Source organism: Caretta caretta, chromosome 2 (genome assembly GCF_965140235.1).
Source record: "Caretta caretta isolate rCarCar2 chromosome 2, rCarCar1.hap1, whole genome shotgun sequence".
Classification (NCBI taxonomy): Eukaryota; Metazoa; Chordata; order Testudines; family Cheloniidae; genus Caretta; species Caretta caretta.
In genome coordinates this window covers 37,751,189-37,994,981 of record NC_134207.1, presented here as the reverse complement: position 1 = coordinate 37,994,981, position 243,793 = coordinate 37,751,189, and the positions used below count along the sequence as shown (strand labels likewise).

At 42.9% G+C, this 243,793-nt stretch overlaps 2 long non-coding RNA genes across 3 annotated transcripts; both read right to left on the bottom strand.

The window, feature by feature from the left end:
- Positions 1–423: 423 nt before the first annotated feature.
- Positions 424–137,071, bottom strand: LOC142070963 (uncharacterized). Of its 2 annotated transcripts, XR_012666906.1 has the most exons (3): positions 136,980–137,071; positions 50,047–50,125; positions 424–487 (listed from the first exon to the last, which is right to left on the bottom strand). It is a non-coding gene; the product is annotated as an uncharacterized LOC142070963 (long non-coding RNA). The 2 variants fall into 2 exon arrangements; XR_012666907.1 differs by lacking the exons at positions 424–487; positions 50,047–50,125 and adding an exon at positions 63,719–68,348.
- An 83,672-nt stretch (positions 137,072–220,743) lies between these two features.
- On the bottom strand, positions 220,744–222,524 carry LOC142070739 (uncharacterized). Its single transcript, XR_012666690.1, has 2 exons — positions 221,661–222,524; positions 220,744–221,273 (listed from the first exon to the last, which is right to left on the bottom strand). It is a non-coding gene; the product is annotated as an uncharacterized LOC142070739 (long non-coding RNA).
- Positions 222,525–243,793: the final 21,269 nt, after the last annotated feature.

The window sequence follows — 243,793 nt, the reverse complement described above, 5'->3', positions numbered from 1 at the left end:
CCTCTCATCCCCAGCCCCACCCCATAGTCTGCATCCCTAGCCGGAGCCCTCACCCTTCCCAACCTCCTGCGCCAGCCCTGATCCCTCTCCCACTCTCTGAACCCCTTGGTCCCAGCCCAGAGCACCCTCCTACACCCCAAACTACTCATCCCCAGCTGGAGCCCTCCCCCTTCCCCCCTGCACCCCACCCTCCCACCCCAGCCCAGAGCCCCCTCCTGCACCCTGAACTCCTCATTTCTGGCCCCACCCCAGAGCCCACACCCCCAACCAGAGCCCTCACCTCCTCCCGCACCCCAACCCAAATTTTCTGAGCATTCATGGCCCGCCATACGATGTCTATTCCCAGACGTGGAAGTTTGCCCACCCCTAATCTATAGTCTACCCTAATTCATTCAAGAGAGAACATAACTTTTCTTATGTACATACCGCCTGCTATACGCTGCCTCTTGAATAGTTCCTCTTTTGTTTACTGTACTCTACTTCTGTTCTGGAAAAGGGAGGAAAACACAAATTCATAAAAGGCCAGGTTGGTAAATTGCACTCTTTAATATTCTGCAGGGCAACATATAACTAGGTAATGCAACAACACAACACTATAGAATGAGACTGGATTCACCCACTGGAAAGTTCATGCTGGAAAATGTATCCAGTGATAGATAGAGAGAGAGAGTTTCATGTTGCTAAGAGGAAAAATTATTGGGATCTTTGGATGATTAGCAACAATTAATATGGAACAAGAACAAATAAAATAGGGAGGCTGAAGGTATACAGTAAACTGTATCCAAATAGCACATAGAGCAAAAATGAGTCAATGCCATCCTGGACACTGCAAAGCAAGCAGGAAATCTTATACAGCTATTTATATTATGGTACGCAGCCTAATAGGAAAGAATAAAGACAATGATCATATTTATGCATTATTTAACTGCTTCTCTGTTTATGGCCAGCTAAACAGAGAAGCAATTAAAAACAAAGATCCACACTGAAAACATACTAAGGGAATACTGTCTAAACCAGTCTTTAGGATCAATGAGGATTGTCACAGTGTCTGGTTGGCTGTCAAAGCAAACTCACTATTAAAGAAAAACTACTGCACAAAAAAATGTGCTCTTTGGTATCTGCCATTAAGTGTGGCCAATAAAATTGAAACACTGTAAAATGTTAACCTAGCCATCTATTTACAAAGGCAAGAGTTTGGCCATACAATTTGCCCAGCTACAAGAAACTGGAGTTTAAAAATGAGCTATTCCTCCACTCATAATGTATTGTATCGTAGAACCTCAGCCTGTTAGCCAGCGTGGCCAAATGACTATAGGACTAACCTGTGTTAATGGTAGCAAAATTCTATTTAAAATTCATTTGCAAACAAATTAAAATGATTTAAGAAATGCAGTTCAAGCTCATTTGAGGATAATTCAGCCAAATTAGCCCATTCAAACTCTTTTTTTTTTAAATTATATACTGCAGACCCAGCAGCAAAACCTTAAAATATTGAGATGGCAAGAGAACACAAGCAGAATAGATGCAGTTTGTCATTTAAATCAAATGCATGTTTGCAGATGGTATAATATTCACTGCAACTACTTAAAAGCTTAACACAAACAACTAATATTAACTGATACAACCCCCCACCTACAATAGAAAATTTTGATGATATTTTCTAACACATAGTGCTCTGTCAGCTCTCTTAATCTCACATTTATTATTTTGTCCTTCCATGAAATGTGTAGTGTCTTCTTCGGCTATCTGCGATGGGCAGCCTCCAATAATTTTGTTGTTGTTGTTAGCCACTGTCATCAGCTAAGTCTCTGTTCCATACAGTAGTGGGCTCAGTACAATCACATGGTATAATCTGACCCTTAGGTTGGTGTGGTTTGACCACATGCTGTTCATACTTTCAGACTTGGTGTTTGCTTTTCCTAATCTCGTCTGAATATTTTTATCACAGCCACCATCAAATGTCATCACTCTCCACAGGCAGCAGAACTCTTCTACCTGTTCAATTTCTTTTCCATCCACGTACAACTTTGCAGCTTATGTCCAGTTTCCTACCTTCATAATTTTGGTTTTCTCTGCATTTACTTGCAGTCCAATTTTTACTTCTTGTTCTACCTCTGATGTATGGGCAATCTTTCTATTCCGTGTCATTCTTAGTAAAAGCAAAGTTAAAAATAGAAGATGGACTGATAACACCCAATGAAATTAGAGCAGCCATCAAAGGCCTCTGTGATGGGGTGTATAAAACCTACACTGAGACAGAAGGGGTTAAGGAGCAGTTCTGCCCCAGGTGACTATGCTCCACTGCACTGCAGAGCTGGTCCTCCTGCAGGAGAAGCTTGAAAGGGAGCCAAGACCACTCAGAAGGGGGCAGACAGGACAGGAGGATAGACCTAACTTGAGAGCTCCTAAGTAAGGGCACAGCAGAAGTCCTTACTGCATGGGAGGGATTTGCAAGTGGCAGCTTTCCCAGGCCCTAGAGGAGGGGCCAGGGAAGAGACCCAGGTGAGAGGTAGCTGGGAGCTTTCTCTCTTGGGCTGAGAGACTGAGCCCTGAGCTGGGAGCTTGACTGGAGACAGGGGCCTATCAGGAGCCTGCCCGAAACCCTGGGGAGAGGGATAGCATGACAGCTTTGGGCAGTGGGTGGGAAACCCAGGAACCTGGGCCATTTTGAAGCTGGGGCAAACCTGCAAAGGAGACGGTTACCAGCTGAGCCCCAAATGGGCAGAAGATTCAGTTGTTTTTGCTATTTTCTGTTGCACTTTAATGGAAGGACTTTGAGGCCTTGTGGGGAAGAAAGTGGTAGGAAGTGGCCCAGAAAGGCAGCCCCAAAACACTCCAGGGTGTTTGCTATCACTGCCTCTTGTTGGGCCCTGGTCTAGAGCCCAATAGAGTGGGAGGGCCCAGGTTCCCTTACCAACCTCCCTGTTGTGGAAGGGGCATAAAACTCTTCCTCCTACATCTCCCCACTGAGGAGGAGAGGATAGAGGCATTGTAAGTCCCGAGTCAAGAGTGTGCCATCCCTCAGGGACTGGAGGGGGCTGAAGACTCTTTCTTTTGTGGGACTGTTGAGCTGTATATATTTTGTTGGACTCAAAGAAAAGGGGGCTAACTCAACTGGACATCTGGCCAGAGGGCCGAGTTGCTACCTACTGAAAGGTGGACCGCCATAGCATTGGAGTGATTATTGGTGAGGGACTCCGGAGACGGGGAGAGCTGGGACACATTGACCTAACCATTAGGCTGCAACAGTGGGGCTGCAAAAGGCTCCCTGCACTGCTGCAGGGGTGGTGATGCCACATATTTGCAGGCATGAGGTGAGCGGGGGAGGCTGTGGTCCTGGTGGGGCAGAGCAGAGACCCTGGCCAGGACTCTGCTCTGCCCAGCCAGGACTGCAGCCTTTCCTGCACCTTCAGGAATCAGGAGTCACTGGCCCCGCTGTCGGGGCCCCACTCACTCACACACACGACAGTGGGGCTTCAGAGGCCCCCTTCATGGCTGCAGAAGCCATTCAGCACCAAGGTGGCCTCTTCCACAGCTGGGGGCTCCTTCTCCTCACAGTCTTGGAACAGTGATCTCTCTTCTATTATCCAAACATCCACGTTATCCGAATCCCTTCCTCATCCTCCAGCAGGAGATACATGGGAGACAAGGAAGAGAGTCGGATAATATGGAGGGCAGGATAACAGGGTTTCAGATAAACAGGAGTATGCTGTATTTAATCTTTGACAGATCATCAAAAAATCTACTGTGTGGCAAAAACCCATCTTAATCAACTTTAAGAAAGCATTCAATGGTGTCCACCCAGAGAACCCGGGGACTGCTGTTAGAAGGGATACCAGATACCAGACAAACTGACCAGCATAAGGAGTTTATATGTTGGAAGTAGATGTGCAGAGAGATCGGATACAGGCCTGGGTCAGAGGTTTCATACTGTGATTGAAAGTAGACAAGGGGGTGAATCATCACCAATCCTCTTCACTTTAGCAATAGACTGGGTGATATGGCGGGCAACACAGTGGATGGTGTAAATGGGTTAGCAGAGAGGAGTTCTGTGACCTTGACTTGCCAACGACAATAAGGAAGCCACAATACTTTTAACACTGCCTCAGTGTGTGTGGCTATTCCAGCTCGTGTCTACTTAGAACATCAGCTCTTCAGCAGAGCAGGGACAGCCTCTTCCTAGGAACCTAGCACATTCTGGGCATCAGTGTAAGAACAATGGCACAAGTCAGGATGTTTAGAACAACAACATTATTCCACTTCTCGGAGTATTTTATAGACTGCAATGCTACGAATGATGTCCAGGCCAGATTCGCTCCTGTATATACATAGGGTACCATTTTTTATTGTCCTTGTGCCCATTAGGCCAGCTGTGCTGATGCAGGGATTGAGCCCCAGAGGAGACTGGAAGACAATATAACCACCTTCTGCACTCTTGAGAGTTCTGCTACACAAAAGTACAGCTCTCTAGGAGTCGCACCGCTAGGTGCCAGGGGTGGCACTGAATCCAGTCGTGTATTAGTCTTGGAGAAATATTCTTTTTTGTATTGAACATAGCAACATTCAGACCTCATCCTGCAAGGTATGGGGCCTTTCTACCGAAGCCAGTGGGAGTTTAGACTCCTCAGCATCTCGCAGGAACAGGTCCTTTAATCTTATGGGACTCTGAAAGAGCAAAACACATTGTAAATAAGGTTATATTGTTGTGGGTTGGGCTAAATGAGTAATTGATTGTTCTTACAGCAACTTTACCAGGTTAACCACATCCATTTTGTGGGTGTTTTGGCCTCAGACTTTGCTCTTTCTTTTGAGGAGGGCTTGTTACCTTCACTTCTAAATGGAAGTGAGGTTTGCATTATATTGTATTGCATTGCATTGCTAGAACAACTATTGGAAGGTAAAACATTATCAGCCAAAGAAGCAGTTCCTGCAACTGCCATTTTAATGAAAGGCCATGCCAGAAAATAAAAACAGGTCACAGTTATAACAGAACTCCAGGCCTGCAGACTCTGAAAGACTGATGCTGGAGCTCTTCTTTTGTGTTCATTACAAACCCTCCCTGCAGCTGCAATAGCTTGAAACTGACATACATCATGCCCAGTTAGCCTGTTTTAAAAACATTAACAGAGAAAGTGCTTTGATCTAGCTCAGAGGGCATTCTCGTTTGTAGTGTTGTTTAGAAGATTAGCTCCTATTATTTCTGTGCTAAACAAGCTGTTTAATTTCACATCTGAAGTTACAGTTTTTATCCTACCTGGTGTATTAGGAAGACTGGAAAGAGCTAAGGATCCTTATATATAATCACTGGGTTTTATTTTTTGCATCATAACCATTCAACTTTTAAAAATAAACATATGCAATTTAGAGCCTGATTCTGATCTCACTTACATTACTTCCAATCAGGAGTAACTCGACAAAAGTCAGTATTTCACAGGTGTGTAAAACATGTAAGCAGGATCAAAACCAGGCCATTAACGGATTCAGAGTGTATTACACCTCACAAATTCTGAGTAGAAAAAAAATGGTTCAGTTTGGGGGTGCTAACGTTCCTACTCCATTGCCAGTTGTGCTGCCTGTTATAATGCAAATGGCTTTTATAGCAGTACAGGAGAGACTAAAGTACAGTATTAAATTGTATAGTTACTTTGATTGGTGATACCACCAGAGACACTATTACATGAATATAGAAGAATGTAATGTAGCTCTAACACTGTCACTATGTCTGAAGTATCTTCAACATGCACAGTTAATTCCTTCACTTACTAAGTTTCCCTGAACAATGCAGCTTGTCCAGCTGTAATCAATAATTAATTGAGAGAATTATGGGACAGAGACAAGACTATTCTAAAGGATCCAATAACCCTTCCTTATGGCAACAAAAATTAGTTATTTTAGAGGTTAGTAGTAAAGGACCAGAGTTATTTATGAGAGATCTTTTTATATGGTCAGTGTTTATGAGCAGACTTTTAACAACTGGAAATGACCTGCTTTCCACAAATACATGAAAGCTCACCAAAGCTTGGGACAGATGTTGGACTGGGGGAATAGGGAGAAGTACTAGTCAAATTAGTCTGTACCAATTTCATGGCATTCATACCAATTATTTACCCATGCCCCCTGGCAATATAGCAGTATGCTGTTATATTATTTTACTATGTCCCATACTTACTATACCTTCTAGACATTATTTGCCACATTCTGCTATCCTTATTCACGCTATCTTACACCTCAAACAATTCCATTGAAACCACTTGGGAAATTTATGGATTAAGGACCACTCAGCATGTGTAAGGGTGGCAAAATCTGGAACAAAGGAATTGTCAAGCTGGATCAGACTCATGGGCCTACCATTCCAGCAGCAGATATTCAAAAGAAAGTACAAGACCCCCTGCAGTAAGCAGATGTGGCATAGTCTGCCTCCCAGGAAACCCCTAAGAAGCCCCAAGCCCCTAAAAGTTCCTTTACCCCTTAGTTCTTGTCTACACTACAAGTGCTTTGCAGGTATTCAGGTATAGCTGTTCCACTCAAGTCCCCTAGTGTAGAGACAGTCTATTCCAACAGAAAAAGTTTTCCTGCTGGTACAGTAGCACCATCTCCACAAATGATATTAGCCATGACAACAGAAGCGCTCTTCTGTTGGCATAGCTGCATCAACACTGGGGGTTTTGCTGGCATAGCTATGGGTTTTTTTAGCTATGTTTTTTCCCCCCATCCTTCACGGACATCGCTATTTTGACAAAACTTTGTAGCGTAGACCTGACCTAATAGTCAGAGATTGCGTAAGCCCTGAAGCATGAGGTTTTATATCCCTTCCTAACCTTTAAAAAATATTTACTATTATAACTATGGTTATTCTTTTCTTAGTCATAAAAATGTCCAATCCCTCTTTGAATCTTGCTAAATTCTTGACCCTGCGGTTGTATTATTGCTTTAAGCTCTGAGACATCACATCTGTTCTGGTACATTATTTCTTATATTGCTACACGTAGAAGGTCCTTAAACAAAGGGTTAACTTTTTTCGGATGCTGTCCGTGAAACATTCTCCCACACCAAAAAAGGGCATTGCCTTGGAGAAATCCCAAGCCCTGAGGATCCATCAAACATTGAAATACTCCTACTGAAGGGATTGCCTCCATAAAGAAGTTATCACTGAAAAGTTTTACTGGAAAATTGTTTTGCACTTTTGGAGACTAAGCCATGAAGAATGCTTGATATAGCGATATTCTATCACATGTATATTCTTATCCTTTAGGAGGGCTGTCTCCTTCCCCATCCTTGAAGCAATCCTGTTGATGAAGGGGAATATTACCCATCCCAAGGTACCTCTTATTCTTCCTGGGATGGCTAATTTTTCAAATTGATGTTATTAGATCTTATTAGTGTTAGTGCAGGCAAGACTTTACAGGACCTGAGCCTTTGCCCAAAATCTAACCAACCCAAAGGCAACTGAGCCAATTAAGGACCAGAAAATGTGTTGATTTTTAAAAAAGTTTTAAAATGTGATCACTATTCATTTTTGCCACGTTCTGCACAACCTGATTCCACATTGACCAAAAGCACCAAAATGCTATAAGAGAAGGCTGCTCTTGTTGGATTCCCAGGCCAAATGGTAACAGAATGTATTTGAAAGACAAACTCCAAAACCTCCTTTCATGAGAATTTATGGCTAATTTTGTAGACATAGGCACTCATCCTGCAAATACTTATGCACATGCTCATCTTTAAGAACAAACTGTCTATTGAATTCAATTTAATCACTCACTTGCTTAAAGTTAAACCATATACAAAAATGTTTGTGGAATGAGAGGCCTAAAAGATTTACATATATGGTTTAGATTAGAATCTGAGTTTCACTGTATAAAAGTATTATTTTTATTATTGTTAATTATATTCTTATTATTTTGGATGCTAAACTGAACCTACAGTCCCTTTTAAGGAGAGTCTATCAGAGAGTAGCAAACACTAGAAGGGTAAAAGATTTAAAAGGAGATATCATGTTACAAATTTGAAGTGCCGCAAATAAGCAGTGCACCACTAGTGTGTACACCAGAATGGGAGGTGGACAGCAGCAACATACCTGGGCTCAGCACAGAACATGGATCACAGTTTTATCACTATAATGCAGGAACTGGAAGTGGTGACTGGCTGGAAAAAAACTGGGAGATTGCTAGTTCATACGCCTACGTCTTTGTGTGGCAAACTGGTACAGTTACTCAAAAAGGTAACAGCCAGTGCCCTGGCATCAGATACATGTGCAACACACTCTAGTTTTATCACTGGGATCTTCCGAAGATGGTAAAAACAACAAACTGACCTTTACACTCCATAAAATGTAAAAGGTTTTTGCATTACAATCATCAAGTTGTGATGCAGAACAATGTGCTCTCTATTTTACTTTTTAATGCAAAATGTAGTTTTCTGCCAAATTACAGGAAAACTTAGAAATCAGTCACAGCTTAAGAAAAATTAAGAAAAATTCAAGCAAAACTAAATATAGTCTAGCACTAGGGCTGTGATAAAATATTATTTAAAGCCAGTAACAGAGGAGCTACACTTTCACACATTTGCTGCTCTTCAGGAAAGACTTAACATCCTTTTAGATCCTGTATTTGGCATTTGCTAGCTCATGGTTCTGCCTATACACTGTCAACTGCTGCTCAAGACACTTGTCTCCAGTAAACATCTTTGATCTACTTAATCACTGATGTACATGGATATTTTTGATGCTCATAACAGAATCTTTTAGTGGGTCTGCCAACTGGACTGTAAAATTGTCTGCCTGTGCTTCATATTTGTTATTTTTATTTTGGTAGTCATGGATGAGAAACTATCATTATGGAAGAATCAAATAACCAAGAATGGGCCCAAGCCAGTGTAATACTAATCAGAGTAGGTTTTTAAAAAAATGCCATACAAGTCAAACAAAATGATACAGTATTTTAGGGATTCAGCGAACTCCCACTGAAGTCAATGCCAGTCTTTCTATTGACATTAATAGGAGTTGGATCAGGTCCTGAGGGACTAATAAGTACAATATTTGAAACAGAGGTGTGGAAAATATTTCTAAGAAAATGAAAAACTACTGAAAATGTTTTCATTTTTTAATGAACTCAAAAATGTGTCCAATTTCAGATAAATTTTTGCTAACATACTGAATCTGAAAATGTTGAACAAAATTTTGCCTGTTTCTAAATGAAACAATAGCTCATCTGACCTATGAGGAAATGAGTTTGCTAAAGTTTTAAATGACAAAAATCATCAATTGGTCAAAAATGTAAAAAAAGACAGAAATTGGAAAGAGCTCAAAGCTATAAAAAATGAAAAAATATTTCATGTGAATTTGGCACTGCTCTAGTTTGGAAACAGCTTGGTTGAGATTATTTAAGGATGTTCACGGTTTATCAGATTGTAGTTCACCATTAACATACCCAAATAGATTTTAAACGCTTTGAAAAGTAGAAATAACTACTTTGTGCTTCATAACTGACATTTAATGTTCTCCAGTGGATTTTGACATTTTACTTTAACTGTTTATAGTATAATGATGTAACTGGTTTCAGTGTCTCCATTCTCTTGCCTCATTTTAAAAGACTTGACCATCAGTTTTCTACTGAGAGGCAAAAAGTGAAGGAGCTGGTCAGTCTGAGGGCCACATGGGAGACTTAGTTTAGGGCAAAAAGAAGACTCTTTTCCAAACCACTTGAGCTCCAGAGGATTCCAGAAGTAAAGTGCATAGTCTCCTAGGAGAAGCAGAAGGGAAGGGGAGGGGTAGTGAAAGTCCATCTAATGGCAATTGTCTTATAGATGACAGGTTGATGAGGAGACTACAGGGGAAATACTAGTTGGTTGTTTAAAACACAACGGTTTTTGAACAAGGAACAGATTGGTCAGCCTAGATATGGCAGGAGGCAGCCCACAGTCAGATGCCAAGAAGCTTCATCACAAAATAATTACACTACTACTAATACAAAGGTGTCCACACTATGGGACAGAAAGACTAATGGCCAGGAGTTTGGACCCACAACTAATTTGAATATATATTTACATATTAGAAAAACTTTATCTTTCTTGGCTTTCCAGATTTGATAGGAAATCGTTATTTTCAAATCAAATATAAATGTTTCCAACCATAAAATGTGGTTGTACTGTTAAAATGTGGTTCCTTACAGAAATTGCTTCGTTGGCTTCACCAGCATTAATACACCTGCAGTGTATCCACTTTGTCTTCACTCTGAAGGGCAACTGTAGGCTAATTTTTAGGACTCTATTGTGAATAAATTGAGCAACTGTCTTGTCAAGCTTGAATGAAATAGAAGTATTGTAAATGTTAGGCCTCAAAATTTTGTATATTTTAAAATGTAAGCCTTGCAAAAACAAAGCTTAAGCTTGCGGTCAGGACGCACTGCAACCAGATAACAATTTATGCTGACTCCTATGTACTTATTAACCCCAAATTATCCACATTCAAAATCTAATTGGCTACCGAAAATAAATAGGTCTTAATTATACGAACAACTAACAATTGGACATAAAAATTAAATACGCATCAATTATACAACTAGAGCAACCACATAAAGAATGTGGCCCACCCTGATTGGTTGGTCTGTTCTAAAACATGGCCATCAGATTAGATAAAAAGAATGAAGGCACGGGACTCTGTGTGTGTGTTTTCGGTAAACCTGACCCACACCCCCTGAACCGAAGGGACGTGCACTTCTCAACTGCCTGTACCTGGCCAGTGCGGAAAATGACTGACTGAAGGGTAACGTATTTTCAGACGAATGCAGGGTAAGTCTATGGAGTAAAGAAGTCTGGTTGCTCGAGCCAAATTGATCATATTTGTATCAATACTGTAGTATAAAATCAATAGTAGGTGGCTGATGCATAATAGCTTTGCATGTATTTGTGCTTCTCTTTTAAGTAGTCCGAGCGGATGCATGTAGTGCTGTCATTCATCAGCTTTATGTTGCCTTTGAAATAGTTTGTCACCAGGAATATAGAGCTAGTGAATAATAGCTTTACTTATGCTTGTCTTTGGGGCTTTTATTATGACCTGCCAGGACCAGCATATGTAGAGTCACTGTGCAGAAACTCGCAAATGGTCCACAATATTACATGTACTTGCGCTTGTCTTCAATATAATCTGCCTTTTGTATTAATTCTTATTCAGTGCCAGTCTTTGGTTTTCCTTTTCTTGTTTTGTTTATGCTGTTATTATAGTAAAAAATCATTAAAGGCCTTTCTTGAGGAATAATTAGTAGTTCTTACTTATTTTATACGGACACCACTTAACCTCATTACATCTGTGTTGGGTGGTGGGAAGTAGTGAACACACCGGGGTAAAATAGGGCCCCAAGGCGTGCCTCCTTCTTCCTTTATCTCCGCATCTATAACCAATACTTTGGGCACCTGTGCAATAGCAGGCCCTCGTTCCAAAGTAGTCAACAAGACCTGTGAACTCTTCACAAAAATAAGGCATAGAATGAACATAACAATGGACACAATATTATATAAACACATCTTGCTCCTCTCTTGTAGAAAGGCTACTAAAAAACGGATGCCTTATCTTTATTTTCTGACCTACTGTATAATTTTCAAACATTGGCCTTGCCACCCACATATTTGTTAGACACTAGCTTCACTGTTACTTATCTAAGCTGACAAGGACTGGGGGAGAGGGAGATGCTGGCTGTATTTTAAAGAATCCTCATTGAGGTTACAGGGACAAACCATCCCAATGTGTAGAAAGAATAGTAAATATGGCAGGTGACCAGCTTGGCTTAACAGTGAAACCCTTGCTGATCTTAAACACAAAAAAGAAGCTTACAAGAAGTGGAAGATTGGACAAATGACCAGGGAAGAGTATAAAAATATTGCTCGGGCATGCAGGAGTGAAATCAGGAAGGCCAAATCACACCTGAAGGTGCAGCTAGCAAGAGATGTTAAGAGTAACAAGAAGGGTTTCTTCAGGTATGTTAGCAACAAGAAGAAAGTCAAGGAAAGTGTGGGCCCCTTACTGAATGAGGCCGGCAACTTAGTGACAGAGGATGTGGAAAGAGCTAATGTACTCAATGCTTTTTTTGCCTCTGTCTTCACGAACAAGGTCAGCTCCCAGACTGCTGCACTGGGCATCACAGCATGGGGAGGAGGTGACCAGCCCTCTGTGAAGAAAGAAGTGGTTCGGGACTTTTAGAAAAGCTGGACAAGCACAGGTCCATGGGGCCAGATGTGCTGCATCCGAGAGTGCTAAAGGAGTTGGCGGATGTGATTGCAGAGCCATTGGCAATTATCTTTGAAAACTCATGGCGATCGGGGGAGGTCCCGGACGACTGGAAAAAGGCGCATCTTTAAAAGAGGGAAGAAGGAGGATCCTGGGAACTACAGGCCAGTCAGCCTCACCTCAGTCCCTGGAAAAATCATGGAGCAGGTCCTCAAGGAATCAATTCTGAAGCACTTAGAGGAGAGGAAAGTGATCAGGAACAGTCAGCATGGATTCACCAAGGGCAAGTCATGCCTGACTAATCTCATTGCCTTCTATGACGAGATAACTAGCTCTGTGGATGAAGGGAAAGCAGTGGACGTGTTGTTCCTTGACTTTAGCAAAGCTTTTGACACAGTCTCCCACAGTACTCTTGCCAGCAAGTTAAAGAAGTATGGGCTGGATGAATGGACTATAAGGTGGACAGAAAGTTAACTAGATTTTCGGGCTCAACGGGTAGTGATCAATGGCTCCATGTCTAGTTAGCAGCCGGTATCAAGCGGAGTGCCCCAAGGGTCGGTCCTCGGGCCGGTTTTGTTCAATATCTTCATAAATGATCTGGAGGATGGTGTGGATTGCACCCTCAGCAAGTTTGCAGATGTCACTAAACTGGGAGGAGAGGTAGATACGCTGGAGGGTAGGGATAGGATACAGAGGGCCCTAAACAAATTAGAGGATTGGGCCAAAAGAAATCTCATGAGGTTCAACAAGGACAAGTGCAGAGTCCTGCACTTAGGACGGAAGAATCCCATGCACCGCTACAGACTAGGGACCGAATGGCTCGGCAGCAGTTCTGCAGAAAAGGACCTAGGGGTTACAGTGGACGAGAAGCTGGATATGAGTCAACAGTGTGCCCTTGTTGCCAAGAAGGCCAATGACATTTTGGGATGTTGGGCATTGCCAGCAGATCGAGGGACGTGATCGTTCCCCTCTATTCAACATTGGTGAGGCCTCATCTGGAGTACTGTGTCCAGTTTTGGGCCACACACTTCAAGAAGGATGCGGAAAAATTGGAAAGATTCCAGTGGAGGGCAACAAAAATGATTAGGGGACTGGAACACATGACTTATGAGGAGAGCCTGAAGGAACTGGGATTGTTTAGTCTGCATAAGAGAAGAACGAGGAGGGATTTGATAGCTGCTTTCAACTACCTGAAAGGGGGGTCCAAAGAGGATGGATCTATACTGATCTCAGTGGTATCGGATGACAGAACGAGGAGTAATGGTCTCAAGTTGCAGTGGGGGAGGTTTAGGTTGGATATTAGGAAAAACTTTTTCACTAGGAGGGTGGTGAAACACTGGAATGCGTTACCTAGGGAGGTGGTGGAATCTCCTTCCTTATAAGTTTTTAAGGTCAGGCTTGACAAAGCCCTGGCTGGGATGATTTAGTTGGGGATTGGTCCAGCTTTGAGCAGGGGGTTGGACTAGATGACCTCCTTATGTCCCTTCCAACCCTGATATTCTATTCTATGAATGCAAATTTGGAAAGCTCTGCTCCTGTGTTCTTCATGAGCAGAATGGCAATATCGAATTAAAGAGTTTTAAGGTGCCCTGTCAACAAAAATGGTTCACAATATGCAAGACTCTTAACATTCTGATAGCATGGGTTTAATATGGAGAATCTCTGGGTTGATGACATTTTTACAGTTTAGGAAAAGCAATAAGTAGGATTTGTTGTTTTTTGTCATACAGTAATAATGTCATTTCTGTGTATCAGAGCACATTGTAAGGAGAGAAGTAACAAGACAATTCAGAACTGCTGCAGTGGCATTGCCAGAACGCATAATTATATCTGGAAGGTTGAATGTCAATAACACAACCATCATTGTGGTGACATTTCAGAAGTCATACTTCAAACCCTGGGAGGGGTTCTAATTAGGGCTGTCAAGCAATTAAAAAATTAATCACAATTAATCACGTGATTAAAAAAATTAAATTGCAATTAATCGCACAATTAATCGCACTGTTAATAGTAGAATACCACTTATTTAAATATTGTTGGATGTTTTCTACATTTTCAAATATATTGATTTCAATTACAACTCAGAATACAAAGTGTACAGTGCTCACTTCCTATTTATTTTTTAAAACAAATAGTTGCACTGTAAAAAACAAAAGAAATAGTATATTTCAATTCACCTAATAAAAGTACTGTAGTGCAATCTCTTTATCATGAAAGTTGAACTTACAAATGTCGAATTATGTACAAAAAAATAACTGGATTCAAAAATAAAACAATGTAAAATTGTAGAGCCAACAAGTCCACTCAGTCTGACTTCAGCCAATTGCTCAGACAAACAAGTTTAGTTACATTTGCAGGAGATAATGGTGCCCACTTCTTATTTACAATGTCACCTGAAAGTGAGAACAGGTGTTTGCATGGCACTGTTGTAGCTGGTATCACAAGATATTTACGTGCCAGATGTGCTAAAAATTCATACATTCCTTCTTGCTTCAACCACCATTCCATGCTGATGACGGGTTCTGTTCGATAATCCAAAGCCGAACAGACGGATGCATGTTCATTTTCATCATCTGAGTCAGATGCCACCAGCAGAAGGTTGATTTTGTTTATTATTTTACAGTGCAAATATTTGTAATAAAAAATAATATAAAGTGAGCAATATACACTTTGTATTTTGTATTGTAACAGAAATCAATATATTTGAAAATGTAGAAAAACATCCAAAAATATTTAATAAATTTCAATAGGTATTCTATTGTTTAACAGTACAATTAATCACAATTAATTTTTTTAATCACAGTTAATGTTTTTGAGTTAATCACGTGAGTTAACTGTGATTAATCAACAGCCCTAGTTCTAATCCCAGTTCTATTGCTGACTTGGAGTGTGACTTTGAGCAAGTCACATAGCCCCTCTGGACAAAATTCAGTTCCAGAGTAAGTACGCACAATGAGAGTGAAGTCAATAGGAGTTGTGCCAGCTTGCCTGGGGCAGAAATTGGCAGTCTGTGCATCAGTTTCCACATATGTATAATGTGGTGGTATGAGTATCAGTTAACTCTTTCATTACTGAACAAAATTACAACAGTACTGCCTAAGTTCCAACATCATCAAACCTAATCCCAGTAGATATGCAAACTTGTACAAATTTTCACAACTGAGCACAAAATTGCATAAATATCCGTATATAAAACCAGAAGGGGTGATAGAGCAGGGTAGGACAACAGAGTGAGATACCAGCATTTAATTGTTCCCTCCTGCATTTTTTTTTCCAGCACTCACTTACTCACCTGCTCTGGCTTTTCTTTTCTGTTTTCTCTTCAAGCACCACCAGCCCAACAGCCCCTCAAGGAAGTCACACCTCACATGCAGATATCTTTCCCAGGCATTTCATTTTTAGCACAACCTCCCTCCACAGTGTCTCCATGATGTATGTGTGTGTGTCTCTCTCACACATCTGCACACACACACTCCCCCAGATATTTATGTTTTACCAGCCCACCTCACTCTTAGAAGTCCAGCCAGAGAGGAGGAGGAAGCAGGAGGATCCTCTCCTTCCCAGGCCAGGGAGGGGGCAGCAGCAATGCAGGATCCTCATCCCTTTTCCAAGTGTCAAAGGTGGGGCAAGAACAGAGTCACCGTCTACACCTAAAACTTAGGTCAACCGAGCCACATTATTAAGGGGTGTGAAATATTCACACGCCTGAAAGACAAGTCAATGGAGCAATTCTTCTATCGAACTAGCTACTGCTTCTCAAGGGGATGGATTATTACAGTGACAAAAAAAAACCCTTTCACTGCTGTAGCAAGTGTCTACACTACAGCGGCGTAGCCATGCTACTGTAGCACTTGTAGTGTGGACATCCCCCGAGAGGTGGACAGAGATTGCTGCAGAGCCAGCAGGAGATGCTGCTCCCCAGCCAGCACTGGCTGCACAGGTGTACTCCAGCCCTGTGCTGGAGGGAGGGAGAGAAGGGAGAAGAGGGGGCAGGAGCTCTGCCAACTGCAGCTCTGATTGGCTGCCTTTCCCAGGATTTCAGACAATGGGAATGACAGCCAATCAGTGGGGATTCTTCTGTAGATTGATGAGTTTTCTCTGTAGACCCAAAGGAAGGTTGGAAAACCCCATCTTTGGAGGAAACCCATAATTTTGGCAGCCATAATACTGGAGTAAGGGATGTGGTGGAGGAAAGAAGGGGTTGGACAGAGCAGGTGGCAGCAGAGAGGTACTTACAGAGGCTCACAGGTGCCCATTGTTAAAACTCCACCACAAAGAAGCATGAGGCTAAGAGCAGAACACCATGCTACCCTGGTCTTCCACCACTCACAGTGGCTGCTGCCTCCTTCCTATAGCTACCAGCTCCTTCACCTCTACCACTGCTCTCTCTCTGCCAACAAGAATGCTGTAGCCTTTTGTACTAAGGGAGTTCTGTTTATACCATATAAGTGCTCATTGCTGTTGTTATTATGTATGGCTTTCATCATTGTATCCTGAATAGTCAGGATGCAAATATCACAGTGCAATTCCTGAGCGTCACACCAGTTTATTCTGAAGCACTCTGTGCTACCCACAGATGACCAGCTGTTAAGGATTTAGTGCCTTAAATATAAACAGTTTTAAAAAGCAGAGTACATTTTAAAATCAAAAGGAATCTTAACCTCATGTGCGAGGTAAAATGTAAAGTGTAGAGCACACAGTGGCCAAGGAACCAAGAAGGAAAAAAATTCCAAGGATGAAAATGCATAGAAACCGCGCAACAGTTTATATTCAATTAAGGTGTATGCCATTTACAATTTAATAACTGTGTATAGCCAAAGACAGGTGTCACAAGGAGAGAGAGAGCTCAAAGAGCTCATCCAAACAACAAAGCTAAATGAATATTCATTTCCCATTGCCTGGGAAAATGTCACATGTGTGTTCTTGGTGGGAGACATCTTGGTAGAAGACTTGTTGCAAGCCAAAATACAGCTGATGTGTAGCATGAGAAGATCATTCTACTTACTAACAGGCAGAAATGGAGCAACATATTGTGGAATAATCAGCTGGCTCTTCTCTCCTGCAGAGACAATTAAGTCCCATCGACCTAACTTTCCAGGCAAGACCTAAAAGTATCCTAATTAACTACTTTTCCACCAACCCAGCATGAAATACAGAAAAAGCCTATTCAGGGTTTATGGCCTCACAGCCTCAATATCATGGGAGATTCCCAGATGACCTCAGGTTACCATACAAGACATACCAGAAGAAGGCAAAAGAAAGGCCTTCTGAGAGAGAACAGTTCAGATATTCTAAATGTGAAGGATATAACATCTGCTCCTCTCTAGTATAAATGACAGGAGATAGACAGGGGGACTAATATTAGAGGTGTTTTAAAAGATTGTGTCAGCCACTATTTAAATAGAAACATTCTCTGGTGTGAAAGGCCATTGCTTGAACAAAAGGAACAAGAGCTGGCCAGAGCTGACCTGGACTGAAACTGAAAAGGAGCATTTGGAATTGTCAAAGTTCAGAGTATGTTTCAGTAGAAGTGAAGGCATTAGGGAAGGGGTGAGGGAGAGGTAGGAGAAATGAATCAAGCCCAGCAAAGCAAATATCACCATATGTGTACTTCATATTAAGAGAGAAATGCAAATAGAGCTCTTTCCAAAATAAATACCTGAACAAAATAAACACATCATGTCAATATATTAAACATAAATAATGAGTGAGGTACAGTGGAAAGTCACAAGTTTGAGGTAATTATGCAAAAAGAAATTATTTTTCTTCTCATTCCATTTTCTCTTGAAAGGGCAACCTCAATAAACAATAACACTTTGCACTTTCAGAGTAGTGATCTTCAACCTTTTTTCATTTGCGGACCCCTAAAAAGTTTTGAATGGAGGTGCGGACCCCTTTGGAAATCTTCGCCTGCAGACCACAGGTTGGAAACCACTGTTCTATGCAAGAACCTTTCATAGACCCCTTAGACATAGTCTGTGAACCCCCAGGGGTCCGCAGATCACAGGCTGAAAACCACTGTTTTAAAGGATCTTACAGTGCTTTTAAAAACAACAGATTAATTAATTAAGGTTCACAGCCTCCCTGTGAGGCAGTTAAAGAATATGAGAGGCACTAGTTCAGCCATCGGTAAGATACACAACCACCTCTTGGGAAGAACATGACAGCTGTTTATGCACCCAATTCTAAGAGGTGCTGAGCACCCACATTTCCCTGGTCCTAATACCACAGTAACAATACACAACAATTTTAACACAAGCAGTGAAGTATCCAACTTAAACTGCAAGGTGGATTTAGGTAGAGAAAATAAAAATGTAACCCTTCTGCCCGTCAGAGTTGGCAGCAACAAGGGCCGGGTTCAGTATCTAGGGTATCCATTCCAGTAATGCAAAACCAGCTTGAGACCCCACCCAGTGACTTGGGACAAATATATACCACCCCCGCTGGGCGCCTCCAAAAGACAATACTTCCCCTCTCGCAACCACAGAGTCTGAGTGTAGCAAAAAGCCTTTTAATAACAGAGAGAAGCAATGTGGCATTATGTTGGGGAAACACCACCAACAGGATTCATAACACAACCCATGAGCAAAAACCCACCCCAAGCAAATTGGGGCATGCCCTTTCCCTTTGGTTCTTGAGTCCAGCAACCCCAAATCACCCAAAGTCCCAAAAGTCCAATGACCCAAAAGTCTCTGTCCCTGGTCAGGGCAGCCCCAGAGTTCGAAAGTTTATCTGCAGAGCTTTACCTTCCAACCTGAGTGGAGATGGGGGGGAGAGAGAGAGGTAATGGGGGCACCTTCCATGATCTGAAGCTGACCACCCCGCAGCTCCATAGGGCTTCGCTCCACTCCACAAGCCGCCCCACGAACTGCTTCACTCGGCTCCGCTCCGCGGCCCACAAGCAGCTCCCGCCCTCCCATGAACTGCTCCACCAGCCAGTCCACAAGGCGCTCCAGCCGTCCCACAAACTGCTCCACAATATATCTTCAGGCTCCCCCACTACTTAACACAACACTCAGTGATTTCAGCTCTTAGTCAGTTCAGCTCTTTAGTGAATTCAGCTTGTAGTAGGGGAGCCCCAGCACTAATACACCATTAGCCCAAAGTGAGCTCAGCAGCCTGTAACTAGACTCCTAACAGAATCAAAATTAGCTCTGATATTCCACTGTGGAGAGAGGAGGAAGTGCAATTAGCATGTAAGGCCCTTACCAGGGGGCCCATACCACCAAGTATTAATATCTGTCCCCAGCCTTTCTCAATTCACAGAGTTTTGGAACTCATGACCCTTGCCTAGCGAGTGCTACTTAGTTGATGGCGAGTCCCTCCATCATAACAAAAGGACAAGTACAGTTCCAAGCACAGTTCCCATAATCAGGGTAATAACAATTTATTCTTCCTGCCCCAATAACAGAGACACTGGGGATCCCAGAGCAGCCAAAGTGACCATTTGGGCAGCTATGGCCTCATTCTAGGTGGGGTGGGTGTGCCTATGCAAATGAGATCAGCCCCTGAAATTCTTTTCCACAACTTGCCACACCTCACCATCAGGTGTCAGGGTGGAGCTCATCCTGACTCTGCTTACATAACCAACCAAATCAGAATTTGGCCAGGACACAAAGATTAAACATTCCAGCTTGCACAAAAAAGTTCTTCAATGGCCACGAATGTTCAGGGCCTCAGCTTTATATATCATCCAAAAAACCAGCATCTCCAGCAGCACAGTACCCATTAAAAGCATGTTGGGACTCATTCCATACCTACTCACAGGGAAGTATGACATCTTACTGTGTTGCCATCACCTTTTTCTGCAGTACCTAAATGTTTCTTGGCATACATCTACACAGCAAAGAAAAACCTGTAGCTGGCCCCTGCCAGCCAGCTCAGGCTCGGGCTGTGGGACTGTTTCATTGCCGTGTAGACTTCCACGCTTAGGGTGGCGCCTGGTCTCAAGGACCCTGCAGAGCAGGAGGGTCCCACAGCTTGGGCTCCAGCCCAAGCCTGGTGTGATACTCTATACCTTGGGGGAGTGCCTGGTAACCCCCATGTTCCTCATCTATATATAATTGTGATATTGCATATAAAGCATGCCATGTAAAGTATCAGGGGAAAGGTTATGATCTGCTGAAACCCATGGTTCCATCTAAATATGTATATCATTACTGCATATGATGTTATGAGAATTGTGTTGTATGACTGTCACCAAAATATGCAGTGGATTTGGGAAGCACTCAGATACTAACTCTCCAGAGACAACAACAAGAGAGGTAACCAACGCCCGGATGGGTGCTAAACAGACATCACCGGCCATTCTCCAGCAGAGGAGTTACAATTCAATGATTCACTCACAGGAGACATATCGGGGGTATTGCTTCATATTGTGACTCAGCAATGCCCACCAGACATGCCTGGCTCCAAGCACATGGACTAAGGGTATAAAACAGAACACAGTGGCCCCATGTTTTGCCTTTTCTCCTGCCCCCACCTATGCTGCAAGCAACAAGGATGCTCAGAAGACTGAAGACTCCAACAGAGGAGACTGGTCCAGGTTTCAAAGGAAAAATCTGTGTATTATGAACTGTAACATCCAGTGGGGTGAGAAAACTGCTTGATCTAAATTCTGCCTAGTGTCTTACAGGTTTAAGATTCAGATTGTGTGCTTATTTTGTTTTCTTTGGTATTAAATCTTACTTTTTGCCTATCACTTATAATCACTTAAAATCTATCTTTGTAATCAATAACCTTGTTTGACTGTTTATCTTTACCAGTGAGTTTGCCTGAAGTGCTTGGTAAATCTGCTCAGGTTTACAAAGGCTGGTGTATATCCACTTTCCATTGATGAAGTGGTGAACCAATTAATAAACTTGCATTGCTCAAGAAAGGGTCTTGAGCAGTGCAAGACGGTATATTCCTGAGGCACAAGGCTGGGAGCTGGGGGGATTTGGCTAGTGCCTTTCTCTGTGTGATTCATGAGTGGTTCTGGGAGTATTCATGCAATCTAACTGGGTGGGGGCTCCACACGCGGTTGTGCCGAGTGATAACAGCGCCCGGAGGGATTTGCTGCTTATCACTAGCAAAGCATTGTGAGAGACAGCCCAGGTTGGAGAGTTAAGGGGGCACAGCAGTCCCACAGTTCCACGCTGCACCCCAGGGATCCCATCACACTTGGAAGTCTACACAGCAATGAAACACACTCGCAAGCCCAAGTCAGATGGCATGGGCCAGCCGCAGGTTTTTCTTTGTTGTGTACAAATACCCTTGCAGGTCTCCCATTCAGCACAACACTGTTTAATTTGTGAAAGTTAATGGAATTACAGCATATAGTGGTATGGCAGCAAGCCTAAAGAAATTTGAGTGAAATCATTCTTCCTCTGTTGTTTCCATTTAAATGTGAGATTTAAACTTCCCGGATCCAGAATCCAGCAATCAAAACAAAACAAAATGTTATGCATTCCCAGGTTTAAATCTCATGCATTCCCAAGTAGCAATTTCACTCCCATCGCAACAAGGATATTTGTTAATGAGTTGTATTTCTGTAAACATATCTGGGTGGTAAAGGTTTTCTTATGTACAGCAGATCAACAACTCATTACGAGAGCTGCAAACATGGTTATATCCACTAATCGCTGGTAAAAGTTTTATCTGGAAGGAAAGCAGATCTTGTTTGACAACTTTTCTGCAACCTGCCAGAATCTGCCAACATTATTCGGCCCACTCAGATGCATATTTTTAAATAAAGAAGTGAGCAGTGGTAGGGCAGCCACTTTAACAAAGATTACTTCCTCAAAGCAAAGTCTGAGCAAAAGTTCAGAAGCTTTTCTGCTACTTCCTCCATGAGGGGGTTTATAAAAGACACACACATATATTGTCTGACCTCAGGAGCAGCAAGAGCAGCCCCTTTGGAAGCACCTTAGCTGACAGCTTCCATTGTGAGTTGTAGAAGAGTCCTGTGTTCTCATTTACTATTTTTTTCTCCCATGGTGCAATATGGATCCTATCCTGCGGGGTTCTCCCCAAACACAGCAATGATCCAAGCAAGACTCTTTGCCCCTTTGCAAGGTCTTTTTTTAAAAGTACATTTTAAAGAGCATGTCGTGCTGTGCTGGAGATTGCAGGTCTCTGTTCATTCAAAGGGCAGGCACAAATACAGGCATCAGCACATCCTAGAACAACCTGTCTCAACTCTGACCTGGAGAACTACTTCAGGAATCGGAGTACATCAGCCTCTGTTCCCATTCTCCCCCTAAGAACCTTCTTCACTAGGTTTATGAACCATGAGTCAATATACAATATGCTTGGTCACACAGGTTAGTGAAGCTTGTGTTCAGAAGATACAAGTTTGTAGAATGTGGAGAATTTGCTACAGCAATTCTAAGATGAGGGGACATGTGCCTCAATATTCAAGTTATCACTTTCATGTTAACTTGATTCCATGGCTCAAAGGTCATGCAATGAATGGATGTTCCAGATCTATCCATCTCAAGGTTTTGCATAGGGCCCACCAACATGGTATCAAAGCCCCCAGCAGGAAATCCAAGCCTGCAAGCTATATTTTTATGGGCTGCCTTTACCTCCAGTTGTTTTTCTACCATCTCTCTCCACTAGTAAGGTTACCTTTGCAACAAGCAACTTCCATTTGCCTGTTTGCATCACCTGCAAAGGCCATTGGAGATCCTGCTCTACAAACCAGCTAGAGTCCTTGGGACTGTCTCTTCCACTACGTTTGGACAGTCCCCAACATGAGGGCTCAATCTTGACTGGAGCTTTTGTCTGTATTATGGTCACTTTCAATACATTTGACTTGCTCTCTGGTGCATCAGGTTAGCTAATAAGAGGCAGGATAGTTCAAGTTTTGAGCATGGGTAGGAACTTCTCGTAAGTTAGATACCCAGACAGTTTGTTTTTTGCTTTCCATAAAATTGGCTAAAGAATTAAAACATCATTTACATTTTTTCTGGGGTTGATCTCAGGCTGCAGTGAATAGTTTATGAAGAGACTTATTCTTTGCCTTTAGTGTTTGACAAGATACATGATGATATACAGTATTATAGTCAATTGGATTACTCCTGGGACTACTCAAGGATTTCAGGGTTGGGAGCTGTCCCTGTAAATGACATTTGGAAAAGCTAACTCCCCATATCTTGTTTGCCAAGTTAGCTGATGAAATGGGTTAGTTTATTAATTCATTTAAAAATAATCCTTCCTACAGCAAATGCCATTAAAAGGAAGAATTGATTTTATCATGATATTAATAAATCACAATAAGTCAGAATATTTTTCTGATTTCCTTATTTTTCATATCACAATGAGCTATTTATACTGTAATCCAATAAGAGAGAGGGTTCCTTTTCATTGCAATCCCTTTAACTCCCTTTTTACTGAGCACACAGAGCCATCAAAATCATAAGAGTCTGCCCACATGCTCTCTCCTGACACAAGATGGTTAACGATAGTGACTTATGTAACAGAGGCTGTATCTCCTCTACTTCCATTCAAAAGCAATTCAAAGTGAAGAATGCTTCTCTCAGATGTGTCCCTCATATCTCTGAGTATATGTACAAGACCAGACCCGACCCAGTGCTCATTTCACCAGACAGACTAGCATATAAAGATGGCTTTATCACCATCTTTACAGTTTTCATTTTTGAATATATTGTCTACCTTTGTCCACATGTTCCATATAAAACAAAATATCATCTACTATTAGTTGAAGTAAATAAATAAAATAATCTAGAAACACAAAAATAACAGCAGCAGGTGATGTCTAGGTTTGACCACTGTGTGTGTCCAATCAGGAGTTTAATTTAGCATCCTCTGATTAAAAATGCTACTTAAAGACACAGATGTGTCAATATGGGACCTCCTGAAATAAACTTCAAACAGGGATTTTTTAAAAAAAGTACAAACACTGAATACATTAGGATGGATGCCCGGTTTTTATTTTTAAAAAGCCATACTGTACTTTTTGATCTCTGCACACAAAAGTAGTCTTTAAAGGGAATGGCTTAGTAGTTAGACTGCATTAGAATAAAAATCACATTTATACTCACTGAAATGCAATATTGAAGAAAAAAGTATCACTTTTTAAACTCTTTGTAGTAGGTGCTGATCAAAGAGTCTAAGCTGTCACTGTCACCCTTGTTCAGAAGGAGATGTTCTTTGTGACCCTGAGCCAGATAAAGCATTATCATGTTCTCAGGTATGAGGTGAATTTTGCAAAAATGTGATCAAACTCCCCAACATGGTCCATCCCCTTTTCAATGTTCAGAACAAGGATTTATATACCTGGAAACAAATGCCAAACTATCTTTGCTGAGCTAGACAGATGGCAATGTTGACATTAACATGGTTGAATAAACTTAGTGTAATTAAAAACAACCTTCTCCCTAGTCTACACTGTACACTGCTTGATATATTATGTAAAACCACTCTAATTAAGGACAGAAAAGTGTAATACAAAAGTATCTTCAACCTTCCTGCAATCAAGCAAGAATGAATTTCTATTTTTGAAATTAATGTTATATAGCATCTGTCTATTCCAAGCACTATTGTCTGTACTGGATCTATAGTAATCAATTCTTCCATGGTTACCATCAATATAGTATCTTGAGCATTTCAGAAATATTAATGAATTTAGCCTCAGTACACTCATATGAGATAAGAAGTTATTATTCTACCTGGTGCGTAGGCATGGATCCTAGTGTGCCTATTCCAGCCCTTGAAAGAATATTTTGGGAGAGGTAGTTATGGGAGGGATGGATGGAAGATGAAGTCCCAGAAGGGTCATATGATGGTACTAGGACCATATAATGAACAGCCTGGGCTCAAAAGGGAAAGAGACCTGCAGGTAGCAGGAAGTCTGGGGAGGCTCTATAGCAGCAGGATTCTGGAGTTTGACTGTGGCAGTCTGGGGAAAGCTCCCAGGTGTTAGGTGGTTTTCTGATGGAACCTGTGAGGTGCTCAACAGAGGATGCCTGAAGAGGATGGAGGAGGAGTCAGGGTGCATAGGAAGTGTTCCAGAGAGGAGCAGAGTAGGTTAAGCGAAAGGGACACATCACAACAGCACTTTAATGTCTCTGGGTTGGAGTCTGAAGTTGAGGGAGGAACGAGGCTCTCCTACACAACAGCTGTGCTGGCAGAAGGGTGAGAGGACACCCCTGCCATGCAGGGAAAAGGCTATGGAGCCCAGAGAGGGCAGCAACACACTACTTGTGATTCGTACTTCATTTCGTTAATCCCCAAAAGAGGTGGTCTTAAAGTGAGGATTGGCTGGTGGGCTAACTGCTCAAACTCTGAATTGCCCATCCACGGGGGGAAGATGGTGGCCCACCAGCCCAAAGAGGTGGGGATGCTGAGGTACAGTTATATACCTTGATGGGGAGGTGCAGCAACTCCACAACACACAATTTACAGTTGGGAAACCACGGGACCAAGAGATTAATTGACTGGTGCCCAACATCACACGTGAAATCTCTGGCTGAATCAGGAAAAGAACCCAACTCTTGAGTCCTTGTCATCTTTCCTCATGTTCACACAGCTTCCAGAAAGATTTTGCAATGAACAGAAAAATATATTCTACAGGACAAATCCTGCCCCTTCCTCATCTGTGGAGGACCTTAGCTGTAGAGCTGCCACAGTGGTTCCATTGTGCAGGGGGGGAACAAGACTTGAGAGGGCAGCATAGACGGATACAAAACCATCACCAAGTAGAGTGGGCTCCTCTGAGAAATGAAAAAAGGTGAATAAAATAATGACTGGGACAGAGAAGTCAAATCAAGTGCTCTCCCATAATACGTGAACAAGGAAATTGGCAATTAAACTGAAAGGCACAAAAGAAATATTTTTTTTTTAAGCCCAACGCATATCTAACCTGTGGAACTCACTTTCACAAGATATCACTGAGTCTAAGAGATTAGCAGAACTCAAAGGATTGGACATTTACATATAACTATGAATGTTCTCATCATCCATTAGATAGGACTTAAACAAATACAAAATATAAGCCCTTATGCTTCTGGGCCTAAGCCAACTTCCTATAGTGAAGGATATATTTAATTTATGAGCAGGTTATTCTATAATTGTCCCTTACTAGGACACTGGGGCCTTCTGGAAACATCTGGAAATTGTCAGTGTTGAGGACAGGATCCTGGACTAGATTTATCACTGCTCTGAAGCTGTATTACAATTCCTACATTCCTAATATTGTGCATATATTATACACACTACAGCATCATTGGATAAACAGTGGAAAAAGGATTCCCTGGCACCTGAATTTAAAATCTTTTGCATTTGTGGGTTGTTGTTGCAGCCTTATTGTTATTGTAATGGAGAGTTTCTGCTTTTAATTTCCTTGGGGGTTTTGAACAGTAGTATGATATAATATGGCATCTGTTTACTGGAATAGGAACCAAATGTAAATATTGAGAAATTGAATAAACAATACTTTAAATGTAGAGCTTCACAAAAAGGCATTAGAAACCAAGTCCAAAAACAGTTTACAAAGCTCCTTTAACGAGGCCTGGTGGGCCAAACTCACCCTGACGTAACTCTACAAAAATCACTGAAGTTACATCTGGGATGAATCTGGTCCAAGGACTTTAAACAGGGGCAGTGGAGGGAGAAGAACAAAAACTACTTTTGCATCTGGGTTTATATCTTTAATATTCTGCTAAGACAACACAAAACATCCACCTGAACATAAATGAACTGCTGTAGAAGAGTCTTGCACTGTTTTAATTCTTATTGTGCCCTTTGCCCTGATGTGTTTGGGCTGTTTGAGTGTGTGTGACTGTAATGGGATAAAAATGTTGGTGAAAGCTTCTGAATTAGACTTTCCTTAAAGCTGTTTTCCTATCAGCTACCACCTGAAGAGAGAGAGAGAAAAAAAGAGAATTTAGGGCTTGTCTACATGGGGAAATTTCCTGGCACAGCTACATAATTATTCTGCTTTAGCTATATCAGTGTAAGTGCACCAGTGGACACACTTATTCTGGAATCAGAGTGCTTTTTTATGGTTAGCTTATGTCGCTTTGAAAGTGGTATAAAGTAAATTGGAAAAAGGCACTCATTCTGGGATAAGAGTGTCTACAGGGGGATATATACTGGTATTGTTCTTTACGTACAGTTATACTGTTATAGTTAGGCTAGTACATTTTTCCATGTAGACAAGCCTTGTCTCCTTTTGTTCTGCCTACACACAGAGATTAATGGGAGTTCTGTAAGCATATTAAGGGAAGAAGGAGTTTAGGGTCAGGGTGCATTTTGCTACTGTTTTCACAGTGTATATTAATTTCCTAACAAGAGATTGCTTTTTTGGATGAGCCTCTCCCCATAGCTATTTATCCTTTTGTCACCTTCAGAGTGGATTACTGCAGTAAACTCTGTCCAGGCTGAATCCCACCCATGGAAACCTCAGCTGGCTCAGGGTTAGGATGCCTACTTTCTTTGTGGTCTTCTCCTCGAGAGAGTGTGTGTGTGTGTGTGCAGTTATCTGATTAAAATATGACAATATAAATCATTGTTGCAACCACTGTTACATATTTGCAACAAATCTTGTACAAAATGTGGCATGTAATATGTCTATGGAAAGGTTATGATTTGCTGAATATGATTACGCTATTTGTATGCATATATCATTTTTGTATTTGAAGTTATGAGTATTGGTTCTATACCTGTATTTCAAATGTTTGCTCCTGGGGTAACGCCCACAAGGTATTTAGCCTGCACATCTGGAAGGAACTATTCAAGTAGAATGAGCCACTAAAGGACACTTAACTTACAGTGGAAGACGCCTATCTACTCTTAATGGATTTTCCTCCTGTAACTGGGCAAAATCATGCATGGACCTGTGACTTGTCCGTGAGACTCCAAACACCATCTTGTTACTGTAATTTTCCACAGTAAGAACAATGGGATTTCCTCCACATGGCAGAAGATATAAAAAGGCCCTGGAAACACCTCCATCTTGCCTTTTTCCTGCTCAAACCTCTGGACAATGGACTTCTATTAATGGGAGCATTCTAACCAAGGGACTGAGGTCCTTCCAGAAACTTATCAAGCCAGCAGTTTATTCCATCATTGCTACAAGCCTGATCCAAGAACTTTGCAGTTACTCAAGGGCTTCTTTTCCATGGGTCCAGATGATGAAGATGTCATCAATGTAGCGCAAGTAGAGTAAGGGCATTAGGGGACGAGAGCTGAGGAAGCGTTGTTCTAAGTCAGCCATAAAAATGTTGGCATACTGTGGGGCCATGGAGGTACCCATAGCAGTGCCGCTGATTTGAAGGTATACATTGTCCCTAAATGTGAAATAGTTATGGGTGAGGAGAAAGTCACAAAGTTCAGCCACCAGGTTTGCCGTGACATTATTGGGGATACTGTTCCTGATGGCTTGTAGTCCATCTTTGTGTAGAATGTTAGTGTAGAGGGCTTCTACATCCATAGTGGCTACGATGGTGTTTTCAGGAAGATCACTGATGGATTGTAGTTTCAACAATTTCCATCCCACCATCAACCTCAGCCTGGACCAGTCCACACAAGAGATCCACTTCCTGGACACTATGGTGCTAATAAGCGGTGGTCACATAAACACTTCCCTATACCGGAAACATACTGTCCGCTATGCTTACCTACATGCCTCCAGCTTTCATCCAGACCACACCACACGATCCACTGTCTACAGCCAAGCTCTACGATACAACCGCATTTGCTCCAACCCCTCAGACAAAGACAAACACCTACAAGATCTCTATCAAGAGTTCTTACAACTACAATACCCACCTGCTGAAGTGAAGAAACAGATTGAAAGAGCCAGAAGAGTACCCAGAAGTTACCTACTACAGGACGGGCCCAACAAAGAAAATAACAAAACGCCACTAGCCATCACCTTCAGCCCCCAACTAAAACCTCTGCAGCACATCATCAAGGATCTACAACCTATCCTGGAGGATGACCCATCACTCTCACAGATCTTGGAAGACAGGCCAGTCCTTGCTTACAGACAGACCCCCAACCTGAAGCAAATACTCACCAGCAACCACACACCACACAACAAAAACACTAACCCAGGAACCTATCCTTGCAACACAGCCCGTTGCCAACTGTGTCCACATATCTATTCAGGGGACACCATCATAGGGCCTAATCACATCAGCCACACTATCAGAGGCTCGTTCACCTGCAGATCTACCAATGTGACATATGCCATCATGTGCCAGCAATGCCCCTCTGCCATGTACATTGGCAAACTGGACAGTCTCTATGTAAAAGAATAAATGGACACAAATCAGACTTCAAGAATTATAACATTCAAAAACCAGTCAAACACTTCAATCTCTCTGGTCACTTGATTACAGACCTAAAAGTTGCAATTCTTCAACAAAAAAACTTCAGAAACAGACTCCAACAAGAGACTGCTGAATTGGAATTAATTTGCAAACTGGACACCGTTACATTGAATAAAGACTGGGAATGGATGTGTCATTACACAAAGTAAAACGATGCATCTGATGAAGTGAGCTGTAGCTCACGAAAGCTTATGCTCAAATAAATTGGTTAGTCTCTAAGGTGCCACAAGTACTCCTTTTCTTTTTGCGAATACAGACTAACACGGCTGCTACTCTGAAATATGTATGTATTTGATTCCTTTAACCAATTTTAACTCTCACCTTTCTTTCTTTTTATAAATAAACCTTTAGATTTTAGATATTAAAGGATTGGCAACAGCGTGATTTTTGGGTAAGATCTGAGTTGTATTGACCTGGGTGTGTGGCTGGTCCTTTGGGACCAGAAGAACCTTTTATTTGAGGAGATTGGTTTTAAAGAACCACTCATCTCTAAGTCTAGTGTTTTTGGTGGTGATACAAGGACTGGAATGCCTAAGGAAACTGCTTTTATGACTTCTTGTTAGCCAGTGTGGTGAAACAGAAGTTTACTTTTGTTGCTGGTTTGGCATATCTCATGGGAGAATAACCTCCAGTTTTGGGGTGTGTCTGCCCTATTTTCAGAAGTTTGTCCTGAACTTGGTACTCTCAGTTGTGACCCACAAAGGCATGGTTACAGACTCAGTATGACACTAAGTTCCAGAGACTGTACTAACTTCCAGTTTGTTGTCAAGTGAAATTCAAGGTACCGGTACTATCGTTCCCTGAGGCTGGGATGCCCAAGTTGGCACCTCTCTGACTTGTGCATCTATGGGTGGGTGGTAGAGGGCCCATAGCTCTGGATACAGGCCCTAGAACTCTCCCTTTGATGCAGCATAGCCCTAGTTTGCTAATTAACGGAGCATGGCCTATGCCAAAGGGGTGTTGCTTTTATTTATGATAACTGGAATTGATTGTAGAAACTTACATTGCAGACAACTGCTGTTGGATGCCCACAAGAGAAAGAAACTCCCTTCTAACCTTGAGGGAGGCCACCACAGTCCTAGATAATGGCTTGGGTACTTAGACATGTGCATTGCTATTACTCATCATGTCTAGCTCTTCTATGGTACCTTTCGTTCACAGATCTCAGCTCTCTATAACAAGGGATAATTTTCATTATCCTCATTTTACACACAGGGAAACTGAGGCACCAAGAGATTAAGGATTTGTCTCTAATGGATTTTTTCACTGGTGTAGCCACACTAACTTAGCTGCAGCACTGTAAACTCTTCAGTGGGAAAAATGGTGTGTCCTCATCTTGCATTAGCTAACAGGAGGTAAAATCCTAGTGACAATTAAGCAGCTTGTGGTTCTCACACATGGTAACAGATCAATGTAAAGATTATGAGAAAGCTAGGCTTTACCTTGCTTGACCTGCTAACACATGTTTTATCTTTACACACTGAAAAACTGCATTGTCTTTACTAGCATTTTACCTCATGTTAGCTAACATCTGTGAAGGGGCACCCTTTATGTAGACATGCTGCACTGGGCAGGCTGCTTTTTACACTGGTGCAGATGCATTGCAGTCAGAATTTATATAGTATAGTTACACACCTGGAATAGTATGCATCCGATGAAGTGAGCTGTAGCTCACGAAAGCTTATGCTCAAATAAATTGGCTAGTCTCTAAGGTGCCACAAGTACTCCTTTTCTTTTTGCGAATACAGACTAACACGGCTGTTACTCTGACACCTGGAATAGACAAGCTCACAGGGACTTGTCTAAGGCCACAAAGGGAGTCATGGGCAGAGCTAGGGACTGACTCCCAGATAACCTAAGGACCATTCCAGCTGCTGAACCACAAAACTACCACTGTTGGAAGACAGGATACTGGGCTAGATGGACCTTTGGGCTGACCCAGTATGGCTGTTTTTATTATGTTCTTATGAAAAAAAGTTCCACTTTGGGATTTATTGGATGATCCCAGAAGGGCTGAAGAACTGTAGGTGAGTCAGGGGGCAGAAAAGAGGAAGTGATGGGAATTGGGGAAGGGAAAGGGTGTCCCTTACTCAAACTTTAAAATGGGTGAGTTTGAATTAGAGATATGGAAGCACAGTCAGGCTGGTTCTTATTTTTCCTAAATGTATTTGTTACTGTCTGCCCTACCTAGTGGTCATTGACAAGATGAAACTATTATTCAGCCTAGTGTACTTCGGAAGGGTTCTGCAAGAGCCCAGTATAGAGTGCAAGGTGACACCAGTGGGAGGGTTATAACATTATGGTGTTTCTATTATGAGAGCTGTACATTTCTGTTTTGGATAAACAGGCTTAAAAGTGTTAACATTTAACATGGCCAAGCCAGACTTTGAAGTTAGCACTATATTAACATTAGTGGTGAAAAGTTCACACCTCTCTTCTACTTGGCTGGCTTCACAGCAAACGAGACAGTAGCGCAGTGAGCAGCAATACAAAAGTCACCTTCACAACCAGATTAGTGAGAAACTGTGTTTACAGAGGGCTTGAGAAATTTATCTGACACCTTTAAATTCAAGGACTAAACCCATTAGCTGGCGGAAAGATACCTGTGCTGCTATGCTGAGAGACTCCCATCACTATCAGAGCCTCACAATGCTAGACATTGTACAATACTGTAGATGCTGTCCCCGCCCCAAACAGCATACAATTTAGCGCTTGTCTCCATGGGGAACTGACCGGAATGGCTGTTGAGGAACAGCTCCCCATGTAAGCACTGTACTCCAGAATAAAAGTCCACACAGCCAGCTATTCCAGAAAAGTGAAAACAAAATAGCTTCATCCATTCCATCTATTCTGGTCAGTTTCCCCATGCTTGACAAGCCTTTAAAAACTGAGCAACATACAAAGATGGAGAAGAGCTGAACACCCAAATAACAAACACACACTTTTCCCTGCTCCCCTTCCCTCCCCCACCAAGCCCAGGTGTCCTTGTTGGCAGACTTCTTTGTCAATATCACTGCTATTCACAAGGCTCCCAGTAGCATGGTTGAATGCTGACTAGCCTCTGCACAGTTTTTATGCTGTTGCAGTTTAGGAAAACTAGAGCAGTGGCAGAGGCAATTAATCTGTGTCCATCTGCAGACTCAGGCAAAAAGTCCTATGTTGGGTCAGGTTTGGAAGGGTCTCTTCTCAGACAAACTGTCTAAGCTTTCATTTAAAAAAACAAAACAAAAAACAAAACAAAACAAGTTCAGAAACTTGGCTGAGAAAATAAGTTGTGCTGAATGGAATGTAGATTCCTGTTTTTGAGTCTTTTTGTAACTTAAGGTTTTGCCTAGAGGGATTCTCTAAGGTTTTGAATCTAATTACCTTGTAAGATATTTACCATCCTGATAACTAGACAGTGCAGTGGTTGATAACAATTGCCAGGGAAAAAATTGCTTGCCTAGGGCAGTAGGAATTTTCCAAGTCCTGTGTTTACCTATATACATTTAGGTCCTGCAAAATGTAGATAGTAAATCTTCAAGTAGGGAATGTGTCTCCGCATATGTCTGCACAGCACCCAGCACTATGGGGTCCTTATCCTGACTGGGGTCTTTTGGCACTGCTGCAAAATAAATGTGACACAATAGGACAGCAACTCCACCATGTCCTGCTACGCTATGTGCTTGTCTTTGCTGAACGCTCTCCAGTGTATCAACATCCTTCTAGAATTGTGGGCACCAGAACTGGACACAGTATTCCAGCAGCGTTCCCACCAGTGTCAAATACAGAGGCAAAATAAACTCTGAACTACTCAGGATTCCCTGTTTATGCATTCCAGGATTGCATCAGCTCTTTTGGTCACAGCATCTGTCATAAAAATAAAGGGAAGGGTAAACACCTTTAAAATCCCTCCTAGTCAGAAGAAAAACCCTTTCACCTGTAAAGGGTTAAGAAGCTAGGATAACCTCACTGGCACCTGACCGAAATGACCAATGAGGAGACAAGATACTTTCAAAAGCTGGGGGGAGGGAGGAACAAAACCTCTCTCTCTCTCTGTGTCTGTGTGATGCTTTTGCAGGGGACAGAACAGGAATGGAGTCTTAGAACTTGGTAAGTAATCTAGCTAGATATGCGTTAGATTCTGTTTTCTTTAAATGGCTGAGAAAATAAGTTGTGCTGAATGGAATGTAGATTCCTGTTTTTGAGTCTTTTTGTAACTTAAGGTTTTGCCTAGAGGGATTCTCTAGGTTTTGAATCTAATTACCTTGTAAGATATTTACCATCCTGATTTTACAGAGGTGATTTTTACTTTTTCTTCTATTAAAATTCTTCTTTTAAGAATCTGATTGCTTTTTCATTGTTCTTAAGATCCAAAGGTTTGGGTCTGTGTTCACCTATGCAAATTGGTGAGGATTTTTATCAAACCTTCCCCAGGAAAGGCGGTGTAGGGAGGGTTTGGGAGGATTTTGGGGGGAAAGATGTTTCCAAACGGGCTCTTTCCCGGTTATATATCTGTTAGATGTTTGGTGGTGGCAGCGATAAAATACAAGGGCAAAAAGTAAAATAGTTTGTACCTTGGGGAAGTTTTAACCTAAGCTGGTAAAAATAAGCTTAGGAGGTTTTCATGCAGGTCCCCACATCTGTACCCTAGAGTTCAGAGTGGGGAAGGAACCTTGACAGCTTCATATTGGGAGCTCACATTCAGCTGATTGTGTGCCACAACCCACACTGCTTCCCTCATTCTGTAAGTATGGCCTACTTTCTTTGTTCCTACACATTTACATTTAGCTGTATTAAAAAAACACACACCTATTGTTTGTTTGGCCCAGTTTATCAAGCAATCCAGATCACTCTGAATTAGTGATCTGTCCTCTTCATTATTTACCACTTCCACCACTTTTGTGTCATCTGCAAAATTTATCAGTAATGACCGTTTTCTTTCAGGTAATTGATAAAAATGTTAAATAGCATACAGCCAAGAACTGATACACAGGGACACCTGCTCTATGACATTTCCCCATTTACAATTACATTTTGAGATCGGTCAGTCAGCTGGTTTTGAATCCATTGACACGGCATACATTAAAAGTCAAACACGTTACAAAAGGCTTTTATGTCAATATTCTTACTTTACCAATCAAACTTGTAATCTCATAAAAATTATCAGGTTTTACAGGCTCTATTGTCTACATACCCATGTAGATTTGCATTACTTACATTGTATTAAATTGCCCTCCTTTAATTCTTGATTAATCAAGTTCCATATCAGTCGCTCCATTATCTTGTCTGAGCCTGATGTCAGTCTAACAGGCCTATAATTACCCAGACCATCCCATTTAAACTTTTTAAATATTGGCTCAACATTAGCTTTCTTCCAGTTTTCTGGAACTTCCCCAGTGCTCCAAGCCTTTTTGAAAAATCAATGTTATCCATCCAGTGAGCTCCTCAGCCAGCTCTTTAAAACTCTTGGATCCAAGTTATTTGGACCTGCTGATTTTAAAGTGTCTAACTTTAGTAGCTTATGTTTAGCATCCTCCAGAGATACTAGTGGAATGGAAAGCGCCATCACCATATGATGAGACTATATCATCTGCTTTTCCCCAAATATAGAACAGAAATATTTATTGAACACTTCTGCCTTTTGTACATTTATTACTGATAATTCTACTATGTCCATTTAGTAATGCACCAATACCATTGTTGGCATTCTTTTTGTTCCTAATATATTTTAAAAACTTTTTTTATTGCTGATTTGTATTCATTACTATCAACTTCCCCTTTCTTCCATTTGTTATATTTTTTTTACAACTGTCTTCACTTCCTCACTGAACCGGGTTGTTTTTTTAAAAACCAGCACAGCCTTATTCCTCAATTGTGACTTTCTGAGAACTTGGTAGGTGTTCTTAAATTATTCCCAATTATCATTCACATTTTTCTGATTTTATATATATATATATATATATATATATATATATAAACTGGTCTGGCCTTTTTTCTACTTCCACTTTATAACTGTGATCAAATCATGATCACTTATATCCGTTCATGTAGACAAACCCTATGTCTCCTTTATCATGCCCAGTTTCTCTTCCTTTTGCTTTTTTCCCCTTTCTCCTGGCCATTTTTTCTTTTCTGTGTATTTGTCTTTCACGTTTGCATTTCTTTTTCGCCCTTTTATACGTTTTTGTTGGCTTTTCCCCTTCTGCCTGTTCTCCCCATATCCCATCTCAGTAGCTCACTGCTCACCAAAGACTACAGCTTGGGGGTTGTGGGCACTGGTTTCACCCTAAACTAAGCTTGCCACAGGAGCAGAGATGATAAGCTTGGGCTGGTGGACAGCTGACTGCGCTTGCAGCCCTAGGCATGTAAGATGCCAGCAACCTCAGGATCCACAATGGGAGCAGTGAGGTAAAGGATAGGGGACTTTCACTTTACCTGAAAATGTGGCGGTGGGGTTTTTGTGTTGGATTGGGGCCCTGCTGGTTCCATGCCCTAGCCCACTCCTTGGTCACAGCACACTGAATTATGGTCTTCTTTCCCATAGAAGTTCATTTGGTGTCATTACAACCACTCCCCTTGGCGTGAGAGGCTTCCCTTTTATATACCATCCCTTTCTTCACTGCAGAGTGTTTATTCTGTTTCCCTATTAATCTATTACATCCATCCTCACCCTCTTAATTACCCTTCTGTTACTAAGGCAACAGCCACCTAAGCAGTTGTCTTGCTGTTTTCCTTGCCATTTCTTTTTTGTGTGTCTTTTCTGGCACCTTTCTTCTTCGGATGCTCTCTCTTATTTAAGTTGGTGTAGAGCTATTTTCCAAAACATTTAATTTACAGAAGTGCACAAGACAAGGGTTGAGATTTAGCCAAACATTATGGCTGGTTCTCATTTCATCAGAACCATTTCTTGCACAAACCCCAAAACAAGCGTTCACCTGCAGTTCCTGGCCATGTCGAGCTACTAATTAGTCACAAAGGCTGGATTAGGCTCTGTAGGCACCTAAAGATGCAAATGTGGCTAGTGGGATTTTCACAAGTGCCTAACTACATTAGGTGTTGATTTTTAAACTTATGGGAGTTAGGTGCCTCAATCCCACTAGATGTCTCTCTCACTTAGCCACATCTTTAGATGCTTAAATATATTTGAAAATCTGGCCATATGGCCCTGCCTAAACTAGGAAAAAGAATGTTGTTTGTTTAAAAAAAATGCCAGCTGTTTTTATTGAAGCTAGGTCTCACTAAAAGGGTAGGTCAACCGAGCTACACCACTATGGCGTGTGGAAAAAACTACACCCATGAGCGACATAGTTATACTGACCTAACCCCGGTGTAGAAAGTGCTAGGTTACATAAGAACAGCCATACTGCGTCAGACCAAAGGTCCATCTAGCCCAGTATCCTGTCTTCCAACAGTGGCCAATGCCAGGTGCCCCAGAGGGAATGAACAGAACAGGTAATCAAGTGATCCATCCCCTGTTGTTCATTCCCAGCTTCTGGCAAACAAAGGCTAGGGACACCATCTCTGTCCATCCTGGCTAATAGTCATTGATGGACCTATCCTCCATGAATTTATCTAGTTCTTTTTTGAACCCTGTTATACTCTGAGAGAAGAATTCTTCCATTGACCTGTAGTGGATTAACTACAGAGATGGGAGAATCCCTCCTGTCACTGCAGTGAGTGGCTACAGTGAAGCACTACAGCAGTGCAGCTGCAGCTGTACCACTGTAGCAGTTTAAGTGTAGACATGGCCTTGAGGGGTGTTAGCACCTAGAATACACCTGCCTTTAAAAACATGTTATGGCTACACTTGGGCCTTGCCTTGTTTGTTGTGTTAGTTGACACAATTTTAAATTCCATTTAGAACCTTTAGACAATCGGGCACCAAAATAACTAAATCTCTGTAATTTACACCTTTTTGTTATTTTTAGTAAGGAATTGGGGTATATGCTAATCAAAATCAGGCTTGTATTCCAAATGCAGAGTGCCTTCACACCAACGTGCCCTGCAAGAACAGCAGGTGTGAATAACAACTGATTGAGTTATTTTGGTGCAAGTTTGTGTGTAGACAAGCTTACCAGTCTAACACCTTCAGAATGATGTTAGCTGGCCATGTTGTGGCCTGCTCCTTGTCCTAGGGTTAAACATTAGCTGCTAATATATTTTTAAATAGACCAACAAAGCATATAACCCAAATCTCCTCTGTCACCAGGCCCCTATGGAGACAACTGAACTATCACCATTATGCAGTGCCTCCCATATGCTCCTAGGAAGTGACAGAATGGACATTTTCCATATACCTAAAAGCACGTGCAATTTGTCTTTCGTCACAGTTGTGAATTGTGTGTCTTCTGCTTCTTGGGCCTGAAACTTGCTGGGTGTGTTCCTTCCTTTGACATTTGAATTCCCTGGAACTTCTGCTGACTAACTGTGAATAAAGGTGTGGAGCACGGTCACAGCCAGTCCCACGGAGAAGTTGTCCTTCGTTGTCTTCAGTGCTGCCAACTCCCTCATAATAAACATTTGGGGAGGAGCATGGCAGAGCAACTTATCTGGCTGACTAAAGCAAAGAGATGTGAGTGTTCCTTACTCTGACTCCAGTGCTCTCCATTTGAACCCCATCGGGGGAGGAGAGGGAGCGTCAACCAGAAGTTCAGCTTTCATTAAGTGAGTAGTTCTTTCCCCCGAAGGTACTTAGAACAAAGAGAAAATGTGCACTGTTTAAAAAAATCCCCACTGCAGTCAGGACTTTCCATTTTTTATCAGAAGCACTAACATTTCAAATAAATGAGATGTTGTCAGGTTTGACACTGTTCTATTGAGTTGTCATTAATTATAGACCTGGTAGTACAATGTAGGTTCTGGAGCAATGACAAATGTTCGATGGAAATCAGACGGTACACTGAAGGCGAAAAATGTGGGGGGAAAAATCCTGATTTCCGTTTGTTTGATCTCTTTAGCACAGCGAGGGTTTTTCATCAGCTATGGAGTTTATGCAAATCTGAAGCTAGTTGCGAGCTAAAAGATTTAATCAAAATGAAAAGTAGCATAGTTTTGTCCTAACTCTAGAAAAAGTATTAAATACATGTTTAAATGTCATTCTCAGGCCATGAATTACCTCCCTTCAGAATCAGCATGGTAATGAAATGTCACTCATCTAACCCACATCATAACTGCTATGTATCTCATAGGAAAAGAGGCACAAGCAGACACTTAAAGTAGCTTTGTGTAGATTTTAAATAATTACACAAATACATTTTGCTGACATGCCTGCCTGTTTCCTTTAAAGACTTCCTTGCACATGTGACTAGATAAACAAAATGAGTGAAATGTAGAAGTTAATATTGTTACCCCTTTTGACTAGAGCAATTAGCCAAAATTCAGGATCCTGGGGAGGAGAAATTCATGATGGAATCAGGTATTTGTTTACAAAAAATATACTAAAAGTTCCGTTTCCCTCAACACAGCTGGAATCAAACAGCAGGAGCTAATTTCTTTGTTCAGAATTCTAAGGCTCTTTTCAGCCATCAATTTACCCAAAAGCCTGGACTCTGACACACAGATGGAAACCCCGCCCTTGGCCTGAATAGCTCCACTCCTACTCCAGCCTTGCATATTGGTCTGTGATTTGAATAGAGCCCCCCAAGCCCTCCAGTTGGTCCGGCTTTCTACTCCATAGAAGAGCTGAATCCTGAACGAAGGGTGGTTGTTACACCCGCCAGCTTCAATGAGGTTTCGCCCAACCTATACATAAATCCCCCACACTAAGCTTGTTAGGGTTTACCTCCTTCCTTGGTTAGGAGAGAGCATTTTTGCATAAATATGAAAACAAATCAATTGATTTCCCAGGCCCTTCTCTTTGGAAATGTATACACACTTGGTACTCAGCTATTAACACAAGCTAAGAGGGAGGAATTATTGGAGGGGCCCTTAATTAAAAGAATGTCAGCATATCACTGTTGTGTTTAGTTTCCTAAAAGCAAATGGTTCTGTTCATGGAGATATCCACAAAGGCAGCTACAGTGTCTAGGACAGCTGGCTTATATGGCCAGTTTGGGATTCCCCTCGCACAGAGGAATTCCTGGGATGCATAAAGCCAGCTGTACATCACCCACTCTTGGCCCCCTGGCAAGAGGGTGTCCTGAAGATGTGCCAGGACAGTAAGGAGCATGACTAGTGCATGCTGAATAATGGCAATATGGGGCCAGCGGAACAGCCCATAGGAAGCCATTATTGTCAGTACAAGTTAGAGGGGTTCTGAGGAAGATCTATTTTGGAATGGAGATCAAAACAATCCCAGCTGCCCCCAACACCAGAGGAATGGAAAGGTTGCAAAAAGGTACCTTTATACCCTGTCCTCCAGGGAGGTTCTGGTTTTATGTGTTTAAACTATTCATGGATGGGAGATTAAATTATTGATTGGGTCTTGAGCAGAAAAAAGATTCCTTTGATCTCAGTGCCTAAAGTATGCATTGAGGCTGATTGGGAATGGAGTAGGACTTCACTGGATACAGGTCTGCATGTACCTATTTGAAAATAAATTAACCTAACACCGAGGAGACAGTCTAGTGAATATTACCCTTCCTTCATGCTCATCTAACTGATTTGCTACACTTCAGAACTGTATCTCTTCTTGGTCTTGAAACAGAGTTTTTAATAAACTCTCAAACAGCTGTGAAATATTAGTTCAAGATCGAGTTAACCTAGTGAATGTGCCTTTGCTATATACATTTCAATCACTGCAGTATAATAGAAAGGCTTTTTCTGAAGATCAAACCATGCCTTCCCTTCAAAGTTATTTTAAAATATGTCTTTGAGCATTGCAGAGGCTTAGAGAATGCATTCTCCCTTTTGTCAGAAAACTTTGATTCCACCAGTACGTTTAGAGAATATTAATGGAAGATAAAAATGCAATTGTTTGCAATGAAATTGCAAGCACCGTTCCCAAAGATCACAATAGTTATATTTCTCTCTGTATTCCATTAGGCCAGAATTGATGTCATTACATGTATCCCATTTAAGTATTTGAGTCTTCAAAATTGTATTATTTTCTAGTCAACTAAATTAGGCCTTCTGTTCCATGAACGAGATCTGATTCTTACCTGTTGCAAAAAAAAGTGTTTATTAAACAGATGGGTTGGATTTTATTTTCTTGATCTGAGCAAATAGAAGAATTAAATTATTCAAAATATACTACAATTACCAGTCTCAGCAGGTGAACCTGTACTCCCAATTGAGTATAGAGATTACTAAACTGCTGGATAAGCTAAGAGATAACAACAAAATCTATGGGCTAGATCCTCAGGTGATGTGAATCAGTGTAGATAAATCCCTTTGAAGTCAATGGAGCTACATGGATTTACACTAGCTTTGGATCTGGCCTTATCTTGTTTTCCAGTACAAGTACCTACACAAAATACAGACCTACTATCACCACATATGACATAATTTAGGTAAAATATCTACCATAAGTATAGGACTCAAAACTCTTTGAAAGTCTGGGGTGCGTGGGAGGAGGAGGAGAAAAATCACTTAGGGCCGCATTATGGATCTGATCCTGCACCAGTGCAAATCAATGGAAGTTTTATCATTGAAATCAATGGGAGCAAGACTTGGTGCCTTGAGAAATGCTGAATGATTGGTAAGACCTGTACAAATACCTTCCCCATGCTCTCTGCTTCTTAACACCTAGCACAACCCCTCACTTTACAAAATACTGTAACTAAACAGCAGAAATCACAAGAGTCTTTTCAAAGGAAAGATCACTCTGAAAATAAAGTATTTAAGGTACTGAAATGATTTGATAAATGTAACAGAATTTCAAAACTATCTAGAACTCCTAGTCAGTACTTATTTGAAAATGTCCTTTCTCCAAGTAAAGAGGTCCACAGATCTGCTACAACAGTACATTATCTTGCTTGCAGGTTGGATACAGAACTAGACTTGTTAGTGGCAGCAGAGAAATATCCTGCCCCCACAAAGTTCCCTCCAGTTGAGATAACTTTCACATCCTGATTAATTAAATTCTGCTTTCCAAATTACAGATTGTGTTAAATATACTTTGAGTGGAAAGTACAACAATTTCTCCTAGGACAGAGCATGAGGAATTCCCCGTAATGAAAAACTCAAATCTCTAGAGGTCAATTTCCATCTCTCTTGTGGATGTTCCATTTCTCTCTAGCATGGGCCAGATTTATGGACCTTATTATTCAAAGAAATAAATTTTTCAGGAAAACAGATTTTTCCATTTCTTCATTGTGCTACGGTCCACAGGTCTGTTACAATGGGACATTCATAGAGGTGTGCCTCCACAATGGGAAACAGGATCATCCTTGAAATATGGACATCCAAAATGAGATATATTATTTATATATATCCTCCTCCTTCCCCTGGGCACTAAGATATGGAGAAAATTTCTTCCCCAAAATGTCATTGCTAATAATTGGATGACTAATTGGTAGAATTTGATTAATTTATGTATTGATGGTCATGTGGCCACCTAGGAGATCTCATTAAAGGAGACATGAGTACTCTTCCCTGAGATTGTCAGTGTTCCTAAAGACTGGACTTTGACACTTAACTGAAGGAAGAATGAGAGTACTTGGGGCACCTTAGAGACTAACAAATTTATTTGAGCATAAGCTTTCGTGAGCTACAGCTCACTTCATCGGATGCATTCAATGGAAAATACAGTGGGGAGATTTATATACACAGAGAACATGAAACAATGGGTGTTACCATACACACTGTAAAGAGAAAAGAAAAGGAGTACTTGTGGCACCTTAGAGACTAACCAATTTATTTGAGCATGAGCTTTCGTGAGCTACAGCTCACTTCATCAGATGAAGTGAGCTGTAGCTCACGAAAGCTCATGCTCAAATAAATTGGCTAGTCTCTAAGGTGCCACAAGTACTCCTTTTCTTTTTGCGAATACAGACTAACACGGCTGTTCCTCTGAAAACTGTAAAGAGAGTGATCACTTGCAAGCTGCTTAAGGTGAGCTATTAAGTTTCACAGAGAGGGGGAGAGAAACAGTACCAAAAACCAAGAGACCTCTTAATTAGTAATACCCTGGAATTTAAACTATGGGGAATCAAACTCATTTGTGATTTTAATACAGAACTTCTTTAATATGATCCAGTATAATCCCCCTCTTGACACTAAGATTTATAATCGTCAGTGTCACTTTCTGTGTAGCCTATTCAAGAGAAGGTACTGTGAGGCAATTTGAGTTTGTGATTCCAATTCATCCCACATACATGATCCTAGTGATGTATCTTTACTACAAGGTTCTGGGGCAACAGGCAAGGTGAGGCGAACCCACTTTTGAGGAGTCCATTTGGTACAACCTCTAGTGTCCCAATAGCTTCCCTCCCTCCCCAGCCCACTGGCTCGAGGTCCAGGGTAGCCAGAAGGATCCCATGTGTCATATGGGGAGTTGGCTAGCCTTCAATACCTTTGCCTCCAGGGACTGTTGGTATGCAATTTTGACAACAATTTCTCCCATTAACAAGTCTGGTTTTACAATACTGGAATCATATTGCATCCATTCATATTGATAAGCGTCAAACAACTATCTCTTTCTTTGTTTTAACAAATGCATCAAACCCTTAATATTTCCCAATATGACCCAGAACATTTCATGTTCCAAAGTAGCTAGGGCAAGTATCTGCATTTTAGTGCATCCCATAGCTATGGCTGTGTAGTTTCCTATTTCTAAATTTTTTTTCTTATGCATAAGCCATGTGGTAGTATTAAGCCATTGCCAAAGATTCCATCGGGCTTTTAGGTTGCCCAGATCAATTTGGACCAAGTCTACATTGGCATGTACTTGTTTTTGTATCAGGCTGTCCTGTAGCTGGGACAGAGAGCTTAATTTATTTTTAAGTACCTGCAGGTCTGCAGTATTTTTTTTTATTTTTTAGTTATTTATTTATTTATTTTAAACACACAACAGTGCTAGCGACAAGACAACATACAACACAAAACACAAAAAACAACACAAAAAAGCTATTACCAGCAGGACAGTGGGGTGGGAGGAGGTATTGTTTCATATTCTCTGTGTGTATATAAAGTCTGCTGCAGTTTCCACGGTAAACATCTGATGAAGTGAGCTGTAGCTCACGAAAGCTCATGCTCAAATAAATTCGTTAGTCTCTAAGGTGCCACAAGTACTCCTTTTCTTTTTGCGAATACAGACTAACACGGCTGTTCCTCTGAAACCACAATTTCTATTGTGACAGTAGATTCATGGTATTGGGTTGCTCTTCGGCTGGCATCAGCTTTTCCTGACTTTCTGAAAGACAAGAGAACGTGTTTCTACCCCTTTTTGGGCTGGTGGATTATTGCTTAAAATATTTCTTTTACAAATACCCTTGCTGATTGCAGGCAAAACAGAGGAATTACCCCCATATTTTCCCGTTTTTGTTCTATAGGCAGGCCAGGTTTCAATGGCTTCTATCTTTTAAGGGTTATGGGGAAATTATCCCACTGTTTAGTCATTAAATCCCTGAGGTGGGGTACCTCCGTTTTTCCTTCTTATACAGCAGACCAAGTTTATAACGTTTTTCCTGCTGTGTTAAGCTTTAAGTTTATTTACAGGTAATAGCTGAGAAGCATCATTACCATATGACCTTAAAGGATTTTTCCAAAAATCATACACACTATACATTGTTACAGGGGTACTTATTATCATTAAATTTATTAAAATTATCTTGTTATCCCATGCCTTTTATTTAGACAATTTGTTTGCTGACCAGGTATGTCCTTTATCTGCAGCTCCTTTGTGCTGCTAGTTCTTTCCTTCCTTTATCATTTAGGTAATTTGCATTTTCACAGACGCTTCCTGCTTTTGGATTTAAAGCCATCAGCAGCTCAGAGACTCTATCGTAAAAGGGACACAATCAACTTTCACCAGAGTTTTGATTACGTTTTTAACTTCTGCTTCCAAAACACACAGCAATCTGAAAAAGAAAACCCAACCTATTGTGGCTCCCTTTGGAGCCCTAATAGCATTTTAATTAAGTAGCATGGTATGTTTGCATTTCTTTTGCCCCTTCTACAATATACCCTGCACGTGTTCTGGGGTAAATGCACATTCCTTCCATAGTTTAACTTCTATAACATTATCCATATCCATTTTTCATAGAATATTAGGGTTGGAAGGGACCTTAGGAGGTCATCTAGTCCAACCCCCTGCTCAAAGCAGGACCAATCCCCAATTTTTGCCCCAGATCCCAAATGGCCCCCTCAAGGATTGAACTCACAACCCTGGCTTTAGCAGCCCAATGCTCAAACCACTGAGCTATCCCTCCCCCCCTTTTACATAAGGTGTAACTATTTCTTTTTTTTTTTGCTTACAGAGTTTTCATGTACCTTTATCAAAGTGACAGTCTGATTATTCAGAGCCATTTTAAGACTCAGTGTTTCTAACATTGCTTCTTTTTGTTTTGTGCACCTCACCCCTGCTGTTGCTTCAGAGGGGCACTGTCTTTTTTAATTTCTTATTTATTTTTTTTTAACTATAGCTCTCATCTGCTATTTTGTTACAAAAAACAAACAAACAAAAACCAAACAAACAAACAAAAACAATCCAGAAATTTTTTTCTATTCTCCTGATTTTGACTACCCTGCTACAGTCGCAACTTAAAAACATTTTAAATTTTGTAAAGCATTGAGTTACCTTTTAAGGGTTAAATGCCAAATCCCAAAGCCAAACAACACTAATCACCTGTGTCTAGCAAAAAGGTCTCAGTTTTGCAACTTTGAATTAAAGAGTCAAATGGGATTTTTAGTGGCATTATTTCAAACAAAAACAAAACCAATTGGTCTTTAGAACTTTACATATTTACACACACACACATAGATACATACACATTTTCTTTTCCTTAACATCCCTTCCACGCTGCTCTGTTTTTTACATCTTACATTCCCTTTATACATTTGAGGCAGTTAACTTCCAATAGAACCCCCTTATGTTCTTTTAGCAAATTTGACTAAATTGACCAGTCAAATGATTTTAATCAGACAGTTTATTTTTGCCTGGCTAATTTACAGACATTCCTTTGGAAAAGGGCCCATTTTCCTTTAGAATGGCTGCAAAGAAACCAAGAATGCTCTTTCCGTAACACTTTTCCTTTTTAACATTTTCACAAAGTTTAGCACTTAATTCCCTCCAGCCTCTGCAGAGGTAACTTTTTCACTCTTTTCTCTTTGTAATTATGCCTGGGCGTGCCGTACATAGGACCTTCTCCCCCTTCACCTGCTGTAATGGCTGCTACCTGTTTAGAGGCAAAGCCCAATTTTTGTCTCAGACTCTTAATTAGTGATTCATGACGACTATGATTTGCAGGTGCTCTGCCCTCCTTCAAGGTTAATTTCTTTACCATACCTTGGAGCACATGATTCTCTCTTTCAATTTTCTCAGAGGCTTTAGCTTGGTCTGCCAGGAATCTTTCTCTCTCTTTGCATTCCTGGAGTGCCTCTTTCACTATTTTCAGCTGACTTTGAGTATTTGTAGCCAGCACCTTCCAATTGTCTGCTCCCTTTTCCGTTTGTGCCTTTTCCTCTTTACATGAAAAAAGTGGAGGTAAGAATCCTTACATGCCCCCCACAACAGCCAAATTGCTACTGCATCTCTTTTGGCAGCACTAGAGGGTTCGTATATGAGGATATACTGAGCCATCTATCCTCTAGGTCCGAAATAGTGCAGACATCAGCTAGGGCTTGTTTAGTCCAAGGACTGTGCCCAAATTTTTGAAGGATTTGTTTAAAAGGTGTAATTTTTTTAACAAAAGGTGAGGTTGGAGTTCCTTCTCACTCCATTCCTCCCTCTGGTACTGGCTTACCCTGTTTTTTTTTAAACATCTTAACACGGATATTTCAATCTCTTTGTCACTCCTGGTATTACTTAGCAAGTGACACAGCCTAGATTCTGAAATCGTAGCTTATCAAATTTCCTCATCACACCTGGCACAGGTCATCAAGTGACACAGCCTAGATTCTCTGATCCTGCTACTCCGTGTTCCAGCGAGCAGCACTGCCTGGCCCTTAGGCCTTCTTGCTGCCCCTGATACCTCAGTGAACAATAGGACTTAGGTTTAGTAATCATAGCTTAATCTATACACTTTCCCCAGCTACCTTCCGAGAGGCCAGCAGGTCTGGTTAACCCAATAGAAATGCCTAGGTCAATAGAGCTGGCGGTGTGCACACCCATATTTACAATAACTGAGGTTTTTTACCAGTATTCCCCCTTTCGCAATTCTCCATCAAAATGTTACACCAATAAAATAGAAACCAGCAGGATCTTATTTAAGGGGAAAAGGCAAAATGCCACATTTATTGTGAATACAGGAAGAATCCTAGTAAGCAGTTAGTTATAGCTATACATTCAATTTCATATTTATACACACACACACGTTCTGCAAGGTTGTTACCATAGTTACCAGCCTTAGAGTTGCTCATGCCAAGCCACTGGCCAGGTGGCCTGGACATGAGGAGGGAGCAGGGCCTTGTCAGATGCTCATCTGGTGCTCCTGGAAGTTGGTTTGCAGAATCAGACCCCAAAGTTCTCACTTTCTAGAGTCCATTTTTATAGGAATTTCTTCCTATGCCAGTCTATAGGAATTGCTTCATCATGCTGTTGCTGAATCAATCAGCAGATGGCACATTCCTGACGGCTCCATGCTGCCAGATGTTATCTTGTTCTTTGGTTCTCCCATTCTTGAGGCTGTTGGGTGGATTCCAGTCTGCCCTCCAGGGGTCCTCTGGTTATTTCCACTTGACACCTTCTTCAGCCGATGGATACTGGCACCTCCCTGATCATTCAGTTATTATCCACACCAAGCATCCATCCACATACATCCTCTATCTCTATTTTACTCACAATTGTTAACAAAGCAAGATGAATACAACAAAAGGGCGGGGAGTCTCTGGGTACTGTTTCTGTTGTTACCGAGCATTGCTTTGAGTCTCTCTCTGTGTGAGTAGTTGTTACAAAGAATTGCTTTGAGAACAGACTCTGTCTTAGAATGTACTAACACAATTAGCAGCTTCCAAGTTTCACACAGAGGGAGAGAAACAGTACCAAAAACCAAGAGACCTCTTAATTAGTAATACCCTGGAATTTAAACTATGGGGAATCAAACTCATTTGTGATTTTAATATAGAACTTCTTTAATATGATCCAACAAGGAGGCTCCGGGCTGGGCAGGAGGTTGGGGTGCAGGAAGGGGTGCAAGGTGCAGGCTCCGTCTGAGAGGTGCTTACCACAGGTGGCTCCCAGTCGGTGGCACAGTGGGGCTCAAGCAGGCTGCCTGCCTGCCCTGGCCTCATGCCACTCTCAGAAGCGGCTGGCTGCTGACACATCGCTGCAGCCCATGGGGGAAGCAACAGGTCTCTGTGCACCGCCCACACCCGCAAGCGCCACCCCCGCAGCTCCCATTGGCCAGTTTCTGGCCAATGGGAGCTGCGGGGATGGTGCTGGAGGCAGAGGAAGCGTGCAGAGCCGCTGCCTCCCCCTCGTTCCCCAGGGCCCGCAGAGATGTGCAGCAGCCAGCTGCTTCTGGGAGCAGCATGGGGCCAAGGAAGGCAGGCAGGCAGCCTGCCTGAGCCCCGTTGCACCGCCGGACTTTTAGTGGCCAGAGATTGCAATTGACTGGCAGAGGCTCCAGGATCAATCGACCGGTTGGTGACCACTGGTGTAAACAGAACCTGTATGAAGAACTTGCTTACAATCACTTAAACCACTAGTCATCTAAACTGCCAATGGACAACAGTTTACCAAATAAACTGAGACAGGTGACAATCCTCACACCTGTAACACAACATGCTAGCATAGCTTGTGTTTATATCATCAGTTCATATACACTGACATTGTTCCTCCTGCAACTTCCTGTTCTGAATGCCTCCTATGTCCTCCAGTGCTGTTCATGCAGTCAAAATAAAGCAACTTAGCTGTACAAGTGGTGTTCCTTTGGGCAACCTTAGGGCTTATCTACACTAAAAGTGCTGCAGTGGCATAGCTGTACCAGTGCAGCTGCACTGCTGTAGCACTTAGTGAAGACACTACCTACACTGACAGGAGAGCTTCTCCCATCAGCGGAGGAACTCCACCTCCACAAGGGGCAGTAGCTGTTTCAACAGGAGAAGCCCTCCCATCGACATCCTGTTGTCCACACTAGGAGTTAGGTTGGTATAACTGTCGTTCAAGGGTGTGGATTTTTCCAGACCCTGAGAGATGTAGTTATACTGACATAATTTTGTAGTGTAGACCGGAGCTCAGGCACAACCCAAATGAGCTGCTTCATGTCCACTAGCACGCCATTGATGCCTGGAGAATTTGCTCAGGTAATTCCCATTAATATCTATGCATGTAAATACCATGTACAACAAGAGAGCTAAACTACGAGATCAATAAAATCACAACAGCTGCTAAGAGCATCTGCTTATGCTGACATTTAAACTTGACCCAAACATATTTTATGGCAAAATTATATGTATATACTATACGAACAAAAATATTTTGTTTTGTTACTTTGTCATTGTTCCAGAAACTGTAAGTATGTAGTATGGCCAAGGAGAAAGAAAAATATACTGTTTCTTGCATTCTATGGCCCTCGGTAATATTCAGTACTCATTAGTAAATCACATTGAAATTGCCACAGTGCAAAAATCAAAAAACCCAAACAAGCAGGTCTTTCTTGGAGACATTATGTAAGAGGAGTCAAAAAGAGTTTGCTTGAGTGAGGCAGAGTAAAAATTGACTAAGGACCTTGGAATTTGGCCCAGAGTGTTTGTTTAATTCATGGAGAAACAGTTCAAATAAATGAACATTCTTTATTCTGTGTACTGCGACATTCTTTATCTTAACAAGCTGCTTTTGACTTCACTCATTTATTTATGATGGTAATAATGCTCCTGTCTTAATCGGGAATCTAGTTTTGATTATGCTCATATACTAATTATACAGCCATGGAATTTCAAAAGGCTAAATCTTAAGAAAAACTATAAAGGTAGGGCCATATTCCAAAACAAATATATTTTTTTAATCTACAGCTAGGTTTTGTGTGTCAAGTAAGAAAAATGTTGATTGTGATTAAGAAAATTTATTGCTTGCTTTCAGGAAGCAGCCAGCTAGTTTCAAGGATCATTTCAAAATCTCTTAAGTCTTTGTTGTAAGTCACAGGAAGCCAAATAAAACTTCTCCCTAAGTGGCATCTCCGCAGGAACATCACCTTGGAATGGGAATTAAAAATAAGAAAGCTATCAAGTTGGTTGGGGAAAGAGCTGGCTTTCTTCCCTCCCCAACCAGCAATTTAACTATGGATTGTCAATTGGTCCCTTGTCCAGTGCTCTGAAAATGAAGACAGTTCCTAGCCACTAAAAACAGAAAAATCACAGAAACAGCACTAAGCAGCAATTTATTTATATTGTAAGCAGCTAGTTTTCTTTCCCCAGTGTACTTATTAAAAAGTAATATCCTACAGACTATAAAAGTTCACTCACAGATCTAGATGGAGATCCTGAATCTTTCCAAGAAATCAGATGGTATCTTGTCACAACAACCAGTGCAGCAACAGCCACCCTGCAAATGAGATCAGTCAAAAGTGAATATTTAACTTTACAATGGGTAGATTAATGAGACATTAGTAAACATGTGTTAAATACCATGCCATTCTTTTGCAAGCATGAAATAACAAATGTATTGACAGATGAACAGCTTACTGCTAATTATTAGCATATAAACAGCACATAGAATGGATTTTTAAACTGTTCAGGCATTCTTTAAAAATGGCTGCTAAGCCATCAGTTTAAGAGCTATGCACAGAATGACACTCATATTTTTGGTCCAAATTTTGATGATACATTAATTTTCGTAAGTGTGAAATTTCATCCAAGAGACATGCACAGGCTCATCCAAAATACCAATAAGACTTTTGAATAGAGGATCCAAGTGAAATAGAAAAGATAAAGAAGGACTAGTGTAGTTTTCATGAACGGCATTATCCTCTCATTCACTTGAAGCTCACATGGATCCTTGAATTTTAGGACACAGAGAAAACAAAATTAGTACTTGTCTCAGAGGAAACTGGCTTGATTACCATTTTTTCCCCCGTTTGTCATCAACTTTCTCCCAGACAGCTACTGGGCCAGCCTGATGGACACTACAGAACAGATCTGGAGGCAAGGTAGGAACCTGTGGCTCAAGAAGGCACATGAGGCCAGATTTTTCAAAGCTATTTAGGCACCTAAAGATGCAGTGAGGCACCCTTTGGATTTTAAAAAGCTCCTAGACTCCTAACTCCCAGACACTTGCATGATTTTGAAAATCCCACTAGGTGCCTCTCCGCATCTTTAGGTGCCTAAATACCTTTTAAAGTTAGTTCCATGGCCTCTATGACAGAGTTGAATTATTTTATGTAATTTTGTTTGTCCCAAGTCTACTGAACCACCAGTAATTGGACCAGTTAGCACACAGGACACCATACTTTCTACTTCCTCTGAAATTTAGTTTTGCCTGGAAAGTTGACAGGCCCAGGCCTAAAGTCCTGGGAGAAGAAGACCACATATTCTGGAAAAAGCCAACAGAGTTCAGGTTGATTCATATTGGACAAGAACCTAGGCCCATTATACAGTTATTAGCCCATGAATAAGAAGCACCCTCAATTTATCACCTCTTTATAACTCTAATTAGTGAAACTGTTTAGGATTTAATGTTTACATGGGACATACGGCGTTGCTGCTCTAAGCAGTAGAGGGATAGGGAAACCAATTTGCAGTTAATAAGAACTAACCTGAACCTCAGCCACCATACTGAATATTTTTGAAGGATCCAATTGTCTTGGACAGAAACCTAAATATAAAGATAGAATAAAAGAAAAGCAAACTGAAGCAGGAAAGGAGGACAGCTAGCAGTGTTACTGAGCCTGATTCATATTTTTATTTACATGGATACTTTACCATTGCAACTCCTTTGATTTCCACAGAGCTACTCCTTACTTACGGGATCAGAATCAGGCGCAGTCAGTCTAGCTCAGAAAAATTAGCCAGAATGGTGATTTGTACTCAGGTGGTTTGAAGGGACTGAGCAAGCTCAGGAATGAGTTATTGGGGAAAGGAGAGAAGGATATAATTGGAGCATTGGATGCAGAAAAGGAGCAGAACAAACTTCAGCGATCTAACTGGATTTGGGTAAGTAACCAAACTTTAGGAGAGCTTTTCCAAAGTTACCCTCAAAATGTTCAGAGGTTAAGTCATCATTATTAAACAAGTCACTTCTCAGTATAATTGAAAGGTGCTTGAATCTAAGTTCAGAGTTAAATAGATACCTCTAAATATTGCTATGGCAGTACCATGTTTTAGTAACCACACAGCACCTACTGGTTATCACATTAGGGAGTTCAGACTATTTATGTAACCAACTCTTCAGTGAGGATTGAAAATTTGCATTACAGTATCTCCTAGAGGCCCCAATGAGGGATCAGGGTCCCAATATAAAGACACTGTACAACCACATATTAAAACAGCCCTACCTGAGAGAGCTTACAGTCTTAGTGACAAGATACAACAAACAGGTTGAGAGAAAAGGACACGGTAACAGAAATAGAAGCATATTTTGCAGACACTAGCTGTGGATACAAATATAACTTGTTACCTGTCTAGGCATTATCAATAAGCAGAAATGGAACTGCCAAAGGTGCCATGTAGTTGGCAGGATTTGATCCTGATCAAGGATAACCCAATGGATTCCTAGTCTATGCCTTCACCATTTGGCCTACAGTACCTGTTTAGCTTAAACAATTCCTTGTTTGTTTGTAACTCAAGCTTCTTTTTGTGTGACTGTTCTGTTAATCCACATAGTGCTAAATTGGGAGAAAGGAAAAATAAAAAACCAAACAAAAATACAACTTAAGATCTTACAAAAACTCAAGAAACTTACCACTGTTTTATTTTAAAGCATTTTGAGTAGTTTTGTGCAGAAAGGGCAACAATGTCAGTGGCGTTTCTAGCTAATTTAAGATTTGTGGTCTAGGATATTCTCCCCCACCCCACACTCCAATATTAGTTTATCTTCTTCCTTCCCCTCTTAAATCAGAGATTCAGCCAGTGCTTCCCCATTGCTCAATCAGCTGCTTTGGTTTAATTTTACACTGAAAAATTCAAACAAGAGCTAATAGCTTCTGACTGACTATTTCCTTTCTAATAGAAACTGAACAGCTGATCCAGAGGAAGGAAGTAGGAAGGAGAGAGATGGGGTGTCTGCTGGTAGAGAACAGGGGTGGAGGTGTTAAAAAGTACTACTAATAAAAAATCTTGTTTTCATTTTTGATTGTGGCCTAGAGACTTTTGATTTTCATGGCTATTCTTTCTGAGTCTGCTTTGAAACTTGCGTGATGATTTATAGCTCAAAGCAAACGATCAACACAAACCTGTCCATGTTCTCTGTGAGCCCAGAGCAGGGATTTTTATCTTGCACTGTACATCTTTTCTGGCAAATTAGCTCAGTGATTCCAGAGTCAGTACAGATCCCTAACAGACTAGAGAGAGAGAAGACAAAGATAACAGCTTTGGCTGTTTTTTAAATTAAGTACATTGATCCTGAAATTAAATTTTCATTGCTGCTGTTCTGATGATTATCTCTAGGGTGCTGGCCACCAAGAGAATGAGGACCAAGAGAATAGCAACAACGATGAGTGAGAAAATCAGCTATATGCACTATTCAGTGGCACCGAGGATCGCACTAGCATTCTAACCCTGCCTCCTCTTCCTCCCCCACTAAACTATTAAAAGACTAAGACAAGCTGTTGTAGAGATAGCAAGTGCTAAAGAGCTTGTAGTATTAAAAGGTTGGGGAAAAGTGAGAGCAGTAGCTCTGGCTCAGGAACCAAGCCTGTTATGAAAGAGGATTACTATTATTAGTGTGAATTTATTACTCCCTCACTGTTTGAGAAACCATTGAAGGCAATATCCCCTCAGCAAACCAGAAGGGGACTAAACGCAAGAGTTGGCCAGAGGAAGCTTGGTGGGTACTTAGTTGTGTGGAGTATTTCAGGAGAGCCTGATCTCTGATTCATTGACTTTTGTGCCAAAATATCAGGTACTGTTACCATAGCCACAGCCATTCCTTCCTTCAGTTCTGTCTGCATCTGTGCACAGTTCCAACCTTGTGTACGTGGGGAGCAGGATCACATGGAAATATCCCAGCCTAACTCAGGAGTGAGATAAATGGTGGGGTAAGTTAAACCATAGGCCCAAGTCAGCTCTCAGCTGTACCAGCATGAGGGAACGAGTACAGAACCAGGCCCCTGAAATTATTCAAATGTGTTCAATATATTGCTGGGGTAACATCATTCTTCACCATAGCCTTTCCCAGAAAAAAGTAAGTGTTCAAAAATGTAACTGCGTTTTGGGTCCCCACCCCAGTCTCCATTTTTCTTTTGCTGTAGACTATATTTAGAGAGATCTGACACTGTCTTAAAAATGATTCATTTTAAAAAAACAGCGTTGTGTTATTTAAATGCAATTTTTACATTGGCTTGTATTGAGTTCTCTTACCCTAATACAGATGACGGCCTCTAACATAAATGGGGACAAACCTAAAACAGAATAGGAATATATGTAATATAGACATCAATATAGTCACACTATCCTAAGTGCCGGTTTACTTTACAAGATGCCAAAAAAAATCTAGGTTCAAGTTGTATTGCCCTCAAACTAGGAAAGATTAAAATAACAAATCTATTTTTTTAAAGCATACCAACAAGGAAGTTAAATGTCCTCAGTTACAGGATGAAACATTTAAAGATTTGTTTTGTGACTTATTTCACAATCTAGCAGAATGTGTATTGGCCAGAGCACTAAGAGAGACTATTCTATTGTCAGTCATAGCACCAAACAAAATCCCTATACACGTACATCAATGTGCATTAATATTTTAGACGAAACCATACATCCTGTGTTGTCTTTATAAATTCTATTGTCTCAAGAACTGTTTCTTTTCAAGAACCCTTTCTTTATATATCCTTGTTATATTTTTAGACTAAAACATCCAGAATGACTGCATTTAGAGGCATTTCAGTACTTCAATGGTTACTGAATTTGAATTTAAAGAATGGTTTTATAGCATGCCAGCCAAAGCCAACAGTTAAATTATCAATACTTTTATACATTCGACTATTCTAACATTGTTCAAAAGTTATTTTTCTATACATGTGACAGAAAGTGATACTTAGGTCTCAGCAAAACATAATTGTAACATTACATCTAATAGATAGCAAAATTACAAAAATGAAGGGCCTTTGTAGTCTTTGGTTTTTTAAGCTTTCCTTTCATCCTGTTTTTATTTTTCTTTGAGCTGCTTTTAAGGACTATCAAACTTTCTGAAGCCATACAGGTGTGCTTCTCGCTGTATAGTCACAGAAGTAATTGTCCTGTCCAGAGAAGCTAACAGTCTTGGGCCCAGTCTACACACACAGCTGTACAGATTTAACTAAAATCAGTTTTTAAATAGATTTAGTTAAACTGATGTAAACTTATGTGTGGAATCTCTTCTATAGATTTAAACCTGGCTTACATTAATCTACTTTATGAATCCATTCACATTTTGTGCAAAGACAAGCTCTAATGCCCCAGTCCTGATCACTTGTCTCAAGTCAAGTCAGTGGGATGACTAGTGAGAACAGGATGAGCAAGAGTTGACTCTAAATTAAGGTTTCAGAGGAACAGCCGTGTTAGTCTGTATTCGCAAAAAGAAAAGGAGTACTTGTGGCACCTTAGAGACTAACCAATTTATTTGAGCATGAGCTTTCGTGAGCTACAGCTCACTTGGATAAATCAAGATGAACAAGGAAGAAAAATGTGTGATTGTTTGTGTTTGTCATGAATCTTGTTAGCTGGGATTTTTTTCTTTTTAAATGCAAGGTATTTTAGGAGTAGTGCATTAGGCCATACATGACAGCATAGGCATATAATACAGGAGAGGAGCTTAGCAGATAGATGGTCTTGTGGTTAAGACATAAAATTCCTGTATGGCTTTGGGTGAATCACATATACCTGTCTGTGCCACAGTTCCCCATCTGTAAAATGGGACTATAATACTCCCCTACCGCACAGGCATGTTGTGAGGACAGATTTAATATGCATGAGGTGCTCAAATACGATGGAGAAAAGCTGTGTAGAACAGTTTGTAAATAAAATGGATGACCAACCTATTTGGCAGATGGGTGCTCAGCTTGGGCCTTTCTGTCAGTAGAACAGCAAGATGATGGGTGTTATAAGTGGTCTTGGGGTAGATGTAAAATTATAAATTAATATTCCAATTTCAATTTAACATATTAAGTCCTATTACAAGCAAATAACACATTTTTTAAAGGTTTAGAAACAAACATTTAAGACTAGTAATGTGTTCTTAAACAATATTTTTATTGTGTTCTATGCTTTGTTATTTTAGTAAGATTTTATATGCACTAAAACATGTAGGTTTTGGGCAGATAACGTTCTTGAGGAAACATTTTTAATTACTTCTCATAGTTAGAAGGGCCAGTTCATCTTTGCTCATCCTTTTCTGCTATGGACAATTTACCCTGACATTAGCACTAGTACAGATGTCCCCCTCTGTAGCAGCTTTTTGTAGTCACTTTTTATTTCAAAAATAAAACAAATTGGGGACATGTTTGATTTCTGAGATTAAGTTTTTTTTAAAATAAATGTGAAAACATCTAGGTTACAAGCCTGAGTGACAGGACAATGGTGGTGGTGTTCACAGTGAGTAAGAAGGTAGCAGAAAGGTTTGGAGGGAATGATTAAGAGCTCTGAGTTAGGCATGTTGAGCTTGAGCTGACAGCTAGACAGCCATGATATGTCAGACAGATTAAAATTTTAGTTTGGACAAAAGAAGATAGATCTGGAATAAAGAAGTAGGTCCATGAGTCATCAGCATAGTACTGGGAGTTGAATTTGTGTTTGCAGATGAGATTACCCAGAGATCAGGTGTGTAGAGGGATAAGAGAAGGGGATCATGGCCAGATCTCTGTGGAATCCCCCACAGAAAAAAGGAGGAGGATGAGGCAGATCCCCCAAAGGACATGCTGAAAGAGCAATTAGAGAGGCAGAAGAACCAGGACAGTTACAGAAGCCATGAGCGGACAAGATTACAAAAAGACCATGGTCAACGTCATCAAAGGCAGCTGTTGATTAAGCAGGATGGGGATGGAGTACTGGTTCTGGGTAGGAAGAGGTCAATAGAGACTTGTCAAGGGTAGTTTCAGTGGAGTGAACAGAGTAGAAGCTAGACTGGAGAAAGTCTAGGATGAAATTGGAGGAGAGGAATTCCAGACAGCCATTGTAGCCAGTGCATTCCAGGAGCTTAGAGATGAAAGAGAGATGGGGCAGTCATTGGAGAGGCAAGTGCGGTTCAAGGCTGGGTTTTTAAGATGAGAGAGACTATAGGAAAGGAAGAGCCAGAAGAGAGTAAAAGGTTAAAGAAAAGAGTAAGGGAGGGGATCAGAGTCGGAACATCGGCGATCAGGAGATGGGATAGAATGGGGTCTCTTGGGGCAAATGGAGGGATTAGAGGAGAGGAACAGATGAGAAACTTCTGCATCTGTGAGATGGAAAGGAGGAGAGAGTCTTGTAGGAGGGGAAAAGACAGTGAGCCAAGGGGAGGGGGAAGATCATATCGTATTTGGTCAATTTTCTCTGTACAGGATCTCTCATTTCTTTCAAGAGAGAGAAGCAGTGGCAGGAGGAAAGAGGGTTTGAGGAGTGAGTCAAGATAGCAAAATGGTGGCTGGGATTGGGAAAATGGGATTCACTTAAACTGGAAAGGTAGAGTTGTTTATCTAGTAAGACTGCAGAAATGAAGGAGAGAACAAGGTTCTAATGGAGGAAGCCAGCCTGGTCATGGGATTTCTGCCAGAGATGGTCCTCACCTAGAGAACCAGAGTGGAGAAAGTGGATGTTGATTGTGAGCCAGGGATAGAGGTTGGCAGAGCCAACCCAGCGTTGAGAGAGGGGCAAAGAGTCAAGGGTGGAGGAGAGAAGTGCGGAGAGAATCAACAATCATATCAATGCAAGAAATGGAAGAGACAGTGGGAAGAAGAGGGCTGAGAGCAGACAAGAAGTCTGTCTGGAAGGTGCAGAAAGGCAGGGTGACATGGCATTTGTGGAGGGTGACAATGGAGGATGCTGAGAGGCACTAGGTGATGGCTGGAGAGGGGTAACTCAGTAACAGAGAGATGAAACACAGCAGTGCTTGGTGAAGACCAAGTCAAGGGAACAGCCCTTTTGGTGAGTGGGAGAGTTGAACCAGGGTGGCAGGTTGAATGAAGAGATGGGTGAGGAAACATGCAACTAAAAGTGGGTCATCAACATGGAAGCCGAGGTTACTGAGGGTGAGTGCAGAAGACTGAAAAGAGAGGAAGCGGGAAAGGCTGATGGGGAGGACTTTGGTAGACTGTAGATGACAACATGGGAGAGGGAGGAAGAGGAGAGAAAGAGTCAGGTGCAGTGCTGTACAAAAGAGAAAGGGTAAGAAGGAAAGAGTTGAAAATGGCAAGAACAGGAGAGAAGCCCATCCCTGCCACCAAAGGTCTGATTCAGGGCAGGGAATGAGAGAGAGAAGGAGTGGTCTCTGAAAGAGAGCAGAAGCAGTGTCAAATGAAGGGATCCAGGCCTCAGAGAGCCAGAAGTATTACCTCAACTCCCTCCACTGGATATTCTATCTACATTTCTCCTAGCCCTTGTGCTGGAGTAATCTCTTCCATACCCTTTGGTTTAAGAGGTACCCAGCTAAGTGACTGTTTAATCTGACAGAAAATTTTATTTGGAGTAGGGGGGCTTTCAGCCTAATTCCACAGAGAAGGCAGCTTTGGGAGCTCCTGCTTCAAACAGCTGATGGGGTTGAGGGCTCATCTGCGCATTACTTCTGTGGGAGGCTCTCCCCTTAGTCTTCAGAACCATTTGACGGTGTTAGGAAATAGTCACCCCATGGACCTCTTTGTTATCCATGGTGGAGCCCCATTTCCAAGAGAAACCCAGAGAATCTTTCTACATGGACCTTATGGCTCCATGAAATTTATTCCTAGGACAGACTGAGTCAACCAAGGAAAAAATCTTGCCCCCCGCCCCATCCACACAGTAAGCAATGTCCCTCCACATTAGAGTTTATGATTCTGCTCTTGGGAAGGGAATCAATTTGAGCCATGTCATGCCAAGTGTAGGGATTACATGAGCACTAACAAGCGGGAAGTACTTTTTCTAAATATGAGGATGGCTCCACGAATGGGTACACAGGAAAAGCCTCATATTTATAGCCAGATCCTGTGCCCTTCTTTCCCCAAAGCAGCAGCAGAATTCATATGGTTGTGCTATATAGGTAGGGGCAAGATGCAGACAACCCACCCAAAGGAAAAACCTAGCCCCTGTAGGCAATGAAACTGTGATCCACAGGGCTCCATCAGCAACAAGCCTTTTGAGGTCAGAACAGGGACAGACCCACAGAAAGGGTTCAATGTATGTGGATTCTCACACCTCAGTCTGGTTGGACAGAAAGGACTCCGTACAGCCGGTCTCCAGAAGTCTGACACACAGCTCATTTATTCACATTGTGTGCAGGGATCAGAATCTGGCCCCAACTTCAATGCATGAAGACTATGATACAAACTGCGTTAAATATCAGGTTAGTTATTATCTGTATAGTTACCATGCATTATTACAGGTTGCACTGGTGGTATGGAAAAGCAACTGGAGTTGTTCACAGCAAATACTATGCACTTCTAGATCTTCTTCCTGTCATGGATCCCAAGGCACTTTAGAAAAATTAACTCATGAAGCCTAACAACCCTGCAATGTTATCAAGATTCCCTAAGACCTACTTTTAGTGCAGATCACATGAGAAAACCACAAGATGAAAGAGTTTTGGCAAGAAAACAGAATAGGACTCTTTACACTGTGACTGGCACAATCTGTCATTTATTATTTGCATTCCAGTAGTTCTTACAATATGCCTTCCTCACACACTGGCAGACACTTTACCCTCTGTCAATCTCCAGGCTAAGATTTTCCTCACTGAATTGAATAACACTCTGACTACTCCCAGGGGTATTTCTCCATCAGAGTGGCCAGGAAACCGCAAAGTGAACCTCACTGAATTTCATTCAGATTGTCCTGTCGGGGGAGGAGTGTGGGTACAGTCAGGAGGAGAGACCTCTCAACCCTGTTTAATCTAGGATCTGCAAAGAAGGAAATTCCAGTCCTGTGGAAGGAGGGGCCTTTCCCACACACTGCTCCTTGGGCCTCCCTTTCCTCCCAAAGTCATGTCATTGGTTTAGCAATTCCCTACTCCACTCCATGAGGAGGGTACAAGCACAGAGGCTGGGGGAACCAGCATCACAAGAGGAGACATTCTCCCCAAACACACATCTGCCCAGCCTGACCCAACAAATCTAAGTCCATTCATGAATACCAAGGAGATAATATGGCCCTTGAATTGATAAATAGCCTAAACCAGTTTTAGATATGAACAAGGCATAGTAAGTCTGAGATAGGTAACAAAGCCCTCGTCTACGCTAGGAGTTGAGGTCGAATTTAGCAGTGTTAAATCGATTTAACCCTGCACCCGTCCACACGATGAAGCCCTTTTTTTCAACTTTAAGGGCACTTAAAATCGATTTCCTTACTCCACCCCCGACAAGGGGATTAGCGCTGAAATCGGCCTTGCTGGGTCAAATTTGGGATACTGTGGACGCAATTAGACAGTACTGGCCTCCGGGAGCTATCCCAGAGTGCTCCATTGTGACCGCTCTGGACAGCACTCTCAACTCAGATGCACAGGTCAGGTACACAGGAAAAGGCCCGCTAACTTTTGAATTTCATTTCCTGTTTGGCCAGCGTGGCAAGCTGCAGGTGAGTGCACAGCTCATCAGCAGAGGTGACCATGATGGAGTCCCAGAATTGCAAAAGAGCTCCAGCATGGACCGAACGGGAGGTACGGGATCTGATCGCTGTATGGAGAGAGGAATCCGTGCTATCAGAACTCTGTTCCAGTTTTCGAAATTTCAAAACATTTGTCAAAATCTCCCAGGGCATGAAGGACAGAGGCCATAACAGGGACCCGAAGCAGTGCCGTGTGAAACTTAAGGGGCTGAGGCAAGCCGATCAGAAAACCAGAGAGGCAAACAGCCGTTCCGGGTCAGAGCCCCAAACATGCTGCTTCTATGATGAGCTGCATGCCATTTTAGGAGGTTCAGCCACCACTACCCCAACCGTGTTGTTTGACTCCATTAATGGAGATGGAGGCAACATGGAAGCAGGTTTTGGGGACGAGGAAGATAGCTCACAGCAAGCAAGCGGAGAAAACAGTTTTCCCGACAGCCAGGAACTGTTTCTCACCCTGGACCTGGAGACAGTACCCCCCAAACCCACCCAAGGCTGCCTCCCGGACTCGCCAGGCAGAGAAGGGACCTCTGGTGAGTGTACCTTTTAAAATACTATACGTGGTTTAAAAGCAAGCGTATTTAATGATTAATTTGCCTTGGCATTCGCGGCTTTCCTGGATGTACTCCCAAAGCCTTTGCAAAAGGTTTCTGGGGAGGACAGCCTTATTCCGTCCACCATGGTAGGACACTTTACCACTCCAGGCCAGCAGCACGTAGTTGGGAATCATTGTCCCTTGTGATCCACCAGTGCCTGCAGCACTATTGAAAAGTACCCCTTACGGTTTATGTACTCACCGGCTTGGTGCTCCGGTGCCAAGACAGGGATATGGGTTCTGTCTATGGCCCCGCTACAGTTAGGGAATCCCATTGCAGCAAAGACATCCACTATGACCTGCATATTTCCCAGGGTCACTACCCTTGATATCAGCAGATCTTTGATTGCGTTGGCTACTTGCATCACAGCAGCCCCCACAGTACATTTGCCCACTCCAAATTGATTCCCAACTGACCCGTAGCTGTCTGGCATTGCAAGCTTCCCACTCGTTTCTCAGCTGTGAGGACTGCTCTCATCTTGGTACTCTTGTGCCTCAGGGCAGGGGAAAGAAAGTCACAAAGTTCCATGAAAGTTTCGCAGCCACTGGGAATCGTCCCAGACCTGCAACACTATGTGGTCCCACCAGTCTGTGCTTGTTTCCCGGGCCCAGAATCTGCATTCCACTGCATGAACCTGCCCCATTAGCACCATGATGCCCACGTTGCCAAGGCCCGTGCTTTGAGAGAAGTCTGTGTCCATGTCCTCATCACTCTCGTCACTGCACTGACGTCGCCTACTCACCCGGTTTTGCTTTGCCAGGTTCTGGTGCTGCATATACTGCTGGATAATGCGTGTGGTGTTCAATGTGCTCCTAATTGCCAAAGTGATCTGAGCGGGCTCCATGCTTGCCGTGGTAAGGCATCTGCATGGGAAAAAAGGCGTGGAATGATTGTCTGCTATTGTTCTGACGGAGGGAGGGGCAACTGATGACATGGCTTACAGGGTTGGCTTACAGGGAATTAAAATCAACAAAGGGGGTGGCTTTACATCAAGGAGAAAGAAAAACAACTGTCACACAGAATGGCCCCCTCAAGGATTGAACCCACTGAGCTATCCCTCCCCCCGGTATTTCAGACAGGATTGAATCTCCATTAAACTTTTCAAGGACAGACCTCACCAAAATGACTGTCGGCCATTGATTTCACGGAGGGAGGGAGAGGGGAAGTAAATGAATACAAAATAAATCTGGTCTATTTCTTGTTTTGATCCACTCCATCTATCTTTTACATCTTTGGCTGGCAGCAGACGGTGCAGTAGGACTGCTAGCCATCCACATCTCCTGGCTGCTCGCTATAAGATGGTACAATAGGACTGCCGGCAGGACTAAAGAGTATGACCTGGTCGAGTCACTCCTAATTTAGTTCTTGCGCCCATGTCTGCCCAGGAGCGCCTGACCGACCTTACCAAGGTGGCCAGGAGCACCTTGGACACTATGATGATAGTTTTCAGGCCTATTGCACCGTCTGCTGCCACAAGGCAATGGGTTGCTGCTGCTGTGTAGCAATGCAGTACCGCATCTGCCAGCACCCAGGAGACATAGGGTGACAGTGAGCTGAGCGGGCTCCATGCTTGCCGTGGTATGGCGTCTGCACAGGTAACTCAGGAAAAAAGGCGCAAAATGATTGTCTGCCGTTGCTTTCATGGAGGGAGTGCGGGAGGGACGGCCTGACGACATATACCCAGAACCACCCGCGACAATGTTTTTTGCCCCATCAGGCATTGGGATCTCAACCCAGAATTCCAATGGGCGGTGGAGACTGCGGGAACTGTGGGATAGCTACCCACAGTACAACACTCCAGAAGTAGACGCTAGCCTCGGTACTGTGGAAGCACTCTGCCAAGTTAATGCACTTAATGCACTTAGAGCATTTTGTTTGGGGACACACACAATCGACTATATAAAAACTATTTCTAAAAAACTGACTTCTATAAATTCGACCTAATTTCGTAGTGTAGACATACCCAAAGTCAATCCTCTTTGTGTCACCTGCTTTAAAATACATATAAAAAATTGCATTCCTCCATATTATTTGCATCTATACACACATTTTACTCGTTTCCTAAAATAAACTTTCCTATGTGATTATTTATATTTTGAAGGAGAAAAATAATATGTGCTATAAACAGGTACAGAGTACGATACACTTTGAACACATGCAAAAAATGCTGTTGCAATTGTTTGAACAATGAATAACTAAATCTCCATTTGGGTGTTGAAGCATGCAAAAATTGGCCTCTATGTGCTGTTATTTCCAGTCTAGCTATGAGCTAGACAAACAGGACATGGTGGTACATGTAACCTTCAGGGATTAGCAACATTCCTCATTTACAAGATTAAGAAAGCAGGAAGCCTTAAATCACTGACATGGCAGGAGCAACACAGGCAATACAATGAATATGAGGTTACTTTTATATACCTTAACTTAATCATATCTGTGAAGAGCCAAATCCAGCTTCTTCTCACAGATAGTCTCCTTCAAGTCAATGGGAGTTAGGATTCAGGCCAAAAGAAAGATATGAACCTATTACACAAACCTTTTAAAGAAAAACCTCTTTAAAAAAAAAACACACAAAAAAACCGTTCTGAAAAACGTAGATTCCAAAAGTTTTGCTAGGCAAAGTATACAGCATCCACATAACAGCTGCCTGATATGATATTCCAACTTTATTCTAATTTTAATTACATTTGGATGTGGTGAGTTGATCTTTCCTAAAACACCACAACATGTAGTAAGATATACAGATACAAGAAAATTTAATTACAAGAATAAAATGCACTAAAATTCCAACTGATGTTTATCTGGTCTTCTACTGAGACAAAATGTACAGCAGTCCATTTCACACTCCTTTAATGAAATGCATGTCTGGGCATTTCAGTATTTATCATCTGCTCATCCTTAGTCTGGGCAGCTTGGTAAGTGAGCATGATATGTAGAGTATTTCACTTGTAGAAATTCACTAACGCCAAACGGTGACAGTTGTCTGCACAGGAATGCTGTACTGGAGAAACTGTCATAACAAATGTTTGGTATAGTACTGACAGTACCATATATTTCTGAGATGGTTTCCTGAATGAATACTGTATTTCAAAGAATTCAGTATTCTCACCTTATTCCTGTCAAGCAGGCTTGACAATTTATCGTGGGGGGGGGGGGGAATCAAAGTGATAATGGAGAACCCCCTGCAAAAGTACAGAAGATACAGGTTTGGAAAAAAACCACAACTTTTTATTGCATCTTTTCCAGGCCAGTCACTTCCATTATCTGCACTTTACAAACTTTGCCAGTTACATCTATTCTACACCTTTAATGTTCTTTACCAAACTAAACTATTCTTCCCCTAGTCTCTGGGTTTATTTTGAAAGATGCTCACTTGCAAAGTCTGTAGGCTTGGCTCAGTAAATTTGAGGAAGCGTCATGGTGACTATGTCACAACTCACTCAAGTCATTACAAAAATTATTCATATTATTCAGTAAAAACTCTTCACATAATTATTCTAGCCTGGAAGTTCACACCCTATTTCCCTTTTTCCAGCACTCAGAGGCATTGTTAGTTTCCAGCATATCAAACTGTTAGCCACATTGTGAAATGTGCTTGTATCTACGTTTTTATATTTATATTTATTATGGAGGGCTGCAAGTCCATAATTAGGTTGAGTTTTCAACTTAAAGTAGGCATTTAACTCTTTGTTATGCATTAGTAGTAAAACATATCATCTCCTAATGTACAGAATGAATATACAGAATATGTGTACACACACCTACACACTTTATACAGATGCATCTTCCAAGGATGCTGCTGGATTTACCTTCCTTTTGAGAAGTTACATTTTTGGATTTTGCAGAGAGGTTGATGCTTTTCTTTTAAGACATACAATATTTGTTTTCATTGACATTTAACTCATTAAAACCTCAAGAACATTTAAACGTTTTGTACAAGTTTAAGTAGCTGTAATTGAAGACTTTGGCAGGATGTACCTACATTAACAGGGTTTTCTTCACTTTAATTTCTGAGACACTGAAAAATCCAAAGAGTCAACTTCATCCCTAATGCAACTCTATTCATTTCACTGGAGTTTCATAAGGGGTGAATTTGGCCCCATATTTTTTTAGACAATAAACTTATTGAATACCTGCAAAAAATTCAAGTTGAAATGTTTTGATTACACAAAATATTAAGCATATAATCCAAAACTCGTTGAAATCAATGGAAACATTCCCATGGGCTCTGGATCAGGTCCAAAGAGTTGAGGAACAAATCTGGTGAACAGGGTGAAGGTGAGGCTTAGAGGATAGCAAAGAACAAGTATGTGCCCATCAAAATCCATTTTTGTTGATAGAACATTGGAGTACAATGGCGTAAGATACAAATCTGAAAATTCTAATGGCCATGACCCCATCTTACTTACATTTAAACAAAACTATTGTATATTGCAGCTCAGTTTCACCCAAACCAATACTCCTTCAGTTTCTGTCTTCTTCTGCTACTCTGACAGGGAAAGACTTCCAGCCATGTTCAAGCAATAGTGGGAGGCAAAAAATAAGAGGGCTGAAGAACGGATTCAAAATTGTCAGGCAGTTTTTTTCTTAAACCTGAGCCTTTCATGACAGGAAAGTGGTAAAACAAAGGGAGAAAGACTGACTCTTGCCATTGTACAGAAAACTAATAATGTAAGCTAAGGTCCATCACACAAAAGCACTTGGGGTGAAATCTGCCCAGTCCCCACTTCACTGGAGTCAATGAAATCTTTGCTATACACTTCAATGGGGGCCAAGATTTCACCCCTGATCTCCAGAGGCAGGTGGTGAAAGTCATCCTATCATACTGGCAAAGGTAATGCTCTTTAGCTGGCACTCAAAAGACAGTGTAGGCTAGTGGATGGCACACTGGTCTAGGGAGCAGAACTGGGTTCCATTCCTGGTTTTGCCACCAGACTGCTAGGGCCATGACTACACTACAAAATTATGTAAACTTAATTTATGCCAGCATACAGCTGCCGCAGTAATTAAATCATTTTTGCACATCCACACTATGCTCCTTGTGTGGACAGTGCACGTCCTCACTAGCAGCACTTCCACTGATGGAGAGAGCAGTGCACCGTGGGTAGCTATCCCATGGTGCAACTCGCCACTAACTAGCACAGGGTGTTTTGGGAATGTTTTGCAATGCCTGATGGGGCTGAAACAAGTCGCGCTGGGGTGACTGGGAACATGAATTCAATGTCCCATAATGCAGTGTTCTTCATCCAATAATTTCATCTTTTCAAAATTCTCCACAAACCCACGTGTCCTTCTCACTGTCTGCCACCTGTGTCAGAAGCCTGGATACTGCACAGCTCTGCACTATTGTGATGAGCAATGTGTGCACAGGGTGCCTGATCCTGCAGTGTTTGCAGAATTGCCAGAGGAGCCGCGGGGAAAATGATGATTCTTGGAAGCTAGATTGCTGTGGGACATAGAAAGAAATCATTCAAAGTTGTTGGCGGCTTTTGCAGAGCAGCTGCAGATGGTGGAGCACCAGTTCTGGGCCCAAGAAACAAGTAATTTTATAGTCACGCAGGTTTGGAATGATAAGCAGCGGCAGCAGAACTTTCAGATGCACAAGGCCACATTTCTGGATTTGTGTGCAGAGCTCATCCCAGCCCTCCAGTGACATCAAAGTGAGATCTGCACTGACAGTGGAGAAGCGAGTGGTGATTGCTTTGTGGAAATTTACAATACCCGATGGCTACCAATCAGTCAGGAATTAATTTGAAGTTGGGAAAACCACTGTGGAGGTTGTTCTGATGCAAATGTCCAGGGCCATTCATCGCCTCCTGCTATGAAGAACTGGACATAGTGGGTGGTTTTGCAGCAATGGGATTACCACACTGCGGTCAGATGATAGACAGCATGCATATCCCCATTTTGGCACCAGACCACCTTGCCACAGAGTACATCAACAGAAAGGGCTATTTTCTATGGTATTGCAAGTGCTGGTGGATCACCGGGGACACTTGACAAACATCAGTGTGGACTGGTCAGGGAAGATGCATGATGCATGCATCTTTAAGAACACAGGGCTGTTCAGAAAGCTTCAAGCAGGGACTTTCTTTCCAGACTGGTGGATTACGATTTGGAGATGTTGAAATGCCAGTAGTGATTCTGGGAGACCCAGCCTACCCCTTACTCCTGCTGCTCATGAAGCCATACATCAGCCACATTGACAGCACCGAGGAGCACTTCAGCAACAGGCTAAACAGCTGTAGAATGACAGTTGAATGGACCTTTGGTCGTTTAAAAGGTCACTGGTACTGTCTACTCATGAGATTGGACTCAGTGAAAAAAATATGCCAATTGGCTATAGCTGCCTGCTGTGTCCTGCATAATATCTGTGAAGCAAAAGAGCAAAAGTTTCTGCCAGGTGGAGGTAGAATGGCTGTCTGCTGATTTTGAGCAGCTGGATACCAGGGCTATAAGAAGAGCTCAACACAGAGCTATTCGGCTTAGGAAGGCTTTGAAAGACCATTTGAAATTGAGCCACAGTAATGTGTATTGCTGTGGTATGCTCTACCTGGTATTGCTCTTTTCCACCCCGGTATGAACCTTGTAATGAGTGCTGTGTGTGTAGTAATATAAAATTGCAAAATCACCTATTACTATTATCTGTGAATGATGTCAGCCCCAGTCAGCATATGTTGTAAACTAATAAAGATGAATTAAGTTTCCAAAAATAGACTGATTCCATACCCAGGCAAACAGCCACATTTATAAATGAATAAAACTTAAATAAAGGGGAAAGAATTTTTGAAGGGGAAACAGTCATTTCCATTTCACAAATACATACAGCAACTGTGTCTTTCACAGGTCAGTGTATGTGCATCTGTGATTGTCTGTACTCTCCTCCAGGGTCGAGGGGTAGGGACAGTGCAGCAGCCCTGAACACCATGTAGAATGCAGGGAGGAGTGTTGGGGTGGGGGAGAGGAATGCAGGTCTCTAGGGGCTGCAGAGGGAGGTGAGCACAGAACTGTTGAACCTGGTCAAGAAGAGTCTGCAGCATATCTGTTTGCTGCTTGAGAAGCGCTAGCATCTCCAGCTGCACGTCCCTCTCCTTTTCCTGTGCATTTCTCGTCTCCGTTCTGCTCTATCCCTGGCCATGCTGTCTGCAAGTGTCATCCTCTAATCACTGTCCTCAGTATCCAAAGCAGTAGAGGAATGCCAGATTTCTTCAAACATGTAATCTCATGTCCTCTTCCTTCTCCTCCTTATCTGGCTGAGCCATTCCACTGGTGTGCCAGCTGCAAAAGATACAATACACAGAGGTACTATTGAGAGTGTATTCACAAGGTAAATGGAAACTTGGTATACTAAACTCACGCCCCTTGATCCACACAAGTTGCAAATGCTACATTCTCACTTCTCCTAGGGATTCATAGAGCACAGTGAGAGTCCCAGCCAGGGTGAGTGCAGCCCAGGGGATTGGGGGGGCAAATTGGAAAAATAAGGTGGGGCTAGCTCACAGGCATGAGCATATGTGTATAGGGCAATTTAACTGAATACTGGCCATTTTCCACAGGTGGTGGTAATTTTAGCTGATCTCTCACTCCTAAGGGTAACAGAGGCTGAAATGGAACAGCTCCTGCAGGTGTCCAACTGAAGACCAGTGCCATATGCTGCTAGTCTGTGTGTTGCAATGGTGTCCACTAAAGTAAATCACTCAGTGGCATGGGAAAGTGTCCTACTGTGGCAGAAGTAGTAAGGCAGCCTTCCCCAGAAACCTTTGGTAGAGGATTTTAAACTGCCTCCAGGGAAGTTTCCTCAGGACCTCTACGGAGGATTCACAGGACATCTTGGTGCACCTAAACAAACTGTTCTGTGCCTAACTCTAGAGGGGAATGAAAAGCAGATAGCAACTCTACCTCTGTTGGTAGTTTCACTACCTCTTCTAGCATAAGTAAAAAAAATTAAATCAACAAATGTGTCCTGCTACTTTGAAGGTTCCATCCCTACAATTTCAAAGCAAACTGCATACTTACCAGAGGTTCTTTCTACTGTATCAGGCTCACCCGTGCAGGACTACCTGGACTGCCCAGGACTCAAAAACAGGTCCTAGCTAGCTGCACCACTGGATACCTGGTTGCCTGTCCCCCATACTCCTCCTCTTCCACCTCCTGCTCCGCACTGTTCATGGTGGGGGCCTGTGACTTGTGCTCCCCTGAAGTATCCACAGAGCTCTTGGGAGGGGACCGGTCTCCGCTGAGGAAGGCATGCAGTTCTTTTTAAGAGCGGCAGGTCTGTGGCTTTGCACCAGAGCGATTGTTAGACTTCTTTGCCTTCTGATATGCCTGCTGCAGCTCCTTGGCCTTCAAGTGGCACTGCTGCTGGTCCCTCTTGTGGCCCTTCTCCATGCCCCAAGTAATCTGCTCATAGATGTTGATGTTTCTACAGCTGGATTGGAGCTGTACCTGCACAGACCCAGGAGATCCATCACCTCCTGTATGCTCCAGGCAGGAGAGCATCTGCCGCATGTAGCCAGCATGGTCAACTGGGCAGTTATTAGGTGTGCTCAAGAGTTGCTGGGTGAGCTCTCCAAGCCAGGCAACCAGGAAATGGAATTTCAAAAATTCACAGGGCTTTAAATGGGAAGAGTGTGTACCTGTATACCTGGCCGCTTGGTAGTGGAATTCAAAATGGTGACCAGAGAGCAGTCAAGGTGCAGCACTGTGGGACACCTTCTGGAGGCCACTAAAGTCAAAGTAAGTAATTAACTACATTAACTTAAACTCTATGCCTCTCATGGAGGTAGAATTATTAATTCGGCATAGTGGGTGAGTTATGTTCGTGGGAGCAAAATTTTAGTGTCGATGTAAGCTGCATTGTGTGGACCTAACTCTGTACCATAGACTAGGCCTAAGTGACCTTACGCATGTCACTTATCTCTGTATGCCTCAATTTCCCCATTTCTAAAATAGGGATACTGATACTGCCATCCTTTGTAAAGGGCTTTGTGATCTGATGAAAAAGTGCTATACAAGAGCTAGTTATTACTATTATTCATAAAAATAACAAAATTCATACACTACTACATACAATACAATGTTTTCAAAGAATACAAAATTAAATGCAGTTTTTTAAGAATCTCTAGGAGATAATTACTGGCTTAATCTTAATGGCATGATATCTAGTAACAGCATGCCAAGTTTCTCTAGATAAATAGGCTGAAACCATTGTAATGGACAACAGCTAGGCTCCTGGTGTGCTAAGACCACTGCCTATCATTGACCAGCATTGTCTCGTTAGAACATACAAATGGCCATACTGTCTGACACCAATGGTCCATCTAGCCCAGTATCCTGTCTTCCAACAGCTGCCAGTGCCAGATGATTCAGAGGGAATAGACAGAACAGGGCAATTTATCAGGTGATCCATCCCATCATCCAGTCCCAACTTCTGGCAACTGGAAGTTCAGGGACACAGAGCATGCTGTGCATCCTTTATCATCTTGGGCAATAGCCATTGATGGACCTATCCTTTATGAACTTTGTTCATTTTTGAACCCAGTTATACTTTTGGCCTTGACAGCATCCCATGATAACCAGTGACACAACTGTGTGTTGTGTGAAGTAGTATTTCCTTCTGTTTGTTCTTAACCTGCTGCCTATTAACACAAGATCCAGGGGTCACACAATGAAATTATGTGAAGAGGTAAATAACACTTCCCTATTTACTTTCTCAACACCATTCATGATTTTATAGACTTTTATCATAACTCCCCTTTGTTATCTCTTTTCTAAACTGATAAGTCCCAACATTTGTAATTTCTCCTCCTATGGAAGCTGTTCCATACACTTCATCTTTTTTGTTGTCCTTCTCTATACTTTTTCCAATTCTAATATATATTATCTTTTTTTTTTTTAAGATGGGGTGATCAGAAATGTATGCCATATTCAAGGTGTGGGCATGACATTTGTATAGAGGCATTATGGTATTTTCTGTTTTATTAACTATCCTTTTCCTAATGGTTACTAACCTTCTGTTAGTTTTTTTGACTGCTGCTGCATATTGAATGGAGTTTTTCAGAGAACCATCCACAATGACTCCAAAATCTTTCTTGAGTGAAACAGCTAATTTAGACCCATTGTTTTTCCATGTATAGTTGGGATTTCTTTTCCCCCCGCAACATGCATTATTCTGCCCTTATCAGCACTGAATTTCATCTGACATTTTCTTGCCCAGTCACCAAGTTGTTAGGGGGCTTATTTCTTCACCCACTTACTTCCCTGGTCCTTCTCGCATGAACAGAGAGCAACAATACCCGAAGTCCAAAGGTGCAAACAATTCGATGTTTATTGGGGTGAACTTCCAGCAAGCATGATTCCAGTTTCCTTCCTTAGTGTCCCCCTTCCTAGCTCTGACACCACAGAGGCTTACCTGTGTCCCTGTTCCCATTTCCCCCTTTAGCTAAACATGATTCCAATTTCCCCACCCCCATTCCCTGTTCCCATTTCCCCCACACACACCCACACACTTCCTGATTGACTGCAGACTATATAGTAAAACTTGAGTTCTGCTTAGCTATACCTTAACCAATCATTTTCCTGAAATTTAACTAACCAATCCTAACATATTGTAACATGATTATGTAACCAATTATATCCCACCACCTTAATTAGTTTACATCCAGCAAAATTAATTATACAGCAGACAGGAACAATCACAGAACCAGACAGAGATTTTATGGACAAACAATAGCAAAGTGGGAACTATAATGACAAAACAATACAGAAGTGAGGATTTCACTTCCCAGCTATTGATAAGTGAGTTCTTGCCAGACAGGATGCTATCAAACTAAGTTTCCTTTTACATCTTCTAGGCAATTCCCTTTCTCTGGAGGTGATAGGAATACAATCCTGTCCTGATAATGCCTAACAGCCCAATACCACCTTATTTCAATGTGACTAGTTTGGAATGTGAGGATGTGACCGGTCGCTTCCCAACTTATGGCTGCCTCTGTTGCTTAGCCAAAGGCCTTAGCCTAAGCACAGGGCCTCAGACTGTCACAGTAAGAGAAGGACCTTACACTGGCAGACAGTGATTTTGATTCTCTCTTTTATACCTCTAGAACTAGCTAAGTGATAAGAATACACCTAAATTCTTAGCGTATAGGCCTTTACAGACAGGCCTGAATAACTATGTCCTAACACCAATTTTGTGAAATCCCTTTGTAACTCTTTGCAGTTAGCTTTGGACTTAACTATCTTGAGTATTTTGTATCATTTGCAAATTTTGCCACCCCACTGCTCACCCCTTTTTTCGTATCATTTATGAATATGTTGAACAGGACTGGTCTCAGTATAGATCATTGGGAGACACCACTATTTACCTCTCCATTGTGAGAACTGACCATTTATTCCTATCCTTTGTTTCCTGTCTTTTAACCTATTCCTGATCCATGAGAGGACCTTGTGACGGGTTGGATCACAAAAACACCTTTGGGACTGCCACCTGATGTGCCTAGACTACCTCTGAGCCTGTTTTCCCTGCCATCTTGGGACTTCAGTCCGTTGCCTGGTTTGAGCAAGACATGCTTGCCTGCTACAAACACAGATCCAAGTCTGAACCACGTACCCCACAAGCTGCAGGCTTAACTGAAAACAGCTTAAGAAGTGTTCCTGTCTCCAGCACTCAGATACCCAAACCCCAAATAAATCTGTTTTACCCTGTATAAAAATTATACAGGGTAAACGCATAAATTGTTTGCCCTCTATAACACTGATAGAGAGATTTCAGAGTAACAGCCGTGTTAGTCTGTATTCGCAAAAAGAAAAGGAGTACTTGTGGCACCTTAGAGACTAACCAATTTATTTGAGCATAAGCTTTCATGAGCTACAGCTCACTTCATCGGATGCATACTGTGGAAAATGTAGAAGATCTTTTTATACACACAAAGCATGAAAAAATACCTCCCCCCACCCCACTCTCCTGCTGGTAATAGCTTATCTAAAGTGATCACTCTCCTTACAATGTGTATGATAATCAAGGTGGGCCATTTCCAGCACAAATCCAGGGTTTAACAAGAACGTCTGAGGGGGGGCGGGGGGGTAGGAAAAAACATGGGGAAATAGGTTACCTTGCATAATGACTTAGCCACTCCCAGTCTCTATTCAAACCTAAGTTATTTGTATCCAATTTGCAAATGAATTCCAATTCAACAGTCTCTCGCTGGAGTCTGGTTTTGAAGTTTTTTTGTTGTAATATCGCAACTTTCATGTCTGTAATCGCGTGACCAGAGAGATTGAAGTATTCTCCGACTGGTTTATGAATGTTATAATTCTTGACATCTGATTTGTGTCCATTTATTCTTTTATGTAGAGACTGTCCACTTTGACCAATGTACATGGCAGAGGGGCATTGCTTGGCCCCTCCGCCATGGGTTTGATCCTGGTTTGAGCAGGGGGTTGGACTAGATGACCTCCTGGGTTCTCTTCCAACCCTAATCATCTATGATAGTATCAAAAGACTTAAAGTCAAGATATAACACATATACCACTTCCCTCTTATCCGCAAGGCTTGTTACCCTGTCAAAGAAAGCTACTGGGTTGGTTTGATGTGATTCGTTCTTGATAAATCCATGCTGATTGTTACGCATCACCTTATTATCTTTTAGGTGTTTGCAAATTAAATGCTTAATAATTTGCTCCATTATTTTTCCAGGTTCTGAATTTAAGCTGACTGGTCTGTAATTCCCCGGTTTGTCCTTATTTCCCTTTTTACAAACTGGCACTATATTTGCGCTTTTCCACTAGATTTGCTCTTTTGGTGATATCCCAGGGGGTATCCCCCTCAATTCAATACATTCCCATCATTCTCTTTTGTTTATGGTTTACAGTCAGTTTTCATTCCATGTGGCAATCCACATCTACTAAATTACATGCAAAGGATTTCACCTGTCTTTCAGCGATGTTTGGAAAAATCCTATTAACCCACATTCAGCATTCAGTGACTACAACTGTATTGTTGGTGGGGGAAAGTAAAATTTAATAATTTTTCACCATGCAAATTGTTATTCTGCACCTGAGTTTAACTGGCCAGCACATCTGATCTGAGGATGGAAAAACTGCTCACCTGCCTTGTAAATGCTACCAAATGCTTGGGGGGAGGGCAAAACAAAAACAAAAAACCCTGATGATTTGCCCATCTGGCCCACTACTTGGCTAGATTCCTTCCTTGGCTCTGCTCAGCAATGCATGGCTGATTTAATACATGCTCTCCAGAAAGAGACACATGAGACACAACTGACTTTGTTTACAAGGAAACTGAACAAAAGGATAAGTGACAATGACTGATAATTCAGCAATGAAAACATAGCTCCATAAATATAAATATCAATCAACTTTAGTTTAAAGACACTCAAACACCTAATTGTTACAACCATATTTTGTCAAGCTTCTGAGATTTGAGCCCCATCCTGAAATTTGATTGACCAAAGAGATTGCAGAATTAGAGCTTTAGACGGTAGCCCTTGGATAAGTCACTTTAAAAAAAAACAGTTCCTCTATGGTTGTGTGCATTTCTACATTTAATAGACATGATTCCTGCTCTACTGATTTTTTTAAACTCACGTGCATGGTAAAGCAGTTTTGTTTGGGTTTTTTTTGGGGTAGGAAGGAGAAGAGAGGTTAAGGAAGGGGAACTGAGGGACAATCAAATCAAAATCAATCAATCATTGGATAGGCATTCTTCAGGCCTGATCATGCATGAAGATTCACCAATAATTTTAGCTCTATGTGTATGAGGATTTTTTTTTTTATTTTTGAAAAGGCAAAGTAGGTTTCTTCTTTCTTCTCTACCAGCAATGCTCCTGAGATGCTCAAACTCTGCATTTTTAATAACCAAGGCTAAGACCTAATGCTAATGAGTCTATAACTAGGTTAATGGACCATGCAGTTCTGAAACATGATCATTACTCCATGCTTTGAACTAATAAGTCCACATGGATATTTCTGAAGCTTAAAGAACTTCAGATGTTTGAAAAGTTTTATCCGAGGTTTCTCTCTCAACCAGGATTTGGCTACTGAAAAAGCCATTACCACCTCAGAATGTAGCCTTATGGACTTCATCTTCCTTCAAATATCAGTTCAAAACTGTGAACAAATCTTTAAAAAGAAGTGCTGCAATGGACTTTAGGATACTTTTAATACTATCACTCAGTACGAGAACACCAAAAAAAAGTGAAGAACAGTATCCCAGCACAATTCAAGCCCTGATTCAAAACAGGAAGAAGGGATCATTTTAAAAATACTTGTACTGTTAAGCAAGGTATATGCTCAACAGTAACATCAAGCAGCAATGTGACTCCCCACCCCCAGGCTCATTGTCATTATCTTCCTGTTCACCTCACAGAACTTCCCCAAAATAATTGCTAGAGCTATCTTTTAGACTATGTCTATGACAAAACATTTGTCTTTCAAAGGTGTTAACCCCCTCCCCTCCAAAAGACAAATGTTTTGCCGCGACATGCACCAGTGTGAACAGCAACACAAACACTGCTTGTTGGGGGTGGAAGTTTTTTGTCGGCAGGAGAGCCAACAAACAGTGGCTACATTGCACAACTTTTAGTGGCACAGCTGTGGTGACACAGCCATGTCGCTAAAAGCTGTGTAGTGTAGACAGCCTTACAAAAACATCCAATCTTGCTTTAAAAGTTGTCAGTGATGAAGAATCCACCAGCATCCTTGGTAAATTGTTCCAGTCATTAATTACTCTCATTGTTAAAAAGTTGCACTAGGTACGTCCCATTCTCCTGGTCTAACCCAGTCTCTGTTCTCCATGCCTGTTATATTGCACCCCACAATGCTTTATGGAAATATGCTTATGAAAGTAAATATGACATAACTGGAATACGTTTTATGCTAGATATGCTATGTAACATATCTTTGCAAAGGTTATGATATACTGAATATATTCATCCTATTTGGTATGAATGTATCATTTTTGTACTTTAAGTTATGAATATTGACTGTGTACTTGTTTGATTTTAAGTAGCCTTAGTAAAGCATTTGGTCAGCTTCTTTAGAAAGGAATTTGCAAGTTAAGTGCCCAATCAAGAAACACTCAACAGACAATGGATCTTGAAAGACTCCAATCCACATAAGAAGTCTACCTGGGGACGTTCAAGGTAGCATGTAAACAATGGCTGCCACTTGTAAGGAACTGAGTCATGCATGGACATGTGACTTGCCCATGTGACCCCAAAACTCCATCTTGTAGCTGGAATTCTACACAGCGGGAGGGAGGGGTGTCCACCCACAAGAGAGTCTATTTAAGCCCCTGGAAATCCTTCCATTTTGTCTTCAGCTGGCTCAAGAGATATCCTTTGGGGGTGGAGAGGCTACCTGAAAGAAACTGGAACAAAGGACAGTAACCACACGGGTGTGTATGTTTGCTGGACCCAGACTAGAAGAAGCCTAGTCTGTAAAAAAAGCTTATTGGAACATCTCTGAAGCTGAGATTTCATCTAGAACCACTTTCTGGATTAGGCATAGACTTGCATGTTTTATTTTATTTTGCTTGGTAATTCACTTTGTTCTATCTGTTATTACTTCAAACCACTTAAATCCTACTTTTTACTTATTAAGTAACCCAGAGTATATATTAATATCGGGGGGGGGGGACTGGACACAGCTGTGCATATCTCTCGGTGTTATAGAGGGTGAATAATTTATGAGTTTACCCTGTATAAGCTTTATCCAAGGTAAAACAGATTTATTTGGGGTTTGGACCCCATTGGGAGTTGGGCGTCTGAGTGTTGGAGACAGGAACACTTCTTAAGTTGTTTTCAGTTAAGCCTGCAGCTATTAGGGGACGTGGTTCAGACCTGGATCTGGGTTTGCAGCAAACTAGCAGGTCTGGCTCAAACCAGGCAGGGCACTGAAGTCCCAAGCTGCCAGAGGAAACAGGCTCAGAGGTAATCTCAGCACATCAGTTGGAAGTTCCCAACGGGGGTTTCTGTGATCCAACCAGTCACAATGCCAGTCCCAGGGTCCTTGCTCAGCCATCTAGTCTTTCCTTCTCTCATACAATCCCCTTGTTCAGTTCTCTACTCACATCCCCCACTAGACTCCTTGCCCCAAGTTTCCTTGCCCAGACAGTCCCAGTTCCCTCCTCCTGGCTCCTCCCTGATCCAATCTTTCTCCCCCATCTCTTATATATCTGATGTATGGTTAAATAGATGATTTCAGTCTCCAGGTCTGTCAAGCCACAACAACTGAAGTATATTCACTTTAAACAAATGGAAAATAGTCAATTTTCCCTGGATATTTTTTCATTGGGCCAGATTCTGTCATATATACACCTTCACACAGGTTGAGTAATCCCTTAGTCTGTGACTCATATCATGGCTCCAGTGGGACTATTTGTAGAGTAAATGGTTCTAAAATGAGCAGCTAGGCCCTCAAGTTCTATTTGTGCCATGCTACTGGAGTCTATGGGTGAGATTCTCTATGTTCCTTATTTTTCTGACAGTATATCTGACTGACTAAATTTCCGTCCCCCCCATCCCCCGTTCCCCAGAGTGAAGGAACTGTCAACTAGTGCAGAAGCAGCATAGCTGGCCCATCCACCATTATTCACTTAGCTGTAGTTAGGAACGATATTGTAGGCATGTGGCTGTGCCCTGGTCATGCTCAGCTGGCATAAATTAGACCAGCTCTTAGACAGAACTACCTGTGCCAGGGCATACAGCTTGTGCCAGGGCACACAGTGTTGCATCCCCACCCTGAAAACCAGGAAACTAATCAGTTCCCTGATGGCCCCTCCATCTGAAGAGTGGAAAATCAACACAGTAGAAAAACCTCCGTCCAAATTCAAAGACAACAACTCTTACCAGAATTAAGAGAATAAAACAAATTGGGTGCTTGCAGTCCAAGCTGTTCTGGAGATCTAACAAGCCCAAAAAATAATAAGGGAAATTTTCCAAAAGTGAAACCCAGCTCATTCTTTCAAGCTTCATATCTTCCAACCAACTTGTCCAATTTGAGCCAAAAGCTCCAGAAAAGTTTATCTTGTGCTCATGTGAAATTTCAGGTGGATTGGTCTGTTTCTGGTGAAGTTACAGTTGAAGGGGAAAAGCCTTTCAAAATTAATTTTATAATGGGAAACTAATTTCAGCCTTAACAAAAGCATATATTAAAATGCCTGCTGTATGAAGTTATAGTGATCTAGGAATTCACTCTTGTTACTGGGTTGGTGAAATCTAATTATAAAACAACCAGTTTGGGGGGTGTGCCCTGCTTCTTGACAGTCTGCCCTGAGCTTTTTGATAAAGGTATTATTAGGTTCACACTGGAGATTAAAATATGTGTTAATGACACCAAGTGTTGCCCTCTAAGACTACCATCGTGCTCCATGAAAAACAGCACTATCATAAAAAAAATACATTGTAGCTAGATACTCTGACTGAGAAAAAAATACAGTCTACAGCTGTTCCTTGGCTTTAAACCTCCAACACTTAAGCACAACTCTGGGTTATTCTGAAAATAGAGACAAATCAAATTCATTGGCAGTGTAACTCCACTGAAGTAGGATAAATTGGCCCAACTTCTTTTAGTAAGAGCACAACAGAATTTTTCAAGTATTCACTTGAGAGAGAGAGAGAGAGAGAGACACTGAACATCAAGTTCTGGATACAGATTTAAATTTCATGCTTAGTATGGAAACAAAAAATGCAAATACAAAGCACAATAATGCACTGGTCTTGGGTATATAAAAGGACTTGTCAAGTCTTGAGAAGTAGCAAGACAAACTTAATGAAAACTCCTATGTAAACACCATATGCATAACTGAGTTTGTGAAATCTTGGGGACAGTTCTCTCAATAAAAAGTGCCAGGTCAACAGATAATCCAAAACCAGAATCTGACAAGCCTGAGTAATAGACAAAGGATACCACAGCTGTTCCTACAGCAATACAACACAGAACAAACTGCAAGGAACTTCACTGGTCAGCTGATGAAGCCAAAATGCAGACAAAAGATTAACTGAGCCCTAAAAAATAGCACATTGTGGACAGCAGATTTTCTATGCTCTAAAGAGTAACACATTTTCTATGCCCTAAGGAGTAACCAATCTTATTGATAAACGACAAACAGGGACCCCAAAAATAAACTAGACAACAGAATTTGCTAACCTTTTGATGATAACTCTAAAATAGAATATTTCAAAATGTAAACACCCAAAAGAGTATTTAAATACACACAAAGTGGGCATATATAGTACTGATCTGAATGCATCTACTTGCACACTAAACAAAGATACCGCAGCAGCACACCCCCCACCCCCTGTCCATGTCAGCTTTAGACACTCCTAGGATTCACTAGGAGAGTGTTAAATAACTGCAGAAGTCAAATCCCTATAACAGTTTTTCCATACCTAAAAGTGTCACAGCTTAACTCCAGTATCTCCTGGTCTTGTAGGGCCAGAAATGGTAGCTTTATACTACTGGGCAGGGATAATTCCAAGCTTCCCAGTGAACCTAGCATTCACTTCACTTATAGCCTTATAGGAAGGGCCGGAGGAAGTGGACTTTTGTGATTTCTAGGTACAAACAAAAGCTATTTTAGATCATGTTTAGAGATTTTTATGACTCCTTTTTATGACTTCCAGTTGATCTCATGGATCTCATGATCTCTAGGACAATTGTATTACACAGAGGATAAGAAAAATAGTCTCAATAAATTGTTTTAAAACTCTACAGGTTTCTGAAAATAGTCTTGTGTACCGTATGATGCAGACATAGAATCCATGAAAAGGTGGTGTGGAATAGAGGCACATTGGTAGAACCTGCATAATTTATTCATGGTTCAGAGTTTATAAACTCCTTTGGCTTTGCTAACAATGTTTGTGGAGTTCCTTGGTCTGGAACTTACAAGCTACGCTGGCAAAGCCTGTAAGTTCTCAGTCATCGCTGCACTTCAGTGTAGCTTAGAAGCTCTGCAGGAGCAAGGATGTGGTCCTCCAGAGCTTCAGAACTCTAGATCCTTTTGAACCAATCAGTGCCATCTGAACTCTGGTATTCTTAAGAGCTTTCAGGCCTTCAACTTCAAGCTCCACCAAAAAGACCTTAGATCACTAAACTCTTAAAGTGGCTTGTAGAGTTATGGCTGCATAGTGGGATCCTTAAGTGCAGAGCAGCTTTTAAGAGCAAAAAGGTCACAGGCAGTTAAGATTACTTCATAATTAAAGGGATTCCACTTGTGCTCACTCTGCTAACCCACTTTAAAGGGCCCTCCCCCCAAAAAATGAATAGAAGTGTTCTAATTGGGAAAGCACTAAAATGCCAGTTTTATAAATTCAACTTTGAAACTTCAACTAGTTTTCCTACAAACATAGCTTGTTTTTTAATATTTGAGATAATTCTGAGCTCTGTCTCTTCCTGTCTGCCAGCCTCACATACACAGGTATTTTTTCACAGTCATAACTCACATAGCTCAGATGATTTTACTGAAAAATATCAAAATATTCAGATAGGATGAGAGCAAGCAAAAATTATAACAAATTGAGTGCAATTCCTTTTCTTAAGATCTGTCCTGCCACTTTGGGAATGCAAACTCCATGAGCCTTGGATGATTTTCAGTCCCAAAATCCTGAGATTGTAATATCATCATTCTTTGGATTTCAGGACACGGTCCTGAGGTTACACAAAGAAACCACAAGAGTGGGGAGAACTAAGAGTGAGGGAAGTGCATGCACTTGAAAATTAAATCCTAGGTTCATTTTTCATTGTCTGTTCTATGAGTCAAGCTCATACTAAGCAATAGTCTGAAAATATGAACTTTGGAGGTGAACAACTTGCTCTGCTGAAAAGAAATTGAAATTCACCCTGTTTCTGATCTGGATTCATTCTGATCAATTGGTAGGTGAGGGTAAGAATGGCAAGCACAAGCTGTACACAGACTATGAGGAGAAACCTGAGGAGCTGGACCAAGTTTTGAAAAAGTTAGTGATCTAGGTCCACATGCAAAAATTCTCACATTTGCACCCACACAAAAAACTGTACACATACCAATAGCTAGATGCAACTAGCTATTTCTAGCTAATTGTGCACGCAGTTGTCCAATTTGCATGTATAACTGATATTTGCTCTTGCAAATGAGGCTGCACCTTTGTACCCACATTTTTTGCATTTGGCCTTCATTTTTTAAAATTTTGCTCTGTAAGAAGTGTGGCCAGTCTGAAACACAAAAATCATGCTCACAAATTTGGAAGATAAGCAGTAATTCTATCAAAGGACTTATATTAAAAAAAGTTTCAGTTGAAGCAAGAAGCTTCACACTAGTAGCAGTTTAAGAACTAGAAAGCAAACAAACAAAAAGGCAAAATGACATTTTGCTATGCTAATAAAGAAGTTATTTTAGGTTTCTCCCAGCTATAATGCCCTAAATAATAGTTTGGGATGGTCTTCACTAAAGTATTTTACACCTCACCTGATACACATGAAACTCTTAAACAGAGAAGTTTCCCTACCATGCCAAAATGACCAAATTCAATGCAAATACTTTTGGACTACAGCAGGAAAGTGCATTACTTCAAAATTCAGCAGCTATTTCAAGAGAGAAATAAAATATTCCATTTATCTTTTGAGGACTGCATATCAGCAAACAGCAGCCAGTATATGAACACTAATATTTACAATCCTGAGAAGCATTTCTGAAGCTTAAATTTAGTGTTTATTCATGCTGGTGTTACACTAGTGCAAGGAAAGTTACACAATGTGGCTTGGCAGTGAAAAAAAAATACGACACTGAGCTAAATTCTGCTCTTTACAGCAGCATAATTCTGGAGCAGTTACAAAGTTCAGTGGAATTGCTCTGGATTTATCCTGGTGCAACTGAGAGCAGAATTTGGCCACCTATTTTTTATCACTGTAGATGGTGTCAGTGTCATGACAAAAGTTGGTAAACCAATTCCTGCTGGGCAGCAGTTTGGATTTGTCAATGGAAAACAGTTAGGTGGGCTTGCTGTAGGGCACTCTGACTCTATCTAAGGATACCCAGAATTGTGAGGCACCTCATCACAATTACCTTTCCTTAACGTAAAGCAATTTTGTCTGTGCCTGCTGTGGATCAGCTCCCTGAAACCACCAGCCTCTGGCAGCACAAGACTCACTCTCTAAGAGGTAGTGAAAGCATACAACGCCAAGTCCTCTGAGCATTTCCTGCAGGGTCCAGCCCCTTGTCCACTGAATGCTGTCAGAGTTACCAGGCCCGCTATTCCCAAAAGGAAAAAGTGTACAAGAGCTTGTAAGATTCAATGCCAGATCATCCCTTTGCTTAACACCACAGCATTTAGATATATCTGTAGTGAAAACAAGAATAAATTTATCGTCAAAGACTCAAGATTCAAGTGATAGTGAGTAAGAATATTGGAAACAAAGGGTTACATGTAAAACAAAATCACAACGTACTTTCTAGAGACTAAACTTAGCTAGCTGGTTAACCTCCTCTCAGGAGGAGCTTATCTCACCCAAAGTCCACTCCTGCATTTTCCAATCAGGCCTTGTTGAGACCAGTTTTTCCCCATGAAACAAATTGCTGACTTTTTACTACCTCAGTGAAGGGTGCGTAGGCATCTCCTTTGTCCCCCCCCACCCCCCAGCAAATATATTCAAGCAAACCTTTGATGTGCACATCAAGTTATGGTTCTCTCCCACACACCTCCCCAATTGTTATTGTCTTCTTGAAGTCCCCCAAATCCTTCATTAACATTCAGTTCAGACAGGTGATAGAAGGGTTACCATATTTGAACATTCAAAAAAAGGACAATCCACGGACGGGGGAGGGATTTGCTCGTGCCCTCCCCGCCCCAACTCCACCCTTTCCCCACCCCCATTCCAATCCCTTCCCCAAAGTCCCCACCCCAACTCCACCCCCTCCCTGCCGCATTGGACCCCTTCCCCAAATTCCCACCCCAGCCCCGCCTCCTCCCCTGAGCGCACCGCGTTCTCCCTCCTCCCCCCTCCCTCCCAGCCACATGAAACAGCTGGTTTGCAGCACAAGCGCTGGGAGCTAGGGGGAAAAAGTGGGCACTCTCTCAAATGATCAACATTCACTCTCTTTCTTGAATGATCAACTCTTCTTTGGGGAAAAATAATAATGGCAAAATCCCGGACGTTTTTAGATATTTTAAAATTCTTCCCGGACGGTGATTTAAAAACCAAAAAGCCAGACATGTCCGGGAAAATACGGACGTATGGTAACCCTTGGTGATAGGAGATCCATTGTGAATAAGAGAGTGTTTAATTTACACGTAAACAGATGGATAAACCTCTCATCTGAAAGAAAACCCATTTGTCACCTCGCCAGTCCCTAAACACAGACTCTAACGTCAGTATACATACATACACACCACTCCTTACATAGTACCTGTACATATATTTCACAATGATACTGATGACCAGAGTGACACAGGCATTTATTCACACGACTCTTTTGGTGAGCAAGAATTTAAATACCAGAGTCATGAGATTCCTGTAACCCTTATGCACCCCCCACCCCCACCCCCCCCCCACCCATTGCCAGCTGGCAGTGAAAGATTCTTGGGTCAGACAGACACACACTGAGCCTTCTGCTGCTATGTGTAAGGATGCAGGAACTACAAGCTGGATCTGCAGAGCCTAGGACAGCTGATGTTCCCACAGTGCCACCAAGAGGCAATGCCACAGCCAGGGAGCAATGTGGAGAATAAGTGCTGCAGGAAGTACTGTCCAAGGGACCCAGGATGACAGTACCCTGTGGCCCTCCAATGGGACAACCACCCTATTCATTTCCTGGGTCACCCTCCAGAGTTAGTCTGGGCAATACCAGACTTTGGGCCTGCTGCAACTCCAGACCTCACCTCATCTCTGATCTCAGTCCCAGCCTGATCCTGACTCTTGACTCCTGATTCTAACCTGTACTACCTCTAATTGCCAGTCTCTGACTCTGGACTGAGACTCTGACCCTGATTCCTGCCTCTCAACTCCCCAGCCTGGTACTACTTCTGGGTTTTGGTCTCTGACTCTGACCCAACTCTGATCCTGACTCTTACTTATTGAACACAGCTCTAGCAATTCCTCCAACCCCAACTCGCCAACTACTGTCCCTGACATGTGGATTCCTGTGCCCAGCTGTGACTGGTAGGCCAACTGCCTACGCCCCAGTCCCTTACAAAGATTGAGAATAGAGGATTGCTGCAAAGTCTTAAAACAAAATAATCAGACAGTTATGAAGAAGCATAACATTTTTATAACAGCTTTTGAGTCTACAAAAGCTTATAAATCATTACTGGCTCCTGAGCTGTCATACGATGAACCTTTTGACTGAAAGACTGAGCAAGGCTTTGGTCTTTTCAGATGCTCCACAACCAAAATGCTATTTTTCAAAAATGTGAGCTCCAAAAATTGAGAAGAATTCACTTTGTTTATGGATTCTGAAACATGCTTTATCACAACATTGGAAGGGTTCCTTATTTTAAAGATCTGGGTCTGAAAAATCACTTACTGAATTAAAATCCTCAATCATGTTCTTTCAGGCAGGGTTAAATTTAACTTCAAAGATTATTGCTGCACTTGAGCCCATCAAATTGGCTGTGAAAACCTTATGCTGCCATCATTCCATCCTTTTAACTGCTGATGGTTACAGTGAATAAAATAATTCAAGGTCCCTCTCCAAAGGTTCTTAGGCAAAGTGAGCTGTCATGGGATAAGAGGAGTCCTCTCATGGATTCGTAACTGGTTAAAAGATAGGAAACAAAGGGTAGGAATAAATGGTCAGTTTTCAGAGTGGAGAGAGGTAAATAGTGGTGTTCCCAGGGTTCTGTACTGGGACCAGTACTATTCAACATATTCATAAATGATCTGGAAATAGGGGTAAACAGTGAGGTGGCAAAATTTGTAGATGACACAAAACTACTCAAGATAGTTAAGTCCCAGGCAGACTGCAAAGAGCTACAAAAGGATCTCACAAAACTGGGTGACTGGGCAACAAAATGGCAGATGAAATTCAATGTTGACAAATGCCAAGTAATACACAATGGAAAACATAAACCCAACTATGCATATAAAATGATGGGTCTAAATTAGCTGTTGTCACTCAAGAAAGATCTTGGAGTCATTGTGGATAGCGGCAATCAAAAAAGTGAACAGAATGCTAGGAATCATTAAGAAAGGGATAGATAAGACAGAACATATCATATTGCCTCTATATAAATCCATGGTATGCCCATATCTTGAATACTGCATGCAGATCTGGTCACCCCCTCTCAAAAAAAGACATATTGGAATTGGAAAAGGTTCAAAAAAGAGCAACAAAATTAGAGGTATGGAACGGCTTCAATATGAGGAGAGATTAATAAGACTGGGACTTTTCAGCTTGGAAAAGAGACAACTAAGAAGGGAAGATGATAGAGGTCTATAAAATGGACTGGTGTGGAGAAAGTAAATAAGGAGTAGTGTGGAAGTATAACATTGTATAAGTATAACGTTGTATAAGGGGACATGCTGGATACATTGTATATGAAAGGGCATGCCAAAACATGTTACAAAGTATCTGAGGGAGCACACATAGGGACAGTTAGCTTTTGAATGGAGAAGCAATTAAGATAGAGCCAGCATGTCTAAGAAGCAGGCATCAGAATGGAAGGTCTGAAGGGCAATTAGTTAAGTTAACTGGAAGCTGTTAAAGAAGATTGTTAAGGGTGGCAGGTAATTGAAGATATGTGACTGGTCTCAGGGATCTCGAAGGGTGGTGACTAAAATCTTTTTCTTCTTTTGTCTGTAACTTCTCTGTAACTTGTTCTCCAAAAAACTGTATAAATTAAGAGACACAAGCCCCACTCGGGGGGCTCACTTCTAAATGTATTCGCAGAGCAGCTTTGCTAATAAAACAGAGTGGTCTGATAAATTGTGAGTCTGAGTCAAACTTTGACAATTTGGAGGTTCCACCGAGATGGCAAGCGGCTTCACTGAAGCTGTGTGATCCCTGACTGCCTTGCAGGACGATTGTGGCAGCTGGCGCCTGGACGCTTAGTCCAAGCGATCATCCACAAGACAGAAAGGTACACAGCAGCAGCGCAGTCTACGCCATTGAACTTGTTGGTTCCCACTCTGTTCGGGTAGGGGTCTTTGGATCCAACTTCTGGAATCAGACGTCTCAGGTAATTATTATTTTTGTGCTTTAACCGATTTGAGGACTGTCTTGTCTTTGTGTCTATCCGTCTTCCCCGTGGTGTGTCTGTGAATCTGGAAGCCATCTCTGTCCGGAGACTGGCTGACCAAGGGGTCCCTGTCCCCACGGTCTGAATAAGTGGAATCTGCACAGCTGCAGCCGCACCACACCTTGGGTATAACCCCTGGTGTGAAAGCAAGGGCAGTTGAGGCAGTAGCCTGTGGGCTCCTTTCTGTGTGTTGCACTGGGTACCGCTCTGCTGAGCCCGAATTTCCTTCTTGTGTCAGTGCTGTGTGAAGTCCTCCTGGATGGGTAATCAGAAGTCTAAGGTAGAACAGTTCCCTAAGGGAACTCCAGCTTATTTTATGTATTTTAGGAGGGGTCCGGACTCTTGTAGGTTTCTTGAAAAATGGTCCAAATTAGCTCTAGAGAACCCCAAATTACAGTGGCCACTGTTAGGTTCTTGGGACAAGGATTGAGTGGACGCTTTAAAAAGCAAACTCGTCCTCCCAAAAATCAAATTGGAGAGAGGAGAAGTAGACTGCTTCATGCAGTGGTGGGAAGAGGCAAATCGTAGATGGACTGAGTCAAAACTCACCTCTCTTAAAAATTCTATCAAAAAACTAACAGTTCAATTGGATGCAGTCTCCCCCACCACTAGTCCGAGCGCTCCCCTTTGCCCAGTCCTGCACAATGATCCAGATCAAACCCGACCCCCACCATACTCCTGCGCAAATTAGAAATCAGAAAAGGAAAAATCTTCAGTGACTACAGATAATGAAAGTGAAGAAGATACCCTCATTGGCCTCGCAGCTCTGCAAAATATTATGAAGAAGAAATCCAGAGCAGACTGCAAAGATTCTCTTGACATCTCTTCTTGGAAAAGAGAACCTGATGGGAGGTTAATGAGAGACTCTGATCAAACTGTTGTGGCACCCTAACGAGTCCCTAAAATGGGAGAAAGTGAGTCCATATGGGATTATAAGCCCTGGACTCGTACAGAACTTTTATCTATAGTTAAAAGTTTTCCCAAACCGCAGGAGAACTCTGTCAAATTTGCTGAGGAGTTTCTGTTAATCTGTGAAACCTATGAACCCTCTGAGACAGATCTCCTCCAACTGTGTAAATTGTTAGCTCCTGCCAGTTATTATGAAAAATGGTTGGCTGCCACAGACTGGCCAGCTGAGGCACGCCACTCAACCATAAAAAGTACTGGCCCAGAATCGGCATACAGAGACCAGTGTATGGCTCTTTGGAAGCGCCTGCATCAAGCCATTCCCAAAGTGTGGTCTCCTAAAACAAACTGGACAGCAATACGTTGCTGTAAGCAAGGGCAAGGAGAAAGCCCAGGCTACTATAGGTCCCGGCTAACTGATATTTTCCTACAACATTCAGGAATGCAAGAGCCCGATGTAAATGGGCAGGGGGCCTTGGCACATGCATTTGTTGATGGTCTTCTCCCTGCCACAGGCAGCATGTTAAAACGAATAAGTGTGGGATGGGAAACTGAAACCATGGAAAAATTGCTGGCAGTAGCAGAGCATTGCCACCGCACTTTAAAAGGAAAGGAGGAACAGTCCTCCCAAAAGTTAATGGCTCTGCAGATACAGCATTATTCACAGCTTTAGCATACAAGGGTCATAAGGCTTCTCGCACAAAATTGCAGCTCTGCCAAACCTCTGTCACATACCTAGGCTTCCTTCTCTCCCAGGGCTCCCATACACTCTATCCAGCCCGGGTACAAGCCATCCTTAGCTTTCCCCAGCCTTGCTCTCCACGCCAGGTCAGAAAATTCTTAGGCATGACAGGGTTCTGTAGGCAATGGATTCCCCAATATGCTTCTCTGGCTAAACCACTCCAAGAATTCACTCGATCCTCTGTACCTAACCCCATGCCATGGCCACTTGAAGCAAATGCTGCTTTCATCTCCCTTAAGCAGAATTTAGCCTCTGCTCCTGCCTTAGGGTTACCTAACTATGACAAGCCTTTTACCCTTTTCTGTCATGAACAATCTGCTTGTGCCCTCGGGGTTCTTACTCAGGAGCACGGTGACAGAAATCGCCTGGTGGCTTATTTTTCTGCAATCTTGGACCCTGTAGCCCAGGGTTTACCCCCTTGCCTACACGCTGTAGCTGCTGCAGCGCACCTGGTCGAGATGTCTGAGTCCCTTGTCCTCCGCTCTCCTCTCACTCTCATGGTTCCCCATTCTGTGGAAACTCTCCTTCTGCAACGCAACACTGCTCACCTCTCCTCTGCTCGCCTCACTAGGTATGAACTTTTGCTGCTTTCAGCCTCACATATCACTATTAAGCGCTGCTCCCGGTTAAACCCTGCTACCCTCCTTCCTTTACCTGTGATGGTGAACCCCATGACTGCCTTGCAACTGTCTCCGCTATCACTGTCCCGCGCCCCGACCTTTCAGATGTACCTCTCCCTAACTCTGACCTGGTATTATTCACTGATGGGTCCTGTTATAGAAATGACCAAGGCCACCTTCTTGCAGGGTATGCTGTGGTGTCTCTCTCTGAGACCACAGAAGCTGCACCCTTACCCTCTGTGACCTCTGCCCAGGTGGCTGAACTGATTGCTCTAACCCTTGCCTGCTTTCTAGCCGAGGGGCTCTCTGCCACTATTTTTACTGATTCTTGGTATGCCTTTGGGGTTGTGCATGACTTTGGCACCCTCTGGCAGGCTCGAGGTTTTCTTACCTCTACTGGTACCCCTATCAAGAATGGCCCCTACATTGCCGCCCTCCTGTATGCAGTTTTACTACCGTCTGCCTTGGCAATTGTTAAGTGTACTGGCCACTCAGCGGCAGACACCGAGGTGGCAAAAGGTAATGCACTTGCTGATGCTGCTGCAAAACATGCCGCCACTATAAAACCTTCACCAGAAGCGTTTCTTGGTCCCCTCTCTGTCTCTGTAACGCCACCATCCCTGTCTCATCTCGCTCAGCTCCAGGATTCTGCCCCAGAAACAGAGAAAGACTCCTGGAGTGCTTTGGGTTGCTGTTTGCATTCTGATTCCCTTTGGCGATCACCCACCGGTACCTTTTTAGCCCCCCTCTCACTCTACCCGTCTCTAGCCGCCCTGCTACATGGTGTTTCGCATGTAGGCAAGGAGGGGATGGTCTCTGCTATGAGTAAGGCGGTGGTGGGCTCCCCATTTCAGCTCCTTTGCAACCCGCCACTGTGCCACTTGTGTTACTTGTCAAAGCCACAATGTAGGCAAATCTGTAAAAGTAACACAAGGGTTCTGGGGTTTGCCTCAAGCACCTTTCCTACACTGGCAACTTGATTTTGTACAAATGCCAAAGTGTCAGAAATATGAATTCATTTTAGTTATAATATGTCTGTTTTCGGGCTGGATTGAAGCCTTTCCCTGTCGCAAAGCTGATTCATTGTCCGTTGCAAAATGTCTGTTAAACCACATTATCCCTACCAAGGGAATTCCTGCCACTTTGTCTAGTGACCGGGGAACACATTTTACTGGAAAAATTGTTCAACATCTAAACCAGGTATTACATGTCGCCCACCTGTTGCACTGCCCTTACCATCCACAGAGTGCAGGGGCAGTTGAAAGGCGAAATGGTGTGCTTAAAAATAAGCTGGCAAAAATCTGTAGTTCCACAGGGTTAAACTGGCCAGCTGCTTTACCACTGGCCCTTATGGAAATTCGGTCATCCCCATCCCAGAGACACAAATTGAGTTCATTTGAAATCATCATGGGACGCCCTATGCGAACAATGGCTACTATTACCCCAGCCCCAGACCTAAACCTAACTCACAGCACAGCTCCTCCAGTACTGCAAAGGGTTAATGCAAGCTGTGAGCTCCTTCCATTCGCAGGTGCGAGCAGCTTGGCCGACGGAACCCACCTCTGCTGCCTGTCACACTCTTGAGCCTGGTGATTGGGTCTACCTGCGGCATCACCTTCGGAAGCACGCCTTGGAACCCCGGTGGAAGGGTCCATACCAGGTACTGCTCACCACCCAGACAGCAGTGAAATTATCCGGCATCGCTGCATGGATCCACGCCTCACAGTGTAAGCCAGCGCCACCTCAAGGGGACCAAGCACCTCTGCAAGACCACGCAGAACCAGCTTCAACCCCAGAAGACAAAGAGGAACAGCCTGCAAACCTTACAATCTGCGCTCTCGTAAGGGTTGCCAGAAGCAGAGGGTAAGCAGACAGCAGGACCCAACAAACAAGAAGCAGTAGTGAGCCTAGCACCTGCTGCCTGGTAGATGTAAAACCGTGACTGTGGTTCCCTCGAAAGGGGTTGTCGGAACCAGAAAGGGTCCTGCTTCCAACATGTGTCCTTTGAGAAGCTTAATCCTCAGCTACTGTGTCCTGAGGGTCTGGGGAATCCAGAGTGACAGTGACAATTCTTTCATCCAACAACAGGTGCAGATAGCCCAGATCCTGAATATTTCTAATTGCTGGGTCTGCAGCCACATACCAGCTCACTCACAAGCTAGTAAGCCCACCATGGCAATCCCTTTGAATTTCTTAGAGCTTGCTGGAGAACCCTATCCACTTAAAAGGACATGGAAGGAAAATGACACTTGGGGGCTGGGAAAAACATATGTTCCTAAACTTATAAGTGTGGTGAAAGGAAAGGGCCACTGGTGCTGGGTGTGTAATGGGACAGGGCTGAATCTAGGGAGGAGCAGCTGTCTCCAATACATCGTGTCCCATGGTGTATGGGACTATTCAAACAAGGTTGGAGAATGGCGAACCGGGTATGGAAAGATAAACTTCCTCTCAACCTGGAACCAAACCAAAGATTCAATCTCTTGCTCCCCCTACAGCCTCCCTGAGAAAAACAGCACCATCTACAAATGTCATGTGAATGCTACCTCTTCTCCCAGTGAAAATCATCCTGTGCCCTTTGGGGGATACTATTCCTCCTTCGTAAATTCTTACATGTCAAAGGGTTGCAGTCAACCCTTCCCATCTTTAATGGGACATCACTGGGTTTGTGGGGAAAATGCTTACACTGTGTTACCAGCAAATTGGTCAGGTATCTGTTATCCTGCTCAGCTTTTCCCACAATTTCGGGTGCTTCAATCCCTCCCACGAAATCGCCTCCGTAATTTCAGGCGAAAAAAGGAGGGACTTGCCAGATGCTAAATGGTATGTGGATAACATAAGCCCCCTAACTTGGGAAGAAGCTGTTGGCATTTCTTTAGTCCCAGTAGGGGGGGTAATCCACCATGCAAAAAGGCTTTTAAGGTTACAAGCGGTGGTTGAGATCATGGTCAATGAAACAGGAGAGAGCTTAAAAGCTCCAGCCAAAGAAGCAGGAGCGGTCCGACAAGTGGCCCTCCGTTGGGCATTAGATATAATACTGGCTGCCAAAGGAGGGACCTGTGCTCTAACTAGAACAGAATGCTGTGTATACATACCTGATAATACTAATGAGGTAATAAATCGTGCTAGCCATCTGGAGCAAATTGCATACCTTCCCCACGAAGAACCAAGTTCCTTGTGGAAATGGATAAGTAACTTATTCAATTTCTCTAGTCTGGGAAACTGGTTGTTTCAAGGAATCCTGACTATCCTATTTGGAATTCTAATAATCTTTGTGTGTTTTCAATTGATTTCTTGTTGTATCCAAAACTGCACAAGACACACCATCCATCAGGTTACCCCTAACCAGAGTGCTAATTTAATGTTGTTAAATGTCACCAGTGAAAGTAATGAAAAAGAACTATTGATGTATGGAATCCAGTAAGTCATTGGTCATAGGTGTAGCCTTGACCAAAAGGGGGGATTAACTCTGGAAGTATAACATTGTATAATGTTGTATAAGGGGACATGCTGGATACATTGTATATGAGAGGGCATGCCAAAACATGTTACAAAAGTATCTGAGGGAGCACACGTAGGGACAGTTAGCTTTTGAATGGAGAAGCAATTAAGATAGAGCCAGCACGTCTAAGAAGCAGGCATCAGAATGGAAGGTGTGAAGGGCAATTAGTTAAGTTAACTGGAAGCTGTTAAAGAAGATTGTTAAGGGTGGCAGGTAATTGAAGATATGTGACTGGTCTCAGGGATCTCGAAGGGTGGTGACTAAAATCTTTTTCTTCTTTTGTCTGTAACTTCTCTGTAACTTGTTCTCCAAAAAACTGTATATATTAAGAGACACAAGCCCCACTCGGGGGGCTCACTTCTAAATGTATTCGCAGAGCAGCTTTGCTAATAAAACAGAGTGGTCTGATAAATTGTGAGTCTGAGTCAAACTTTGACAGTAGTAAGTAATAATAAGTAAATAAGTACTATTTACTCCTTCTCATAACACAAGAACTAGGGGTCACCAAATGAAATTAATAGGCAACAGGTTTAGGAAGTGTTTCTTCACACAATGCACAGTCAACCTGTGGAACTCTTTGCCAGAGGATGTTGTGAAGGCCAAGACTATAACAGGGTTCAAAAAAGAACTAGATAAGTTCATGGACGATAGGTCTATCAATGGCTATTAGCCAGGACAGGCAGGGATATTGTCCCTAGCTTCTGTTTGGCAGAAGCTGGGAATGAGTGACAGGGAATGGATCACTTGTTTACCTGTTCAAGTCAGTCCCTCTGGGGCTCCTGGCATTGGCCACTGTCAGAAGGATACTGGGCTAGATGGACCTTTGGTCTGACCCAGTATGGCCATTCTTATGTTCTTAATTAGGCCAGCAACTGGCAAAATCTATGATTTATCATATTAAGCAATTAATCTGCAGTGGACTGATTGGGGTGGAGCTCTGAAGAATTAGTATAATGAAGCATCATCATTTGACATGTGGAAAAGATAATTCCATTCCCAACTATACATACAAAATGATGGGATCTAAACTAGCTGTTACCACTGAAGAAAGATCTTGAGTCATCATGGCTAGTTCTCTGAAAACATCTGCTCAAGGTGCAGCAGCAGTCAAAACAAGCTAACAATGTCAGGAACCATTAGGATAGGGATAATATGGCTAATACCATAATGCTGCTATATAAATCCATGCGTGACCAGAACTGCATGCAGTATTCAGGGTGTGGACATACCATCTCGAAAAAGATATATTAGAATTGGAAAAGATACAGAAAAGGGCAACAAAAATGATTAAAGGTAAGATGATAAATTTACAGGTAAGAAAAATTGTCCTGTTCTCATCACACAGGGAATCCATCCGTTCAGACAGAAGACTTCCGAGAATTAGCAAGCAATAAAGAAATGAAGAAGGGAGCAAAATTAGTAAGATAGATCAAGGAAGGATGGCAGAATGCAGAATCTAATAACCTAAAGAGGCATCTGCTGATAATGAGTGAGACACTTTCTTGGGGTGCCCAGGACTGAGTCACCATATTACCTCCCTGCCTCAGTGAGAAAGATAGACTTGCTGGTGCTAAATTAGATGTCAGCTCCGTGACACCTGCCAGTCTGATAGACAAACTCCTCAGGGCTCTGACAACCCTTACTTTGCCTTGCAGGTTAACACTTGGTGTATCCCAGTCCATGAGCTCCTCTGAAGAGTCTGGCCTGTCACTGGACACTCACTGTAACTACCACATTCTCTCTTCCAAGGTAACAGTATACACACAATTTGACTGGTACAACTCAGGATCAGGTCCTTTATAATAATCATAGCACTGAGATAAATTTAGGATTGTTTCCACTATAAATATATTATCAAAGGCTCAGATTTAAGATACTGAATCAGGATAATGGAAACAAATGATTACACATAAAACAAAAGTATAACATGCTTCTTAAAGTTAACAGGTTAAAAGTTTTCTTTAAACCAGTTTCTCACCTAAAGCTTTCTGGCAGTGTTTCCAGCCCACATGGCTGGTGTCAAGGTTCCTCCCCGACTCTGAACTCTAGGGTACAGATGTGGGGACCTGTATGAAAACCTCCTAAGCTTACTTTCACCAGCTTAGGTTAAAACTTCTCCAAGGTACAAATTAATTTTCTCCTTTGACCCTGGATCTCCACTGCCACCACCAAACTCTAACTGGGTTTACTGGGAAACGTAGTTTGGACAATCCTCCCAACCCTTGCACCCCACTTCCTGGGGAAGGTTTGGTAAAAATCCTCATCAATTTGCATAGGTGACCATGGACCCAAACCCTTGGATCTGAGAACAATGAAAAAGCATTCAGTTTTCTTACAAGAAGACTTTTAATAGAAGTAAAGGAATCACCTCTGTAAAATCAGGATAGTAGATACCTTACAGGGTAATTAGATTCAAAACATAGAGAATCCCTCTAGGCAAAACCTTAAGTTACAAAAAAGACATACAGACAGGAATAGTCATTCTATTCAGCACAGTTCTTTTCTCAGCCATTTAAAGAAATCATAATCTAACACATACCTAGCTAGATTACTTACTAAAAGTTCTAAGACTCCATTCCTGGTCTATCCCCAGCAAAAGCAGCATACAGACAGACACAGACCCTTTGTTTCTCTCCCTCCTCCCAGCTTTTGAAAGAATCTTGTCTCCTCATTGGTCATTTTGGTCAGGTGCCAACGAGGTTACCTTTAGCTTCTTAACCCTTTACAGGTGAGAGGATTTTTCCTCTGGCCAGGAGGGATTTTAAAGGGGTTTACCCTTCCCTTTATATTTATGACACGCCCCCCAAATCTCAGCTAGGGTGAAACACTGGCTGGGATTTCTTCCTGGAGCTCTAGGAAAAACAGAGTTAATAAGACACATGCACCTCTAAATATACTACCAAGTACATAAAGACTAACAATATTTTCCACATCTCAAGGACGATTTTAACCAGTTGATTCTGGGAAACTTTCATGGGAGAGTGCATCAGCCACTTTGTTAGAAGCTCCTGAGATGTGTTGGATGTCGAAATCAAAATCTTGGAGAGCTAAACTCCACCAAAGAAGTTTTTTGTTATTTCCCATGGTGGTATGAAGCCACTGTAGTGTAGCATGGTCGGTTTGCAGGTGGAAACGCCGTCCCCAAAACATATGGGCGTAGCTTTTCCAGGGCGTAGACAATGGCGTAACATTCTTTTTCACTGACTGACCAGTTGCTTTCCCTCTCAGACAGTTTTTTGCTGAGAAACACTACAGGGTGGAATTCTTGATCAGGTCCTTTCTGCATTAAAACTGCTCCCACACCACGCTCGGACGCATCTGTGGTTACTAGGAACGGTTTGTCAAAGTCTGAGGCCCTTAGTACAGGGTCAGACATGAGTGTCGCTTTAAGCTTGTTAAAGGCCTTCTGACACTTTTCGGTCCACTGAATGGCATTTGGCTGTTTCTTTTTGGTTAGGTCTGTCAGTGGGGCGGCGATTTGGCTGTAGTGCGGTACAAATCGTCTGTAATAACCGGCCAAGCCTAAGAAGGATTGAACCTGTTTCTTTGACTTTGGGACAGGCCACTTTTGGATAGCATCCACTTTGGCCTGTAGAGGGCTGATAGTTCCTTGACCCACCTGGTGTCCAAGGTAAGTCACTCTGTTTAGGCCTATTTGACACTTCTTAGCCTTAACAGTTAGTCCTGCCTCCCTTATGCACTCAAGGACTTTTTGTAGATGTTCCAGGTGTTCTACCCAGGAATCCGAAGATATGGCCACATCGTCAAGGTAGGCGACTGCATATTCTCCTAATCCCGCTAGGAGACCATCTACAAGTCTTTGGAAAGTGGCGGGTGCATTTCGCAGCCCGAAAGGGAGTACATTAAATTCATACAGCCCGAGATGTGTGGTGAAGGCTGACCTTTCCTTGGCAGATTCATCTAGCGGTACCTGCCAGTACCCCTTGGTTAAGTCCAAGGTAGAGATGAACTGGGCCCGTCCCAGTTTCTCTAATAGTTCATCTATGCGTGGCATTGGATAGTTGTCTGGGCGAGTTACAGCATTTAGCTTACGGTAGTCCACGCAAAAATGTATCTCCCCATCTGGTTTGGGAACTAGAACCACTGGAGATGCCCATGCACTTCCAGAGGGGCGGATTACACCCATCTGTAACATATCCTGGATCTCCCGGTCTATAGCAGTTTTAGCTTGAGGAGACACCCAGTAAGGTTGGACTTTAATTGGGTGAGCATTACCTGTGTCAATGGAGTGGTATGCCCGTTCAGTCAGTCCTGGGGTGGCTGAGAACATTGGCGCACAGCTAGTGCACAGCTCCTTGATCTGCTGTCGCTGCATACGCCCAAGGGTCATGGAGAGGTTCACCTCTTCCACACCACCAGCACTTTTCCCTTCGTAGTAGACACCTTCAGGCCACTCAGCGTCCTCTCCTCCCTGGGCTGTAAACTGACAAACCTTTAATTCTCTGGAATAAAAGGGTTTAAGAGAATTAATATGGTACACCTTAGGCTTTCGGTTGGAGGTGGGGAATGCTATGAGATAATTAACAGCTCCCAGGCGCTCCTGGACCATGAATGGCCCTTCCCACGATGCTTCCATTTTATGGGCCTGGAGCGCCTTTAAGACCATGACCTGGTCTCCTACTTTGAAGGAACGCTCTCTGGCATGTTTATCATACCAGGCTTTTTGCTCTTTTTGAGCATCCTGTAAGTTTTCTTTTGCAAGGGCTAAAGAGGTTCGGAGGGTGTTTTGTAGGTTGGTTAAAAAGTCCAGAATGTTAGTTCCTGGAGAAGGTGTAAATCCCTCCCATTGCTGCTTCACCAACTGTAATGTCTCCTTAACCTCACGGCCATATACAAGTTCAAATGGGGAAAACCCTAAACTGGGGTGTGGTACAGCTCTGTAGGCAAAGAGCAACTGCTGCAACACTAGGTCTCAATCATTGGACTGCTCATTTACAAATTTACGTATCATGGCCCCCAAAGTTCCATTAAACTTCTCCACCATGCCATTTGTTTGATGGTGGTAAGGAGTGGCAACCAAGTTATTTACCCCAGGAGCTTCCCAATGGTTTTCCATAGTTCCTGCCAGGAAATTAGTCCCTGCATCTGTGAGGATGTCGGAGGGCCAACCTACCCTGGCAAAAATGTCTGCTAGTGCCTGGCACACACTTTTAGCCCTGGTGTTGCTTAGAGCTACTGCTTCCAGCCATCAGGTGGCAAAATCCATGAAAGTCAGTATGTACTGCTTTCCTCTGGGTGTCTTTTTCGGAAAAGGACCCAGAATATCCACAGCTACTCGCTGAAATGGAACTTCAATGATGGGGAGTGGCTGGAGAGGGGCTTTGACCTGGTCTTGCGGTTTTCCCACTCTTTGGCATACTTCACAAGACCGGACATAGGTAGAAACATCCTTGTCCATTCCCTCCCAGTGGAATGACCCCCCCCACAAACGGTCTTTGGTCCTATTCACCCCAGCATGGCCACTAGGGTGATCGTGGGCTAAGCTCAAGAGCTTGGCCCGGTATTTAGTTGGAACTACCAACTGTCTCTGAGGATGCCAGTCTTCCTGATGTCCACCAGAAAGAGTTTCCTTGTATAAAAGCCCTCTTTCTACAACAAACCTGGATCGATTAGAAGAGCTGAGAGGCGGTGGGTTGCTCTGTGCCACCATCCAAGCTCTCTGGAGGCTTTCATCTGCTTCCTGTTCAGTCTGGAACTGTTCCCTTGATGCTGGAGACATCAGTTCCTCATTGGATTGTAGACCTATGCTTGGTCCCTCTGGAAGCGATGTAGGGGATGGGGCTGTTTCCGTTGACTGTGAACCGCTTTCCGCTGGGACACTCTGTTGGGGTTCAAGCTCTGGCTGAGCCTTTTGTGTAGGGTTATGGGCTGCTGCCGGTTCAGGTTCGGTGGGCCCCTCTGGCGTTGAGTTTGCAAGTACTGGATTCAGTGCTGGCAATGGGTCTGGTGCTGGTTGTTCCGCTGGTTCCGGTTCTGTCTGGGTCTCTGGGACTGGATCCACTACTGCTGTTGCAGACATTGGCCTGGGGTCCGTGGCGTGGGGTCCGGGTCCATCACCTCTGACTGGGTCCTGATAGAAGTTTCCAGAACAGAGCTAGGCCTCACGGCTTGTTTAGCCTGGCTGCAGGTGACCATTCCCTCCCTCTTGGCCCGCTTCACATGATTGGCCAAGTCTTCCCCCAACAGCATGGGGATGGGATAATCATCATAGACTGCAAAAGTCCACGTTCCTGACCAGCCCTGGTACTGGACAGGCAACTCGGCTGTAGGCAAATCGAAAGAGTTGGACTTGAAGGATTGAATCGTCACTTGGATCTCTGGGTTGATTAAATTGGGGTCCACTAAGGAAGCATGGATAGCTGACACTTGTGTTCCGGTGTCCCTCCACGTGGTGACCTTCTTCCCGCCCACACTCACAGTTTCCCTCCGCTCCAAGGGTATCTGGGAGGTATTTGGGCCTGTGGACCTCTGGTGTGATTCCCGTGCAATGAACTGTAATCTGTTGGGGTTCTTGGGGCAGTTGGCCTTTACATGCCCCAGCTCGTTACATTTAAAACATCGTCCAGCTGACGGGTCACTGGGGTGAGGTGGGTTGCTGGAGAACGGGGTGGTGGGATGATAAGGGGTCTGGAGGGTTCTTTGGGAGGTAGGTGGGGCCTTGGGCAGCCCCCAGTAATAGGGTGTGGTCTGGGGTTGTCCCTTCTGGTCTCCGCTCCAACTGCGACCAGTTTTCTTCTTCTCTGCCACCTCCACCCATCTGGCTCCAATCTCTCCTGCCTTGATTACAGTTTTGGGCTTCCCATCTAGGATGTATCTTTCTATTTCCTCAGGAACACCCTCTAAGAATTGTTCCATTTGCATTAGGAAGGGCAAATTTACTGGAGATTCAACACTTGCTCCTGATATCCAGGCATCCCAATGTTTCACAATGTGGTAGTCATGTCGGGTAAATGACATGTCTGGTTTCCACCTTAGGGCTCTGAACCTCCGACGAGAATGCTCGGGTGTTATCCCCATTCTGACTCTCGCCTTGGATTTAAACAGTTCATACTTGTTCATGTGTTCCTTAGGCATTTCAGCCGCCACCTCAGCTAAGGGTCCACTGAGCTGCGGCCTCAGCTCTACCATGTATTGGTCGGTAGAGATGCTGTATCCAAGGCAGGCCCTTTCGAAGTTTTCTAAGAAGGCCTCAGTATCATCACCTGCCTTGTAGGTGGGGAACTTTCTGGGATGAGAAGTGGTACCTGGAGAAGGATTGCTAGGGTTTGTTGGTATATTCTGCTGAGCCTTTATCTTCTCCATCTCCTCCACATGCTTCCTCTATTTCCTTCTCCTCCAGTTCTTTGGCCCTTGCCTCCATTTCTTTGTCCCTTGCTTCCATAGCTCTCCTGTGAGCAGCCGCTTGGTGTTGTTCTGCCTCTTTCGCTGCCTCCCTTTCTTTGTCCTTTGCCTCCATTTCTTTGTCCCTTGCTTCCATAGCTCTCCTGTGAGCAGCTTCTAGAGCTTTTTCCGTTTCTTTCATTGTCTCCAGTTTGGCTAACTTCAATTTGTGTAGTGCCTTGGTGTCTGTCATCTTTACCTCTCTGTTTTTAACTAACTTTACACCCGAGGGTTAGAAATAAAACAAACAAAACTTGGCTTGTAAAATTTTGCTGTGCTGGAATAGGATACCTATTCTCTGATAGTGATTGTCAACCCACAGAAAAAGACAAATTCCCTTTGTCTCTGCTCTGGCCCCAAATCAAAGCAAAAAACCTCCAACTACTTGGAAACTTGCTTACCAGCAGCCCAAAGGAAAAAAAATTCCTTTCAAACCTGTGCTCCTTGTAAAAAAAAATCAAAATCCTAAAAAAAAACCCTCTGCCACTTTTGTCTCCAGGCAAATGGGTAGAACCACCCCCTCCCCCCGTTTACTTTTAGGGGGAAAAAAAAACTCTGGTTTGGAAGACTGAATTTCCCTGCAGGAGTTAAGTACCCTGCCTCCAGGCAAAGAAAACCTGCAATTCACAAAGATAATCCCCTTTTGTCTCTGCTCTGGCCCCAAAGCAGAGAAAAAACTAGCTGCTTTCAGTTGGACCTCCTTTCCAGCAGCCCCAAAGGAAAAAAAATTTCCTTTTTAAAATCTGTATTTCTGGTTCAAAAAATCTCAAGTTGATCTCAAAATGATTTCAGGTTAATCCCACCACTCTGCCACCATGTCAAGGTTCCTCCCCCACTCTGAACTCTAGGGTACAGATGTGGGGACCTGCATGAAAACCTCCTAAGCTTACTTTCACCAGCTTAGGCTAAAACTTCTCCAAGGTACAAATTAATTTTCTCCTTTGACCCTGGATCTCCACTGCCACCACCAAACTCTAACTGGGTTTACTGGGAAACGTAGTTTGGACAAGTCTTCCCCCCCAAAATCCTCCCAACCCTTGCACCCCACTTCCTGGGGAAGGTTTGGTAAAAATCCTCATCAATTTGCATAGGTGACCATGGACCCAAACCCTTGGATCTGAGAACAATGAAAAAGCATTCAGTTTTCTTACAAGAAGACTTTTAATAGAAGTAAAGGAATCACCTCTGTAAAATCAGGATAGTAGATACCTTACAGGGTAATTAGATTCAAAACATAGAGAATCCCTCTAGGCAAAACCTTAAGTTACAAAAAAGACACACAGACAGGAATAGTCATTCTATTCAGCACAGTTCTTTTCTCAGCCATTTAAAGAAATCATAATCTAACACATACCTAGCTAGATTACTTACTAAAAGTTCTAAGACTCCATTCCTGTTCTATCCCCGGCAAAAGCAGCATACAGACAGACACAGACCCTTTGTTTCTCTCCCTCCTCCCAGCTTTTGAAAGTATCTTGTCTCCTCATTGGTCATTTTGGTCAGGTGCCAGCGAGGTTACCTTTAGCTTCTTAACCCTTTACAGGTGAGAGGATTTTTCCTCTGGCCAGGAGGGATTTTAAAGGGGTTTACCCTTCCCTTTATATTTATGACAGCTGAGATCACTATTCATGTATACAAAAATCACTGTCCTTTTTACTCCCGCAGTGATGAACAGGGTGCTGTTCCTGGTCCACCAGTTAAAGTCTAATAAACCTTTGAAGTGCACCTCTAGACCAAGCTAGTCTCCCCCTGTTCTTCTCTTCCTGGTGGCTTGTATATTAATGGGGCTTCCATTGTTTTTGTCTTATAATGTGTAATCTACATATAAGAGAGAAACACAGCTTATCTCCTGTCTGGAAAAAACTTGTTTGTCAGCTCTGCCTGGGACACAGTTTCTAACATATTTGAGGAGTTGCGTGTATGTACTGAAAATATCAGCTGTACATGCATCTCAAAATGATTACAAAGATCAGCATGATAAGCTTTTTAGATACCTTAATAAGATATTCTTTATCCCTAAAGAATATGAAAGTGGTGTGCGAGGGGTAGTGAGTTTGTCAGGCCTGTTAAGAGTTGCTGACTGAGTAATGAAGCCTTTGCCAGCGAGCATCAGTGGGTCTCTGCATCACAGGGATCCAATCCAAACTGTCTTGTTAAGGACTGGACAGATGTCTGGGTCATTGCTTTGCAGATTTCCTCATACAACACTGATTTTTCTCTGCACAAAATAAAATTTGATATTGCTGAGTGAGCTTTTTCCCTGAAGGAGTTTTGCCTGATCCCTCATCTGCTTAAAATTTTGAGTAGCTGTTTGAACCCACCTGGATATGGTGGCCTTAAGAAGTTCAGATATATTTTTCCAGCATACATGACAAATAAGGTATTGGTTGTTCGGAGTGGCTTTGTTCTGATGAAATAATATTTTGTCGCTCATCTCATGTAAAAGGCAATACATATTGACTTCCCTTGTGGTGAGATGGTTTTGTACATAACGATGGTAAAAAGTTGCCTTGACTAATATCAAATGAGATCTCTTTAGAGAAAAATTCTAAGCAATCCAAGTTACCATTTTAGAAGAAAAACTTGTACAAATGATCCTGTATTAGACAACACATTAAGTTCAATTACTCTTCTAGACAATGTAATTGCCAAAGAGGCCACCTTTATATATAATGAAGACAATGAAATGTTAGACATCGGCTCAAAATGGTAGCTTCATTATATGACCCAGTACCAAGACCGAATCCCAGCTTGAAAATAGGACTTTAATCAATCAATATAGTTTGGCCACTGTTTTAGTGAACCTCAATGTGGAAGTGTGATACCTTCCCTCTAGAAAGCCTAAGACCCCCAAGGGAGCATAAACACTGGGCCTGTTATACAAATTTCTTCATTCTGAGAGTCAGAGCGGGGCGGGGGGGAGAGGGGAGGGAATCAGCAAAAGTTGCCAGCATAGCAACTGTGGAGATAGAGGTGGTTAGGGACTTTTTAGAAAAGCTGGACGTGCACAAGTCCATGGGGCCGGACGAGTTGCATCCGAGAGTGCTGAAGGAACTGGCGGCTGTGATTGCAGAGCCATTGGCCATTATCTTTGAAAACTCGTGGCGAACCGGGGAAGTCCCGGATGACTGGAAAAAGGCTAATGTAGTGCCAATCTTTAAAAAAGGGAAGAAGGAGGATCCTGGGAACTACAGGCCAGTGAGCCTCACTTCAGTCCCTGGAAAAATCATGGAGCAGGTCCTCAAAGAATCAATCCTGAAGCACTTGCATGAGAGGAAAGTGATCAGGAACAGCCAGCATGGATTCACCAAGGGAAGGTCATGCCTGACTAATCTAATCGCCTTCTATGATGAGATTACTGGTTCTGTGGATGAAGGGAAAGCAGTGGATGTATTGTTTCTTGACTTTAGCAAAGCTTTTGACACGGTCTCCCACAGTATTCTTGTCAGCAAGTTAAGGAAGTATGGGCTGGATGAATGCACTACAAGGTGGGTAGAAAGCTGGCTAGATTGTCGGGCTCAACGGGTAGTGATCAATGGCTCCATGTCTAGTTGGCAGCCGGTATCAAGTGGTGTGCCCCAAGGGTCGGTCCTGGGGCCGGTTTTGTTCAATATCTTCATAAATGATCTGGAGGATGGTGTGGATTGCACTCTCAGCAAATTTGCGGATGATACTAAACTGGGAGGAGTGGTAGATACGCTGGAGGGGAGGGATAGGATACAGAGGGACCTAGACAAATTGGAGGATTGGGCCAAAAGAAATCTGATGAGGTTCAATAAGGATAAGTGCAGGGTCCTGCACTTAGGACGGAAGAACCCAATGCACAGCTACAGACTAGGGACCGAATGGCTAGGCAGCAGTTCTGCGGAAAAGGACCTAGGGGTGACAGTGGACGAGAAGCTGGATATGAGTCAGCAGTGTGCCCTTGTTGCCAAGAAGGCCAATGGCATTTTGGGATGTATAAGTAGGGGCATAGCGAGCAGATCGAGGGACGTGATCGTTCCCCTCTATTCGACATTGGTGAGGCCTCATCTGGAGTACTGTGTCCAGTTTTGGGCCCCACACTTCAAGAAGGATGTGGATAAATTGGAGAGAGTCCAGCGAAGGGCAACAAAAATGATTAGGGGTCTGGAACATATGAGTTATGAGGAGAGGCTGAGGGAGCTGGGATTGTTTAGCCTGCAGAAGAGAAGAATGAGGGGGGATTTGATAGCTGTTTTCAACTACCTGAAAGGGGGTTCCAAAGAGGATGGCTCTAGACTGTTCTCAATGGTAGCAGATGACAGAACGAGGAGTAATGGTCTCAAGTTACAGTGGGGGAGGTTTAGATTGGATATTAGGAAAAACTTTTTCACTATGAGGGTGGTGAAACACTGGAATGCGTTACCTAGGGAGGTGGTAGAATCTCCTTCCTTAGAGGTTTTTAAGGTCAGGCTTGACAAAGCCCTGGCTGGGATGATTTAACTGGGAATTGGTCCTGCTTTGAGCAGGGGGTTGGACTAGATGACCTTCTGGGGTCCCTTCCAACCCTTATATTCTATGATTCTATGATTCTATGATAGCTACCTACCTCCATAACTGCTGGTAGGCATATTACCCGCAAAGATTCCTCTCTAAACTGACAAATTCTATTTGTGAGAACAAGCCATTGACTTCTACACCACTGAGACTGCAGAGCACAGAAAGATAGAAAAAAGCAATAGTAAGTCCTGCCACCCCCAATGCACAAACACTTTACTCAACAGGATGACCCAACACTCTCACAAGTCTTGGGAGACAGGCCAGTCCTTGCCTACAGACAGCCCCGCAACCTGAAGCAAATACTCACCAACAACCACATACCACACAACAGAACCACTAACCCAGGAACTTATCCTTGCAACAAAGCCCGTTGCCAATTGTGCCCACATATCTATTCAGGGGACACCATCACAGGGCCTAATAACATCAGCCACACTATCAGAGGCTCGTTCACCTGCACATCCACCAATGTGATATATGCCATCATGTGCCAGCAATGCCCCTCTGCCATGTACATTGGTCAAACTGGACAGTCTCTACGTAAAAGAATAAATGGACACAAATCAGATGTCAAGAATTATAACATTCATAAACCAGTCGGAGAACACTTCAATCTCTCTGGTCACACAATCACAGACATGAAGGTCGCTATCTTAAAACAAAAAAACTTCAAATCCAGACTCCAGCGAGAAACTGCTGAATTGGAATTCATTTGCAAATTGGATACTATTAATTTAGGCTTAAATAGAGACTGGGAGTGGCTAAGTCATTATGCAAGGTAGCCTGTTTCCTCTTGTTTTTTCCTACCCCCCCCCAGATGTTCTGGTTTAACTTGGATTTAAACTTGGAGAGTGGTCAGTTTAGATGAGCTATTACCAGCAGGAGAGTGAGTTTGTGTGTGTATGGGGGTGGGGGGGATGTGAGAAAACCTGGATCTATGCAGGAAATAGCCCGACTTGATTATGTAAAGAGTTGTCACTTTGGATGGGCTAGCACCAGCAGGAGAGTGAATTTGTGGGGGGGGGTGGAGGGTGAGAAAACCTGGATTTGTGCTGGAAATGGCCCACCTGTTGATCACTTTAGATAAGCTATTACCAGCAGGACAGTGGGGTGGGAGGAGGTATTGTTTCATATTCTCTGTGTGTATATAAAGTCTGCTGCAGTTTCCACGGTATACATCTGATGAAGTGAGCTGTAGCTCACGAAAGCTCATGCTCAAATAAATTGGTTAGTCTCTAAGGTGCCACAAGTACTCCTTTTCTTTTAGCAATAACTCAGACATTGTCAACCTGCAACTTTTTAAGTTCTTTATTTCTATGTCTTATACTGACTTTTGTTTAAACAAATAGTTTTTAAAAATTAATTTTTTGCAGCGTACACTGTTATTTCACTCCACTTAGATGTTGGTCAGTTTTGCTTTCTGGTTCCCAGGCACTAGCATAATGCTGTTTGGGCTTTGCAAAACTACAAGGGGAACATTTAAATAAACTGGTTTTGACTGGGGTTTAAATATTTAAAAATCTTTCAATTTCTATTATGTATAGAAAAGTCTTTAAAAATGAAGAATCTTAGTATTTGAACCTGTAATTAGTGGACAATGGCCAAGATTTTCAAAAGCAACTACTGTAGTTATTTTGTGTATCCAACTTGAGACACCTGATTTTCAGAAGTGCTGAGCAACATCTGACAAGTAGATCTCATTGAGGTATCGCAGGTTGGGCACCCACTGTCACTAGTCACTTCTGAAAATCTTGGCCAGTATTCCTGAAATTGCTCATTAGAAAGGAAGAGGATCACCTGTGCTTTGCCTGCTGCTAATACAGACCTACAATACTTCTATTATACATATTAGGTGGAATCAAAAGGGTGCAGTTAGCTTTCGGTGCAGTTAGCAGCTTGTGAGTGTGCTGAAAACAAGAGATGAGTTATTGGGTTGTTTCCTTCACTCATTTTATCAGAGATCACCAGACTCAGACATTCAAGAGCTGATGAAGGACTGACTCCATGTAAATAAAGGAAAGATAACAGAAAAGCATAAGTCACTGAACTGGTATAAAATATAAATTAAAAAGTAATATTTTACAGTGCCTTTCCCCCTCCCCTTGAGGTGTTTTAGTTTTCTGTGATAATTTCACAGATAAAAATCTTGCTGCTTAATTTAGTCAAGGTCTAATTCTCTCTTTTTATCTCTGCTATTATCTTGTTTTCAATAGCATTGGTTACGTAACAGACAAGAATGGTTAAAGTACCCAAGATGAAAACATAAAAAAGTCAGTCCAATGATTGAAGCAGATGGGAGGCACTCCCCATAAAAATCCGCATAGCTAATATATTACCTTTCATCAAATTCCTCCTTGAAACTCACGCCAGTGAGAATGATTACAGAACAGTAAACAATATTTAGACAGACCATGTGCCACAGCTGCTACTTGTTGCGCCAAATACAATTATTTTTGTTCTATATCCTTCCCCCCCCACTTTTTGTCTGACTAGTCCACTGTTCTGCGGTTAAGTGTGCCTATGGTTCCCAGCACAGTAAGTCCCTGATATATGATGTTTGCACCTCAAACAGTAATGAAGTGCAGGTGATCCTGAAATCACAGGATGGCAGAATTGCTCAGGGATTGCATTACCTTTTGCTATCCAGTGTTTAGCTAATACACATTTTTACATGCTAATTTCTCTCTCTCCAGGCATCAACTCATAACTTACGCCATCTTTCATGTCATGCATCCCCGTTTATTAACAGAAAAGACATGGAACAAACAAAAAGGTTTGCCCAAATATCTTAGCTGGATGACCTGGTCATTGTTATCCATTTGTCACCCACTTGAGTTCAATGTATGCCTCTATCCAGGTTCTCCTCCAGGGCTTCTCTCCATTCTGGTCTCTGCCCCTGGCGTCAGGCCTCTTGTCTCTACCAAAGGTCCTTCTCAGGAGTCAGGGTTCCAGGGAGGTCCATCCACTGTGACTCTTCTCCAGGGACAGCAGGTGATCCTTGCCCAGCCAGCCTTCCAGCATGTGTCTGGGAGACCACTGGGCTGAGCCCAGGCTCTCTTGGATGCCTGCCAACTGCAGCACTATCTAAGTGCTCCTCGAGAGGGAGCTTCTTCTGACATGCTCCCCATTTTGGGGAATTCCCTGGAGAGCTCGTCCTTTAGACTCCCTGCTCAGTCCTCTCCAGGAATTTCTCTTCACAAGAGCTTCTGGTCTCCTTTGGGCTTTATCCACTAGCTGAGCTTGGATAATAAAGTTAGTTACTTAACTTACAGTAACTGGCAGTTTTGACATGTGTAGTCCCTATCTGTATTCCACCGTGGATACACATGCACTCCATGTGCCCAGACTGAGAATTCTTGAAAGCAGGGTCTGCTGGTCCATGCATGAGCCCTCGCTCTCCTCCTGCCTCCAACCAAGGAAATAAAGCATGGACCAGACTGACTGCCTCTTCAGTTCCTTCTCTACTGTGAGCCCAACAATGATCCAAAGCAGAAGGGAAGGGTCGGGGTAGTAAAATACAGACAAGGGACCACATATCTCAAAAGAACCTCCAGTTATTATAAAGGTAAGTAACTTTCTTCTTTGAGTGCTGGTCCCCGTGCATATTCCACTGTGGATGACTGACAAGCAGTACTCAAGGAGGATGCGAGACTGCAGACAGCAGAGCCACTTGAAGGAGTGCTGTCCCAAAGGATGAGTCAACAGAGGAGCCCTGTACTAGAGCATAATGCCTCTCAAACATGTGGATGGAACTCCATGTAGCAGCTTTGCAAGTGTAAAGTAGAGGTTGAAACAGTGCCACTGACATCCCTTGTGGTCATAACGTGTGAGGGAGAGGAATGTGTGACAGCTGATTAAGATAAAATAATAAGAAACTTAACTACAGAAAGAGATAGACTTTAAGTGATTACAAGTGATGATGCATAAATGTCAAGATTGATTACAAAATAAAAAAACAGTAATATGCAAGCTAATACCCAACTTAAGCAAAGTGAACTTAAAAAACAAAGGTTTTGTCTCACCATACGCTGCAGTAAATTTTGCAGACTGAGTCTCCTTTCAGCCTGGAACCACTCCCCCTTAGTTCAGTTCTTTGAGAGTCGATGTCATGAGCAGAGAGTTGGGAGGAGGAGAAGTCAAGTGATTGCCTCCCTCTTTATAATTCAATTTATTGTGCTAGAAACATCCTTGCTGTGTCATGTCCACAATGGACTGCATGTCACCATAAGGTTTGACTCATCCCTGATTAAATGTAAATTTAATGTTTACACCTTCCCCCCCTGCCGGAGGATGGCCGCTTAAGAAGGCGTTGGCCCTTTAACATCTGTCTGGGGTACCAGTGTGTCTCTCTGAAAACTGGTTTGTGGGTGTTACTCAGATTTACAATGCATTTCAGCAACAATCATACAGTAGAATCTTATCTTTGCATATAGCGTTACCACACATTTTAATAGGATAATGATATGTAGCAGATTATGACTTGTTAAATATACCTCACAAGCCAGACTTTGTATAAAAATTTATCAGTCTTGTTAAAGTGGTGAGCATAATAGTACAGACTGTCACACCATCCATACTTGATGGGGATTCTTCCACCACAGTAGAGATGTTACAGTGATAGGGACTTATTATGGCATTCATGGACTGTTTGGTGAGTACACTGTTTGAAGCCATGCCTGCAGGCAACAAAGATGGAGTCTGGTGAACAGTGTACCATAAGTGCATGAAGCCATATGCCCCAGGAGAGAGACACAAATTCTAATTAATGCTTGAGGGTGGTTCATGACCTGATCCATAAGGTCATTCATCACTTGGAACCTGGCCATTGGCAGATAAACCCTTGCCATGATTGAATTTAGGGATGCTATGATGAAGTCTAGAGTCCATGTTGAAGTGAAGACAGAGACTTTTGAGTTTACAGTGACCTTCAGGGAACAGGAGCTGAAGCACTGACAAAGTTGTCTCATAGGCTTCTTGATGTGTCTTGTCAATGAGAAGCTAGTCATTGAGCTAGGGGAAGATGGTGAAACCAAAATGCCTGATATGGACTATTACTACCACTGAGAAGACCTAGAGGATGGCAGCAAGGCTGAATGGGAGCACTATCGAAAATGGTCAGGACCCACTATGAACCTGAGAAAACACCTGTGAGCAGGGTGCATGTCCATGTGAGAGTACATGTCCTTCATACTGAGAGCTGTAAACCATATGCCCTTTTCCAGAGATGGGATTATAGGTGCCCAGGTGACATTTCAGTTTGTAAATAAAGCAGTTGAGATGGCGAAGATCAAGGCTGGGCCTCAAGCCATACTACTTCTTGGGTACTAGGAAGTATGTTGAGTAAAAATTCTTTCTGCGGAACTGATGAGGTACCACTCTATTGCTCCTCACTGTAGGAGGGATTCTATTTCTTGTTTGAGTATCTCCTCATGAGTATGGCTGCTGAAAAAGAGGCAGGGGTGGAGGTTTGGGAGTGGACAAGGAAATAAATTCAATTGCGAAGCCAGAATGGATGATGCATAACACACATTTGTCCATTTTTACTGCACTCCAGGTGTGGAAATAGAATGCTAGATGACACCCACACACACACATGGATGTCTGGGAATTGGCAGATGGTGGCATCATTGGTTTGCAGCTCTAACTTCCATCAAAGATATTGTTTTGACAAGGGCTGGGATGATATTGCCATGGATGGTGCAGGGAAACAGATCTTCTGAATGCTTTACCTCTTACAGGGAGGCACATAAGGCTGCTGGTGGTAAAATTAAGCCATCATATAGATTTATATGATTGCATGTGGAATTCTCTTCAGGGCAGGTGTATATATTCCCAGGGTGGGAGGGTGGCCCTGGGCCCTCATCTATCGTTTGGTTAAAAAGATGAGTTTCACCGAAGGGCAGGTCCTCCCTGGTGTTCTGGCCTCCCGGGGAAACCTCGAAGTGTAAGGCCATGATTCATGGTGCGTCACAAAGGCAGTTACCATTGATCTTGAAAATGCAACTGCTGCATCTGCCACTGACTGAAGACTGGTTCTAGCAACCTTGAACTTGCCCTCCTCTATGAGAGCCTGAAATTGAGCTGTATCTGGTTGCAGAAGCTCGTCAAGGAAGTCCATGAATTTGGAATAATTCAGGTAATCATACTTAGCCAACAGTGCTTAGTAACTGGCTGTTCTGTACTGAAAGCTAGTCGAAGTGAAGACCTTCCTTCTCCATAAGTCTAACATTTACCCTCTATCAACCAGAGTAAATCTAGAATGTTACTGTCTAGATTGCCCCATGGCAGCCTGAACAATCAAAGAGTATGAGAAAGAACTCTGCCTTTTGGCTGGAACAAACCGGCATTTTTCTGCCCTCTTAGGGATGGGGGCATAAGTGGCTGGCGTATGCGAGACTGTCTTAGCTGGTTCCAGAATGGCTTCATTAATAGTAAGCACCATCCAGCTGGATCCAAAGGATTGTAGGATGTCCAGGAGTTTGTTGGAGGATCATGAACTTCCTCACAGGAAATCTGTAGCTCTTCTGTAACCCTATGTAACAGTTCCTGGAACTGCTTATGATCACTGGGGGGGTGGGGGCAGGGGAGGGAAATTGAGATATTGGAGTGACTGCTTCATCTGAAGAGGACAGTCTCGTTGGTACCAGCTGAACCACCAAATCAGGCTTGTAATCTTCCTCTTCCATGGGGTCAGGAGGAATTCTGTGTCTTCTCACAGGGGAGGTGTACTGACTCCCTAGTAGATTGTGTTGACTCTGTGGGGTGGTAGGGGTTACAGAGTCCCCCCGCTCCTCCCAAAGAACTAGATAAATTCATGGAGGATAGGTCCATCAATGGCTATTAGTCAGGATGGGCAGGCACGGTGTCCCTAGCCTGTTTGCCAGAAGCTGGGAATGGGCGACAGGGGATGGATCACTTGATTACCTGTTCTGTTCATTCTCTCTGGGGCACCTGGCACTGGCCACTGTAGGAAGACCAGATACTGGGCTAGATGGACCTTTGATCTGACCCAGTAGGGCCATTCTTATGTTCAGTATGGTCATTAAGACAGGTCAAAAGGTGGTTGTGGAGGTTGCCATGGCATAGGATGCCAACAGTTCCAAGATAGGTGCTGAGGTGGAAGTTGATTCAGGACAAGTCCAGGTCCCTTGTCCAGGAAGGTATACCTCTGAGGAGAACATATCAGTTCCTAGGGTGGTCCAGAGTCTCCTAAAAAAAAAAAAAAAAAAAAAGCTGATTCTGGGGGCTTGACTCCTCCCATATGTTGCATCTCCTGGTGGAGCGAGGACCTGCCTTGTGAGGGAAGGACCTGATGACAATGGGAGTTCATGAAGAGCAACAATGTTGGCAAGTGTAGTGTAAGACTCTGCTCTCCCTGGAGCGTGGGGGGGCCTGTCCACCCAAATTGACTGAGCTGGAGTAGTTACAGTCATCATAGTAAGGAGAGTACTGTTGGTGGTGGAAGTGCCCAATATTTGCTTTTTGTCAGTGCTGTCGGTTCCCATGGTTTAAGCTAAATTGGGACCAGAGGTACTGCTGCCGCCAGAGCACGGTCTGCTGCTGATAGAGACCTGGATTTGTGGGCTCTCTTGTCACGTCTCCAGTCCTCCTGGGTTGGGCAGGAAGACTTACTCAACTTAGGCAGAGTTGCATCAGACTTCTTTGAAGTGGACTTAGAGTCAGACCTCAGAGCAGGAGGCACACTCCTTGCTGAGTCAGGCCAATGTACGGGGGTGTTCCCCAGCCTTGGTTCAACTGCAGCCTCACAACTTTCTCCATTAAAGTGCTTTTTATGGAAAGTTCCTGTCTCCCATGTGAGCAATACAGGCATGTTGATGGTCACAGATGACCAAGAAGCAGCATGGGAAAGAAGCACAGATTTTGAAGCCTAGAGTGATGGCATAGTCCAGTACCTGTAATAGGTATGGGAGAGAGGGAAGGGAATTCCCCAGGATGGGGAATCTAACTATGAAATTTCACTAAAAAGCTATGGAGTAAAATCTGTAAATAGTTTAGAGTTGAAGAACAAAGGAAGAAAAGCTCCAGCCACTGAAGGTTCTGACCTAGGCCATGTCTAGTAAGATCTGGAGACAGTCAGTCCATTCCACCCTTTATCTCTTTGGTTGCAGGCATGAGGACAGTGAGCGTGCATACGTGGACCAATGGACACTCCTTTCAAGAATTCTCCAACTCCAGGCACATGGAGCACATGTGTACCCACAGTGGAATATACACAGGGACCTTTACTGGGTCCAAGTTCTCGTTTACTAATCAGTCACTTACCCCCAGGTGGGGTCTTCATACCGCAGTCCAGGCAGACTAAGCCCTAATTTCTGGAAAAAGGGCAGCTGCCCCATAACAGTAATCAATCAGAAGCTTAAAGACTTCAATTTACTTTTGTTGGTTTCCCACTCCATGCCACAGTGAAAAAGCGATGTCCATGCTAAGTTTAAGCTTTCAAATTTGAACATTTTTGATGGAGCAATATTCAAAAGAAGAATGGCAAATTTTTGGAGAGGAGGAAATGGGTAATTCTGAAACACATCCTCAGTTTAAAAGTGGTCAAAAGGCTTCCTGAAAAAAAATCTGCTTTGGCAAAGATCAGCATGCTGCAGATATTTATTCCAGAGGATGACTATTTCATAAAGTTGGAAATTTAGTGTTGGTGAATTTGGCAGTAAGTAGAAGTTGAAGATGCACAGCACCTCATAAGAATCAGTCAACACCTTGTATGATCTTGCCCTAGAAGATTTACAAATGAGATCCTCTTTGGAAAGATTTAATCTAATTTTATCACTTCCACCTCATTCATCTACTACATCCTAGAACGCATTCTGGAGCTCTGCTAGAATGACAATTTTATTTTATTCAGTAAGTTCCCTTTCCTCTACATGTCTCACCACAGCAGGCAAACCTACTATGGCTCAGACTAGGTCAGCTCCACGCTCTTTTCCAAATTGAAAGAAGGATCAAAACAAACATTTGGGTATGAAGATCACCCCTTTAACTTCTCCCCCTTTTGGCTTGAAGTAGGATATTCCCCGCCCTGTTATTACACATGCATACAGATAAGAGAAGTCTAAAATGGCAAGTTTGATGCAATTAGATTTAGAAAGGTTCTCCTTAGAAAAGTGGTATTACAAATAGCATTCTGAAGTTCTATGTGTACTGTCTCAAGGATTCCATCGCAAATGCATTCAGTTTGAAAGGCATACTTTTTTTTTTTTCTAATTGCCACCCCTGAAAGTTCAACCTGGAATTAAAAGTTAAGCTGGGCTCTTTCCTTCTTGTGCATTACCACCAGCAATCAAGGTTTGGCAGGCCAAATTAAGCCCTCAGTTACACATCTCTCCAACTTCATAGTCTTATATGGGTGACACTTTACCATTGAATTGTCCCTACATTTCAAAGGATGTCATTCATTTTAGACCAAAACTTCCCTTCATTGCACACAAATTTGGTGTCCTCACTTTTATTGTGGAGAATTATTGACATCAGAAATAAGAAATCATGAGCCTGAGGTTACAGGAAGTATTATTTACATGAAAGGAAGAAGTCTCAGAGCATTTTAAATTTCTTGCATGAATTATTTTGTTTGCAGTTCATTTTGATGCTGTCACACATGGTGTTCCATAGAATGTCCCTTCGCAGGTTGAAAGGTGTGGGTTTCACAGAGCTCTACCACTAAAACCGATGAGCTAACAATTTTGTTGCTAATGCATGAGAATGTCAGTTTTGATGCAGAGATGTTTGGAAGAAAAAGCAGTATGCACTAGTGAATATATACATTAGCTAAAAGGCACTTTCCTCTGTGATTTTTTTAAAAGCAATGTGTAATGAACTAGTTAGTTAACACTTTAAACATTGTTGCTACACTTTACCCAAGTGATTAGCCAGTATTCAGGGCCTTGCTGAGTTGTTTCTGTTAGGAGCAGAAATTGATGATAGGAGTCAGGTATTTCTTTGGTACAATCCTGGTTATTTACCAAAGAAAAGAAAAAAATCTACACAGAGTCCAGTTTCCATGAACACAGTAGAAACAAACAGCAGGAGACTTTTTTTTTTTTAAAGAAATCCAGGTCATTTCCAGTAAGTACTGTGCCCAAAAGAAGCTCTTCTGTCTTTTGGCTTCCACTCAGGGCTATGCTCACCACTGCTTCTCCTGACTTTTTGCCTCACACATAGCTACTACTAATTAATCCCTTGACCCCTGCATTAGCAGTCAGTCCTTAAGGAAACCCCTCCACCCACATGGCTTAACTTCTGATGGGCCTGGCCATATAGCACTTTGCTTGGATAGTGGCTTACTATTATTTCAGCTATCACTAATAAAGGGCATTTCATTGCTCCTTCCATTTAGCTTAAATGTAAAGTGTGTAGAACACCCCTCAATTTTTACCAGCTCTGATTGATCTATATCTCAAATACACTTGATAGCAGCCATTAACACCTTCCAGGATAACAATATGGTACAATTTACAGGGAGAAGCTCAAACCATACATATAAAACTTTAAATGGATTCTATTCTGAAAAGTAACTATGTAAGAATTGACCAGGTAGGTAAGGGAATATCTGATTGGAGTAAATTCTGTTGGTGAAAGACATGTTTTTGAGTTACACAGAGCTCTTCTTCAGATAAGAATACATCTGCTCCCTGTATATTCAGAATCAGAACTACTAAACTTTAATGACTAAAAAAATATTACTTTTTATTCCACTTAGCTGAATTTGCTATGCAATACTACGGAAGAGTGAGGTGAATAGTGTTTTTATTTTGGTTGTTTAACAGTCAGAGGCAAATTGGAACTTTCAGACAAACTAAGTCTAATAACCTAAACATTTCTGTCATTAAAAACCATTGCTGTTTTAACTGGATACAGAATTCATCAATTCCTGACCGTAACCATGAGACAGTGTAAAACAACTGCCATGCTTCACCCCAGAAGTGACTGCATTTCACTGGTGGGTGAAGTGACTTCCTTAGAAACTGCTTGGGATTTTCCTAAATGAAAGTGGAAGATTTATACAGGTTTGAGTATCCATTATTCTTCACCTGAAAGGAAAGCTAAACACATTTACCTTCTAAATAGCTAACATTTTAATATCTGTATGTAAAAAATGTATAGAACAAAAATAAAGCAGAAGAGAAGGAGCTTTAGACATAGTCTGGGAAGAGGACACTGCCTGTGAACAAAATGAATTATGGAATGTGACTACAAACAAAGAAATCATAACTATTTAAAGAAAAATAGGCTATCAGAAAAATGATTTCAAGATGCCTGGTAAAAAGAAACCATAATGTTTTTACAGATGAGAAGTTTATAATGAGAGGTCTATAATTTAAGTATTGTCGTGATTACAGAGTTAGCTGCACCTCTGACCACTTTTCTGGTCTTTCAGTGTACTCTCCTCATGTCTCAGATTTTAGGCCTTCAGCTTTCTCAGTGTGGAATCCTGAAATTTTCCCACTCAGACTGGACCGAGGGCCAGGGCCAGGGCCATTCTTAGGCATATGCAACATAGGCAGCTGCATAGGGCACCTGAAAATTTCAGGCACCACTGGGTCTTAGTCTCCACCCTCCTGGCTTTCCTCTACCTGTTCTGACCCTTCCTGCAGGGTCTCACAGCTGGCTGCTGCAGCCTGGTGAGTCTTCCTTGGGAGGGGATCTAGTAGTTAAAAGTGAAAAAGCCTTCCAGACCTATTTACACAACATTAAAACTGTTAAAGAGCAGGTTTCAGAGTAGCAGCCATATTAGTCTGTATTCACAAAAAGAAAAGGAGTACTAGTGGCACCTTAGAGATTAACCAAGTCTCTAAGGTGCCACTAGTACTCCTTTTCTTTTTGTTAAAGAGCAATTCAAGGGGTAATGAAGCCATTTGCCAAACCCAGGGTATATACTGTTAGTTTCTGAATTTACTGACAAAACCAGTTGTGTATTACTGTAATATTTACTCAGAACATGTCAGTCTACAGGACCTTAGTTTAAAATTTGCTTTAAAAATATTTCATTAGTGTTGGTGAAGATTATAAAAATCACATCTCTAAAAAATCCTTGCATAGATTTTTAGATGCAATCATCTTTAGCCTTAAATCCTTGGATTTAAGACATAGTTTTTTAAATAAATCCTTCAAAAGACCACCCTTATCTAAAATACACATTTTAATTACTATAGTAAAAAAATTGCTTCCAAAGTCTTCCTGTCCTTTCTGTCCATCCCTTTCTCCCTTCATCCTCCCTCCCCACACTGAAGAGAGCCTTAAAGGGACAACACCCCTTTCCTTCCAGATAGCTGGACAAAGAGTTTCCCTTTCTTTACTTCTGAATATCTGATGAACTAGTTTTAAGAAAACTCTCCAGCAAAATCAGTACCTTAGTAAGATATAAAATCCTTTGTTATGCCTAAAATCTTTGGAAACATATTTTTAAAGTTGGTGAAATTTCATAAACATGTCTGTTGTTATGGAGATCACACAAAGTAAATTAGTGTTCCCTTTTTCTAAGAGCAAAGAACATTGTTATGAACACACTAAACCTCTGTGACTGATTAATTTAAAATAATGTCTTTGTTTCAGTGAGTTAAATATGTGGTAATCTGGAATGATTACTTTACGAAGGCTTAAGAGTACATTTAAAATATAAAATCAGCTTAGAAATACTGATTAAGAAAATGTAAAACAGAAGAGCTGCATCATATATTCCATAATATTTAATGTTGTATTCAGCAAGACAGTTGACTCACCCTTACTACAAAGTTTTTGCAAATAAATGTCTGACAAACTTCAGGGCATATCAAATAACCTATGACTGACATTTTTTATTCCCAAGTTTAGTGCTTTTAATTAGGTACCTTCTGAATGTCCATTCTGAGTGAGGGAGAGGGTATGGGGGGGTCTCTGCAGGGAACTGTGACTCTCCGCTACCGTGAGATGGGCCGGGTGTCTTGTTATCCTTTGCTGCCTTGTCCCTCCCCCGCGCTGGGCTGCAAGCTCGGGCTGCTGTCGGGCATAGGGGCATCAGTTAAATACTGCATAGGGCCCCATAAATCCTAAGGACGGCCCTGCCCAGGACTACAGCACCCTGTGTACCAACCCTGCTTACCCAGTAGGTCCAACTGGACCCCATACCTGACCAAACCAGCCTTCTTGAACCAAAACATTGTTCCAGTGGGAACAAAGCATGGCATAAGAGAAAAAGGATCTTAAAAACAAATGGTCTACATGCACGTCTTACCCAAAGCCCTATCACCCTGTAATGGGCGCTTAGGAAGGTCTAGCTTCTTCAGACATCCCAGTCTGTTTCCCCTAAACAGCTCCCTGACAACAGCATCTCCCTGCTGCTTGAGGAAATCTTTAAAAATTGCCATAATCTTTGTTCTCCTCAGCTTCCCAGGCTTAGACCCTCTGCCAAAGATGAGTTTGGTGAGCTCCATGGGAGGTTGAGCCAAACCCCTCTGAGCCAGCTGTTCTCCTATTGTCTCATTACAACCCCCTACAAGGGTTTGCTCAACTTGAGTCACGGTCTCATTTCCAACAAGCTGGTACTAAACTAAACCACTATAAACATACACTAACTCCCCCAGTAACAATGGCATTTACAGCATTCATACATTATTAAGAGCAGGTCCACAGCCTTCACAGCCTGGATAGGGATTATGGAAGGTTTAAAATACCGTGGCACAGCAGTTAAATGAAAAATGGCTTTGTTAGTGTTATGACCTCCAGCTGCTATACACCATTGTTTTTAATGGGCAGTTTGCAGTAAACACACACAGATGCTATCCTAGCCTTGAGGCAGAAACAATTAGCACAGTGAGATCGGTAAGGTAGAATCTGGTGAACATGCACAGCTAAATTCCTCTGTTATATCAGTCCAAATCCAGAGTAACTGCTCTGAGGTCCTCTCCATTGATTTCAATAGAGTTACTAGGCCTACAATGGGGTTTAACACTGCACAGTTTGGGGTTTGCAGTTTTTCCCACTACTACAGTGGAAAGTGAGGAGAGATTGCTGGGAAGCAGGGTTTTTTATTTGCTATTGGCCATATTGTACCATAAATTGTTAACTGGAAGCCCCAGTGAAACTAATTAAGAGTTCTGCCTAACAGTTAATAGCACAATGTGATCCTCCAGTAGCACCAAGTAATTCATTAGATTCTCTGTCTAAGCAATGACTTTTTAGCCCCACATTGGAAATAGTGTTTCCAATCCCAACCAATTAAAGCAATCAAGTGAGTCTATGCTCATGGTACTATTTCACTAGCACCAAAGTTTGCTATTTTTAATTCCACTCTGCTTTCCTTAGAGTAGACTACATTCCTTCACAGACTCCTAATTTATTTCATGTCTTAAAATTTGTTATGGAACATGAAGTGGTTTTCAAGGAACATAAAATGCGCAATGTTCTTTCTCCCCAATTAAATCTGACTATCAAACTGTAACAAATGCAGTTCAGTAAAGATATAATGATGTGATAAACAAAACAACGCATTTCAAAATACAAAAGACTGATTTATCCAGAGGATTGAGCAAACTGTAAAAGAAAGAAGAGAAGGGGAAAGAGCAAAGTGATGCAAGTTATGTTAAATTAGAAGTCTTTTCCCCATGTAACAGCAGAAAAATAGTGAAAGAAAATATTCTTTCAGAACAATGGAAGGAAATGAACTAAAAACGTAACACTAAATACTATCAGTTTACAAAAATACACACAAACCCCAAGGATGGAGGTCATCTAAAATCAGGAATCAGATTACCACAGATAGCAGATGACCAAAGACCATCATAAGACAATTACTGAAAACTAAACACTATATTTTGATAATATACAGGTTCACTGAAGGCTGCTGAGGATTTCACTGCTACAGGCAACGTTCTGTAACAAAGGAATGATTTCCTGCAGCAATAGGCAGCATCACAGTCTTCTTTGTATGTGCAACTGTGTAAAAATAAGTTGAAGGGGAAACATGAATGGAAATTTGTTACAAAAGAGTTCCAGAGAGTCCTCAGATTATATAACTGTTTGGTTTAAAGCAAAATAAAAAAAGGCATAATGAACAAGAGACAGGTCAAGGAGGTGATGATCTGATCTGGATTAGGTTTAGGGAAGGAGTCAAGATATAGGTTTAAGGTTGACTCAGGGCTAGGGTTTAGATTCAGCTGCATTGAAATATCACAAGATTTCAACTCAAAATAGCAGAAGCCTCAAACTGTTCGTACAAGATTTCCTCCATCTTTCATGGAAGGAATTGTGCAAGCTTAACTCCTAAGCACTTTTCATCTGTAGGATTTAAAGTACTTTACAAAAAGCACAGTTTCCCCAATTTTATCTATGGGGAAATTGAGGCACAGAGCAGTGACATCACATAGAAAATAAGTGGCAGGATAGGAAATAATCCATGTCCCTGATGCATGCACCTATCTGCTAGGAGCACACAAGTTTTTTGACGTCTTGGGCCAAATCTCACAAGATTAGTTATTTTTATGAAGTTTTGGCTCCATCTAAAGCAAAACCAGAAAGTCAGTCCTTTCTAATTCCCAATTCAACATGGAATCAAAACTACAGTGCAGCATCAGAGTTGAGGATTGAAATCAGCCCCTTAAGAAAAGAAAAGAAAAATCAGAAGGTATACAGATTCTGTGTTCCTGTTTTGGGTAATTTCTAGAATAAAAAAGAATAAGTCAGTGAGGTCTGGTGTAGGACTAATCGGTTATTTTAAAGGATGAGAAGCAGCACGGCTCGGACACAGCCATCACAGATCCAGGAAGGAAGATTCTGACCGGACTAATTTACTGGAACTCTACAACAGAATTGCTGCCATGTTAGACAAAAAGAATGTAGTCACATTATAAACAGCGCTAACATTTTCAAAATCAGTTGACAGAAGTTCACTACATAATTTGCGTTCCAAAGTCAAAAGAATAGCAGGAAATTGTTTTCAAATCTAGATTTGAAAACAAGGAGATATCATTTATGATAAATTAGTTAAGCAGGAAGGTACCCTTGAGAGCCCCACGGATTCAATATTGTTATCTGAGGGTGCAGCTTGCTCTGATTTGTGTAGGTGATTTTGATTATATTGAAAATTGAAATTATATTAAATTGAAGAAGAAAATTATTTATTTCTGCATATATTCTAAACTGAGATTAAGAAAAACAAATGCAATGCAAGAACTCTGCATGGATAACTCTAGCATAATTACTTTTTAAAAAATTCTTCATTAAGTATTAACATTTATCATATCAAGTGAGGGATCCTGGTGATAGAATATTGTGACATTTGCCTAGCAAATTGAAGGGATATTGTCACAAAAATGGATCTAGCTTAAACAATTTTATTATGTGTGGGGAAATTTCTCTAGGTTCTAAATATATTTAAAAAACAAAAACAAACACCGTGCATCGACCAGTCTGTCATCTAGAATTTAAATAGGTAATAGCCCTTACTTGCTATATAGAACCTATATAATACTTTGTGTTCTTCTGTATCCTCTGAAACATCAATTAACTAACAAGCCCTGTACTTAGAACATGAAGGAACTGAAGAATACAGGTAGGAACTGAAGAGAAACAGTCAAATGAAGAGTCCCCATTTAATTACATCACATAATGGCAGGCAGCTAAAAAGTGATAAATTTGATAAGTGCTTGTATACAGATGCTAAAAGTCTAAATACTAAGATGGGTGAACCTGAGTGTCTGGTATTAAAATAGGATATTGATATAGTAGCCATTATAGAAAGTCGGTGGAATGATGCTAATCAATGGGACACGGTAATGCCAGGGTACAAAATATACAGGAATGCAAAGCTGATGGGGGAAGGGCACTATATGTGAAAGAAAGCAGAGTCAAATATAGTAAACATCTTAAATGAATCTAACTGTACCACAGAAACTCTACGGAAGAAATTCTGTGCTTGAATAATAAGAATATATCAGTCGGAATCTATTACCAACCACCTCACCAGGATGGCAATTGTGAAATGCTGTGGGAGATTAGAGAGGCTATAAAAACCAGAAGACTCAATAATAATGGGAGATTTCAACTATCCCCGTATTGATTGGGTACGTTTCACCTCAGGATGAGATACAGAGATGATGTTTCTAGACACAATAAATGACTGCTTCTTGAAGCAGCTATTCCTGGAACCCAGAAGGGAAGAGGCAATTCTTGATTTAGGCTTAAATGGAACACAGGATCTGGTCCAAATGGTGAATATAGCTGAACCACTTGATAATAGCGACCATAAATATAATTAAATTTAAACATCTTCAGGAGAGAGGGGGAAAAACCAAAGAAGTCCACTACAGTAGCATTTAACTTCAGAAAGGGGGACTACACAAAAATTAGGAAGCTAATTAAACAAAAATTAAAAGGCATAGTCACAAAAGTGAAATGCCTGCAAGCTGCATGCAAGCTTTTAAAAATACCATAAAAAGACTCAAATTAAATGAAGACCCCCACATTAAAAAACATAGTAGGAGGACCAAACAAGTGTCACCATGGCTAAACAAAGTAAAAGAAGCAGTTAGAGGCAAAATAGCATCCTTTAAAAATCGGAAGTCAAATCCTGCCGAGGAACATAGAAAGAAGCATATACTCTTACACTTGACTTGCCAGGCAGCGATACATCAAACTGAGTTACATGAATGATCTCCTAGCCACTCCTGGACCATCAATAGAGAGGTTCCTTCCAATTCTCCCCAGCTCCAGCCTTGCAGCCCAGAACTGCACCATCTTACACAGCTCATGGCTCCTTTGGGCCGTGCAAGTTCATTAAGCAGTTCACCACTCCCTCAGTGTGGAATGGACACACACTAGCCTTCGTAATCTGAGCTGAGATTTCCCAAGCACTTCAACCAAAACACTCTGTTTTAGGTAAAATATAAAACAGATGTATTAACTATAGAAAGATAGATTTGAAGGGATTATAAGTAGCAGGCACAGAGATCAAAGTTGGTTACCTAAGAAACAAAATTAAATTCAGTCTAAATTCTAACTTAAACAGACTAAGCAGGATTTGAATCAACAGTGTCTCAGCCTAACATACGATACAAGCATCTTACAGTTCCCCAATACATAGCCTGGAACCAAACTCCCTCAGTTCAAAGTCTTTTTTTTCCAGATGTTGAGATGGTGGGGGAAGAAAGAGAAAGGCCAAGTGATGTCACTGTTCCTCTTTTATAGTTTCTTCCAGCTTTCTGGAAAGATCCTTTCTGTGACATGGGTTAGTCCACACTCATGGCGTACATGCCTTCTCCAAGAAGTCTCTGGGTTAGTGGATTGGGTGTTGATGAGCTATTAACGCCTGGCTGGCAGGTGATGGCTATTACTTTGTTGCAACTGAAAGGCTGTCCATGGTCATTCCCAACCTCACAACATATTTCAGTAACACATATAGCAATACTTCATAACTTCACATACAATGAGAGTACATACAGTCCAACAGAATATTAATGTTCAACAGATCAAGACTTAAAATGACACTTCACAAGACATGCATTTGCACCAAACATATCATAATCATATGGGGGTTCCCAGGATGCTGCTTTGAGGTACAGAGTGTCATACCCTTCTGGGCTAAATTCCCTCTGGAACTGGGTCAGCAGGGTTCCCTCTAAACTCCTGCTACTTATCATGGCCATCAATCGGCTTGGGCTCTAGTCGAGGAAGCACCCCCTTCTCTGGCTCCAGCCAGGAACTGACTTGCTGACATATGGTAACTCCTTTTATTTCAGCCTGCTGGACCTTAATTGTCTGTTGCTGGCCCCAGCTCTTCTAGCTGCTGGAAGACCAGAGCTCTCTGGTTTCCAAAATGGCTGCTACCAGGATGCCTTTCTAGGCAGCTTGGGAGGTCTAATATTCACCATTCTTTTCTTATCAAAGAATGGTGGCAGGGTGCTGGCAGTGGGGCCTCCAGGAGCGGGCCATGAAGGTACATACCATGAATCTTACTACAGAAAATCCATTGCTTGAAGAAGGCAGCTATAAGAAAATACAGTCCTGTATGGTCCTGGTTTGTCATGTCTTGCTGAAAACTTATTAAAAAGTATTGAAAAAAATCTCTCTACTAGTCTAGGTTTTATAAAGTACCCATCACCATGATATCTGAGCAACTGTTACTGTGCACTGTAAAAACAGTACCTCACATGTAATATTCCCTTTGTAAAGTTTTTGCCCCCCGCAAGTATATACTGCCTTCACTGTGGAAATATACCAGGTTTGCTAATGGATGTCAGCCACATTTCCAAGTGGCCACTCCCTCAACTGGTGGTGAGCAAGGCCGACTCATTGATGTGGACAGGTTCAACCAGGTTCTATACCACAACAGCAAAGCAAGGTGAGCATTTACCATATTTTCCTGCCATGGGTTTTGACTTCCACTGACTCCATTCACACCAGTGAGACAATTATACTCCCACTATAGGAGTACTGATGGGGGAGCTGTATTGGAAAGCCATTAGCAAGACATGGTAAGTGAGGTAATATCTTTTATTGGACAAACGTCTGTTGGTAAAAGACAAGCTTTCATGCTACACAAGCTCTTCATCATATCACTTAAGATCCTGTCTCTTAATATCCTGGGATCAAAATGGCTACAACACTGCAACTGAGAGCAATTGTCAAACACAGCTTATTTTCAAAGTGCACACAACGCCCACAGGAGGCCAGCAGCCAACTTCTGCTTTCTTTTAAAGAAACTGACAAAAGAAACCAAAATCTTCTTTCCCCTTTTTTTGACCTGTTTTTTTAGCTTTGGCCCAATGGCCCTGTTGCCAGTGTTAAGGCTGAGGAATCCTTCTTCACAGTTATAAACCTGGCTATTGTTTAAGGAACTGCACTTTATCTAGGCCATTCCTTCCTGATTTCTTCTGGCAAGCCTTTTTGCTCTAACTCTGCATTCAGGCAGGATAATATCACACAGATACACTGAGGGATACAGTATATGACTGTTATAAAAAACAAATATTTCCCACCTCTCCACACCTAGCATTAAAGGTGGGCACTTCCCTGCCAAATACACCTCTCCCATAACGCCCACATCCGTGAAATTGTGTTTCGTGAGTGCTCATTATGCAGTCTTGAAAGGGGCCTAATAACTATTTTAAAACTAGCAAAGACACAACTCATTAAGAACATGCCAAGTTTCAGTATTCAAACTTCAGTCATTTTTTACTTACAGTAGCCCTATTGAAAAACAAGTGTAGTTAGCTTTTTGGAAAACTGTTTAGGAGAGCTACAAAGGTAATAAAAGTATAATATTAAAAATAAACAAAGCATTTTAAAACACAAAATTCCTCTTCCATCTGTATATCAATTCTTGTCATGAAAGAACCCAGTCCTGGTTAAACTATTTCAAAATTGGAAATGTTTGTCCAGTGAATTTTATTCCTTCTCTCTGAACTCTCACGTGTGATTTAGGTATTTGTTTGTTTATTTCTTTTTAATTAACTTTCAACTGGAGAGCAAGTATGGGAGGTGTTGTGTTTTGTTTTGTTTGATCCAGGAAGATAAATCATGAGTCTTGACTTCCAATCCCCTACTCTGTCCAGTAAACCATGTTGTTTCATTAAAGCAGTCTAACTTTTTCCAAAGGGCTCACAAGTCATGTTATACATGGTAATGGCCATATTCCCAATGATAGCCCAGTAGCATTCTGTGAATCCATGGAATGGTTCCCAGACTCTGAATCACAGAAGAGGTGCTAAAAAGCTAATATACTCAATGCTTTTTTTGCCTCTGTCTTCATGAAAAAGGTCAGCTCCCGGACTACTGCACTGGGCAGCACAGCATGGGGAGGAGGTGACTAGCCCTCTGTGGAGAAAGAAGTGGTTCGGGACTATTTAGAAAAGCTGGATGAGCACAAGTCCATGGGGCCGGATGTGCTGCATCCGAGAGTGCTAAAGGAGTTGGCGGATGTGATTGCAGAGCCATTGGCCATTATCTTTGAAAACTCATGGCGATCGGGGGAAGTCCCGGACGACTAGAAAAAGACTAATGTAGTGCCCATCTTTGAAAAAGGGAAGAAGGAGGATCCTGGGAACTACAGGCCAGTCAGCCTCACCTCAGTCCCTGGAAAAATCATGGAGCAGGTCCTCAAGGAATCAATTCTGAAGCACTTAGAGGAGAGGAAAGTGATCAGGAACAGTCAGCATGGATTCACCAAGGGCAAGTCATGCCTGACTAATCTCATTGCCTTCTATGATGAGATAACTGGCTCTGTGGATGAAGGGAAAGCAGTGGACGTGTTGTTCCTTGACTTTAGCAAAGCTTTTGACACAGTCTCCCACAGTACTCTTGCCAGCAAGTTAAAGAAGTATGGGCTGGATGAATGGACTATAAGGTGGACAGAAAGTTAACTAGATTTTCGGGCTCAACGGGTAGTGATCAATGGCTCCATGTCTAGTTAGCAGCCGGTATCAAGCGGAGTGCCCCAAGGGTCGGTCCTCGGGCCGGTTTTGTTCAATATCTTCATAAATGATCGGGAGGATGGTGTGGATTGCACCCTCAGCAAGTTTGCAGATGACACTAAACTGGGAGGAGAGGTAGATACGCTGGAGGGTAGGGATAGGATACAGAGGGCCCTAGACAAATTAGAGGATTGGGCCAAAAGAAATCTCATGAGGTTCAACAAGGACAAGTGCAGAGTCCTGCACTTAGGACGGAAGAATCCCATGCACCGCTACAGACTAGGGACCAAATGGCTCGGCAGCAGTTCTGCAGAAAAGGACCTAGGGGTTACAGTGGACGAGAAGCTGGATATGAGTCAACAGTGTGCCGTTGTTGCCAAGAAGGCCAATGGCATTTTGGGATGTATAAGTAGGGGCATTGCCAGCAGATCGAGAGGCGTGATCGTTCCCCTCTATTCGACATTGGTGAGGCCTCATCTGGAGTAGTGTGTCCAGTTTTGGGCCCCACACTACAAGTTGGATGTGGAAAAATTGGAAAACGTCCAGCGGAGGGCAACAAAAAGGATTAGGGGTCTGGAACACATGACTTATGAGGAGAGGCTGAGGGAACTGGGATTGTTTAGTCTGCAGAGGAGAAGAATGAGGGGGGATTTGATAGCTGCTTTCAACTACCTGAAAGGGGGTTCCAAAGAGGATGGATCTAGACTGTTCTCAGTGGTAGCAGATGACAGAACAAGGAGAAATGGTCTCAAGTTGCAGTGGGGGAGGTTTAGGTTGGATATTAGGAAAAACTTTTTCACTAGGAGGGTGGTGAAACACTGGAATGCGTTACCTAGGCAGGTGGTGGAATCTCCTTCCTTAGATATTTTTAAGGTCAGGCCTGACAAAGCCCTGGCTGGGATGATTTAGTTGGGGATTGGTCCTGCTTTGAGCAGGGGGTTGGACTAGATGACCTCCTGAGGTCCCTTCCAACCCTGATATTCTATGTCGCCCTAGCCCACACCGCTTCCCGCAGCTCCCATTGGCCGGAAATGGTGAACCACAGCCACTGGGAGCTGCTGAGGGCCGTGCCTGCAGACAGTCAATATAAACAAAGTGTATCACGGCCCACCAGTGGATTACCAAAGGTTGCTGACCCTTGCCCTAGGGGCTCAAGAGGAATGCTCATCTCATTATCATCTGTGCCACTGCATACTCTTACTGACCTAAGCAGACCGCTCATCCAGTATTAAACCAGACAGTCCTGTTTTTCTAGGGTTTGTCCCCTATCTAGTACTCAGACAAAACCAGACATGGTTGTGTCTGACGTTGGATGGGGGATACCATTTTTAAGAATACGCCGTTCCATTCCCACCGGTGTGGCCTCACACACAAGGTCACACCAGCAGGGTTGGAAAGTGGCACCACCTGTGTGGCATGACCTCACACATAAGATGTATGTAAGGTCACGCTGCATGGGAGGCATCATTTTGAAGAGCATCCCACCCCCATGCAGCCTGACCTTGCACGCACCATGTGCCTGAGGTCACACTCGCAGGGGCAAGGTCATGGCGTTCCCAGATGTACCAGAGTGTCCAGTGTTCTGGAAACACGTAAGTGGCCATCCTCTGCTGATCACAGGCTCCTGGAGGGAAATGCTAGCAGGTGCCAAGTCTATCAGGCTTGTTAAGCAGTGTGACTGCACACCATGGTGGGGGGGGGTGTAGCCCAATCAGAATGGTTGGGCCATGAGGCCCCATCCCCAGAAGTAGTAGAGGCAAGAACTCTGGAGTTTAGAAAAAGGGTGGGTCTTAGCCAACCCAGGGACTGTGAAAACCGGGACCAAGACAGCAGTTCAGCTGGACTAACAGGATTTTAAAAGATTGTCCTTAGGTGCTTTTCAAAATAACTTCAGTGGGAGTTAGGGGCCTAGGCTCTTTTGAAGATCCAACTAGGCACCTATTTGCATGTTTAGAGTCCTACATACTTTAAAAATCTGGCTCTGTCAAACAGATTCATACACAGGAACTCCATTTTTACTTTCTATGAACCAGTGAGTGAAAAGTGAAATATCTAGTCATTTGCCCTTGGTTTGTAATTCTTCTAACCCAACAAAAGCTGAATGCAGTCTCATGACAACCTAATCTTTACCACCACATGAGATCATAGGAAAGTATACATTTAAGCATCTTATATGGAAGTACAAGAATATTTCAGGCTTGCAAAACTGATCATTCTATAATGTGTATTGCAGCAGTGCCCAGCACCCTCGTCAGGACTGGGGCTCCATTGCCCTAGGAGGCGGTAGCGTCTGCCCCAAAGACTTTTATAGTTGTCGTGTATAGTTTCTGTGTGCTGCACAATTAAGCAGGTATCTTATATACAAATTACCCTCTCTATTTCTGCCTGTATTTCAGCAAGGACTTGATCCTGCTCCCACTGAAACCAATGTCAGAACTCCTACTGGCTTCAGTGGAGGAGGATCAAACCCAAAGACATTCAAACAGACATCCATTTTGCCAATGCTGGAAAACAATGTGATAGCGCTTTCTATGTTTACCCCCGAGCCTCTCCTTCCTCATTGAGGGATCCATTGCATTCATCTACTGAAAGCTTCAGCTTCCTTTCTGATTCATTTAGTTTATCTCTGATAAGACACTGATTTCAGGGTCACAGGTGCAGAACAGTGGAAAATATTCACATACAATCCAAGGCAATATTAAAGGCTGAAGCAGGGAAGCTACACTCATCATCCATTTTGCTTATTCCAGTGCGCATGGACAGCAGTATACAGCAGCCCAGTAAGGAATATGGGTTGTAAGCCTGCAGAATTTTAACATTTAATTTACCTTACCTTGATTTCTCCATTTCTCATCCCAGTTCTCTGTATATCCTCATTATTGAATGGTCAACAGAAGTAAGCCTATATATAAGCTTGGCAAAGTTCTATTTTTTAAATAATTTTGATGGATAATATCCATGTTTATTTAAGCAATTTTTAAAATTTATATCTATTTAAATATTAACAGCTGTGCAAAATTATGGGCAGGTGTCAGAGAATTGTTTAATGACAGTAGATGTTGAGATTCAAAAAGTTAGGGCTTTATAACAGTTAAAACACAAATTGGCAACATCACGTCAAAACATACAAAGTAAATATCATTAAATCAAACTAAGCATCAGTGTGTACAGTGAAATCAAGGTTAACCAACATTTACTGATAAGTCTAATCCTTCCAAGCCTACCTATATGCACAACATATACTTATCTAATTTCCTGTACCTGGAACGGCCTTAGTAGGGGTTCAAAAAATTATTTTTAGAGCCCCTTTCCAAAGTCTCTTGAAGGCCATGCTGATTATTACCTACCATATAAGCAAGGCACCATGTAATTATTGCAAATGTCACCTGGAGAAAAATCACTTCTTGTCAATCATCTCACCCAGAAGTCAACGGCTCTGCAGCAAGTTAAACAAAAGGGATGAGGGGGCTAGAGCCTTTCCCTTCAGTACTGCACTTTCTTCCAACATTATAATCTGATTCCCAGCCTGTTAAATTAAATTACAAAGAGGCTTGTCCCAAGTTACTCTATTTATACTGTATTTGTATATTGCTGTGTAATGCAGTATATTAGTCCCACTCTGTTTAATCTTCATATTGGGCAAATAATTTTTTAAGTCAAAGTACTTTAATATCAGTCACAGGGATTAGCAGCACTGTGGTCTATACTCCACCTATTGATTGTAATAAGTGCCAAAAAATAGCAAAATACAGTTCCTCTAGACAACCACAGAACAGGCACCTCAGTGAGGATATACAGAATTAACTTCTGATGCAAGGGTAAATAGCAGAAATATCTTGAAATAGCTCTTGTACTACATGAACCCTTCTGTTGCCCTGGAAATATAATTGCACATCCTATACAGCAGTGACCCCCAAACTTTTTACCTCATGCCCCCTCTTACCCCTGTCCATGTCCTCCCTGGAGCTGGGGTCCTGGGCGTGGGGCCAGCAGCTGGGAGCAGAGCTGGATGGCATTCCCACCCCCATGGGGGTTGGCATAAACCCCAGCCATGCCCCCGAATGTTCCTCATGCCCCACAGTTTGGGGACCTCTGCTATACAGGATCATGATGATTTTCATATATGGCTATGCTTTGTACTTTGTGGCTATGCTGTATACTTTTTGGCATTCCAGCAAACTTGCTAAAGACTTGGGTCGTTACTCTCAGTAGAAGTCAATGGAGTTACAATGATGTACAACCAAATACGAATTCAGATTCTGTCTATAACAAATGGAGCTGACCAGCGGAGTCTGAAATGCAAAGACTCATGGACCCTGCATGCAAAGCTTACTTGCAGTTATCATAAATCCCAATGATCAGAAAGTTTCTGGTGTCCCCAATGAAACAGCCAAAATGTATGTGAAGCACCTATAAACATAAAGTAGCACTAAAGACTGCTTATTGTTGAGGTTGAAAAATTGTTTGCATTGTAAAACTCTGTTTTCATTCATTCATAACTAACAAACTTGCACCCTTTTGAGCTGAAATTTTCCACATCTGCTCAGTGCCTGAAGGTGAATTTGTTATTAATAAAGCATTAAACAAAAATGGCTCAGCCACTTGTCATAGATATGACAGTTCCCTGCAATATCCTTGGAGGACCTTATTACATTAAGATTATGTATTATTGTGGGCCAGGATTGTATATAAACTCTCTAGGGGCAAGATGAAATAGATGAGAGACCTGGGAGTTCAAAAGATTATACTGAAAATGTGCCAGGAAAGTATGTTTTTTTGGGACAATAAGTGTTAAGTGGATTTCCTGGAGAATTCCTAGGGAGAGGTTAATGCAAATTCCCCTCCTCTGGTTATGCAAAAACTCAGTCTTTTGAAGCTATGCTCTGAGGAGAAGGTTTCTGTCTGCTGATTTTCTGTTACAGATGGCCAAGATCAAAAGCCTAAGCTGTATAAAGAAACATCTGACCTGCCCAGTCTCTGTTCTGGATGTAAGATGGATGAACTGGTAACCACAGGGAAAACCCATTTGTGGGTTATGGAAGAGTAAAACCTACCAGAGCCCTAGGCTGGAGTTGGGGGTGACCTACCTTTTTATCATTGTAAAAAGTTCTGTGATGCTTTCACCTGAATAATAAATGTGTTTGTTTGGAAGGAACTGTGTGGTAACTTTTAACTGCAGGCAATACATTAGTCATAGTCCTTGGAGAGAAAGCAAAGTGCACATGTGGGCCTTTTAGGCAGTCTAGCTTGCTGCGAAGATCACAGTTTATGGCAGAGTACTGTAGAGACTTAAAATCCAAAGTCATGAGATGAGGATCATAAGAACAGCCTTTGTAGGTCAGACCAAAGGTCCATCTAGCCCAGTATCCTATCTTCCAACAGTGGCCAATGCCAGATGCTTCAGAGGGAATTATCAGAACAGGTAGTCATCAAGTGATCCATCCCCTTTCACCCATTCCCAGCTTGGCACACAAGAAGTGATGGCTGGAAGCCGAAATCTTTAAGTGGGTGTCCTTGAAGGACCACAGAGGAGGAAATACCGTTATCTTGAAACTTGACACCACTTTTGACTGTAGTTGACATGGGGAGGAAGTGGAAAGAGCCCTCATACTCTTTTCCCATTATACAAATTTTCTGGTGACCTGTTTTGATCAGCCCCATAACATAAGCTGCTGGAGGGTAAGCATTAAAAGAGACCTTGTTGAGAAGCAGTGCCTAGTAATCAGATACTGTGGAGATGGGCACTAATACAAGAACCTGGTTAGACAGATAACCTATTTCTTCAAGAACAACGCTTTGATTTGACCAGTATATGGGGTTATGAAATATGAGGTTTTGTACATGTTTTCTCCCCGCCCCTGCACTGCAGATGTTCATGGAGCTAACTTAGTTGGTCACAAATGTCTAGTCAAAAAATATTACTGCAAATTGATTGGAGGCTCTTGGCTGGAGAAAAGGGTTCTTGCTAACCTTTTAAGGAGTGAAAGGGCTGAGGAAAGCCTCTTGCAGCTTTTGAAAGGTGTATAGGGGATCAGCCAAGGGGCTAAAAACATTTGAGAAGCAGTATGCAGCCACGTAAATAAAGGCTGTATGCCTCAGAGTGCAGATGGATTATGAAGAGTTAAGATTGCAAATACAACCTTAACTTTTGCATTCCATGATGTGTGATTTCTTATTTGTGCACTGTTCACGTATTTTGTCCTGTGGAACAATACTAAAGCCCCATCTGACAATCCTCGGAGTGAAGCTGACACAAGAAAGCAACATCCCTATAGAGTAAGAGGGGAAAATATATTTCTTTAACAGGTTTTCCCTCAGTAAATTTACACAATACTGTAGGTGAGACTATTGAAAGTGTCACAGCAAAATATTCAAAGATATTGGGAAAATACATTCCCCAAAAATCAAACTCACAGCACCACAACACCAGAATAAATACTAACGCACATGTAATTCACAGGCAGAATGATGCTATTTGAAATTATATAAACCTATATAATTTTTACAGCGATTCACAAACAGCACTATGCTTGTTAAATGAGAAAAGTCACTCACAAGACGTTTGGATGGCCATGGAAATCTCTTTGCAAGAGCATAACAATATATAGTGAGAATCAATTGAAGTACTTCATATACAGAAAAAATTAGAGCTTCCAGATCAGTTGCTGTGAAGTTATAGTATGCAATAGGATTTAATTATATCCATTTGTTACCTGTTTTCTTGATAAAACAGCATTTAACATGACCCTAGCAATCCCAACAGATCTTTTATAAACTGTTATGACAGTGAACAGGAATTGCTAAGGAAGTTTTGACATTTCCTGTGTTGCAAAGATAAAATCAGTAGATCAGGCTTTCAATACACTGTTAGATCTAGACAATCCTACAGTTCTCTTTTTCCACTCAAACAGATCAATGTTTACATTGCATGCCAAATGCCAACAGGTTTCTCATGCTGGGTTTCTAACTGCAAGATGCTGAACTAACACAGTAGGAGACCTTGCTCCAACACCTGTATTAGGCACACATGAAGAGTATTTTTAATGTGTGTCATTGGCAATTCACATCCCATTTTATAGAGCATAAGAATAAAAAGAAAGCTTCCTCTATGAACCCTGTGACCTGCTGAGAGTGTTTATACAGGGAAAATGAGTTCGCAGTCTTGTTTAGACCCTATATACTACAGTGATGGTGCTTTAGAAATTCCCAAGACGGTCTTTCTGATTCAGGGTCATCATGGTCCGCAGTTGTTCACATCAGAAAAACACCACACATTCTCTGCTTCTGTTCCATCATCAGGCCTGTTTTGAGGAATTACAATTAGCTGTACAAACCCTGAGGGACTGCAATATGCCCAAGGACCCAAAGGAATTTGGAGAACTGGTTTAATTCATTTATGACCCAAACCACATTTGAACTGAGGTCTCCAAGTTCTCCCCATGGGACAGAAGCTATGTCACAAGATCCTCTTCACTCCTCTGCTGTTTGCTCGGAAATGCTGGGCAAGGGAGTGTTTTAAATCAACGTGATGGGCATAGGTGCAGACTCCATGGGCGTTCCAGGGCTGGAGCACCCACGGGGAAAAAATGGTGGGAGCTGAGCACCCACCAGCAGCCCCCTATCAGCTCCCCTCCAACCTCTAGCATCTCCTACCTGCCAGTGAGGCCCATGGATCAAAGCCTCCCCCTCCCTCCCTGTGCCTCCCACCCGCTGCAAACAGCTATTTCGTGGCATGCAGGAGGCTGGGAGGGATGGGGGAGGAGCAAGGATGTGGTACACTCAAGGGAGGGGGCGGAACAGGGCAGAAAGCGGCGGGGCAAGGGCAGGGCCTTAGAGGAAGGGGTGGAGTGGGGACAGGCCTGGGACAGAGCTGAGGGTCAAGCACCCCCTGGCACTTTGGAAAGTCGGTGCCTGTGATGATAAGGGAAGGTGTTTTGTACTGATCAGTAAGAACTTGTGTAGGAAAGTGAAGAAAGTTCTTCTAATATGTAGCCCTGACTACACTAGCCCAATCAAACTGTGTTAAAACTCCATGCACTTCAATAAACCTGTGTCAGAGGCCATAGAATTGAAGGTACTTACTTTGACACCACCACCATACTCTGTATGTTTTATACCTTATAAACTACCATGTTCTAAATGGTTTAGTGTAACAAATCCCCTTGAAGAGTTCAGCTTTTTGCTGGGGAAAAAAACAAATATCTGGGTTGCCATAAGACCAAGGCAAGGGAATTTTACCATATCTCAGTGCACCTAGGGTATATGTCCCAGGCCCACTTACGCTTAAGGCAGCACTTTGTATTTAATCAGACCAACCACCTATATTTACAAGTCTCTTCTTAAAGTGAAGCATATGTTGTTTGCTTTCCTTTAGAACACAGGTTTTTTTTCAAAATGAGTTTCTGAGACAGATCTTTCTTTTATATTTTAGATTACTTCTCTGAGCAATAATGTAAATTTGGTTTCAATCAGGTAGAATTTCATCTGTGCCTGTTAATTTGATTGTTATGTACTATTTAAAATAAAAATTCCATTAAAGGCCATAGATGTAAAATCTCAGCGGATCTACTGTACATTGTATTCTGGCAGATGCATTAATCTCTCTTATGTGCTTCAGAGTTCTAAAATACTTTACAGATGGCCACTGGCCAGATACCAGCTTCTACTGCACACAGTCTCTTCTCTCATTAAAGGGATAAATCCTAGTGTAAAGGTTTAGGGCCTGATTTTCAGCCCAGCTTTTACCAGGCCTCCTCTTCTGCTCACAAATGACTGCACCTGCAAGTTTTAAAAATCTGGCCCTAGATTTATTTTGCTTGGTATATTGCTCAGTGACCATTTTTCCCCAGTACATTTCCAATTTAGTTTAAGTTCAGCAACTTGTTCTTGGATTACAGGTATAAAGTTACTTCACTGCCTTGGTTGGTAGCCAACTAGTCAATGGCAACAATATTCTGCTTTTTCAGTGTCTATGTGCAAAGACCAGTAATCAGCCAGTAAGCCGCATAGAGAAGGTACTGACCACAGGCAAGTTCATGGACAAGGAAAACAAAAGGCCACCTTTCCTTTCCTTTTATTTATACAGCATATCATAGGTTAAACTGTTTTTACATTTGTCTTGAAAGTTTTTGTATACTAGTATCGACGGGGGGGGGGGAGAGAAAAAACAATTCCCCTCCTCCCTTTGCTGTTAGGGAGCTAACTTGGGCTGATCTCTCTCTACAGACCAGAAAGGGGCAAAGTTGAATTCTGAAATAGTGGTTAAGTAATATTAAAAAAAAAAAAAATCTTACAAACATTTGTCTCTTATCCTTTTCCACCCCAGTTTAAAGAGGTCCTTTCCAAGGATGGAAGATCTCCACTATCTAGCCATATCTTGCTTTTAATTGTTTTTAGAAAGAAAACTGCAATGTATGAGATCATCCGGACCATCATTGCTCCCTGAAGTACTTTTTTTAATGCTTTGCCTAGTTAAGTAGGTCCCAAGCTATGGGACTTGCATCCTGGGACACTATTCCACACCTGTCTCTTCACCAATGGGAAGGTAAGAATTATGTAATATGCATGACAGGGTTGAGAGAAAGACTCAGTTGTGTCACAGATAAGTTTTAGGGTCCATCTGTTAGTGGTGGAATGGATCCAGGACCGGAGGAAAAATTGCAGCCTTCTGGTAAAATTTGCTGGGGCCTAGTGAGAGGCCCTGTGATTTGTAGGTACTGCTGTAGACAGACAGGATGGTTTAGTTTTAGACTTCTCAGAGGATAATTGTAGTAGTCCTTGGCCTTTAAAGGTGCAGTAGGAATAAAAAGGGATTCCACAGCTTTGACTAGAGGTCTCCCTAGATGTCCTGAACTAGGGAATCAGTGGCAGAAGAATTTTTCTTCAGTTGTTAATGATTGCTTCCTTACAGGCTGTGTAAAAGGTCTACCTAAAGCAGTGGTTCTCAAGCCATGGGGCAGACCTCCCAAGAAAGGCGCTGGAATAGGTCAAGGGAGGTGCAAGCTGTGTGGTTTTTTGTTTTTGTTAATTAAGAGCTCTGTCAGCCCCAAGAAGAGTGACCAGATGTCCCGATTTTATAGGGACAGTCCCAATATTTGGGGCTTTTTCTTATATAGGCTCCTGTTACCCCCCACCCTCTGTCCCGATTTTTCACACTTGCTGCCTGGTCACCCTAGCCCCAGGTGGGTGGGGCTTATGCATAAGGGCCATGCGTATCCAGAAGACAGGAATAAAGCGGACAGCTGGAGACCCGCCACTCTGGGGCTGACAGCCCAAGCCCTTCCACCTGGGCTCGGGCTCTCCCCCTGCCCCAATCCCTCAGGGGAAAGCAGCCTGGCTCTCCTTCTCTCCAACCAAATCCCTCACCTGGAGGCTGTGGGGTTCTGGCTGTCAGCCCTGGGATGGCAGCAGCAGCACAGAAGTAAGGGTGGCAATGGGGTGCTAAGCCTGGGGAGAAAAGTGATATTGTCAAATTTTCCATTGCCACCCTTACTTCTGTGCTGCTGCTGGTGCAGCACTGCCTTCAGAGCTGGGTGCCCAACCAGCAGCTGCTGCTCTCTGCTCTGCCTTCACAGTTGGGTGGCGGTATATGTATGGGGGGGGGCTGTAAATGACTACAGACACAAATAAGTGTTTGTTGCTGTTAAAAGCAGCATAAATAAAAAATACTTTGCATCTCATGGCTGTAGCCAGATGCTGCATCTCTCCATCATGGAGCAAAATAATGAGTCTCCTCAGTCTCTCCTCTATCCCCTCTAATATGTTAACCTCTGGCATACATTATTTGTCACAGGCTAAGGGCAGGGGGAGAACATCTTTGTGAGACCCCCTGTTAAAATACAACACTGCCTTTGTTTAGCTATGATGATGATGATGATGATGGCTGGACTGACTGGAAGATAGGCAGCCTAGTTTTCCTGCCTGGCAAACTCCTCCACATGTTTTGGGTGTACCCCAAAGCTAGAGGACACAAGGTTGATGGCAGGCCTGTAGGGAAGCTGCTGAAAGAGGGGCCTGATGGAATTTGAAGTGAGCACTTAGCCTGGGCCATAGAGGAATGCCCACCAACTGTGGACGACAGCTAGTTGGAGGCAAGAGAATGGAGAAGAGACTGGGAGCTCAAAGGACTGCTCAAGGGACAACTGCAGTCGTATTTACCATTCTGCTTTGGGACTGCAGCCTTCCCCCCTGCTTTTTTTTTTAAAAAAACCACTAAGGAGGTGGTTGTAGAGCAGTACACCAATCCAACCACAGACACTCAGTTAGTTAGGTATTTAGTTTGGGAATTTAGTGCCCGAGAACCCAAACGTGAAATTTTATAGAAATTGATTAAAAATAAAAGCATATCTGAAAAGCATATCATATTTCAGAATCCAAATTGTAAGAAATGCAACACAAACAAATAGCAAAAATAGTAGGAAAAACACATTTGGAAGATGATCTCAGTGTTAACAATCTATAGGTGCTGTGAAGTAACAGGTAAGGAACACAAGGTCCCCGTCTCCCCCCCACCCCCAGGTTCTTGTTTGTGACAGCCAGAACCGGTCCTTCCCATTCCCTTGTTGTTCCCTGAGCTACTGCCTACCTCTGTAGTCTTTTCCTGCTTCCCCTTCTTTGGTGGGCTGGTTTGTTTGGCAACTTCTCACCAGCCTGCTGGAAACGTCCTTTCTCCACAATCCCTCTGACAGCCAACCCATCCACCTCTTTACAGCCCTTTTATCCTCACAGCTGCTGTGGGGCTGCCAGTCAGCTCTGGCTAAGCAGGCAGGCAGTTGCTTTGTTAACCCTTTGGCTGCTAAACCAAAGGGTTAACAAAGCAAAATATATAAACCCCATAATATTATCCTTATAATTAGGGAAACTTTCTAATAACTAACCTAAGTGTCCGTTGCCTATTACTTCTTGTCCTCTTTATAACAGCCCTTAACATATCTGAAGACATTTATCAGGTCCCCCCAGAGTCTTCGTTTCCCAACACTAAACATGCCCAGTTTCTTAACCTTTCCTCATATGTCAGGTTTTCTAAACCTTTTATCATTTTTGTTGCTCTCCTCTGGACTCTCTCCAATTTGACTACATCTTTCCTAAAGTGAGGTGCCCAGAATTGGGCAGGGTACTCCAGCTAGGCCTTACAAGGGCCGAATAGAGCAGCACAATTATCTCCTATGTCTTGCATACAACATTCTTGTTAATACATCCCAGATTGATATTAGCCTTTTTTGCAACTGCATCACTGTGATGTACTGGACCTCAAGGTAGCACCTTGTAATCCTCAAAATTATCATTTGTATATGGCTGAGATATCTCATATGAAAGGTCATGATTGGCTGAGACACATTGTTCTGTCAAAATATGTACATCATTAGTTTGCATGAAGTCATGAGATTTTGCTATATGGTTGTTATTGAAATATGTTGTGAGTTTGGGAGATGCCCAGAGCTAGCTCTCCAGTAGCAACAAAAGAGGTGGCCCACGACCATTGTTCACTTACATTCAATTTGTGATCCAGGATAATTGCCACATCCTTTTCAGCAATACCACTGCCTAGCCAGTTACTTGCAATTTTGTAATTGTGAATTTGATTTTTCCTTCCCAAGTGAAGTACTCTGCACTTCAGTGACTGTCATCTTGTTGAATTCATACCAATTCTCCAATTTGTCAAGGTCCTTTTGAATTCTAATTCTGTCCTCCAAATCTAATCCTCACCTCACTTGATATTATTTGCAAAATTTATCAGCATATTTTCCACCCCATTATCCAAGTCATTAATGAAAATATTGGCTAGTACCAGAACCAGAACTGACCCCTGGGGAACCCCACAAGATATGCCCTTCCAGTTTGACACTGAACCATTGATAACTACTCTGAGTACAGTCTTTTCAACCAGTTTTACACCCACCTTACAGTAATTTAATCTAGACCACATTTTCCTAGTTTGCTTATGAGAATGTCATGTGGGACTAAGTCGAATGCCTTACTAAAAATCAAGATCTATCATGTCCGCTGTTTCCCCCTTATTCACTAGGCGAGTAACCCTGTCAAAGAGCAAAATTAGGTTGGTTTGGCATGATTTGTTCTTGACAAATCCATGCTGGCTAGTCCTTATAATTCTATTATCCTCTAGATGCTTAGAAAATGATTTGTAATAAGTTGTTCCAGTATCTTTCCAGATATCAAAGTTAGGCTGACTGGTCTATAATTCCCCACATAGGTGCCAACTCCAGGGCTGGAGCACCCACGGAAAAAAAATAGTGGGTGCTCAGCACCCACCAGCAGCCCTGCAGATCAGCTCCTCCCCCTCCCCAGCTCTCCTGCCCACTGGCAGACCTGCTGATCAGCTCCTCCCCCACCCACCCCCCACCACGATCAGCTGTTCAGTGGCATGCAGGAGGTGCTGGGGGGAGGGGGAGGAGTGGGGGCAGGAGGTGCTTGGGGGGAGAGGGCAGAATGGGGCAGGAAGAAGCAGGGCAGGAGCAAGGGCTTGGAGGAAGGGTGGAGTGGGGATGGGGCCTGGGGTGGAGAGGGGTGGACAGGAGAGGTCAAGCACCCCCCAGGAACTTGGTAAGTTGGCACCTCTGATTCTCCAGGTCCTCTGTGTTTCCCTTTTGAAAAATTGGTACTAAGTTTTCCCTTCTCGAGTCCTCTGGGACTTCACCTGTCCTCATGAAGATAGTTGTTAATGGTTCCAAGATTGCTTCAGCTAGGGATTAATTTCATCAGGCCCTGCAGACTTGAATACATCTAAATATTCTTTAACCTGTTCTTTCCTTATTTTGGCTTGTGTTCCTTCCTTCTTGTTATTAATTGCATTGAGTATCATTACCTTTAATGAAGACTGCTGCAATTTTAATACATCACAGCAGATCCTGAGGTCCAGCCTAAGTGCAGCCAGTGTAGATTGTAGGTCAGTGGTCGTGGTGGGGGCAGAGGGGAGTTTGCCTTTGCATTGCTGATCTTTAGGCTGCTGTGTGCAGGCTGAGGGGCTGGTCCCCTGAGCAAAGGGTACAGCAGTGGTATCTGATGGTAGAAGTTGTTGGAGCCACAGCTGGGGAGCACCAGAATGCAGAGGATGTCCTCAAGAACACCAGTGTGCCATTATCAGGGAGAGAGAGTGGCATGGAGTCTCTACAGCAGATCTGTGTCACTAAAGGATCCTTCTTGCAGTGCGATGCTCATGAGACTAGATGCTCCAGCTCTATGAATGAGTCTGCTGGCAGTGCAGCACAAAGTGGCAGGATTGCACCAGAAAAATCTGCAGCGTGTCTTTTAAGAAAAAAACATAAGATGTGTTGACCAAAATATTAATAAGGCACTGTGATGGGGTGGGACTCACCATGCTAGCACCTCCTGCTGGTCATCTTGTGGATCAGCTTCACAGTCAATATGTCTCAGTACTCCAACTCTCGGGGATGTCTCACCCACTGTCACTTCTGCTCCTGGACTCGTGTCACTCCAAGGACCACTACATGCTTTTCAGGGCGCAGCCCTCTGGCTGTGCCATACTCTGTGCTCCCCCTTCCAGGGGACAGTCTGCAATTCAATGGTCCAGCCACTTCCTCAGTGGTGGTGGTGGAACCTGGGCCCACGTACTATGCCGGGTCCTGGCCCAGGGACCCTGTGGATGGCAGTCACTTGCTGCGTCCTCTCCAGCCTCTCAGTCTACGTCCCTGGGCCACTTCCCCGCAGCCCCAGCACCTTCTCTGCTCTTATCTCAGGGCCTCAGCATGCCAGTCTTTGTCAGCCAGGAGCTCATTCTCACCCCCCCGGATCCTGCCCAGCACTGCTCTGTCCAAGGTGCTAGCTTTCTTCCTCCTGCAAGGCAGCCAGCAATCCCTCCTCAAGTGCCAGGAAGTAACTGAAGCTGCTGTCTTATATGGGCCTGTCTGGTCCTGACTGGCTGCTCTTTGTAGCCCCTCTCTAATTGGCTGTCTATTTTGCAGCCTCCCGAGGGCCCCTCTCTAATTGTCTGCCTCCTGCACAGCCTCCCTAGGGCTCTATTACCCCTTATAAGTCAGTGTGGGGCAGATGCTCCATCACAGACACTACAAATTCAGCATACAAACAGGAATAGAAACAAGTTAGAGGAGTGCAAGCAATTCAATAAAGAGAAAATTTAAAGTAACATATTTTTCTGGATCCTAGCCCTGCTTTCTTCAGCAATATGTGCTTTCCAGCAGGATTTACATGAACAAAGTTATCTCTTCTTCCCCCACTCCCACTGCATATCTTACTTTAAAATATATTATTCTGGAGGATGTTGCAAATGATATTCTGTATAAGAAAGCCTGGTACCACTTCTTGGCTTTTAAATCCTCCCCCACCCACCACCACCAAATCCAGTATTTCTTGATTTCATTTTTCACCTCTTAATTGTAGAAGTAGGTACAGGGAGCTCCCATTCCTTACTGGACAGAAGGGGTACAGCATCTCTCCACTTTCAGTAATACAATAATTCAATAAATTAGTTACGTATGAATGAGCCGAGCTCCTCATAGTGCTGTATATAAAACTGACAAGTGATCAAGAAGAAACAAATAGAAAGGCAAGAATGGAAATAATATGCACAGTGTTGAGAATGAGCCCAAGGGCATTCTAATTATCTGTCTTTCTGGCACCAATGACCTATTTTTCCTACTGGATTTAACAAAGCGTTGAACATTCTTCTACCGAATAGATGATATACTGTAGCAGAAACTGGAAAGAGAGCAATAAATAGCTCATTCAAAGCTGTGTTATGGCCACTTGGAGAAACAAGATCATGAAGTCACTTTCTGAACACTTTACTTTTGCAGCATTCATTGTAGCAGTCAGTTCATTTGCTATACTCTATAGCTGGGCTCACTTTGGTGATAACCATCAACCAAATGCTCTGGTCAGTTTTCTATTTCCTCACTGGACAAGTACACATAAATTGTAAACTGAAGTCTTCCAAAAGTTGACAAAAATGTCTGTGCTTCCAGGTGCTAATTTGTGTTGAGCAGAAATAGCGTATTTACATCTTGACTATGGATAGTGGAACTATGGATAGTGATGTGGTCACGGAAAATAGTTAATGTAGCTTAATTCTAAACCACTACGCATGCTGGCATATTTTCCACTATTGCTCAATACTGTTATATTTCATCCACAGTATATTGTCCAGGCGCTGTTTACTCTATACTTCTCAAACACATCTCTTTCATGGACTCTATCTAGCACAGAAGGAGTAGAACACAGCACTGCTATATCTTATTACACATGTTATCTAAGCATACTATACTTTTTTCTAAGTATGAGCAGCATGATCATCTAGTTAATCAGTGTCATAATGCATATCTGAGGAAAAATGAAGATTGCAGTGTGTTACTGGATTTGAGTGCTTAACCATACCACCATAATGTTACGTGAATGTAGTTATTGGATTTATTTCTATAGCACCAACAGCATACAGGTAAATAGGAAGACAAGGTCCTGATGTGAAGAGCTTAAAGGTTATATTGTGGCTTTTTGCCACTGACCTGTGCTATGAGCAGTGCTGGGCCACACTGCCCAAGCAGGAATACCAGAAGGGACTGTACCTAGGCAGCACATATCGGGTGAACAGTCTGGAAGGTACCTTCTGCTTCCTTCTATGAGAGAGTACAGCAAATTCTCTCTTGTACCAGCCATCACTTATCCCAGCTGACGTGAAGGAGGCAGGTGTGGGAGGGGACACTGTACTCACCTGCCAGGATGTATATGGTTCCATGCCTGACAAGGATATAATGTGCACTGAAACAGGTGAGGAAGAGAAAGTAGTGACACCAGCAGCTTTACAGCACCATGTACTGAAGCATGAACAAATTCTAGATGAAATGGGAAAAGACTGAGATTAAAAAAGGAATGAATACAAGAGAACAGGGAAAACCAAGTCACTACAGCACAGCAGATTTGAGAACAAACAGCGATTTACTGGGAAAACAATTTAATGCCTAGAAATTCAACAGGTTATTGCACTGAGTGCTACTTGCAACATTAGGCATGCCAACATTTAAAAGTCCAGGAGCATCTGGGGCAGGGAGCGGTTTTCATTTTATAAGAAACTGTAAAGGGGAGTCTTCCCAGGAAGTGGCCACCCCTGGCTGTGAGTCTCAAAGCCTGGGTCAACAGATTTGGGCTGGTGGGCCTTGCGCTACATCATTAAAAATAGCTTTGTAGACATTTGGGCTCAGGCTCTGAAGCCTAGGGAGGAAGTTGGCTTCAGACCACAAGCTTCAGCCCAACACAGCTACACAGCTATTTTTAGGGCCATGGTGCAAGGTCTGCAAGCCCAAGTCTGTAGACCCAGGCTCTGAGACTTGCTGCTATGGACTGCTGCTTGCTGTGTAGACATAATCAAAGACATTAAAAGGTAAGGTGCCATCTTCTTTTGTCCAGAAAGCATGAGGTGACACAATCTACTCCTGTGATTCTGATAGCTATATCATATGTGTCCTAGAGCAAATTAATCCTAATACAGTTTAAACTAAAATAACCCTATAGCCATTATAATAGATGCTAAACTGGTTGAGTTAACTGCACAAGTCAACAACTTAGATACAACTGGGTAGGAACTGACATAAAAAATGGAATGGAGATAAAATCTGATACCCTAACCTATTCAATGCAAGAGGGAACCAAATAATGGGATACTGCACGGGAATATCAGAAAGCCAATGATGTGGTTGTAAAACATCAATCAATATTCCAGATGGAATAATATTTGGAGACCTGATAGGTTCCTGAGTAACTGAATACCAGTGACCGTGCAGCTGGACTTGGAAGACAACCACATCTCCACTGAAAGGGCCTTTGAGGATCCCAGCCAGAAACACTGCTAAAAGCTCTGCTATATAAGCATAAAAAACCCTTTGCTCTTCATGCCTGAGAGATCAGGACAGTATGTTAGCTTCTACCAGAAAAGAAACACTTTTTTTTCCTCCACAATGGAACTACTAGATTTTATTCTTACCAGACATATACCTTAAAACTAAAGCCAAGAGAAGGATCCCCTCTTTATCAAAAGAGACTTGAAGTAGAAACCAACCTTGAAGTAGAAACAGTCAATCTACACCCAGCCAAACTTTAGATCAGGCAAGTTTGCAAAGAAAGCTCCTTTGAGACATTGCATCTTCAAAAGCAACTGTTAATCAAGATGAGTGCTGCTTCCACAATGAACCAATGTTGGGTCAGACTGAATAGTCAACAAGCTATAGCTATTGTTTTTACGTTACTGTTCTTTCAAACTAAGGGCCCAGTTCTGCAATCTTCACACATGATGAGGTGCACCACACTTTGCAAGTGGTCCTACTGAAATGTATGGGATAAGTCACAAAATAAAGGTGGCAGTCTTAAATGGTTAGTGAAACATGCTTTCGTAAAAACCTTTCCATGTTATATTAAATACTTGGATTGTCATTGAATTTCTATTACCAATATTATGTGACCAAAGTTCCATGTCATTTAGGAATGTAATCAGTTGCATATTATCAACAGGTTTCATTCCTCTCTTTGAGATATGAAACTAATTAAAATAATCTTGAAATTGCTAGCCTCTAAGAGAATGCCAAGCTAAGTCCCTAGGAGGAACTGATTGTATATATATATATATATACACATACATGTATATATACACATGTGTATATATACACACACACACACACACACACAGAGTTCAGTAATTCACACAAAAAACTACATTAAAAGAACATTTAGGTTGCAAAAAAAACAAGCACTCAAAAGTTAGAGAAATGTTAAAACTAAGGTTGCCTGTGCAACTTTAATTCAGTGCTCTTGTGTATGCACATTATGGTACAGTAAAGTCTTTAATTACATAATCACATACTATTTTGGGGGGAATCCCTGCATTATTCAGTGCACAGGATGGATACTGCTCATTTTGTGAGCAGCTATTCAATATTTAGTTTTATCCTCATTGTTCTATGTTTGACCCCGGCCTTATTTACTGCACACTGGCTCTGAAGACAAAATTACTAATTTCCACATGGTCTTTTCTATGGCTAAAAAATCTACAGTATCCAAGTGCTTCACAAACATCAATTCATTTATCTTTACAATACCCTGGTGACATGAGAAGATGGTATATCCCAGTTTTACAGATGGGGAACTGATGCACAGAGAAATTAAGTAAAAATATGTGCTAATTTTGGGTGCCCAATCTGAGATAACTAGAACCTGGTTTTTCAGAGTACTTAGCATTATGTAACACTTATGTTCAAAGTACAGCTCCCATTCACTTCAGCTGCAGATGTGAGTGCTCAGCATTTTCACCAATCAGACCCCATGATATCAAGCTGGGCACCCAGAAAATGAGAAACACACAACTAATGACCACCTCTGAAAAGTCTGGTTTAAGAGGCTTGACTAGTATCAAGCAGGTTCTCTGGGGCAGAGGCAGGGATAGAATCCAACTCTCCAGGATAGTGTTCAATTGCCCTAATCATTAGATCATTCTTTCTCTCCCTGCAATCCACTGCCTCCTTCACTGTACTTCTTCCAGCTTCTGCCAAAAACAAAGCAGGGACCCTGCAAACAGACTCCTTCACAATACAACATTGATTGATTCCCAGAGCACCACCTATCCTATGCACTGAATGCATCTTGAGTCTGTGGAAAAAATAGTAGGTGATCATGTAATTACAGACTGTTTCATCATGCACATGCACAAGAGGGCCAAATTAAGATTGCACAGGCAACCTTGTTTGTGGCATTTCATAATTTTTCAGTGCTTGACTCTTTAACATGGGCAAAACAATGTATTTTCTCTATCCTCGTTCTTGGAAATAGATGAGCCACTTTGACTGAAATTCTCCAAAATAATTCAGTCTGAGGCTGACACTCAGACTAGCAAATTTTAGCCCAAATGATTGTTTGGCAACTTAAAACAGGATCTTAAAATGGGAGGTGTTGTGCATCCTTAATAATAGGCAGTGCGACCAGCCCCATCTATAATTTATTTTGGTAGTGATTTTACATTCCTCCAAGTGAGCTATTTACCATTTATTTGTGCTCCTAAATGTCACCTTGATAAACCTGTTAGTTTTGCCTTACATAGGTAACTCATTTATTCATGTATTTGCAGTATTCCTTACAGTTCTCTGGATACAATAAGAATATCCAGAACACTACAGTTACTGAGATAACTAATAACTAAGTTATTTTCTGTCAATGTTTTTGTCTTGTTAAGTATAGTTTGCCCTTTGACCCATGTTTTGTGCTTCCTGACAACTCTATACATAAAACCTGAATAGTTACTTAAAATGTGGCTTGAACAACACATCTACACTCCTGTAAATTATGACTGGTCTAATGCGGGACTTCCATGTAATATTCTCATTGAGGAAAAAATTCTTTTATAGACCCGAAGTGGCAACATAGGCAATACAGAAATATATGTGTTTACATAAATGCTTCAACCACTGTGGTTACCAGGATCACTTACAATGGTTCTGGAAGACTTAATGGGACAGATCCTCATCTGGTGTAAATGAAGGTACCAATGAAGGTACACCTGTATAAAACCAGTATGAAATCAGAAGCAGGCCCCACATCCTTTCATTCATCATTACAAACTTCTAAAGCAGGGAAGCACTTGGTATAGTTATTATTTATACTCTACAAACCACACTACACAACGTGCAAAGTAAGGAACGTTTAGTAACAAAGGGGTTTTGTTCTGTATCCAATAGGCATTCCAGCTTTTACTGTGTATGCAAGCCTGGTAAGATAAAACGTCCCCTAAATAGAGATTTCAGAGGACAAAATGCAAACAAATCCTGTACTGCAGTATGAAGGAATATTAGTATCCAGTCACTGCCAATATTTCTTTTCCTACATAAGAATTGATGGACTGATAATATCTGGAAAGGAAATACAGTGAGCTGATACAAGTTAAGCCTTACAGGAAACCTACCATCATATCTACTTGCTGTCTAGACTGAGCACAATTTTTTAACCATTTAAGGTCCTGGTGATAAATGGTGATAGGGTCATAACTTAATATGGAAAATACTACATTATACCATTTGTTACTATTGTTGCTGACTTATAAAATATGCACTCACCAAAAAAATTGAGTACACTTACAATTTTAAAATATCAAAACCAAAATTGACATCTCCACTGATCTCTCACTCCCAACCAGAGTGATAGGTTCTTCTACATCTGTTAGGCCCTCTGCCCCAGAAGATGGGGTGGTGAGCCTGAACCTAAGGGTTCAACCCTTAGAGAGGAAGGCTGGTCTTCTGGTTGACACACTTGCTTAGGACTCAGGACACCTGTATTCAACTCCCAGCTCTACCACAGACTGTGTGTAACCCTGGGCAAGTCATTTAATATCTGTGTTTCCATTCCCCATCTGTAAAATGGAGATGACACCATATTTACTATTTCCCCCTTTTTGTGTCTGTCTTTAGACTGTAGGTTCTTCAGGGCAGGACTGCTCTTACTATATGTATAGCACAATGAGGACCTGATCTTGGTTGGGGCCTCTAGGTTCTATCACAGGGATCGGCAACCTTTGGCACGTGGCCCATCAGGGAAATGCGCTGGCGGGCCGGGGCAGTTTGTTTACCTGCAGCGTCCGCAGGTTCGGCCAATCGCAGCTCCCACTGGCCATGGTTCGCCGTTCCAGGCCAATGGGGGCTGCAGAAAGTGGCGTGGGCCGAGGGATGTGCTGGCCGCCTCTTCCCGCAGCCTCCATTGGCCTGGAACGGCGAACTGCAGCCAGTGGGCGCTGCGATCGGCCAAACCTGCGGACGCTGCAGGTAAACAAACTGTCCCGGCCCACCAGCGGATTTCTCTGATGGGCCATGTGCCAAAGATTGCCGATCCCTGTTCTATCATAACACAAACAATAATCCTACTAGGTGCTGAGACCCCTCAGGTCCATTTACCTTCAATAGGAGATGAAGGGACTCATCACTTTGCATGATCAGATCCTAAAAGGAGGAAACAAGAGGATGGGTCTCAAAGAGACCTCCCACGCTGCATGAAAACCCTCCTGCCTAATTAAATGGCACTAATGGAGATATTCTACTGATGCCCTAGCAATACTCATTCTTGCATTCACAAATTAGGATGCTAGACCAGGTGATCCAGAAAAGAGTATGCCCCGATCTTACACAGACTTACACCTATAAGCATTCCTACCACAGTCAGTGTCATTCCTGAGGTGTTGTCTTGGGGTGGCACCCATCTCTCATGAGTGCCCCCTTGGCCAAGTGATGTGTCTGCACACTCTAACTGTAGTCGGTCTTGCATGACTCAGCCCTCCAGCCAAGTCACACACAGTCTGAATGTGACATACAACCCCCTTCCAGGGTAAATAGTCCAAAAGAGGCCTATCCCAGTACTCCTTAGTTGGCCTCTTCCTGTAGCCCTCCCTAGGCTCAGGCTTTAAGAAGTCCCAGTCTTTAAACATCCCAGCCCTGGTATCAAGTCAGGGCTCTCTCCCTGTAGGCAAGGTCTTCACCCGCTCTGGGTCTTTCTGGTCCAGCTCTCCACCTGGGCCACTAAACAGTTCAGGTCCGCACCCAGAGGTGTATCAGAGTTCACTATTCAGGCCACTTCCCCAGTGGCTAATGGGGGGGAGGAGGAATCCGGGCCCACCCACTACTCTAGGTCCCAGACCTTACAAATAGCAGCTGCCTGCTGTATCCCTTTAACTAAACTGTGTGACTGCTATGATTCCCTGGGCCATTTCCCCATGGCTCCAGCACCTTCATGAACACTTCACCCTTACAGTAAGGCTGAAGTCTTTAACCTTCTCTACTCTCCTGGCCCCTGCCAGCAAGCTCCAGGCAACAACTACTCTCTGTTCTGCACTGTAGCTCCTTTTATATGAGCCTGTTGGGTCAGGACTGGCTGCTCCATGCAACCTCTCTCATTGGCTGCATCCCACGCAGCCTCTCTAGGCTGCTTGGAGGACTCACCTCCAACTGCTCCATTTGGGAATGGGGTGTGGAAGGACCACAAACTGGGGGGCCTCAGGGCCTGGTACACCGTGTCACAGGTGTATAAAGTTAAGCACATGTGAAATCTTTGTAGAACTGAGAATTAAATTTGTACCACGAAGTTAGGGCATGGAGATGGCAGGAGCTCAGGTTATCACAAGTGGCTGTTTTTAGGTTGCCTTTTTTTTAAATTGATTTTATTTTACTTGCATTCAACATGGCACAGTAGGAAGTGAAAGAGATGTGGCTTTTCATAGCTGGATAAGATTAAGGTGAAGCAGGTAAAGTATCACATCAGGTATGTGTCACAGAGAGAGAGATTAACAGCAGTGCAAAATAATGTAGGGAGTGTACATTTTCAAAAATTTAATGCATTTAGCTTCATGACAGCTTAAGTAAAGAAGTCATGCACAGGAAACCTAAGTTCTGGTATTTCCAAACTTTTGAATACTTAACTTTAGTACCTTAACATAATTACACACAATAAAACTATGTATGATGATTAGATGAAGCTCTCAAAAGACAGGGCTTAAATTCTGAAATCTACCCTTCCAGGGTAGTGCTGTGGGGGTATAGTAGTATGTGTAGGTGTGACCCAAGAACCCCAGCTGGCAAAGGGCTTACAGGAACATATTGTGTCTGGTAGGTACATGCTAGTTCACCAAAGAATGTCACATGAAGTCATAAATGAAAGCCAGGATCGCACTGGTCATTAATATCATTGTGAAATGAATGTACAAATATTATGTAAGGAGTCATGTACGTAAACTCAAAATGCTTTAATGTCTGTATTAAGGCAGTTGACAAACCAATTTTCTTTCAGAAAAGGGGATCTTATTCATCTGTCTCTTTATCAAAATGTATTAAGTATTGTCTCATTCACAATGGGTCTCCCATCACCCATTTAAGCTGAATGCAGATGAAGGATGGCAAGAATTTCAGAAAGGAACTAACAGATATAGAAATGCAACAGGGGAAAGAGAACTTTCTCTTGAGATGTACCTCAGAGGTTTGCTGGACTATATTTGGTGAACAAAGAAGACACCCGGTCTTCCTGCACCTAGAAAGTAAATGGGCAGAGCATTTACATTCATGAAAATGAGATCACAATCAGACGTGTCTGCAGATGCTGCAAAAGGCATTGGGTGAAATAAACTTCTTTAGACAGGAGGGTTGCCTGTTAAGTTTAATCGTGACAAAGCATGTTTTGATTTTGTTTTATATGTAACCTTGTGTTTCCATTATCCTTGCTCACTATCTCTTGATTTCAATGTGAATTAAGTGCCTAAATACCTTTGAGGCTCTGGGTCTTTGTGCATCTCCTGTTCTGGGTTTAGCAGGACTACATGTTAAGCCTCCAGCGAAGGTTAGAGCAGCCTCAGGAGCTGCCCTCCCTTGTGTTCAGTTGTCTATGTTCCTATTCCCCAAGGAACGCACCTGATATGCCCCCTATGCTGCTACAGCCATTATGCCAGATCTATGCTACCCAGGAGCTCCTCAACAGCAAAAAGTGGATGCAGTGCAATGATAAATTTGGCCCTTATTCTTCAGTCTCCACCCCAAACTGCTACTCCCACAAAAGGCAGCACAGTGCCAGAATCCAAGAGCAGAATTGTGTCAGTGGAAGCAGGAGAATGAGGAGGGGGTGAATATCTGTATGTTAGTCTTGCAAAACTTGACAAAAGTAAAATATTTTGGCAAAATTTTGCACCTATAAGCACTTACATGCGAAACTTTGAGGATCAGATCATACAGTCCTGGTAGGCCTCGGCCCACAGTAAATAGTCACATTTTAAAACAAAAGCTCTGGAGTTCCCCATGCTTACAATGCAACTCTCTCTAAGTAAGTCTTCACTTTGTAAAAGCTGCTTTCAGAAGTCATGATCAGCCAGTGGCATGTCCGATAGCAGCCTTCCAAGGAAGGCTCAGCACACATGGGAGTTGGGCTGCATCGCCCTACTGAACATCTATCAACAATACTGCACTTTCACTAACCAATTACTAGTTCAGGATCACAAACAGTAACCAACTTTGTAACCTCCAACCTATGTAAAGGAAAATTTGTACTCAATCTTAAGAAACTGATTACACTGTTACTGTCACTTAGTAGTAACAGATCTCACTAGTTGCAGCAAGTATTATTATGCAATAAAATGTCCATTACTTGGATCCATGGCATTACAAATAGCAGGATGACATTGCATTCCTATACTTAAAGTATTCGGCTCAGTGTGATTGAGCCCTGGAGAATGCAATTTTCCAGTTTCTTTATTGTTTCTATCCATAAGTAATAGTGCGCTCGGGAAATCTTTTAAATTCAGATGAGTACCTCTCTAGGGCTTACCAGTTAGCCGTGTAAGGAAGCAGACAGTTTTGAATGGCAGTTTGATAAAAGCTTCCAAGAAAGTGTGTGGATTGAGATTTCTCGCAAGACACAACCACACACAGTGTAACAAAATGATAGTTGGTTTGACCTGTCGATGCTTAAACTGAACTGAGAGTGATCACAGAAGGGCCAATTACCTTCAGACCACCAGTTTTCCGGACAAAATAATATGACTGCCCAATACACAATCAGTGTATTGATTCTTCTTGTTAAGTAATATCTAAGCATGTCAGATGCTGGAAATTGCAATACAATATTTTATTTCAAATCTCTTTTAATCCATCTGGACAGAATTAATCATTTATTGTTAAATCTACAACAATTTAACTCAATCTATTGCTTTTGCAAGATTTTTGGCAAACGGATTAACAGAAGCTATAGACAAGTTTATCTTCATCACAGTCTAAAATGGCTTTTTGTAACCTATAGCTCCACTGGATTAAACACAAACAAATGTTATATCTTAAATTCAGTTACAATTATCTACAGTCTTTGAAAATTTATAATATTTAACATTTTACTTAGGTGAACAAAACATACCTTTATCACCAAACAAACAAACAAAACCACTGAGACGTTCCATCAGTAATTTGAAATCAGGCAGGCCATTCATCCTGTTTTAAGCCGGACAGTCCTCTTTTACTATGGTTTTGACCCATCTGGTATTGAGACAAAAATCGGGTGTGCATTTGTCCAGTACCATGGATGAGGGACATCATTTTGAAGAGCATGCTTCTCCACTCCCGCTGGCATGATCTTGCACGCACCCTGCATGTGAGGTCACACCAGCAGGGGCAGGATGGCACGCTCTTCAAAATGCCAACCTCCTTGCAGCATGACCTTGGAAGTACTGGAATGTCCTTTATTCTGAGGATGTGGCAGTGACCATCCTATCTGAACTAAATCTTCTCTTTCAATATTATTTTCATTAAAAACAGACTCAAATCAAAACCATGAATCTGAGAAACTGCAAACATTTATTTATTTATTTATTTATTTTGGCAGGGAAGGTGTTTTGAAATCTATACCCAGATTTGAATTTCCTAATTTGAGGTCATCTCTAGTTATGACATATTGGTTTCCAGTGATCATGTACTGTGAGTTGCAAAGCATGGTTAATGCCACTTCTTCTGTCTGGAACTGCCATAGACCTGAATAAGAGCTCTGACTGGATACTGAGCTAGATGGACCATTCGTCTGACCGAATAGGGCCATTCTGATGTTCTTATATACTGGAAGGGGATTCTTTATGTAAAGTGAATCAGTTACATTTGGGTTGAATGCCAAATCATCATTTGGCTAATGCTCCCCCAAATTCCCAACTGGCCATGTGTATAGTGCTGTGACCATTGGGGATGGGAGTCAGCTATATTTGGAGGAGGGAAGGCACCAAGAAATTGTTGGAAATGCTGCTTTAAAGTAGACACATTTATAAAATCAATACACAGTACATCTGGAAGGGAACAAAATTAAAGAATGCAAATGCAAAAAAAAAAAAGAAGAAGAAGAAGAAGAAGAAAAAGAAACAGTCTTATCTCCTAACAGGTCTTTGACTTGGCCAACCAGCATGGGCAATGGATAATTCCACTTCTCTGATGAGAGTCAGGCAAAGAAAAGAATGACCATGCCCCTCCCTCCAAACCCCATTTCTTTAAGGCACTCTAGGCCAGATCCTTGCCCCCCTGCCCCGGCCTGAAGTTTTCTTTGTTCTGCCAACACACAACAAACTTAAAATTGACTACTGTCATCTGATAAGGATTCCTTTGGCCCAGAGGAATCTCCAGTGTCATAGAGCCAGCTTAGCTGGCCCTTCACGATATCCCTTTGCAACCCATGCGTTGGAGTGCACTAGGCTTGTGGCTGGGAAAAGGTGAATAGCCAGAGCACTGCTGTGCTCCTGCATTCCCCAGTTGCTAGCACAGCCTTTTGAGGAATACTGCAGCTAGGTGCAGATTAGAGAAGCCCTATAGCTGCTCTAAATTACACTGGGGCCTAAGCAACACTCAGCCAGCCCCAGGATTATGGGAACACAACATAAGTGATGGTCACGTTAACACCACACTATACCAAAAACCCACCGACTGCTATGCCTACCTTCATGCCTCCAGCTTCCATCCCGGACACACAACACGATCCATTGTCTACAGCCAAGTGCTGAGGTACAACTGCATTTGCTCCAACCCCTCAGACAGAGACCAACACCTACAAGATCTTCACCAAGCATTCTCAAGACTACGATACCCACACGAGGAAATAAGGAAACAGATCAACAGAGCCAGAAGTGTACATAGAAGCCTCCTGCTGCGAGACAAGCCCAAGAAAGAAACCAACAGAACTCCACTGGTCATCACATACAGTCCTCAGCTAAAATCTCTCCCACGCATCATTAGTGATCTACAACCCATCCTGGACAATGATCCCTCACTTTCACAGGCCTTGCGAGGCAGGCCAGTCCTCGCCCACAGACCTGAAGCATATTCTCACTAGCAGCTACACACCGCACTAAAGCAACTCTAACTCAGGAACCAATCCATGCAACAAACCTCGATGCCAACTCTGCCCACATATCTACACCAGCGACACCATCACAAGACCTAACCAGATCAGCCACACAGTCACTGGTTCATTCACCTGCATGTCCACCAATATAATATACGCCATCATGTGCCAGCAATGCCCCTCTGCTATGTACATCGGCCAAACTGGACAGTCCCTACGTAAAAGGATAAATGGACACAAATCAGATATTAGGAACGGCAATATACAAAAACCTGTAGGAGAACACTTGAACCTCCCTGGACACACACGCGCAGATTTAAAGGTAGCCATCCTGCAGCAAAAAAACTTCAGGACCAGACTTCAAAGAGAAACTGCTGAGCTTCAGTTCATTTGCAAATTTGACACCATCAGCTCAAGATTAAACAAAGACTGTGAATGGCTAGCCAACTACAAAAGCAGTTTCTTCTCCCTTGGTGTTCACACCTCAACTGCTAGAAGAGGGCCTCAACCTCCCTGATTGAACTAACCTCGTTATCCCTAGCCTGATTCTTGCTTGCATATTTATACCTGCCTCTGGAAATTTCCACGACATGTATCTGAAGAAGTGGGTATTCACCCACGAAAGCTTATGATAAATACGTCTGTTAGTCTATAAGGTGCCACAGGACTCTTTGCCATTTTTGGCCATGTGTTTCAGAGAATTTCGCAGTGCACTGTGCCATACTATTCCACCACTGACTATAATCATTCCAACAAGTCCTCTTGACTGCTCACTCAAGATGTTTCTTTTCATATGTTGTCCATTTCTTTCTCTCTTCACTGACTCGATTCTGACTTTCCAGTGTATCTATTCTGCAGTGCACCTCTTTTTTCTCCAGGAAAGCATGTTGGGGGACTCTGTGGCAGGGTGTATTATTGCACAGTTTTTGTTCCCAGGTCTCCTGCTTCCTTAACCACAAGCCCATTCTTCCTTATAAGTGCTACACCTGAGTAACAATAATAAAGGTGTGGGTACATTCATATTGTGTGTACATAACAACTAAGGTACAGAAAGCCATTTGCATTTTGGGAAGTCTACCTCCATTAAAGCATAATCTACGCAAAGTTGTACTGGTTTAACTAGAAGTGTGATATTAAAGTGATTTCGTTAAAGCAGCACAACTTTGTATGTGGACACTCTTGCATTTTCTTTTTTAATGTGTCTTATAAAAAGTGTTCATATACAAAGTTGTCCTGGTTTAACTAAAATCACTTTAACATCACACTTGAATTCAACTGGTGTAATTTCTGTATTTAAACACATAATGTCAGCTGCTGAGACACCAGGAGTAGCATTAATGTGAGCAACCGCAGTTTGTATTGACTTTGCCACTCCTGTAAAGTATTGAAATTCACTGCACATCTCACATCAATGAGAAAAGAAAACAATTTTGCATCTCTATGGTAACCTGCAATGAACAGCATATTAACTGTCTCTGACGAGATATGCAATTGCATTATTCTTGCATTACACTGATTGACAGTAATATCAACTTACAGAGTGCCTTTTGCTTACAATTTGTAGCACTGGAGCTCAAAGCCAGTGAACTTAAAACCAAATATTTGATGCAGTAAACATTAGCTTTTTATTCTATAATCCTTTTTGCATCATACTTACTGTAACCCCACTGCTTGCTATCACCAACATTTCTGCACACAGTTCCTACTGAATGGCACAAAATCAATGTCCCCTCAAAATTCTAAGGATTTTTGATGAAAGCATGAGAACAAAGCCAGTTGCTTCTCCTTCCTTTCCCTTATCCCAGGGGTCAGCAACCTATGGCATGCATGCCAAAGACAGCACATAAGCCGATTTTTCATGGCACACTGCTGCCTGCCGGGTCCTGGCCGCTGGCCCCGCTCAGCCCGCTGCCAAACCCAGGCCGAGACCCCAGCAGGCAGCAGCGTGCCATTAAAAATCCTGCCCGCCCCGACCCACTCTTCTCCGCTTCCCTGCGGGGGCAGGGTGAAGAAGCTTGGTCCTGCCGGCTGCTGCTGCAGGGCAGGCAAGCTCCCCCCTCCCCCACCTCTTCCCCCAGTGTGCGGGATTCCTGGCCCTCCTCCTCTCCCTCCCTGCTGCCCATCAGCTGATGGCCCTTGCGAGGGAGCGTGCTCGCTGCTCTGGGGAGGAGGCAGAGAAGAGGTGGGGACGGGGCCTTGGGGAAGGGAGGTGGAATCAGGACATATCCCCTCCAGCCATGAACCGCTCTGGGCAGGGGGCTGGGAGCAACCCCAGGACCCTAACCCACACCCCCAGCCCTCTGCCCTGACCCCTGCACCCCCCCACACACTCCCAGCCTCCTGCACTGACCCCTGCACCCCCCACACATGCCCCCAGCCCTCTGCCCTGACTCCTGCACCCTCCTCACACACCCCCAGCCCCCGAGTGCACTCCCATCCTCAGCTCAGTGCAGAGAGAGAGGAAGAGAATGGGCTAGAACCAGGGAGAAGGTAGGTACCCACTCTATGTGGGCAGGGCCGGGATCCCAGACCGGCAGCGGGGCCGGAAGTTGGGACTCTGGCAGGAACCCCAAACCAGCAGCGGGCTGAGTGGCAGTGGGCTGAGCCTGCTGCCAGCCTAGGTGAACGGAAACCCAGGCTGGCAGCGGGCTGAGCGGGGCCGGCAGCATAAGATCAGCATTTTAATTTAATTTTAAATGAAACTTCTTAAATATTTTGAAAACCTTGTTTACTTTACATACGACAATAGTTTAGTTATATAATATATAGACTTATAGATGGAGACCTTCTAAAAAACGTTAAAATGTATTACTGGCACGTGAAATCTTAAATTAAAGTGAACAAATGAAGACTTGGCACATCACTTTTGAAAGGTTGCCGACCCCTGCCTTACCCCCTTTATCTTTGGTCTGCTAAATGGCTCACCTCTCCTGCATTGTGACAACACTGAAATATCGCATTGGATGTTCCTATTCCTTCCCCTGAATTTAGATCATCAGAAAAAGAGAGATGTAGATTTATAAGCATACAAGTTTACACACTGAACTGAAAATCATAGACTTCTGAAATAAATTTTGTGGTGGGTGGACGAGCTGAGAAGATCAAGTGTGGAAAAAAGACTGCTTTGTCTAAAAAAACATAGCGTGCATGTGAAAGAAAGCATTGATAAATCAGAAAATAATACCACAGAAAAAGAGAGACAGGTTTACACAGCAACAGAAATCAGAAGAGATTCCAAAAGTTTCTGAAGTTTCACTGTACACCACCAGTGAAGAATTGGTTTGTTGATTAGAAATAACACTTTTCAAGATACTTGGAATCCTTGGCTTGATACAATGTTATAAAACAGAGTACTCCTTTTATTGTGCTCTGTATATGTTTGTAAAATCTCAGCCCAGTGAGATATAGTAAGATATCTCTGAGGTTCCCTGTATACCCAATTCAATAAACCTTCATGATTTTAGGGTATAAATCAGCCTCTAGTGGTGATTATATAGAAACATTCTCTGTGAGCAAGTTATTCCATAAATGCCTATCACATGGTTTGTGCACCTTCCTCAAAAGCTTGTGGTAATGGCCACTGTTAAAGACAGGATACTGGACAAGATGGAACGCTGGTCCAAATATATGGCCATTCCTATGTTCTTAAAGAAATGCTTTTTTAAAAGAGGTATGATTTGAGGGTAGTAATTTGAAAAGTCTATTGTGATGAACTATCTTCATGTTGTGACCTATCAAAGACATTCCATACACATGAGAAGAAACCTCTCATTTTCCATGAATGTAATCTCCTGCATCTACAGCCATCTTATATTCACTGATAATAAGGACATGGTCAAGAACTATTGCCAGTAGTATGTTTTCAGCTATGTTTCACAGAGTTGGAGAACAGCAGCAGCTGAGAAGTGATCCTTGTGGGTTTCTCCATTTTATTTAAATTGGTAGAAGCATTTTTAAAATTTTCCTTTTTAAATCTATATTTGAGACCATATGCTGGAACTCCCCCTTCCCCATCCTCCCTGTTTGTCTTCAGGAATAGTAAGTGTTCTCCGGCTCTGTTTAGAATGAATAATTGATGTAGAATGCCTTTCTGCATATTTAAAACACAACCCGCTATATTTTCTGTTTAGTTCCAGCAAAAAATTTATGGACTAAGTCAAAAAATGGCCACACTAAAAAACGCTATCACGCTTGTACATTAGGCAATGATGAAAAAACCTTAACACACAATATAATTATTTGCCTTCAAACTAGAATCAATGATACTTCCTCTACAATCGCTTTCAGTTAGATTATTATGTTAATCAGCCACTTAGAGACTGCACCCAGTAAACGGAGCTATACATAGCTCATAGCAAACCAGCACTTTAACAGCACCACTTCAGTACAAATTAATGGAAAACCAATTCATTTTTAAACCCAATAAGACTTCTGCTCTAAAGCAATTTGATTTGATAGTCAATTTAACTTGCTTAATTTATATTCATCTATTGCTCAATGGCTGAATTTCATAGACTGTATACTCAGAATAGCAGACGACCTACTTTGAAATATTATTGTTATTACTGGTTTAGGCAGAATGTTTCACAGGTGGGTGTGTGGGCGGGGGGAAGGACTGATAGTATGTTTGTATAACATATACATTTGGTACTTTACTGGTGACAGAATTAGCGAGGAAACAAATAATTTTCAGTATGATGATGGACTAAAATATTTTAAATCTGGTAACTTCAATTCCAAACAAACAATTAAATTTGCTTATCACACACTGGACTTCGATAGAGTCATCACAGAAAACAAAAAATAAAAGCAGCCTCAGGTCCCCTTGCTCCCCAAAGCCAAGGACTTTTGGGTGCACTGAAGGTCCTTGTTGTGGCCATTTCCCTCAGGTGCAGACCCAGCTGTGATCCAGGCCCTTACCACCGCATGCCTAGATCATTGCAGCGTGCACATGTGAGGTTACATTTTAAATGAACATAGAAAAATAAATAGGTGTAGAATGCAGCAGCCTGTTTATTAAGCAATGATTCTTGGTTTCCAAGTAGAGTTTGAGGTGTTGGTTTTGCTTTGGTTTGGGAACTTCTTACCTGAGAGACCAGCACTGGACTCATGCCATGCTGTCAGAGACAGAGATCGCTGAGGTGGGTCAGGGGCACTGGGGAGAGGAGGGAATATCAGAGGTACATGTGGAAGTAGTGCACATGGGATGATCAAGGGATCACAGGCACATGGAAGGATTTGGAGGTTAGATACACATGGGGCATTAGAGGCATATAGGGGTGCTGGAAGGGTCAGAGGTATATGTGGGGGGATGATCAGGGTTGGGTGGTCCCGCAGCAGCAGTCTGCTGGGAGGCGTGTTGAAGACTCTGGGGACCTGTTTGTGATGGCATGTGTGCACAGAATGAATGGGTAGAAAATGAATGGGTGTATGGAGTGGGCATGGGTGCATGTAGAATGAATGGGCGTGGAGTCTGAGGATGAGTGTACAAAAGGAGTGCACTCAGTGTGTTTGTCGACTGCATGAGTGGTGAGGTGAATGAGGAATGAATGGGATAGGTACTGGATTAAGCTGTGTCTGGGAAGTACATGCATAATGAGGCTGTGGTAAAACAGGTTGAAGTGAAAGTGGACGTGGAATGAAAGCTAGTTGGAATGAATGCATAGAATGGGTGTAAATAGGACAAATAGGCAACATGTCTGCAAACGTTTGCAAAGTAAAAAGAATGATTTCTTACCTTTCAGTAACTGGGATTTTCCAAGATGGTCTGTGCATGTGGATCCCACTCATGGTGCACTTGTACCCCGCACAAGACTATGTAAAAATTCTCTAAAAGCATCCACTAGGGGGCGTGCAGACACCCTGCATGCTCTCATTCTTCCCTCTTCTGATAGCATGAGGGTCTGGGAGACCCCAACCACCAATCAGTTCCTTTGCCTCACAGATAAGACTTGGATCTGTGGCGAAGGAAGCCAAGTCATGGGATCCACAAGTAACCCTTCTTTCTTCAAGCTCCTATGCTTGTGGATCTCACTGATAACGACTAACAAGCAGTTTGACTCTTCAGGAGGTGGAAGCTAGGATTTTAGCTGAAAAAAGAATGAAGGACCACTCTCCTGACTTGAGCATCTATCCTCCAGGAATAATGTCTAGTAAATGTGTGAACTGATGACCATGTAGCTATTCCACATACGTCTATCAATGGGAACCTGCTGAAACATGCCATTGAGGAAGCCAATTCAATTGATATTCTTGGATGGAGATTATCCGGGCTCCCCAGTTTAGTCCCATTAAGCTGTTTGAGTTTGACTTCCACCTTAACTGTAGTAATTTCTACTTCCATATCCTTGTTGCCATTAGCCACCCTGCCACTACCCCTAAGCTCTTCATTAGTCTTATTAAAAACTGAGGCAAAGTATTTGTTTAGGTGTTGGGCCATGCCTAGATTATCTTTAAACTCCATCCCAACCTCAGTGTTTAGCAGTCCCACTTCTTCTTTTCTTGTTTTCTTTTTACTTATATGACTATATAACCTTTTACTATACACTTGTATTTAGATTTTCAGAAAGCCTTTGACCAGGTCCCTCACCAAAGGCTCTTAAGCAAAATAAGAAGTCATGGGATAAGAGGGAAGGTTCTCTCATGGATTGGTATCTGGTTAAAAGATAGGAAACAAAGGGTAGGAATAAATGGTCAGTTTTCAGAATGGAGAGAGGTAAATAGTGGTGTCCCCCAGGGATCTGTACTGGGCCCAGTCCTATTTAACATATTCATAAACGATCTCAAAAAAGGGGTAAACAGTGAGGTGGCAAAATTTGCAGATGATACAAAACTACTCAAGATAGTTAAGTCCCAGGCAGAATGCGAAGAGCTACAAAAGGATCTCATAAAACTGGGTGACTGGGCAACAAAATGCTAGATGAAATTTAATGTTGATAAATGCAAAGTAATGCACATTGGAAAACATAATCCTAATTATACATATATAATGATGGGGTCTAAATTAGCTGTTACCACTCAAGAAAGAGATCTTGGAGTCATTGTGGCTAGTTCTCTGAAATCATCCACTCAATGTGCAGTGGCAGTCAAAAAAGCAAACAGAATGTTGGGAATCATCAAGAAAGGGATAGATAATAAGACAGAAAATATCATATTGCCTCTATATAAATCCATGGTACGCCCACTACTTGAATACTGTGTGCAGATGTGGTTGCCCCATTCCAAAAAAGATATATTAGAATTGGAAAAGGTTCAGAAAATGACAACAAAAATTATTAGGGGTATAGAACGGCTTCCGTATGAGGAGAGATTACTAAGACTTGGACTTTCCAGCTTGGAAAAGAGTAGACTAAGGGAGGATAAGATAGAGGTCTATAAAGTCATGAGTGGTATAGAGAAAATAAATAAGGAAGTGTTATTTAGTCCTTCTCATAATACAAGAACAAGGGGCCACCAAATTAAATTAATAGGTAGCAGGTTTAAAACAAATACAATAAAGTATTTTTTCACGCAACGCACTGTCAACCTCTGAAACTCCTTGCCAGAGGGTGTTGTGAAGGCCAATACTATAATAGGGTTCAAAAGGGAGCTAGATAGATTCATGGAAGATAGGTCCATCAATGGATATTAGCCAGGATGAGCAGGAATGCTGTCCCTAGCCTCTGTTTGCCAGAAGCTGGGATTGGGTGACAGGGCATGGATCACTGTATGATAACCTGTCTGTTCATTCCCTTTGGGGCACCTGCCATTGGCCACTGTCAGAGGACAGGATACTGGGCTTGATGACCTTTGGTCTGACTCAGTACGGCCGTTCTTATGTTCTTAAGTGCTTGTTTTCTAACCTCCAAGAGGTAGCTTTCCTTGCTGATCCATCCCACCTTCTATTACTTGTAGGCTTTCTGTTGTCTCTTAATTGCCCGTTTGAGATGCTTGTTCATCCAGCTTGGTCTGCAACCAAATTTTCATCCCTTGCTTGGGATGCAGGCTTCAGATAGTTTCTGCAACTTTGACAAAGTAATTCCAAGCCTCCTTCACATTCAGATCCTTGCATTCTTCAGTCCAGTACATTTCCCTAATTCCCTTAAATCTGCCCTTTTGAAATCAAGGACCCTAGATGCAGATCATTTGATATAAGGTCACCTCCAGTTCACCTAGCCACAAAATGGGCACCTGATCCATAGGGTTGAGAAGCCCCTTCACACCCTAGTGTCGCATCAGCTATGGAAACTGGCACGCCAACTGCATCAATCTGATGAGCCATCTATGCCTCAGGGTAAACTTTGACTATTGCTCTTCAGGTGCTTACAAACTGATTGTTTAAAATCTCTCCTGAGGAAGAAAAGCTCTTGCTGTTTTGGAGTTCAGAACAACTCCAGTGAATTCAATTGACTGGGATGGAAATGAATTTGATTTTTTTTTAAAGTTGAAAATTAGCCCCAGCTTCAAGAAAATAACTAACTCTAACTTGATTTGCCTAAATCCCTGAATTAACCAGTTACAGAGACAAACATGTATGCCCTAACAATGAAGATGGCAGCAATGAAAGATAGACGCTTTTTTACAACTTAAGGTGCGGTTGATAGACCGAACAAGAGAACTTTGAACGGATGATGTTTGTCTAGTGCCACAAAAAGAAACTTTCTGGATGCTCAGTGAATCTGTAATTGAAAAGTAAGCATCTTCTAAGTCAAGGGTACTGAACCCAGTCTATGTGATCTAGAGAGGGCATAACAGAAGTGACAGTTACTGTGCACAATTTCATATGACACATATAAGAATTGAGTAGCCTGAGGTCCAGAATTGGCCTCCAATCCCCTTTCTTTTACAGAATCATGAAGTATGGAGAATAAAATCCTCTCCATAAAAATTCAGGAGAAACTACCTCTATCACACCTTGTTGCATCAGAGTCTTTCTCTTGCTTCATGAGAGCCTCTTCTCCCTGAAAAGGAAATGGTATGGAGGGAGGGAGAGAGGGTGAGGAGGAGGAATGGTCTGGAATTCTATGTTGTAACCTTTGTGAATGACCCAAAGGACCCATTGGTCCATAGTTATTCCAGACAAGCCTCCTTGAAAAAAGAGAGGCAGGAACCAAAAAGGGTGGGGAGGAAGGGTATAGATCTATGAACACTGAACCCGTATCCTTGACCATGGTTTCAAAATTGCTTCTCTTGAGCATGACCAGACTGAGTTGAGATATTGGAAGAATTGGACAATTTCCTCTTCTAGAATCTAGGCCTCTGTCTACTCCGATCAAAAGGTCTCTGATGAAAAAAATAGTTAGAAGTAGAAGGTTTAGACCTCTGGAAGCTACTTGAGGTCTATACTGCTCTCTCTCGAAAAACGTAGTGTAGAGACCCAACAATCTTCACATGACTCTTGAATCCTTTAGAGAAGGCAATGTGTCACCTGTCTTGGCACTAAAAAGATCCTGAACATTATAAAGGTGAGTTCTGTACTGCAGTCTGGACCCCTCCAAGCAGGTCCAATGCAGAAAGTCAAGAATATCTTCCAATGACAATAGCAGTTGCCAGTGAGCATGCTCCTGCATCCACTGAGTCTAATGCTGCTTTCAGAGATATTTTTGAAGCTAACATACCTTTAGAACTGATGGACATAAATTTTTCTCTTAATTCTGCAGGAGTTTATCTTGAAAACAGCAACTTCAAAATGAGCACATTGGAAATATCAAGTCCCCCCAAGGGTTCTGAGTATCCAGTTTGTCCTGTTGTATGTAGTTATACTGAGCAAGCATTGCTTGATAGTTAGAAATTCTAACCTGAAGGAAAGCAAAGGATTCCAAAAAAATACAATTGTTTGTGGTTCTCTCTCTTTCTCTCAGGGTAGATCTCAAAGCCTGCTTAGATTTTCTATCAACAGCAGTGACTACTAGCAATGAAGGAGCTAGGACAGTATAAAAATACTCAAAGCCTTTGGGAACTTGATATTTCCAATCTGCTCATTTTGAAGTTGCTGTTATATAAGCTAGTGTTGCCCACAATTCTTTAGCTGACTTGAGAACACCCTCATTAATGGGTAGGGCAATCGTATTTTGAGTATAAGGCTGCAGAATATCAAACAGTTTAGTATACTTTTCCTGCACCAGTTCCTGAGGAATTTCTAATGTCTCTGCCATCCTCTTTAAAAGATCCTGAAAAGCATTAAAATCATTGTGACCCTAAGAACTCCTCAATGCCAACTGGCAAAAGGTTCAGTGTTTTGTAACAGCAACTCCTATCAGGCCTGACAAACTTGCAACATCTAACACATCTGCTTTTATAGTATTTATTCAGAAAGGGTCGGGTGGGGTGTCTAATGAAAGCTTATGTCATACTGATCCTCATAATCATTGTGAGATGTATGTAGCAAATATATTTTAGTGTCTGTGTCCAGGCAAGATTGACAAACGGGTTTTGCCAGACAAAAGGATGTCTGCCTCGGTTCATGTGTAGATTACGCATTGTAAATCAAGACAATGGAAGCCCCTTTTTGCATATGGAGTCAACACAAGAACATAAATACAACTTGGAGCCAGCTCACCAGAAAAGGAACCCCTGGGGGGTGGAGTCATCCTGACTCTGTGGACAAAACAATGACATTTGGGAAAATAAGAAGATGGTAACAGGACACATCTTTATCCATCACTAAGGGAGTAAAGAGGACAGCGCTTTTTGCATTCATGAAAGATGGGATTCCAATCATGTTGGCTGGTGATGCTGGGAAATTGCTTTAGGGTGAGAAGCTACTTAGACAAGGATTTTAGCCTGTTAAAGTTGAATTTAGACTCTAAGAAGCATGTTATACTTTTTGTTTTATATGTAACTATTTCTGTTTCCATTATCCTTATTCACTAATCTCTTAAATCTGAGCCTTTGATAATAATTGTATTGTTTTCACAATAAATGGATCTCACTGCTGTGATGTTACAAAGGACCTGATCCTAAGTTGTACCCGTCAAGCTGTGTATACTGTTCCCTTGGAAACAGCAAACCTGGTAATTTCTGTGGGTGTCCAGTGACAGAAGCTGGATATTACAAAGAGATACTTCAGAAGGGCTCAGGGGCTGAGGTACACTTACTGTTAACCTGCAAGGCACAGAAAGCCTGGTTGAGGCTTGAGGAGATTGTTTGGGTGACTAACAGATTGGTGGTATCAGGGAACTGACATCCAATTAAGCACAAGCAAATTTTCCTCTCACTGGAGGTGAGGATAACAAGGAGACTCACAGTCCTGGGCACCCCAGAAAGCACCATACCCCCTACTGTCCGAGGAGCAGAAGACACTATGATTTCTTCAGGAGGAGAAGAAAACTTGCTGTAGAAGGCTCATCCTGGGTCTGCTCTATCTCCTCCTCAGACAGAGGTTGCTGTGTTTCCACAACTGTAGATTTTGGGGAAGAATGGGCAAGTAGAGGGAAATCTTGCCATGGGAATCTGGCTCCTGAAGTGCAGAGAGGAGGAAATTGTTGACTTGGATTGTACCAAGGAGGCCAATAGGGCCACAACTGACATTTGTATGGGCAAGCCATAGAATTCCAAGGTACTGGCATCCACAGAAGTAAGTGAGTGTCACTTGGTGGACTCCTAACTGGACTAAACCATGAAGAAAGGTTTTAGTGATGTTTAGTTCTATTGGTAGGGATTGGTGAAGGTTTTTACCAGACTCAGCTGACTAAGAAGATGAAGAAAAGTTCTCTAGTGGAGAGGCTGGTCCAGGAGGTGCAATAACCTGTTTTGGAATGGAAAGTTCCTCAACCTCAGTAACAGCAGATCGTAAAACTATTTTCATGACTGGTACCGTAGGTTCTTGCTGCAAAGAAGATCTTGGAGAAACTGAGGCAGGAGAGGCCTGTAATACAGAAGATTCTGGCTCTGAACTAACCCTCATCTCCTCCGGGGTTATAAAGTATGATCCAGTTGGTACTGTCGGTACCAAGGTAGAATCCAAAGTGTTCAGAGGTGACCTCTTGGGCACTGAATCCCCCGATCCAGAGCACTTTGATGAGAGAGGGTGTTTCTGATGCTCTGATACGAAGGCGGACAGGGCCAATTACGAGCCACTCAAAGTTGCTTGTGTCGATGGCAAGGATGTGCTGTGCACTGGTACTGACACCAAAGCTGATGTCACTGAATGTGATTTGTGTGCACATCAGCTTTGGCATCAGTGCCATCACAGATTCCTTTAGCACCAGTTTTTGTCTTTTTCTTCATGGATGGCAGGTGAACAAGATGGTGGAGGAGGCTTCCCCCCAGCCCCTCCCCCTCTGCCCAAGGCCCTGCCCATCCCCTTCCATGCCCCCTTTCCCGCCAGACCCCAGAGCACCCCACTCCCCCGCGCATCTGTAGCCCCAGTCCCGGAGTGCCGGGCAGGCAGCGCAGCAGGAGTGCCCCCAGCCCTGGAGGGCCCCCAACCCCAATGCCAGGCAGGCGGCACGGCATGGCCCCAGCCCCATAGCCCCTGAACCCCTGGCCTTGTGAGCACTAGCCCCAGCCTGCCTGCCCCAGCATCTCGGCCTTACAGTACCAGGGATTCAGGTCAGTAGCCATGATCCTTTCTCCTGAGGGCAGCAGGGGTTTCTGACTGCTCCAGCAGGATGTTTGCCTGCTGTGGCAAGCTATTATTAGATTTGTGAAGTTTCTCTTGAACCTCTGTGGCTCAGTGTGATTTCTCAGCTCTGGCGAATTCGAGGTGTGACCAGATCAGAAGTGGGCTGCTTTCCTATGGTCTTTCAAAGTCTCTGATTCAGCAGCAACTGCCATGGATTTCTCCATCATGAAAATCTTGAGCCTTGACTCACTAGACTTCTGTGTGTGTTTCCTGAATGCCTTACAAATCGCATACTTAGAAGTTATGTGGCCTTCCCCAAGGCACTGTAAGTATAAGTTGTGTCAGTCTTCCAGACGAATCACTCTTCTGCATGATGGACAAGATTTAAAACCCAGTGAGCATGGCTGAGGCTTAACGGCTGCAGTCTGGCATCAGCAACTAACTAATTACCAAAAAAAACCAAAAACCTACCAACAGCCAATTGTTTTTTAAGCCAATGGGCATAAAATAAAAGGCCTATAAAAATGATCTGACCAAGAAGGACGGATACAGAGCAGTTCTAATTCTCTATCAGAGCAGTCAGAACGAGCTGGCTAGCAGTTGGGACTGCCCTGCCCTTTATGCTCTAAGGAGAGAGAACATGAGAGCATGAGAAATGCATCCACAACCCCTGGTGGACACTGCTGGAGATGTATTCTGAACTGTGCAGGGCACAAGTGCACCATGAATGGGATCCCTATGCACAGGAGCTTGAGGACAAATCTCCTATTTGTGTTTGCAAATGTTGGCAGGTATATAGTTTCACTGAATCTTCTAGCTAAATTAGAAAAACCTCCATTTCTTCCAACCTAAGTGGGATTCCAAACCATAACAATGGCTCCACAAGCCTCTGATGAAAGAGAATCATAGAATCATAGAATATCAGGGTTGGAAGGGACCCCAGAAGGTCATCTAGTCCAACCCCCTGCTCAAAGCAGGACCAATTCCCAGTTAAATCATCCCAGCCAGGGCTTTGTCAAGCCTGACCTTAAAAACCTCTAAGGAAGGAGATTCTACCACCTCCCTAGGTAACACATTCCAGGGTTTCACCACCCTCCTAGTGAAAAAGTTTTTCCTAATATCCAATCTAAACCTCCCCCACTGCAACTTGAGACCATTACTCCTCGTTCTGTCATCTGCTACCATTGAGAACAGTCTAGAGCCATCCTCTTTGGAACCCCCTTTCAGGTAGTTGAAAGCAGCTATCAAATCCAAGAGGATTTGATATCAAATCCAAGAGGTTGGGTTAAACTTTATTGAAGCTGATGGGTGCATCACTCACCCTTCATTCTGGATAAATGTAAGTAGTTAAGCTTCTTTTTAGAGTAGGCTAGCTGAAACCACCACTCTGAGCCACTGCTCAAAACACAGGCCATGTCCAAGGCTGGTCAGAGACCAAGCTATTTGAGCAGAGGGATTTTGCTTGATGGAGTTGTCTGTCTGGGAGCAGAAGCAGCCAGAGAACAGGCAAAGAGAAGCAGCCAAAAAACCAAGTGGACAGCAAGAGAAGGACTAGGAAACGTGGCCAGGAGAGAAAAAGCTCTGGCTGGAAAGAGGCTTGGAACTGTGAGCAAAGAAACTGTCTCCTGTTTTATTCCTACTGTGTTTGGGGAAACAAGAATTTATGTACATTCTTTGTAAATAAACAGGATTGCTTCAAAGATTGCACCTGATTGTCACAATTTCTCCTCCTAATGAAACAAACCACAAGGCCCCAAATACTGGTGTAAGCAGTGTCAGGATGAGCTCCACCCTGACATCTGGTGGTGAGGTTTGGCAAGTTGTGGAAAAGAACTTCAGGGGCCGATCTCATTTGCATAGGCACACCCACCACGCCTAGAATGAGACCATAGCTGCCCAAATGGTCACTTTGGCTGCTGTGGGATCCCCAGTGTCTCTGTTATTGGGGCAGGAAGAATAAATTGTTATTACCCTGATTATGGGAACTGTGCTTGGAACTGTACGTGGCCTTTTGTTATGATGGAGGGATTCACCATCAACTAAGTAGCACTCGCTAGGCAAGGGTCATGGGTTCCAAAACTGTGTGAAGGGAGAGAGGCTGGGGACAAGTATTAATACTTGGTGGCATGGGCCCCTTGGTGAGGGCCTTACATGCTAATTGCACTTCCTCCTCTCTCCACAGTAGAATATCAGAGCTAATTTTGATTTCATTAGAAGTCTAGTTATAGGCTGCTGAGCTCACTTTGGGCTAACAGTGCACCAGCACTGGGGCTCCCCTACTACAAGCTGAATTTACCTAAGAGCTGAAATCACTGAGTGTTGTGTTAAGTAGTGGGGGAGCCTGAAGATATATTGTGGAGCAGTTTGCGGGATGGCTGGAGTGCCTTGCGGACCAGCTGGTGAAGCAGTTCGACGCGGAGCAGTTTGTGGATGGCAGGAGCTGCTTGTGGGCCGTGGAGCTGAGCGAAGGAGTTCGTGGGGCGGCTGGCGGAGCGGAGCACAGCTGAGCGAAGGAGTTCGTGGGGCGGCTGGCGGAGCGGAGCTGAGCGAAGGAGTTCGTGGGGCGGCTGGCGGAGCGGAGCTGAGCGAAGGAGTTCGTGGGGCGGCTGGTGGAGCGGAGCGCAGCTGAGCAAAGGAGTTCGTGGGGCGGCTGGCGGAGCGGAGCGCCGCTATGGAGCTATGGGGCGGTCAGCTTCAGATCATGTAAGGTGCCTCTTACCCCCGTCCCATTTCCACCCAGGTTGGGAGGTAAAGCTCCGCAGATAAACTTTCGAACTCTGGGGCTGCCCTGACCAGGGACAGAGACTTTTTGGGGCATTGGACTTTTGGGACTTTGGGTGATTTGGGGTTGCTGGACTCAAGAACCAAAGGGAAAAGGGCATGCCCCAATTTGCTTGGGGTGGGTTTTTTTTTTGCTCATGGGTTGTGTTATGAATCCTGTTGGTGGTGTTTCCCCAACATAATGCCACATTGTTTCTCTCTGTTATTAAAAGGCTTTTGCTACACTCAGACTATGTGCTTGCGAGAGGGGAAGTATTGCCTCTTGGAGGCGCCCAGCGGGGGTGGTATATATTTGTCCCAGGTCACTGGGTGGGGGCTCGAGCCGGTTTGCATTGTGTTATTGGAATGGATCCCCTAGATATTGAACCCGGCCCTTGTTGCTGCCAACTCTGACGGGCAGAAGGGTTACACTGGTAATCACATGGGCCAAAAGCCATCCTTCACGCTCTTGAGGCATCAAGATATAGCCTCTTGATGCAGGGGAGGGAACTACTAGCCTGGAACCCCTAAACAAAAAGGCAAGGGCCGATCTCAGGCCTCAAACCCACACTGCTTCTTTTGACTCAGGCAGCTTCCTTTGCCCACTTCCTAGCACAAGTCCAAACCTACACCCTATGGTGCTGGTCTTTTCACAAATGTACAACTTATTCCACTCCATGATCCATATTCTCCTGCATGCCTCTATGCCTTTCCCTCTGTCCATTCTCAAGATCCTTTCCACAGCTCCTCCCAGGATGCACTCTGCAGAGGAGCACACCCTCCAGAACTTTTGTTCTTTTGTGAAAGAAGGGAGCTTATTGATGCCCCTCACCCTATCCTAGTATGTATTGCTGCCCAGCCTACAACTCCCGTGGTCCCACTGGAACTACAACCCCAGAATTCCTCACAGCTTGAGAAGGTTTGTGTCAAGCTGTAACCCTGCTTTCAAGGGCTTAGCATTCCCTGTTACAATAGCTGCTCGTTTCAGCCAACTTTTTTTGTAATTTATATCAAATGTACTTAGAGTGCTAGATAGGTATTTTTGCATACTTTTATAAACAAGAATAATCAATTATAATAACAACAGCTGCTGAAAATCAGTCTGCTTAATTTGGTGCCTAAATATGGATTTAAGCACCTAACTTTAGGCACACTAGTTTGAAATGCTGGCTTTAACTTTTTTGATTCTACTAGAGAAAAGGATTGAAGAAGTGACTGGGCAAAGAGCTGGGAATTAGGAATTTCTAAATCTAATCCTTGCATGTCATCAACTCCCTCTCAGGCCTCAGACAAGTCAGTTAGCTCCCAATCCTGTAAAGCAATAAGCATGTTCTTTAAGCACATGGATAGTACACTGGTGACTCAGATTCTCAATGAGTAAAATGTGGATGATAATAATATTAACTGCCTCTCAAGCTTGTTGTGAAAGTTCTTTGAACAGGGCAAGTGCTAATTACTATTACCAAAAAGATGTGCATGCATTTTGTAGCTGGGAGAGGAAGCAGTTTTTTGCATAAGTTTATTTAATGTTTGTATCAGTTATTTCAGCTATCTGTAGAAGAAGTCAAATGAAATTCTTGCTGAAGTGTTGTGAAAGAGAATGCCTCTGGCAGGAAAAAGGCTAAATGTCCATTAGTCTGCCTGTCATTCACCAAGCAGGTGGAAAGCCCATCATTCCATACTGCTGGGTATGATGAGCAGAAGTAGGGTCGGGGGGAGGGAGAGAGGATGTGAGGAGGTCTGTGTTTTACTGTTCAACTAAATTTCACAATAATCAGACCCAAGACCCCAGAGTTGAATATAGTCCAATGTCACTAGTAATTTACAATCCATTTACACAGATTCCCACAAGAGAGACAACTGCTGCTGACTGATTAGAATTATCTTTGCTTAACCTCAAACAGTAGTTTCTTAAAATTATAACCACCTTTGTAAAATTAAAGAGACAGAAAGACAGACATGGCACACTTGACATACAAAGAAAATGACAACAACATCTCATGTACCTTCCCATAAACATGTTATCAAGAGTCAGTTTCAAGTCTAAATTTAGTGGAGGGCCTTCTGAGTTCATAATACAGTGTATTTTGCAGGCGAACTACACCTTAAGAAAAGAGAGGATGACATTTTAAATAGAGCTCCAATTACAAGGAAGCCATTTGGCTTGAGTTTTGTAAAGGCGTAAGACGGGATGTTTGTTATTTATCATCCTGCAGTGAACTCATGTCTGTTACTTGGAACTGCAATAAAAGACTGAGCCCTGGTCTACACTAGGACTTTAGGTCGAATTTAGCAGCGTTAAATCGATGTAAACCTGCACCCGTCCACACAATGAAGCCCTTTATTTCGACTTAAAGGGCTCTTAAAATCGATTTCCTTACTCCACACCTGACAAGTGGATTAGCGCTTAAATCGACGTTGCCGGCTCGAATTTGGGGTACTGTGGACACAATTCGATGGTATTGGCCTCCAGGAGCTATCCCAGAGTGCTCCATTCTGACCGCTCTGGACAGCACTCTCAACTCAGATGCACTGGCCAGGTAGACAGGAAAAGAACCGCAAACTTTTGAATCTCATTTCCTGTTTGGCCAGCGTGGCAAGCTGCAGGTGACCATGCAGAGCTCATCAGCAGAGGTGACCATGATGGAGTCCCAGAATCGCAAAAGAGCTCCAGCATGGACCGAACGGGAGGTACGGGATCTGATCGCTGTTTGGGGAGAGGAATCTGTGCTATCAGAACTCCGTTCCAGTTTTCGAAATGCCAAAACCTTTGTCAAAATCTCCCAGGGCATGAAGGACAGAGGCCATAACAGGGACCCGAAGCAGTGCCGCGTGAAACTGAAGGAGCTGAGGCAAGCCTACCAGAAAACCAGAGAGGCGAACAGCCGCTCTGGGTCAGAGCCCCAAACATGCCGCTTCTATGATGAGCTGCATGCCATTTTAGGGGGTTCAGCCACCACTACCCCAGTCGTGTTGTTTGACTCCTTCAATGGAGATGGAGGCAATACAGAAGTAGGTTTTGGGGACGAAGAAGATGATGAGGAGGAGGAGGTTGTAGATAGCTCACAGCAAGCAAGCGGAGAAACCGGTTTTCCCGAGAGCCAGGAACTGTTTCTCACCCTAGACCTGGAGCCAGTACCCCCCGAACCCACCCAAGGCTGCCTCCTGGACCCAGCAGGCGGAGAAGGGACCTCTGGTGAGTGTACCTTTTAAAATACTATACATGGTTTAAAAGCAAGCATGTGAAAGGATTAATTTGCCCTAGCATTCGCGGCTCTCCTGGATGTACTCCCAAAGCCTTTGCAAAAGGTTTCTGGGGAGGGCAGCCTTATTGCGTCCTTCATGGTAGGACACTTTACCACTCCAGGCCAGTAACACGTACTCGGGAATCATTGTAGAACAAAGCATTGCAGTGTATGTTTGCTGGCATTCAAACAACATCCGTTCTTTATCTCTCTGTGTTATCCTCAGGAGAGTGAGATATAATTCATGGTCGCCTGGTTGAAATAGAGTGCTTTTCTTCAGGGGACACTCAGAGGAGCCCATTCCTGCTGGGCTGTTTGCCTGTGGCTAAACAGAAATGTTCCCCGCTGTTAGCCACAGGGAGGGGGGAAGGTTGAGGGGGTAGTCACGCGGTGGGAGGAGGCAAAATGCGACCTTGTAACGAAAGCACATGTGCTATGTATGTAATGTTAACAGCAAGGTTTACCCTGAAAGAGTGTAGCCACTGTTTTATAAAATGTGTCTTTTTAAATACCGCTGTCCCTTTTTTTTTCTCCACCAGCTGCATGTGTTTCAATGATCACAGGATCTTCTCCTTCCCAGAGGCTAGTGAAGCTTAGAAAGAAAAAAAAACGCACTCGCGATGAAATGTTCTCCGAGCTCATGCTGTCCTCCCACACTGACAGAGCACAGACGAATGCGTGGAGGCAAATAATGTCAGAGTGCAGGAAAGCACAAAATGACCGGGAGGAGAGTTGGCGGGCTGAAGAGAGTAAGTGGCGGGCTGAAGACAGGGCTGAAGCTCAAATGTGGCGGCAGTGTGATGAGAGGAGGCAGGATTCAATGCTGAGGCTGCTGCAGGACCAAACCAGTATGCTCCAGTGTATGGTTGAGCTGCAGCAAAGGCAGCTGGAGCACAGACTGCCACTGCAGCCCCTCTGTAACCAACCGCCCTCCTCCCCAAGTTCCATAGCCTCCACACCCAGACGCCCAAGAACGCGGTGGGGGGGCCTCCGGCCAACCAGCCACTCCACCACAGAGGATTGCCCAAAAAAAAGAAGGCTGTCATTCAATAAATTTTAAAGTTGTAAACTTTTAAAGTGCTGTGCTTAAAGTGCTGTGTGGCATTTTCCTTCCCTCCTCCACCACCCCTCCTGGGCTACCTTGGTAGTCATCCCTCTATTTGTGTGATGAATGAATAAAGAATGCATGAATGTGAAGCAACAATGACTTTATTGCCTCTGCAAGCGGTGATTGAAGAGAGGAGGGGCGGGTGGTTAGCTTACAGGGAAGTAGAGTGAACCAAGGGGCGGGGGGTTTCATCAAGGAGAAACAAACAGAACTTTCACACCGTAGCCTGGCCAGTCATTAAACTGGTTTTCAAAGCTTCTCTGATGCGTACCGCGCCTTCCTGTGCTCTTCTAACCGCCCTGGTGTCTGGCTGCGCGTAACCAGCAGCCAGGCGATTTGCCTCAACCTCCCACCCCGCCATAAACGTCTCCCCCTTACTCTGACAGATATTGTGGAGCACACAGCAAGCAGTAATAACAGTGGGAATATTGGTTTCACTGAGGTCTAAGCGAGTCAGTAAACTGCGCCAGCGCGCCTTTAAACGTCCAAATGCACATTCTACCACCATTCTGCACTTGCTCAGCCTGTAGTTGAACAGCTCCTGACTACTGTCCAGGCTGCCTGTGTACGGCTTCATGAGCCATGGCATTAAGGGGTAGGCTGGGTCCCCAAGGATACATATAGGCATTTCAACATCCCCAACAGTTATTTTCTGGTCTGGGAATAAAGTCCCTTCCTGCAGCTTTTGAAACAGACCAGAGTTCCTGAAGATGCGAGCATCATGCACCTTTCCCGGCCATCCCACGTTGATGTTGGTGAAACGTCCCTTGTGATCCACCAGAGCTTGCAGCACTATCGAAAAGTACCCCTTGCAGTTTATGTACTCGGCGGCTTGGTGATCCGGTGCCAAGATAGGGATATGGGTTCCGTCTATAGACCCACCACAGTTAGGGAATCCCATTGCAGCAAAGCCATCCACTATGACCTGCACATTTCCCAGGGTCACTACCCTTGATATCAGCAGATCTTTGATTGCGTGGGCTACTTGCATCACAGCAGCCCCCACAGTAGATTTGCCCACTCCAAATTGATTCCCAACTGACCGGTAGCTGTCTGGCATTGCAAGCTTCCACAGGGCTATCGCCACTCGCTTCTCAACTGTGAGGGCTGCTCTCATCTTGGTATTCATGCGCTTCAGGGCAGGGGAAAGCAAGTCACAAAGTTCCATGAAAGTGCCCTTACGCATGCGAAAGTTTCGCAGCCACTGGGAATCATCCCAGACCTGCAACACTATGCGGTCCCACCAGTCTGTGCTTGTTTCCCGAGCCCAGAATCGGCGTTCCACAGCATGAACCTGCCCCATTAGCACCATGATGCATGCATTGGCAGGGCCCATGCTTTCAGAGAAATCTGTGTCCATGTCCTGATCACTCACGTGACCGCGCTGACGTCGCCTCCTCGCCCGGTATCGCTTTGCCAGGTTCTGGTGCTGCATATACTGCTGGATAATGCGTGTGGTGTTTAATGTGCTCCTAATTGACAAAGTGAGCTGAGCGGCCTCCATGCTTACCTTGGTATGGCGTCCGCACAGAAAAAAGGCGCGGAACGATTGTCTGCCGTTGCTCTGACGGAGGGAGGGGCGACTGACGACACGGCTTACAGGGTTGGCTTCAGGGAGCTAAAATCAACAAAGGGGGTGCCTGTACATCAAGGAGTATTTCAGGCAGGACTTCACGGAGGGTTCCAATAAGAAATGGTGCACCTAAGTTATCGTTCTTATTGGAACAAGGAGGTTAGCCTGGCCTCTGATTGATACATGGCTAGATTTACCTCACTGCACCTTCTCTGTGAGTGACTGCAGTGTGACCTAGAGGAATGAGTCCCCTAGACAGGGGAGGAGGCAAATGAGTACAAAACAAATCTGGTCTATTTCTTGTTTTGACCCACTCCATCTAACTTTTACATCTTTGGCTGGCAGCAGACGGTGCAGAAGGACTGCATGCCATCCACATCTCATGGCTGCTCGGCAGAAGATGGTACAGTACGACTGCTAGCCATCCTCATCTCTTGCCTGCCTGGCAGAAGATGGTACAATATGACTACTACCAATCCTCATCTCTTGCCTGCCTGGCAGAAGATGGTACAGTACGACTGCTAGCAGTCCGTATCGCCTGCCCGCTCACCATAAGACGGTTCAATAGGACTGACTGCAGGACTAAAGAGAATGACCTGGTCAAGTCACTCCAAATTTAGTCCCTGCGCCCATGTCTGCCCAGGCGCTCCCAGCCGACGTGGCCAGGAGCACCTCGGACACGACGAGGACGACTACCAGTCGTATTGCACCGTCTGCTGCCAGAAGGCAATGGGTTGCTGCTACTGTGCAGCAAAGCCGTACCGCGTCTACCAGCACCCAGGAGACATAGGGTGACGGTTACCTGAGCGGGCTCCATGCTTGCCATGGTATGGCGTCTGCACAGGTAACTCAGGAAAAAAGGCGCAAAATGATTGTCTGCCCTTGCTTTCACGGAGGGAGGGAGGGAACGGGGGCCTGACGATACGTACCCAGAACCACCCGCGACAATGTTTTAGCCCCATCAGAGTGCTCCATTGTGACTGCTCTGGACAGCACTCTCAGATGCCCGATTGTTTGCCGTTGCTCTGACGCCGGGAGGGGCGACTGAGGACACGGCTTACAGGGTTGGCTTCAGGGAGCTAAAATCAACAAAGGGGGTGCCTGTACATCAAGGAGTATTTCAGGCAGGACTTCACGGAGGGTTCCAATATGAAATGGTGCACCTAAGTTATTGTCCTTATTGGAACAAGAAGGTTAGCCTGGCCTCTGATTGATACATGGCTAGATTTGCCTCGCTGCACCTTCTCTGTGAGTGACTGCAGTGTGATCTAGAAGAATGAGTCCCCTAGACAGGGGATGGGGGGAAGCAAATGAGTACAAAACAAATCTGGTCTATTTCTTGTTTTGATCCACTCCATCTACCTTTTACATCTTTGGCTGGCAGCAGACGGTGCAGAAGGACTGCATGCCATCCACATCTCATGGCTGCTCGGCAGAAGATGGTACAGTACGACTGCTAGCAGTCCGTATCGCCTGCCCGCTCACCATAAGACGGTTCAATAGGACTGACTGCAGGACTAAAGAGAATGACCTGGTCAAGTCACTCCAAATTTAGTCCCTGCGCCCATGTCTGCCCAGGCGCTCCCAGCCGATGTGGCCAGGAGCACCTCGGACATGACGATGACGGCTACCAGTCGTACTGTACCGTCTGCTGCCACAAGGCAAGGGGTTGCTGCTACTGTGTAGCAATGCCGTACCGCGTCTGCCAGCACCCAGGAGACATAGGGTGACGGTTACCTGAGCGGGCTCCATGCTTGCAGTGGTATGGCGTCTGCACAGGTAACTCAGGAAAAAAGGCGCGAAATGATTGTCTGCCCTTGCTTTCACGGAGAGAGGGAGGGAACAGGGGCCTGACGATATGTACCCAGAACCACCCGCGACAATGTTTTAGCCCCATCAGGCATTGGGATCTCAACCCAGAATTCCAATGGGCAGCGGAGACTTCGGGAACTGTGGGATAGCTACCCACAGTGCAACGCTCCGGAAGTAGACTCTAGCCTCGGTACTGTGGAAGCGCTCCGCCGAGTTAATGCACTTAATGCACTTAGAGCATTTTCTGTGGGGACACACACACTCGAATATATAAAACCAATTTCTAAAAAAACGACTTCTATAAATTTGACCTTATTCTGTAGTGTAGACATACCCTGAGAAGAATTAGATTTCAGAGTAGCAGCCGTGTTAGTCTGTATTCACAAAAAGAAAAGGAGGACTTGAGGCACCTTAGAGACTAACAAATTTATTTGAGCATAAGCTTTCGTGAGCTCCAGCTCACTTCATCGGATGCATTAGATTAACATCAAAGAAGCAGAGCAGAGCCATACAAGTCTTCATCAAAGAAAGAAAGCAGACCTATAACTGTACGTTCAAAATGAGTTCGGCATCTGGTACTCACTCACAATCCTGCTGTGAATAGATCAGGAGCTCTAATGCACCAAGCATAATATGAACTGAACTAAAGTTTTCTTGGCAAAAGCTATTCTTATTTCCATATTTCAGAAAAGACCCTTCTAATGTCTGCACAATCATTTGCTCCTGCCTTCCTCGCTGTTCCTTGTCAGTAGAAGTCATTAACTTGAATGATTAGCTTGAATGGTGAAAGGCCCCATGTGCCTATAAAGGGACAACACTATGTCTCTTAGCATACAGCAACTCATTAACTAACATGAATTTTTGATACAGTGTGGAATCAAACAGCATATGGCCTTGCCATGCAGTTTTCCCCAACAGATAGCAAAATCCAATAATATTCGCTCTGATTATTTTCCGTCTACAATTTTGATTAGAGTGGTTAAAAAAATTAACAAAGTGCATATTGTGCATCTGCCTTTCATGTATTAAAGAGAAAATTCAATCACTTCAATGTAATTGTATTTTTTACATCAGATTAACTAAAAAAAGGTTACCTTTTTCAACAGAGTAAGAAATTATGCAATTCACAGCAGGAGACTAATCAGCAGTGAAAATTAATATTTTAGTGAAGAGGCTGGAAACTGGTGAGTGCCTCTGGGATGGGCAGGAAGCCAAATATTAAAATAATCTTGAACAATTCCATTTAAAATTTAAACCTGACAACAGTGGTTATCATGAAGTAATATTTTATTCATTCTCCCCTTCCATATGTCAACCTTTCAGATGAATAAAGGCCAGGTGATCAGCCTCTGTTCTCAGACCAAGCAGTGGAAATAGAATTTCTTTTCCTCTGAATCAGCACTTGACACATCATAGAGATATCTTGTGGATGTGCTTCTGCTCAGTGTTTAAAACACCAAAATTTCTGAATGAGCTTGACAGGAATGAACTCAAATGTCAACCATATCTGCTATAAATGTAATATTATATGACAAGGGGTTGACTGGACACCACATAATGTCATTTCTTCTAATTAAGCTGCTCACAAGGAAAGAATAGCTATAACAGTACTGTCAGAACCATAATAAAGAAAAACAATTAGCTGTCAATTCAAAAATTCTTTTCCGTATTGCTTGCACTGGGGACTTATCAGACTTTTCAAATGAGCTTAAAAACAGTTGCCAAAAAGACAGGTGTCTTACCAGTAACTGCAATTCTTCAAGTGTATTGCCTGAATCTTCTAGAAAACCCATGACCACTGGGACCACATGAGTGCCCCCTGATGGCATGGAACATTCAGAGCTGCATTCACAAGAGGCTGTGCTGTCCTCAGCAGCCTCAATTCTTCCTATTATACCCCAGAGTTATTCACAGTAAAACCTGCAGAAGGGACGGAAAGTGGACAGTTAGTGTGAATATGCAGAGGCAAAATTATGAACCACACTTACTAGTGACTAAACTTACTTTCTTCTTCAAGGTGGCTTTTGTATATTCCCTATGAAGTTGGCTCAGGAGTTCTAGTTCAACAAGGATAGTAGAATTGCCCTCCCAAAGTGAGCATAGAATAAATACCAATTCATGGAAGTAGTGCTGTCTGAATGTGTACACAGAACTCCAGGGACCAGTCCTACAATTTTTTTATGATGTAAATATTACTGAGGCAACCTACCAATGCTGCCTTAGCCATAGAAGAGTAAGCACTAAGACTTGGATCTGTGTTTCTTCTTTCTCTTCTGCGATGGTACCAAGATAATACCCTAAGAGTCCTCCTCAATGTCAAACAGGTGCCAGCACTGAGGAAATTGTGACAGCTTTAATGGCTGGCACCAGTCTAGAGGAAGCACCACTGAAGTCTCCAGCACCAAAAATACCCTAGTACCAACACTTAGACAATAGTGCAAGTCTCAATGAAGCTGAAGCAGCCCTGGAAACAAATGCCAGAGTTGCACGGAACTTGGAGCAAGATGTAAGTTCTGGTCTTGTACTCCCACTTTAGAGGGCTTCAAAGTTGATTCAGGCCTACACAAGAACCAGGCCCTGGGCAGAGGATGGATCGAAAGTCTAGTTTGTAGGGCTTTTTTTATGAGTAAGGCCTGGAGCAAAATATCTTTATAAAGGCCCAGTACAACAAACAACTCAGGAGATGGCCTTCCCCCTGGCACTTCTGACAGCTTGTATGTGCATTCGACTCAAAGAACATGGAGGCATACAGACTACTCCTTGGAAAGTTGGTCGTTTTTCCTCATTTTTAGGTTCTGGATCAGATATAATGCTTCAGAATAGAGCCACACACAGGAAATGAAACTGTATAATGGCCCAGAAACTACTTTAAATTACCAGTCTAAAACCTTTTTAATAATCACAGAATCATACAAGTGTAGGACTGGAAGGGGCCTCAATAGGTCATCTAATCCAGTCCCCTGCACTCAAGGACTGCGTAATAACTAGGCCTTTCCTGACATGTGTTTATCTAATCTGTTCTTAAAAACCTCCAATGACAGAGATTCCACAACCTCGCTAGGCAACTTGTTTCAGTGCTCAACCACCCTGACAGCAAGTTTTTCCTAATGTCCAATCTAAACCTCCTTTGCTGCAATTTAAGCCATTGGATCATGTCCTTTCCTCAGAGGTTAACAAGAACAATTTTTCATCTTTCTCCTTGTAACAACCTTTTTATGTACTTGAAAACTGTTATGACCCCCCTTTTCTTCTCCAGTCAACAAACCCAATCTTTTCAATTTTTCTTCATGTTTTCTAGACCTCTAATCATTTTGCTGCTCTCCTGTGGGCTTTCTCCAATTTGTTCACATCTTTCCTGAAACATGGAGCTCAGAACTGGACACAATACTCCAGCTGAGGCCTTATCAGCACCTCTGTATCTGAAATACAAGAGCAAGAGATTCCTTGTGATGAAGACAAGGAAAAAAATTCTCTATACCTGCAGCATTTTCCTCAGGGGCTAGTAGCTGCATTTTGCCGTCTGGGATCGCTAGGTGCTTCACTGTTGAGGTGGCTATGGGGAATGTGCTGAATTTCTGCAGTACTGGGACCCTCCACTAGTCTTCATATGACCTTGGCCTGTGCTGGCAGAAGCTGACAGACTCTGGGGAAAAGCTTGCTCACTCTATTTTCAAATAGGCAGAACTGGCTGTAGCATGTTGGGATGTGCCTTTGTCCCTCTTCTCCCGCCCCTCACCAAAAAATAAACCAGATCATGTCTACCATGATCACAACCCAATGTACAAGGCCAGTCGCAGAACTTTGGGGGAGGAGACAGTAAGATGATTGTCCAGGCTACAAGCAATCTTCTCTGCTGGAGCACAAGGGGAGTCCAGGTGGGTTGGCTTTGTGCCTAATTGCCAACATTTGAAAGTGTTTTTCAAGGGAAAATTCTTCAAATAAGTTAGTGATCTGGAGTCATGATGCCCCACTTTGTGCGTTTTTCCCTCTTCCTCTAATAAGCCAGCCATAGATCCCAGAGTAGCCAGCAATAATGTTAAGTTCAACATGAGTTCAAAATAGCCAAACTATCTTGTTCCTGAAAACATACGGGGCATGTGCCAGAGAAGTACAGTAAAATTAGAGAAAATAAATTACATTACATTCATTAACCTAGACATTGCATGTCTTTTATTGCCATTTTTATTCTCCTGTTTCTCTATCATCTTTCTCTCCTTCCACGTCCAACCCATTCTTTCCTCTCTTCTTTCTTTGAAAGGTATCTTCTCCTTTTCTCTCCTACTTCCTGTTTCATATTCCCTGCATCTTGTGTTGGCTATTCTTTGTCCTCTCAGATGTAAAGCTGTTGCTTTCCTCTGGCTCACCTTTCTCTGCTCTACCTGTCTCTCGCCTCTATTCCAGCACACCTCCACAGCCCTTTCTGTCTCTCATTATTATATACAGCACTTTACTAATATTAATAACCATCAGAATGCACACATGAAGGTCCAAAAGTAAGTGTTTTCATCACAATGTTACACCTGGGGGACACTAAGGCAGAAAGGTTCAGTGACTGACTAAGGCCACAGAGGTCATGGCTGAGATTAGAATATAGGAGTGAGTGCCTGACCTCAATTCCAAACTTAATCCACTAGACCACACTGCCTCATGTGCTACTGAGCTGTTGTGTCACCATCTCCATGATCACAGGCCATAATGGGTGTTCACCAAATGAGCCAGCTCATCAGCAGACAGTCAGGAACAGCCAGGGAACTTGTGGTGGCTCCAACATCATTAGCAGCAGCCAGCTGGCAAATCTCCTCCTCAATAGCTGCCGATTGGTCTGACTTTTACCACCCCTCCAAAATCAGGGACCCACGGCTGTGGGTTTCACAAGCCCCAGAGACAGCCTGATGGCTGTAAGAGGAACTGTGAATAACTCCTAATTTTTAGCAAAAGTCACTCTGACAGCCAGCCCTAGTGACTGGTTGACATTTTCAAGGCTATCTTTCCCATGAAAATGGCTACGAAATTGCTTGTTTTAAAATGAAATTTGAGATTACCCTTAACAATTACAGATTCACCCAAAACAGAGAGGAATTGCAGGATTCATAGGCCTCTAAATGCTGGCTATGACTGAGAGCAGAAATTGGCTCTACAGGTGCAGAATATGTTTAATTAAATAAACAAGATAGTCTAAGATTTTAAAAGACATAGCTACAATTCAGGAGACCTGACTTCTGTGCCTAGCTATGCCACAGACTTGTTCTACACCCTTTAGGCAAGTCACTTGCAATGGATCCAAGAAGGTATTTAGTCCCCTAATCCCCAGATTTAAGCATTTATGTCTTGGGTTCAGAGGCCTAAATCCCAGTTTTGGCTCCACTGTGATCCACAAAACTCCTGCTGAATCCTATAGGTGCCTAAACTCAATCTGTGCCTAAGTTTTCAGAGTAAAAGTTCCCTAGGTGCCTATGTCTCTGCCTCTGGTCTCTGCACTGCTGCTCCACTCCAGGCAGCCAGACACCTAAGCTCCAGAGCAATTCATGAACCAATGAAAGACAGGCATTTGGCCACCTAAGCCACATGTGGGGCCTGATCCAATCAGGGTGCTCAGAGGCTGCCTTCAGGATCAGATCCCATTCAAAATCTACCATTGCTGGCTGCAAATCATCCACAGTGGAATCAGTCATTTGGGGGTTGTGAGCCAGGGGGAGAAGGAGGAGAGAGAATGCTAGAGAATGACTCTGTAGTCCTGTGGTTCAGGTATCCACAGGGGAGGTAGGAAACCCAGGGTCCACTCCCCCTGCCCCAATTGCTCTGTCATTATTTTTCCACAGTGGAAAAGCTTTAACAGGGGAGACTGAGGGAGCCCCACATCAGAATATCCCATAGCTCAGTGATTAGAGCACTCTCCTGTGAGGTGGGAGACCCCTCTTCAAATCCTTTCTCCTCTGGCAGAAAGTAGGGCACTGAACCTGGGTTTCTGACATCCCAGGTCAGTGCTCTAACCACTAGGCTGAAAGTTATAAGGTGGGAGATGGTGACAGCAGCACCACCTCCTCTCCTGCCCATTCTGTGTGGAGCAAGGCAGCACTCATGGCTTAGGCACCTAGCCCATGTGACTCTAGGCAGCTGGTTCCTATTCATGGACCGCTAAGTAGAAAGACTTCTCCCTGCAGCCTGGATTTAGAAGCCTATCTCTGAGAGAGGGGCAGGTTTAGCAGACACCCCTCTGGTTGGCATCTCCCATTGGCTAGCTTAGTTGTGGAGCCACCAAGCATGCTGGCTTTTGTGGATATTATCCTTAGGTGCCTATCTCGTCCCATTCATTGTATAAGAGCCTAGGCACCTAACTCAGACTTTGTGAATTGCAATGTGTTCCTGTGATTCTCTGGGTGCCTAAAAGTTAAGTGCTGTGACACTCAGCACAGCATCCCCTAAGTCTCTCCATGGATTCCATCTCTGCCTCATTTCCCCATCTTTAAAATGGGAACAGCAATGCATACCTAAGATAATTCAGAAAGGCACCGAGACACCCTTAGATAGAAGGTTCTATAATAGTGACCAATATAATTAGAAAATGTAATTTGTACTTCCAAAACTACCTAAATGGCTTTGGAAATGCTTTAACCAAAAGGCTTTGTAAAGACTCAGGGATAGCATCAATAAGGAAAATGCTAGCGATACATTGTATGTTTTTGCTATTCTACTGTACTTCGACACTTGCCATGTTATGTGTTCAATTTGTTTTACTCTCAGGCAAAATAAGCTAATCACTGCAGCTGCAGGGGAAAAAAGCTTTGCTAATTGAAAGATAAGCAAACTCCAGAGCATCCTCCTCCACAAAGCAGCTGACAACACAAAAAATAGCTGGTGAGAAGTCACACAGTGCTTAGCTAATAAAGATAAATTATTTTGTTAACAATTTAAAAACTCAAACTGAGCTACACACATTTTAAAAATTATTATATTTACTGTCTTATTATTTATCCCTTTCCTCATGGTTCCTAACATTGTTAGCTTTTTTGACTGCCATTGTATATTGAGCAAATGTTTTCAGAGGACTTCCCACCCTGACTCCAAGATCTCTTTCTTGAGTGGTAACAGCTAATTTAGACCCCATCATTTTGTATGTATAGTTGGGAATAAGTTTTTCCAATGTGCAATACTTTGCAGTTATAAACACTGACTTTCATCAGCCATTCCATTGCCCAGTCACGCAGTTATGTGAGATCCCTTTGTAACTCTTCACAGTCCATTTTATACTATCTTGAGTAATTTTGTATCATCTGCAAACTTTGCCACCTCACTGTTTACCCCTTTTTCAAGAACATTTATGAATATGTTGAACAGCACTGGTCTCACTACAGGTTCCTACGAGACACCATTATTTACCTCTCACCACTGTGAAAACGGATCATTTATTCCCACCCTTTGTTTCCTGTCTTTTAACCAGTTACTGATCCATGAAAGGACCTTTCCTCTTATTCCACGACTGCCTACTTTGCAAAAGAGCGTTTAGTAAGGGAACAGAGTAACAGCCGTGTTAGTCTGTATTCGCAAAAAGAAAAGGAGTACTTGTGGCACCTTAGAGACTAACCAATTTATTTATTATAAATTGGTTAGTCTCTAAGGTGCCACAAGTACTCCTTTTCTTTTTTAGTAAGGGACCTTGTCAAAGGCTGTATGAAAGTCCAAGTACACTATATCCACTGGATCACCCTTGTCCACGTGCTGACACCCTCAAAGAATTCTAAGAGATTGGTCAGGAATGATTTCCCTTTACAAAAGGGGTTTGGAGTCTTCCCCCAGCAAATCGTGTTTATATATATGTCTGATAATTCTGTTTCTTACTATAGTTTCAACCAATTTCCCTGGTACTGAAGTTAGGCTTCCCAGCCTGTAGTTGTCAGGATTGCCTCTGGAACCCTTTTTAGACATTGGCATCACATTATCTATCAAGTCATCTGGTACAGAAGCTGATTTAAGTGATAGATTACATACCATAGTTAGTAGTTCTGAAATTTCGTATTTGAATTCCTCCAGAATTCTTGGATGAATACCATCAGGTCCTGGTGACTTATTACTATTTAATGTATCAATTTGTTTGAAAACCTCCTCTACTGACTCCTCAATCTGAGACAGTTCTTTGGATTTGTCATCTAAAAAGAATGGCTCAGATATGGGAATCTTCCTCCCATCCTCTGCAGTGAAGACCAATGCAAACAATTCATTTAGCTTCTCTGCAATGGCCTTGTCTTCCTTGAGTGCTCCTTTAGCACCTTGATCATTAAGTGGCCTCACTGATTGTTTGTCAGGCTTCCAGCTTTTGGTGTATTTACAATTTTTTTTGCTGTTGGTTTGAATCTTTTGCTAGCTGCTCTTCAAATACTTTTTTGGACTGCCTGACTATACTTTTACACTTTACTTGCCAGCGTTTATACAGCTTTATATTTTCCTCAGTAGGATTAGCCGGCCAATTTTTAAAGCATGCCTTTTTGCCTCTAACGGCTTCTTTTATTCTGTTTAGCCATGGTTGCAATATTTTTTTTGTCCTCTTACTTTTTTGTTTAATATGGGCTATTCATTTAATTTGAGCCTCTATAGTGATGTTTTTTAAAAGTTTCCATGCAGCCTGCAGGTATTTCATTCTTATATCCCCATATACAATGAGTTCACAGGCAAAATATATAACAAATGTGTGTTTAGTGTGTGTGTGTAGTTTTGTCAGTGTGTGTAATATTATATAATTACATACACACGCGCGTGCACACACACACACATACTGTCACAGTTTCAGGTTAACTGCATCTATATCCTTCCCACCACCGAACCCCCATGGGTCCATTCCAGGAGTGCCCAATCAGGCGTCAGGTCTCCAGCCATCACTACCTCTGGGTAGGGACCCTTGTCCTACTCCCTTCTGACCAAGGGGGTTTTAAGGCTGCACATTACAATGTAAGGCAGAGAGCTATCCCCAGAAACCCAGTCTACCTAAAGGCTGGCACCTGTGCTTTGCTTTCTCTCTGAGGGCTATAAGCAGTGAAGTTGAGTGCCAAGTTACCAAACAGCTCTTTCTTAGCAAAAACCTATATTCTTAAGGTAAAAGCATTACAGAGATAATATATAAAAAAAAATAATAAAGGTTCCTATACACATGCTAAAAGCTTACCAGAGGTCACCCATCAGTTTTATGGGGCCCTGGTAGCTCATAGTCCTTCCAGTCTTTCTGCAAGCATTGCTCCAGCCCCCTGGGACAGAAGGTCCTGTCCATCTGCTCAGTCACAAAGAAGGCTTTGAGTTGGTTCAACCTCATACTTTTATACCAAAAGCCCTTTCTTTGTCCCTAGTCTCTGGAAAACCTAGCTTGAATCAGTACATTTAAACCACTCCAGTGGGTGATACCTCTCCACTGCTTTATTTATATTTCCTGTTGGCTGTCAGCCCCACTCGAGGCTGTCAGCTGGAGCCACACACCTGCTTCCCTGGCACTGACAGCCCAAGCTGTCAGCCCAGCACTGGGCTCACAGCAGGAGTCCCCACCCTGCCCTGGGGCTGACAGACAAAGTTGTGAGCTCAGCACAGGGCTCAATTTCACAGCAGAGAGCTGACAGCAGTGAAATTGACATTCTTGTAAGTTTCATGGCTGCTATTATTTCACATTTCCTCTCTGACTGCAGTGGGGGGAGGGGCTCCAGTTGTGAGCCCCACAAAGCTGTCAGTGCCCCACAATGCCTCACTTCAGTCGGTCAAGCACTCCTTGTCAGGACCCAGACAACCAGCAGAAAGAAGGTAGTGTAGACACCAACAGCTGATTTAATTACTGCGGTGGCTATAGGTCGACCTAACTTAAGTTGACTTAATTTTGTAGCATAGACAAGCCTTTAATCCCCTCCCACTGGTTTTAGTTCCTGTAGAGTTGTGGTAACCCTCCCCCATGGAGAAGAATACAATCATCCAGAAACCATTCTCAAATTTAATACAGTATTGCATGTAACTGCAATATCTGTCTGATCTCCCCCATAAAGAAGTGGGGGTAACTAGAGTGCTCAACTATCAATGTAGAAGAACCCTCTGGTTTATACCCTGTGTGACAGGACAGCCAATACCTTTTATCATTTCAAATCACAACAAGTTACATAATACACATTCTTCCCCATAGCCCAGTTCCTTTCTCTGTCCACCTCCTTGAAGGTCGGGGCTTGAGGATCATTGTGGCGTAACCGCAGGTTCTCTGCGGGGAGATGGAAGAGTATTGAATCCCACCCCCCCACACATCTACAATGGGTTTGCCTTTTGTTCCCCACACACTGAGTCAAGATGAGCAGCAGTTCCTCCCCACCCAGCTCAGAGTTCTTTACATTTTCACAGACCGTCAGATAGAGCGGTAGGTGGGGCTGGGTGGGGGAGTTCCCCCTCCTTTCTGGATGTCTCTGGTATTAGTTTTTTGTTACCTGCAGGGAGGATCCTACCTCCCTTCTCCCTGACTGCTGTTCTATTTGCATTTCTGACTGGCTGACGCCTCCCTCTGCATGTTTGCAGTCAACTGAGGAAGTTCGATTCACTTTCTCTCCTTTTCCAGAGGAAAAAGTTGGATTTGGTTTTAAACCCCAGTTTTATTTCCCAAAATAACGTATCACAAGACAGTCTCCCATATTCCAACAGAGATACCCAGAACCTTCTTTGGTGTCCATATTGACTCGGGCCACAGGCAAAGAGCTGAGGTTCATTACACCCACCACCTATATGCCTGTCAGCCCCTGATTTGATACACTCTCATGTCTTTCCTCCTGGGTCGCATGAGCATGACTTGACCCTCTTCTCCTGTTCAAGTCAGCAGAGTTTGTCCTAGTCAGCAGCAGGCTTCTGTCACTCTAGCTTGCCTCCAGCAAATCATTGCCCTGCAACCCACTGGTGTGCCTGTATATACCAGGACTGCTGAACATCTGCCAGCTCCCCTGCTGAGGCTATCTCGTGTGCAGGAAAGATGGGGCCATGGCCCCATCCAGATGTTACCTCTAATTCTGCTCCTGTATGGTTTGGCTAGTGACAAGAGATTCCTCACACCTTCTCCTCCTATTCAGCTCCTCCACAAAGAACAAGCCATAATTTAGCCTTTAGTTTATGTTTTTCAGACAGCGAAGATACAGGTTCCTGGCTAACAGTATATATGCCCACACCCTTTGTAATACAGTGCCCAAACCAATGTATTCATGTGTTTATTTTTATGAGCTGGGAGATGTTTTCATATTTATATGGCAAAATAATGAAAAATATAAGAACAGCCATACTGAGTCAGACCAAAGGTCCATCTAGGCCAGTATCCTGTCTTCCAACAGTGGCCAATGCCACGTGCCCCAGAGGAAATGGTAACCACCAAGTGATCCATCCCATCGCCCATTCCCAGTATTCGGCAAACAGAGGTTAGGGGCACCATCCCTGCCCATCCTGGCTAACAGTCATTGATGAACCTATCCCCCATGAATTTATCTAGTTCTTTTTTGAACCCTGTCGAACCCTGTCTTGCCATGTTGAGCATACCAAGGCAGATTTATGGATATCAAATATCTTAAGTGGTATCTTTATTTATGTACCCTTGAACCTTCATTCTGAGTAGTTTTACAAAATATTCAGTCTACAGGCACAAAGATCTCTTGCTATTTGTTAGAGCTAACTAAATGTCAGAATTTCCATCCCACTGGAAATTCCAGCAGTTCAACATTTGTTTTCATCCTGCATTGGAACAAAAAGTTGAAATATTGACTTTTTTTTTACGGAATGAAAAGTTCAGAAAAATTTCAATTCATAAATATTGAGACATTTAGTTTTGAGGCAGTTCAGCATTAAACTATATCGGTCTCTGATTCCATAATGCCTCATGGGAGTTGTCGTTTGAGTGCCTCATACCCTCTTTCCTACCTGTGGGCTGAGCTCCTGGGTCAGACTACACCAATATGACTAAGAATGATCAGACATTTTTCATATGATATCCTCCAACATACTAAAACCAAATATCCTAGGACTTACTTTCAAAGAATTCTATTAGAGCATCTCCTGGCAGCATTCCTATTTAATCTAGCAGTTGAAGCTACATTTTAAAAAATACCTGGGTAATATCATTGCTTTAGTAGCTGAGAAGTTATATACCCATCAAAGGGCTCCGATGGCATCAAACTGTATTTGATAACATCAGCCCTGAAATGTCACTGTTTTCCTATTCAAATTTTTTTAAATCATTCCGTTATCTCTATATATTGGTTAATTACTATATCATCCTTTGTTTTCCTTATTTCTCTGTCATGCGCTGGATACTTTTGCTACCCTCTTGTTCATTTGAAAAAACAAAATCAGTAAAAAAGAATTTACAAGTAGCTATGTTTGCTTGGCAAACCAGTCTTGCTTTGGGGAATAACACTTTTAACTTTTAAGTTTTGTGGTGAATAGCCTACCTTCAGAATACTGTTGATAAACAAGTTGTATATAGTTCTACAAAATACTTAAAACATTTCCTTTTCCACAAAAGACTTAAAAGCTGAATAAAAGTGTTGCAAACAAAGAAAAATGGAAGAATTATGAGGTTCTCATTTCTAGGAATCAACCATGACTGCAAAGGATACATGATTTGACCTAAAACCCATTTATATAATTGGGAGTCTCTCCATTGACTTCAGTGGGCCTTGGGTGAGTCCCAAATTCCGATTATTAGGTTAATCTCAGATATAACAATACTAGAAGGCACCAAAGTTTATCTGAACTAAAGATGCACACCACAGTGATCACTGCAACTCTGTGACACTTTGTTCCTCTGTCAAGAGCAGGCACTAGAAACATATTATGGACCAAATCCTGTTTCCACTGAAGTCAGTGGTAAAATGTTCTCTAACCATTAGGAGGATCCTATGCTGTGCTGTACAAACCACAAGGGGAGCACATACTCTGCTACACAGAGGCAATATGCAGAGAAATGAAGAGATGGGAGAACCATACTCTGGGGTACAAAATCATTTGGGTTCACAAAACAAAAATAAAAGTTAGTTACAAGTTGTTATTACTACTAGGTGTCCTTAAGTGAGAAATAAATAGTGTGTTTTATGACTAAATAGACACTACACTTTTTGGCATGAGTAAATTTTTTAAAAAGGTAAATATTCAGACTCACGGACCCATCTATTAGTGGCTCCGAGAGGCACCTTTGCGTATTCCCACACACTGTCAGTTTTCAAACCCACAGGGGACTCATTTTTCCACTATTAAATCCAGGCAACATCTCTCTCTGCTATGATCTTTATTTGTATCACAGTATGGGCTATTATAAATGTTGTTTTAATTTGACTATTTTGATGGGCAAAGTTTGACACGCATTTAGCCATTCTTTTGTGTGGAGCACTTGGCAAACATCCAAGAATGACTAAATGGTCTGTATGTTGTGGGAGATGCCTATGTTCTTACCGTAAATGAACTGCAAGCATCAGAGAGAGAAGTTGCACTCTCATCTTTTACTCCCCCCTCCTCTCTCATGCTTTGTGTGTGTGTCTTGTTTCTTCTTAAGGATCACAGAGATTAAAGCCAGAATGGACCATCAGATCATCTAGTCTGACCTCCTGTATATCATAGGCCATAAACACCACCTAGCACCCACACACTAAACCCAACAACTGAAATTAGACCAAAGTATTACAACCCTCAGGAGACTAAGTGATTGCATGCCATAGGCAGAGAATAGGAGAGACTGAGGTGCACCAATGCCTGAGGCCCCTGCAGTGGGAGAGAACAGATGGTGATATATACCTAGATGATCCTGGCAAATGACTCGTGCCCCACACTGCAAAGGATGGATTAAAAACCCAAGGTCACTACCAATCTGACTGGGGAGGAGGGGGGAAATCCTTACTGACCACCCCTCTATCTGGCAAACAGTTAGACTCTGAGCATGCGCACAAGAACCAGCCAGCCAAGCACCTGAGAGAGAGAATTCTTAGTATCAGCTCAGAGCACTGGCTCACCCCGTCCAGTGTCCCATATCCAGTCATGGACATCCCTGAAGCTTCAGAGGAAAGAGACAAAAATGAAAAATAAAAGCAGAATAAAAGCAGGGGGGTGGGGAGAATGGGGTTCCTCCCTGAGCCTTGAAGGTGACCATCTGAAGCCCTAAAGCATGAGATTTTAGGAACGTTAGACACATACTGGAAAGGACCCCTAGATCTGCCAAACGCTGCCTCCCACTATCACGAGCAACCCCACCATACAATCTCACTCTTAAATCCATCCCACTCTCTCTTCAAATTAATTAAGATGCTTGCCCCCACAACTCCTACTGGGGGGTTGTTCCAAAACCCCACTCCTCTGAGAGTTAGAAACCTTCTTCAAATTTCATGGACAGTGAATACCCATTTGTTCTTATGCCAACATGGTCTTTTATCTTAAATAGCTCTTCACCCTCTCTGGTGTTTACCTCCCTGATGTATTTAGAGAGAAGAAACAAAGCCAGATTTTGACAATAGAGTTTAAGAGCTACCACCTAAACTGACAGTCCCTTCCCCCACACCAGAAGGGCATTTGATGCTATTTGAGAAATGATCCAGCAAATATTTTTCTCTTTAAATGGCTCAATACAAATAATGGGATGGGGGATGGGGGAGAGGAGTGGGTTTGTTAAAGTGAAGATTTACTTTATTTTTTCTGAGGAACAGCCGTGTTAGTCTGTATTCGCAAAAAGAAAAGGAGTACTTGTGGCACCTTAGAGACTAACCAATTTATTTGAGCATGAGCTTTCGTGAGCTACAGCTCATGCTCAAATAAATTGGTTAGTCTCTAAGGTGCCACAAGTACTCCTTTTCTTTTTATTTTTTCTGTTTAAAATGATTTTTTTAAAATTATTTTGTCTTCCTAGGTGTTTATTAAAATAATTTCTTGTTTGATGAAATACAAGTGAAACCAAGTCCCTAACAACAAAAACCCAATCCCAAATTATCAGTGATGTTCTGGCAGTAAGGAAATTAACAGTGTAACAAGAAAACTATAACAGCCTAAAAACCCTAGCCAATTTTCAGAGTGAAACAAAAGTAAGGTGTAGAACCTGCTTGAATTTATGGTCTGGACTAGTCCACTAAGACTTACGTGAGGTACATTTTATGAGAGGAAATAAGATATACAGTATTGGTAAAATTCTTCAGTCCTCTAGATTCCCAAAGTAATGCCCAGTTCTATTCTATGCTATACAGGAGAGTAAGGGAAAGAGGTTACTATGCTGACACACACACGTATCACTACTTTCCACAGAAACAGATAAAAATTTGTCTAGCATTATAGGTGACACATTTGTTTAAATGTTAAGAGTAAAATAACACATGCCTCTCATTGTGTACAGCTGTATAAGGAAGCACAGATCTGGATACAAGTTAATTAAAATTGTATTTCATTTTTAAGGAAATGTTTGGTGCCACAATGCCTACAATGTCAATTCAATTTAACCATTATAGTCTACAATAATAATTACTGGGAACTCCAGGAAACCACACAACACTAAGTCTGCTTACAAAAAAGACTTACAAGAATATAAATTACACTTTTTTTCCTGCAACAAGGAACAAATAACCCTTACCAAGGATTATTCATTCCCTATCACAAGAACACTGGGATTGCTAAAATAAAATAGACCAAAAAACTGAACAATGCAAACTAAGAAAATAAGTCACAAGAACAGGTCACAAGCCTTTCCAAGGGTGTTTTTATCCAACCTTGTGGTTGGTTCTATTATGTGTGCTAGGTCAAGAGCAACTAAGCTTGACAATTATTTCAGCTCAGACATCTGCAAAGGTTCCGTGTTGCCAGAAAATCTGATGTTGTACAAGTAAAACTTGTAACGTTAAAACTTTGGGCCTCTCAGGTTGTGTGGAATGAAAGCCATGTGTAAACATTGTATATGCTGAGACAAACACAGACAATCAAACGCAGAGATGAAAGAAGCCTTCCTTGGCAATTTACAGTACTGTAACTGCATTTTGAAACAGCACAGGCCAAACAATGTATTTTAATAAAACTCATTTGTTCCCCCATACAAAAACCATGGACATCGGTCACATAATTAACATTAATCACACTTTTCCTCTAAATATTTATTAGAGATACTTACCATGGTACATATAGCACAACCTCAGAAAAAAATATTAAACTGCCAATTATTTCAACCAAACATAAAATAGTTATGCAACCATGTTTGGTATCCCTATCCAAGACTAACTACTAGACTGAATCAGTGTACTATACAGGAACAAGACATTTTGTGAGGACTATTAATACCAAATCTTTCAGGAAAAGGTGGACTATTTTGGCAGAGTAAACGCATTTCCAAGCAAGAATAGTCCAAAAGGAAATAAGAGATCCGGATGCCAAATACAAAACAAGGAACACTTGTAAACAGCCAGTACATATTTCCATTCTTTGGAGGGTGTACCTGGATCCTTTAAAGTGTGTGTGTGTGTGTGTGTGTGTACCTATGGTGGCAGTCCATTCAAAACTTTAAACAAATGTAATGTAACTGTTTTGAAAAAGTTCCTCACTTAACAATAGACCAGGCTCAATGACTGCCTTCCTGCTTACTGCTCCATTTGTTTCCTGGTTCCTGCTCCCCAAATTCAGTGTTCCAGTTTGTGTGTGTGTGTGTGTGTGTGCGTACATACACATAGCATGGGTGCATGCAGTTACTCAGGACTTGCTGCTACATACCTGCCCTTTGGACTATGATTATATTTTATTCAGACTGTTGCTAACTTAACTGGTGATTCATGTTTTGATTGGTGTACCTACCTGCATGTCTTGCTTCAATTTCCTTGTGTTTTAGGATTGCTATTCTGGGGAACATCAGAGCGTAACACAAGGAGTTAAATGTTTTTACAAACAAAATGAGTCAGTCTGTAATCATCCACAAGCACAGAAGCCTGTCCTGCTCCCAAGGAAGAGAGAGTGGGAGTTTAGTCATTGACTTAAATGGAAGCAGGATTATGCCCTCTTATTTTGTTGCACTAATAGAGTTCTTGCTCCACACACAGAAGGATGATATCAGCATATCAGCTCAGATAGCTAGTACAGTGCTCTATGCTTCAAATAGGACTACTCTATAACAAACATGAGGAAAGGGTTTTCCATAAAGAGTATGGATAGGACGGTGTATTGGGAAGAAAAATCTTTCATTTCAGATAGACCCATCTTCAGTAGTTGAAGGCACACCTGGAAAAAATTTGAAAACATTTTAAAGGCGCTAAAATCTTTAAACCACTTTTTGCCTTTAAGGGTACATTGACACTGCAATAAAAGACCTGCAGCACGGCCCCACTAGCCTAGGTCAGCTGACTCATGTTTGCAAGGCTAAAAACTGCAGTGTAGACATTTGGGTTCAAGGTGGAGCCTGGGCTCTGGAACCCCGCAAGGCAGTTGGACCTCACTGCCCATGCTCCAGCCTGAGCCCAAATGTCTACACGTATGGTTGCCATACTTCAGGTTCCCAAAGAAAGGACATTGCTGGAGGGGAGACCTGTGGGGCTCTGGAGGGTTGTGTACTGGGAGCAGAACCTGAGGGGTGCTGGAGAGGTATTTGGGGGGCGCTGGGGTACTGCAGCGGGGGGTACTCATTGAGGTGAGGGGCAGTATCGCTCCCTGTGACGGTGGTAGGGTGGCTGGCGCAAGCCCAGAATGCAGCAACAGCTGTCCATCAGCGCCTCCCTATTGGACCCCTTCCCCAGGACTGGAAGCCAGGGCCTGGTTGGGCAGGATCTGGCAGCTGTGGCTGCAGGGGAATGGACCAATCAGCTGCGGATGCAGGGAGGGACCAATTGGGAAGCGGACCAATCGGGGCTCTTTCTGAACTGCAACATCTGCTCTGCAAAAATCCTGGACATTGCCTGTTATTTGAAAAATCCACCCAGACAGAAAACGGAGGATCAAAAGAGAAGCAATGTCCAGGAAAACCCAGACGTATGATAACCCTATCTACACTGCAATTTTTAGCCCCACAAGCCTGGATCAGCTGACCCAGGCTGTGAGATTCAGTGCATGGAATTTCTATTGCAGTGTAGATGTAACAGTAGTTTTCAGAGCTGGCTGTAATCTGTCTAAATCTGAGCTGAATATATTGTGTCTCTGTATTCACTGCTGACAACAATGGGTGGTGCAGCCTTGCAAAATTCTACTTATTCACCTCACCTGGAGTATATAATTTTTTTTATGGGGAAGTAAAATATCATTCTTCTCTTTTACGATCATGGTAAACATAGCAGGCAGTAGACTGTGTTCCTGAATGTCATGATAATTGCGCAAGGCTGTAATAGAGTCAGCATGCATTACTGTCTATACTCCCTGTGCACTGGATGATTGTATAGGGTGTGGGAGATACAGCATTTGAAATTTGGTGCACTGATTACCCAAAGAAAGGAAGAGAGTTTTTGTTGTTTTTAAAAAGAAGCACAGATTTCCTTTTCCTACAACATCATAATAGTTAAATCACATATCCTTATCACAAAATAAAAAAGGAAAAAATAACTTCATGCAGTTTTTGAAACTTTTGCATATTTTGAATATACATCCTTTCACTTTAAAAGTGAGGGGCGCCCTGAGCGCAAGCAACCTTCACTCAAAATGACAAAAATGATGACAGATGCTAGCATGCTAGCTATACCATTTTAAAATTGATGAGGTAAGTATGCAAAGGGAGAGATGTTATGATTCTGTTTTCTGCCTACTGAATCTTTAAATTCTCATGTTATGCTCTTTGTGTATGGAAAACATAACAAGTGCCTCTTTTGTTTTAATGAGCTATGATACTGTAATACAGTCACGATCTCATGCTGAAGCTCATACACATTCTAGTTTCCTCACCAAATAGAAACATAACATGACTAACAATAACCCGTGGTAATAAGCCTTTTATGCTTGTGAAGTTGCATGAACATTTATACCAGTGGTGGGCAACGTGCAGTCCGCGGGCTACATGCGGCCCATCAGGGTAATCCGCTGGCAGGCAGCGAGACAGTTTGTTTACATTGACTGTCCGCAGGCACGGCCACCCGCAGTTCCCAGTGGCCGCGGTTTGCCATTCCCAGCCAATGGGAGCTGCGGGTGATCGTGCCTATGGACGGTCAATGTAAACAAACCGTCTTGCTGTCTACCAGTGGATTACCCTGACGGGCCACAGGTTGCCCACCACTGATTTATACTGTCTCCAGGCTGCAACCAATATGGGGTGACATGGTCACACATAGTGAACAGCTCTGCCATTCTGTCCAATATGAGCTATTGTGTAGAATCACATTGTGAAAGGACAAGTAGCTACACAAACATACCATATTACATAGAGAGTATGCACTAGTTCTTATAAAGGACATATTTCTAAAACTGTAGCAGCAAGTCCATCAGTTGGTACACATTCCTAATGCTGATTCTTGTATTTTAAATTTGGCCTCTGTTCAAACAGGATTCTCCCACACACACATGCCCCACCCCCACCCCCTAAAATCACTTATTGAGGACCTTCTGATGCCACCATTTTAAAAAGAGTTGGGTCGACAGGTCACACAGAAGCTAGGCATAGGCCATACCTGTCAAGTGATGGTATTGCACAGTGCACAAAATAGATCTCACCCAGTACATGTTCTTATTTTATTTTTGTGCAGCACAAAAGGGAGCCACAGTCCTCACCTTGGTCTCTGGATGCTACTGTAATGACATTATTAATAATGTATCACAAACTACAGCAACTGCAAAGGAAAAAAGCACACAGTACAAGGTATTTGTATATTCGTGTAATGAGGGAAGTTGTGGGAGTTTCCATTTAGCAACTAAAACCGAGAGCTGGTGTTCTAGGTTCTCAGTATGGGTCCCTGTCTGCAGGCTCCAATGAGGGAGATTACATAGAAGAAAACCTTACCGAGAACAAGATCATAAGAGAGAAAGTTGGCTACAAACACTTGTGTGGCTGCTTCTGCTCCGTGTTAAGTTCATCTCATGAAACTGAACATCTCTATGGAACATCAAGGAACACACTAGAGACTTATGAAATAACACCACACACATTGACACAACCTGTAAAAAGTGATAGTATTTCTGTGTCATTTCTCCACTGCCTCTGCCACTCTGGGGCAAAGGGGAGACCTCAGATTTTCTTTCAGAACCCCAAGTGTCAGTGTTTCCACCACCACCCTTTCCCAGTAACCATTTCAGGCAGAATACCACCACCAGGGGCCAGCACCACTACCCCAGCTTATACCAGTGCAGACCCCTGGAGTGAATCTGGACCCATCACCAGAAGAGATCATCAGAGAGCAATGTGGGGCACATCCCCCATTCTAAACAAGAGAGTCAAACTAGACTAAATCTTCTGCAAGATTCACAGTTCAAACTATAGACAGTGTTGACCTTTTCATATTGAGGACTGGGTAACCTAAGCCAGGCAAACTCAATGAGCCTCCCTGTCACTGGACGTTACAATGGCAGACATATGGTAGGAAAGACTGATGGTGAAAGACTGAAGGCAGGCTGTGGCCACCTGCAGCAAAGATGGCCAATTGCTACCTGCTCACGTGCCAGAGTATTCTCTCAGCATAAAGCCAGTGCTGGCTTGGTAACAAACCAAAGGATCCTGCTTACCAGAGGTAATGTTGAGCACATCACTTTAGTACTTTTGGTGTTCTACTGATATACTGTATAGCATATATCCATGATTCTACACATATAGCATACACCCAAGACACTACAGATAGAGAATGAGCAGAAATCCACAAATATATACACCCTATCACCAGCATATTTCATAGCAGTTCTAATGAACAAGTGGAATTTCCCGCTGATAGAACTGTAAACCATTGTTTCCAGCCCACTAGCACTTGTAGGCTTTGAAACATAAACATTCTTAAGTCCTTGCTGTATTTACCAAGTGCTTCTCATTAGGTGACTATCTCTTTATCAAACAGAAACTCTACTCATATGATAGACAATCATAATATTTAGTGAGATAAAAGAATGGAAATAGTTACTAACAAAGCTTCATTCATAAGAGACTGTACAATCAAATTGTTTAATTTGTTCTGAAAGTCAGATTCATAGTGTTAAAGCTCATTCTTTACAGTGTTAAAGCTCAGGATTTATATAACAGCACTAACTGGAACTCCCTCTTCCTAATTACACTATGTGTTATTTGTACTGTAAATTATACAGTGTTGCTGTAAAAATGTGAGTGTTTGAAAATCATCTCTGTGTCAGAGCCATGTTAAAGCCAATAATCTCCAAATACCATTCCAACCTTTCTTAAGCCTTATTGAGTTTGGATGTTGCCTGTGTATACACAAGCATCACATGCATTTTACAGCGCTTTACAGTCTATGTGTGTGTGTATTTTACACACACACACACACACACACACACACACACACACACACAGAGCAGGAGTGTATATGTATGAATGCAAACAGCCTCCATCTCTTCAGCCTCCAGGGGCAGGCACATCCAGAAACAGCAGCTGAGTTCAGCCACTCCCTCTCACAACATCACCATTTGATACTTGTTAAAATTCTGTTTATGTTGTCATAGTAATCGCAACCTACAGCTCGAACACTCACTGCCCAGCCACCCTCCCACAGCCCTGACTCACCAGCCGATCCAGCTCATTGCCACCTGCCGTTCCTCCATGGCTCTGACTCTCACCAACCGATCTAGCTCATTGCCACTGGCTGCTCCTCCCTGGCTCTTACTCTCACCAGCCAATCCAGCTCTCTGCCACGCGGCCACTCCCCCATGGCTCTGACTCTCATTAGCCAATCCAGCTCATTGCCAGCTACCGCTCCTCCATGGCTCTGACTCTCACCAGCCAATCCAGCTCATTGCCACCTTCCGCTCCTCCATGGCTCTGACTCTCACCAACCTATCCAGCTCATTGCCACCTGGCCACTCCCCCGTGGCTCTGACTCTCACCAGCCCATCCAGCTCTCTGCCACTTGACTGCTGTCTTTCCCAATTCCTCTCATTTTCCCTTTTTCTTCTACCACGAGCTCCACCTCCTTTCTCCCTCTCCCCATTCTGACCCAACAAACCTAGCCCAGCTCCAGATCTTCTTTTGCCATTTCCTTGCATCTGGTGACATTTCCCACAACCCTGGACCTCCATCTGTCCTCACCCTCTTCACTCCTCATCACCTTCACACAGTGGACCCTGTCTCTCAACCCTGTTGGGTTGGCTGGGTGGACCTAGTGATAGGAGAGAGCAAAGGAGCTGAGGGTGTTGAGTGGGAAGAGATTCAGCAAATGATTTGATGGAGGAGAGGGAAGAGAGGGCTGGGTGGAGGGCAGGAAATGGGATATTTCAGATCAGCTGCAGCACAGGATTATCACCTACAAAATCCACTAATCAAAAAGATGCTGGCAAGCTGCCACTATTGATAACTCGTGTGGTATTAAACTAAGGCCTATACTGAAGGGTCAGTATCAACTCACAACTCAACGGTAAAACTGTGTTGGAGGGAAAGTAAAATGAGTGAAAACTTGCAATAGTAATATTCCTATATGAGTAAAACTAAAATAGGAATTACCTTCCCATACTCTCTCCACCACCCCTTCTCCTTCTCCATCAATAATTCCACCATCCTTCCCTTTACCCAGGCTCATTACCTCATTGTCTGCCCCTTTGACTCAATATCCAACACCCATCCACTGCATAGTTTTCACATTGCCACTTAGGTCACATTGGAATCTGGCTATAGAGTGTAGATTTAGGGTCAGACGACCCAGGCAACCACCTGGGGTGCCGGACTTAGAAAGCGCAGGGCTCAGGGTGTTGGCTTTGTTGTTAGCCACAAAAAGGAAAATAGAATGTTTGGTTTGGTAGAGCTCCTTGGGAAATACGATAATGTCATGAGTGAGCACTTACATTGAGTAGTTCATAAAGACGCTATGGACCATTACTGCAGCAAAACAATTCAAAACAAAGTGACTGACCTTTTGACAAGGAAGATGCTTGATAACATACTGATTGGCTCAGCAAAGTGAAATATTATGCTGTAATAATGGATAGCACTCCCAACATTAGTCACACTGAAAAGATATCACTTACAGTAAGATTTGTTGACAACGAGGATGTCTGTTTCCAAGTACAGGAACACTTGATCTGTTTCCAGTCTGTGGACGACTACTGAAAAAGGCCCAACAGAATTGTTTTTGAGTGTTTTGAATGAGAATAAAATAAAGTTTCAGGACTGCCTTGGCCAAGGCTACGGCAATCATGCAAAAATGAAGGGAAGAAACAGTGGTGTCCAACATGGGCAATGGGTGAACCCCCCCCTTCAGAGAAGCTAGCCCCTGGCCTCGTCCCTTCTGCCTGAGGCCCTATTCCCTATCCATTGGAGCCCATGCCCCCCACCGCCAGAGTCATGAGCCCCCCCGCAGCCAAAAGAGTCCTGGCCAGCCCACCCCAGCTGCGCTAGCTTAGCCCAAGCATCAGCCCAACCCTGGAGCTGGCCTGAGCTGCCCTGGACTGCCGGCCCAACCCCCGGGCTGGCCCAAGCCACCAGCCTGACCCCCAGGCTGGACCGAGCCACCACAGGCTGCCCAAGTTCTTGGCCACTGGTCCGAGCCCCAAGCTCCAGGCCAACGGCTAGAGCTGAGTCCCTACTGGCTTCAGGGGAGAGGGGGAGTGAGGGCGTGGCCTCAAGGTGGAGTGTGGGTGGGGCCACGGCCTGCATTAGAGGGGGCTTAGCCTCCCCTGGCTTTTGATACCCACTGCCTATGGCATCTAGGCAAGGATACTTGCACTGAATCCAAGAGCTTTCTCCATGCCTTGTGGCTACCATTCCCTCAACCTGGTTGTGTTAGATGCAGTGGCATCTTCTTTAGATTCATTATCTCTCTTTGGAAGACAGAAAAATGCTCTTGAACAATTGTACACACCTTCACTGGACGCTGACACATGGGGAATGTTCGGATATCAATGATAAAGACCTCCATGTCAAATTGGACAATATACATCAAATTTTGCCACACGGGAAGCATTCTCCACTCCAAGTTCTCCAGTTCATTCATGATGCAGAGCTGAAGGACACTTTTCCTAATGTGTGGACAGCTTTGAGGATTCTGCTCATGTTGCCAATCAAAGTCGCGAGTGGTGAGCACAACTTTTTGAAGATCTTTAAAACATGTCTTCAATTGATGATGACTGATGACTGACTGACATCGCTTGCTATTTTATCACTTGAAAATGTCATTGGCCAGCCTTTGGATCTCTCTGACACTGTGCTTCAGTTTGTGAGAGCAAAGGGGAGAAAAGCAACTTTTTGAACTCAAGGATTAGGGTTCTCACTTACTGTAACACTATTTAATACTTGTTCACCTCATGTTGGTGCATAGCTCAATTTCTTGATGTGAGTACATTTCATTTATTAAAATTAAAAGGTTTCTAAAAGATTAGTGGAAAAGAATTTTTATTTGCTTATATATGGCATGAATAAATACAGATTTACAGATCCTAGAGTGCAAATTTATCATCTTATATGACAGGGATGAATCATGCATGCAAATTGTGTATCAAAGTCATGAAATGGGCTAAAAATGCGATAAAAAATAAGGTATTCAAAAGTTTTTAACACATGGAGTATGGACATCAAAGATGCTCTTTGCCTGGGGTGTCATTTGGTCTAGGGCCGGCCCTTGGTGTCATATACTGCACTATGTTTAATGAAGCCTAATGGTTTTTGGTTGGGAGCCACGTTTTCCTTGAGGAGGTATGTGCAGCACAAGACATACTGATGGCATTCAATAAACAGGAAAATTAATTCCCTTTACTGAGCTATTGACACCATTCAATGCAAATTCTGAACAGTAAATGTTTGATTACTGAAAGTCTCTTCCCAAGAGTCCGTTTTGATTCTATTCAAAAACATTACCACCAAGTTTCTCTCAAAACATATGAAGTTTATTCTTATAAACCACTCAAAATAATGTAAGCAGACACAGAAAGGACACTTGCTCTTCACTCTTGGAATTGTTATTTGACTGAGGTAGGTTCTCTCCTTTTTGCTTCCATGAAGACTCAGGAAGAGGACACCTTCTGAGTCTCAAACATAATTTTTCTCTTGATTTTAGTAGCTTTTAGAACCAAGCCTTTAACTCTGAAATAAGGGACTCTGGAAGTCAATAGGCTGAAGCCACTTATTGTGTGTGTGTGTTGGGGGTGGGGGGAATGATGGAGAGGTGTAGTTTCCTTTTTAATGAAATCTGGCAGCATCTCTCAATGGAGGGTGTATCTTCAAAATCTCCCACCACTGAAAATCTAGACTAATGTATATTATCAAGCCAGCAGGGTATATGATCATGTCTTAGAAGCACAGCAATTGACAGCACAGGAACTGCTATAGACTTGTCAGACCAAGGATCTACCTAGTCTAGTGCGCAGTACCAGATGCTCAGAGGAAGATGCAAGAATCCCCAGTTACGGAAAAACCCACCAACAGGAGAAGTTTCTTTCTAACTCCAGGCATTGAGTGGTTATATATCAGACATTCGTATCCTATTCAGTGGAGCTGTTGATGTTCTGATTATTCATATAAATGTTTAAGATTTCTATTTAATTCTGCTAAGCTCTTGGTCTCAGTCACACCTTTTCAGTGAGTTCTACAGGTAAATTAATCCAAAATCCTGTTATGCGACTTCGAGGTCTGCTTCTTGGTGGGAGAGCACAGCCAGGCCAAGTCCCCAGAGTAATGACTCAGAGATGAGCTCCATATTGGAGAAGTGACACCCTGTAGGGGCCATACATAAGGGCCAAGTAACATCCATTTACCCATCTAAAAGTAACTATACTACAACCCTAATACTTTTAGCATTTTTCCTCTACTGTCTCCAATAGGTAATCCAACAAGAAATGATACATTACAGCACCTACTGGGAATATTTTTAAAAAATCTATGATCACTACCTTGTGGCTTTGCAGCCCTTAACCCCCATACTACTGCACATTTTACTCCATATTGGAAGAGAAGATTGAAGGTCTGGAGCAACAGATAACGACCCTGCATTGCATATGAGAATCTGAGGATTTTCTGGACAAAAGTCAGGATATGCTTCTATGGGCACAAAGCTCTAAAGATTTAGAGCAGGTTGCACAGCGGAGCCAAGAGGCCAGTGAAGAAGCTTGGCAACATGTGACCTCCAGAAGAAGAAGGGGGAATGTCCGGGTTCCAGCAACGCAGACACAGGTAACTAACCGCTTTCATGTTCTCTCCACAGGTACCATTGCGGAGAGTAGACCAGATGATATGTCTGGGGAGAGAAAGCAGAAGGAGACTCTGCTGGTTGGAAGGCATGAGATGCACTGTCCTGAGATTGGGGGTTCCACGACCACCACTCCCAAGAGAAGGAGGCGAGTGGTGGTGGTCAGGGACTCTCTCCTCCGGGGGACTGAGTCATCTATCTGCCGCCCTGACCGGGAAAACCGAGAAGTCTGCTGCTTGCCAGGGGCTAAGATTCGCGATGTGACAGAGAGACTGCCGAGACTCATCAAGCCCTCAGATCGCTACCCCTTCCTGCTTCTCCACGTGGGCACCAATGATACTGCTAAGAATGACCTTGAGTGGATCACTGCGGACTACGTGGCTCTGGGAAGAAGGATAAAGGAGTTTGAGGCACAAGTGGTGTTCTCATCCATCCTCCCCGTGGAAGGAAAAGGCCTGGGTAGGGACCGTCGAATCGTGGAAGTCAACGAATGGCTACGCAGGTGGTGTCGGAGAGAAGGCTTTGGATTCTTTGACCATGGGATGGTGTTCCATGAAGGAGGAGTGCTGGGCAGAGACGGGCTCCATCTTACGAACAGAGGGAAGAGCAGGCTGATCTTTGCGAGCAGGCTGGCTAACCTAGTGAGGAGGGCTTTAAACTAGGTTCACCGGGGGGAAGGAGACCAAAGCCCTGAGGTAAGCGGGAAAGCGGGATACCGGGAGGAAGCACAGGCAGGAACGTCTGTGAGGGGAGGGCTCCTGCCTCATACTGAGAATGAGGGGCGATCAGCAGGTTATCTCAAGTGCTTATATACGAATGCACAAAGCCTTGGAAACAAACAGGGTGAACTGGAGGTCCTGGTGATGTCAAGGAATTATGACGTGATTGGAATAAGAGAGACTTGGTGGGATAACTCACATGACTGGAGTACTGTCATGGATGGTTATAAACTGTTCAGGAAGGACAGGCAGGGCAGAAAAGGTGGGGGAGTAGCACTGTATGTAAGGGAGCAATATGACTGCTCAGAGCTCCATTACGAAACTGCAGAAAAACCTGAGTGTCTCTGGATTAAGTTTAGAAGTGTGAGCAATAAGAGTGATGTAGTGGTGGGAGTCTGCTATAGACCACCGGACCAGGGGGATGAGGTGGATGAGGCTTTCTTCCGGCAGGTCGCAGAAGCTACTAGATCACACGCCCTGGTTCTCATGGGTGACTTTAATTTTCCTGATATCTGCTGGGAGAGCAATACAGCGGTGCATAGACAATTCAGGAAGTTTCTGGAAAGCGTAGGGGACAATTTCCTGGTGCAAGTGCTAGAGGAGCCAACTGGGGGGGAGCTTTTCTTGACCTGCTGCTCACAAACCGGGAAGAATTAGTGGGGGAAGCAAAAGTGGATGGGAATCTGGGAGGCAGTGACCATGAGTTGGTTGAGTTCAGGATCCTGACACAGGGAAGAAAGGTAAGCAGCAGGATACGGACCCTGGACTTCAGGAAAGCAGACTTCGACTCCCTCAGGGAATGGATGGCTAGGATCCCCTGGGGGACTAACATGAAGGGGAAAGGAGTCCAGGAGAGCTGGCTGTATTTCAAGGAATCCCTGTTGAGTTTACAGGGACAAACCATCCCGATGAGTCGAAAGAATAGTAAATATGGCAGGCGACCAGCTTGGCTTAACGGTGAAATCCTAGCAGATCTTAAACATAAAAAAGAAGCTTACAAGAAGTGGAAGGTTGGACATATGACCAGGGAAGAGTATAAAAATATTGCTCGGGCATGTAGGAATGAAATCAGGAGAGCCAAATCGCACCTGGAGCTGCAGCTAGCAAGAGATGTCAAGAGTAACAAGAAGGGTTTCTTCAGGTATGTTGCCAACAAGAAGAAAGCCAAGGAAAGTGTGGGCCCCTTACTGAATGAGGGAGGCAACCTAGTGACAGAGGATGTGGAAAAAGCTAATGTACTCAATGCTTTTTTTGCCTCTGTCTTCACTAACAAGGTCAGCTCCCAGACTGCTGCGCTGGGCATCACAACATGGGGAGTAGATGGCGAGCCCTCTGTGGAGAAAGAGGTGGTTAGGGACTATTTAGAAAAGCTGGACGTGCACAAGTTCATGGGGCCAGACGAGTTGCATCCGAGAGTGCTAAAGGCATTGGCGGCTGTGATTGCAGAGCCATTGGCCATTATCTCTGAAAACTCGTGGCGAACGGGGGAACTCCCAAATGACTGGAAAAAGACTAATGTAGTGCCAATCTTTAAAAAAGGGAAGAAGGAGGATCCTGGGAACTACATGCCAGTCAGCCTCACCTCAGTCCCCGGAAAAATCATGGAGCAGGTCCTCAAAGAATCAATCCTGAAGCACTTACATGAGAGGAAAGTGATCAGGAACAGTCAGCATGGATTCATCAAGGGAAGGTCATGCCTGACTAATCTAATCGCCTTCTATGATGAGATTACTGGTTCTGTGGATGAAGGGAAAGCAGTGGATGTATTGTTTCTTGACTTTAGCAAAGCTTTTGACACGGTCTCCCACAGTATTCTTGTCAGCAAGTTAAAGAAGTACGGGCTGGATGAATGCACTATAAGGTGGGTAGAAAGTTGGCTAGATTGTCGGGCTCAACGGGTAGTGATCAATGGCTCCATGTCTAGTTGGCAGCCGGTGTCAAGTGGAGTGCCCCAGGGGTCAGTCCTGGGGCCGGTTTTGTTCAATATCTTCATAAATGATCTGGAGGATGGTGTGGATTGCACTCTCAGCAAATTTGCGGATGATACTAAACTAGGAGGAGTGGTAGATACGCTGGAGGGCAGGGATAGGATAGAGAGGGACCTAGACAAATTGGAGGATTGGGCCAAAAGAAATCTGATGAGGTTCAATAAGGATAAGTGCAGGGTCCTGCACTTAGGACGGAAGAACCCAATGCACAGCTACAGACTAGGGACCGAATGGCTAGGCAGCAGTTCTGCGGAAAAGGACCTAGGGGTGACAGTGGACGAGAAGCTGGATATGAGTCAGCAGTGTGCCCTTGTTGCCAAGAAGGCCAATGGCATTTTGGGATGTATAAGTAGGGGCATAGCGAGCAGATCGAGGGACATGATCGTTCCCCTCTATTCGACATTGGTGAGGCCTCATCTGGAGTACTGTGTCCAATTTTGGGCCCCACACTACAAGAAGGATGTGGATAAATTGGAGCGAGTCCAGCGAAGAGCAACAAAAATGATTAGGGGTCTGGAACACATGACTTATAAGGAGAGGCTGAGGAAACTGGGATTGTTTAGTCTGCAGAAGAGAAGAATGAGGGGGGATTTGATAGCTGCTTTCAACTACCTGAGAGGTAGTTCCAGAGAGGATGGTTCTAGACTATTCTCAGTGGTAGAAGAGGACAGGACAAGGAGAAATGGTCTCAAGTTGCAGTGGGGGAGGTTTAGGTTGGATATTAGGAAAAACTTTTTCACTAGGAGGGTGGTGAAACACTGGAATGCGTTACCTAGGGAGGTGGTAGAATCTCCTTCCTTAGAAGTTTTTAAGGTCAGGCTTGACAAAGCCCTGGCTGGGATGATTTAATTGGGGATTGGTCCTGCTTTGAGCAGGGGGTTGGACTGGATGACCTCCTGAGGTCCCTTTCAACCCTGATATTCTATGCTTCTATGGTCTCTAGACTAATTCACCAAGTCAAAAGCTATCTTACCCTCAGCTGATGAAAGAGAGTCAGCATAAAGCCACTGGTATTCAATGCACAGCTTCCATCAACTCTTTCAGCCAAGTGAAAAGGAGTTCTGCACTCACATATTATCATTTATTATGTATTACTATTTTCCTGAATTGTCTGTGTGTCTTTTTTTGAACAAAAAAGACTAATGCATTGACGTGCGTCATGCAATTACACGAGGCTTTTTAAAAGAAATATCCACTTAACAATTTCAAATTCTGGCAAGAGGTTTTTGTGCACAACTAATACCCAAATCAGGCACATCCCCATTCTCCACAAGCAAGGCACTGGGGAGGCAAGGGCCCAGTTGTGAAACTGGCATATTGCTTGCAGTCACTTTAGTCACCATGCCTCAGTGGGTCACAACTGAGAATATCAGATTCAGGACAAACTGCTAAGAAATAGGGCAAACACACCCCAAAATTGGTGGTTATTTTCCCATAAAATATACCAAACCAGCAACATCTCACCACACTGACTGACAAGAAGTCAGAAATGCAGTCTCCTTAGGTATCTCAGTCCTTGTTTCAACACCCAGACACAAGACTTAATGATGAGTGGTTATTTAAAACCAACTTCATCAAACAAAGGGTTCCACTGATCCCAAAGGACCAGCCACATACCCAAGACAATATATAACTCAGATCTTACCCAATAATCATGCTGTTGCCAATCCTTTAGCATCTAATATCTAAAGGTTTATTTATAAGCGAAAAGAAAGAGGTGAGAGTTAAAATGGTCAAAGGAATCAAATACATACAATAATTGCAAAGTTCTTGGATCAGGTTTTTAGTAGTGATGGAATAAACTGCTGGCTTGTTAAGTCTCTGGCTACTTCCAAAAGACTGGAAGGTCCTCAGTCCCTTGGTTAGAATGTTCCCATTAGTATAAGTCCATAGTCCAGAGATCAGAGCAGGAAAGAGGCAAAATGGAGATGTTTCCAGGGCCTTTTATACTTTCTGCCATATGGTGGGTCTGCTCTCAGTACAGTCAGTGTAAAAGTACAGGCACAAAATGGAGTTCAGCATCACATGAGCTGGTCACATGCCCTTGCATGCTTCAATGAATCATAGCAGGGGCCATTATCCATATTCTGGCTAAAACGTCCACAGGAAAGTCCATCAGGTGGGGATAAGCTTCCGCCATGGCCGATTGTGTTTGTCAAACCCTGGCCTCAGGAGAAGCCTAACAGGCAGGAGTTCAGAATCAGCTGATCCAGCTAAGCAGCAGCTAATGATTGGCTGATTCCCAGCTGGAACATATAAGTAAAGACCCAGCTTTCAAAGGGAGGGAGGGTCAGGAGAGGGACACTTTCCTGAGCAGCAGTTTTATTATTTGGCATATGCAATCCGGTCAAGCCAAGCCACAGTGTTCGTAATGATGTTCCAGGCTCAAAGACCTCCAGGAAGTTGAGTCATTTTGGAGTCCTCAACAAATGTGTGTCATGGTTTATGACTGTCCACATTGACTGTCTCTAAAACGCCACTGAAATTCCACTGCAGCACAAATTCCATCTCTGGTACAAAACCTTTTCAGAAGGCTCCATTGCCTTTGCAGTAAATCAAATCCAGGTTGATGCTGAGTGGAGTCTGAAACAAGATAATTATTTGGCACTTTCTCTGTGGACCATGAAGCCTGCCACATGTCTTTTATCGTAAATCCCTTATCCGGTAAACTTATCCACAATGGCCAACATGAGGGCAGACGACCATGTGGTGGATTAAACAAGAGGCTAAGAGTGACAGAGTTGTAGTTGACCTGTCAATTTAAAGTGTCTTTCAGAGCAGATCCCAGGGTAATCTCTGGGGATCTTCTGCCTCAGTTTAGAGTCTCTGGCCCAGTCAGAGTTCAAACAGCAAAGAGAGAGATGGAAATTTTTCCTTTGACTTTATTTCCTTCATTCAGCTTCCAAGTTCACATGACAAGCTTCCTTGCAGGTAGCATTTTCAAGGTGAGATAGGGCCATTAACCAATCCTTTGTGTTTTGATGCTCCTGGATGGCCCATCTGATTTTGATCATCTTTCTGGATGGATGGGTGGGTGGGTGGGAAGGATGATTCCTGTGCCTGAGTTCACTACTTCAGAGGAAACATTTTCAAAGTTATAAACCAAAACTTACATATTTTCTTAAGCCTGGAACACAGACATTACAAGTGAGATTAATGCATACAACCACTCACAAGCATTTCATAGAGTCTAAACACTAAATATATTCTTATGGGACTCATACCTATTTTGAGCAAAACTAACATACAGGTGAACTAGTCTGGTCTCTAACTATGACTTCGTCCGTTCTTAGCTAACGCCTGCAGTCTTGGCAAGAGTCAGTGTCACAGCTATTTCATTTTGTCTGCCATATTTCTAACCTCTGTTAGTCTATTTCGTTATTTCTCCTAGTCACTTAGCATCATTTGCAAAATTTATTTCACACACTTTTAAACTCCTCTTCCAGATCATTAATAAAGTTGTAAAATAACATCAGTCTCTTTGGCACCTCACTAGACACCTCCTTCCAGCTTGATTCATTGTAGTAAATCACTATACTTGTTTACAATCCCCCAGCCAATTTTCAGTCCACATGAAACTTCTCATATGAAAGCCAGTTTGAATGACTTCTGCAAGCAGGATTTCCTGAGATCCCACGCCAAATTCATCCCTGATGAAACTCAGCTGGCTTCAATGGATTTATACAAGGGATGAATTCGACCCAATGTGACAAATACTTTACTACAATCCAGATACTCTGAATCACAAAATAAACACCATCAATTAATTCTTGTTATAGACAAAGGCTTGGAAAAATCCATCAGAATTAACAGACAACTCATATTTGCCACGACAATGACCCATTGCTGAGCTTTGGCAGTGCAAGCACAGATGCAGGCAGCTGTTCATGGTACCTGTTGCTAGTTAGCAGGCTGGCCGTGCCACCACATGTCTCACACGGGAGACTTCTTTCTGCCTAGCAATAAGCTGCCCAGCCATAGTTGACCATTGCTTGCACTGACTGCTAAATAGTGTGAATAAGAAACCAGGCCCCAGGGCCTCCAGGACGCACCCTCAAAGGTTAGGAGGAGAGGGGGACTGTTAGGAATTAGGGCCTGCAGCTGGGCCAGAGATGACCGAGCTAACTGCAGTTGAAGCTCCTAATTGACCAGATCACCTCACTGGCTGAGCAGCGTTGCCAGGACTGCTCTTAAGTCCAGAATTAGCATTTGGCCTGTCACTGGTCAATGCACTCGCTTATAGCTGGAATCTCTCCTGTGTCTGCCTTGCTCCCAGCCCTATTCCAACCCTTGCCCTAGCCTTGTCCTCAGCGATGCTCTTGTGGGGGCACCATTGGAGCACATTGCTATTGATGTTCGTGGGCCCTTGCCTAGGACCCAGACTCGCAATCAATATTTGGAGAAAGGTTTCAGAGTAACAGCCGTGTTAGTCTGTATTCGCAAAAAGAAAAGGAGTACTTGTGGCACCTTAGAGACTAACCAATTTATTTGAGCATGAGCTTTCGTGAGCTACAGCTCACTTCATCGGATGCATACAGTGGAAACTGCAGCAGACTTTATATACACACAGAGAATATGAAACAATACCTCCTCCCACCCCACTGTCCTGCTGGTAATAGCTTATCTAAAGTGATCATCAAGTTGGGCCATTTCCAGCACAAATCCAGGTTTTCCCACCCTCCACCCCCCCACATACAAATTCACTCTCTGCTGGGAGAGTGAATTTGTGTGTGGGGGGGTGGAGGGTGAGAAAACCTGGATTTGTGCTGGAAATGGCCCAACTTGATGATCACTTTAGATAAGCTATTACCAGCAGGACAGTGGGGTGGGAGGAGGTATTGTTTCATATTCTCTGTGTGTATATAAAGTCTGCTGCAGTTTCCACGGTATGCATCCGATGAAGTGAGCTGTAGCTCACGAAAGCTCATGCTCAAATAAATTGGTTAGTCTCTAAGGTGCCACAAGTACTCCTTTTCTTTTTACTTGGAGAAAGCTACTAGGGGAGAGGCTGTTCTAGATTTGATTTTGACAAATAGGGAGGAACTGGTTGAATATTTGAAACTGGAAGGCAGCTTGGGTGAAAGTGATCATGAAATGATAGAGTTCATGATTCTAAGAAATGGTAGGAGGGAGAACAGCAAAATAAAGACAATGGATTTCAAGCAGGCAGACTTTAGCAAACTCAGGGATTTGGTAGGTAAGATCCCATGGGAAGCAAGTCTAAGGGGAAAAACAATTGAAGACAGTTGGCAGTTTTTCAAAGAGACATTATTAAGGGCACAAAAGCAAACTATCCCGCTGCGTAAGAAAGATAGGAAGTATGGCAAGAGACCACCTTGGCTTAACAAGGAGATTGTCAATGATCTAAAAATCAAAAAAGAGTCCTACAAAAAGTGGAGAAACTAGGTCAAATTACAAAGGATGAATATAAACAAATAACACAATATGTAGGGACAAAATTAGAAAGGTGAAGGCATAAAACAAGATCAAACTAGCTAGAGACATAAAAGGTAACAAGGCAAGATTGAAAAAATTGAAAAAATTGAAAAGATTGAAAAAATTGGGTTCCTTTAGTCTGGAAAAGAGAAGACTGAGAGGGGACATGTTAACAGTTTTCAAGTATGTAAAAGGTTGTTACAAGGAGGAGGAAGAAAAATTGTTTTTCTTAACCTCTGAGGATAGGACAAGAAGCAATGGGCTTAAATTGCTGCAAGGGAGGTTTAGGTTGGACATTAGGAAAAATTTCCTAACTGTCAGGGTGGTTAAGCACTGGAATAAATTGCCCAGGGAGGTTGTGGCATCTCCATCACTGGAGATTTTTAAGAGCAGGTCGGACAAATACCTGTCGGGGATGTTCTAGATAATACTTAGTCCTGCCATGAGTGCAGGGAACAGGACTAGATGACCTCTCAAGGTCCCTTCTAGTCCTATGATTCTGTGATAGCTATGGACTACTTCACAAAATGACCTGAGTCTTATCCAATCAGAAATCTAGAGGCAGTGACTGTAGCAAGGGTCCTTATGAATGATTTTTTCACTACATTTGGGGCCCCAGGTGAGTTACACAAGATTAAGGGAGAAACTATGAATCCAAAGTGTTTCAACAAATTTTAGACAATATGCTGCAGAGGTTCACAGATGTGGGGTGAATAAGATTGTGTATGTACACACATACACACACAGCATGTGTTTGCAGAGGTACATGTTATACCCACATTAGCAATCTAAAATCTCCATTCTGAATGAAGTCAAAAACAGGTACATTCACTGAAACTATAATTAAATGATATTGGTATATTTGCAAATGTAAAAATGCTTTAAAATTATATATTGCATCTCTTTAAATACAACATGCTTCTTAATATACCTCACTGTGCCTACCTGGTAACTTAAACTACATTTTTTTTTGCTTAACTATTTTCACTTAAGGAGGTTTGTTGGGTGAATTGTATTAGAGCCCAACCCTATAATATTAGTGAAAACAAAGCCTCTGAATCATATCCACCTGTTCCCTATCCTCCTAAACAAAATATTAGTATTACTGTAGTTTATGGCAAAATAAATCTTTAGACATTTCTATGGCACTAAAACCATTTTTTCTACTCTTTCTTATCTCCCTTCATTTCTCTGCCCTTCTAATGATTACTGCTCTGTCTTCACAGCTCTGCCATGCCTTTTCTAAATCTTCTCCCTATAGCTCTCTGCTTTTCATGAAAGCAATTATTTCTGACAGCATCTTGTCTCAAAGACAGCAACTTTCATTATATCTGGTGTACTGAGTAACAAAGAAGAAGCTGGACAGAAAGCAGCAAGACAGAAATGGAAAGATTCTTTAACTACCAGTACTTCACTTTTGCTATACACACAGCTATGCCTGATATAACACACACTTAAAATTTGGTGCTGAGTGCATCTTTGGCTTATAAATGTATCACACACTTGTGTGCGCACAAATCCCATATCTGAATGTGCATGCACAAACCCAATTAGCTCACACTTGTTTGAGGGAGAGGTTGCCCATCTGCCATAAGCTGGGTGTTCACTCACACCTCTCTTCAAAAATATGAACTCTATTGCATCTCTTATGCTGCTTTTTGTGCATGTTATATCTTGGGTTGCCAACCCACCAGGATTGTCCTGGAGTATCCAGGAATTAAAGATTAATCTTTAATTAAAGATTGTCATGTGAGGAAACCGCCAGGAATATGTCCAACCAAAATTGGCAACCCTAGTTATATCCAGTTGTTCTTTAGATTTCACAGGAATACCCATTTAAAAACAAGGCACAGGATTGTGTTGGAGGCAGGGTGTTGCAATGACTTAGCTACATAGGAAACATAGTCTGGTCAAGGAGTTCAGCCAATAGGAGAAAATGGGGGCATGAACTACAACTCCCATCAGGCACTGTGGTACCATAGGTAGATGCAGTTTAATGACAAACTGAATTGAAATTCCCTTTTTGGTTCAGTTAACAAACCAGGGTGTTTTGATTCAGGTCAAACCCACCCAGAATGAAATATTCCATTTTGATTTTCCCAACAGAAAGTCTTTTTTTGACAAAAATCAAAGTTTGCCTGCAGAAAATTTTAATTTTGCAAAAAATTCATTTTCTGTCAAAAAATGATTTCAACAGAAGATTCCCAACCAGCTGGCAACATTACCCTTAAATACTGTTGTACCACTGGACTGGATGCAAAGTGTGTGTGTGTTTGTGTGTGTGTACTTATATGGGAAGCTAGTTTCCACCTTAACAATTGTGTGTGTGTGTATGTGTATGTGTGTATGGACTTATATGGAAAGCTAGTTTCTGCCTTAACAACTGGGTGACTACTCTCACTGTTACATAATTATTTGATTTACAGACATTTGCATTTCCAGTAATTCGCTGCACATTTCACAAAAAATTCAACACACTGTAAGTAATATTTTCCAAATATGAAAAGGTCAAGGCAGACAAAAATCTTTTCTTTTAACGTGGTTGGCAACATTATCCCCAATACAATATTTTTTTAGAGTAAAAAACAAAACAAAAAACTGTTCCTTAGTTGCCTTGACATGTTGATGACAGACAACTATAAATACATTATATAATGTAACAGAAGACCGTTTATTCATGACTGCTTAAGTGATGAAACTACATACACCAGAGGTTCTCAACCTTTTTCTTTCTGCGGCACCCCCAACGTGCTATAAAAACTCCACTGCTCACCTGTGTCACAACAACTATTTTTCTGCATATAAAGCCAGGGCCAACATTAGGGGGTAGCAACCAGGGCAATTGCCTGGGGCCCAATGCCACAGAGACCCCATGAAGCTACATTGCTCAGGCTTTGGCCTCAGCCCCAGGGGGCAGGGCTCAGGGCCCCAGGCTTCAGCCCCAAGCAGTGGGGCTTCGGCTTTTTGCCCTGGGCCCCAGAGTGTCTAATGCTGCCTGTGCTTGGCAGACCCCCTGAAATCTGCTCGCAGCCCCTCAGCAGGCCCCGGGCCGCTGGTTGAGAACCACTGACATACATCATGATATTTATTTGGTTCCTTAGCTGTAGGAGTAGTTTAAGATACCAGCTGAATGATTCCAATCCCGAGTACATACCTACATATATTTCACTATGATATAAAAGCTTTCAGCCAAATCTAGGGTGAGATTCTGAGTACTTTTAGAGCTGCCATATGTGCAAAGGACTAGATATATCCCTATATAGTCACATATGTGTCCAGCTGGAAAATTTGCACACTCACCTCCAGGAGTACATGCAAAGTGCAAACCCATGCTTCACTAAAAATCAGACTCATGTTGAATAATTTGCTGTTGCAGAGGTTTATAACCCACAACAGTATTTCCTTAACAGCATTTAACAAAATCCAAGTGCATTTCATCTTATGTGAGAAATCTGGAAGTAACTGAATCCATTCTTCACTGCATAGCAAGAATTATATGAGACTTTAATGCTAAATAAACAACTGAGCATTGCCTATCTGTGATTCGGGACAAGTTTCCTTTTATAACGTAATTCTATCCCAATTTAGTCATATTGGTCCTTATCTTGTACCTACATTTTATGGACAACAAAAATTAATTCAAGAATATAATAATTTCAGTTCGGTCTTCATTCCAGTTATACCTTCATCTAAAGTTATATATTCTGTCCACCAGTGAATGTGTGTATAACACTATTTTTTTAAATAAATTATTTAAAAAAATAGTAAGGCCACAACAGAGATCAGGACCCCACTGTGCTACTGGGAATCAGCCGATACCACTACTGCAGACAGCTGTAGAACTGGTGCTTTTCTTAGAACTTGAGTATATCACCAGAAAAACTGTTCTATCTGAACCTTTCTTTAAGAATCACCTTCTTAGGTGCAATTGCTGCCTACAGGTTATACTTATGCAGGGGACATTACACAGTGCCAAAATATTTCAGTTTGGCATTCTGTAAGGACATGAATGAGATCAACAGGAGACTTAGATCTTCAGTGACTTAAGTTAAAAATGAACTTGGAAGGGATTTCTGCAATATTTTTATAATGAAGGACCTCCATTTATATAAAATCATCCATTCTGAAAGATCCCAGTACTCTACAGATTGAATGTAGAGAAGCCATTCCAACAACCATCAACAATATTCTTAGAAAGCAATGGTCTGTAGTGCCGAATGTCCATGACCACGTTGTATGGCAGTATTCCAGGTATATAAAAGCTCCACACAGTTATTACTGACCTGTTGCAGCCAGGTTAATCATGTATGACCATGTGGCAGCCACCAGTCCATGGCAGGCAATGTCCCCTCCTGACCTCAATTCAGCTGTTTGGGAACTTTATCTCCACAGTGAGCTATATGACCAAGGAATGCCAGCCAACAGTGACCAATGACGACTTCAGTCCTCCCAAAGCCGGTTCTTAATAATACATTCCTATTACTGATAAAATTAAACCCTCTTATGCCCAATAGTTGCTACAGGCAACACACATTAAATGCCTCCAGCCTCCTCATGTCTTTTTAAAGCAACTTCCATGTTTCAGATCCATATAGAAGGGTCAGAAGTACACATATTTGATCAATCTATATTTTTCTATGTAATTTCACCTTTTTTTGGCTCCAGACCCTATGCAGGTTCTTCATGTCTAAGGCTGCTAAACCAATTCTCCTTAGGCTGGATGGACGGCTGTGCCCATCTGATGACAATTTACTGCTTAGATAGATGAAATCATCCACTACTTTAGTGGTTTGTCCGGCAGCACAGATGTCTTGTAGCACAACTTTTGTGCCAACACTCTGGATTTTTGTTTTTGCCCAAGAAACTCTAAGCCACTCTCCCTGACTACTGAAATGCAGCCACCTTAGAGTCAGTAACACTACACAACAGTGTGGTTTATTTTGTAGGGGCAGAAGTGGAAACTAACTAACTAGAGAAACAATTTAAACAGAAGATAAGAGGTTCCTATGGAACACTGTCTTTTATTCACCGAAAGTTCATTGAACAAGAAATGTTTCTGCAAAACATTTCAGGTTCTGTGAGTTGGCACTTTGTCATAAAAATTATGAACATCTCTAGTTGCAAGGCTCCATTTATCAGAAGCACTAGAGGCAAAGAAGTCACTTTCATCAGGAAGTTTCTGTGGAATTCCCAGTGCAACAGCAATGTTAAGTGTTGCTTTGTAGAGTATTTTGTAAGAGCTACACAGAAACAAGCCAGTAATTCCACTGAAAACAGTGTTGTTAATAATACAATAGCTCACAGTAACTGTACCATATTATCTTGTGATAATCTTAAATAAAGATTAAATAGCTTGTATCACCTCTGTCCATCCAACTACCCTGTCTTACAAGGCACAAGTGAGAGTTACTGAAGCAAAGATTTTTGACACTTGGCTTGAGTCAGGGCTAAAAGCTTCTGTTTGACAGCGAAACTTCACTACATTTAGCACAGCACAATTTTCTTAACCCCTCAACAGGACCATCTGTAACACTTAAGTTACAGGAAGTACACTCAGCAAAAGCTCTCCAACAGACCTGACACTATTAAGCTTAATATTTGTTCCTGAAGTCTCTTGAATACGTTATGCAGTCATTATTTACACTGACGGGGTCTCTGAAAGCTTTTAGAAAGCCATCAGTAAAATGGTTTATTTTCAACTCCAAAAACATTCACACTGTTCAATAAATGGCAGAGCTCTCATACACATTTACACAAATATGTGTACTTTACATAGTAATTACATACAAAAAAGTATGCATAAATGATAAAGGTTGCAAAGTCAAGCAACCAAAAATGAGGAAATGCCCGAATTAAGACTGCCTGTGCAACATTAGTTCAGCCACCCTTCATAGAATCATAGAATATCAGGATTGGAAGGGATCTCAGAAGGTCATTTACTCAAACCCCCTGCTCAAAGCAGAACCAACCCCAACTAAATCATCCCAGAGAGGGCTTTGTCAAGCCTGATCTTAAAAAACCCCTAAGGAAGGAGATTCCACCACCTCTCTAGGTAGCCCACTCCAGTGCTTCACCACTCTCCTAGTGAAAAAGTTTTTCCTAAGATCCAACCTAAACCTCCCCCACTGCAACTTGAGACTATTAGGGTATGTCTACACTACGGAATAAGGTCGAATTTATAGAAGTCGGTTTTTTAGAAATCGGTTTTATAAATTCGAGTGTGTGTGTCCCCACAGAAAATGCTCTAAGTACATTAAGTGCATTAACTCGGCGGAGCGCTTCCACAGTACCGAGGCAAGCGTCGACTTCCGGAGCGTTGCACTGTGGATAGCTATCCCACAGTTCCCGCAGTCTCCGCTGCCCATTGGAATTCTGGGTTGAGATCCCAATGCCTGATGGGGCTAAAACATTGTCGCGGGTGGTTCTGGGTACATATCGTCAGCCCCCCGTTCCCTCCCTCCCCCCGTGAAAGCAAGGGCAGACAATCATTTCGCGCCTTTTTTCCTGAGTTACCTGTGCAGACGCCATACCATGGCAAGCATGGAGCCCGCTCAGGTAACCGTCACCCTATGTCTCCTGGGTGCTGGCAGACGCGGTATGGCATTGCTACACAGTAGCAGCAACCCCTTCCCTTGTGGCAGCAGACGGTACAGTACGACTGGTAGCCGTCATCGTCATGTCTGAGGTGCTCCTGGTCGCCTCTGTGAGGTCGATCAGGAGCGCCTGGGCAGACATGGGCACAGGGACTAAATTTGGAGTGACTTGACCAGGTCATTCTCTTTAGTCCTGCAGTCAGTCCTATTGAACCGTCTTATGGTGAGCGGGCAGGCGATACGGACTGCTAGCAGTCGTACTGTACCATCTTCTGCCGAGCAGCCATGAGATGTGGATGGCATGCAGTCCTTCTGCACCGTCTGCTGCCAGCCAAAGATGTAAAAGATAGATGGAGTGGATCAAAACAAGAAATAGACCAGATTTGTTTTGTACTCATTTGCTTCCCCCCCTCCCCTGTCTAGGGGACTCATTCTTCTAGATCACACTGCAGTCACTCACAGAGAAGGTGCAGCGAGGTAAATCTAGCCATGTATCAATCAGAGGCCAGGCTAACCTTCTTGCTCCAATAAGGACAATAACTTAGGTGCACCATTTCTTATTGGAACCCTCCGTGAAGTCCTGCCTGAAATACTCCTTGATGTAAAGCCACCCCCTTTGTTGATTTTAGCTCCCTGAAGCCAACCCTGTAAGCGCCCCTCCCAGCGTCAGAGCAATGGCAAACAATCGGGCATCTGAGAGTGCTGTCCAGAGCAGTCACAATGGAGCACTCTGATGGGGCTAAAACATTGTCGCGGGTGGTTCTGGGTACGTGTCGTCAGGCCCCCGTTCCCTCCCTCCCTCCGTGAAAGCAAGGGCAGACAATCATTTCGCGCCTTTTTTCCTGAGTTACCTGTGCAGACGCCATACCACAGCAAGCATGGAGCCCGCTCAGGTAACCGTCACCCTATGTCTCCTGGGTGCTGGCAGACGCGGTACGGCTTTGCTACACAGTAGCAGCAACCCCTTGCCTTCTGGCAGCAGACGGTGCAATACGATTGGTAGTCGTCCTCATCGTGTCCGAGGTGCTCCTGGCCGCGTCGGCTGGGAGCGCCTGGGCAGACATGGGCGCAGGGACTAAATTTGGAGTGACTTGACCAGGTCATTCTCTTTAGTCCTGCAGTCAGTCCTATTGAACCGTCTTATGGTGAGCGGGCAGGCGATACGGACTGCTAGCAGTCGTACTGTACCATCTTCTGCCAGGCAGGCAAGAGATGAGGATTGCTAGCAGTCGTATTGCACCATCTTCTGCCAGGCAGGCAAGAGATGGGGATGGCTAGCAGTCGTACTGTACCATCTTCTGCCGAGCAGCCATGAGATGTGGATGGCATGCAGTCCTTCTGCACCGTCTGCTGCCAGCCAAAGATGTAAAAGATAGATGGAGTGGGTCAAAACAAGAAATAGACCAGATTTGTTTTGTACTCATTTGCCTCCTCCCCTGTCTAGGGGACTCATTCCTCTAGGTCACACTGCAGTCACTCACAGAGAAGGTGCAGCGAGGTAAATCTAGCCATGTATCAATCAGAGGCCAGGCTAACCTCCTTGTTCCAATAACAACGATAACTTAGGTGCACCATTTCTTATTGGAACCCTCCGTGCAGTCCTGCCTGAAATACTCCTTGATGTACAGGCACCCCCTTTGTTGATTTTAGCTCCCTGAAGCCAACCCTGTAAGCCGTGTCGTCAGTCGCCCCTCCCTCCGTCAGAGCAACGGCAGACAATCGTTCCGCGCCTTTTTTCTGTGCGGACGCCATACCACGGCAAGCATGGAGCCCGCTCAGCTCACTTTGGCAATTAGGAGCACATTAACCACCACACGCATTATTCAGCAGTATATGCAGCACCAGAACATGGCAACGCGATACCGGGCGAGGAGGCAACGTCAGCGCGGTCCCGTGAGTGATCAGGACATGGACACAGATTTCTCTGAAAGCATGGGCCCTGACAATGCATGCATCATGGTGCTAATGGGGCAGGTTCATGCTGTGGAACGCCGATTCTGGGCTCGGGAAACAAGCACAGACTGGTGGGACCGCATAGTGTTGCAGGTCTGGGACGATTCCCAGTGGCTACGAAACTTTCGCATGCGTAAGGGCACTTTCATGGAACTTTGTGACTTGCTTTCCCCTGCCCTGAAGCGCATGAATACCAAGATGAGAGCAGCCCTCACAGTTGAGAAGCGAGTGGCGATAGCCCTGTGGAAGCTTGCAACGCCAGACAGCTACCGGTCAGTTGGGAATCAATTTGGAGTGGGCAAATCTACTGTGGGGGCTGCTGTGATGCAAGTAGCCCACGCAATCAAAGATCTGCTGATATCAAGGGTAGTGACCCTGGGAAATGTGCAGGTCATAGTGGATGGCTTTGCTGCAATGGGATTCCCTAACTGTGGTGGGGCTATAGATGGAACCCATATCCCTATCTTGGCACCGGAGCACCAAGCCGCCGAGTACATAAACCGCAAGGGGTACTTTTCGATAGTGCTGCAAGCTCTGGTGGATCACAAGGGACGTTTCACCAACATCAACGTGGGATGGCCGGGAAAGGTGCATGATGCTCGCATCTTCAGGAACTCTGGTCTGTTTCAAAAGCTGCAGGAAGGGACTTTATTCCCAGACCAGAAAATAACTGTTGGGGATGTTGAAATGCCTATATGTATCCTTGGGGACCCAGCCTACCCCTTAATGCCATGGCTCATGAAGCCATACACAGGCAGCCTGGACAGTGGTCAGGAGCTGTTCAACTACAGGCTGAGCAAGTGCAGAATGGTGGTAGAATGTGCATTTGGACGTTTAAAGGCGCGCTGGCGCAGTTTACTGACTCGCTTAGACCTCAGCGAAACCAATATTCCCATTGTTATTACTGCTTGCTGTGTGCTCCACAATATCTGTGAGAGTAAGGGGGAGACGTTTATGGCGGGGTGGGAGGTTGAGGCAAATCGCCTGGCTGCTGGTTACGCGCAGCCAGACACCAGGGCGGTTAGAAGAGCACAGGAGGGCGCGGTACGCATCAGAGAAGCTTTGAAAAACAGTTTCATGACTGGCCAGGCTACGGTGTGAAAGTTCTGTTTGTTTCTCCTTGATGAACCCCCCCACCCCTTGGTTCACTCTACTTCCCTGTAAGCTAACCACCCTCCCCTCCTCCCTTTAATCATTGCTTGCAGAGCCAATAAAGTCATTGTTGCTTCACATTCATGCATTCCGACAGGTTTCAGAGGAACAGCCGTGTTAGTCTGTATTCGCAAAAAGAAAAGGAGTACTTGTGGCACCTTAGAGACTAACCAATTTATTTGAGCATGAGCTTTCGTGAGCTACAGCTCACTTCATCAGATGTTTACCGTGGAAACTGCAGCAGACTTTATATACACACAGAGAATATGCATTCGTTATTCATTCATCACACAAATAGGGGGATGACTACCAAGGTATCCCAGGAGGGGTGGTGGAGGAGGGAAGGAAAATGCCACACAGCACTTTAAGCACAGCACTTTAAAAGTTTACAACTTTAAAATTTATTGAATGACAGCCTTCTTTTTTTTGGGCAATCCTCTGTGGTGGAGTGGCTGGTTGGCCGGAGGCCCCCCCACCGCGTTCTTGGGCGTCTGGGTGTGGAGGCTATGGAACTTGGGGAGGAGGGCGGTTGGTTACAGAGGGGCTGCAGTGGCAGTCTGTGCTCCAGCTGCCTTTGCTGCAGCTCAACCATACACTGGAGCATACTGGTTTGGTCCTGCAGCAGCCTCAGCATTGAATCCTGCCTCCTCTCATCACGCTGCCGCCACCTTTAAGCTTCAGCCCTGTCTTCAGCCCGCCACTTACTCTCTTCAGCCCTCCACCTCTCCTCCCGGTCATTTTGTGCTTTCCTGCACTCTGACATTATTTGCCTCCACGCATTCGTCTGTGCTCTGTCAGTGTGGGAGGACAGCATGAGCTCAGAGAACATTTCATCGCGAGTGCGTTTTTTTTTCTTTCTAAGCTTCACTAGCCTCTGGGAAGGAGAAGATCCTGTGATCATTGAAACACATGCAGCTGGTGGAGAAAAAAAAAGGGACAGCGGTATTTAAAAAGACACATTTTATAAAACAGTCGCTACACTCTTTCAGGGTAAACCTTGCTGTTAACATTACATACATAGCACATGTGCTTTCGTTACAAGGTTGCATTTTGCCTCCTCCCACCGCGTGAACGGATTTTGGTTGAATGCCAGCAAACATACACTGCAATGCTTTGTTCTACAGTGATTCCCCAGTACGTGTTGCTGGCCTGGAGTGGTAAAGTGTCCTACCATGAAGGACGAAATAAGGCTGCCCTCCCCAGAAACCTTTTGCAAAGGCAGAACCGCAAATGCCAGGGCAAAGTAATCCTTTCACATGCTTGCTTTTAAACCATGTATAGCATTTTAAAAGGTACACTCACCAGAGGTCCCTTCTCCACCTGCTGAGTCCAGGAGGCAGCCTTGGGTGGGTTCGGGGGGTACTGGCTCCAGGTCTAGGGTGAGAAACAGTTCCTGGCTCTCGGGAAAACCGGTTTCTCCGCTTGCTTGCTGTGAGCTATCTACAACCTCCTCATCATCATCTTCTTCGTCCCCAAAACCTACTTCTGTATTGCCTCCATCTCCATTGAAGGAGTCAAACAACACGGCTGGGGTAGTGGTGGCTGAACCCCCTAAAATGGCATGCAGCTCATCATAGAAGCGGCATGTTTGGGGCTCTGACCCAGAGCGGCTGTTCGCCTCTCTGGTTTTCTGGTAGGCTTGCCTCAGCTCCTTCAGTTTCACGCGGCACTGCTTCGGGTCCCTGTTATGGCCTCTGTCCTTCATGCCCTGGGAGATTTTCAGAAAGGTTTTGGCATTTTGAAAACTGGAACGGAGTTCTGATAGCACGGATTCCTCTCCCCAAACAGCGATCAGATCCCGTACCTCCCGTTCAGTCCATGCTGGAGCTCTTTTGCGATTCTGGGACTCCATCATGGTCACCTGTGCTGATGAGCTCTGCATGGTCACCTGCAGCTTGCCACGCTGGCCAAACAGGAAATGAGATTCAAAAGTTTGCGGTTCTTTTCCTGTCTACCTGGCCAGTGCATCTGAGTTGAGAGCGCTGTCCAGAGCGGTCAGAATGGAGCACTCTGGGATAGCTCCCGGAGGCCAATACCATCGAATTGTGTCCACAGTACCCCAAATTCGAGCCGGCAACGTCGATTTAAGCGCTAATCCACTTGTCAGGGGTGGAGTAAGGAAATCGATTTTAAGAGCCCTTTAAGTCGAAATAAAGGGCTTCATTGTGTGGACGGGTGCAGGTTTAAATCGATTTAACGCTGCTAAATTCGACCTAAAGTCCTAGTGTAGACCAGGGCTTAGTCCTTGTTCTGTCAGATGCATTCTGATACTGCCTAATTACATGATCACACACTATTTTTTCCATGGGACCCCCTGCTCTGCTAAGAGCATAGAATGGATAGCTCTCAGGAATAAATCAGGGATGTGTAGCGAAGGAGGCTGTTGTCTGCAGGAGCTCTGCAGAAATTGTAAGATGTGTAATGAGTGAGGCAAGACTTGCAGGGAGAGAAAACATGGTCGCCAGAATAAGGCAATTGAATGTTGCCTTGAAGTATTGGGTTCTATCCCTGCCTCTGCCACAAAGTTTGCACTTAACTTAAGCCAAACTCTTAACAGGTGGCCACTAATTGTACATTCCTCATTTTCTAGGTGTCCAACTTGAAACACCTAAGGCATGATTTGCAGACGTTCTGAGCACACACAACTGCAACTAGAGTAGGTGAAAGCTGTGCCTTGAAATAAAAATGCTAAGTACTCAGAAAAATCTGGCCACAGGAGCTATAATTGGGCACTCAATATTAGGGGACAATGACAATTTTGGTCTTAATGTCTATGTCCCATCCCATTTTACAGATGTGGTACAAATACTATTTTACCTCACAAGATCTTTGATTAGATAAATTCATTAATGTCCATGAAGCATTCATACACTACAGTTATGATTGCCCGTTATGATGGGGTGTTATGAAGGGAAGGGGTTAAGATGGCTTAGAAGGGGCTAATTAACCTGGCAGGATGACTCTGGGGGCAGAAGTAGGGCTTGTCAGTCAAGCCTAATTGAAGATGAAGCCCACCAGGGTCAGGGTAGCCTGGGCTTATATAAAACCAGGAAGTGAGAGCTGAAGGGGCAGAAGTGTGGAGGTCTGCTTGGACTACTCTACTCTAGTGAGATGAGTAGGGAAAACCCAGGAGAAGAAGCCCTGTCATCCTGACCCTGAGGAAAGGGTTTACCCGAAAGGGTGATGAAGAAAGCCTGCAGCGGGCAGAGTAAGAAGAAGCCCAGGGAAATGGCAGCAAAGGTTGAGATAGTGCAAATGCTGGCTGCTGATTATAGGGTCCCAGGGCTGGAACTCAGAGTAACTGGTGGGACCAGGTTCCCATTCTAGCCGCTCGGAAAGTGGCACAGTCTGGATTGGGAAGACTACTTGGAATGGCACCCAGACAGTGGGTCTGGGGAAAACTGTATCACGGATTGGCTGGAGGACCAAGCCACGAACAGGAAGCACTGTGACTCCTAGAGAGCAAGAGGGGCCACAGCATGAGCTGAGAGAAGGAAGGGGGTGTCAGATGAGGCAGAGCTAATCCCAGATGTAGCCAGGAGGAGATGCCCCAGTGGGGAGTGTACCCTGTGACATCCATGATGAGAGAAGCCCAGAAGGAAATTAATTCCATATTCAGTGCAATGTTTGGATGGTGTGCAGTTAAAGGAAAGAGGGCACACCTGGAATGATGACAATACTGACTAGCTCCCCATTTAATGAGCACTTGACAGCCTTTGCATTTTTAAGTTTTTGTAAGTAATTTTTTAAAAAGGAAACTGAAAAAAAACAGAAATTTCAACACGTGGAATTATACTGACCCTTACGTGGGTCATCAGCAGACATAGAACCTTTAGAATGACTGCACAGACCTCTACCACGTGAGCTAGTAGGGTAATTGGTAGCAGTAGAAGATAGTTATCCTCTATGCAGACCAGTCAACAGCGGCAGATGAAACATGTTCTGGCAATGTTTTTCACAACTATTTACTGACAACCAGAGGAATGTTGGGAATATTCCAGGTTCTGGAAGGGAATGTACTGTAGAGTTATGGATCCTTCTGCTCCCTCTCTCCAAACTTGTCCCACAACATTTTTTTTAATGAATAAACTAAAGCATTTGTATTTCTCTTAAATAAATATTGTTACTATAAGACCATTATACCCAGGAATGTCCACAAAGAGAACAATATTTCTAATCCATAGCTAACTTTGGATGCCATAAATATGCATTTTGTGCTCTGTGCCATAATCTGATTAGGATTCAAAAAGTTATTTATGAGCTTTTCTGGCTAGCTGAGCACAGTTACCTGCACACAGATGAAAATGCATTACAGGAAGTTCAAACTTCAGTTCTTACATCTTTTTTTTTTTTTTAAGAATAAAATATGTAGGTGTTTGCCTTTAAAGTTGTCAACCAGCTCACCCTGAACAACTTCTCTTTCCTCTCCTCTACCAAGATGATGATGGTTTTTTATCCTACATAAAGAATAGGTCAAATACATTATTATCCAATTCTCCAAATGTGCTCTGTTCTTTAAAGTTATCCTCAGAGCACTGATTCAAATTGTCAGTTTTCCTGCTCCATTAGAATTTATGTCACTTCTGATTTGATTTTTTCTTTATTCACTTTATATTGCACAACTACAGATTTTTTTAACTGAAGGCCCACAGAAACCCTGCCTCTCAACACACACTCGATCTGTGCATGCAAAAGGTTGTATGAGTTGTAAAGGGCAGGCCCATTATTTTCCCTATTTCTCTTTGCAGCCCTCTTTGTGCTCCTTTGCAGGACATATACTGAGGAACCAGAGGCAATAAAAGAACTGAAAAATGATAAAGCCATTAGCGGCACCAGAGATTATAGAAATCAGTTATATACAAATGATAGTTAACCAGTAATTAAAATTAGACAGACTCTTAATATTGCAGTAATAACAGCCCAGTACCTCAAATGCAAAGAAATTCAAAGTTAAGTATTAGGGGTGAAACCCTGGCCCTACTGAAATCAATGGGAGTTTTACCACTGACTTCAGTGGGACTAGGATTTCACCCTAGATATCCAATATCAGCATCTAGATAGAAAAAAAGCTCACAGTAAATAACTCACATGGTAGTTTTATCACTGATTTCAATGCGAGTAGGAGCAGGAACAGGCTTTAAGAAAATTTAAAGCTTTGCAATCAGTGCATGTTATTTATGAGATTGCATTTTTGTTACAACTATCCAAAATGTATTATTTTAGTCCATTGTCATTGGACTGTCATGATTCCTCTCACAACAGTATTTACTGTAATTATATCAAACTACTTCTTATTATATATTGAGGGTCAGCAATGTGCTTGGGGCCATATAGGGAGATGTGATCCACGAGCAGTTTACAACCTAGAATAGACACAGACAAAACAATTCAGATACTGGCACAAAATATGCTCTGCAGTGTGTAACAGGTTGAGTTGGTGTCAGATGTCATTATCCAAACTTTGCAGAAGAAATTTATCTGGAGGAGGTATCTAAAGGATGAGTGAGACATTTTTAGGCACACAAGAAGAAGGTAACAGAGAAGGAACTAAGATCAGAGTGGGAGAGGGAAACAAAAGAGAGGTTAAAAAGACTAAGCAGGGTAGATTTGATTTAAATCAAAACAATTTAAATCAGTGATTTAAGTCACCAAGTGGAAAGCCTCAATTTAAATCAACTTTTCTATTTGCACTTCAGTAATTTTCTAAAGAAAGGTGCATTCTTGTTGGTTGATATAACCATTAAAACATGTTGATTTACAACTAAATAGAGCCTGTACACTACATTTGGTACATCTTTTGCTATCTAGGAGAGTTCACGATAACTATATACATTTATTTAATCAATTAAACATAGCTTAATATTTTTGGATTCTTATTAATTAGCAGAAAATGGTCAATGATATATTGCTTATTTACTTGATAATTAACTTTTTGTTCATGATTTGTGTCAAGCTGTACTAGGATGGTAACTGGAGTTCAATTAAACATACAAAACAGCATATAAAATTTATTTTTATTAAACAAAACAAGCACTTGATAGAGTACATGACCTACTGTTCCATATTTATAAAGCTTGCTCTCAAAAGTTAGAATCTAGGGTGGGGAATATATTTATATAGAAAAAGCAGCTTTTAACTCAAAGTTTTTGATAGAGGACCATGGATTCAACATATTTATTTTTTATTTAAATATTTTGAAGATAATAATAAGTTTAAGCCTTAACATATTGTGTGAAAACTTCAGATTTTATTTTTAGGTTTATTTTTTTAAAAACTGTTAATGTAAACAAAATTTTAAAAAATCCAGCTTAAATAAAAACAATTTAAATTAAAAGAATCCAATTTTGTATTGTTTTTTCCAAAAAAATCATCAATTTTATCCATCCTGAGACTAAGAAGAATGAGATCAGAAATATAAGCAGTTCAAGACTTTGAAGGTGAAGATAAGAATCTTCAACTTGATGCCGAAGACAAGGGAAAGCAAACAAAGGGATTCTCAGAGGAGAGTGACATGATCAGAGCAGAAGGAGAAAAAGATGTTTACAGCAGCAGGTTTTTTGAGGGAGAAGGGGAACAAGAGGATAGGCCACAAAGGAAGTGGTCTTGGTAATCAGGACAAGCGATGGCCAAGATGTAGACAAGGGTTCTGGCTGTAGAGATAGAGAAGAAAGGATTTTATTTAATATATTGCTTGATACATGTATAAGGCATCTATGTACAGTGACTTAGCACCTTACAATTAAATCAGTACAAAATACTGAATTTAGAAATAAAGATTAAGAAGCCAGAACAGACCATCAACCAGCACTGTAAGGTGTGACACAAGCGCAAGCCCACTAGCCCTCAGGCAAACCAGTTCGCCAAACAAAAGGATACAAGTCCCATTTCAGAGCCGCTGTTCAGCAGAGGTTGTCAATTTTTTTCATAGGATGTTCTACAGTTTAACAGAGAGACTGCACCCTGAACAACCTCCTCTCCCATTCATGGTGGCACAAATCAATACCCCTCCCACCTGATCACATAATACCAGCTACAACTACCACAATTGCTTATGTGAGAAAGTAACATTCAGAAAGTATTTAATATATTTTAGCTGTTATTTATCACAATTTAGCACAGGGGTTCTCAAACTGGGGTCATGACCCCCCAGGGCATCGTGAGGTTATTATGTGGGGTTCACAAGCTTTCCACCTCCAAGCCCAAAGCCCACTTCACCTCCAGCATTTATAATATTGTTAAATATTTAAGAAGTGTTTTTCATGTGTAAGGGGGGGGGGGGTCGCACTCAGAGGCTTGCTGTGTGAAAGGGGTCACCAATACCAAAGTTCAAGAATCACTGAGCAGCTGAAAGCAAGCAGGAGAGCCAAGTAGATGGTCACAAGCTCTTCCAGTCAAGGCTAGCCATAAACATTTGCAGGGCATTTAGCCCTGGTATAAGCAGACACTGTCCCTATTGACTTCAGTGGGAGATGCACCCTCTTACATCAGCCTTGAATTTAGTACATTTAAAAAAAATCCTTTAAAACACCTTTCATTTCACAGAGGCCATTTTGGAATCCTAGTTCTGGCTGAGTTTTACAGACCCAGTTGGAGTCTTCAGAATTCTTGCAAGAAGTGCCTAACTTTTAAAGTGCATAGGAAAGATAAATAGCCTTCATCTGACTAGAGCAAAGGATATAAAGTCCCTGCAAAGACCAGCACACACATCTTGTGGTTGCTCTTTTAAATTCCCTCCATCTGTAGAGGCAGTAAGAGCCTCAGGCATTTTCTTCTCAGACAGAAAATGTGCCATGACAAAGCTCTTGAGCAAAGTGACAGCACAAATATTGCCCAAAGACTTCACAAACTACATGGTAATGGGTGTATACAATGAGGATACTGAAGTGCTTGCCAAGCACTGCCCTTACCTATGAACACGTTGTGAATTTTTTTGGGAAAGGATTGGCACACATGTTAAAGAAGATGCTCACAGCAATGACTGACAAAAAGCTAAAAGTAAAGGAGTACTTGTGGCACCTTCGAGACTAACCAATTTATGTGAGCATAAGCTTTCGTGAGCTACAGCTCACTTCATCGGCGGCATACTGTGGAAAACACAGAAGATGTTTTTATACACACAAACCATGAAAAAATGGGTGTTTATCACTACAAAAAGTTTTCTCTCCCTCCACCCCACTCTCCTGCTGGTAATAGCTTATCTAAAGTGATCACTCTCCTTACAATGTGTGTGATAATCAAGGTGGGCCATTTCCAGCACATATCCAGGGTTTAACGAGAACGTCTGAGGAACGGGGGCGGAGGGGAGTGTGGGTAGGAAAAAACAAGGGGAAATAGGTTACCTTGCATAATGACTTAGCCACTCCCAGTCTCTATTCAACCCTAAGTTAATTGTATCCAATTTGCAAATGAATTCCAATTCAGCAGTCTCTCGCTGGAGTCTGGATTTGAAGTTTTTCTGTTGTAGTATCGCAACTTTCATGTCTGTAATCGCGTGATCAGAGAGATTGAAGTTTTCTCCGACTGGTTTATGAATGTTATAATTCTTGACATCTGATTTGTGTCCATTTACTCTTTTACGTAGAGACTGTCCAGTTTGACCAATGTACATGGCAGAGGGGCATTGCTGGCACATGATGGCATATATCACATTGGTGGATGTGCAGGTGAACGAGCCTCTGATAGTGTGGCTGATGTTATTAGGCCCTGTGATGGTGTCCCCTGAATAGATATGTGGGCACAGTTGGCAACAGGCTTTGTTGCAAGGATAGGTTCCTGGGTTAGTGGTTCTGGTGTGTGGTGTGTGGTTGCTGGTGAGTAGTTGCTTCAGGTTGGAGGGCTGTCTGTAGGCAAGGACTGGCCTGTCTCCCACGATTTGTGAGAGTGTTGGGTCATCCTTCAGGATAGGTTGTAGATCCTTAATAATGCGTTGGAGGGGTTTTAGTTGGGGGCTGAAGGTGATGACTAGTGGCGTTCTGTTATTTTCTTTGTTAGGCCTGTCCTGTAGTAGGTGACTTCTGGGAACTCTTCTGGCTCTATCAATCTGTTTCTTCACTTCCGCAGGTGGGTATTGTAGTCGTAAGAATGCTTGATAGAGATCTTGTAGGTGTTTGTCTCTGTCTGAGGGGTTGGAGCAAATGCAGTTGTATCGCAGAACTTGGCTGTAGACGATGGATCGTGTGGTATGGTCAGGGTGAAAGCTGGAGGCATGTAGGTAGGAATACCGGTCAGTAGGTTTCCAGTATAGGGTGGTGTTTATGTGACCATCGTTTATTAGCACTGTAGTGTTTAGGAAGTGGATCTCTTGTGTGGACTGGACCAGGCTGAGGTTGTTGGTGGGATGGAAATTGTTGAAATCATGGTGGAATTCCTCAAGGGCTTCTTTTCCATGGGTCCAGATGATGAAGATGTCATCAATATAGCGCAATTAGAGTAGGGGCGTTAGGGGACGAGAGCTGAGGAAGCGTTGTTCTAAATCAGCCATAAAAATGTTGGCATACTGTGGAGACATGCGGGTACCCATAGCAGTGACACACACACCCCCCAGACGTTCTTGTTAAACCCTGCATTTGTGCTGGAAATGGCCCACCTTGATTATCATACACATTGTAAGGAGAGTGATCACTTTAGATAAGCTATTACCAGCAGGAGAGTGCGGTGGGAGGAGGTATTTTGTCATGCTTTGTGTGTATATAATAAGATCTTCTACATTTTCCACAGTATGCATTCGATGAAGTGAGCTGTAGCTCACGAAAGCTTATGCTCAAATAAATTGGTTAGTCTCTAAGGTGCCACAAGTACTCCTTTTCTTTTTGCGAATACAGACTAACACGGCTGTTACTCTGAAACCTGTCATTATGCAAGGCACTGCATTTAGCCGTATGGAGTGGAAATCTATCAACTGCATGAAAAAACTTGTACAGATACAGACAGACATCATCTTCCTTTCCAAATGCAAACAGATGGACATCGTACCAAAAGGACTGAAGGTAAAAAATCCATTACAATCTACATACCACACAGACTATGCTGACAGCTTGTGCCACACGCTCTCAAAGAAACTGCGGAACCATCTGATCAACATCCTCTACAGCAAACAGGGAAAGATTAAGAATGAGCTCTCAAAAATGGATACTCTCATAAAAAAACAACCTTCCACACAAACTTCCTCGTGGCTGGACTTTACTAAAACTAGACAAGCCATTTACAACACACACTTTGCTTCTCTACAAAAGAAAAAGGACACTAAACTTTCTAAACTACTATATGCCACAAGGGGCTACAGCAATGGTTCCCTCAACCCACCCAGCAATATTGTTAACCTATCCAACTATACTCTCAGCCCAGCAGAAGCAGCTTTCCTATCTCGGGGCCTCTACTTCTGCCCCTCCACCCCCACGAACATGATACAGTTCTGTGGTGACCTGGAATCCTATTTTCGACATCTCCCACTCAAGGAATGTTTCCAACATACCTCTGAACAACATACTAATCCACAGAGGTAGTTTATGACATAGTTTATAAAAGATTGGCTTCAACAACAGGAGTGGAGTCACTTAGCCAAACCCCTTACTGAATGCAGGACTCTTACATTACTAAGAATCCCTGTCTTTCACCAAAGAATAAGAAGCCCACCAGAATATAGTTTTCATAGATTTGTATTAGTTTAATGGGAGAAAATAATATTTTGCTGATAATCTCAGGAAAATGAGCTGAGTGATGAGACAATGTGAATGGGGGTTAACTAAATAGTCAGCAAAACAGCATACACAATAAACCACATTATGTGAGAGTCTGCTATTCATTCCCTTTGTGCCATCACACCTTTTTTCAATTCTGCACAATTGCTACACAGAAGACAGTGTTCTTGAGCAAAATCTGATGGTTTCATATCCTCTATCAAACTTTCAATACAGCAAGTGAAACTGTCAGCCACTGGGCAGGCACCATGCTTGGATATGAATGAAGGGAGATCAACTCAGATCTTTTTCTTCTGTGTCACAGGGAAAGGCAAGAGACTGCACATTTCACCTCTAGATGAAGAAAGTCAGACCCCTGCCTACTCTGACGGTCAGATAAGCTGCACTGGTATTTCTAAGAGCATTTTCTTCATATTTCCTCACAGCTGGAAGAAACACCATAAGAATAAGCCATTACCGAAATAAACTCTTACCACCCCTATAGTATTCACTAGTAAAAGCCATTTAGCTAGCAGCATACCCTGCAGTTCTATTCTAGGCCCTTATTCTCCTCTCACTTTAACCAGCTATTCACCCTGGTGAATCTCTTCAATGGAGCTACTCCTGATTTGCACTATTTTAAATAAGAAAAGACTCTTTATCTAATTTTAATTCTTCTGATTAAATGAGAAACTGATGTTTGATTCTTCTCCCAGAAGATGAATAATTCCACTTTCACCCTCCTATAACCCTGTCATCCCATTCCCCTCCCTCATCACACAGACTCTTTAGAAGGACATTATTTCATACTCTGCACTTGAAGCAAGCTGAACAAATGAAAAAGATTCCTTTCCTATCATTTCTTGACACAATGACCCTTGGAAAAACATCCAGCAAACACTGAATTTCCTCTTGTCCCTTTGCGTTCAGAGACATTGTTAATACTATTTAAATGTGTGGTATACTCTAACATCAGAAGGCAGCAGCCTTGCACCACTGGATAACGATTAGGCTGACACAATCTAAATAAGAGAGCCCCAGTTCACATGCACATTTGAGGTTAAACTGCTTTGTGAGTCACTTAGTGGCTACTGTTGCATAAAATACTTCATGTAGAATAATATTCATTAGGTGTGTAATACAGATAAACCCAAGATCGCTGTACTTAAAATTCAGTAGCTAAGGGCCCTGTACTTCTTGGTGTAGATGGGGTGAAGAGGATCAGGGCAATGGGGTACAAAGGGCCCATAAACCACAGAAGGGATGGCGGGTAGGACCAAGAAGCCATGCGCCTAAATTTCCCCTAAGACCATGGATGCGTCTCTGCATGAACTCCATACAGCTGGAGCTCCATGGAATAGTAAGAGATGTCAGGATGGGAGTTAAACTAGTAGGACACATTCCACAAGGATGCTCCCCTGGTAACCCCAGTGGTATTGCTGCTGGAAAAATCAGCAGAAGTCAATTATGCAGGAACAGCAGTATTTCCTACTCTGCACCTTATATTCTCCTCAGAAAGAGAGTGGGAAAGCATAGTGTCCGTAGGTGCAAAGATCTCAGATGCCACAGTGATGGGTGCAGTACAGATACCTAGATAAAGCGAGATATGGATAGTGCCAGCCAATGGCACTATAGTTCATGAGGTACCCTGTTGTCAGTGGCATGCAGAGGTAGGGTAGAGAGGTGCAGTGTTAGAATATAGATATTCAGGCCTGTCTGTAAAGGCCTATACTCTAAGAATTTAGATGTATTCTTATCACTTGGCTAGTTATAGAGATATAAAAGAAAGAATCAAAATCACTGTCTGCAGGTGTAAGGTCCTTCTCTTACTGTGACAGTCTGAGGCCCTGTGCTTAGGCTAAGGCCTTTGGCTAAGCAACAGAGGCAGCCATAAGCTGGGAAGCCAACAGTCACATCCTCACATTCCAAACTAGTCACATTGAAAGAAGGTGCTATTGGGCTGTTAGGAATACAATCCTGCCCTGATAGTGCCTATCACCTCCAGAGAAAGGGAAGTGCCTAGAAAATGTAAAAGGAAACTTAGCTTGATAGCATCCTGTCTGGCAAGAACTCATGTATCAATACTGGGATGTGAAATCCTCACTTCTGTATTGTTTTGTCATTATAGTTCCCACTTTGCTATTTTGACAGTTTTCAGAGTAACAGCCATGTTAGTCTGTATTCGCAAAAAGAAAAGGAGTATTTGTGGCACCTTAGAGACTAACCAATTTATTTGAGCATAAGCTTTCGTGAGCTACAGCTCACTTCATCGAATGCATACTGTGGAAAGTGTAGAAGATCTTATTATATACACACAAAGCATGAAAAAATACCTCCTCTCCCCACTCTCCTGCTGGTAATAGCTTATCTAAAGTGATCACTCTCCTTACAATGTGTATGTTAATCAAGTTGGGCCATTTCCAGCACAATTCCAGGTTTTCTCACCCCCCCCCCCACACACACACACACAAACCCACTCTCCTGCTGGTAATAGCTTATCTAAAGTGACCACTCTCCTTACAATGTGCATGATAATCAAGGTGGGCCATTTCCAGCACAAATCCAGGTTTTCTCACACACCCCCGCCCACACACACACACAAACCCGCTCTCCTGCTGGTAATAGCTTATCTAAAGTGACCACTCTCCTTACAATGTGCATGATAATCAAGGTGGGCCATTTCCAGCACAAATCCAGGGCTTAACAAGAACGTCCGGGGGAGGGGGGGGGAGAAAAAAAACAGGAGAAATAGGTTACCTTGCATAATGACTTAGCCACTCCCAGTCTCTATTCAAGCCTAAGTTAATTATATCCAATTTGCAAATGAATTCCAATTCAACAGTTTCTCGCTGGAGTCTGGATTTGAAGTTCTTTTGTTGTAATATAGCAACTTTCATGTCTGTAATCACGTGATCAGAGAGATTGAAGTGTTCTCCGACTGGTTTATGAATGTTATAATTCTTGACATCTGATTTGTGTCCATTTATTCTTTTACGTAGAGACTGTCCAGTTTGACCAATATACATGGCAGAGGGGCATTGCTGGCACATGATGGCATATATCATATTGGTGGATGTGCAGGTGAACGAGCCTCTGATAGTGTGGCTGATGTTATTAGGCACTGTGATGGTGTCCCCTGAATAGGTATGTGGGCACAGTTGGCAACAGGCTTTGTTGCAAGGATAGGTTCCTGGGTTAGTGGTTCTGTTGTGTGGTATGTGGTTGTTGGTGAGTATTTGCTTCAGGTTGGGGGGCTGTCTGTAGGCAAGGACTGGTCTGTCTCCCCAGATTTGTGAGAATGTTGGGTCATCCTTCAGGATAGGTTGTAGATCCTTAATAATGCATTGGAGGGGTTTTAGCTATTACCAGCAGGAGAGTGGGTTTGTGTGTGTGTGGGGGGGGGTGAGAAAACCTGGATTTGTGCTGGAAATGGCCCAACTTGATTAACATACACATTGTAAGGAGAGTGATCACTTTAGATAAGCTATTACCAGCAGGAGAGTGCGGTGGAAAGAGGTATTTTTTCATGTTTTGTGTGTATATAAAAAGATCTTCTACACTTTCCACAGTATGCATTCGATGAAGTGAGCTGTAGCTCACGAAAGCTTATGCTCAAATAAATTGGTTAGTCTCTAAGGTGCCACAAGTACTCCTTCACTTTGCTATTGTTTGTCTGTATAATCTCTGTCTGGTTCTGTGATTGTTGCTGTCTGCTGTATAATTAATTTTGCTGGGTGTAAACTAATTAAGGTGGTGGGATATAATTGGTTACATAATCATGTTACAATATGTTAGGATTGGTTAGTTAAATTTCAGGAAAATGACTGGTTAAGGTATAGCTAAGCAGAACTCAAGTTTTACTATATAGTCTGCAGTCAATCAGGAAGTGAGTGGGAGGGGGGGAAATGGGAACAGGGTTGGGGAAATTGGAATCATGTTTGGCTAAGGGCAGGAATGGGAACAGGGACACAGGTGTAAGGCTCTGTGGTGTCAGAGCTCGGAAGGGGGACACTAAGGAAGGAAACTGGAATCATGCTTGCTGGAAGTTCACCCCAATAAACATCGAATTGTTTGCATTTTTGGACCTTGGGTATTGTTGCTCTCTGTTCATGCAAGAAGGACCAGGGAAGTAAGTGGGTGAAGGAATAAGCCCCCTAACATGCAGGAGACTGGGATCCAGGGAGTTGGATTTTTGCCTTCCACACAATTTTTTGGGCTACTTTTGGGTCTGGAGGTTCTGCCCCATCCACAAGGCTGCAAACTGAGAGGAGTGAGTCTCTCTCTCACTCACAGGTTTTATCACAGATCTCCTTTTTTAAAATCCCTGGATACAATTGTCAATACCATATCTCTGATTTTGAATTATTCATAAACTGTTAGGTGAAAGAAGCTGAAGATTTAAATATAGAAGCTTGGAAGGAAAAATAATTCCTTATTTAAGTAGTTTAAAAAAATCAATTTGTCATTGATATACATGAAATATTTGAAACCTTCTCATCGTGGAATAAAAATACACGACCAACCTTTTTAGAAAAAGGAAAATTAGACAAGTGACTGTTCCACAAACCAATACATAGATAATTCAAAAAGCAAATGAACTTTGAAACACAGTGCTTATTTTGGAGTGCAGTTGCAATCAAGTCTGAAAAAAACTGGCAGAATAATAAAATTATATGTGATTGGAGAAACCACTTCTGAGCATGGACAGTAGGCATCTGAAATTTTTAGCAGCACCTAATGAAGTCTCTCCTTTGTGACTTCACATTGCACATTCTCTTTACTCAGCTTTAAAGGCACAGAGGTTGCAGCTGTCAGGTTGATGTTAAAATAACTTGCTTGAGGGAAATTATAAATATTTCATTAAAATACACATACACAGAACACAATTCTTCAAAAATGCCCAATCTTACTACCTTCAGGAACAGAAGAAAATAACAACCAATGATTTCACAATTGTAGTATACCTCCACAATTTCTGCTTAGGATCATCAGTTTTGCCACACTGAATATAACTGTGGTCTATCTAATCCCTTATCCTTTCTCCAACAGTAGCCCAGTACTAGATACTTAAGAGAAAAGTGTAAGAATCTCCATTTGTTCATTATGGAATAATCTGCCCATAAGGAAAGTTTCTGTCTAACCACAAGGAGTTAATGGTTTGCTTATGTGCTGAAGCATGAGTACATATTTGATTGATAGATAGATAGAAACTGTGAATGCTAATTACCAATACAAGGCTCCAACCCGACAACTGACTCGACTCTTAGGCAGACCCTTAAGCCCACACAGAGTCCAGTGAAGTCAAAGGGGCCTTGTAAGGCCACAGGAATACACCCAGGAAGAGTCAATTGCAGGATTGGTGCCTAAACACTTAATCCTTTTTAAAATCCTGCTAAATTCTTGAACTCAGTTTGTCTGCATGCCTCACTGTTAGTGAACTTGGCACCTAATTGCCTTTCACCCTATCTAAAGGCCAAGGTCACACGTGGTTGCCTTCTTAGAACAGGTAAACTGCTTTTTGTTTGCAAAGCAGAAAGGAAGCCTGTAGGGGGGTGGTCACCCGCTCCCTGGTGTGGAAAGAGTTACAGCCAGCCCTGGGCAAGGGCTGGAGCTCTGGGCTAAAATCTATGCTGATTGGGACAGCAGCCACAGCTGGGCCACGCCCCAATCGGACCTCAGCTGGCCCTGATAAAAGGGCTATGAGCCAGGAGCTAGACACTCTTCCTCTAGTTTCTGAGGGAGAAGGATCTAGCTGCCTGGGAGCTTAGGGTACAAGCAACCAAACAGGACTGGGGAAAGGCAAGAGGAGCAGGGGAACTCCTGCCTGGCAACTCGGCCTTGTCAAAGGCCAAACCAGGTACTAGGGTTGCAGAGATTACAGCCCAGAGGGTAGGCAAAGGCAGAAGGTCCAAACCCCCCCTTTGCCAATGATGAATGGCTTGTACACTGCAGTCTGCCCCAGTCAGCGTGGGCTAGATGGTGACTGGCAGTAGCCATAGACTGAGGTGTGGACAGAGGGTTGGGGGTTCCCCTGGGTGGGGAGACCCAGAGAGAGGGTGTACTGGCAGGGGGCAGTACCCAAGATAAAGGGGCACCAGGGTCTGGGAGGGACACGGGGGCCAGCGACAAGCGGGACACCAGCCTGCAGAGTGCGCTCTGGAGGCTGGAGAGCTAATTCCCAGGATGACCAGTGGAAGGCGCTGCACTGGTGAGTCTCGGCCTTGCTACAAAGCCCTAATGACATTTGTGTAACCAGGGTGGTTGGTCCTCTTTCCTTCCACTGTTCTGTGCAATAGGACATCCCAAAATGCAGTGACCCATCTCCTCATCTAGGGCAGAGTATGGTCTACCCACTGTCCCAACTTCTGAACACAAAACAGTACACTTGATAGAAAGCAAATAGCTGAGACTTGCCACCTTCAGGATAAAATGCAAGTCTCATGTCTGGCGCAGGCATTTTCCTAACTAGACATCCAAATGAAACAGCACCTCCTGGCTCTGATGCTATTTAAGAAAGAGATGATGATGAAGGAGAGGAGAATTTATGTTCCCCTTAAAAATATCATTGAATTCTAAGTTACCTGGAATCAACTTACTGCAGAATTCTGGAAGGGGTGCCAAAATAATACAGGTTTCAGAGTAACAGCCGTGTTAGTCTGTATTCGCAAAAAGAAAAGGAGGACTTGTGGCACCTTAGAGACTAACCAATTTATTTGAGCATGAGCTTTCGTGAGCTACAGCTCACTTCATCAGATGTATACCGTGGAAACTGCAGCAGACTTTATATACACACAGAGATCATGAAACAATACCTCCTCCCACCCCACTGTCCTGCTGGTAATAGCTTATCTAAAGTGATCATCAGGTGGGCCATTTCCAGCACAAATCCAGGTTTTCTCACCCTCCACCCCCCCCACACAAATTCACTCTCCTGCTGGTGCTAGCCCATCCAAAGTGACAACTCTTTACATAATCAAGTCGGGCTATTTCCTGCATAAATCCAGGTTTTCTCACATCCCCCCCCACCCCCATACACACACAAACTCACTCTCCTGCTGGTAATAGCTCATCTAAACTGACCACTCTCCAAGTTTAAATCCAAGTTAAACCAGAACATCTGGGGGGGGGTAGGAAAAAACAAGAGGAAACAGGCTACCTTGCATAATGACTTAGCCACTCCCAGTCTCTATTTAAGCCTAAATTAATAGTATCCAATTTGCAAATGAATTCCAATTCAGCAGTTTCTCGCTGGAGTCTGGATTTGAAGTTTTTTTGTTTTAAGATAGCGACCTTCATGTCTGTGATTGCGTGACCAGAGAGACTGAAGTGTTCTCCGACTGGTTTATGAAATAATACAGTGAGCGCACCTCAAAAACATTGGAAATAATAAATAACAAACTAGATGCACAAGTGATTGCACAGAGGCTTTTAAATCAACTGTTGACTGCAAAAGTAGCTAATTCATACCAGTCTTTTTACTGTGATTTTTCTGCACAGGTATTCATATATAAAATAAACACCTTTTTGAGCCAAATGACTTTTCATTTTGAAAGATGGGCATAGACTCTTCAAGTTAGGAGCTTTGAAATGGGGGCACTTTCAAGGTAGTTCATTTCTTAGGCCTAGTTACCCCCCAAAATGTCTTTAATAACACAGAGGATACATTCTGATAAACTTATTTTACACTACACTTCATAACCACTTGGATCAAACAGCATTTTTTTCTCTTGTTTATTTAAGTCTATATATAATATCAAAATCTAAAATATACCAAAAACATTTTGTTTTTCCTTTTATCAGATTTTAGGAAGCAAAAAGTCACAATTACACCCTGCTATGTAAAATGCAATGTATCTGTTTGGGCAAGCCTAATTCAGATCATCTAAATTTACAGGCTTTGCATGGGTCTCCACATAACATTTCCAGATATTGTTCATGTCATCAAATGCATATAACTGTAATTGTCATGGGTCTGAACCTGTCTCATGAAAATCAGTGGGAGTTTGGCTGCTTATTTCAGAAAGAGAAAGATTGAGCTTCTAATTTGAATGAATATTTCTGAAAGTAAACTCCATTTTGCTTTGAGCTCAGCTGCTCTATGGAACTCATGCTGAGAAAAGCTTTTTCACCTTTACAGGGATGTCAGCCAAAGGTAGGAATCCTAATAGTGTTTCACCTCCCTTCTGAGACCAAGGAGGGAGATTTGAAGCCATCAAGGTACAACTACATCTTGAATTTTTTATGTTCAAATCGGCTGAAGGGAGTTCGAGTATTAGGACTACTGTACTGTCAACAATCCACATTAAATTAGCTCCAGTCAGAGCTTTTACATTATAATACTACAAAACCTATTGCAGCAGATGTTTAAAATGAGAATTCTTAGTTTCATGAAATTTTGTATTCATATTGCAAACCCTATTATGGAGTTAAAATACCTCATCAATGATGCAGAACTCTGTGTGGGAATTGCTCTACTGCACTTAAAAAAAAAAATCATTATTCAGTAAGGACCCATTCCTGTAAGGGGAAAAATGCCTTCAAATCTGATTAAAACTGTGGTAGTTGAGGGTGCCCAATATGACTCAGAAGAACTCAATATACCATATAGCATAGAAATACAGGTTAAATTTCATTAAAATCAATTCAGTGGGAGAGATACTGTAGAAAAGAACATAACAGGAGTTCAGTCAAGGACTTAATTAAATAACAAAGGGAATGGATAACAAATCAGGTTTGGCAGGTATTCAAACTACTATTACTATTTGTTTTACTTGGAACTACCAGATTTTAATGTCAGTATCAAGTATCAGCTGATAATTCCTTGTTTATTATTACTAGTAAGTAAACCAAAAAACATTCTGCTTTTCTAGGAGAATGCCAATTTAGGAAGTATGCCAAATTGGAAAGTCAAGATTTGCGCGCACACACATATACAGTAACATTAGCCAGTAATATACTCCATTGTTTTTCACATGGACTTTCAATAACAGCACATTCGAAGATTTAATAGTCAGTATTTTGCCAATAGTGCTGTTCAATCGGTCTTCCTTTGTCTTCACACACCTATTTGGAGCCTAGATTACAAAAGAACACTGGGATCACTGACACTTCAGATTAGCAAGAGCCAACCATAGGCCTGCAAGGAAGACAGGGAATCCTGCAATAGTCCTGAGATCTACAATCCAGTCCATCACCATGTTGCAACCTCCTTCTTCCTTATCTTTACTTTCAAAGATAACATGGAGTCCAGCTGTGTTGACTATGTACCAGCACAGATATATGTGAGAAAACATTTTATTTTGAAAATAAGGAAGAGAGCATGAGGAGGTGCTGAAAATGAAAGCAGGGGGAGGGAAGAGGGGTGTCACTGTATAGGGGAAGAGACTGGAAGACCAAATTATAGTAAGAGACAAGAGGGAAAACTCATACTGAAGGGGCAGCTCTGGCTACAGACACTCTCAACCCAATCACTCCATAGCCAAGATCATTTCAGGTCTCCATTACAACAACCACACTGAACACCTATCCAGCTGCTAAATATTTTTACACACCCCTAGTGGCATGCTCCTCGTTGTCCAACGCCATTCCAGTCCCTGGAAAAATCATGGAGCAGGTCCTCAAAGAATCAATCCTGAAGCACTTGCATGAGAGGAAAGTGATCAGGAACAGCCAGCATGGATTCACCAAGGGAAGGTCATGCCTGATTAATCTAATCGCCTTTTATGATGAGATTACTGGTTCTGTGGATGAAGGGACAGCAGTGGATGTATTGTTTCTTGACTTTAGCAAAGCTTTTGACACGGTCTCCCACAGTATTCTTGTCAGCAAGTTAAAGAAGTACGGGCTGGATGAATGCACTATAAGGTGGGTAGAAAGTTGGCTAGATTGTCGGGCTCAACGGGTAGTGATCAATGGCTCCATGTCTAGTTGGCAGCCGGTGTCAAGTGGAGTGCCCCAGGGGTCAGTCCTGGGGCCGGTTTTGTTCAATATCTTCATAAATGATCTGGAGGATGGTGTGGATTGCACTCTCAGCAAATTTGCGGATGATACTAAACTGGGAGGAGTAGTAGATACGCTGGAGGGGAGGGATAGGATACAGAAAGATCTAGACAAATTGGAGGATTGGGCCAAAAGAAATCTGATGAGGTTCAATAAGGATAAGTGCAGGGTCCTGCACTTAGGACGGAAGAACCCAATGCACAGCTACAGACTAGGGACCGAATGGCTAGGCAGCAGTTCTGCGCAAAAGGACCTAGGGGTGACAGTGGACAAGAAGCTGGATATGAGTCAGCAGTGTGCCCTTGTTGCCAAGAAGGCCAATGGCATTTTGGGATGTATAAGTAGGGGCATAGCGAGCAGATCGAGGGACGTGATCGTTCCCCTCTATTCGACATTGGTGAGGCCTCATCTGGAGTACTGTGTCCAGTTTTGGGCCCCACACTTCAAGAAGGATGTGGATAAATTGGAGAGAGTCCAGCGAAGGGCAACAAAAATGATTAGGGGACTGGAACACATGACTTATGAGGAGAGGCTGAGGGAGCTGGGATTGTTTAGCCTGCAGAAGAGAAGAATGAGGGGGGATTTGATAGCTGCTTTCAACTACCTGAAAGGGGGTTCCAAAGAGGATGGCTCTAGACTGTTCTCAATGGTAGCAGATGACAGAACGAGGAGTAATGGTCTCAAGTTGCAGTGGGGGAGGTTTAGATTGGATATTAGGAAAAACTTTTTCACTAAGAGGGTGGTGAAACACTGGAATGCGTTACCTAGGGAGGTGGTAGAATCTCCTTCCTTAGAGGTTTTTAAGGTCAGGCTTGACAAAGCCTTGGCTGGGATGATTTAACTGGGAATTGGTCCTGCTTTGAGCAGGGGGTTGGACTAGATGACCTTCTGGGGTCCCTTCCAACCCTGATATTCTATGATTCTATGATTCCTACAGGCCTACAACCCCCCCTTTATTAAAATCACACCTTACTGGCATCTTTAAACTTTTCTTATAGGTAATATAAAACTTTAACCTTAATGTAGATATGTCTCTGAAGTGAAAGTTTTAAGGAAAGCCTTTATGCTGAGGGTTCTATGAAGGTAAAGTTTTATGTTAAAGTGTGGTTATGCTCTTAAAACCTTACTATGAAAACACAGCAGCATCTTAATCAATTTTACAAGGTTTGTTTAAATATAAATTACTTTTTTTTAAACATACTGGGCCAAATTCTATGCTGGCTCACGCACATCATGCATTCACACGGAATGCACAGGGTATAAATCAGCACAGAATTTGGCCTAGTAAGTGCAGCTGAGGTGGAAGACAACGATGATACTTTTGTTTGCTAAATATGTATTAAAGTATATTTACTGGTAAGCAAACACTTGTGGAATAAAATAAACACCAGTTCAAATCACTGATTTCCTAAGGTTAGAAAGAATTCTTTTATGGATTGGTGTCATGGAGACCTCTACTCACCACTCAGCAGTGCCTCCTCCTGGACACTTTAGGGATTAGCTCTTTCAGCCTGATGCCCTCTTTTTAAAGTTCCTTGCCTTGTCATTTCGCTTTCTCAGTCTGCGGGCCTTCTCTTGCTCCACAGGAGCTTCAGCATCTTATCTTGGTGGCCTAGCCCTCCAGCCAATTTACAAGAGTCCTCCCCTTCTGAGGTAATATCAATGTCTTCCTTGCCATTCAAGGCAGTCCTTAGGTCCACTGCCCTGGCTGGGCCACTCCCTCAGTGGCTAGAACACAGGGACCCAGACAACTTTGAAGTTCACTGCCCAGATTGTGCCACTCACTCATTGGCCAGTAGGAGAACCCAGGATCACCCTTTACTCTGAGTTCTAGTCCAGGGCCTTATCTTCAGCAGCAAAGGTCTGGGTAACCACAAACCTTCCTGCCACTCCCCTGAGCTACTTATTACCTTGCCTATCCCAGTCTTGCATTCTCCATCCTTCTAACCAAACACCTTTCCTCTGGGTCTGCCTGACAAGTCCCTCCTCTTGGCTCCAAATCCCTATCTCTCTCCCTTGGCCCAAGGAATCATAGAATATCAGGGTTGGAAGGGACCTCAGGAGGTCATCTAGTCCAACCCCCTGCTCAAATCTAATGACTAATCCCCAATTTTTGCCCCAGATCCCTAAATGGCCCCCTCAAGGATTGAACTCACAACCCTGGGTTTAGCAGACCAATTTTCAAACCACGGAGCTATGCCTCCCGCCCCCCCCCCCCCCCCCCGTTCCCTTAATTAGGGCTTTCCTCTCATCCTAAATCTCCCGTGGTTTGCAGCCTCATAGATTAACTGGCCTATCTGGCCTGTGTAACCCTTTCGAGTTAAGCGTGTGGAGTACACCCCATCACAACTGGTTATTCCATAATTGTCTATTATAGGTGTTCATCTTCCTCTCTGACATCTGGTGCTAGCCATTCACAGTCAGCATTCAAAAGTGCATAGACCACTGGTATGATCTGGTACAGCATATGATATATTTCTTTGTTTACTCCTGGGAGAATTCTGTGCCAAAAAAATAAAAAATTCTGTGTGTATTTTAAATATCTGCAAAATTCTACATATTTTATTTGTCAAAATAACACAATACAGTCATGCCAGTTTCATTTATTTTTGTAATTTATTTCAAAATACCTGTCAGCAAATATGTCTGTAACAATACAGACAAAAAAAAAAGGATTCAGAACATGTTTTTTTGACGAATAGATTGGAATTTGTTATGCTAGTGTGGAAGAGGAGAAAAGAGAGAGAATGCACACAAAGT